We start from the raw sequence: 288,358 nt of genomic DNA on the forward strand, positions 1-288,358 counted from the left end.
TTCTTATATTGTTTTAAAAATTCATGTTTGTATATTTGGTTGAAAATATATTATTTTCTTCTAAAACATTGAGTTTTAGGCAGTACAGTTGGCTCTCCCATTAAACACTGTGGGTTAGGTCCTCAGCGGGTGTAAATCGATATTGTTCCATTCACTTCAATTCACTCCAAGCACCCAAATTGTCAGTCGACAGGAATAATGACATGAACTGTCATCCCTTCAAGCTATTTTTGGCAACTAAAATAGTCTCAAAGCTAACTTAATTTTTAATTAGTGCATTGATATAATGATATTCTTCAACCTAGCTATGATGATTCACCCCAGGTGAGGATCTGGTTCTGGCTATTTGCTTGCTGAGAATGTTCTCTATCGCTCAGAAACACACAACAGTAAAAGCCTGTAAATACCCCTGTGAGGCCTTGATTACCTCTTTACACTGCATTTGTGCTGAATTTCCCATTGTGTTTGCTGTTACAAGAGAGCTAAAAGGATTACATTTAATGTACTTTATTTTTAAACTCTCTTCTTTGGTACTGCTTTCCCACATTGAAGGATAACATACTCTTCACCTTTTGAAAATAGTTCAGGTTGGATTAACAGTGCCTATACTCAGAATAGCAATGCCTAAATACATTTAAAAATCCAGTCCTTGAACTTTCTCCACTTGCATTAAAGCTTGTTTCCATATTGTGGAAACTAATTCAGACTGAATTTTGCCTAGATTTATGTGGAACCTACGTTTGGTTGGAAACCAGTGTGTGTCAGAACCAGTTTTTATATGAATTCAGAGGCCATAATGCTAAAAAATAGTTCAAGTGAATCTCATTTTCCCTGGGTGACTCTTGTTGCAAACTCATAGGCAAGGTTCAGTTTTGATGGGTTTATACCCAGGTTCACTCAGAAACCAGAAGCAAGGTTAGGTTTCAATTCTTGTTTAACAGCAATATAAAATGAGACCATTCCCAATAGATTGAGTAATTGTTGAATGATTGTATAAACTATCCCATAAACAGAAAAACTAGGCATCATCTCTGATGCAAGAGATAAACGCTGATATCTAAAACAAATTTCCCCTTTTAAAACTCGGTTATAAGTAGAGCTGGTCAAAAAAAAAATTGTCCAAACATTTTTTGGATGAAAAATGCTTGTTTTACCAAAATGAAAATTTTAATGGAAAATTTTTACTGGATTTTTTCTTTTTGTCAGAAATGTCTGCTTATTTATGGGAAAAAACATAAATAAATAACCAAAACATATTTGGTAACATTTCTCCATTTTCCATAAAAAAAATCAGTTTGGAGGTTTCAAAACCTGTTTTTATTTTACTTTTTTTTTTTACTGAAAACCAAATTTTTTGGCACAAAAATGGCTTTTAGAAACCGAATGTTTTTGTTTTAAATTTTGTTTTTCTTAGATAAATATTTTTTTCACAAGGTGGCTTTGAAAAAAAATTCCTAAAATTTCCCATAAAAATAGTCGATTTTTAATACAGCTCTTGTTTTTAGCATGAGAGCAAAGCTATAAAATAACAAGGTGAAAAATCCCAATAACTGGTAATTATAGAAACTGATACTGTATTAGGTCTTTGCCTGAAAGAATCTTACAGGCATAAAGTCAAGAAGATCTATATATGTATATTTTCTATATGCATAAACACCAATTCAACAAAGCACTTAAACACATGCTAAGTACTCTGCTGAATAGGGGCCAAAGTCAATGTTACTTAAGCACGTACATAAGTGCTTTGCTGAATCATGGTGCTAGACAGCACAGTAATAACCGAGGCCCAATGTACTGTACTGCAAAGACCTAAATTCTTTGGCACTCTGGAAATTCTGTGATAGCTTTAGTTAAATTAAAACATGAGCTTTTAATGAATTAAATATGAAAGTGAACGATCCAATTACTGCAGTGGTCCCAGTGTTTATTTTCATATTAAAATGAATTTATTTTACTCATTTCCACATTTTAACTTTTCAGTATGCTACAGATTTTTGCTTTGACAATATTCAACTGCCCTTAGAAGCTGATAGAGATCAAGCTGGAGTTTTTAGCATCTGAGAAGGGCAGTTGGATCTTTTAAGAACATAAGAATGGCAATACTGGGTCAAACGAATGGTCCGTCTAGACCAGTATCCTGTCTTCTGACAGTGACCAGTGTCAGGTGCTTCAGAACAGGCAATCATCAAATGATCCATCTCCTATCGTCTATTCCCAGCTGCTGGCAGTCAGAGGCTAGGGACACCTAGAGTATGGGGCAGCATCCCTGACCATCTTGGCTAAGAGCCACCGATAGACCTATCCTCCATAAATGTGTCTAATTGTTTTTTGAACCCTGTTATAGTTTTGGCTTTCACAACATTCCCTGGCAATGAGTTCCACAGGTTGACTGGAGTTGACAGTGGAATCATGGTATGCAGGCTGAGATTGTGAGGTAAGCCTATTTGCTGGATATTTTGGCCAAAATCATCAGTTGCACAAATGTAAGTAATGTTGGAATTTAACTCATCTTTAGATTTCAGAGTCAATATCCCACTGGGATACATGGAGCAGTTCAGACCTCTCAGAGCTATTGTTTCAGGCTGTCTTCATTTTATTAGTACTTATCAGCTTCAAGCCCATAACTGCTGGTTGAACTAGAGCATATCTATACTTGGATAATTTTTTAAAGCTGAAATTAATAAGCACATTTCTGCACCAAGAAGTGAATTCTGTGGAGAATTCTTTCACCACAGAATCCTAAAATAGGCCACATTACTGAGAGAAACCCAACATTTCTTATTTTGAGAAACCAAGTAAAAATAGCGTCCACAATGAGGTAAAGATGTGCTGTTTCTTGAAAGAGATGTATAAAGTCTTGTTCAGCCCATAGCTACCTTGATCCTAGACACTAGGCTAAGAACCTTTTAAGAATGTTAAAGTTTTAAATCAGCATCTTTGTTCTTATGGAAAGAAAGTCTGAAAGCAAAATTCCCTCCTGCATTTCCAAATGGCTATTAGTGCTGACTTTACATGAGTGGCTGAATGGCTCTGTCAATAATTACTACAACTCTGAGCAATATAGAGTTTTTTAAATAATAAAAACACTTCTACTCTATGTTCATGACTAATTTGATGAGGAGTGCCAAATGTGAGGAGAGAGTTGTCTCCACAAAAGATGAATGAACAGACTCATGACATTCCTCAATTGTAATTAAACCTATCTTGAAGTTCAAAAATTATTTTCCTTTTTCTTTGTATTCACTGCTTTCCTTCCTCCTTTCTGTCAGGACACAAATTAAAAGTTACAAAAGAAAAGCTGTTTTCTGAACCAAGCAGAATCAAGGCTTTCTACATCTTTTTCAAGAAACAGCACATCTTTACCTTCTATGAGCCCCTCTAAATCTTTAATGTCATTATCCGCTCAACAACTCTGTGAGGCAAAGCAGTACTATTATCCCCATAATGTAAATGTGGGAACTGAGGCACAGAGAGAAAGTGACTCGCCCAAGTTCATACAGCAAGTCTGTGGCAAAGAAGGCTGTTGAACTCAAATGTCCTGCATACCATGTTAGTGCCATGACCACTGGACTATCCTTCCAAGGACAACAGGTCTCATGAGAGTTCTAGCCTGAATTTTCAAATAGTTTGGGATTAGTAATGAAATTTGCTTGAAAAAATAAAAAGCACCATTCCCATGGCCATATGGACAGGGGTGTGTGAAGATCCCTGCTCAGCCTCTTCTCAGTGGCCTGTGGAAGGGAACAGGCCAGGAAAAAGTATCCCTATAAATAAATAAAGAGGTGAGATTTCTGCCCAGGCAGCCAAAACCATGGGCAGTGGAAAAGAAGAAACTCTTCATACGTGCAAAGCAGACACTCCCAACATGAAAAGGTGCAGACTTCCTCATCTCCAGAATGTATCATGTGAATAGAAACACACCAGACTCCAGATACTTAAGCAGAAAACCAGAGAATGACCTCTTCCCTGGAACTTGCAACATATGTTGCAATTCCTTGGCAAATGGAGGGCCAAGATCTGAGTTCAACTCATTTTGACAGAGTCCAGAACTCAGGTAGGGTGACTAAAGGAAGATAGACATCCTTGGTGTCCAACGCTGAATGGAGAGGAAAAGAAGAGACCCCATTCTTCCTCACCCAGAGCAACTGAGCCCTGGGTGGAGAATTGGAAGAGGAAGTTCCACTCCCAGGAAGTAAAACAATCAGGTAGGAAGAAGAGACAACCCTTTCTGAGAAGCCCAAATCCTCATCTTGTAGTGAACTCAAGAGTTTTGTGCATCTTTGATAACATTCAGATAAGCAATTAAAGATGAAGGGTGCCTGCTAAACTGAACTCAAATTGCAAACATATGGAAATTTATCCATCATTTAGTAATTCAGAGCCCCTGAAATGTCAGATACCTTCAGATGATTTTGGGAAATTATCAACAGCCAATTCATTACTAGTCACTTTTCTCTGCATGAATTATACATTAATTAAGAGAAAAAGCTAATGAGGCTAACAAAATTTTTATTTTGGTCAACTACAAAGAACATGAACAAATTACATTTTTAATGGCGTTTCCCCCCCCCCCCCTCCTGCTATACTAGTGCAGAAGGAAAGATTATGAATCTGGATGATTTCCTTTTGCTTATGAGTAAAAATGCTGAGTGAAACTTGTGAATAAGCATGTTTTCTCCTAAATAGGAACACCTGAAAAATGTAGGTTCAGCTCTTCAACTGGTGTAAATCAGGGCAGCTCCCTTGACTTCAGCTCAACTCTGGACTTTGCAATACTGTTTCTGAAAGCACAACGTTGCCCTTCTTCTCTACTAAGTATCCTCATCTGTACTTTTCTCTCTGTGCTTTAGCAATACCTCCCCAGACACTTCAGGAACTGCACTTCTTTGTGAGCCTGTGTGAAGTGTTAGGTTGAGTTCATTTTCATATATGTTTTATGACTACAAGAATACCTACTGGTTTCAAAATGGAATTTTATGCACACGTGAGCTATAGGTCCATTTTCCCGCTCTTTAATCTCTCCTGGAGTTGTAAACAACTTCCAGTCAGAACTGGTTTTCCTAAGGGGTTTCCCAGAAGGGGCTTCCTTCCTTTTCTAAGGGTTTTTCCAGGAAAGTGTATAAAAGGCTGCCCTGAACTCAGTGTTGTCCATCTGAGTGGCAGCCAGGGACAGTCATGGGTCTTACCTGCAGACATCTATCCATCCTAGTGATAGAAAGGCTAGGGATTTTCCTCCAACAGCTTCTTCACCTGTAAAGAGAAGAGAGAAGGAGAAGAAACAACACTTACCTTTGTTGTCATCCGTCACTGTTCTCCTGAGCGTACCGTCTGTTCTGCTTCCGTGGTCCTGAAGGAACATCAAGGGACTCCTTGGAATTCTTCTCCAAAGGCTTGCCATTAGCCAGAGGATTGAAATCCCAAGCACCTGCCGTCATTTTGATTCGTGAAGAAGGTTTTTATCTGTTTTTATAGGGTTGACTTTGGGGGTAATCACTGTTTTGTGCTATATTGCTGCTTATTCCCCTTCTTATTTGTCCTACTCTTTGTTATAAACCCTTCAATACACATTATTTGATTTTACCTTTACTGATTGAGTCCTCATTATTTAGGGTGGGATGGGATCTCTTTGTAGGAGAAGGGATCCTACCAGATGACAGACGCTGGACAGGGAGGCTGAACCTAGGGAGACAAAGCATAAGGGTCTCTTGTCTTATCACACACGTACTCCTTCTTTGTCTTTAATAGAAGGCAATAGGACTTACATGTATCCTACAGTGGGAAAAATAGGTGCTCTGCTGTGTAGGGGGAGAGGGATATAGTAACTTAAGCACTCTGGGAGTACACATCTTTCTACCTGCAATAAGATGAGAATCAAAGAATATCACCATTTTGCAGCATCTCTTAAGGACATTGCCTTAAACATTACAGCACTTAAACCATATTTTCTCATGCCGTTTTTTTTAATGTGAGACAGCCCACAAGTCTTTTTTACTGCCAATTTTTTTTATTATTTTTTTTTAAAGAATGAGATAACAAAGTATATTGCCAACAATTGCCTGGGAAGAAGTGTACTTTCATAGCATGCGAAGTAACGTTGTCGGTAGGAAAATTTTTGGAGGTGAAGAGAATTCCCTGTGACACCTGTAAAAGAGATTTCCTTTCAATTGTGAGCATTTTAAATTAGAGTAAAATGAATACAGCCAGGGCCAAGCTTTTTAAGCTGTCATGCTAGGAACAGCTTGAAAGAAATGCAAAGCACCTCAGAGGTCATTTAAGGTACCCAGATATCCAAAGTGTACAGCCACATAAGGCAGTGCAAAATGTATAGCTCATCAGTAGGACTGTGATTTAATCAGCTTACTGGAAACGTTTCCTATAAATGAGCCATTAATTTCTAATGCACGCTTATCATCATCATAGCTGCGTCAGCCACCTTTATAATATTTTGTCAGAATTGCCCGTTAGAAGATGGTCCTTATGGGATATGAATACAGAATAGGCAGACGGGTTTTCTCCCTGTTTCCAATGGTCATATTGACACAAAATATAATACAGGATAATTAGCTGTGTGGACAACCTTTGGTACCACAGGCTATAATTTTAGTATGGTTTTTGATTTAGCATTGTGTGTGTGTGTGTGTACTTGTATATTAAGCCATATCATTCATATATATATAATACAGGGCACCATTCATTATATCTTTATATAACACTAACCTGAAACTCAACCCAGCTCCTAATGAAGTCAACAAATAGATGCCCATTGACTTCCATGGGAGTTGTATAAGGCCCTTTGGGCTCAAACCTACTGGATATTCACTTCCTCTTAGAGAATGAGATGAGGGTGCTGAGCATTTCCCAGAAGACACCTGGCAGAATGAGGAACTTAACAAAATTAAGCAAAATGTTAGATTGGGAAAGGAAACTTCTTTGGCTGTCCCCCATTAAGACATTGAGTCAAATCCTACAGTTCTTACCCAGGCTATACTGTCAATGACCCCAATGGCAGCTTCACCCATGTAAGAAGGACTTATGGTCAGAAGTAGCAAGCTTTAGATAAGCTCACTTAAACCCATAATCCTCACTTAAACCCATAGCTCTGTGGAAGTCAGTGGGACTACAGATGTTGAGCACACATTATTCACATGCGAGTATAAGGTTTGCAAGATTAAGCCCTGAATAGATCCTGCAGGGATCGGTCCTAAGGCATCATTCTTAATCTTCTCATTTTGTACTTTGTCTAGTGGGGAATATTAAGTGGTTGGATCCACCTCAATGTTTACAGGGTGAAAAGGGAATATGGCGCTTTCACCCAGCAGGGAAGAACTTTGTGTGGGGTTATTTTTCAAAAAAGACATTTAAATGGTTTTCTGAAGTATCAGAAGAGAGGGAAAAAATCACTTAAGGGATAATAGTTGTCTCAACTCTTTATCCCTTTCCTTCGGCAGAAATCATACTTGTTTCTGAATGGCAACTCTTGGAATCTGTGAAAGGTGGATCCTCCAGCCATGTGACTTGAGGATGCTGAAAACTGACTATAAGTGAGGAAAGTGCCTGGGACTAGGATTGTAACCTGTTAAATTTTAGACACGAGAAAAAAGTATTTTATTTTTGTTTTATTTGTAACCATTTTCTGTTCTATTATCCTTGCTGACTATGACTTAAATCTCTGGTCTTTAACAACAGTTAATTTTTGGTTCTACCATAAAAACATCTCCATGCTGTGTATTAAAGTAAAGAGTGGGTCCTCAGCTAAACTAACAGGCAATGAATGTAGTGATTTCTGTGAATGTCCAGTGAGAGGGGCTGGATACTGCAGAGGAATGCTCCTCTGGGTGAGGGGGAACTGGGGTTCATTGAATGTTACCTGCAAGGCAAGGTGAAGACTTGCAAAGTCTCAGATTTTGCTGGTGAAGAGGACGGACTAGCACAGCAGCTTAAACTCCAAACTCCAGCACAGCTCTCTTGCTGAGGCACTGGGGTAACACAATAGCTTGTGGTTCTGTCACACACCCCACTTTTCCCAGAGCCAAGTTCTCTTCTCCTCACCTGCTGAGAAGAAGTAATCAACACTTCCTCCCTGCTCCTTCTGAGATTCATTTACATTTCAGCTGACCAACCTGACCCTATAAACTAGTGGGAAGTTACCCTTTCTCTCAGCATTTCCCCGAGCAGTGGCTGTACACTTACCTGGGACCTTTTCCATCCTCAGGCAAGTATCATATGTTTGGCAGTACTCTCTTTACCAGCTTCAGTTTTCCTTCTCCCAATAGGATTTTGACTCTCACTGCTCTTCAGCTTCAAACTAAGGTATGTTTGTAATTGCTAACATCATAAACTTAAGGGTTGTTTATACAATTTTTTTTTTTTGGTAGAACAAGGCTTGAAAAATCCACTTCTGTCCTAATGGAATGGTCTGAGGTTCCACAGAAGATTTCATAATGTCTGTAAAAGTAAAAGTAAAACAAACCATGGATCCCATCTGTTTAATGGCCTTCACAGAGATTTTTATTTATTATAATGATATATGCACCTAAAAGCTCTAGGTGCTAATGGAACGTTTCTTCAGCACTTGTCTCAACTCTTTATCCCTTTCTTTTGACAGAAATCATACTTGTTTCTGAACTGCAACCTAAAGCAACTTGTACAGTCCAAGAAAATGTTTTTAATCATACTTCATTAATGAGTCCCTCAAGAAGGGATGCCATCATGGAGTTTGATCCTACAGTCCTTACATGACAAATGACATTGAGTCATATTCATCTCTCCAGTTCACTGAAGTCAATGGGCTGGTTCCTCATTCGGGATAAATTAGCTATTGATGCCAATTTAAACACCACCTTAGGATCTGATCCAATGTGACTCCCCTCAGGAGTATGCAATTCAGGATTTTAAAAGATGTCCCAGCATTTTTGCAGATTATATAATATTCTAAGTATGCAAAATACTAGATATACCAGGTCAATTTGTGACTCTTAGCCTGCATGTGAAATGGCTGCTTCTTCAAATCCCCCCTATAGCCCCCCAGTGCATGGGGTAAGGGAGTGCATATACTATGTCATTCCTTTGGATGGTGGTCCCCTAGCATACCCAACCAATCCAGCTTCCCCAGTGTCCATAGCATACTCCGTTCTCCTTGCATACCCAACCAACTTCAAGGAGGAGATGGTGCCACCTCCTCCACACAATCTGTCCCTTTTAGAGAACGATTTAAGCATCTGAGGAAGCAAGATCTAAGCTTCACAAAGCCTAGGGACCATAACTGTACTGAGCCCATCTTCAGGGGTTATAAGATTGGAGGAGCAGGCTCCTTGCAGCCTTATCATCCTTGATCATCTATACAAAAGCAAAGGACAATTTTGCCAAGTGCTTCAATGTTTAGAATCATTACCATACAAATCCAGGAAAAAAGTGCTCATTTTGAAGCTGCTTTAACTTTCACTGGCTTGCAACAGCCTTGTTGGGAACATTGTCAGCGGGCAGTGTCAAAGCAGCACGTTCCTTCCCACTTCTGGTATGCCCCTGACCAGCTTCCTATGCTGAGGGAGGAATGGCATGAAACCATCTATGCTGGTTTTATGCCAGGCCAGGATAAGCCACATTTGGGGTCCCATTTATGAGCACTTAGCAAGGCCATAGATCTGGCCTTGTAACTTCATATTCATGGAAGGACTTTTTATTTTCTTCTATATATTTTTTTTGGTTGGCCTCCAAAATGGCATCCGTGGGTTTTGCATTTATGCACACTCAAATGTTTAATTCACATTTATGTGCACCAAAGTCTGTCTATCTTGCTACATAATTTGTATATGCAAATATTTATTTCTGGGGCAACCAATTTGCACATTCAAAATATGGGCACAACTTTGGAGTCAGTCTTGAAGCTAGCTGAAAACTTGGCTCTGTAAGAACACTTCTTGCCGTGTATAAACTGACTTAATATTGCAGAGCATATGGTATGTAAGAGCACACACTGTTCTATGTCTCCTGCAGTGGCTAGAAACAGCAGGGTGAGTTAAAGAGCAAGAAAGCATTTATTCTAAATTTTCTGGCATCTTTAGTTGAAGTCAGACCTCCAAACTTCATTAAATTTTACATTTAGTATTGTTTTAACCCAAGCTGACAAATGCAAGGAAGTTGATAAATGCTGTTCTTACTACACCTGAACCAGTGTGGACAGATACCAGAAACTCATGTCCTTGTTGTAGCTAAGATCTTGAACCTCTCTTAATACCCCTGTAGATAGTGTGGCTTAGGGACAGAGTTCCTTAGAGTTATCTTCTGCGTTTATATGTGTATGGAGTGGAAGATGAGAAATGAGAGAATCACAAAATGGGATTTTCTATCCAGTTCCAACTTTTAAATTATTTCTATCTATCTAAATTAGTTGTATCCAAGTTAAAGCATATGTGACTTGAAAAATCCTTTTCCGCACATTTTCCCCTGAAAGCCATTTTTATGTATTTACAAATAAATTATCTACTGTACCCTCCAAGTGATCTCAAACTACAGAGGTTAAATCTGAGCAAGCAGTGGATTAAAGGAATCTCCTTTTTAAGAACAAACAGATTTTAGAAATACAACACATTATTTCATACAGAATTGTTCACAAAAACGAACTCCCAAAACCTTTCCACAGGGTTAAAATGAAAAATATCAGAGGGAGTGAGAAATAAACAGACACGTTAGATAGTGAGAAAATGTTTGATTTCTGATGAGATCCAGAAGGAAATGGAGGGCTAATCAGACATAGTGAAAGCCTATCACAGAAGTCAGGAATTCCAGAGTAGAAGGCTAGAGAAGGGGCTGGTGTTAAATGATGGAGTATATGCAGAAGTAAAGAGAGAGAAGGCCTAAGAGAATGTAAGCTTATAAAAACAAAGGTTGACAGGATTCTGAAATCAGTGGTCATACAACTGAGTTGTTTGAGGAGCTGGTTACCACGGTTGCTCTCCTTTGTACATGGTAGAAGTTGGACAGCAGCATTCTGTGCATGCTGCAGTATGGGCACAGCTGCATCTTGGGAAGGCCAGAGATTCTGATTAGCAAACTACTAATGCTGAATGTTTAAGTCTCATTGGCTTTGGACTGTCTCAAGCTGGACACCTAAAGTCATTAGTCACTTTGGAAAATGTAGGTCTTGGTCTTTAAGTCTATAACAATAGTCTTTAAAATATAAGCTAATTTTATAATAATGCATCATGACAAAATGGCCCAATTTTGTGTTCTTCCCTTAGCATTATTTATTTTAAGTTGGTTTTGGTATTTAATTTCTCTGAATGGGAGTTGGACTAGCTGACCTCCTGAGGTCTCTTCCAACCCTAATCTTCTATGATTCTGTGGGCTGCCTTAGGAGAGGAGTCACAGGTTCATGGATCTGGAGAGAGGAAAGAATTGAAACATGGTGCTGTGGGGAAGGAGGAGGACAGATGGGCCAGTGAAAACACTGCAGAGATACCTAAAAGGGTTGTTTCTATTAAATAAATAGTTGCAGCATAGCAGACTTCTTTTGGTCCTTCCTGACAAATCATTCAGTGTTGTCTTAGGAAGAGAGGGTTAAGAAGATGGATTGGCGAGGAGAGCACACATTTTTGGATCGCACTGGCTTGATCTAGACCTGAGGGAATAATCAGTTTTCACAATGTACTTTATAATTCAAGTCCCTTTTAACTCTTTTAATTCCCAGGATAAATAATAATTATAATAATAATTCTAATACTTTCCACTTATACAATGCCTTTAATCTCAGAGTCTCTCTCTCTCTCTCCCCACCCCAGTGTCCCTCCCTCTTCTGATCTCTCCACCTGCATAATCTATCACATTAACAACCACTATCAACACACCACAGCCACAGTTTAAAAGCAAACATTCACTTGACAAGACTGCACTCTCCATTCCTCCATTGAGACATTGCTATCCAATGGGGTTTCTCTTGTTTGCTTGACTCCCCCAATCCCTCAGGATGTAACATCAAAACTGCCAATAAACACATGTGACTGGCTACGTGTTCCACTTTGCTTCCCCACAGTGGGAAACTGGAACTGCTTGCGGACGTGCTGCTGTGTATTGTGAGAATCCCTCAAATGTATTGTGATGCAGTCAGATACTAATTTGTGATGGGAACGTCTTTCAAGACAGGACCTTTTCCCTCTTTCATCTTACAAATGAATGTTTGTAAATTCATAGTAGAAAAGCTACAAATATGTAGCCTCATGCTATACTTTTAAAGCTGTATATTAGTACTACAAGGCCAAGTGCTGTTCTGTCTTACACCTGTGGAGTGTCATTGAAGTGAATGGTTACTGAACAGAATTTGACCCATTACTTATAGACATCTCTTAGATGCCTCTCTTAGCCCTCCAGAGAAGTTACATGAACATGTAAATTAAAGAACGTGTCTTTATCTGACTGTTATATGTTCCCTGTCTCTTTTTCTTTTGCATACTGTGAGTAAATAAGAGTATGGGCCAGACTTACTGGTATAGTCTCGCTACTTTACATCTGACTGACAGTGCAAAGTAGCCATGAGCCAAGGCTAACCAGTCACTTAAGTTGGGTTAGTAGGCACTTTGATAAAATAGCTGTAACATATTGGTGGATCGGGTTCTCTATCACTCGGAGTTTGCATTCCTGGTTTGTAACAATCCGCAGAGAACATGGAGGGGAAAGTTCATGTTCTAGGAGGAAGTATTTATGAGCAACACCAGGAAGCAGAATGACTGCAGAGGGTACAGGAGAGAACTTGAGAAACTCAGATACAAATAAATTATTAACCAAGTTAAGGGCCTTGCAGTCTAGCATAAGGTACATGAAACAGGGCTCAGACATAGACAGAGGTGCTTTCCTTTTTCAGTAAAGATCAAGTATTACATCCATCAGGAGCCATCTAGATTAGCTAGCTGTTCTCATCTGCCACCAAGAAAACATGTTTTTCTTCATGCTTAGAACTTTTCTATAAGAGTAACTGCAATATCATCATTATGAGAGTAACTGCAATACTGATCATCTTCTCCTGAAATTAAGATATGGCAACTGAATAGGGCAGAGGAGTTATTTGCTAGGCAGTATATTATACAGTCCTATGTTCTCCACTATATATTATTCAAACTAGGCACCCAGAAGAACTGACCACATGATTGGCCTGATATCTATCTTGGTGGTATTTATTTATTTACTTTGAAGTTGAGGGTGTTGGGTATATAATTCTTTTTGTTTGCTTGCTTTTCTTTTTCTTTTGAGAGCTGGTTTGGCTCCCTAGTTAAGTCCTTCCTAGAAAATGATCATGATTCTTGAGTGCATCATGTATATCCACCAAGAGACACATCACTTCACACCACTGATGCACTTAGTATCAGCTGATCACTTGAGACATCAAAGCATTTGCTCCCTTTTTGTAAGTGAGAGACTACACCCTGTCATTTGTATTCACCTCGGGCAGACGCGGAGCCTCTGCTCATTTCATCAAAGAACTATTTATGAGGCTGTAAAAAAGATGAGTTTCTCCGAATAGTCTCCAAATTAAACTTTTTAAAGTTTAATGTTGGCACACAAGAATAATTACAGTTATAAACCATTAAACATTTAGAGGAAATTTATGGGATTGGAGGGAGAAAATTTACAGCTGTGGCCTAATACAATAAATTTCCTCTGTAAAAGCAGTTCCACAGAAACATTTCTATCAGGGATTTTTTTTAAGAAGTGCTTTATTAATATGACTAAAATGCACAGGTAATATCTTCAGACATGATTTGTACAGAACGATGAATATCTTTGCAAGATACTGTTAATTAACCCTACAAGAAAAAGTCAATATTTTTATTTTTTTTCCCTCAGCAAATATAGTGTTCTGAGTTCACTTGTATATAGTGTGTAATCCTGGAAGGCCATCCTGTAGCCTATAATTTCCTTCTAAGACTTATGGTCTTGCAATTATCACATGCCCATGGGGCAGTGCACATCTGTGAACCTCAGTCAGGGCTTTATGTTTCTCCACTTCCAGGCCTGTGGTTTAATATCACCACGGTAGTCTCACTTGGAAACTCTAAAACTTCCTTTTATCTTTTGGGAGAATTTAAGGGCTATATCTCTGCTTGGTCTTCATATTACATAGCAGACCTACATTCACCCCAGGTATCATCAATTATTTTAAAGGGTCTCCTCATTTACTGACCTGAGACCAGATCCAAAGCCCGTTGAAGTCACTGTGAAGATGCCCATTGACTTCAGGGGGCTTTGAAATGAGCTAGTTTGCTTCTTTCGTCTGGTACCTAGTTGTCTTGGAAATGAAATATTAATGAAATCTAATTTTAACAATATTTAAACCCAAATAAATAAATAGAAACCCATAACATTTTTGAGCGATCCTTTTTTTTCATAGAGTCCTCACTTTTGGACATGTAGGGCAAATTAATAGCCATGTTCCTCATTAAAATACTTTAATGTGAGAAGGAAAATCAGAAAGGTAATAACTGTAAGTCATATCTTAAATGCAGAAGATTTGTACTGAATATAATAATTTTTTAGACTATGAGCTCTTTGGAACTATATGGACCAGGATCATATGTTTATATAGCACAGTAGGGCCCAACGTAGCTTTGGCTTTTAGTCCCTACTACAATATAAATGTTAATAATATTAATAATAAATATATTACCACAGAAACTCATCTGATCACTGGATGGCTTGTGAATCCTAAAACCTGACTCTGCAATAATTTCAATGGGAACTGAGGTGACTTGGCACCTCACAGGATCAGTCTTAAGTCTCTAATGCCAGCACAGTGCTATGTCTTTTATAGCCACACCAGTGTCACTGGGGTTCTTGAAGAATGGAATTTTGCGCCAAACATTAGCAAGTCCACGCTGCAAACACAGATGTGCTGAAGCCAATAAAGGCTGCTTGTGTGCATAAGGTTTCTCATGAGTCTAAGTGTTTGCAGATTTAGGGCCATAGACATGGGAGTTAATAGTCAGCTGTGTAAAGACGTTTAAAATGGAGCAGCTGGAACCGTACTATTACTCACTTGGCTGTTTGGTGACATAAAAAGGAAAATAGCTTGTTTGGGCAATACCAGGACTAAAAAGGAAGGTAATATGAACCTGTGGTCTGAAGGTCTGTTAACAGCAGCTGTTGGTGTGAGTGTTGGTGGGGAATGCCTGAGATATGAGAATTAGAAATCAGGAGAGAAGCGTGAATACAGAGTAAAATCCTCCATTTGCCCTTTCCAGATTTAAACTCTTCACTCATTTGGAAGGGTTATTGTTCCATTTTACACAGCAGTCTGCAAACCTTCCTGCTAAGATGATTCCTGCTTTATGGGCCTCACTCCATGTGCACATGACGACTCAGCCATTAGTGATATGCACAGTAATTTCTCCATATATGACTCTTAGATACTTATATCAGGTGGCAGCCAAATCTAAAATTAAGATAATTCCCAAAGAGACTACAGGGAGTAATAATTGTACTAGGCCACTGCTCACAGAGTTAAGCACAGCAGCCAGGAGATTTTTTTTTCCTCTTTATTTCTTCATTTTCCTGTCATGCTCTCCCAGTCTCTCACATATTTGCAAATTGTTATGATTGTTTCTCAGAGTGCTTAATTAAAACTCACCAGCTCTCTAAGAAACCCAGTGGAAAATAGATTCTGCTGAGCTGACTCTCCTGCTCCAATTGGGTAGGCTCAGGCAAACAAAGACACAGGAGAAATATCATGAGAGTGCCTCATGATGTGTATCCCAACTATCCCAGCTTGAGGTCAAAATGCACCAATAACTGCAGCCTGAAGGCATTTGCCAGTGCCCAGCTTGAGCAAAAACCTCTGTTTAAACACACACACAACACACTCTTTTGCAGGAGAGACATTGTTCAAACAAACTACTGCTGGTTAGTGGCTATGGCTGGGATTCAAAGTTTGATTTGGAGTACTTTTACAGTTAGAATCAAACAGTCCCCACAGGGCTAAATGAAAAAGAGAGAGGAAATGAGAAAAGATATGAAAGAGAATGGGGAGAGTAGAAGACTGATCTGTGGCGCATTGAAGTGAATGGGGGGAAAACGCCCATTGAATTCAGCAGTAGAGGATTAAGCCCTGAAAGAGATGATGATGAGAGGGGGAATAGGAAAGAGAGAGAGATTTAGTGGCTTGGGCTCTTAATGCTCTCTCTTTTACAGCCTGTGTGCCTGGGATTTGTTGGCTGGTGTAATCAGCTGAAGGAGCAATAGTGATGGATGTCAGATGATTATAATTTCTGTGTTGTTCCAGCCATCATAAGTCTGAAATGTTTTCCGAATTGCTGCAGCTGCAACTGATGCCATCTCTGAGCAATAATCATAACTTGCAAATATATATGGATTAGCACGTTCCTAATGGGAAGCTTAGAAACAGGCAAGTTGTGCAGCTGCTCATTTGCAGCTTGTAAATGTCCAGTCTTCTGGGAATTGTGCCTTCTTCTGTATGTGAGGGCAGCTGCCAGAGGCCCTTTTGGAATGGTAAAACTATAAATAATACAAATATCTACCTGAAAAATCATGCTTTTACCCCCTCTCCTGCCCTATAATGCACAGAAAGCTGAAGGAAAATAAAATCTGGGTTTCAGTTTCTATCTGTGTGCAGTGTATGTATGAAACTGCTGATTGACTGTGCTAAGCCAAAGGTAATAATTTTGGCTTTTATCTTCATGTGATTGAAAAGTTTCCAGGATATCTGTGCCCAATAAAAGTGAGTTTTGACTTTCATTGGCTTGATACATAGTCCGCATCAAAGTGTAATAACCCTAATTTCTTTCTTTTTCACTTATTTATCCCAGATACTGCTCATGGAATGATCATAGTCTTTAATGTGTGAAGAAAAAAATATGGCTTTTGTTTCTTCATTTATGCATTTCACTAGCTCCTGCCCCTCTTAAATAACCATTCATGTATCGGGAAAGCAAAGTGATGTAGCCCGGCTTCTCTGTTGTGTTTTTTTTTTTTAATAGGCCTAATTTATGTACTTTTTATTAGTTTGCTGTTCAACCTCTAAATTGTTTCTCTAATTAAACAATCCAGAAATATATTAAACTTGGAGTTATCTAAAAGCCTTTGGTGTTTCTTGTATCTTCACTTCTTAGAGCAGCGGAGAGAAAAGTACCAACTGATCTAAGTGCTAAATGCTGTGTTAGAGAAGCCAGCTGAAGGAAAACAAATGTGTAGCGAATTCCAGTTGTAATAATAGCTTACCTTTGTGATAGTGACTATTACCAGCATATGCACCATAGATCTGGTCCTTCAGCAATTATTCATTCCAGTAGCCCTATCAACTTCAACGTCAACGCTACTATTAATAGGCAGCAGGATTGGATCCCACAGGAGCAGCATTTTTGGATGTCTAAGCATGTGTAAGGATGTTACTGGAAGACTAGCACTGTAGTTACTAGGATGGTCAGTTTGTTTGCTATCAGCTTTCCCCTTTCTTGATCATCCCACACTTCTGGATACATGCAAGGGCATTTTCAGTTGCTAGTTTGGACAAGTCACCTGTCAGAACATCATATTTACTGAGCATGATACAAGTTAAAATTCTGCAGTGATTGCTTAAATAAAAGTTAATTACTTTTTAAAAGTTTCCCAAGGGATGGAGTTGACTGGGATTGGAGCCTGGGAGAGAGGCTGCTCAGGAGGGCAGGCAAAGGAAAGGAATAACTTGACCTCCTGAGAAATAATTTGGATCAGAAGAGCATCGGCCTGGAGTCTATTCAGGCCTTCTATTTAGCACTCATGAGTGCTGGCTCCCACTGTTAAACCCATTAGAATTGATGCAGCCTATATTTATATATTGCCTTGCATCTCAGAAAATCCCAAAGAACTGTACATGTGCGGACATCTATTTCTCTCTTCCCTTTCCCATTAACAATGGATTGTGAGAGTTTGCATCTGGTACGTGGGGATCTGGATGCAAAAGTGCTGTGACAATTGTTATGCTGGGGTGCAGAGAGCCATTGCACCAAACTGTAAACCCTGTATATAAAGGAAGCCACTTGAAGCCAGGGGATGCGACAGCACCCCCAGTTCCAGTACCTATGTCTGTATGTAAATCTTTGCACCCACTGCTGAAATGCTGCCACCTCTGGATGAAACTAGGCAGCTGTTTCAGCATCACACAGCACAGCAGGGTGAGATGGAAAGTGAAAAAAATACTGTAGCCCCCTGAAACTGAAATAGCTGAATTTTAATATTCTTTCCTGCTTTAGGTAAAAAGTTATGTTTAAAAATTGTTATATGATATTAACTTGTGAAATCTTCTTTCTCACTTCTTATGCAGGTGGGGGGTGGGAAGGAGTATTGGGGTATTTTTTGATTCATTGATTGTTTGGTTTTTATGTGTATTCCTGATCCTGAGGTGCAATTCTTGTTATGCAGTCTACATGTTCAAACGGATCAGTTATATTTTATAATAAATTGTCCCTGCCTTTAAGTTCTGGACAAATGAAGCTCGATGCAGCTAAGAGGGAAGGACAAAGGTGGCTGCACACCATCTTTGTGACCCTCTGGATTCTGGAACAGCTCTAACTTACTCTCAGATACCAAGAGTTCCCAGTGGGCAGTTATTACGGCCAAGAATAGATGGAGCGTAGCAGCTCTCTGGCCACATCTCTCATACTAGAGGCTGAAAATGCACGTGGCAGAAAGCCATTATGTTGCTTGTACACTGGCCAGAGAACTCTCCTATATCACACATTCCCAGAGGGGTTGTTCCCACCACATTTTGGCTCCTTTGTGTGGCTGAGGGCATAATCAATGCTAATAACCTTAGACAGAATGTACTGAAATTGCACTGTAATTATGCTCTGACGCTAACCTGTATACTCACAAAGCTAAATATGAACCACTTAATCCTGACCTGGGACCACTTAATCCTGACCTGGGACATTGGAGGTGGAGAGGAACAGTGTCTGCTCTCCTAGTCCTTAGGCATCAGTAAAAGTCTTGCCTCACTAAAGGATTCAAGAGTTATCTTCATAGTGTTCCTGCCACGTTCTGCACCATCACTTACAGAAATCCGTGTGATCTGTAAAAAGGCTCACGTTCCACATGATCTATGAAAGCAATTACTGGCCCAGGTCTTCAGCTGACGTAATTCAGTGTGGCTCTAACGAAGTCAATGGAACTTCTTCAATTTAGGCCAGCTGAGGCTCTAGCCTATGTTTATTGTTTAAGGCATTGGCTTCCCGTGCATTCTGTTAGTTGTCTGAAAGGGTAACTTTGGCCTCGATCTCAAATCTATTTAGGTTGAAATCAATGGGTGTTAGGCACCTAAATACTTTTGAGACGCTAGATCTTTGCATCCTTACTGATTTGGGAACAAACAACTTCCAGCAAGTCAGAGGCCTCAGTTCAGACATAAGCATTGGTACACTGATATTCCAGGCACGGTAAAGGGAAAACATTATGTCTAAGAGTTCAGCTATTTATAAAGTAAAAAATAAGTCTGCGGTTTTATTAGACACTTGTGTCAATTAAGCATCAATTGACAGTTAAAAGAACATTTATTGAGATTTAATAGGAAAGATGATTTGTAATCAAGTTAAAATTATAAGACACAAATATAATTAGATTTTCAGTACATAAAAATTGTAAGGAATATTTAGGCATTTAATTGGAATTTAAAAAGCCAGCAATATTGAGTTAATAATTGTGACAACTAATAGAGTATCCAACTAAATGTCAGTATTTTTGTTAATTGATATTTAATTTGCTGTAGACTGTCTTGGTAAATGTTAATTAAATGCCAGAAAATTCCTTATCATTTTAAACGTATTAATAATCTTAAATTATGCCTTTATTGCTTACATAATTGTGAGTTAATTACACAGCTACTAGACTTACTCTACCCATTATACAGTGCTCAGGAGAATCTGCCTTTTTACAGGTCAATAAACTCACCTGCTTGTTGGCTACTCCAATGGAATGCGAAAAGCTGATCATGAGTTAAGGTGTTGTTATAGAGATGTAGCACAGATCACTTGCCAGACAATTACCAGCTTGATCCAAAGGGCTTCAGATCAGGCATTATGTACATTCCTATTTTAGGGCATTTATAAAACAAGTATCTTAATCAAGGCTCTAAAGGTTTGTAATTCAGAAAAGCAGAGAGAAGTTAGGGTGTTTACATTACTGGTACTTAAAATCTTGCCAAATGCTTTCAGTGATTAAGCAAGATGTACAAACTTGCCTTAGTATTTGCAGAATTCATGTTATTTCTGAATAGGGTAAAATAATTCAAGTACAAGGCAGCATGAAGGAATTGTATTTAGGGACTGTATTAGTTTGGGGAAACTAGTAAGTATTTATCAATACTGTATTTGAAACCATGGAGACTCTTCCAATCCTTTATCCACAACAAATCTCTCAATGTGGTGGCTGGTTACCTACTGTTATCCTCTTTTGGCCAAAATGCTTATTTCCCTATAGAGCTCCAGCTGGTGTACGTTAGCATAAGTCACTGGAGTTGCCAGTTTCATGAGTGAGGATCTGATCCTCAGTGGCCACTTACAGAAACAACTATTTATGTGTTTTAATAATTTCCTTTTCCTTTTCTCGATGTAAGAAAACAGCTTCTTAGCTAAAAGCCACATTCCTCCCTATCCCATCTGTCTTGACGCAAGAATAAAGGAGACTGATTTGGTTCACATTTGGAAATTGTGGACAGATGCATGAGAAAGGAGCACATGGATAGAGAGTTTTCTTTCTTTAGAAGTTTACGTGACAGCTCCACATCTGCCTGCTTATTTATTTCCAAAAGTTTGGACTCTCCATGAAAATGGATAGTCTATAGATATTGAATTCTGCCATAATCTATTATCTAAGTATCTACTGTCTTGTTTTAATATGTTGATTGTTACCACCTAAATTTTTCATGAAGTCAGTGGGTATCTTGGTTTTAGGCCCTTAATGAACCATTTGTGCAATAATTATTGCAGCCCTATGAGATGTGAAGGTTGTAAATAACGAACAGGAACGCAATATAGTTGTTGAGATTCAACAGTTCAAAAATACTGACTCTGTTATCACTTTCATGGATGCCCTGAAAAATATTTCATTATGCAAACTACAAAGATCCACATCCTGCCCCATCCTCTTGCCGGAGTGTACAGCTTTAAGCACAATGGAACCACTTCTTCCATGCAGCAGCAAGGCATGGCCCACATGGGCTGGAGAGCAATTGCCAAGCCCGATGTATGTGCAGCAGCCTGGGGGGGAGGAAATCTTTATGTGGAAGGGAAGATCACGGCATGGCAAGTGGATCTGTGAATATGTGGATCCTCTGGCCAAACCTCCACATATAGGGGGCAATGGAATCCTCTACTACAGTAATAGCGCCCTAGGAGCAGCAGTGCTGTTTCCCCATACCCTTCAGAGGAGGGATTTGTTCCCTTGACCTGCGTTGAGATCCCCTGGGCAAGGCCTGTTTACTCAGGCTTTGCTCATGAGGCCAGGACTTGAGCCAGAGATTCTAATCTGTGCGCTGCCCTCTCCAAATGAAAAGCAAAGCGGCCCTGTTGAGAAGGACTTGATATCTGCCATGTGTTGTGGAAATCAGTGGGGGGGTGTTTAGCGACAGTGTGCACTCACACACAGGGACTTTGCTCTCCTAAATGCCTGAAGATGTTCTGCGAAAGTATGTCAACTGAGTGAAAACTTGGCCATCTTGTTGGGGAAGGATGTTCTGATAGCTCAGCAAAGGGACAGGTGCTTGTATTAAAAAGATAGAGGAAAGAAAGTCACCTGGATGAAGATGCTTTAATCAGATTAGTGGTTTATCTCCTGTCCTGTTGGCTTTTTTCACACATGTTGTATTTTCTCTAATCACTCTCCTTCCACAAATACCTCTGAAAATTGTGCAGACTTGACCTCAGTCACTCCCTCTTTTTTCTTCCAACCCCACTAGAACCCAGCAAGCACTTTTTGTGAGTGCTTCTTCTTTGCTGCCAGCCTGTATCTCAAATCCTCCTCCTTTCCTACTGAATGAAATCTGATAGCAGATTCAGTGCATGTTGAATACAGGTATCTCAGCCCGTACTAATTAAATTACTAGTGACTGGTTGAGGAAGACTTAATAGCTCAGACAAATGGCTTCTTTTACATGCCAGATCTCTTGTCTGTCTCAAGCTGAAACTTTGGGGTTCACTTCAGAAGTCTTACAAGACACATTGGCCAAAAAGCAGAGAGAAGGCCCATGAGGTTAGATAACTGCCCTTCTGAAAAGCTAGTTCAGTAAAACACATAAAATAAAAGACACTGGGTGCAAACAATATCTGACTGGGCAGCATGCACACTGGGATTCTATCACGTATTGTGATATACTGCATGTGGTCTTGCTCTTTCTGAAATCAGTGGAGATTTTGCTACTAACATTAGGACTAGACTATGCCTTTAGGTATAGACCTGAGTAAGGGATAGTGTGTAAACTACACCACTCCAAAAGGAGCTCTGAGAGGCATCATGAATTAGAGAGATCATTTGAACCACAGATCCTCCCATGCTCCCCTTGGCACCAGCCGGAGAATAATCCGTTACAGCAAAGGAATGTATTCTACCCTCACACCCCATTCTCATTTACTGACCAGCATCTTTGAGTGAGGGGGCAGATCTATGGCTCCAACTCTCCCTACTATTTCCCTGCCCACGTGCTCATGAGGGGTTGCATCAGGTAGCAATATGCATGGGGAGCGCCGCATTATCAGCACGTTTAATGTGGCTTCAGAGGTGGCGTGGAGGGACTTTACTCTACTCCCTTCCACATCCAAGTAAGAGCCAGCTACAAGTTAAACCTTAAATAGGAGCAGGGTCCCAAGTTCTGTCTCTCTCTTTAATTTTGCTTTTAAACAAATAGAAGGCTCTAGAATTTCCGTTCTTATGTATCTTTTTTTGCTTCCAACTCTGCTGTACTAAAAAAATTGAAATCAATTCATTATTTTTTTCTTTAAACCTTTTGGTGCATAAAACATAAGTTAAAATGTGAAATTACTAAAGATACGCCTGTATAGCTATGCCAGCATAGCCCCCTAGTGTAGATGCTGTGTATGCCAACAGGCATTCTGCTGACATAGAGTATGTCTACACTACAAGGGACTCAGCTCAATGTTCCAGCTACACTACTGTTGTGCTGCAGTGTAGATGCTTATTACAGTGACAGAAGGGGTTTTCTGTCTCTGTAGTAAATCCATAACCTTGAGAGGTGGTAGCTAGGTCGATGGAAGAAGTCTTCCATTAACATACTTGAGTCTGTTTTGGTGGTTAGGTAGACCTAGCTGTGTCATACAAGGCATGAAACTGTTTCCCAGCCCTGAGCAATTTCACTAGGTTCACCTAAGTTTTCAGATGTTGACCAAGCCAAAATAATACCACCTCCCTAAATGCCATTAGCTAATCTGACAGAAGCACTCTTCTGTCAGCTTAGCTGCATCTATACTAGGGGTTCTGACAGCACAGGTATGTCGCATTGGTGGTGTGAATTTGTGAATTTCGCACACTTCTATCTGACACAGCTATGCTGGCAGAACTTTGTAGTGTAGATGAGGCCAGAGCCTTGTGCTGCTGTCCTTTAACCTTGCTGTCGGAATGATGCCCTTTCTGTTATCATGACACATCGCTGTTATGTAACACCATCCTATGTACAAAAAATAACAGAGAGCACTGTGTGGTTGCTAACAAAGTTGGCTTTTGAATAAAAATCTATTGTTTTCTTGTCTAGGAAGTCTGTTTATATTATCAAGCAGAACTGTGCAAAATCTTCTAAACAGTATTTTAAAACCTCAAATATTTTCACATTTCATTTTGAATTTTCAAAGTAGTTCAATTTTGCAGGGGAAAAAAGGTTTCAGGCTTTTTTTTGCTGAGATATACAACCATTTTTTCTCAAAAATTGTCCCATTTTTGAGGCAAAAAATGAGATTTTTGAATTTCTTTCACATAATGATTTTACATATAAACATGAGATATCAAAACTTGCATACTTTGAATTGAGAATGGCCATCTTGTGGAGACTTTGAGCAGGAAATCCATTCAATGGCTCCTTCCCAAAGAATAAGTTGTTCCAGTATTTTAAACTCAGGCAGATGGGTTCTCCCTGCAGCATCCATCATAAGATGGCACATGATGCCAGTGTTTCCAAGTGCATACACCTTCTCTGTACATGTCTGGATAGTGATACATAACAAAGAAAAAAGGATGGTCACCCTGATCCTGCAAACACTTATGCACATGCTTAACTTTAAGCATGAGTGACATCATTGGGACTAAGCACATGTGTAAAGTTAAGCATGACTGTTTGCAGGATTGGGGCCCATGTGTATTGTGTATGCTGAGATGTTTATTTGGGTTCTACCAACAAACTAAAAAAGGGGGGAAATGTTAAATTACTGAATACCTGAATGGCATTGTATTGAGAGAGATACTAATGCCATGTCTGCCTTTGGCTAGCACCACCACAGTTCAATCTGCACTAGAGGTGAGTGCCACTTTTATTCCTAATTCCCCCTTCAGAGAGGCAAAATGGGATGGCTCCAAGTCTCACTGACTTTATTGAAATAATTCCCATTGACTTGAATGGTTTTAGGATCTGATCCTAAAAGAAAGTGGAATTATAGGAAGTGGATTGTGAAAGTCTCTGGATCTGATGCAAATGAGTGACTAAAAGCAATGATTAACTTCACTGGCAGTGAAGCCATGACCATGATCTGTCCTCTGACACACAACCTGCTGTTTTTGTTTTCATTTTATGTTTCATCTGAGTGACATAGTGGCAGGGGAGGCATTTTATCCATTTCATTTTGCTTGCAATTATGATCATTCATTATGCCATTGGGGCTGCACATTTATGTCCTACTGACTTAAAGCCAGGGGCTCACCATTGACAGCGCTAGTGAAAGTTAGCTGAAAAGAAATATTGCATTGCTTGATTTGTTTTTCACCTACCACGTACATGGATGTTGCTCTATTATTTCAAATGTTACAGAATATTTAAATAGAGGGGAACAGGATTAGGTTTTGCCTCATCCCAAGATTGTAAAGCTTTGTCTTGTTTCCAGCTGTGAAGGGATTACTTCTTTTTAGCTGTAGGCACTTTTTGCTATGATTTCTGTAGTGCTGCAAATGTTCACAGCACTGTCTTATAGGTGAGATTGACCCAAACAGTTAATAGGCTCCTGTGTCACAGTGCTGACTATCTAGTGGCCCTTTTAATGTTTGAATTTTGAAGATGCAGTACCTACAAATAAGACAACAGAGACAAAACAATGAATTTGTGTCCATAATAATGATTCTCTGGCATTTTTTTTCTTTATAAAACAAAATTAAAAATAGTGCACCTTTTGTGCTGGTATATGGTTGTCCCCCATTATAACAGCCTGATCCTGCTAGTATTTAAATGTATGCAAAAATGCTATTGACTTCAGTGGAAGCAGATTGGAACCATCAGAGAGCAAGGACAGTTCACAAAACTGTAAACATATGGTCAGTCCGTAGAGATTAATTTGTCCTAGGTTCATAAACATTTCCTGTGGTGATATACAGAATCTGAGGAATTCCAGTGAGATGTGTTTTTGTATAGAACTATTAATGCAGGTAAATGACATATGTAGTACCATTAATAAAGGACAGTATCCCCAGATCCATTGAAGTATTGATCAGAGTAGCGCTAGTAAAAGGGTAGCCAATAAAACTAAATTCATTAGGAGTACAAAACATATCAGGCCAGCACTTCAGCCGGCCTAAATCATCATAGCTCTATTAACTTGAATGGAACGATGTTGATTTAAACCAGCCGAGTGTCCAGCCAGTAATCTATATATTTTAACATCTAGATAGCCTTCTCTCTTTTGTACAAGTGCCAAGTACATGGACTCTCACACACTACATAAATGGGAATGAGAAATGCTCAGCACCTCTGAGCATGAGTCAACAGCATAATTGTTCAGACACAGCTCTCAGATCTTGTGTTCAGATATTGCTGTGGTGGGTGCAGCATAAATACATAGGGACAGATCCTCAGCTAATGTAAATCAAGGCCGTTCCAGAGGCTTCAGTGGAGCTAGTTTGATTTAAAACAGCTGAAGATCTGTCCAAGAATCAGTAAAGTAGATAACTAGTAGTAGAGCTGGTTGGAAAACTTTCATCAGAACAAATACGGAAACATACTTTTGTGATTGTTTTCTGACCAGATCTAGCAGTGAGCAAGACAATAGGGGGGTGCTGAAGCACTGGAATGGGTTACCTAGGGAGGTGGTGGAATCTCCTTCCTTAGAGGTTTTTAAGGTCAGGCTTGACAAAGCCCTGGCTGGGATGATTTAGTTGGGAATTGGTCCTGCTTTGATCAGGGGGTTGGACTAGACGACCTCTTCCCCAGTCCCCATGTGTCCCTGCTATAGAGCCCCACATGATTTTCAGATGTGACAACTTTAATAATGCAGTTTTAAATTTTCTTTAAGCACACAGCCTAGCTGCTGCTTGTTCCTTTTAAGGTTCTCATGCTGTACATTATCATGGAGCTTCTTAAATTTGTCCTCAATTTTTTTATTTTCGGATCCAATTTGAATAATTTAGGTCATCAGCTTTTCTGTTCTGGCTTCAGCATTATTATATCTGTCAGCTGGCTAGTTTATCTTCTGATGTTTTATAGGTCAAATTTTCTAAACATGGTCCCTGTTTGACCATTTATATGTATAAATAGTTTTGTGCATGACAGATGAAGAATATGAGTTTTGATGGGGTTGGGCATGTGATTTCTATAATTTGTATGTGAAGAAATAAAATTGTGCATGCGCATATGTAGCCTGCAATGAGGCCTCTGAAACTTTGGCCCTATATAGTAAAACATTGTGACATCAGCAACGGTGTGATTTCCTGCGGAGTCTTATAACTTAAAATGAATGGAAAAATCAGACATCCTCATTTGTGGCACATAATATCGGAATCTCAAACATATACTCAAGTACATGAGTTTCAGGAATGTAAAATGGATGTTTAATAGTCCCTATATAAATCTCCTGCAGGCCAAATGTAATTATTGCAAATATTATCATTGTCAAAGGACTCAGCTTCATTTCATTTATATTTGTATAATCTGTTAATGAAGTCACTTGTCATAACTCTTTATTTTTAACTAGGCAATGCTAATAGATTAGCTTGTATTTGTATATTTCAAGCCACTTTACATATAACATGTAAATGCTATAAAATACTAAAATGTTATACTGATAAATTTGTTTGAACCATATTCTGAATAATATTACAGTTGTGGGATGATCACTGAATGCTTTAGGACAAATTTTCAAGTTAAACATTTATTTAAAAAACAGGACTGAAGTTTATATGTTTTATTCAAAACTGATATCTCCTTCAGGAAATCGTCAAATACTGTATATGTTCATTTTTTTTTAGGTCAACTTGTTCTAAAGACGTGAAACCAAATATTCAGGGTTTTCAGCACTACATTCCAAACACCTCTTAGAAGGATGGTAAATGCTCACTGTGTCAGTACACTTTACAGGAAAGAAAGTTGAAAAATCGACAACTCAACATCGTGGGATGAATACACTGAAATGCATAAATAGGTACTCTTTGAAAACATGTTTCTCTCTTGCCACTTCAGTATGACTTAGATATAAGTAGTTTAGGGACCTAACGGCACATCTGTACCTCTCTGTGGTTCCACAGACCAGTTGCATAGTAAGGTGTGGTAGGCTTTTTGAACAGACAAATGAATTTTAAAAGATTATGCCTCCTAATTAGCATGCCTTGAAAAGTCAAGAACTGGGTAGTGGCTTGGTGGAGGCCACATCTTAGTATTCACTCACTGATTTCTTTGTAGCTTTTGACTCAACTAGCCACAAGATGATTCTTACACATCATAGCTGGTGTAAACCACAAAGCGGTACACTAGCTCCAATCTGTCCTTTCTAAATGGACCCAGAGAATGATAGTGTCAACTGCTTACCTTCTCCGAAGGCCCTCACCTATGAAGTCCCACAAGGATCTATGCCATTCCCCATCCTCTTCAATATCTTAGAGAGGTGGTGAGATGCTGTGGGCTCCACTACCAACAATAAACTAAAGGCACCCAGGTATATATCTCATTTTCATATCTCATGTACCATACAAAGATGCCGCACAGGAAATAAGCATCTGAATGATGAACAGCTGCCTCAAACTGAAATCCGGCAAGACCAAAGTGATGCTGATATGAAGCACACTGAGGAATTTTCCAGTACACCACTTCCATCATTGGAGTCTGTACTCTGGATATCCAAGTGTGAAGCCTTGGGGGTCTTATTCAGCTGCTCACTAAATCTAAATGATTGAGTGTTGGTAATGTAAAGCACCTTTTTGCCCTTCTAGGCATCTAGGAAATATTGCCCTTTTGTCCCAGTTGAGGATTTTGCCACAGTGACTCTTGTTATAATCACCTCTAAAGGATTGTTTTAACTGACTGGATCCCGGCTGTTGCTCATGGAGCCCACCTCTCCAACAGGCAGCCTGCACTGAGCACCTTGCCCCATGCTGCCCTCCTTCCACTGGATCCACTTCTTTACTACTCCCAGGTCAAGGTCTTGGTGCTGATCTTCAAAGAAATCAACAGATCAGAATCCAGCTACATCAGCAACCACATTTCCATCCATGATCTGTGAGGCCAGACGTGATTCTCTGGGGCATTGCACGTCTCAGTCATAAGCAAATAGAACATAAGAATGGCCATACTGGGTGTCATAGTATCTTTCCCCAATCTGAACCTTAGAGTCCAAAAGTTGGGGTACTAGCATGAATTCCTCTAAGCTTAATTACCTGCTTAGATCTGATAAGCTGCCACCAATCAGGAATTCCAGTACCTGATACACTCTGGTCCCCCCAAAACCTTCCCTGGGGACCCCCAAGACCCAGACTCCCTGGATCTTAACACAAGGAAAGTAAACTCCTTTCCTCACCGTTGCCTCTCCTTGGATGTCCCTCCCTTGGTTACCCTGGAAGATTACCGTAATTCAGACTCTTTGAATCTTAAAACAGGGAGGAATGTCCCTTCCCCCACCCTTTCTCCCTCACCCAGAGGCAATACAGATTCAAGCTCCATGAATCTAAAACAAAGGGATTCCCCTTTCCCCCTCCCTTCCCCTTCCCTGTTAAGTACAGACTCAATTCCCTTGAGTCTCAACAAGGGGAAAAAATCAAACAGGTCTTAAACACAAAACTTTTAATAAAAATAAAGAAAAAGAGTAAAAGTTATCTCTGCAATTTAGATGGTAAAAGTTACAGGGTCTGTCCACTTATAAAAACTGGAGAAAAAACCTCATCCAGCAGAAATACAATTTAAAATACTTTCAGCCAAATACACATTAAAACTCTACCAGCCAGATACACATTTGCAAATAAAGAAAACCAATTAAAAAGACTATAACCTCCTGTTCCTTACTAAAATACTCACTATTCTGAATATATAAGAGACTGTAGCAGGGAGATTGGCAAGAAACCTGGTTGCACGTCTAGTCCCTTCCAGGACCCAGAGAGAACAAAGCCAAACCCCAAAAACACAAACAAAGGCTTCCCTCCACAGAGATTGGAAAAGATCTTGTCTCCTGATTGGTCCCCTGGTCAGGTGTTTGGTTCCCTGTTTGTTAACCCTTTACAGGTAAAAGAGACATTAACCCTTAACTATCTGTTTATGACACTGGGTCATACCAAAGGTCCATCTACCCAGTATCATCTCTTCTGACAGTGACCAATGCCAGGTGCCCCAGAGGGAATGAACAGACCAGGTAATCATCAAGTGATCCATCTCCTGTCACCCATTCCCAGATTCTGGCAAACAGAGGTTAGGGACACCATCCCTGTCCATCTTGGCTAATAGCCATCGGTGGACCTATCCTCCATGAACTTATCTAATTCTTTTTTGAACCCTGTTATAGTTGTGACCTTTACAACATCGTTTGGCAAGGATTTCCACAGGTTGACTGTATGTTGTGTGAAAAAATACTTCCTGTTCTTTGTTTTAAACCTGCTGCTTATTAATTTCATTTAGTGTCCCCTAGTTCTTGTGTTATGGGAAGGAGTAAATAACACTTTCTTATTTACTTTCTCCACACCAGTCATGATTTTATAGACCTCTATCATATCCCCTCTTAGGCGTCTCTTTTCCAAGCTGATGAGTCCCAGCTTTATTAATCTATCCTCATATGGCAGCCATTCTATACCCCTAATCATTCTTGTTGCCCTTTTTTGAACCTTTTCCAATTACACTATACCTTTTTTGAGATTGGGGTGACCACATCTGCATGCAGCATTCAAGATGTGGGCGTAGCATGGATTTATATAGAGGCAATATAATATTTTCTGTCTTATTATCTATCCTTTTCTTAATGATTCCCAACATTCTGTTCCCTTTTTTGACTGCCACTGCACATTGAGTGGATGTTTTCAGAGAATTATCCAAAATGACTCCAAAATCTCTTTCTTAAGTGGTAACAGCTAATTTAGACTCATCATTTTATATCTATAGTTGGGATTATGTTTTCCAATATGCATTACTTTGCATTTATCAACACTGAATTTCATCTACCATTTTGTTGCCCAGTCACCCAGTTCTGAGAGATCATTTTGTAGCTCTTCGCAGTCTGCCTGGGACTTAACTATCTTGAGCAATTTGGTATCATCTGCAGGTTTTGCAATCTCACTGTTTACCCTTTGTCAAGCTTATTTATGAATATATTGAATAGGACTGGGCCCAGTACAGACCCCTGTGGGACAGCACTATTTACCTCTCTCCATTCTTGAAAACTGACCATTCAGTCTTACCCTTTGTTTCCTATCTTTTAACCAGTTACCAATCCATGAGAGGACCTTCCCTCTTATCCCATGACAGCTTACTGTGCTTAAGAGCCTTTGGTGAGGGACTTTGTCAAAGGCTTTCTGAAAATCTAAGTACACTATATCCACTATATCTCCCCTGACCACATGCTTGTTGACCCCCTCAAAGAATTCTAGTAGATTGGTGAGGCATGAATTCCTTTTACAAAATCGCATGTTGACTCTTCCCCAACTAATTATGTTCATCTATGTGTCTGACAATTTTGTTGTTTTCTATCATTTCAGCCAGTTTGCTCAGTACTGAAGTCAGGTTTACCAGCCTGTAATTGCTGGGATCACCTCTGGAGCCCATTTTAAAAATTAGTGTCACATTAGCTATCCTCCAGTCATTTGATACAGAAGCTGATTTAAATGATAGGTTACAGACTACACTTAGTAGTTCTACAATTTCACATTTGCGTTCCTGCAGAACTCTTAGGTGAATACATCTGGTCCCAGTGACTTATTACCGTTTAGTTTATCAATTTGTTACAAGACCTCCTCTAATTACACCTCAGATTTGTCACTTTAAAAAAATGGCTCAGGTTTGGGAATCTCCCTCACATCCTCATCCTCAGCCATGAACACCGATGCAAATAATTCCTTCAGTGTCTCCGCAAAGACCTTATTATCCTTAAGTGCTCCTTTAGCATCTCAATCGTCCAGTGGCCTCACTGGATGTTTAGCAGGCTTCCTGCTTCTGATGCACTTAACTTTTTTTTTATTTTTTTATTTTTTGCTATTACTTTTTGAGTCTTTGGCTAGCTGTTCTTCTTTGGCCATCCTAATTCTATTTTTACATTTCATTTTCCAGAGTTTATGCGCCTTTCTATTTTCCTCATTAGGATGTAAGTTCCACTTTTTAAAGGAGCCTTTTTGCCTCTTTCTTTTACTTTGTTGTTTAGCCACAGTGCAGGGTGCGGAATGCCAGAGGCAAAGTTTTCTAAGTCAAGGGACTACAGCTGTAAAAGCAGCTCATAGAAGAGATTCAGGAGTAGGGTTTTCAAACAGTCCTAAGTGATTTAGTCCCATTACTAGCTCTGTCCTCCAGATTTAGGATTTATTGCGAAAATCTCCTATGATAAACAGCATGGGCCAGATCCTCAACCAGCTTATACCAGGATCACTTGCTTGATTTCAGTACAACTGTGCCAATTTACATCAGCTGAGGATCCAGTCTTTAATGCTTTCAAAATTTTGGAAAAGTTATCCTTTAAAAAACCTCATGAATGTGCACGTAAGTTTTCTAAATTTAATGTGAATCATGTCAGATTTCCCAATCTGGCCTTGAATGTACAAAAAGCTTATTCATAGACTTTAAGTGTCAGAGGGATCATTGTGATCATCTAGTCTGACCTCCTGCACATTGCAGGCCACAGAATTTCACCCACCCACTCCTGTAATAGAGCTCTAATCCCTGGCTGAGTTACTGAAGTCCTCAAACCATGGTTTAAACCAGTGGTTCCCAAACTTATTCCGCCACTTGTGCCGGGAAAGCCCCTAGCGGGCCAGGCTGGTTTGTTTACCTGCTGCATTCACAGGTTCAGCTGATCATGGCTCCCACTGGCCGCGGTTTGCTGCTCCAGGCCGATGGGAGCTGTTGGAAGCAGTGCTGGCCGAGTAATGTACTGGCTGCTGCTTCCAGAAGTTCCCATTGGCCTGGAGCAGCAAACTGCAGCCACTGGGAGCTGCAAATGGATGAACCTGCAGATGCAGTAGGTAAACAAACAGGCCTGGTCCACCGGGGGCTCTCCTGCACAAGCAGCAGAACAAGTTTGGGAACCACTGATTTAAAGACTTCAGGTTATAAAGAACCCATCATTTACGCTAGTTGAAGCCTGCAAGTGACCCATGCCCCATCCTGCAAAGGAAGGCGAAAAGCTTCTCTTGTTACTTCTATTGGAAAGTTTATGGTGTTTGAAGAAAACTTTTTATTTATGGCGAAAACTCATCTCTATTTGTTATAAGAAAAATAGCACAGTTCACCAATGAAATTAGCCATAATTTGGTCACTCTGTACCTCAATGACATTGGGTTTTTTTTTAAAGCAAATAAACTGCCCCATTGAAACTAGTTGCTTTAAATTCAGTAGCTCAGTATGGTCCATCCTGTTCAGCAATAGATAGACATGTTTCCTCTACAATGGTGCTATAAAGAATATCTAGTACTATTGCAAATACCGAGGAAAATCAACTGCTTGAACAAGTCAGCTGCAAGTTAATAGTCAGCAGTGTTTCTAACAGACCTGGGGCTCAGCTTCCTCAGACAACGAAGAGTGCAAAGACAACTCTCAGCTGGTATAAAGCAGTGTAGCTCCATTAAAATCAATGGTACATTGATTTATACCAGTTAAAGATCTGGCCCTATGTGTTTTGTTCTTTCATCTGTTTAACAGGATGGCTCAAGCTGATAATATTATGAGAGTCTTTTGTAGGTATTTGTGTTTACAGCCATAAATCAAAGTTACAATGATTTAACCTGATATTAAGAGTTTTGTAACTTTATTGCAGCTCTATATAAAGAAAAGACATAATTGGAGATCAAGGTACAAGCACAAAGGAGAAGCTCAGTGACACTTCACAGCTATCAGGAATATAATGTGAATAGAAAAAGGAAGGTACTGTCTGAAGAATAGCCCAACTGCAATCAGAGATTGTTAAATTACAAAAGCACAGAGGGATTAAAACAATGTCTCTGGCAGGTCTGAGTGAAGAGGAAAAGGAAAAATATTGAACAGGTCAAGTGTCATTGTAAAAGTAAGGTGGTCCAGTCAAAGATCTATCAAGACTTCTAAAGGAAAAAAACAAACAAAAATATCTCATCATGCCTAGCAAAGAGACTAGGAGCAGAAAGAAAAATAAATAATCATAGACTCATAGAAATGTAGGTCTGGAAGGGACCTCAATAGGTCATTTAGTCCAGTCCCCTGCACTGAGGCAGGACTGAGGTTTGTCTAACTTGCTCTTAAAAACCTCCAGTGATGGAGATTCCACAGCCTCCCTAGGTAATTTGTTCCAGTGCTTGACTACCCTGAAGTTATGAAATGTTTGCTAATGTCTAATCTAAATAGCCCTTGCTGCAATTTAATCCCTTTACTTCTTGTCCTGTCTGCAATACTTAAGGAGAGCAATTGGTCACTCTCCTCTTTATAACAACTTTTTATGTACTCGAAGACTGTTCTCATGTCCCCCTCAATTTTTTTGTCTCTGTACTAAAAAACATCCTATTTTTTTCAATGTTTCCTCAAGGGCCATGTTTTCTAGACCTTTAATCATTTTTGTTGCTCTCCACTAGACTTTCTCTAATTTGTCCACCTCTTTCCTGCAGTGTGGTGCCCCGAACTGGACACAGTACTCCAGATGAGGCCAGTCAGTGCTGAGTAAAATAAAAGAATTAAGTCTTATTTACAACACTCCTGCTAATACATCTCAGAATTATGTTCATTTTTTTGCAACAGTATTATTACCTTGTTGACGCAATATTTAGTTTGTGATCCACTATAATCTTCAGATTCTTTTCTGCAGTACTCCTTCCTAAGCAGTCATTTTCCATTTTGTATTTGTGCAACTGATTATTCCTTCCTAAGTGTAGTACTTTGCATTTGCCTCTCAATGATCATATTTTATTATAGGTCCCCAGGATACAAGTGAAAGAAACCTTATTTAGTATCCCTTCCCTCCTTCACCCTACCTGTTTCTCCTCTTGCTTGCTTTCATTTTGTTGTCTCATTATATTTTTCCTTAATTTCCCCATTATTCCTTTTGCTCAGTTTTCTTTTGACACAGGACAATATGTTACTAAAGTGATGTTCATCCTCTGGTGTGCACAGAGGATGCTGTCCTTGTACTGTAGGACATGTAGTCTTTCACTGGACTAGATCTGATATGTTGGTTCATGTTTGTTTGTTTTTTAAATATCTTCTTCACCCTTACCTCAGGGCCTCCTTCCTTGTGCCTGATATGGTTTGTACTGCTCTGTTTCTCCCACAGCATGGCTTTCTCCTACAGCTCCTGACATGCGCTCTGTTGAGAAACACTTTACTCTAGAAGTGGTCTCTCTGACTTCCCTGGGACTGTTTGTGCAGTAAAGTGCTACTAAGCATGAATAGGGCATCAGGATCTGGGGACAGACTTTCTTATCTAGCTAAACTACTGGAAAAGCGCTATAATAATAAACGGCATAGGTAGAGGGAAACAGCTAAAACAAGTTTAAAGGCCATCCTAAAACATATATTAGTGTTGTAGCTATGTTGGTCCCAGGCAATTAAAAAGACAAGGTCTGAAGAAGAGCTCTTTGTAAGCTCGAAAACTTCTCTCTCTCACCAACAGAAGCTGGTTCAATAAAAGATGTTACCTCACCCATCTTGTCATCCTAAAAAATAAACGTGTATGAATCACCCAACAGTAATCTAATGTCTGCTAGGGCTGAGGAAAACACTACAGAGTGGGTGTTAAGGACCTGTTCATAAGTGTGCAGAAGTTGGGATTCTTTTCTGAACTATTAGAACATTCTGGATCTACAAAATTGGGCTGGAAATCTCAGGAGCTTAGTGGTACTTCAGTCCCTCCTTAATACAAAAAAAGAAACTAAATAAGTAAATAAAAAAAAAAGAGGAACCCATAAAAATCATTCAAGATTTTCTGAACCTCAAAAAGAGACTGAAATCAGGTTTGGTACTAAAAATTAGTCCAGGAGTTGTTCTTATTTTTCTGAGCCAGTTCACTTGCCCCTAATCTGTGTTAGGCATTTATATAATTGTTGTTTTTTTCTATATTGTAAAAGGATGTGATTAGATTTTGTATAAATTAGCAGACCTTTCCCATGGCCTCATGGACTCCTAACAAATGCAGTACCTCAGAAACTCTCAAGTGTCCCCGCAGCTGCAAATGTTTCCCTCAGATGCTTTCACTCAGGTAGTTTATATTTTTCCCTGTGTGCCTCATTGCATGCCACAGTAGGTCTTGAAACTTCAAGCTTTTATTTTTAAACAATCCACATGATGAAATGGTGTAGAGGAGGAAGTCAGTGGGGTACAGTGCAAGTGTGCTGTGAAAATGAGTAAGCCAAATGCCATCATCGCTTGAGCTCAGTTGTGGATGTATTCATTTTCCCGCAAATCTGTGACCAAAGCCGGCAGGCATAATTGCTTGCCCCACACATATTGATGACACAACTCGGAGTCCATAAGGGATCCCTGACAATTCATAAAACCATAGGGGAAACATGCAGCAGTACTTGAAATAAGACAAATAGTTGGAAATTTTTATTGATTTTTTTTAAATGTACATGACATAGAAGTGAGTGCCTTAGGCTCCAGTCCTGCAAATAATACTCCTGCACTACTTAGTGGGGTCACTCACATGTGTAAAGTAACATTGTGTAAAAGTCTTTCCAGGATCAGAGGTTTGCTTATTAATATAAGAATGAGCCCGATATGCAGTCAAATTGTCTTTTCTTACCTTGTAATCTATACATTACTTTCTCTCTCTCACTCATATGAAGATGTTTCTAGTAATATGATCTAACAGGTTTTTTTTCTAAGCTTTAAGACAGATTCTCATCTTCAGTATTGTAGTGTAAATATAGAGCAAATCCATTGAAACAAATGGAGTTTCTCTGGTTTAATACTAGAGTACCAGCATACAAATTATATATCATTTTGTACTAATATTGTATTAGTAAATGCAGTTTAGATAAACCCTGCAGGTTGAACACACTGTGGAACAGACACTGTTGAGAGAGAGAGAACAGGTGTTGTATGAGTAGTAATGTGGGCAATCTCCTTTAGTATAGATTCCACATTTATTTATTTATTTATTTATTTTCCAGAAGGATAACCTCTAAACAAATATGTAGTCACACCCGTCCCAACATAGTGAATCTCTTTGGCCAACGCTCCATGTTTTAGATTGCATCCAGTGTAGTCTATTCACATGGCCACCTTGCCCAGTCTTTCATATACACACAAACACAGTGCATCTCTTTTACAGTCTTAATAATGTTCCCTCTACTATTTAAAAGGGCAATATGAAGTAGTTTAGGCCCAAAGTTTAAATATTGTAACACCCCAAAAAACGGTGGGGATGCTGACACTTAATATGATTTTTTTTTTAAGTTTCAATGAAAAACGACAACTTTTTTTATTGTTATTGTAAGGCCAGGCACAATAGCAATGTGCTTGCATAGAGGATCTCTAACCATGGTGCACAGACTATTGGTGTTCTTCAGAACACTTGCTGTTTGGTCACGTACTGCTGCTGACTAGCTTCCATGTTTACAGCTGATAAATTGCATTAAAAGACAGATACAAATATATTTTAATGCCTTCCTAATATTTCTTTTTTCAGATTAGAGTTATCATGGATTGTGATGTACCCAAGAATAAGAGAGGCATTGGACCATGCAGCCATAATGTCAATAGAGTTACAGGGCTGCAGAATTGGAGTGTGAAAGCCATTATGTTTGTGTAGCCATTATGTCTTCCCCAGCTCTTTAGTGGCTGCCATACTGACCATATTCCTCATTATGGGCAACCTGCATTCCAGTTATGTCCAATTTTGCTCATTGCTCTGCCACAGAAAGCTTACATCTCCCCTTTGTAATTGTGCCAACTTCCACTATTGCCTACAGACAGCACTATGTGGCCTGTCCAGTTCCTCTGCTACATCACATGCACATTACATCACAGCATCTGCTTGCATCACTGTCATTACCTGTAAATTAGCTTCTGGTTTGGTGCCGACAGCATATTTCCTTTAATATGCTTCCCACTGCTTCCTGTGAAAACAAGTACCTAGGTGTCCTTTAAAAGGATGGTTGGCTTGAAGTCGAACTCCTCCGTAGCAGCATATTTTGTGTGAATCTTATCATTCAATGATTTGAGCCAGGCCCTTGGCTTATGTTCGTCAGGCTACTGCCATTGACTTCAACAAAACTAGGCAGCTTGACACCAGTTCAGGATCTGCCCTTCCCATTCTCCTGCTTGCATAATGGAATGGTACAATCAGGCCCCATGTTTCTAGTCTGAAAAGCGAGAGAGAGGGTAAGGATTTAAGGGAAGGGAGAAAGATGATTATTGGATGGAAGGGAATCTTAAACTGTGACATTATTTGTTTGACCAAAACTTGTAAACCTTATTACAGCAGTTACACACTGTCAATAAAACAATTCTTTTTGCTTCCCTCACTGTACAAAGAGACCAGAACTCTAGAAAGTTTTTTCTTTTATTGGCTCCATTACACAAAGGGATAGCACACAAACAACAGGACTCAAAATAAAACACTTTATTGAATAATAGAAGAAGGATGATATCAATATGTTTTTATCTGGTCAAGACATTTTTTCCATAACGGCCTTTTGGTGCCCAGTGCTCTAATACTCGTATGGCTACTAATGGCTTTCTAATCTCATCGTCTGTAATGCTAGAGTTTAAAATCTATTTACTTCAATTTCATGACATGCATCAGAGACAAAAGGGTGTATTTATTGGCTGTGTGTTACATTTTTTTATTAGATTAGAAGGTGCCCAGACTTTTGTATCAGCAAGTTAACCTGAAGGTTCTTGGGCAGGGGTGGGTATGGGGAGGTCACTTTGTAAGTAGATTCAATGTCATATAAAGAATCCAGAATCAAGATTCAGGTTTGTGTAACTACTATATCTGGTACTGAGTTTTAATCTTAGTTTCTCCCTTCCCTGGGCTGCAGATTGTCTTTGATCCTCAGTCATTTGATGGATCAGATTTTTACCAATAGAGGGTTTTGTATGATTTTTTTCATGCCTTTTCTTAGTTTAGGCTGGATCATTCTCTTCACTTCTCTCTAAGGAAGGGATTCAGATCTGACCAAGGAACATGTTGCTGAGGGAATGGCACCTCCTGCATGTCATCTCTCTGGCCACCTGCCCCCAGTCCTACAGAACCTCTTCTATGGGTCCTCTACGAGAAGCCACTTCAGTGGGATCTTGATAGGTTGAGATTGTGGGTAAGGAAAGTCCAAGGCAGTCTCGCCTCCAGATAACTGGCTAGCCACTTTGCTTCCCTTCCTTAATTACTGCTGCTTCAGTGCAGACTAGGCTCCATGACTGCATCCCTTTCAGAATGGAGGAATTTTGAACAGGCATAATGTGGGTAGCTCGTGACACTGCAGCTCACTGGCCAGGGAGAGTTATGTGTCCCCTTCTGTGCTTGAAAAACAGAGGATGTGAGTCTGATACAGCCCTCACAAGGGAGGTTATCTCTTTAGCTTAAGTTGTAGAGACTCATACTTTTAGGTCTGGAAGTATTCAGGTCAATTGCCTGATATCTGCCAAGATGGCAACTCTTACAACAGCACTGCTTCAGGAAGAGGGAAAGTATAGGAGCAGTAGTTAGGGCCAGACCATAGATAGGGTTGGGTTTTCTCCACCCTGACTATCCCTTGCCTTCTCTCTGGACCTAAACCCTTCCAATAAATTGAAGAAAATGCCCTATATTCCTCTATATCTCACAGAGCCTCCTTCCCTATGCAGGTCTGAGAACAAGAGGGTAAAATTTTGTCTATGGTCTTTCATGATTCTGCTCTTACTTTGTCTGTTCAAAATTTGCCCCCAACTTTAAAATGTGTATGTGAATTTTTGCCTGTCCCTTTCAGTTATTTGAGTCTTATTTTCCCTGACATGTCAGTCAACACAAAGATATTTTTTGATGAAATCCTCCAGCATTTTGCTGTGCTTCCACATCTCATGTATAGCACTGCACAAATTATCTAATTGTAGTATACAGGTTTTTGCCTTCCACTTAAGTGTCAGAGACAAGCCACTATCGTTAGATGCAGAACAGGTGATCCTATGGAGTATAACTCTTCTATATAGTTCTGCTGTTGCTGTTAGTGAAACATGCAAATACTGTGCTTTTCCACTAGGATGTACAATACATAACTTTTCTAAAATGCGTGAAAGAAGCTAAACTGTTAAATCATAAGGTGGTTCATTTATTAATAGATGTTAAGACCAGAAGGGCGATCATTAGATCATATAGTCTGACTTTCTGTATATCACAGACTTTAAAATTTAACCTAGTTACCCATGTATTGTGTCCAATATCGTGTTTGATTTCAAGAAATGGTGAATCCACCACACCCTTAGTAGTCTCTACCAATTAATAATCAGCGTCACTATTAAGAAGTGTGCCTTATTTCTAATTTGAATTTGTCTGGCTTTAATTTCCAGTCATTGGTTCCTGTTGTGCCTTTCTCTCCTAGGCTGAAGACCCCTTTCATACCCAGTAATGTTTCCCTTTTGTGTGCACAACGATGATGCCTTGTTAGTCCTGGGTGTAACTGAGTCAGAGTCAGTGCCCCAATTTCTCTGTGCACATTGGGTTTTTGCATGGATTTGTTAGACACAGCAATGTGGTTGCTTGAATAAAAAATTGGTATTGCTGAAGATCTTTTACAGTTGCTAAAGAAGGTTCAGTAGCTGGTGGTGGGGTGGGGAAAAAAACCAAAGAGTATAATTAACGAAAAGCTATTGGTGTGTGAAATATTTGACTTGAACCTCAAAAGGCACTGGAATTGAGCCTCAGTTCATTTGATTTGCATTACTGAGTGAGCAGAAGTTTGCAGTTAATTTTGTTTGCATCCACAAACCTGTCATCAAAGATGGCACAGTCTTTTTTTTGCCCTATCTGAATATTTGTGAATATCCAGAAGCTACAGTTTGCTAGTGGAATTCTGGTTGGAACCATATTCATTGGGAAAATGTCATATGGAGCAACAAAATATGGCCACTAATCCCACTTTTGGTTCTGGCATAGTAGTGAATCAGTGCTGTCTTGTGAGAGTGGACACAAATCTGTCAAACCTCACCTTGCCTCGAACTGTGCTGTGATGTTCAGCCTGGGGTGGAGGCGGGGAGAGCAGGGGGGCAGGTTTATTCCATCTTGAAAGTCTCATTGAACTTTTAGGAACAGGATAGTTAAGCAGGTTTCCAGATTATCATGCAATGTTTCACACACACAGTTTTTGCTGCTGTTTAACAGCCTCACACAGACTGCTAAAGTATGTTAATACATTGTAATATTTATTTAACCCACTGCTGCCAATTCTCACAATAGCTGGTGATTTTCTTAAACCCCAAGTTCCTGGAGTCAGATGAGTGGAGGAGAATCTTAGCTTCCATTTAAAATGTAAGCTTTTAGCCCTCCTGGTTGCAGAGAAAAGCTTGAAAATCTGTCCCAAGTGTATCTTAAAGCCTCAGAGACCAGAAAGTTAAATAGATAGAACCAACACTTGTAATTCTTCTAAAAAATTATTATGTTTAAGCCAATCTCATGATTTTGGGAGGACTAATTCATGATTATTTTTAATACTTGGGGTTGAAAGCTTTGGGTATTAGCCACACCCCTATAAACCTAAAGGATTACCAGAGAACCCAGATAAAGCCCTCCTCCTACTCAGGCCTGTAGGCTAATAAAGTTTCAGATATATGAAGATGTAATGACTAGAAGGGGCAGAAAAAAGGATATGGTCTGATTTAGGCCAGAATTACATGCACGTTTTGGATCTGCTAGAGAATTGTTTCTGATCAGATTCCTGAATCCTGGAGTAAATGTAGTGGCTAGATAATTTGTCCTAGATTTATAAAAGAATAGCAATAAACTTTGCTAGGTTTATTATTTTCTATTTATATGATACTGACTGAACAGGTTTCATTCATTTATTTGTGAAAAAACAATTTTCCAGGTTTAATTTTAAAAAACTATGAAAAGGGAAATAAAACCATCAAATATTCCAAACAGTATTTACTGTTAGCTTGTTGTTTGCTTCTGTTATCAATTTGGTTTTGTTTGTTTTCCTGTATTTAAGTTTCACTTATTTATAATAAGACAGTCTCTCCACTGGTGCAAATGGAGCTACACTGATTTGCATTACCTGAGGATCTGGCTCATTTATCTATCTATTTACGTAACTAGTGAAACATAGTAGAGACACGTACAACACAGATGCAGTCATTCCCTTTGATCCTACTAACCTTCCTCAGGTCAGGACTTCCCTCCTATAGGAACTTTTTCCCAGATGCTTTTCTAGGGCTGTCATTTTAAATTGGGTAGAGCCTAGCAGCTACAGCTCTAAAGGGGCAGTTTTGAAACTGACTGCTGCATGCTGCATCTCCTGCTTTTCCAGCTGGTAAGTGAATATTCTTAGCTCTTAATGTGTTTTGCTCCAGTTTTCCCTATCTTTTTCCTGAGCAGCATTTCCCTTTCTCATATTCATCAGAGTATTTTCTCCACATTATGCTTGGAAAGAAATTCTAAGGAGATAGAAGGGGCCTTTGGTCAACAAGAAAGAGATGTCAAGTATCAGAGGGGTAGCCGTGTTAGTCTGGATCTGTAAAAAGCAACAAAGAATCCTGTGGCACCTTATAGACTAACAGATGTTTTGGAGCATGAGCTTTCGTGGGTGAATACCCACTTCCTCAGATGCATGTAGTGGAAATTTCCAGGGGCAGGTATATATATGCTAGCAAGCAAGCTAGAGATAACGAGGTCAGTTCAATCAGGGAGGATGAGGCCCTCTTCTAGCAGTTCAGGTGTGAAAACCACTACAGAACCAGTTTCTCTTCTCTTGGTTTTCACACCTCAACTGCTAGAACAGGGCCTCATCCTCCCTGATGCCACAGGATTCTTTGCTGCTTTTAAAGAAAGAGATGAAGGATTTGGGACTTTTGAGTATAAATCTAGAGACCACTAAATGGAATATAAATGAGCAGGACTAAAGGCCCATAGCTCCCAGTTCATCCGGACCTAAATATGTGACATTGGTCTATACAATATGTAACAAACACCCTAAATGAGGAACGCAACGAGAGAAAGTTGACCTCTAATTCCTGGTTTGCCTCAGTGTACGAAAGAGATATATCTCTGCTGAATTATATGTAAAACTGGTGGATCAGGCCCTGCACTATTAACAAGCCATTTACTTTTGTCACCTAACATTGCCTGGAACCTGCCCCTTTCTATAGGAGTGGTAAGATAATGATGGAGAACATTTCACAAAAATTCAGTTTAGAAAGGCACCCCAAATACAGAGATTTATCCAAATAGCTTTGGAATCCACACTTGAGGTCTGATTCTGATCTCATGCCAGGTTTACACCAATGTAACCCTACTGTTGAGCCATTCCAATTTTGACTGATTGGAGTTGAAATTAGACTCAGACTTGTGGCCTTGGATGTTTCCCAAAACCAGGCTCTCAGAAGCGATTTCAGATATTTCCTGCATTCGGTCTAGTTAGAAGCACTGTCAGGCACTTAATAGTGTGAGGAAAAACTTTCTGATGCGATTCTGATATTTTGACGCTGGGTCCTGGTCAGAGCAGGAACTGCACAAGTGACTAGGGAAGAAAAGATAAAACCTTTGTATTCTCGTAAAAGGTTTAGTTCAAGAGGAGGGTAATGATTATGAGGGATTCTTACTTTATCCCCTGTGAAGAACAAGAAGAAAATGCAGTAAGAAGTCTGAGCAGGAATGGTGACTGAGTCGTCTTTCCCTCCCTCTCTCAGCTATTCAGTGTCTCTCTCTTTCCCTCTTTCTATTTTCATATTATTTAAATGAATAATCTGTGCCCCAAATCCTTCAGACTTAATGCAGACAATACTCCCATTGAAGTCAATGGTTGTTTTGCCTGATTATAGACTATGGGTCTGAGGCTCTGTTGCCTCACACCATGTGCAGTCACTTATACAGCCACAAATTCAGTGTGAAACACCTCATGGCAGAAAGATGGCACTTGCATGATGTTCACTTGACAATGGTGAAAATGACTACATAAGCTGTTTAGAGGTGGCTAATCTGATCTTGGTTTTAACTCCTTAGAGTTAGGTTTTCTGCTTTACCCATCTGTCCTCTTGTCCCCATCAATAATATTACTTGTTGTATTAAGGTTTTTGTTTTGTCGTTTGTTCTTAGGAACTATTTCCCCAAAGCATTTGCCTCTTTGACAGCACTAGTCCACTAACTTAAAAGACACCTTTAAAATAAAAACAAGGCTTATTTTTAAATCCGTCTGGCACATCTCTAGATACATGCGCTACTGCTTAAATGATGTGGCCTTCCAGTACCCTGGCTCAAATTACAAGATAACTGTTAGGAATTCTTGTGAGTTGTTCAATAAATTCTCCATTGAAAGCTATGGGCAAGTGGGATAAATCACTCTTCAAGATGATTTACCTTACCCGATACCCTTTTCCACATAACGAAGAATATGAAACAAATACTTCTGCTTTTCCAAAATGCAACAATGGTTAAACATTAAGACAATAGTAAAAGAAGCCTGTGCTTAGCAACAGTGACAACAAAAGTAGTGAGTGACCTTGGGCAAGGATCATGTCAGAGTTTTACCAAAGAAAGAGACGGTTTTAAATACTTCAGCAGGCTGCACTGGGAAGCACTTATTAAATGAGATGGAGTTTGGTCATCAAATCATGAATTTTGCATTTCCTTGCATTACCTGTGAAACTGACTCTCTCTCTAAAAGTGGACAAAGAATGAGTAGGAAAGGGGACTTCCTCATTATAATGTCAGAATATACAACAAACAGGCAATGATGGAAGGAATTCAGAGACAGCATGCTGAAGGTTAAAGTCTCCTCTCACACCAGTGGAGTTTTCCTGTTCTACACAATAGGCCCACTGCACTGAACAGTAAGCAAGCTACGACATAAACAAGAGAGAATGTAAACTTCTTATAGCTAAGCAAACTCAAAGCCAGCTAAACTTTATAACTCATTATATAAAAAGAACAGATCACATTTTTCTCCAGTTATTAATTTCTTGAACCAATTATTCTTAACTCACAGAATTATGAATTGCAAATATTCCAAATGAATATAAAATTCCATATTCAAGTTGGCACTTATGTAACTAACTTCAGTGTCCAGCAAGATATGAGTATCAAATTGTATCTTTTAATGTTAGTTCTTGCTGCAGTGCTCAGTTACATTGAAATCATCCAATCAGGAAGCAGAAACAATACCGTGCAATTTAATAATAGTATGAAATGGGCACGGCACATTGTAAAATATAAAATGTTTTTGTAGTGAATAATCAAACATTTGAGGGTAATGCAAAAATTCTCATTGATTTCAATGGCCTTTGGATCAGGGCCTTACTGCATTAAATCAACATAGTGATTATGCTGCCCTAAATTCTTAGATAACTTGAGAGCTTTGGGAATTTTTTCTTGTTGCGGGGGAAATAAAAAAAAAATATTTGGGGCCATTTCATACCATTGACAATGAGGCAGGAATCCTCACTAATTTACATGAGGAGTTGAACTGAAATAATTCATGGCCTTTTGCTAATGTGCAGCATTACGTTTGCACAGTTAATTTCTTTTCTTTTTTTCTTTAAGACCAGCAACGTGCAAATTATTCCCACAGCAGCACTTGCTTGCCGACATTACACACATGCCGAATTTTTTAGTCATATTTTCCCTCTCGTTATATATTATTTGTAATGCAGTCACTTCTGCAGGAATCGAAGCCCAACTGTGCTAGACATTGCACACACCAATGATAAAGAAGACAGTCCCTGATGTAAAGAGCTTACAATCTAAACATATGACAAAATACAACAGGGGATAAAAAACAACCAAACTAAGGTGACAATGAAATTATTGTGTATGATAGAGCAAGCAAGAGTCACAGGATTCCCATTGCCGTGTCAAATATTTCAAAATAATACATCCATACAGTGCAGCTGAGTTATCACTGCCATTGGGATGTTCCATAACTGTTGATCTCTTGACTTTTTTAAAAATTTTATCTCTGCACACTTAACATTGCATTGGGCTTTCTCTGCATTGAATGTGCACAGTATTTAGAATATGCCTTTGTTAGATTCTATATTTTCCACCCAACTTAGTCACTCCAGGAGAATTCCCATAGTACACGTTTATGGCTAGTTAACAAAAGCCATTCTCCTTTTAGAATTCTTAAGAGTGGGTGATTTAGGTTTAATCAGGTTAAATATGAATCATTGGCTAGTTCACATCTGATGTACCCTACGGATAACTGGAGCCAGTTTTATCAATATCACTTTTCTAGTTCATTGACTTTATTTAGCCACAAGGGCTAGGGAATATTTTCATGCACCTCTTCACCAACAGTCTGTTCTTGTGAAGCTTTGTGGAAAATTACAAGGAATTGTCACAAAGCTGGAGTGGGGATCTTTTGGCTCAGCAGCTGTCCTGCCTTTCCTTCACCTGTAGGGCTTTTGTATTATGTTTGCCACAAGTTCAGGAAGAGCTAAAACTTCAAAGCAGAGAAAACATACAGTGTAGGTCTCCTGTTGTTTTACATCAAAGAGCTGGGCAAGACCTCCCCTAATAAATCTGATGTCAGTAATTCATAATAGCAATGCAAGGGGTGCAACTTACTTTAAAAAAAAATGCAGTGCAAGGTTCAAAGAAATGACTCATTTGGAAATGTGCATTAGAAAAAAATGAAAATTAAAATGTAAACATTTAAGTCAGACAACTTCAGGGCCATGTTTTAATTCTGATTGCATGGCTCCTCTGTATACTTGGCATTCAGCTACCCTTGACAACAGACTGGCCTCTGTGATATTTGGTGCCCCTCCAGGTTTCACTATTCAGACTTTCACTGTTCTGCAGCTCCTCATCCCAGACAAGTTTAGAGTCTTCAGATCCATTTGATTTAACAAAGGAGGACAGTAGTTACCTCAGTTGTATGAGTGGTAACAGGAGCTGAGCATCCAAGTCTGTCTGAACAGCACTGCTGTTTGAAACCTCTTACAAGCTGGTCATGGAAAATGGATTACTCTGACTGGTTAATAGGAGTTCCAGTCATTAATAATATATAGAAAGTACCCACTTATACTCAGTCAGGCATTCACATTTTTTAAAAATCCATAAATCGCATCACATTTCCTATGCAGTTAAAAGCGTTCCAATTTCCTGCCCATTTTTGTTTTTATTTGATAGTCACTGAACCAGTTGAAAGGCATCGTCACTGGATCTTTCCATTTAATATTAGAGCACCAGCTGCTGCAGTCTAAAGCATGGTAGGTGCCTAGTTTCCTACAGGATTTTAATTTCTGTTGATAAGAATCTCTTTGATATTTTTTACTAAAATCTGAAAGAAATCTGCCACTTCAAATGCTTGTGAATGTAGGGCATCCAGGCAGCTTTCAAGTTAAGTTTGTTTCCAGGAAGGCTATACTGAAAGCTGATAACCACTCATAAATTAAACTTTTAGATAAAAAATAACATGAAAGCAGCTGATTCATCTCTGAAGTGCTGCAGTGTGCAGTGCCCAGGAAAGGGTGAGTGGAGAAATACTGTGTTTTCCATTGATGTTTGGCCACCAGAGATCAACAGCACTTGGCATGTGGAGAGACATCTACAGAGAAGGCTGGGGGTCTCCTCCAGCCTAACAATCTGCTTCAGAGGCAACTGAGCTGCTTTTCGGCTTTAATTTTGCCTAGAAATCAAAATTGGTAGCATTTTAGCAGATTCTTGTTCCATTTTCTTATATGGGAATAAAACGCATAGGCGGGGAACCACTCTGCAACCCAAACTCTGTGGTTGAACAATAATGTCTATAATGTGGAAGCCAAGAGTTTCAAAAGTGACTAGTGATTTCAGATGCCTCAATTTTTGAGTGTCCAATCTGAGACACCTTAAATGGGCCTAATTTTCAGAAATTATGAAGCACCCACCCTTTGAAAATCAGGCCCCATGTCTCAAGCTGGCCACGTAAAATCACTAGTCACTTTTGATAATGATCCAGGTTCTTGGCTGATGTACATAGGTATTGGTCCATTGCAGATTTGGATTTTCAATGTTTAATTGGAAATGTGACTACCTTTGTGTTAAAAATGCAAAACTATGTTTGTCAATCTGATAAGAAATCTATAGTAGAAGCACATAGTCCTTCTCCTACATCCCTGGGTTTTGGCAATCTCACAGTAAGGTCCAGAAGCTCAAGCAGCCATGCTTCTGAACCCTGCTTCTTGTGCAGTATTAAAATTTCTTATAGTTTGAGGCATGCAATACAGTCTGGTGTTTATAGCCCCAGAGCATGCAAAATTTTAAGACCTTGTTCCTGCAGATTCTCTCTCAAGCATCACTCTCCATGAAGCCAATGGAAAACTTGTCTGACTAAAGGACTTCAGGATTGAGACTTGAATGAGGAGACATGGCTCCTATCAGAGACGCTGAAGCCCAGCTGACTCCTCCTGTGGCTACGACTTCAGAAGATAGGATTTTCAAAGAGAAGCTATATAGGTCTCCAGCTGTCACCCAGAAGAAGACTAACACTATGACCAGATCTTCAGAGAGAGAAGGGTAGGTCTGGTTACATGTATGGAAGAGCCAAGTCTTGTCTTTGTGGAGAGAGAAAATCGGGGGTCTGGAAGACTCTCAGATGGGCTGTGGGGACAGAGTGAGTAACTGTTGAGATTGCAGGGGAATTTAAACAATATGGACAGGTATCCAAAGTTGTGGATGCTTATCTGAATATGACCTCCAATCCTTTTGAGATTTATTCTTTGTATCCTTTAAATCCTGCCTGAACTAATAGCCCTCAAAATTTTGGGAATTATGATAGTCCAGAATGATTTTGGCTTTTAATTATTGAGTTAAGAAGTCACCACTAGCTACCGTGATATCTTTGCCAGTGGAAGGGAGGAGTGCATGGAATGGAGTTAAAGGGTGAAGAAAACATATTTTATGAAATGAGTGATGATTTGTAAATTCATGAGCACATGAAGTAAAACTATTAGCCCTTGGAGTAAGACCAGGTGCTAAATCCTGGAACCTTAAAAATGGTATAACGATTTGTGGCCTCAGCATCTCCCTCCACCCCCCACCACTTTTTTTTCTTCCTTTAAATTCTTGGTCTTGCTTATTAATGTATTAACTCCAGTCCTTACAGATATACTGGGACTTTACGGATTCTGAAACAATAAATTGTAATATTAACATAGAAAAGATCGAGTCATTAACAAGAAACAAGTGCCAAAGATGCTGCAGAGGGGAAAAAAAATCTTTTCAACTTTTCTTTTTTTCTATAAAAGGAGAACCTAAATAAAGGCAGAGCTGTAAAAATAGTCATTTCTTAGTGCTGCTTTCAAAGAGATCTTTAATGATGAACGTTGTATTTAAATTCTTTTTTAAGGTCTTTAATTTTATTTTTTTTTAATCTGAAAGTGGAAAAGAAGGCATCAACTGAGGCAAGGCATTTTTGGTGGAAAAGAAAGAAAGACAAAGAATTTGGGGCAGTACAAAGTTTTAGAAGCTCTCCAACATTTCAATCTTAAATAAAGATGTTCGGACTTTAAAGTCTATTTTATATCTCTGTGAAGTTATGTTTTGTTAATAAGAGGGTTTTTTTATGTTAGCCTTTATAATTCCATTTATTACAGGTTCTGCGGCTCTGATAAAGCATTTCTGAGGATCTGACCCTGAAAAAAGAAGTGTGATACAAGATCCTGCTCTATAATTTAGTGGGACAATCCGGGGGGGGGGGGAAGTAGAGAAAGCAAAATGCAATTAGGAGAGCGTGTTAGAGAAGAGTTTTGGACTTTAAAAGGGTGCAGGGTCCTGATTCACCTTTGCTTTGCCCCTTGGTCGTCTTGCACACCAGGAGTGGTAAACTGCTACCTACCTGATGTGGGAGCATTTCAGTAGTAGAGTTCTAACTTTGTACAGGTATAAAGGAGTACACAAGTGGCTGCATAATAGTTAATCTGGCCGACAGTAATTAATAGGAACCAGAGAGGAACCCCCCTTCACCCTACCCATCAAGTGCCTAATACTAGAGATGTACAGTGGTTTAGGAAAAATGAGAACTGGACTTCACTTGCCTTGATTTGCACATGCCTTGATTTGAACCAAACTGGAACACTTTTGAGGTTCAAAACATTTATGGAAGATTTATTGGTTCATGTCTCTGGATTCCCTGTTTTGGCATATATCTGCTATCCCACCCATCTCGCTGGGCAAGCTCTGGCTGTAAAAGCCAGACTAGACTTCTAAAAGCTAGGCTTTGTCATATTGCTACAGCACATAGTAAGGGGTGATAGGTCTCTGTGCCACCCCCAGAGAATCCCAGGGAAAGAATTGTGGCCCAGGGAGTCCTTATTTCCCCACAGCTTCTGGTGTGTGAATAATGGATGGTACAGGTACTGCTGGCCTAACCAGCCATAAATCATTACCTGCATCCCTCAGTGCACTAGCTCAGCTGCACCGGCTACTAATTAGATGGAGTGGAGAAAAGGCTCCCTCCCATTCCCCGCTCCTTCCTGTCATCTGCTCTGGCATAGTCTGGCTTACTCCTGTGTGCCTGGCCAAAAGTTGAAGCAACCCAGATGGAGTGTAAAGTGGATTTGTGCTTCCTTACCTGCCTGCAGGGGGTTGTAGTACAAGTCACAATCTAGCCTTAATCTAAGGTTCCACAATGAATTGCTGGTAAAGCTAGGAATGAAATACAGGATTTCTGATTTCCTAGCCAATTCTCTAGGCACTAGACTAAACTCCCTCCATGAGAGTAAGGGAGTCCAGTCTGTTCTATTTTTTTTCCCTATAAACTTGGACACTGTGTCAGGTTTGGTGCTTTGGGACTAGTATTTGACTAGGTACTTGCTAATTTTGCTGTAAACAGAATCCAAGCCCAACACGATTCGCACATCCCCAGTGTTTTGTCTCATAGCTATATAGATACATTGACCCTCTCACATCCCCATAATGATTTGATATTTACTCTAACAACAAACAATGATGAATTAAAATCTCTTTGGCTTCTCCAGCTACCAGCCCAAACTGCACCTTTCTCCCCCACTTCCCAACCCTTGCCTCACAGATATTTAATAAAAAGAATGAGGAGTACTTGTGGCACCTTAGAGACTAACACATTTTTTGGGGCATAAGCTTTCGTGTGCTAAAACCCACTTCATCACATGCATGCAGTGGAAAATACGGTAGGAAGATATAGATATAGATATACACAGAGAACATGAAAAAATGGGAGGATGGCCTATTTCAAGCAGTTGACAAGACGGTATGAGTAACCAAGAAGGTGGTTGCGTGACTTAGAACAATGCTTCCTCGGCTCTCATCACCTAAAGTCCCTACTCTATTTGCACTGCATTGATGACATCTTCACCATCTGGCCCCATGGAAAAGAAACCTTTGAGGAATTCCAGCATGTTTTCAACAATTTCCATCCCACCATCAACCTCAGCCTGAACCAGTCCACACAAGAGATCCACTTCTTGGACACTACAGTGCTAATAAGCGATGGTCACATAAACATCACACTATACCAGAAACCTACTGACTGCTATACTTACCTACATGGCTCCAGCTTTCATCCAGACCACATCACATGATCCATTGCCTACAGCCAAGCTCTAAGATACAACTGCATTTGCTCCAATCCCAAAGACAGAGGCAAACACCTAAAAGATCTCTATCAAGAGTTCTTAAAACTACACTACCACCTGCTGACCTGCTACTCATCTTGCTGGAACAGGCCAAGGGACCCCTGCAAATTAAATTTTGTTTCCATCACCAAATAGTCTCTTGCAGTGTGGTGAGAGAGCATGTGACTGTGCACTATAAAATACTATACTCCTTTTCCTTAGAAACCCCTCTCTCCCCCCCCCACACATACCTGCCCCTTTGCTGCTATTGAAAATCATTCCTATAAGGGGATTTCCTGGAATGGCAGCTGATTATTTGGCATGGCAGCACTTGTGTAGTAATCTTAAACCCTACCAGGGAGAAATTTTCTAATTATAATTTCAGAGACTCTTGATAAGCACTAGTTTACTCAGATTGTACAGAGGGTGTGAGTTCCCTGCCCCCGGCTTTTAGAACTTTATTATGGCAAATTCAGCTACTAAACTACTTGATTCATTCATGAATAAAGAACATATGGCGCTAAGTAATTTAAAGAAATCTTGGTTTTTTGGGAGTGGGGGTAAGGGGGGGGACTCTTTGCCATGAAATCTTGATCCTGAGCTAAATAGAGTTGGTGCTGCATTAGAAGAAGAGTCTTTCCCCTGCTAAAGGGCAAAAATAATGAAGGGTTAAAAATACACACATCATATACCAAGAAATTTAAAAAAAAAACCACAAAGCTGTTACTTAACTACAGCAACATGCACGTACAGCAGTTATCGTAATGTACATATAGATTTGTGACATAAATTTGCCATGGTAGAGCAAAGTGGACTTCAGCACAGCTGGTCACATCACATCGCTGTCAAGTTCAATATATTATATTCAATTCGCAGGACTGTCTGATGTATGGCACCTGTCCATTAAAATGTTATTTTTGGCAAGTTCTGTCATCCAAGGGAAAACAATACCATGCAGGATGCATAACATCAGTTTTTATTCACAGGTACATTTTCATCGGTACTGCTGGGATGCACAGTTTTTTTGTTATTTTTATTCCTGGTCGCTTATTTTCCCCTATTTATTTAATGCTCCAGCACAGTAGTTTCACTCAGATACATTATTTGCTGTTAAACCTGAGTCTAATGAAAAGGGAGACTTTATATTCTCCTGTTATCATTATTACTGCTCTTGCAAGAGATTTGAAGGCTCAGGGGATTGTTAACTTGACATGGTGACTTCCAGCTGTAGGTCACTGGTTTGAGTCGGGGGGAATGTAGGGAAGAGGGCTGCTCGAGATTAAGCGGTTAGCTGTGTGAAATGTGTTTGTGTTCTTGAGCCAACTCCTAGTGGAGTGGTGTCTGCATCACGTTGGCACTCTTAAGCCAGAAGCCAAAAGTGAGTGGGTGTGCAAGGTGAGCTACTATGGGCTTGGATACACTTGAAACTTCAAAGCGCTGCTGCGGGAGCGCTCCCGCGGCAGCGCTTTGAAGTGTGAGTGTGGTCGCAGCGCCAGCGCTACACGTACTGCACCTCCCCATGGGGATTAGCTTGCAGCGCTGGGAGCCGAGCTCCCAGTGCTGCAGCACTGTTTACACTGGTGCTTTACAGCACTGTATCTTGTAGCGCTCAGGGGCATGATTTTTTCACGCCCCTGAGCGAGAAAGTTGCAGCGCTGTAAAGCGCCAGTGTAGCCAAGGCCTATATAATGCTTGAGTTGATCCTTCCAGGCCTGCAGCACAGTTGCAGGGTGATTATGGAAAGGTTAAGCATGTAATGCTTTGTCCCCTTCCACAGTGTGTGATTTGGAAGATGTAGTCTGGTTAGTGAAAGGCTTTAGGGTTGCCAACTTTCTAGCTGCACAAACCCAAACACCCTTACCTCGCCCCTTCCCCGAGGCCTGCCCCGCTCCTTCTATGAGGCCCTGCCCCCATTCACTCACTTCCCCCTCCCTCTATTGTTCACTTTCCCCCACCCTCACTCACTTTCCTCAGACTAGGGCAGAGGGTTGGGGTGTGGGGGGGGGGTGAAGGCTCTGACTGGGGGGGGTGCGAACTCTGGGTTGGAGCTGGGGATGAGGGTTTGGGATGTGGGAGGGGGCTCCAGGCTGGTGCAGAGGTTAGCGTGCAGGAGGAGGCTCACGGTGTGGGCTCTGGGAGGGAGTGTGGGAGTGGGGTCAGGGCAAGGAGGTTTGAGGTGCAAGCGGTCAGCAGTTTTCTCGTCTCTTTACAAGTTTCAACCTTAGGGCTTTGTAAACAGTTTTAATTGTTATTAGTTGTCAGTCACAGTTGTAAATAGTTAGCAGCTAGAGTCCCAGCGGGACTTCGCCTCAGGCAGGATATGCTTCGGTCTCCCAAGTTTGAGCCCTGCGTGGACTGTAGCAGGCCTATGCCTGTCAGCAATCTCCACAGCAGCTGTCTCAAGTGCTGGAGCGAATCGCACATCACAGAGAAGTGCCACATTTGTAAAAACTTTCAGCCATTGACTCAAAAGGAGTGGGATATCTGTCTAGGGGCTACCCTTGTGGAGTCTGCCCTTCGCCCAGCATCCGAGCCTTCCCACCAAGACTCAGCGAGCATCCCGGCACCGTTGCATAGTGCACCATTCCACATCTCCGATGCCTAAAAAGAAGACATGGAAGCACAGCTTCCTGACACCAGGCAAAAAGACCCACATGTCCTCAGGCAAGGGATCCAGTTCAGCCCACCCAGCCATTCCGGAACCGCAAATATGCGCCTGACCAGTTGGAGCTCTTAGCTCCTCAAAAGGTCCATCACCAACTCAAGGGAGCAATTTAGGAACCCATGTCCCTGCCGGTATCGGCACTCACCCAGACCTCCCTGGCATGGAGAGAACAGAGGCCTCCACCAGTGCTGTTGACGCAAGGGGGTAGCAGGATGCAGCAGAGGCTCCCCAAGAGGGCAAGCCAGTCGCCAAGACCCTTCAGGGGGGTTAGTGGAGGGCTGACAATTCCCTGAAATGAGACAATACTCCCCACCTCACCTCTGCAAATCCCCGGAGCCACAGCCCAGATCCTCTGGGGATCATTCTCAGTCACCGGCACTGCGATTGTGGTCACCACTACCCAGACGTGGATTACCTAGAGAAAGGTGTCGGTCTCCGTATCACTAGCACCGCCCGCCCTCCTACCGTTCGGTCTCTCATCGCAGAGCCCCATCACCTGCCACGTGGGAACGCTCCCTATCCAGGCTCCGGTCTCCCTGGCACCGCTACCATTCACTCAGATACCTGCACCACTCATCCTGCTCTGGTTACAGGTCCCCGACAGCAACCATCAGCAGGCACACCCCAGGCATCGATGGCCTTTCTGTGGTTGCCAGAAGGGAAAGCCTCTGGTACAGAAGGCCAGGTTAGCCCCTCGCCCAGGTCCCACCCACGTGACTGGGACCAGAGACCACTTCAACTTTGATGGCACAGCAGTGGCAGTAACCAGTAGCCAGCGCAGTGGCCTTACTGGAGCACATGGGGAATGCCAGTCATGGCAATGTCTCCTTCTCAAGGGTCATTGTCCACCACCTTGGAGCAACTGGCACTGGCAGCACCAGGCTCAGTGCGTGCAGATCATTCGGAGGTCGGGATTGAGCATGTGGCACCCACCCCTAACCCTCCCTTCCCAGTGGTGGATGAAGCCCTGGAACCTCCTCCGGTAACCCAGTCATCATCATCATCCCTGGCTGAGGCAGTTGCGGGACTCTCAAGGGCCAGCCTGCCGGATGACTTCAAGGGGCATCAGGCTCTGCTCTGAAAGGTGGAAGACAATTTGAGTTTGCAAGTAGAGGAAATGGCCGAGGAGACAGATACGCTGTTTAATGTTGTCTCAGCCACCATCCCTGCCCAGGTCGCTCTACCAGTCCATGAAGGTCAGCCAGGCTCAGCTCCACCTATGGCCCCTACAAGAGTGGTTGGCCTCGGTCTACGCTGCTAACAGACACGCCCTGGACCTAGTGATCAGGGTCCTGGACCATGTCCTTTCATCCCCAAACTGGTGGCTGAATCCCCAGTTGGTGCTGCAGAGAGTTCCCTTTGTGACCCCATCCCTGTTGCTGACTCTGGTTTCCTACGCCTCATACCTGGGATGGAGCTCTGTGCCGAAAGACCGAACGGTAGGAGGGTGAGTGGTGCCAGTGATACGTGCCTGTGTTCGGCCCTTTGTTGGGAGCCTCTCACAGTCTGGGACTTTTGTGTGCGTCACACCATTCATATGGTGGCTGCCCACCTACCTGGCATGAGGAACGTCGTGGAGGATCATATCAGCAGAGTTTTCTTGTCTAGCCACAAATGGTTGCTCCATCTGGAAGTGGTGAGCCTAATCTTCCACAGGTGAGAGACTTCCCAGGTGGACCTGTTTACTTCCAGGCAGAGCAGAAAGTGCCACATGTGCTCTTTCCTGCAGGGAAGGAAGAATGGATTCCTGTCTGACACCTTCCTAATTTCGTGGCCGGGAGCACGGATGTATGCCTTCCTACCGGTGCCACTAATCCACCAGATCCTGATAAAGGTGAAGCAAGACAAAGAAAACATCAACCTCATAACCCCAGCGTGGCCTCACCAGCACTGGCTCGGCGTGCTGCTCAGTCTTTCGGGAGCTGCCCTTCTGTAGCTGCCACTTCAACCGGATCTGCTGTCCCAGAACCAAAGCAATATGCTGCATCCATACCTGGCAGTGCTGCACCTGACAGCTTGGTTACTGGAAAAATCATGGAGCAGGTCCTCAAGAAATCAATTGTGAAGCACTTAGAGGAGGGGAAAGTGATCAGGAACAATAAGCATGGATTCACCAAGGGCAAGTCATGCCTGACTAACCTAATTGCCTGCCAGGAGGAGATAACTGGGTCTGTGGATGAGGGAAAAGCAGTGGATGTGTTATTCCTTGACTTTAGCAAAGCTTTTATTAAGGTCTCCCACAGTATTCTTGCCAGCAAGTTAAAGAAGTATGGGCTAGATGAATGGACTATAAGGTGCTCAACAGGTAGTGATCAATGGCTCCGTGTCTAGTTGGCAGCCGATTTCAAGCACAGTGCCCCAAGGATTGGTCCTGGGGCTGGTTTTGTTCAATATTTTCATTAATGATCTGGAGGATGGTGTGGACTGCACTCTCAGCAAGTTTGCAGATGACACTAAACTTGGAGGAGTGGTAGATATGCTAGAGGGTAGGGATAGGATACAGAGGGGCCTAGAAAAATTTGAAGATTGGGCCAAAAGAAACCTGATGTGATTCAACAAGGACAAGTGCAGAGTCCTGCACTTAGGATGGAAGAATCCCATTCACTGTTACAGACTAGGGACTGAGTGGCTAGGAAGCAGTTCTGCAGAAAAGGACCTCGGGGTTACAGTGGACAAGAAGCTGGATATGAGTCAACAGTGTGTCCTTGTTGCCAAGAAGGCTAACGGCATTTTGTCCTGTATAAGTAGGGGCATTGCGAGCAGATCAAGGAACATGATCATTCTCCTGTATTAGACATTGATGAGGCCTCATCTGGAGTACTGTGTTGAGTTTTGTGCCCCACACTACAAGAAGGATGTGGAAAATAGGAAAGAATCCAGGGGAAGGCAATAAAAATGATTGTTGGCTGGAGCACATGGCTTATGAGGTGAGGCTGAGGGAACTGGGATTGTTTAGTCTGTAGAAGAGAAGAATGAGGGAGGATTTGATAGCTGCTTTCAACTACCTTAAAAGGGGTTCCAAAGAGGATGGATCTAGACTGTTCTCAGTGGTACCAGATGACAGAACAAGGAATAATGGTCTCCAGTTGTAGTGAGGGAGGTTTAGGCTGGATATTTGGAAAAACTTTTTGAGTAGGAGAGTGGTGAAGCACTGGAATGGGTTATCTGGGGAGGAGGTGGAATCTCCTTCCTTAGAGATTTTTAAAGTCAGGCTTGACAAAGCTCTGGCTGGGATGATTTAGTTAGGGATTGATCCTGCTTTGAGCAGAGGGTTGGACTAGATGACCTCCTGAGGTCCCTTCCATCCTGATATTCTATGATTCTATGATTCTGTGTGGCTGAGCACGGATGATGCTAGTGTCCAACAGGTCTTTTTGGGCAGCAGGAAGCCATCCATCAGAGCAACCTACCTGGCGAAGTGGAAGTGGTTCATGTGCTTGGCACAGATCAGCAAATTTGGGCTGAGAGAGCCCCGCTGCAGGACATCCTAGACTATTGTCTGCACCTCAAGCTCCAGGGCCTGTCACTCTCTTCAGTAAGAGTTTACCTGGTGGCCATTTTGGCGTTCCACCCTCCATTCCAAAGCAGGTTGATCTTTGCCCATTCTATGACTGTGCAGTTCTTAACAGGTCTGGCATGCCTCTACTTGTATGTCTGGAACCCAGTTCCCCCTTGGGACCTGACTCTTGTACTGGAAAAGCTCATAAGTCCTCCCTTCAAACCCTTGGCTACATAATCCCTTCTGTTTCTCTCTTGGAAAGTTTCTTTCTTGGTCACTATAACTTTGGCCTGCAGGGTGTCTGAGATCAGGGTGCTCACATAGGAGCCTCCCTATGTCGTCTTCTACAAGGACAAGGTTCCAGTTGCATCCACGCCCAGCCTTTCTGCCCAAGGTCATCTCCCAGTTTCATACAGGTCAAGATGTATCTTTTCTGGTCTTCTGTCCAAAACCTCATGCGATGGATGAGGAATGCAGGCTACTTACCCTGGATGTCAGATGGGTGCCAGCCTTCTACATAGATAGGACGAGGCCATTCTGGAAGTCAACTCAGTTGTTCATTGCTGTCACAGACAGGCTGAAGGGTTGCCTGGTGTCAGGCCAGAGAATTTCATCTGGGATTAGGGCCTGCATCTGTTACTGTTATGAACTGGTGAAGGTGCCCCTTCTGGCGATCATGATGGCCCACTTGACTAGGGCGCAGGCATCACTGACAGCCTTCCTGGGGCAGGTGCTGATCCAAGAGATCTGTCGGACTGCTACCTGGTCCTCCAACCACATGTTTGCATCTCATTAGGCAATCACCCAGCAAGCACGGGATGGTTCTGAGCCTGCCTCCAAGGATTCTGCTTGTGAATCACCTAGAATGGAATTGACATGAGCAAGCACTTGAAGAAGAAAAAACGGTGACCTACCCTAACTGTTGTTCTTCGAGATGTGGTGCTCATGTCCATTCCATTTCCTGCCCTCCTGCTCCTCTGTCGGAGTTGCTGGCAAGAAGAAACTGAGAGGGCGTAGGGCTGGTGGCGCCTAATATACCGAGGCATGAGCGCAGCATTCAAGGGGGCACCACAGCCAGCCCTACGGGTACTGCTAAGGCAAAAGTCTCTGACAACTGCCCATGTGGGAGCGCGTACACCTAGAATGCAATGGTCATGAGCAACACATCTCGAAGAACAACAGTTACACAAAGTAGGAAACTATTTTTTCTATGTATAGAGATTATTTTGTGGGCATCCCATGCACTTTATAGTTGCCATCAGTTCTAAAGGCAGCCTAACTGGGCAAGATCTTCTGCTACTAATGGATCCCATGGACCTTTAGGTCTGGTGTTTAATGTTCAACAAGACAGGCAAAAACTGTATTGTCAGAGCGAAAGCCTTCACAAAGCTGGCATAATGGCTCTGTGGCTATCAAATTTCACCTCCCGACCTGACAGCAGGCTTAAATGTTGCAGCACATCATTGTCAATGCTTTTGCAGATGCTGCCTCTCTCTATGTCTTCTGTTGGGATTCTTGACTCCTGAATGTGTGTAAGTGCATATGCAGCCCTATTTGTAGCATGGCATACCTCACTGATGTGTTACCACTGCATGTGACCCACACATCTAGTCTAGAGGATTTAAATCCCCTTGAGTTCCCCCTCCGGACAAAAAATGACATATACATTTTGCTAAGATGTTACAAAATGTATCCATTTTTTGCTGTAATGCAGAATTTAGGAAAAAAACCAATGAAGAGTCAAACTTCAAAAATTGTGCAATAGCTGTATTTGAGAGATCTTGCACTAAGTATAAAATTTTATATACCATGTGCCCATGAGCATTGTATGTTGTGGCAGCTTGTCATTGAAGTACATATCATTTATTAGATATGGGACAAAATCAGAACCTCAGGTCCACATTCCTTCAAATTTCAGGACCTCTGGATTTCAGAGCTAAATCTCTGATTCTGAGTCCACTCTTATGATTTTGGTTCAAGGTCAGATACAAAATCAAGAGGTTCTTATGTTTTGGTGCTGGTTGACAGCCACAGGTGCCTGAAGTCTCACATGAATCACCTGTCTCCTCTCCAGAGGACAGCTGATTTAGGGAAATTTTCAATTTTTTGAGATGGTAGGAATATTACAAGATCAGTAGGACTTCTTTGGGTTCCAAAAGGAGCTTGATGTGCCCTCAGCAGGGAAAACTGCAGAACATATCTGGGTCACTCCTTTTCTTAAGGCAATGTGCTGCTATTTAATTAATGTATTGAGTTTCAGAAATGTAATTCTAAGAATGAAGAGGGAAAAACTATGGCAATTCCCCCACAAGAAAGTGAATAATTGTTCAAATGGGAGGTCATTCAATAATAGGCCCAATTTTCATATTGGGCAGGGAGCTTCCATGAGTTTAGATGTACCCAAATTTTTCTTGAGGGTACATATCAATACCTTAAATAGGTAGAGGAGTCACATGTAGTCCATACATTTCTGACTAGGGGTAGGAAGTGAAAATCTATATTTCATCATGCCTGAGTGGAGGATGGACTAAATGACCTCTTGAGGTCTCGTCCTACCTTGTATTTCTATGATTTCTATGTAGGACTTTGTGGTGATAGTTTTTATTTGCTCTCTGCCTCTACTAATTAGATATATATAAAAAAAAGTGACAAAAGTGTAAATTAATTAGAAATAGTACAAGTATATTCTGTAAAATCTGGGTACTCTACTATATGCATAACAGCTAGTCAGGTAACTCACCCATCAATGTGCAATGAGGAGTAACAAAATATGCCCCAGCACTATCAGAGCAAGTCTGGTTACTTTGCACATTCGTGCAGTTTATCCAGTCCTAGAAGAGATACAAAGTTTAAATGAATACATTTGTATTTGGGTAGTGTGGTGTGGAGATTCCCAAACACAAAATTACACAGTCAAATTAAAGCAAAGAAATAAATTAACATATATCAAAGTTTAGCATATTAGGAAAAAAAACCAAAGCTCAGTCGGTGACAAAGATGAGGAAAAAGCACATCTGAGCTTTTTTTATGAGCTATTAAAATTCTATTCCATGTAATGCTTTGATGCAGCCATGTCAGATACAGAACAAGTGCTGTCAGAATTCTGTTCAATTTTTTTTCAAAGCTTTCAAATTGAATTTCTGATTGGATCTGAAAACCTTTAATCATATACATCTAATCTATAACAGTTTAGTGCCAGAGATAAAAACATGGACTCATTGTGCAAAAGTAACCAAGAAAGCTCCTGCTATGGTATCCATTATCTACCTTCCAAAAAGTCATCACCTACTAGGTTCTCTACAACTCCATTTCATCATATATCTCAGATCTTACTGTAACCCACTGGTGAGTGTGTGTTACACATCCCCCTGTATGCCTGATCCACAGAGAAAATGAGTTTTTTACAGCCCCAACTAGAGAGACTTGGCTCTTTAGCTCATGTTTTTAGCTCTGGAGGTCCCTGGCTCTTTCCCCAGTGTGTCAGCCAAGATGGCATCCATCACATATCTCATGTTTCAATCCTTCCTCCCACTTTTCTCTGCCAGCAGTCTCAGTCTGGACTCAGGGGGGCTATTCATTTACATGCCACCTTAGGTGTGGAATGGTGTCCCTATCTCAGTTCACCAAGCTATCACCATCTCCTCATTCATAGCCTTCCTGAAACCTCATATAGACATAAATGACAGTAGAGGATATAGAACTATGTGCTTTGGCACTTACAAAAGCATTTTGGCATGAATTTGGGATAGTCACAGTATTAAAAATGTCAGTGAAACCTGAGTATTGCACAATCGTGTATACAGCTGTCTGCTCAGAGGAAAAAAAACTTGGCAGCAGCTGCCCCCTTTTGTGACTGCGGATAACAATGACACCTCAGTTGGCTCCACCTTGGTCAAACGGTTTGATGTAGGACAAAACCTAGTACACATCTTTCTGTCACCTCCCCAGGTGGAACTAGAATGCACAGATTCCTAGCCAGTTCCATTCTACCTGATCTACTGTCTGAGTTTGTGTGTATAAAGCATCTGGGATGTGTGACTGACTCGGTATTCTGTTGTGCCCTATCTTCTCTCTACAAGACAAAATTGCCAACTATGGCTACCAGTTGAACTAGGAGTGGACTTCAGCAGCCAGTCATATGAAAGACTCTGTCCCTCAAAAGTGGGCACAGAGCAAAATTCTGAGGATGTGAAAACTGGTCTCAAACCCATGGTATGATATAGGAATTTAAAACAAATTTTTGCACATTATTTTCCATCTGTTTGACACTGGGCTAGAGTGGAAAGTTTAGAGGAGAACTAGTATCATCATCTTCCAGAACAGAAAAAAAAAACATTTCTAGGAAGTTCAGCCATTGTTTTGCTTGGAGAGGCAAAACTGCCCTCTTTTTATGTTATTTATTGATAGCAAAGAAAGAGAATAAAACTGTACAAAAGGAAGAAAGAAATCACAGTTGTCCTACTGAAACAAACAAAGGAGTATGTGTTACCTTGTTTCTGCCCATTCCTCCTTCTATACTCATGAAAAAGAATACTGCATTTTTGGAACTTCTGCTGAGGCTGTGTAGAAGGCCTCAGATTTGCCTTTATCATTCTTATTTACAGCAGCACCTAGAAGTCCTATTGGTCCTGGGTGTTGCGCAACCATGTTCTGAAGAGTCTACAATCTAAACAGTCATTGGCTATAAAAAGGGATAGTATTGTTATCCTCATCTGATAAAGGGAAGCTAAGGCACACAGAGAGAAAGTAACTTACCCAAGTTTACATAGGAAGTTTTTGGCAGAGAGAGAAACTGAACCTAGATCTCCTGAGCCTCAGTAAGTGCTTCATGATAATATTCAAAAGCACAAAGCCACCCTTCCTCTCTGAAGTGACCCTGATCATTGGGAATCATCTACTACTCTGTCTATATGGGTAACTGTCACTGATATCAGTGGGCTTTTCTCGTGTTGCTAGAGCAAAACATATGGCTTTGGATGGTATTCTACTAGGCAACAGGCCCCCACTAATTGCATGCAGCTTTTAAATTGCTTTGGGGGGGAGTTAAAAATGAAAAAGACACTTGAATCATTATACTAATCTTTCATGTTGGGGAATGAAGGATTAGTGAGGACTTAATGAAAAGCTTAGGTGGGCCCAGTTAAATTCCTAGATCTGAACACCCCTGCAATTTGGAAAATTTGGTTCTAGATTCTAGTGTGCTAAGATCCATTTTGCACAGGAGAAGGTTGAAAGCAGAGGGGATCTGATTAACTGATTTTCATGGTGCCTCTGTACCAACTGCATCCTGTAACAACTGCATAGGAGCTGTTCTAAATTTTGCCAGTTAGTCTCTGTGGAACAATAAAACTAGAGGGGTTAGTACTCTGGCACTTTGCCCTTCCCACCGAGGGCCAAGTCATGGGAGATGGCACAAGCAAGAGTACACCAACTCTATCACTATGGGCTGGTCTACAGAGGGGAATGGGGATCGATCTAAGATACGCAACTTCAGCTAAGCTATTCACGTAGCTGAAGTCAAAGTATCTTAGTTCAACTTACCTGGCCATCCTCACGGCAGCGAGTCAACTGCCACAGCTCCCCCAGCGACTCTGCTTACTCCTTCTGCCGAGGTGGAGTATGGGTGTCAATTCAGGGATCGATTTATCACATCTAGATGAGACACGATAAATAGATCCCCGATAGATCGATTACTACCTGCCAATTGGGCGGGTAGTGTAGACATGGCCTAAGAGTTACCCTTCCCCAGAGCACTTAGCTGGCCAGATCCAGCTGCTGTCCAATCCCTTTGTGCTGCCTGAGTGAACAAAAGAGCTGGAAAATGATAAGCAACTCAGACTTTAAACTTTATGAGTGAACCATAACTCTGGCTTACCACATCCTCAAAGTTTGGACCTGGAGTAATATTCAAATTTTGCAGCTCAGACGTCTTTCTCATAAGCAGAAATGCATTAGGTTGCAGGGTTTTTACTATCTATAAATCGCTGAGAATACTGAAGTGCTCACTTTTTTAAAAAGTCTTCTTTAGTATTTACAGTAAACTATATTTATGAGCAAACTCATTCAGATCTTAAAATTCTGTAGTGTCCATAAATATGGTAATTTTAGCATTTGCCACCTCTTTTCATCCCAGAAGTGATGCTCTCAGCAGGCCCACCACTTCTGACATTTTCTTTCATTTCACAGAGATGAGTAGCAACCTGGAAGCAACTTCCCCCCAGTCCCCATGCCATTAGCATTCATAATATTAATTGCCAAAAATTACCAGCTGCAAGAAGTTTTATCTAACAAAGCTGCTCTGTGGCTTTCTCAAGACAATTTAATACCATTTATGTCCCAAGCAAACACTTAAGTATGTAAATAGGAAGAAGCCCACAATATAATTAATATTTAAAAAGTAAAATGTCAGGCTCAGCTAAGCAGTTTTTCAACATCCATCTCTCCCCACCCTTTCTTAAATCACAAGTTCCTCACAGAAATGTGTTTTGGGACTTAACTGAGCAAGTTACAATGGCTCCGAGCTAAGTATTTACTGCAAAGTGCCAACAGGTCCCCAGCTTGGTAGAAGCTGGATCTAGGGTTAAGGGGGAAAAAGACATTTAACTCAAACTACCAGACACATATATACACACAGTATTATTTTTTTAAAGGAATACAGTAATATATTCACATACATACATAAATCAAGACAAGAGAAACATGTTACTAGATGCTGTGAATAGCAGAGGGCACATGTTGATTAATTGCATGCTAATACAACGCTATATTTTGCGTTCTTCTGGAAGCTATGATGAAATCGCTTCTATTGCCTTCATGAACTTACATATCTAGCTGCTCCACATCAGTCACCTTTTTCTCTAGTGAAGAAAACCTTAAGTCAAGAAGCACCTAGATTTCAAAAAGTGAAGTAGAAACACTTTTTACATAATGGGTCTCGTCCGGCATACACCGGACAGGACCCATTAGTAGTCCCATTGAAGTTAGTGGAACAACCCATGAATAAAGTTATATGCATGGGTGTTTGTGTCCCTGGAACCAGCTCTTGTGGGAAGGCCCCATCTTTTTGGTCTGTGTTTACATAGCACTTAGCTCTGAGATTCCTAATATCATAAAAATAGCTGTGTAGATAGTACTTGGATGTTGGAGCACAGGCTCTGATGCCCACCTCCTCTCCAGGCTTCAGAGCCTGAGGCCAGTCCGAACTGCAGCTTCCAAAGACTGTCTATACAGCTCTTTTTTAGAGAGCTAGCATGAGTCCCACAAGCCCAAGCTACAGCAATATCAATATAAAATCACTGTCCCTCTGAAGATCTCAAATGTTAATAGCTTAAACCTTACAACACTCTACAGAGGAAGGTAAATATAATTAGTCTCATTTTACGGAGGAGGAAACTGAGGCACAGAGATTAACTGACCTGCTCAAGGTCACAGACAATGTTACAAATTCTATACCAAAACGTGCAAATGAATGCAGTTCTTCTGATGCCCAGTCTTCGGCTTCAGCCATAGGACTATCTTTCCCTTCAAAAGTCTGACAAAGCAATTACATTTCCATGACCTCATAATGAAATCTAAGGCTACACTAACTGGAATGTATTTCTGTTTTGCGTTTTTTTTTAAAGATATGATTCACTTGAAAGCCCAGTCTGTATATCAGAGGTCATTTCTTTTGAGCCTTTTGACTGTCTAAAGAAGCCAAAGAAAGAAGACAATAGAAGTTGGCATAGTAATAATGTGATAAGAAACAAGCTTTTGATCTCCTTCGTGTGTCTTTGGGTAAATGGCCAGTCTCATCTACAAGTATCAAAAATACTTGGAAAAAACCTCTGGAAAAACTTCTGAAAAAAAAACAAGATAGTTTCTGTAAAAAATTAAAGAAAGAAAATAAGCCAAACAAAACCAAAAAGACCCAAACAAACAGCCTAGAAATGAAGAGGGAACAAGAGATTGTTGTCTGCTAATTACAACATACTGAGCGTCAGAACCTGAATATTTTCCCATCCCTACCAATGGTTAGCTGTGTGACTGTGACACTTAAACTCTCTGTACCTCAGTTTGTCAGTGGTAAAAATGGGTACAATTATTGTAAACATTTTGATTGTGATAGCACCTGAAAGGCACAACCAGGCTGAGCCCATAGTGTTAGGTGCTGTACAAAAATAAACATAAAAAGGTGCAGGGCTTGTTTCCTTTAGGTCCTACTCCTTCTATCTCATACATGTTCATGTCAATATGCTCCGTGCACAAATTTTGTGCAGACTTAGCTTTCTGAACCATGAAAAAGCATAATTTTTGCTGTCCTATTGTGCTCATGCAGCATTTTTGAAACATGTAAGTGCTATAATAATGCAGTTAGCCCAAGGAAGCTGGCTGATAGTAACAATAAGTAGGTATTTTCACTAAGACATGTTAAATAGTTTTTGCTTAAACTTTCCCCAGATGTTCACATTAGTCAATGAACAACTATGTTATAAAAAAGAGGCTTGAGTGACTTCAAAAAGTCAGGTCATGTTGGAAATGGTTTTGCATAGCAGCCACTACTGATACCAACTATAACTGAAAATGTTTGCAAGTTTTGATGGTCATTGTTGAAAAATTTAAAAAATCCTTAAATGGCTTAAGGGTTTCAACTTGTGTGAGTCTTCTAGACAAGCAAGCTGTACTGTATGTCATTGCCATATTTGTGTTAATTTGCTATCTGTTGAAAAACGGTAACTACCAAGAGACATTTCTTTTGCACGATATGGCTTATGCCTGTAATAAGGTGATATAATTAACATAAGATCTCATGAGAGAATTGCAATTAAATTAACCTTTACAGAGTCGCCATTGCTGGTCTTGTGAAGCAGTATCAGTGGAAGAGAGGAAGGATTGCCAAGTGGTTAGGGAACTAACCTAGGACATAGAGATATGGATTCAACTCCCTACTCTGACTCAGACTTCCTGCATGACCTTGGGCACGTCACACTTTGTCTTTGCCTCAGTTCCTTTTCTGTATAATGGAGTTAATAACTCTTCTCTACCTCACACAGATTGGTGAGGATGAACATATAAAAGATCAAGGCCCTTGTTACCATAGTACATAAGTACATTAGGTAACTTTTGTGTGGAATGCTAAATATCAATAATGGGGCAGTCCCTTTAAAAAAGGGACCATTGACAAACATACAATGCCTGGGCTTGCCTTCAGGTACTTACGAAACATCCATGAAGGTTCCATTAGCTATATACTCTCAAGAGAGAATTTGTTTATAGTGATGACATGCCTACTGCAATGCACTGCAATGTCTGTTTTGTTTGTTCTTTGAAGTAGCTTTCACAGGTAACACAGTAATATTATTTCAGGAGATTTTTCTATTGTTCTGCACTCTCTGAATTAACAACAACAGATAGCTTGGGAACATTTGTTTGATGGAATGGAGACAGCTAGTGCTGATAAATGGCTTTGTTTCTAAACTATGTGGGTAGCTTTTGTGCTTTAGAAGAATGATTTCCACACCTGTGGATATTTGCTAGTCAGTAGGACCATTAGCAAATTACAGATACTGTGTAATTTTAGGTACATTTTGGCCACATTATCAATTTCACACATTATGGGTCAGATCCTTAGCGAGTATAAATCAGGGTCAGTCAGTTTACAGCAGCTGAGGATCTGACACTTGCTCTTCATTTGTGAAGTACCCTCCCTGTATATATTGTGCTGCCTTTGCAATAATTCTCTCTGGGTTCTTACTACAGTGAGGTGAAGCATGAATAGATGCATACAAAAGAGTTTGCTTTAGCTATACAGTATACTGGCTTTAAAAGACAATCTGGCCCATGACCTGCAATAATTTATAAAGTCCTCACAGGCTTAAGAAATAATTAAAGTGTGGCACCAAAAGGCAGTGTGTATACATTAAAAATGTACAGTGTATGTAAGGGGGAGATTATGACAACCAGCAGACGGCCTAATGCTTTTAGGCCACTGCTAGTAACTGGAATATCAGTTAATTTTCTCATTGCTAAAAGCAGCTACGGTAGCCACTAGACCTTTGTAGGAACTTTAGTAGAACCAAGGCAAGCCAAAGGAGGGGGCATCCACTCAAAGACCACTGCAGATGTTAGTAATTATTGTTTTTTGGGGTATTCTACTTACCTGTTGCGGACATGTATAAGTACTTGAGACTAAATTAAGTACAAACTTTAAATGAAAACACTCTTGTTGGTGTTATTTAAACCAACCACATATCAGATGGATGTGCTGTGCCCATCCCTGACACCACCTTGCAAAGAGTAAAGTTGCCAAGAGCTTTGGGTTTAGAAAACGCTGGGTAACATGCCAGAAGTGGCTGAAGGTGAATCAATGATGAAAAGGTTTAACAACAACAGACAGGACCAGACTGCATTTCAGCACCACTGCAGATACCAGTGTTGAGCCTTGCTTGAGAGATGATGAGAAGGACCTTTTTCCTTAAGGAGTCAATATTTTTGCAGGGTGTGTGAAATGCTAAACTAATGGTGTGTGGTAACTGAAGAGGTGACCTGTAGGTCCAGCTCAGTTTATGCATATATTGAGATTATTTCTTTGTCTTTCCAAACTCCTGCCCTTGGATATTATAAACAAAAAGTGTATGTCATTTAATTGTTAATGAACTGAATGAATATATTGAAAAAGATGCTTTACGGCTCAAGGACCTTTTCTGTCATCAAGAATATTAAACAAGGTGCACCAGAGGGGTGGAACTAGGAGAGAGAAGAGTGCTATTGCTCTGTAATCATAGACAATGTGTAAAGTAAATAAATCCACAAAAATGTTCACTGGAACAGTTGTGTTTAATGTACACCCCAACGTTCTCTCCTCCCACACCCAGTGCATATATAGGATGGGAGGAAGGGTGGTCTTGGGGTCAAGATATTAGACTGGACTCAGAAGAACTGGGTTCAGTTCATTACGCTGTGTTAGACATCCCAAGTGGTCTAAGAGAAAATAGAAATCTCTGTGCCTGAGTTTTCCCTCTGTGAAATAGGGATAATAATCATTCCCTTGTAGCTAATTCTTTGGGGTAAGGACTTAAAAATATGTTTCTTCCTAGCACAACTGGGTTCTGATCTTGCTTGGAGCCTGTAGGTACTCCTGTAATGTGAACAATAACCACTAGTGATAGTCAGTGAGAGAAAGGGTCAGCTGGGGTGCAGAGTATGCTTCTGTTGTGTTAAAGCATAGCAAAAATAAGTGAAAATCTGTCTGGGGATGGGATGTGCCTCATGTAGATGTGGTTCAATGACTAAGATAAATACCTCAGATTCTCTTCTCTAGAAGAAAAATAAGACAACAGGTTGCAAGGCAGTCTTCCGCACCACTACCCAGCCTGACTGTGCACAGGATGCAAGCAGCTCTGGAAATGGTCCAAAAGGTACATGATATGTCTCTCCTTGGGTGATGGCTGTTGCCTTTTGTGCCTTCTTTATTCAGACTAATGCTCTGTCCAATTTGCTCCTTTTTCCCAGGGTATTTCTGCATCCTTTTTCCCCCCCTTCTCCATGAAGATCATCCACTATTTCTATTCTTTGTTATTCCTGTTGACTGTGCCCCTGAACACAAAAGGTCAGTAAAGACGACTTGCAAGTGTTAACGGAAATAATCAATGTTGTGCACTATACAAGGGGCACTTAAAAAAGAGACAACGTTTGGGGAAAAAAATAGTACCCCCAGAATGCTAAGGTCAGAGTTAGATGGCTAGTTGCACATTTGTTCCCTTTCTGGTCTCTCTGAATGCATCCCTTCAGGTTTCTTTGCCTATCCAGGTCTACTGTGGGTCAATGTGATTACCCGTTAAGTCCTATTGGATTCAGGTAGCTGTGGTTCTTCCCTTCAGGAGTCTGTGACCAGTGGCGAACACTGTGATCAGACAGCCTTCTGAAAGCAAAGCAGTGTTTAAACTCAATGGTAGGAGTAAAGCATGATGATACAAGGATTTTAAAACAATTAAGAGTTTATGTGCATGTCTATGCATGTCTATCACCTGATGGAAATCAAGGCAAGCTTAACTTCTTCAGACACCCCAGCAGGTGTCTGTGTGGTCAGTCTTTTCCCCTTGAACAACTCCCCAATAACTCTCTCCCCCTCCACCCTCCTATAGAGTGAGCCAGAGTCCTTTGTTTTCTCAGTTTCCAGGCTTTGGGGCCCTGTTGTCATAAAACAGTTTGGTAGGCTCAGTGGGAGGTTGAGCCAATCTCATTGGGGCCAGCTGCTCTCCCTTGTCCTGTAAAAATAACCCAAAGTGTTTTCTGGGGGAAAGGGAGTGCCTTACGTGGAGTTAATGTTTTTGCTTACTCTTGTTTCCCCAACTGCCCAGGATAGCCGTACAGCAAACATCCCCCAAAGTACTGACACTATTCAGATATTATCAGAGCAGCTCCACATCCATCATAGTTACTGCAAAGACTGAATCTTTGGCCTAGTCTATACTAGTTGGTTATTTTGGAATTAGCTGAGTTAATTCGGGGAAAAAAAATGATTCCGTCCACATGACCAAACCGTTTTGGGGTTTTTTTTCAATTTAAAGGGCTCTTTAATCTGATTTCTGTACTCCACCTCAGCAAGTGGAGTAGCGCTTAAATCAAGATTGCAATCCCAGGTTAAAGGTATTGTGGATGCAATTTGACTTTATTGGCCTCTGGGAGCTATCCCAGAATGCTCCCTTGTGACCGCTCTAGACAACTCTCTCAACTCCAATACACTAGCCAGGTGGGCAGGAAAAGCCTCGGGAACTTTTGAATTTCATTTCCTGTTTGGTCACCATCAGCACAGGTGACCATGAGCATAGTCCACCATCACAGGCAACCATGCACAGTCCATCATCACGAGAGATCACGCAGTCTCAGAATCGCAGACAAGCTCCAGCATGGTCCGAATGGGAGGTACTGGATCTCACTGCATGTTGGGGCGATGAATCTGTTATGGCAGAACTATATTCCAAAAAAATGAACGCTAAAGTCTCCTGGGCCATGACGGAAAGAGGCTACTCCAGGGACACAGAACAATGTTGTACAAAAATCAAGGAACTCAGGCAAGCATATAAAAAAGCCAGAGAGGTGAACGGGCACTCTGGGTCACAGCCCTATACATTCAGCTTCTACCATGAGCTGCATGCAATTATGGGGGGTGATGCCACCACTACCCCACCACTGTCCGTGGACACCTGCAAGGGGGGAGTTGCACAGAGCAAGGAGGAAGAGTCATTGGAGAATGAAGAGGAGGAGGAGGACAGTGCACGGGCAGCAAGTGGGGAATCCGTTTCCCCCCTTAGCCAGGAACTATTCTTAACACTGGAGCCAATAGCCTCCCCCCACTCCCAAGGTGGGCTCCTGGACCATGACCCTGGAGAAGGTACCTCTGGTGAGTGAGAGACTGATCTGAGCCATGTGGTGGGGAGCTGGCGGGGGGGCAAAACCCAGCCATGCTGGGCTATTCACGTTTAGTTTAGAAGGCTCATCCCTGCTCAGAGCCCCATTGGAACCATGCATGGATGTGGCGGTTGGGAGGGAAGCGATCATCCCAGAGAGCCTGCAAGCCCTCCTTTTATATGGCAAACCCACCAGGCATAGCTTGTTATGGGAAAGGGGGCACAGCAGTTTGAAAGCATTTAAATGAATGTAGAAGAAAAACAACCCTCCGTGCCCCTAGGCGGCCTGCAAGCTGAATTCTTTTGCCCAGCCGTGTGTGATGGCAGGAACTTCAGTATGAGGCAAAATGTTAACTTGTACAGAAAGAACATGTGCTGTGTACTATGAATTGCCTGTTTCACTGAGAAGGAGTGTCCCCTTTGATCTCTGAAATGTATCTTTTCAAATACCAGCCTCCCTTTTTCTCCTCCCGCAGCTGCAAATGTTTCAACGTGGCCCCTATCTATTCCATCCCAGAGACTGGTCCAGATTAGAAGGCGGAAAAAACTATCTCGGGACGACATGTTCGGTGAGCTCATGCAGTCCTCCCGCACTGATAGGGCCCAGCTGAATGCATGGAGGCAAACAATTGCGGAGTCCCGGAAAACATTACAGGAACATGAAGAGAGGAGGGACGTGCGCGATGAGAGCAGGCAGGATGTTATGGTCAAGCTCATGGGGGAGCAAACTGACCTGCTGCGCCATATGGTGGATCTAATGCGAGAAAGGCAGCAAGACCACAGACTGCTGCTGCAGCCTCTGTATAACTGCCCTCCCTTCTCCCAAGTGCCATAGCCTCCTCACCCAGACACCCAAGTACATAAGCGGGGAGGCTACAGAGACCCACACACTCAACCTCAGAGAATCGCCCAAGGAGCAGAAAGCTGGCATATGCAAACTTTTGATTTGGTTTCTGGACTTGTCCTTCCCTCCTCCTCCACCCCCCTAACCCAATACCCCTCCCTCCACCGGTCTACCTTCTGATTTTTCTCAATGTGTTGTGCAACAAATAATAAAGAACAGTTTTTAAATAATTTTGACTTTATTTCCTTTCATATATATATATAGGGGGTGGGTAACTTCAAGAGAAACAAACACAACTTTCACACCGTACCCTGGCCTGTCATGAAACTGGCTTTCAAAGCTTCTCTGATGTGCAGCATGCCCTGCTGCGCTCTGCTAATCGCCCTGTTGTCTGGTTGTGCGAAATTAGCCACCAGGTGAGTTGCCTCAACCACCCACCCCACCATAAACGCCTCCCCCTTACGCTCACAGATATTGTGGAGCACACAACAAGCAGCAATTACAATTGGAATGTTGGTTGTGCTTAAATCTGAGTCAGTGAACTGTGTCAGCACACTTTCAAATGTCCAAAAGCACATTCTACCACCATTCTGCACTTGCTCAGCCTACAGTTGAACTGCTCCTTACTACTGTCCAAGGTGCCTGAGTACGTCTTCATGAGCCATGGCATTAAGGGGTAGGCTGGGTCCCCGAGGATAACTATAGACATTTCAACATCCTAACAGTAATTTTCTGGTCTGGGAAGTAAGTCCCTTCCTGCAGCTGTTCAAACAGGCCAGAGTTCCTGAAGATGCGAGGGTCATGCACCTTTCCCAGCCATCCCATGTTGATATGGGTGAAATGTCCCTTGTGATCTACCAATGCTTGCAGCACCATGGAAAAGTATCCCTTGCGGTTTACATACTGAGTGCCCCCGTGTGCTGGGGCCAAGATATGCATTCCGTCTATCGCCTTGTCGCAGTTAGGGAACCCCAGTGCATTAAAGCCATCCACAATGATCTGAACATTTCCCAAAATCACTACACTTGATAGCAGCTAGTCAATGATTGTGTTGGCTATTTGCAGCACAGCAACTCCTACAGTAGATTTGCCCACGCCAAACTGATTCCAAATGACCGGTAGCTGTCGGGCATTGCAAGCTTCCACAGTGCTATGGCCACTCACTTCTCAACTGTGAGGGCTGCTCTCATTTTGGTGTCTTTGGCTTCAGGGCAGGGGACAGCAAGTCACAAAGTTCCATGAAAGTGGCCCTACACATATGAAAGTTTCACAGCCACTGGGAATCATCCCAGACCTGCAACACTATGCAGTCCCACCAGTGTATGCTTGTTTCCCAGGCCCAGAATCAGCATTCCACTGCATGAATCTGACCCAACGCCACCATGCTCTCCCAATCGCCACATGCCGCGCTTCTAGGAATGACTGTGTCCATGGCCTCATCAGAATAGTAATAGCACTGTCATCGCTTCCTTGCCTGGTTTTGCAGGTACTGCACATACTGCTGGATAATGCGCGAGGTATTTACAATGGTCAAAACTGCAGCGGAGATCTGACCGGGCTCCATGCTTGCTGTGCTATGGTGCCTGCATGTGTAATCCTGGAAAAAGGGCACTAAATGTAGGAGGCCTGTTCGGTTCAAGATGGCCAATAAAAGGCGGTAAATGGTTGTCTTCTGTAGCTTTCATGAAAGCTGGGAGCTCGCTAAAGCTTCAAGAGCGGGAGAGCAGAGTTTGCGGTGGAAGCTGTGCCGCTCAGTTTATTATGATCAAAAAAAGGCAGGGAATTATTGCCTTCTGTAGCTTCCATGGGAGCCCAGGACCAACAACAAGGAAAAATTAGCTACCAATGCAGGAGCAGGAAAGCAGAGTTTGTGGCGGAAGCTGTGCTGCTCAGTTCATGGTAGCCGAAAGAAGGAGGGAAATGGTTAGATAAGAGTAGATAGAAAGACGAGAGGACATGCAAGGTGGATTCATAGTACCAGGAGACAGGCAGTGCATTGTATTGCATGGTCTTCTGGCACTATGGTATCTGCCATAGCTTTCACAGAGGGAGGAGTGAGTGACGACACACACCCAGAAATACCAGTGAGAATGTTTTTGCCCCATCATGCACTGGGAGCTTAACCCAGAATTCCAATAGGCAGCAGGGACTGTGGGAACTGTGGGATAGCTTCTCACAATGCACTTTTCTATCATTCGATGCTAGCCTCGGTCCTGTGGACGCACTCAGCTAAATTCACGCTCTTTAGTGGGGACACACAACACTGAATGTATAAAATCGCTTCCGACAATTTGAATAGATTAAGTTTGAATTAATTCCGTACTGCAGACGTATCCTTTGTCACATTCTCTTGCACATTGATATAATTCCTTTCATACCAAAGGAACATTACAGCCTTAGGCCCCAATTCTAAGATCACATTTAACTTTAATTCTTGAATAGTCACAAGGACTTGAAGGGGATGAATTCATAGATGACCCAGTCACGTTGATAAATCTTAACAGGATTAGGTCCTTATAGTACCATAAGCAAACTATAGTAGAGGTCACTTCATCCATGAGTGACATGGAGTCATCGCTTGGAAGAAATACAAATCTCTGTTTAACTACACAAAACGGTACTATGCAAGAGTTTAGGCTAAGACAGTAAAGAATACCTCATCCAGTGGAAACTGAAGATGGAATTGTAAGGAGGTATACCAGTGTTACCCATATTGGAACCTAACCAGCTAGAGGTGAACAATCAGAGAGTGAGTGAGATGGGATTATTGTTAACAATAAATTCTATTACTGTAACATCCAAAGCCCCCAGCGATAACCCCGTCCCCACTGCGCTAAGGGCTGCACAAGGTTTGGTGGGGTTGGTTTGGATACGCATACAAAATGTCAGCTACTACTTTGAAGCTTTTCCTTTCTTCTCCAAACCTCTTTGGTTTGAAAGTCAGGCTGGAATTCTTTCAGAGCTAATCCCTGATCGTGGGGCTGTGTGTGAAATACTTCAACATGGCATTTTCCACAAAAGGGCTGGTGCTGCCTCCCTACCTAAGCCTGAGCTGCGCAGTCAATGTCAGTAACCTTTACTCACACAGAATTTAAAGTAATTGCATCTGATTCTGTATTATCTGTTCTGTTTATATAGCATTATCAGTCTGTTTTGCTGTCCAGCAGGGGAACAACAGCAAAGTAAATCCATTCCCAAAGAGCTTATATGTTAAAGAATCCACAATTGCAAATGAAGTCAATGGGATCTTCAGGTGCTCGACTAGAATGTTTAATGGAATAGGTCTAGTTTCAGAAGGTTTTTCTAAGGTATTTTGTAATGTCTATTTCAGCACTGACCAAAACCTGGTGGCATGGAGGCATGCACAAAAAATTTCAACTGTTCGCCCTTGTAAGATTCAGGTTTAGTTTGAATTTGGAGCAAAGTTTCTGGCTGGCTTTTCTTTTCCCCGAATTAGTTCATCTGTCCCTGTAATCTATACAGATAGGTACGTTTGAGTTTTGCATCTGTGAATTGGCATTTTGTGCCAGTTATTCTCTTTGCCACATGTTCTTTAACCTAGCTGGGAACAGTTGCAACTTGTATTAGGCTGATTGTCCCATTGCAAGTTGAGTAACCCATATTCAAGAATATGCATCTGCTTGCTGTGGGGGGAAAGTAGACAAGGTAGCATTCAGAGCAAGTAACATTGATAAAAGAGAAAATCTGTGTAATTGCTGCATAATTTATTTCTGGTTAGGACCCTAAATCAGTATCTATGAAAGTGACAGATTAATTGTAAAACGACTATAATGCAGGAGTAGAAATTTTAGTGTCTTCTGAACTGAGAAGCAGGCTCTGTATATGTTTGCCAGAAACTGATATTCTGCTGATAATGGTGTGTGGTCAGTTTGTTATGGCTTATGCTGTTTTGTATTATTTTTATGGTGCACTGGCAGACAGCTACCACACTACACTTCAGAGGTGGCAGCCTTTTGTTAACTGATTTCTATATAAAGGACCAAATTCTACCTTTTCTTTCATTCATGCAACTCCATTGAATTCAGTGGTGTTACACAGCTCTACTTGGGGGCAGAATTTGGGTCAAAGTCTGAAATGCTTTGAAATCATTCTTGAGTATGTGAAATTAGTATCCATTTATTATTCGTATATGCACAATGAACAGTGCAGTGATCTAGAATTTCTCTTCCCGGTTGAGAATATTACTATCCAAAAGTTACCTCCCAAGATTATGAAAATATCTTCATTTCACTTTACAGCTAGAGTAACCATCAGGAGTGGGCGGATGCTTCCTAACAGTGGAGGAGAAGGGGCCCCATGGGCACCCAAACTGTGGCCCCACTCTGCTATGCCACCTTCTCCCCCCCAAGTTCCTGCCCTTGTTCTACCCTTTCCCTGCCCCTCTCTACTGAGGCCCCACTCCCACACCAGCTCTTCCCCCCATGACCCTCCTTCCCCTCATCATTCATCCTTACAGTCGGTAAAAAGTGAGAGGGCTATAAAAGTGGTGGGGCCATGGCCTCCTGACCCCCCTATTCCAGTGCCCCTGGTAACCAAGCATCCTGATTTTGAGAATTTAATTTGGAAAACATTTAAAATCTTCCCAATGGGATGAGGCAGTTGAAATATCCAAATGGAAAGTACCTGGATCTTACTTAGTTGCCTATCACTTCTCTGTGTCACTTACCAACCCATGCTTCCCCAAAGGGAGGATCGATGTCAAACTGTTAATGGAGTTAATTATGATTTGGCACTAAATATTTATTAGGGACTCCAGCCAAGCTCCTGCAACATGAATAGATATTGGAGTCAAATTAGTCAACCTGCTGCAGGGCTGACCCTTGATTTGAAGCCAACTGATGAATCAGGAGTTTGACTAGCATCTCTTATCATTTGAGCCTGAACAAAGCCTGATCTTCCTACACCAGAACTCAGTTGTTACAGCTTTTATCAGCAAACATTTCAGGTCATTCCACGAGTGAGAAGGAACAGCAAGCACACAGACAGGTATCCTCAGGACTGGCTGACATGCAAGAGACAAAGACTGAATTATTAGAGACCATAGAAGGCAAACAAGAGTTGTACACAGAAAAGAGAATGCCTTCTGGGAAATTCTAAGTCAGAAGAGTTAGGAGGGGTGCTAGAAAGAATGTGAACACACCTAACACAAGAAGAAAAGTTTACTCCCCTGCTGGATAAGCAATTCCCTAACCCTAACCCTAACTCCTGTCCTGAGGGCTGTAATTGGGCCCAAGCCTGGAAGAGAAACAAAGAAGGAAAGCCCTCATACAACTGAAAGAGAGATCATTTAAAGAGCCAAGTAAACTTCATAGTCAGCAAATACCAAAAGGAGATGAAAGACCAAACAAAATAAACACAATCCTAGCACAAAGGAAAAATAACTTAGAGCAAAAACCAGAGCAAAACCACAGAAAACATAAGAAAAAGAGTAAATAAAGAAGCAAACTCTCTACAAAAGGAAAATAGAGACCAACACTTAAATTGCTCATCTACTCTATTGGCCAGATCCTTAGTTGGTGAAAATCTGCATTGACTTCAGTGGGGCTAGGTTGCTTTACACTAGCCGAAACTATCATTCTAAATGTGCCAGTGGACAGTTAGGCACAATCTTGTTCTTATATGCCCTTTTTTGGTTTGTAGTGTCTATGGGCAACATGAATATAGAAATGCATTAGGGGGATTCCATTAAAGGTCACTGTATCTCAACAGAATGAAAAAGGAAAGGAAAAAAATGAGACAAACCGTATGGTGAAGAAACCAAAAAACAGGAAAGAGAAGGAGAGAGGCAATGAACGTTTAAGGCAGTGGGGAAAAGAAAACTAGGAAAGAAAAGGGGGGAAATCCCATCAGAAACAGACACATGTTTTCTCTTTGCCTTTATGATGTTTTATTGTCTGACACTGAACTTGTACCACCTTTTATCACCTTTATAGCAGCATTTTGCTCTTTTCTAATTGCATCACTATTTATTTTATTTATGAGGATACACCTTCAAACCATTCAGAATCTGAAGTTAGGGTAGAATGTGCCAGCCAATATATAAAGCAGAGTTCAGCAAAGAGAAAGCATGTTATACCAGTGCTGTGGGATCTGCATTGGCTGTAGGTTAGTTACTTCTGAAGTTTAAGGTGGACTTTTTCATCTATAGAATCAAACCTTAAGTGGCTACGGTTTTGATTACTTCTTTCTCTTTGTTATACTACACAGTATATTTTCCATCCAGGGTGCTCAAGCTAACAGCTCCTTCCAGCTATGTATGTACTCAGACAAAAACAACTCTGATACATTCCCATGTTCGTTGTAGCCATTTGATGTTGAGCTAAACTAGAAAAGCCATCATCTGTATGGACATTGATATCACTTAGAAAAATCAGGCTTGGTGACTTCAACAATGTTATTCAGCTCAAAGATGGTAGTCACAGGTAATATAGGATCATCTCTACAAGAAACCCTTATTTCATCTGGGAACTTGCACGTTAGATGGACATACTCAAATAAATTCAGCTTTGGAGTAGTACATCTCCTGCATCAGAGGTCTAGTGCAATTAATAGAGCTACACATCACCTGGCCAGAGACATCTGGATCAAGAATAGCTCTGCCATTTCACCTATCCTGGTTTAGAAATACATGTGAAGCCAGAAACTTCATACAGTTATAAAGAATATTAAATGAAGAGTGCAGTTCCTGTCAGGTGGAAACCTAAACTTCTAGTGGGGAAGATATTAAACATATCAGACTCAGTCTAATAAATCTACTTTACATCAACTCTCCTCCTATCCATCACAAAGGACCCAGTCCCCTCCACAGACCTCTAAAACCGCACTGCATAACACTGTGTTAGATTGGAATCTGCCTCCCAAGCATCACCTCCTACCCCCCAGTTGACATCGCCTCAATTTCACCTCTTCAGGGCTCTTCAATAAACACCACACACAAGCTTCTCTCAATTCAGACATCCTTTCTTAAGGTTTGGGTTTAACAACATGAAAGTTCAACCTAAAACTCAAAAACCCAATATAAAATCTACAAAGTTCAACGCAATTTCCTTCTTTTTACAGGCCACATCTAGCCCTTGCTAGCAGGTGTGTTCTTTTCTTCTCCCCTGGAGTCTGCTCTTGGGAGCTCTTCCTGAGTTCTGTCGTACCCAATATTTCCTGCCCTTACTAATTGGACTGTTCTTCAAGTGCAAACTCTTCTCCCAGTGAAGGATCTCCTGCAGGAGCTTCCGGCTCACTGTGGCTCTTCTGTAGTCACTACCACAGCATCCTCTCTCTCTTTCCTGTTCCTTTCCCTTTGTGGAGACCTGCTGCCTTCTATCAGGCCCAATGTGAGATATGTTACTGAAGCACAGGTGAGCTAGACCAGTTCCCCCTTAAAGGGTCTAGTCTTCCCTATGACAGTTACCTTAAAGTAGGCATTAAGAGTCCCACTGTCCTAGTTAGATACATGAAGAGAGATTTCCAGGACAAACTCTTCAAAACCATCTACAATGCAATACCAGCCTCTCCCTGGCTCATGCTGAAAAATAATCTTTATTCACACAGCAACACAACTCCCACTGATAATACTCCACTTGAGTCGGCATGACACATCCTCCACTCCAACTCCATTGAGTCTCGCTCATCCATGGACTTGGGTAGAACACTCCCACTCACTCCAATCAACCTAATGTTCGCAAAAACAACATCTATGGATTTCTCACTTGAGTGAGGATGGATGGCCACTTTGACTTCTCTGACACTGAAGCCAAGGTGAATTTAGGGAGAGAGACCTATACTATCAGAAGTTGCTGTGGTGCATCATTCAGACCTATGGGTATTGTTTTAAATGATTCAGAAATTCTGAGGAAGAAATAGTCACACAGCCACACAAACATCGGAGATACTTTCCATGAGTTTAGTGTCAAACACTGCACTGTGATATGGTGAAGTGGGCTGAAGGATCCTTGTGCTTTTTGCTATGTTCAAGCACTTAACAAAATAAATGTGACTTCTTCCTTCAGCTCTTGAACACTGTATTCATAGCAAAAACTGCCATCACCTTGCTTTTGCTGAAGATCAAAATGAAACTTCAAATGCAACTGTTCGAGTGACCTCAAGACACTTTCAATGAGCACGGTCTCCTCTTGATGGCTGCTTATTGTGTACATTCTGTCTACTGTGAACATTACTGTAAGTAGCATGTCATTTCTGGAAATGAAACAGAGCAGCATCACATGCCTGTAAACCGTCTACAATTCAAGCTTCAAACTGAGCAAAAATTCCAATTGATAAAATGGTTAAAGTTGTGGAAGAGATATAGTTTGGAAAAAAGGACGAGGCTACATTTCTAAAGGTGTTTATGTGCCTAAAGATGAAGATAAGCAAGTTTGAAAATTCCACTATGTGCCTAGGCACCTAAGACCCATTGAAAGCACATAGATGCTTTAGAAAATGCTGCTATGCACCTATATGCCATATCAAGTTGACCCTAAGTGATTTACCTCGTGTCACACAGGAAGTCTATAGTAGAGCAGGAATTTGAACCCAGTTCCTCCAAGTCCTGGGTGAGTGCCCTCCCTACTAGAACATATTTTGAATGTTACCTTTGTTTTCAATGGGGGCAGAATTAGGTCCATGCTTGAGTGCTTTTTGAAACATCATCCTTATTGTACAGCAATAGAAACAGCTCAGCAAAGAGTCTTAATATTAGTTACCTAGAACTAAAGGGCTTAATCCTGCTTTCAACTGTGCCTTCAATAGAAGCAGAATTGGGACCAAGGAGTTGGTTATAGGGTACACAGTTTTCCGAAGCATATTACTTTCTCTTCACTGGGTTGGAACACTTTGGATGGTTTCAGTTCATAGGAGTTTTCACATCCAGTTTCCACTTTGAGTCTGGGGTTGAAATTAACCCAAAATAGAAAATCAAACTCAGTCCTAACCTTTTTCTTCCTCTTCTCATCCCAAAGCATCTTTTGCAGACACAGGGGAGCAGGGCAGCATCACTGTTCATTGCCGTCCATGGCTCATTCCTTTAGTAAGCCCTGCCTGGTCATATCCCTGTGTACGATGTTCTGCCATCTAGTCAACGGTCAGCCTCGAGGTCTGACTGACCTGGTTTTGTTTTACATTATTTTCTTTGTCATCTTAACATCTGTTTGTCTTCAGCAGTGTCCCTACCATCAGACACACAGATGAACATGATTTATTGGAGAAGAGTGAACACGGTTTTTGTAAAGGGAAATCATGCCTCACCAATCTATTGGAAGTCCTTGAGGGAGGAATCAACAAACATGTCAACAAGGGTCATCCGGTGAATACAGTGTGCTTGGGCTTTTAGAAGGCCTTTGACAAGGCCCCTCAGCATTGGTCTGACATGGTATGGTCATTTTTATGTTCTTATAATCTTTTTGATTGCAGCCAATCCCGTATCCTGACTTCACATCCTATTCTCCTTCTAACTTCATTTCTCTTAAAATCATTCTACTTTACACCTATCATCCTCTGAAGAACTCTCATCTCTACTGCCTCCAACCTTCTGATGTCACCACTGCTGCATTTCAACACGCTGATGTCCCTTTTTTCATGATGCAACGACTTTGTCTTTTTGGTATTTATTATAAGTTCAAGTCAGCAATACCAATTTTCTAAGGTAACAAACAGTAGCATGATTAATTCAAATCATCCAATGTCTCACCCTCCAACTAGTCTAACATTCTGAATGTCCAGTTTAAAACCATGCTGAAAAATGATAGTGATTTCATGCCCCCTTGTCTTATACAAAACTGTGACTTGAACCAGTCGCTTAATTTTCCATCAATTCTTATGGTACAGCAAAAGTCTTCATCCACACATTTTCTAATTGCAATTATTTTACCTGGAACTCCATATGAGTTTGCTACTTTACCATAGTGCTTCCCTCCACACCAAATCAAATCAAATCAATTTAATTTGTCCTATTCATTGAGGTTCAAAATCCATCTGAACCTACACGTTTGGCACAAATTCTAGGTTCATACAGAAGACTTGTGTATCCTAGATCACTTTTTGACAATGAACCCGTAGGCTACACTAGGCAAATTTCACCTGGTTTGAGGTTTCATTCTGAAGATTTCTCCCAGGTCTCATAAAATGTACACCACGGTGTCAAAGACGTACCCTTTGGAGAGTGCATATAACATGCTTGAAGGAAAAGTAGATTAAAATCAGATTTAAAAAAATAACAGTAAAAGGGAAGTGAGACCTAGGAGATTAAATATAGCTAATAAACTCACAGCTGATTTGCTATTCCACATCTGAGCTGGGATGCATTCAATTACATTTTGTTTTAGGTCTTGTGCACATGTGCAATCATTTTGATATCTGTCATGAACAAGATAACACTGAAAGATTCTTTTTTTTTATTTTAAGGCCACAAATAACAACTTCTCCATGACCCCAAACATGGCCCAATTATTTCAACAATCATATAATTGATTGGAATTGCATCTAGAGCACTTGAGAGGTGAAAAACTGGAAAAAATTGAAATAAATATATAATCTATGCAAATACGTTACCAGAGGTCAGCGAGAGAGAACCAGAGAGGGCTGAATACCTCACCAAGCCTAAAATTCTACATTTCTCCCTGGAGAGAAGTTGTCATGTTTATATTAAAATGGCAGGCCCAATGGAAACATTCAAGCTGTGGACTCAAAAATGGCCTTAAAGCAGTTACAGAAAGTAAGACAATTACAATGGATGAACAGAGACTACATGTTTTTGTAAGAGTTTTGGATTATTCAGACAGAAACAATTTGGTTTAGCATTGGCATTAACTTCAGAGGGGTCTTTGATGCTATCTGAGAGGAAGCAGAAGCTTTGAAGTTGAATGGTAGAATAGATATGTATAAATTGTACTCTGTGTACACTGTTATTGCACTGTTATTGTCAGCAATTATTTCAAGAAGTGACCTTAGAGAGAGAAAGTGGCCTGACTTGCTGCAAGAAGTAACCTCGGCAGCAACACATGGAAATACATTAGATTTTGCAAACCTCGGCAAGCTCATTAGCTGTGCCCTTAGTTTTCTCTCTTCAAAAAGCCTATCTTGAACCTAGTGTTCATTTTAATGAATCACACAACAAAAGAAGTAGCTTTATGGTAAGCGGAGTGACAGAATCACCCAATTTTGCCACTAGGCTATGAATGCCCCAAAATAAGTTCTGCTCCTTGACGGTGCAAAATCCAAAAATCTAATTTAAAAAAAATAATATAATGAGCAGCAATAATGCTCATAACAAATAATGATACAGTCTCCAAAGAAAATATAGGGAAAAACCCTAAAACCCAAACCAAGAAAAACCTCTCAAACAAAACCTTACATAGAAATACTCAGTCAAAGCTAGCCCGCACCTTGCAAAAAAAAAAAAAAAAAAAAAAAGAAAGAAAGAAAAGAAATCAATGGTTTTAAGAAGATCCTAAAGAAATCAGGCCAAAAGAAAGGTGATCCTTACCACAATACAAATCTCGTGGACTGTGCACTAGGCAGAGATATGGGACATGTAGATTCTATTTCTGGCTTTGTCACTTACTGTCACCTTTTTGTTCTCAGCTTCCCTACCTCCAAAAAAAAGAATAATGAAATTTGCCTCCTATATAAAATGCCTTCAGATCTATGAACGGAGAATGATTTATAAGAACAAGGTATTTCTTTAATTATAAAATGTTTAACTTTGAGTCTTTAAACCAAAGATTGAGGGTGTGCAAAGCAGGGCCGTTATTTGGATTGATAAGAGTCTGTAAGACTCATCTTATGCTCTGAGTGCCTATTACATACATTAAAATACATAATACAAATAATAGCTTATGGGTTTTATGGCACCTTTCATCATAGTCCAGGAATTGTTTTATTAGCAAAATGGAAAATTATAAATTGAAGGTGGGGAGACACACATTCCAGCCAAAGTCCACCTACTCCCTCATAGAGGATGGCAGTGACTTTGTCACTACTTGTACATAGCTACCAGTAAGATATATATAAACTTGCACTATGCTTGAGTTGTCTGATTACGATATTTTTTGAACCCAAATAATAAAACTGGATAAGGATTTAACTGGCTAGAAAGAAAGATCCTTCTTAAAGACACTGGTGTAGCAATTGGACATCACCTGTATTAGGCTGTCTTTCTTTATGTTGCCAGAGCCTTCAAGCTTGGTAGGTCTTAAACTTCTATAGATCATATTACTTTTCCTATAAGATCATCTGTTTTCCTACAAGAAAGCTGATGTGTTTAGAACAGCCTTAGTGTAGTGTTCATTAGTCAATGAGAGGGTGTATTTTCAAAGTGCTGAAGGGTAGGTATGTGTGAGCAGAAATCTCATTATCTGTTAATGGGATTTGTGCATCTATAGCCTTTGAAAATCCCCCACACAAAGAGGACAAAGATATTTCAGTTTCATATTCTTTGTTTTCCAAGACTTCTGAACTATTCTTTTGCTGATGTAGGTCTTTGGTGAAACAAAATAACACCCTGTACAGTGCACTTTCATTTACATAATAGAAACTTGTTTCTTGCCAGATGCTTTTAGCCTGCCCCTCACATAAATTTTGGCATGGTTTGGCACAAATGCTAGAAGGAACTTGGAGGGGGAGCGTACCAGGGACAGTCACCTAAAAGCTTCTAGGAAGTATTTAAAAATTTGATCATGCTGAAAGCAAATACATTGAACACTTCTTTTTAACAGAACTCTTAAGAATTGTCAGACAGTGCTGGTCCATCATGAACCTACATGAGCAGGAATTGGAATGACCGATACACCTCGTATCATGTTTTGGTGGTGTTGACAGCAAGAACCTCCAGCTGAAAATGTGAATATGTCTCCTGTCATTTTGATGCACAGATATTGCGTGTGTGTATAAATTATGCCATGATAGGTGTTAGGGGTTCATAATGAAAGTGACGGTTTAATTAAACTAAGCACTTCCAGTTCACTCAGAGAGGTGAACTTTTCAGTGTTGTTGGGCATAACACATTTTCCACCTGAAGTTTTACTTTTCAAGCTAGTGTTTTACTTTTCGCCTGAGGCTCAAATAGATGTGCCTCAGTGACAACTCAATCCTCCCCATGAAGGCTCTGCAGCCACTGAAGTCTTACATCAGAGATTTTGGTGTCTGCAACAGAGAGAAAATGTCTTCAGCCCAAAGGGAAACAATATACAACATAATCACATAGGTTTAGGTTGGGGTATACTGGCAGACGGATATAGGTGCCTATTTCTGGTAGGGAGGGGGCATATGTTCAGTATCACCTGATTTTAACCTGCGGGGGTGGGGGGAACATATCAGTTCAAAAAGATCAAGGTGCTCCAGTCAGTACTCCAGAGCAAATTTCCTGCCTTGTCATGCTCCTTTGTACTACTCAAGGTTGTATGGAGGGACAGCAGCTGCAGAGTGCTCTGCTCTGACTATCCCCAGAGGATTGCTGCCAGCTGGCACAAGCTTGGGGGCTTCTCTAACCTGAGCTGTGTCAGAAAAATCAGAGAGCCATAACAGGTTGTCGGTTCTCAGCTTCTCCTCTTTAGCCACTCTGGGCTGCTGCATGTGTGGGAGGGGATCCATCCTTTGCTAGTTGAGATCCTAGCTTGCTTTTTTTCTGGGCCTCTCACATCTCAGGAGGGAAGCAGGCAATGGAGCATCCAGAGCTACTCTTTCCTGCCTTCTCTGTGATGCAGCAGGTTATCAGCAGGGATCCTGACGAGCTAGAGGAAGGAAGGAAAAGACAGCAGCTGCTCTGAGTGCTCCCAGCTCACATGAGAGGCAGAGCTGCTCCTGGGACTGCAGGGGAAGTGGTAGGGTGCAAACAAGGAAGCTTTGTCCTTACTGCCCTTCCACAGCAATGCAGCTGAATTACATATGTCAACAGTACAAGGCAAGGCTCGAGGGCACGTTTTCTTGTTAGAAAGATGAGTGGCAACAAGCAGCAGCTGGTACTGGCTGGACATAGAACTTGGTTTCATTGCCTCAGTATCCTGTTATATGCATGACAACCATGTGAGGTTCAAGAATAGAACTGGTTGAAAAAATGCTACATAGAATCATAGAATATCAGGGTTGGAAGAGACCTCAGAAGGTCATCTAGCACAACCCCCTGCTCAAAGCAGGACCAGTCCCCCACTAAATCAAAATTTATTTTAAATGAAAATGTTCTGAAGGAAACCAAAAGCAGTTCTAGACAGTGCAATTCAGTTTTTTGCCCCTTTTTTCGCTTTAACCTATTTTCTCTTAAAAATGTACATTGCAGGGAAAAAGCCATTTTTGGTAAAAAAATATGTTCTGCTTAAGAGAATGGACCCTGAGAATTAGATTCTCAGTAAATCAAATCAATAGGATTTGAGGTCAATGGAACTACCCCAGTTGAGATTCTGACCCTGTATGTGGTTAAATCTTGCTTATATATATATACACACACACACACACATCTTAGAACTGTAACGTGAAGAAAACACTGATACATTTCACAATAGCAGAAGTCTTTTCTAATCACACAATCATTGATGTGAAAAGCAAGGTATCATCTGTTTTTACAAATATAACAGTACCCTGCTACATAATACTTTCCTTATATAGTGACAGTCTGTAAATATCAGCTGCTTCATAAACGTAACTCATGAAACACATGACCATGACCAGGGAACAAGAATGCAAAATGCTATCATAGCCTGTTTTGGATCTAAATTTTCCCACTTTCAACAAGCTCCATAGCTCCATATCCAGGAAACGAGTCCTTTACTTTCCTCTATTCCAGGCATTCACGAGTCCTGGTGATGCTATTAACTTCCCAAATCAATCAAGACTGATGACAGGTAAGAAAGAGGAAGGGGAGCTGTGAAGATGTTCCTATATATCATAATCAAGTAGTGGTGAGAGGACAGGTGACGGGGGCCTACCATGTCAGCTCTCTCCCTTGACCCTGTTGGTCCATTGCTTGTATTGTAGCACTGCTTGTCACCACTAAGTCCAACTCCTCCTTGGGGTCTGGGCCATTTGTAGCCATCATGAAGAAAGGGGAGCTACTGCTCCACCTTGCTGGCAGGTTTTGTGGCCCATCAGTTCTGCTGCCTCTCCGCTGCCAGTCTGGTTGAGACACAAAAGAGGCAATTTCTCCCTAGTCCCACTTACTCCTTTGTGCCCAGATCTGAGGTCTGAGTAGCCTGTTTAGGGGTGTAAAATGAGTTCTTACTCCTTTGTGTGGTATGTGTCCAAATCTAGCCCTGTTTATATTGCAGTAGAACGTAGATGCCCCAATCAGGGCTTTATGATAAGTGTCATACAAACACAGAGTATAATAGACTCTATATCCTCTACGAGGGTCACTAGCATTGAATAATCTGATTACAATATTATGTATAATTGTATATTTACAGTCTAGTGTATATGTGTGGGGTAGTTTATATGCAATAAGCTAGGTAACAAAACATTAAGATTTATGGTAGGCACTGATTATCGCAAGCTCAGTTCAGCTAATGAGCAAGCCAGTCACAGTCAACAAGCTCCTAAATTCTGCTACAGACTAACAAAGCAGCTTGAAATTATTTTGGAATATAATGAGCTCTGATCAATTACAATTATTCATTGCTGGACATCTTGGTCTATTATGCAGTCCAGTGTGAGTGTAATTGTCTTATTATAATGATATGAGTAGAGGTTCATAGAGATAAGAAGACTAATGTAGCTCTCTGGGACAATTATAGTCTATTGTCCATTAGCCAAAATGAAGTAAGCTCGGTTTTCATTAGTAAGAACCTCAGACTACAGCATAAGAGGGTGAGAGGGGAAGAGGAAGATGAGCTGATGCACGAGTCATCCTGTTTGTCCTCTTTTGGCTGGGCTCCAGCACTTAACAGACTTGAAACTTTATCACTGCATAAGACCCCGTTTTCTCTTCCCATCCAAAAATCAATTACATGTTACTGATAATGAGCTTGATGACTTGCTCTTTCCTGACTGGACCAGAGGCTGGTTCCTTTCTAGATACATTTTCTTCATCATTTACTACTCATCAGTGTTACGAATCTAATTTACTTTGTGCATGATATAAAAGTGACTGAATATCTCTGGATAAAAAAAATGCCTTGCACAAAAACTTCCTTACAATGTAGCTTTATTTAATGAGAAGATTTATTACATATTTGGCATCTTTAGATTTTATATATTCATTTTCTTACGAGGGAGAATTTTTTTTACATATTTTAGTACCTCATCTCGGCTTTCTCTATGTATGGTAAAATTGTTGAACAGACGAATACATAAACCCATGAAACAATGAAAAATCAAGAAACACTGGTGATTAGATAAAAAACAATGCCATCAGTGTATAAGAACACACATTTTAGGACTGGGAGTCTCAGATATTTACTAGAAACAAAGACTTGTGTCTAAAATAACCCCACTTAGAGACTGTTCTCCAGTGACTTGTACCCATTCTCTGGAACTGAAAAAAAAATTGCTGCTTACCCCATAAAAGTCTTATGTGTAGCACAGCTGAACATAACCTGCCCAGATGCAATTATCCATGTTTCATTTAGCTGTGTGATCCTCCTGAGGGCTTAGAGTATTTTCTCCTTTTATAAGAGAGCACATTTACATTTCATTAACATGCAACTCCAAGATGGAGTTTCTTCTGAGCATTTTGTGAGAGAATGAAAAAACACTTCTTGTGCCTTATCTCAGCAGCAATAATAATAATACAGGGAGCTAAACGGTGGCCATTTAATGGAGAAGGCTCTTTTCAGTTTAAGCTAACTGTACAAGGTGTGTTTTGCTTATGTAAATATATATAAAAATAGATGTTAATTTAGATTAGAAACACACTGGCTCTGAGACCTCTATTACCCACATGCCACCTGAGACCATCTATAAGTATCAGTGAACCAATATATTTAATGCTACAATGTGGAGATGCTACAGTATGGATTTCTGCTGGCATCGCTGTGTCAGTCTGCATTGTGAAGAAGGTGGATCACTGCCCAACATAGCCATGCCAGCAGATGCTCCTGGGGTAGATACACTGGCAAAACTGTGCTTGTGCCAGAGTAGCTTGTTTTGCTTGTGGGAGTTGGTTTCACTACGCTGGTACAAAGTGAATTTTTGCTGATATAGCTGCATCCCCATGGGGAGTGCTTTGTTGGTCTAGTATACCAGTATTCCCACACAGGTAAAGTGCTCCTAGTGTAGACATACCCTAGCAATTACTGAGCTTCTAAGGACCCAGGAGTGCTTACACAGTGCTTTGGTGCACAAAACTGCATGCTCAAAACTCTGGCACAAACACACTGAGGCCACTTAGAAAATGTGGTCTAGGATATAATCCCCTCCAGAAACTCCATGGGCCTGATTCTCAACTAAGTAGGTGACTTTAAGTCCTCTTTACATTGTCAGAATGTTATAAAGTGGAAGAAAATTATATTTATATTTATTCTAAGATCTCTTCACATGACTAGAGCAGTGTGAAGGGGCCTTAGGATAAATGAAAATCAGGTCCAACAAATTGAAAGGGCTAATTCTGTTTTCACACTGAAGTAAATGGCAGCATGATAGGGCTCAAAGTATTGTCTAACCTGAATAATTCATACATCATGAAAAATGGTTGCTGGGGTCTGATAAGAAATACTTTCTCCCATTCCACGTTCTGGCCACTCTGTGTGTGTGTGTGTGTGAACACCATTTGCTCAGTGGGAACAATTGGTGCAACCATGAGATCTTGACCAGCAGTTGTGGAATCAGTGCATGTCATGCCTGTAGGTGCACAAAGCCAGAGACAAAAAGCAGCTGCAGTCCCCTTTACATATTCCATTGCAAATGGAACATTCTGCTATGCAGTGGGAGCAGTTTGGACCTAAATGGTAACATGACAGTAGCATCATTCTTGCAATGCAATCAGACATGTGAGCATAAGCTGCTCCTCCTCTTTTTCTTTCCTGTTGTGCTTTGTGAGCATCATTTACGGGGAAAAGCTTGAAAACATGAACCCTGCAGTTCAAAAACCATAAGGCAAATTAATAAATAATAATAATAATAATAATAATAATAATAATAAATGGGTTCTTTTTATTATTTTATCATTGAAATTTATCAGTTTTCAAGCCATAGCTGATATTGGGGGCATTGACTGATGACCTGCAAATGTCTGGGGTTGGCCACACTGAAACTGATCTTTTTGTGGCAATCTCAGCAGACAGGCCTGGAAGATGAGCTCCCTTCACATCTCTAGGCTTGGCCTGCTGCTGTTGCATAATGGGTTCATGAATACAGAGAGATCTTCAGTCTGCAGGGATAGCATTGTGGCACTCATTTAAATATGGCTTAGAAAACAAAACCAAAACAGAAAATTCTGTGATTGAATGACTATGATTTTATAACTATGTGGTTTGTTTCAGATATAGAATTTCAGGACCTTTGTTTTGTTTGGTTTTTCCCTCTGCTGCAAGCGTATGGACAACATCTGGGACCTGATCCTTCTCTCAATGAAGTCACTGGTAATTCTTGGATCAAATCCTTAGTTTGCAGCCAAGAAATATAGGGAGGGAAATGAGCTATAACAGACATGTTTCTGGTTTCTTCAGGAGGAAAGTTTACTGGGTTCGCTTTATTTAGTGCTATGCAATCAAAAAGCCATTTCAGTCTCTGTCAGTCCGTCTCTTTCTCTAGTCCACAACTTGTTGTTTACTTTTAACTCTTAACATTTTACAGCTTTTCCATTGCACCAATTGACTGGATATTGGGAGAAAAGTTTCATTTTCTTGTGAGCGTCTTGGTGCTTTGAATCAAAGTTGCTTTCGTTTCTGAAACTGACTCACATGGCAATGAGAAGAAAGGGAGTTTGAACTCATTCAGACAAACGACAGAGTTTGTCTTCCATGTAGTCTGACATCTAATGCACTTTGGGCTTCCTCTTCTGCAGCTGTCCTTCAACCTCCTCTATCGAAAGGGATGTTTGATCCTGGAGTGGAGATAAAATGACAGGAAGACATAAAAATAAAAAGTTACTTACACAAATGCTTGCTTACCTGCTGTTTCTTGATCCTGATGAGGTTGGAAAGCAATCTACTGCAAGACGTAGAATAAATATATTTTACTCCTGAAGTCCTTACTGATGACCTCTAATGCTTGAAATGCACTGCCTGACTGTTCCTTACCCTGTGAGGATCATTAGGGAATGAGATTCTCTGTGATCAAACTTCCTTAGCGGAAATGTTTTTTGTCAAAAACTTTTTTGGTGACTTTTCTGTTCTTTTTATGGCTTTTCCATTGTTTGCTGATTTCACCTACCAGCATGGGTGGCAGCATGAGAATGGAGGATGCTGATCCAAAGCAAAACACTTTTTTTCACATTTGCCAAATATTCACAAATGAGTTGTATATGCCAGCCTGAGAGTAGTGTTTGAGGGCAGCAAATCAACAGAACACCCTGCATGGACACTTCAAAGAATTCAAAATTAAGGCTGACAATTTGTTCTCATTCAGTTCTGACAAACAGGACAAACTGGCCTGATTTAAGCACAGACTGCCTGTCTTAACTTTGAACTTTCAGACTTGTGGGTTTAACGTTATTTAAAGATTTTTTTTAATTGCTCTTTAAAAATAAAATCATACTGTTTATCGAATTTCATAGACTGTACCATTAACAGCGTCATGTATGTAACTATCTGTGGGTAACTATTTAGGGGATCAGTTTTAAAAGGACCAGGGACTGGCTTCCTTCACCTGAAAAACATGTGTACACACACACACGCGCTCTCTCTCTCTCTCTCTCTCACACTCTCTCTGCTGCTGAGCCCTCTCCTGTCTCACTATCTTCCAGGGACCAGAGTAGTCAGGGGCACTCAGCATTGGGCCAAAGGTACCTGATATGTGTCCACCATCTGGTGGTTAAAGCATAAATACTCAGATGTGCTGTGGCAAACTAACGGCAGCTGCAGAAAGGAGCAGAAACTACAGCTTGGGGTGAGCAACAAGGGTGATGTCGTGGTGGGAGTCTGCTTTAGACCACCAGACCAGGGGGATGAGGGGGATGAGGCTTTCTTCTAGCAACTAGCAGAAGTTACTAGATTGCAGGCCCTGGTTCTCATGGGAGATTTTATTCACCCTGATATCTGCTGGGAGAGCAATACAGCGGTGCACAGACAATCCAGGAAGTTTTTGGAAATTGTAGGGGACAATTTCCTGGTCCAAGTGCTGGAGGAACCAACTAGGGGCAGAGCTCTTGACCTGCTGCTCAGAAACAGGGAAGAATTAGTAGGGGAAGCGAAAGTGGATGGGAACCTGGGAGACAGTGACCATGGGATGGTCGAGTTCAGGATCCTGACACAAGGAAGAAAGAAGAGCAGCAGAATACAGACCCTGGACTTCAGAAAAGCAGACTTTGACTCCCTGAGGGAGCTGATGGGCAGGATCCCTTGGGAAAATAACATGAGGGGGAAGGAGTCCAGGAGAGCTGGCTGTATTTTAAAGAATCCTTATTGAGGTTGCAGGAAAAAACCATCCCAATGTGTAGGAAGAATAGTAAATATGGCAGGCGACCAGCTTAGCTTAACAGTGTAATCCTTGCTGATCTTAAACACAAAAAAAAAGCTTACAAGAAGTGGAAGCTGGGACAAATGACCAGGGAGGAGTATAAAAATATTGCTCAGGCATGCAGGACTGAAATCAGGAGGGCCAAATCACACTTGGAGTTGCAGCTAGCAAGAGATGTTAAGAGTAACAAGAAGGGTTTCTTCAGATATGTTAGCAACAAGAAGAAAGTCAAGGAAAGTGTGGGCCCCTTATTGACTGAGGAAGGCAACCTAGTGACAGAGGATGTGGAAAAAGCTAATGTACTCAATGCTTTTTTTGCCTCTGTCTTCACAAACAAGGTCAGCTCCCAGACTGCTGCACTGGGCAGCACAGTATGGGGAGAAGGTGACCAGCCCTCTGTGGAGAAAAAAGTGGTTCAGGACTATTTAGAAAAACTGGATGAGCACAAGTACATGGGGTCAGATGCGCTGCATCTAAGAATGCTAAAGGAGTTGGCAGATGTGATTGCAGAGCCATTGGCCATTATCTTTGAAAACTCATGGTGAACAGGGGAGGTCCCGGATGACTGGAAAAAGGCTACTGTAGTGCCCATCTTTTAAAAAGGGAAGAAGGAGGATCCAGGGAACTATAGGCCAGTCAGCCTCACCTCAGTCCCGGGAAAAATCATGGAGCAGGTCCTCAAGGAATCAATTCTGAAGCACTTAAAGGAGAGGAAAGTGATCAGGAACAATCAGCATGGATTCATCAAGGTCAAGTCATGCCTGAGTAAACTAATTGTCTTTTATGAGGAGATAACTGGGTCTGTGGATGAGGGGAAAGCAGTGGATGTGTTATTCCTTGACTTTAGCAAAGCTTTTGATATGGTTGTCAAGTATAATTCCCAAATCTGGACCTTAGCGTCCAAAATATGGGTACTAGCATGAATTTCCCTAAGCTTAATTACCAGCTTAGATCTGATAGCGCTGCCACCAATCAGGAATTTTTAGGGCCTGATACCTTCTGGTCCCCTCAAACCTTCCCAGGGGACCCCAAGACCCAGATTCCTTGAGTCTCACAACAGAGGGGAATAAACCATTTCCCTTCCCCCTCCTCCCCTCCAGGTGTTCCCTCCCTGGGCTCCTGGAGAGATATACAGATTCAAGCTCCGTGAATCTAAACAAAGGGATTCCACCCTTCCTCCCCTTCTTTATTCCTGTTAAGTACAGACTCAATTCCCTCAAGCCTCAACAAGGGGGAAAAAAAACCCAAACAGGACTTCAAAAGCAAAACTTTTAATAAAAAGGACAGAAAAAGTAAAAGGTTTATCTCTGCAGTTTAGATGGTCAACAATACAGGGTCTTTTAACTTATAGAAAATGGATAAACAGACTTATCTAGAAAAAATACAATTTAAACTATTTCCAGCAGACTACACATTTGCAAATACAGAAAAAACAATATAAAAAGCCTATATTGTCTTTCTACCTTTGTACTCGCAACTTGGAGACAGAAGATTAGAGAGCCTGGAGATTCCTGTGGTCACTCTCAGAGCCCAGAAAGAGAACAGACCAAGAACAAAGGACTCACAGCCAAAACTTCCCTCCACCCAGATTTGAAAAAGTCTTGTTTCCTGATTGGTCCTCTGGTCAGGTGTTGTTTGTTAACCCTTTCCAGGTGAAAGAGACATTAACCCTTAGCTATCTGTTTATGACAAAGGTCCCCCACAGTATTCTTTCCAGCAAATTAAAGAAGTATGGGCTGGATGAAGGGACTATAAGGTGGATAGAAAGCTGGCTAGATCATCGGGCTCAATGGGTAATGATCGACGGCTCCATGTCTAGTTGGCAGCGGGTTTCAAGTGGAATACCCCAAGGGTCAGTCCTGGGGCTGGTTTTGTTCAATATCTTCATTAATGATCTGGAGGATGGCATGGACTGCACTCTCAGCAAGTTTGCAGATGACACTAAACTTGGAGGAGTGGTAGATATGCTGGAGGGTAGAGATAGGATACACAGGGACCTAGGCAAATTAAATGTCTGGGCCAAAAGAAACCTTATGAGGTTCAACAAGGACAAGTGCAGAGTCCTGCACTTAGGATGGAAGAATCCAATTCACTGTTACAGACTAGAGACCGAATGGCTAGGAAGCAGTTCTGCAGAAAAGGACCTAGGGGTTACAGTGGACACGAAGCTGGATATGAGTCAACAGTGTGCCCTTGTTGCCAAGAAGACTAAAGGCATTTTGGGCTGTACAAGTAGGGGCATTGCCAGCAGATCGAGGGTTGTGATCATTCCCCTCTATTCGACATTAGTGAGGCCTCATCTGGAGTACTGTATTGAGTGTTGGGCCCCAAACTACAAGAAGGATATGGAAAAATTGGAAAGAGTCCAGCAGAGGGCAACAAAAATGATTAGGGGGCTGGAGCACATGACTTATGAGGAGAGGCTGAGGGAACTGGGATTGTTTAGTCTGCAGAAGAGAAGGATGAGGGGGGATTTGATAGCTGCTTTCAACTACCTAAAAGGGGGTTCCAAAGAGGATGGATCTAGACTGTTCTCAGTGGTACCCGATAGAACAAGGAGTAATGGTCTCAAGTTGCAGTGGGGGAGGTTTAGGTTGGATATTAGGAAAAGCTTTTTCACTCAGAGCATGGTGAAGCACTGGAATGTGTTACCTGGAGAGGTGGTAGAATCTCCTTCCTTAGAGGTTTTTAAGGTCAGGCTTGACAAAGCCCTGGCTGGGATGATTTAGTTGGGAATTGGTTCTGCTTTGAGCAGGCGGTTGGACTAGATGATCTCCTGAGGTCCCTTCCAACCCTGATATTCTATGATTCTATGATTCTTGCAGAAGGGAAGTCATTCTTTTGAAAATGTGGCACATAAGTGGAATTTTTGCTTGGTGTGCGATTTCAGCATCAGGCCCTTCCACTGTTGATAGTTTAAAATGGAGACTAGTTGGAATAAAATAGTTCTATTAGATAAACATATATTCACTGTCTTTTTAATGCCTATTAATAACAAGGTCAACCAAAAATGAAGTGATCCACTAATGTCTGTCTGTCTGTCTGTTTAGAGGTCAATTTTTTTAAACACACCTACGTCCTATTGCCTAAGTCACTTAAGAATCTAAGTCCATACTGTGAAACCAACTCAATATTAACATGTATGTGAATCTTAGAACAAAAGTGAGGAAGAACAAGCTACTTTGGGTGCACAATATCTGCATGTGAATAACTCAGTTTTACTTATTTCCTTATGTTTCGGCATAAGGGTTGTGGCCTGGGGCTGCCCTTTCTTGTGTTCAATGCTAAACTAGCCCCTGACTTGCCTCAGAACAGAGGACCCACCAGACTGGCTTAAAATCATTAAGTCCTACTGTGTTCCTGGGATGAGCACAGTTTAGCCAGAACAGAGAATCAGGCCCCAAATGGTTTTGACCATGTGGTATTTCCCTTAAGCAGCCAATAAAATACTTAGTGGTAGTCATTTAAATACTGGAATCCATTGGTTAGAACCCAGCAACTCCATTCCTGTACATTTATATCTCCATACATACCAACTGCCCCTTGTTTTGGAGTGAGAATTTCATTTTTTCCCCATTTTTTAACAGGATAGTTACTTTTTCCCCCTGCTCTACCCTTCTCTTACTCAATGTATTCATGTACATCAGTGCCGTTGCAAGGTATGTCCCTATTTTTCTCCACAAAAGTCCTTATAGATAAGAGAGATTTGTAACAAATGCATGGCTACCTAAGACTTTGTGATTGTCATGGTGCTTCTCACAGCAATAGCAGGGATAGAACTCAGAATGTCCTGCTACACAACAATATGCCCCCGCCATTTGAAGGCAATGCAGACTTTTCAGAGTTCTTAACTGTATGAGTCTAGAACACACAGTGCCGGATCTCTCCCATAGAGGGCAGTAATACAGACACACACTGGCTCATTCATTACAATATTCACAAATTTTATGGCATATTATGCTATACATTGAAGATGTTTGGTCCTCTGGAAGGCCTCTCTATGATTTATAGATAGAGACACATTAGGGTGCTGTACTGCATAATCTAGAGGAAGAGGCAGTCACGTTTTAGAGTGCCACCGTAGCTTAGTCCAGTTCCAGTTGCATTTTCCTGCTGTGTCTTATGAGTCATTTGGGGACACGCCAAGCATTAAACAATCCTGATTTCTCTTCTTTCACTTGCCTGCAAAGAGTAGTCACAACAATTAAAAGCTACGTTTCTGATGGGAGCTACCTAAAACCAATGGGAACATTTTCTTTCACTCACGGTAGCTCACTTAATTTGTTTTGTTTTTTGAAAATAACTACAAACATTTGAGTAATTTTCCTCTACAAGCAGTCCCACTGGGTCCCGCCATTGGGAATAATCCTATGAGTATAAGCATTCACAGATATAAACATTTGTAGGACTGCGGCCTGCAATCAGTGTTCAGAAAGGTTCAGGAATTTTGCACTAAATTGTGACCTTATTTTATTATGCAGCTTACTTAAATACTGTAACGTGTTAGCTAAGCATTCCTTCCTTTCAGACATACCACACAAACAGATGTGGCACCATTCTACTCGTCTCCTAGGTAGCTCCATATTTGCACGACGAAAGTATATTCAATTACCAAGGCATATCCAACCCACTGCCCCTTCTCTTGCCTTATGATGGGTTAATGGTGTATGAACCAGCTCATTAAAAAGCTCTGTCTAATGCTGCTGCTAAATTCAATATCAGTTCTTTTCCTCAGCCTCAGGGCTTTTTTCTTTTCACATGAAAACCCATCTTAAGAGTCCAGCATTGTATAATGAATAACATAAGCAGTGGCAGGATTATCACACAAATTCATTGGTATAATGATAATGTTTCCTGAAACTTTCAAAGACTTGTTCTGCACTCACACTGGTCAAGGTACCTCTTGTCAATATTTAATCTGTATTGACCCATGACTTGATTACAATGCATAATGCTGATTACATCCATCTTCCCATAAAGCCTAGTTGCTGTTTGTGACAAAACTCTATTGATACATTTGATTTATTCTGACAGGGCAAAGCTGAGAAACTGCTGAGATTTCCACTTACCACTGAATTTCTTGTATTTTAGCACTGAGAAGATGCAGGACAATGTCCTGCCAAGTTAGCTGCTGCTTCTGTTTACTCTTTCCTGTTTCACATGCAAAAATGTCCTTTAACTTTCAATTGTATATTATATAAATATGTACATATATATTCATTCTAGAAAAAATATCATTTGTTGGGCAGGAATAAACAACCTCCCAATACCAAAACACGTCCTCCTACTACTAGTAGTCCTAATACAGCTTTGCTGAATAGATGCAGATTTAAGCACATGCTTAAGTACTTTGTTGGAATGTAGCCATGATCAGCTATACCATAATTCTCCTACTTTGTAACCTGTGATATGGTAAATTGGTACATTAGGTTGCTATCTCATTCTCTGAAAATCATCATAAAATTCCCCAGAGTAGAAATGTGTTGACTTCTCAGCCACATCCTGCTCGTACATTAAAAGCCTGACTTCCAGGCTCCAGACTCGATGTATTTGTATGAAAAACTGCACATACTCATACATGCACTTTGGGCTTCATCTGAATCCCACTAAAGTCAATGAAAAGGATAGTATCTGCTGAAAGAGTTGGTGAATCCTCTAGTGACCCTCACTGTCTTCTATGTTCCAGAACCCTGCCAGAGTATGTAGCTAGGCCTTGTATGTTGTATATAATTAACAAACATCGTTATTAGGTTACCACAGTACCTGTGTGGTTCCTTCATGTTACATTTGTTGTGTAAAGAGGAAAAGACTGAGGTTAGTTAGAAACTTCCCTCCTGAGCATATTATAACTTAGGCTATGGTTACCCTTGGAGCTAAGGGTGTGATTCACACCTCGTGTAGAAATCCTTGTGATAGCTCTTGTCGAGCTAGTGTGCTAAAAGTAGTACTTTACTCACAGTGGCACAAACAGCCTGGGCTGTGCACCCCAAGTACATACCCATGGGGTTCAGGCAGGTTTGTACTTGGAGTTGTTAGCCCATGCCCTGGCTCACCACTAGCTGTGCTACCCTGGCTAAACTGCTATTTTTAGCTTGCTATCCCAATGAGACCAAGTTTGACTATGTTTCTGTGTGTTGGGAATTGCACCCCTAACTCACAGTGTAGATGTAGCCTGTATGTTCCTTTAAAGTGAGTTTATATCTTCTTCTGAAGCACCTGACACTGTCCATGCCCAAAGGGAAGATATCACACTAAATGGACACTAGCCCGATCTATTTGACGTCACATATTCCAATAACACCCCTTCCATTTTCTAATGCTCCATGTGGCGCTGATAACCACGACTCATTAGAATTCCATGGATTAGAACAACATTTATAACACCTAAAGAATTTTTAATCTATATTTTTCCATCTGCTTCATGCATTAAGACTCGTACTACCACCTAAGCTACCACCTCACATTCTTTAATGTAATTACTGTTGCTATGCACCTATAAGGTTATAGATAACAGCTCTGCCCTTTTTCCAGATGGGGAACCAAGGCACCGGGAGGCTAAGGCCCAGAACCTCCAAGATATTTGAGCACCTCACGCCCATTGATTGCAAATAACATTGAAATCAGCGGGAAGTAGGCACCTAAATAACTTTGAGGATTTGGACCTAAGCACCTTGTCTTCATAAAACCAGGGCTTAAATTCAGCCAGAGCTGTCTGGTGCAGAGCTCTGGTAAATATTTTCAAACCAGTGGGGCAGAAGCCCCGAGCTCCAGCATGCTCCGTGGGACTGATGCCCCGAGACCTGAATAGTGCAGGGGTGGTTTGGGGGCGTGGCTCCAGAAAATACTATATGAGAATTTAAGCCCTACATAAAATGTTGGCATGAGTTTGACAGTCATGATAAATGAAGAGCAAAATACATTTGCTTGAGGATGACTTGGAGTGGCGCAATAGTCCATCTTGCTTCCTATTGTTCCTGACCTGTAACGTCCTTACAACAAAACAGGCTCCTCCTCAACAGAAGCTGCCAATCATGGTAGAAAGTGTGGTGGTCTTGCAATGTGGCCAAAAGTGCAAGACCAGGTTAAGCCACCCAAAACTGAGACTTCCAGGGTTGGGAGGGGGGAAGGTTGGAGGGGACACAAATGTCTTAAACCTAGTAAACATATTTCCCAAATGACTAGAAATAAATATCCAAGGTAAAGGATACTGACAAATGCTGGAATGTCATAAGAGGAAGGCCAGTGAGGACAGTACTGCAGTGAAAGACAATATTCAGGGTGATGGCAGCCACTGGTTGAGAGATAAATTGATCCGGCAAAATGCCAGATGCTGGCTTCCAAACTGATCTGCCCCAGCTCTACATGACACTGCACAAATCTTAACATAAAAGTTTTCTCTATGGCAAGACTGCCCTGATATTCTGGTAGAACCAGGGATAATTCAGGGTATCTGTCATTGTTCAGCAGTCGCAGAGAGATAATATCTACCTGTTCATCTGTTTCTGCACATCACTACTCATAAGTCATAAGAATGGTTTATAGATGCAAATATTGTATCATAGTTCAGAGATTAGTCCTTCAGAATGGGATGCTGTAATAGGATCTGGAGTCTCATTGAGAAATGATGAGTCAAAGCACTAGAGATATTTCTAAGGGCCAAAGTCCAGATCCTTGTATTCCATTCTAGTTTCAATGATATGCCTCCACAGTTCTACACATGTGCATTTTAAACTTCCTATGCCTTTATATTGTGCTTTCAGGTGTTCCTTTGCTGGGGCTAAATTCTCCTCTGACATACATCCTGTGTAACACCGACTCCAAGGGGATTGCATGGGTATTCAGCCAAAGCAAAATTTGGCCTATAGTGAACACTGACTGCAATTAAACTATGTTGATTTACACCAGTTGAGAATCTGGTTCTATAGTATTTGTTAAATTCAGCCTGTAACAGCTTGAGAGAAAGAATTATGTCTCCCTCCATGTGTTGTACTGGGCCACATACACTGATGGTATTCAAATTTACAGTACCTAACAGCAAATAAGCAAAGGGCAATACCACAATGCGGAGCTTGTTCAAATAGAACATTTGGCAGCATAAGGCTCCTGGGTCTTGTCTACACAAGGATACAAAGCAGGATTGCATTGGTACTGCCTTTTGTATTTTAGTGCAGACATCAATAGAAATCATATTGCAAGGTCACTGTAAAATAATGAAAGTTATGCTGTTATTAATAATTTCTTATTGATAGAGCCCTGCAAATCAGTGGATATCCACTTCATATCCACATCCATGGATTCATATGTACAAGGTCCATTTCTGTGGATTGAAGATGGATGCAGATCCAAATTTTATAACTAAAGCCCTGCAAATCTGCAGATATCTGCAGATCATTTTTGCAGATCATGGACTGGAGGCAGACACACTTTTATTTTAGGTATGGGGGCGCAGTCAGCATAGAAATCAGAGGCCAAATTCTGTTCTCAAATGCTTGGATGAAACGTCTGACTTATTAAACAAGAGACTTTGAAACACTCTGTTTCTTTACATGTTTTACTTATCTCAGCTTGGACAATATGGGCCAGACTGTGCCTGGCTTTAGCATAGCTTGTGGGGATGGCACAAAGAACCTTCTCCTTTACACATCCCATGCAGGCGCTGAGGATAATCAAAGCCCTTGCACTTCAACTCCCCTTAGGTAGCCATGGGGCTGCAAACAGACCCAAAGGAGAATGGAAGGAGGTAGGGACCTACTGGCCGTGGAAGAGCTGGCCAGTTGCCATGGGAGGAACAAACTATACACTCCCAAGCAACTGTGCAGTTTGTGCACTCCCCCTGCATGCCAAGGCACTCGATATGGGATTATGCCCCTTGAGATCCCATCCCTTATGGGGGGGTCCCTCTGACGATGTGCAGCTGTTCAGCACTCCAGGCTGAGGGCTGTGACTAAATGCTACAGTCTAGCCCTATAGGCGGACTGGACTTTTCAGTCAGATTCACACTGATTTTAAAGTCTCACCCCCTTACTGCATATGTGGAGGTTGGTTAGTTTTCATACTCCAAGGGAAGGTTCACATAGAAAAGAAAAGCTTCTAGTTTTGTGAAGCTGTTCTAACTTCTTAGGGGGTTGGTTCACCCACTGGAAACAGCTCATGGACGTGGAAGCAGGGCTGGCTCCAGGCACCAGCCCAGCAAGCAGGTGCTTGGGGCAGCCAACGCAAAGGGGCGGCACATCTGGGACTTTGGCAGCAATTTGGCAGCGGGTCCCTCAGTCCCTCTCGGAGGGAAGGACTCACCACCAAATTGCCACTGAAGAAGGAAGCGGCGGAAAAGCCACCAATCACAGTTGTTGTTTTTTTCTCCTGCCGCTTGGGGCGACAAAAACGCTGGAGACGGCCCTGCGTGGAAGGGCAGCACAAAGCCCCTCCCGGGGCAACAAGCCCTGCTGTGATGGAGCTAAGACTGTATTTCCTTAAGTGGCTGTGATCCCAGGCTGTGTCCTGCTGATGCCTCACTTTATGCCCAGCTGCCCACACAGTACTAAAGGCCCATTCTAGCATGAGTGCGTGATCATGCCCTGACCATGCCCACTTTCCCTCTATCATTGTAGCCAAGCGGGGCTGGCCAAGGAACCATTACAGCAGCCCTATGCATCCAGAAGATTCCATCCTACATGAAGGAATCATTGATTTGCCAGTTAAGCTGGCTTTAATATGACTCAGTACCACTGAAGAGGTCCCTTAGTGGTGGGGTCAAGATTTGGCCTGAATGTATCTCTTGCAGTGAGAACCAATAGATCAATGCTCCAAGCCATACTGAAAACAAAATTAAAGACCAAATCTACCTTAAAACAACTCTGTGACTTACAGTAACCCCATAAAAGAAAAGCAAGGGTAATCAAAGTGACAGGCTCCATACATACCAGTGGGAAGCTATTTATTTCCACAGTATGATTTGAAGCACATGGATAAATATAAATAGTTTATATATTGCACATGCTTCTGTATTACCAGCTCTATGTAAAGAATCAGCCAGGATACAGAACACCTCTTAGTGCTGTGGGAGTTTTCGGGAGAGGTCTGTAACAGGTATGCGGCAATGCTTTCCCAGCAGGAGGCAGGTTTAAGGCAGGACAATACGAAAGCTTTAGCAGATTTTCCTAATTTTTGCAAGTTTAACTCTATCCCTTTCCCTTAATGTTAACGGAATGTTACCCCGATTTAAACTGATTACCGCTTCCCCTTTATATGAGGGCCTCCAGGAAGGCAGCTCATTTCTATGTGAAGGAGGATGCAGTGGTTTGAGCACTAGATACAGTTGTCCTTTTGTAATTGCACTACATAACTTTATGAGCAGTATTATTTCTTGATCATAATAAGATAGGGGGAAATCCCAGACCCACTGAAATCAATGGCAAAACTCCAATTGAGTTCAGTGGATTTAGGGGTGTCATCCATTATTTCATTTCTCTTTCTGCTGCATGGGCCACTTGGAAATGCATTGTTTGATCTGCATGGGTTTTTCCTGGTGAAAATAAGTAACAGATTTCTATGGTTACAATAAACAAGTCCTACTTACATGCCCAGCCAATTGCTAGTTTAAAAATTACTTTAAAATGTCCCAAAAGATGCTGGACACTCTGGTCCTTATCAAGCAATGCATGTGTTTATTGACTTCAGTGGGACTTGAGCACATGCTTAAGGATAAATATGTGCTTCTGCTTACGCACTTTGTTGAATCTGGCCAAAGTGCTTTGCCCCTTACAGGATCTAGCCCTGTGAACATCGGATTTCAGCTGTAGAGAAAATTGTCCCTACCAATGCGCTTTATGATGGTCTTCCCCATCATCCCCTTATATCATTGCTACTGTCTGAAACCCCATAAACATAGTGCTTTGGCATCGTTAGTTAACTAAGTAACAAAAGCAACTCACTGCTCAGGCAGGGCAATAAAATTCTGAAGCGCTATTTGGTAGTGTACAGAATAGAGCAATTATGAGGGGGAATGCAAGGAATTTAGCTTAACTCAGTTCTTTATTTTACACATAAATGAATTCAACCCAAATATATGTGTCAATATAATCTTTTAATTTATACAATTAGCATAGTAATTGTGAAGTACTTTAAAAAAAAAATCCTCAGACTAAGTATTTCTACTTATCACTATACTGCAGTGCACAATTTACATTTAAGGAGCCATTTATGCCAATGCCATCTTGATGGTTACCAATTTACTATTTTTCCTGAAAATTATCAATTTAAGCAATTTGAATGCCCATCAATTCACCATAATGCTCTTCATTTGTGCTTTCAGTACCATAAAACCATTCGGCAAATCATTCTCTTTGAGAAGGGTACATTCATTTTGCAGAGTCAGAAAGGAAGAGTTGCACACTCAGTGCCAACTCATGCAATGTATAGGACTTTTCTGCCTAAGCAGAGGCTGATATTGTGTGTGTGTGGGGGGAGGGATATGCAACACACACACAAAATGTAGAATTTCACCCTAGTGAAACTCTTCTCATTTCTTAAAGAAGCAAAGTCCCCAAATAACATTCAAAGACCACTGAAGTCAAAAAGAATCTTTCTACTGACTTTATCAGTGGGTTTTGGACTGGGCCCTCAGTGCATTTCAGCAGACTTTGCTGGTTATTGCGGAGTCTGATCCCAAACCACTGAAGACTTTGCCATTGATTTCAGTGCACAGAGGATAAAGCCCATAGTGAATGTTCATACCTCTTGAAGAGCCAATCCTGATCCTGCTTCCCCAGCCATGGAGTCACTACCAGCAGTGAAACTAGTGCAGTCCTGCTGTGCAGAGTTGGGGAGCGTTGCAGGCTGCACACTCCCTGCATGGTGAGGAGCTCTACTCCATAAGGTCCCACCCTTTCCTGTTCTTCCCAACATCAGGGAAGGGGTGAGCAAGAGGCCATAGAGTGTACTCCAGTCTAATTGCTGGAGTAGCCTCGACAGAGCAGCTCTGTAGCCAGTACACGACTTGAGAGTTGGGGTCATGCCACATATATCTGAGAAGTTACTTCTTGTAAGAAGAGGGCCTGAAACATAAACCCATGTATCAGAGGCCTTGTATGAGGCCTGAGGCCTGGGCTAAAGTAGTCAAAACTTTGCTGATAAAACAAAGTTAAGTTGTGAGCAAGAGGCAGGCCCTGCTCACAGAATGTGGCAAGAACAGGGCTGATATTGGAGAAACACACATTTCTAAGTAGTGCTAGGCACACGATAATATATACGTAAAGACATTCCAGAAAGGTGGTACCAGAACACCTCGATCCCAAACACATCCCCCAAAGATAACAGGAACACACTGACCCATCTTAAGCATAAGTTAAGGATGACATTATGTTGGATAGAGATGTTTTGATCAAACCAAAAGGTATGAGGTAATGGGTGGCACCCTAATACGTCAGAGGGTGGTACCCTGATACATCTGGGGCAATACACAACTTGTTTGGATTGGTGTATAAAGATGTATCTCAGAGGGAGTGTCAGCCTATGGAGCAGTAGAAAGTCTCGCCATTGACTGAGCTGCATCCCTTATCATGTGCATACATGTCTTAGTATCCTCATAGAGTCTCCCAAGTGCTATTACTGTGTTTTGTTGACAATAAACCTGGCTGGGAGCCTTCACCACTAAACCAAGTCTTGTAGTCTTATTGGGCAGTTTGACCAGAGCCTGCTGTATGGGCTCTCTGGTCAGAGCCAGTGCAGCATGCAGAGAGAATACATCTGATGATACAATTATGTTGTTTCTCTGGCCACCCACCAACAGGAAAGTGCTGTACAGTTGCTTCTCCTCTGCAACTGGCTAATGCTTCCCCCTTTCTCCTCTTAAATGTTTCACTGCAGAAGAGAATTCATAAACCTCTGGTGGACTCTGACCATAAACTCCAGGAAAGCTTTTATACTGCATAGTCAGATTAGCATAGGTCTTGTTGCTCCAAACTGGGATAGGATGACACCTGGTCATCCTTAGATAGGGAGATGCAATGAAGTATATTGCATTGGAATGGGCTAAAGAGATCTGATATCAGGGTGAGGGCTTGGCTTGCTGACTACTGTCTGAAGGCAAGACCAGTTGTTGAAAGAGGAGGAGCTGTTCACAGGGTTGATGCAGCAAGTAAGAAGTTGAGGGAGTTGCTGAAAGGATACACGAGTCATGTTAAGGTACTCAGAACTGATGTTATAAAAATGTCATGAGACATTTGCTGGAAGTGGCCATCTTCCAGTCCAGAGGTGGATGCATTTCAATTATATTGTGGAGTGTAACATTCTGAAGCACTTTGTAATCCATTGGGATGCAAGGTATTGTACACAATATCAGCTATGTTGTATTACAGTCTTGCCTCTCAAACATTCCATATTTGTCTTCAAATCAAACTTAAAATCATCTCAACTACCCAGTAACAAACTGAAATATTAAAAAAAATGTGTAGGACATAACTATATTGGGCATACACATTTCAAGATAACTTAGGGAGTTCTGTGCAAAATGTTGTGTCCACTTGATCAAATATTGTGTAAAAACACAACACAGGTAAGATACTATGAAGCATTAGATGCTTCATAGAGTTCTGGTCATATCACAAAACACTTGAATTTTGTAACTGGACTATATTGTCTTATGTGTACATATAACTCCCTCACACAAGTACAATATGTAGGATTTTTTCTAATGCTGTCTCTCATCCTTTGCAATATTAATTTTCTTGAGTGAATTTTCTGGTGAGTAACTTTCTGGTAAAATGGTTATTTATCTATTTCTCACCCAACTTCTTACATTTCTGTGTCTAAGTAGCAAACAGCTTTTTATTTGGGGCTGAGATTCCACATCTAGACCATTTAGCAATTTTAGTCTGGTCAATTCCCATATATATTTGAGCAGTCTAGTGGATATATTGACCTTTAATTCTACCATTCCAGGATCCCATTCCAATGACGTCCTTCCATTGACTAAAGTACCCTTAGTAGCAAAGTAGTTATAATACCACCAATAATTTACCAGGCACTCAGGAAGTATGGTATTTTTTGAGCTCATGACTGATGCCACAGGTCTGGGTCCCAGGCTAGGCAAGACCAGTCTTACTAAGGAGGAGCCTTAGCTGTCCAGGAAGAAATGAGTAAAACTGATCATCAAAGACTTTGCCAGAGCATTTTATGGGTTATATGCATGGAATACTTGAAGAGACCTGCAAGGCAACCACTTAGGGGCTAAACCTCTATTTCCGTGGGAGATTTTGTCCCACCTAACGCTAGCATAGCACCCTCCCCACCCTCATTGTAAATCCCAGAGTACACAAAGGCCAGTAGAGATAGATACTGTCAGAAACGGCATCTGAAATTAGTTGAGGAGCAAGCAACAACAATACAAACAGCTCCCTGAATTCTTACAAACACCTTCATTGCAGAGAATCTGGCAGAACAGGATTTGCAACCCAGGTGATCACCGTGGTCAACAATCACATCTAAATGAACAGAGTTTCACAGACACCAAAAATCAACTTGCAATCCCCTTCTAACAGCCTAGACCAGCCTCTGTATTCTAATCCTATGCATAGCCAGGCTTTCCTAAATCAGAGGCACCCAGAATGCAGTGCATGTTTTTAATGTGGGAATACCCTCTAGCATATGAATTTTGAATACAACAGCTGGCCTGGATCCAAAAGAGGCTGCCAGAACTGCTGGAAGCCAGGCACCTTATAATGGAGATATTTACATAATATCAGTCAAAACTATTTGGAGTGAGGGAGAAGTAAGGAGTTTATCATGAGAAGAAAACAAGGCTTATGGGTAAAGAAAATGACAGAACTCACTAGGGCCATGCCAGGAGAAAAGAGTATAATAATGAGCATAAAAAACCAGCTATGTGTATTGGGAAGGGCTATCAAACCTTTTGCTTCAGGGTTTAAACCAATCTCTAGAAGTCAGAGATGAGGATGCAAAATATATGGGGCGGGGGGTGGGGGAAAGATTTTCCCACATCTGCCTATTGCAGGGTTCTTACATCTTTGTTTCCAGCCACAGTCAGGGACAGGACTACATGGACTGAGTGTCTGATCCACACTGGCAATTCCTGTGTTAGCAATGAGAGTATCCAGAACTTCTAACCACCTAAACTGGTCCATGCATTGTTTGGAGGTAAGACTGAGGTTGATACTGGTTCTTTAATTTTTCAGACCAATTTGTTCTTCCTTAATAGATACAGAGACATAAATGATGTAGAGTAGAACCATGATTAGCCATTCCCCAGCTAACTGAAGTTATGTTACATCTATGTGTACTGTATACTGTATCCCTCCTTATAATTCCTCTGCCTCCCTCTGCCTTATGAAAAACCGAGGTTATAAAATATGTATTGGATGTCTGCAACGTGCACATTGGTTACGATGAAAATGTACAAACTCAGGCAGACTGCAAATAAGTTTCTTCTGCTAACTTGAAAACTGCACAAAGTGCTCTAATCAGTGGAAATCCACCCAGAAGCCAAAATCATTCCTTCTTGTAATATATGACTTCCTTGGGACCAGGAGGCTCACAGTTCTTGAGTAGCTTGCGTGACTGCATGATGCCAAATGAATTATTTTTTAAAATGTAACATTAGATTCAGTCACCCATCATAATGCTCCCTTTCGAGTATGTCAGTGACATAACATCCCCCAGGTGGGCATGACAGTAAAAGAAAATTAACTCTTGTCATTTAGTATCCTGGCTCTACCAGGTTAGGCTGAATAACTAGAGCAGCAGATGCTGCTATTGGAAACAAACACGCTGTGGTGAAAATAAAGAGAGAGGAGTACAAAAGTAATGCGATTATGCATCTTGTTTCCCATGTGCATAAAAAATACATGGAATTAGCCTAGTTCTGGGTATTTATATCTCCTTGTTAGAACCTGTCATACAGTATTCATGCAGGAAAGGCAGGTCAATTCAGGCTTCACACAGCTTGCAAGGCAAAAGCAAGTTGGGGGATGATAGAAATCTTTCCAGAGGATTCACATCCCTACTATGGATGCTGTGGACTTCTGAGGGAAACAGGAATGGATAGAAATTTTGGAAATTCCAGCTTTGCTTTGACTCCAAAGAAGACAATAAAACTGCCAAAAATAAAGGGTTGGGTGGGGTGTGTGCAGGGGGGAACTAGGTGAATGGGTCACATCCAATTTGCAAAAAAAAAAACCCAGAGTTTATTCATAATAGAAAATAAACTCTTTATAATGGGTTTGATCAGCTAGCTCTGCTTGGGAATGGTCTCTCGGGGGTGGACAGGAGGGGAGAGAAGAAACTGGAAGCAAACATCTTTTAAAGGTAGCTGGGACATACCATTTCAAAGTAAAATGCAGGAAAAAATCTGGCAGTGGGGTGGGCAAAAAATAGTTTGATGCTGTAGGAGTTTTCTACCTCTAAGAGTTACATAAAAAATCGATAAGAATCTGTTTCCTCTTTTGTAGTAAAATAGGAGCAAGGGAACGTTGAGGGGTATTTGCTCATAATTTCTCCATCTGAATTTAATTAAAGCCTTTCCTGAAGCTTCTGATGGGATGTTTTCCATCTGTATTTTGCATTACTGGTCAGTGTTCTCCATCAGGTCTAGAATCGAGGCTCATCAATCAAATGAAGACACCACAGCATATTTGAATGAGGCTGGGAACAACATCTCTCTCTCTCTCTCTCTCTCTCTCTCTCTCTCATAACCTTCCCAGTTTGGAAATAAGCAAAAATAAGGTCATTCATAAACTCCAGAGCAGTGGGCATGTCCTTTGATCAAAGTTGTTTTTCTTCTTGCACAGAATAAGACTAAGGCACATAAATAAGGAAGACTGAAGCAAAACAAGCAAGTAAAATTGAATTCCTCATACTGATACTAATGTGTTATTTAGCATTTTTAATTAATTGGTTGTCCGTTAGTGCTGCAAATAGTTGCTGTTCTACATATTTCAATTCCATGAAGACTAGATTTGAGTCTCTAATGTGTGGTCTATAGTGGCTTAATACCTTCTGAGTGCAGACGCAATTTCTCTCAGTAACAAACCGAGTCAGCTGTACTGGTGCAATCATTGCAACGATTGTATCATTGTATTCAATGAGAGTTGATTCAGACTTTAAATGTGGTTAGAGATGGTAAAAATATTTTGATCCAATTTTTTCCCCCTATAAAACTCAGCTTTTTTGGCAAAATGGGAATTTGTTTTGTTTTCCATTAAATTATTCCCCTCCCCAGAAAAAAAAAAAAAAGAAAATTTTCAGTTGTTGAAAACAAAATAAATTTTGGCTTTTGCTACCTGAAAACTGAAAAACTTGAAGAAAATTTTTGACAAAATCTTTTGCTTTCATCAAAATGCTCTGGCCACAAAATCATTTCTTGATGAGGTCCACTTGTGGTACTTGAGGAATTAGGGCAGGCCTTGAATCTCTGCTCTGTTGTACCAGTTTTATGCTATACAAGGCCATTAATTAATTCTGTGGATTTAGATTAGTATATAAAGTTGGATTAACAAAGTGGAGGATCAGACCCAAGAAGTTTTTAGCTTGTTTCCTTACAGTTTGAGGCTTATAGTTTACCATTCGTTAATTCACATATCTCACATTGTTTTTTTGGGAGTTTCGTGTTTGAATAAAGAGCTCACTATGGCCCTCAGAATAGAAATCAGTCTGCAAACACTAGACCATACACCTACACACACACACACAAATCACTTATCAAGGACAAATATGGTACAGATCAAGAAATGTTTATTTGACAGTGATATCCGGTTACAAAACTGTTAAGTTTCATAATCAGTATGAAGGTAGGGTAAATAATATGGCTGCCTTTTTAACTGTGCACTAAATCCTTATTTGATCCTTGAGTGAACATGGGACTTAAAGGAGACATGTTGACAAAGGGCAAACACTAAATCTTCACAGTGCATCGGTACCAACTTATTTAGCACAGGGGGTTCTGTAAGTGTTATGTATTGGGACATTTCACTGTTCAGTGACCCTCACACTCACCCTTCAACCTGTGTAGGGTAAGTGGTCAAATGTCAGCACTCTACACTGAGTGGTCATATAAAACATTTAGGACTGCTTGAGTTTTCAGATTTATTACTCAATCCTTGAAATCCTTCCTGCAGCCAACAGGAATTTTGCTTGAGTAAGGACAGCAGAATTTGAGCCTAAAAGTTTGTTTCCTTATTATGTATGGGTTCTTCTTTACTCTACACATGCTGCTCTCCTTCTGCATTTCTAACATATTTAGGGACTTGTTATAAACAGATAGCTAAGGGTTAATGTCTCTTTCACCTGAAAAAAAAGTAACCTGAAGCACCTGACCAGAGGACAAATCAGGAAACCGGATTTTTTCAACTCTGGGTGGAGGAAAGTTTGTGTCTGAGTTTTTTGTCTGTCTGCCTGCCTTTTTTTCAGCTTTGAGAAGTGAATTTTGTTTCCTGCTTTTTAATTTTTTGTTTTCAAGTTGTGAGTACAGAGATCATAAAAACAATAAGGGTTATTGTTTTTCTTTTGTATTTACATGTTTATAGTTGCTGGAGTGCTTTGATTTGTATTCTTTTTGAATAAGGCTGTTTATTCATATTTCTGTTAAGCAATTGACCCTGTATTTGTTACCTTAATACAGAGATACCATTTGTATGTACTTTTTTTCTTTTTTATATAAAGCTTTTTTTTAAGACCTGTTGAAGTTTTTCTTTAGTGAGGAATTTCAGGGAAAGTGAGTCTGTATTCACCAGGGAATTGGTGGGAGAAAGAAGTCAGGGGGACATCTGTGTGGGTTAATGTACTAGCCTGACTTTGCATACCCTCTGAGTGAAGAGGGAAGTAATTCTGTATTCCAGGAGTGGGAAACGGGGAGGGTGGAGTCCCTCTGTTTAGACTTACGGAGTTTGCTTCTGTGTATCTCTCCAGGAACACCTGGGGGGGGGAAGGTAAAAGGTTTATTTCCCTTTGTTGTGTGACTCAAGGGACTTGGGTCTTGGGGTCCCCAGGGAAGGTTTTTGGGGGGACCAGAGTGCCCCAAAACACTCTAATTTTTTGGGTGGTGGCAGCAGAACCAGGTCCAAGCTGGTAACTAAGCTTGGAGGTTTTCATGCTAACCCCCATATTTTGGACGCTAAGGTCCAAATCTGGGATTAGGTTGTGACATGAGTGGCAGTGGTGAGATAGAATCCAGAAGCCAGTAGGAATATTATATTTTTCTTTTCTCGGCTAGGGGCTTTTTAGCAGAGAGGAACAGTTTGGTTTTAAAAGGGAACCAGAGAGAATTTTTTTTTCTGCTCTCTCTAGCAGCTGTGGCTTGCATATTAAGCAAGCAACCATTAAAGAGACTATTTCGGGTCTTTTGTCAGACAATAGCCCTCCCATTAGGAGGCAAGTACCAGCACTATATACATGCAAATAAAGTGGTTTTTCAGGTTTACTTTACATTGAAAAAAATTAGCTAGGAAGAAAGGGAAAAAGGCACTGTTGCTAGGCAGACCCCAGGAGGCAACAGAGCCTGCAGTTCAGACAATAAACACCGGAGGGCACCCCAACACAAGAAAACAGGAACCATGACTTCTAAGGCAAAAATGGAGGCCGAAGAACAAACCAAAAACGCCAAGCACAGGCAAAAAAAGAAAAAAAACAAACAAAAACTGAAAAAAAAACCAAAAAGAGGTGAAGCTAAAAAAAAAGGAAAAAATCATCAATCTGGCAGCCTACAAAAGAGAACAGGCAGCCAAAGAGGCAGCCCACAAAAAAAAACTAGAAGAAGAAGAGGTGGTCCACAAACAGAAACAAGAAGAAGCAGACATGGCCCACCGCTGAGAAATAAAAAAACAACAAAAAGAAAGTGAAGAGAAGGAAAAACAGAGAAAACATGAACTGGACTTAGCGCAAGCTGGGCTGCATGCGCCAGCCAATCCTAACAACCCTTCGCCAATTATGGTTCCACAGCACAGGAAATTTCCCACCTACAAGGCAGGTGATGACACCGAGGCCTTCTTGGAAATTTAAAAAGAGCCTGTCTTGGGTACAGCATCCCTGAAGACCAGTACATGGTAAAATTGAGGCCACAGCTCAGTGGACCTTTAGCAGAGGTGGCAGCTGAAATGCCTAAGGAGCACATGAACGACTATAAACTTTTTCAAACCAAGGCCAGATACAAAATGGGGATAACCCCGGATCATGCCCGTCGGTGTTTCAGAACCCTAAAGTGAAAACCAGATGTGTCATTTCCCAAACACGCCTACTACGTTGGAAAAAATTATGAGGCCTGGATATCAGGACACAATGTTAAAACCTTGGAAGAACTGCACCTCCTCATACAAATGGAGCAGTTCTTGGATGGTGTTCCTGAGGACATCACACGGTACATACAAGATGGAAAACCCAAAAATCTCACCAAGGCGGGGGAGATTGGAGCCAGATGGATGGAAGTGGCAGAAAGCAAGAAAGCTACAGTCAAGGGGAACAAATACCCCAGGGGGCACACCGACCATAAACCCTACAACCGAGGACAGCCAAAGACCCCACATACAACCCAAGTAAAGCCACAGATGCCCTATTCTTCCACCTCACCAGTCTCCAGTAACTCACCTCGGCCCAGTGACCCATCAAATGAAAGATGCTTTAAGTGTAATGAACTGGGACATATCAAGGCCAACTGTCCAAAGAACGCCATCCGAGTACAATTCATTACACCACCATCACACCAAAAATCCCCAGGCCCAGCTGCCTCTCAAATACCCTTGGAGCAAAGAAAAAATTTGAGAGTGGACGGAAAGAAGGTTACTGCGTGGAGAGACACGGGGGCACAAGTGTCAGCTATCCACCAATCCTTCGTTGACCCCAAATTCATCAACCCAAAGGACCAAGTGACAATTTACCCCTTCATGTCACAAGCTGTAGACTTGCCTACAGCTAAACTGCCTGTTCAGTACAAAGGCTGGTCAGAAATGTGAACTTTTGCAGTCTATGACAACTATCCTATACCCATGCTACTGGGGGAAGACGTCTGTTAGTTATATACTTAGTGGTATATGTAAAGGTGCATGTGTTGTATTAATCTGTTTATTTTAAAGTTCTAGAAGGAAATCGCCGCCAGTGAGCTTCCCCACTGTCTGCAATTTGGGGGGCGTGTCATAAACAGATAGCTAAGGGTTAATGTCTCTTTCACCTGAAAAAAAAGTAACCTGAAGCACCTGACCAGAGGATCAATCAGGAAACCAGATTTTTTCAACTCTGAGTGGAGGAAAGTTTGTGTCTGAGTTTTTTGTCTGTCTGCCTGCCTCTCTCTCAGCTTTGAGAAGTGATTTCTGTTTCCTGCTTTTTAATCTTCTGTTTCCAAGTTGTGAGTACAGAGATCATAAAAACAATAAGGATTATTGTTTTTCTTTTGTATTTACATGTTTATAGTTGCTGGAGTGCTTTGATTTGTATTCTTTTTGAATAAGGCTGTTTATTCATATTTCTGTTAAGCAATTGACCCTGTATTTGTCACCTTAATACAGAGAGACCATTTGTATTTTTTCTTTCTTTTTCATATAAAGCTTTCTTTTAAGACCTGTTGAAGTTTTTCTTTAGTGAGGAACTCCAGGGAAAGTGAGTCTGTACTCACCAGGGAATTGGTGGGAGAAAGAAGTCAGGGGGACATCTGTGTGGGTTAAATGTACTAGCCTGACTTTGCATACCCTCTGGGTGAAGAGGGAAGTAATTCTGTTTTCCAGGAGTGGGAAACGGGGAGGGTGGAGTCCCTCTGTTTAGACTCACGGAGTTTGCTTCTGTGTATCTCTCCAGGAACACCTAGAGGGGAGGGGGAAGGGAAAAGGTTTATTTCCCTTTGTTGTGAGACTCAAGGGACTTGGGTCTTGGGGTCCCCAGGGAAGGTTTTGGGGGGGACCAGAGTACCCCAAAACACTCTAATTTTTTGGGTGGTGGCAGCAGTACCAGGTCCTAGCTGGTAACTAAGCTTGCAGGTTTTCATGCTAACCCCCATATTTTGGATGCTAAGGTCCAAATCTGGGATTAGGTTTTGACAGGACTAAATTGTTTTTTTTTTCCAAAAGGGAACCAATAGCTTTGAAGCTGAAAATCTCTCTCTCTTGCTCACACTCACCTACCTCTAACTACTTAACCATTTGTTGTGTGATATTATATGGCTGAATAAATCATGGCTTCCTTTCCTATATATCCGCACAGGTGGAAATTTTACAACTGAAGATGTATAAAACATTAAACTCAAAAGTCAAAATTACTAATAATCAACTTCCCCCCCCCCACATTGGAACTGCTTTTGTGAGTGTGCAGTTTTTCATTAGAGGTAGTTTTTCAGATGTTAAACGTTCTCCAAAAACAGACACTTTTCCCCCTCCCTTTACCCTCCGTATCTAGATATGTAAGAACATTCTGAAACTGTGTTTGTGATATATTGTTTGAGCTTTTTGAGATGGTTGAATCTGGTCACATGGTTAGGATCAGGTGGAATTTCTTCTGGTCTCCTGATTGGTTAAACATATTCTGTATGGTCACAACATTTAGTTGAAGCAATTTTGATTCATTTTCTTAGAGGGAAAGGCTGTAGTTTATCTCCTATTTCTGACTCCATTGGGAAAAAAACACAACCTAGCCTCTTTCTCTCTTATTGAGTTTTGCACTGCCATGGGCTACTGTCCTCTGGAAAAGCCTCGTATGTCCAGTCTCAATTTATTGTCAGTGAGTCAATATGATGTTAGGATACCTGTCTTGTAGGTCTTTCTTCATTGATTATCCTACCAGGTCAATTGCACTTACAGTAGATCACGAATATTGCTTTTTAAAAAGATAATGCAAAAGAAACAATTTGAAAGTCATTTTGGCTATACCGCCATTGTGCTGACTGACAGAGCCACTTCTGCTTGTCCCATATGGCTGCAATGTTTAAGTTTTATTATAAGAAATGTTGTGCTGACCCGTCAGTACTGCTTTGTCTTTTTTAGGTTTAGGAATCTATATTTCAAGCATACAAGCTATGGAGATCAACCTGCCTTTATTCATTGGGTTCATGCAAGCACAATGCAGAAGAGGCTCTGGGAAACAGTGGCATGAGTTTTTCTTTAAAGTGAACTATTCGTGATAACTATTATATTGAGACATATCAATCTGTGTATGAATGGAGACATCATCTCAAGCACTTAAGAGAAGTTAATGTACAGTGCAACTGTGCTGCTGTGCAGCTGCACCACTGTAGTGCTTTAGTGAAGACGCTCCTACACCAATGGGAGAGCTGCTCCTGTCAGCACAGTTAATCCACCTCTCTGGTTAACATAGCGCTGTCTACACTTGGGGGGTTAGGTCAATATAACTACATCACCTAAGGGTATGGATTTTTTACATCCTTGAGCGATGTAATTTACCAATATAAGTCTGTAGTGTAGACCTGGCCTAAGGGTACTTATTAATTACTGTTTGCACTGGGCTTTATAGTACAGTTTATAGGTATAGCTAAACGGTCACCATGTAACTTGTGTACAGGTTGAGTAACTGACTATTTTGATTGCTTTGGTCCATAGTGGTTACAAAATCTCTTTTGGTTCTTTGTTTCCCCTGGGAATTCTCTTGTCTTCAGAGGTTTCAGCTCATTCTCCTTATCATTTGTTGATAGAAACACTTCTCAAATGTCTTTAATTTTGTAACATCTTTTGTCTGTGTTTCATGTGACCTGGCGTGTTCTACTGGCATCAAAACTGTGCCTGGGAACCAATGACCATATTATCCCTGCATCTTTATGGGGTTGTTTATCAGAAAAAGTCTCAATGGCTTGGCAATTCCTATCATAATAGGATTTCTGTCTTCTCATTCATCTTGTCTCAGTTTATCATGTCTTTTGTTTCATTTGCTGCTGTCTCACTTTAGTGGGTTTTAGAGCATACCTTCTGCTTGTCATTTGTGCTGATGAAGCCACTGCTCGCCCCGATTCACTCTACTATTTGCTTAGTTGTGTGGACATGTTTTTCAGCCATGCCATTTGTCTGTCCTTCCAGGTGGTTGCCAAAAGTCCAGTTCTCCACACCAGGTGAAAGATGCCCAGAAGTGATTCTGCTACAGGATCAATAGCACATTTTAGCAGCTCTGTGGGGATGCTGTCAGTGCAGGCTGCACATCCATTTTTCAGTTTGCAGATGGCGCGCTTCACTTCATCCAATGTTGGTGCATCAGTACAAGTGTCTGGGTCTGAAACCACAGTGCTGTCAAATCATCCAGCTCTCAACAAGCAGCAGCTGAAAGGTGGTTCAGGGCACTGTGATAATGTTCCACCTAGCATAAAAGGACGTCATCATCTGATTTACATGGATGGCCTTGGCTGTCATTCAGGGTGCTGTTCCTAGCAACCATTTCTTGACCACTGGGGTTGCAGATTGTATGGAATGCTGGCTTTTAGTCTTCTTGGGCTAAACCACATTTACTACTTGTTTATAATATGCCACACAATCACGGAGTGCCAGGGTGTTGAACTTTCACTTCAGCTGATCACGAGCACGCTTATTGCCACACTGGCAGGCTGTGGCCTTTAATTCAATTGTCTGGAGGGCCTCCTCTGATAGCCATGGTCAGTCTGCTGGGCACCTATAGCCAATCATTGGCTCGGCGGATTGGTAAAAGATGGAGGTGAACAGAGACCAGGCAATCTCAATGTCATCTGGCAGGTCGATAGAGCTAAGAATCATTACTGATGTTGATAAAAAACCTGTGGGCTAAACCTGGCACATGAAGAATGCTTCGCTGTCAAACTTCTTCATCATCACAGAGGACTTACTTGCTTGTCGGAGCGTCAATGCCATGTGGGCAACCCCTAAGGCATAGGTGTCCCAACAACTCTTGACTTGATTAGCAAACTGCATAATGGAACCACTGCTTGTGTATGTCTGGGGAATCAGATGTTGGCACCTTTTAAACCAGTATCTGATATCAGGTAGGGCTATGAGTTGGCCCCTGCATTTTTTATTGGGCAATGGATTTCATAATGCAGCATTCTGTCAGGTCCCTAGGCAATAAGATTGATGATCTCTCACTCTCAGACCTTGACTATGCTGCTGATGTTGTTGTTCTAGTACAGAGCCCCAACAAGTTTCACGAGGCACTCAGGCAAATGGAGGAGGAGTTGGCTAAGGTTGGCATCCATGTTTCGTGGTCAAAGACAAAGCTGCAAAATCTAGGACCAGGTTCACCCACGACTCCAATCTCTGTCAAAGCATTCTCCAGCTTTTGCTATTTGGGTTCTATACTTACCAGTTCGTTCAATTCTCACACAAGATTCTTTCACTTGGCATCACAGTATCTGCCATCACTCATTTACAGTCAGCATGGAATCAACATCATCTCAGTACAACAACCAAGTTCAGGATCTCTTTGAGTTGTATCCTCTCCATACAGTTGTACGGTTGTAAAACATGGACACTATGCCACTCAGACTGGGCAAAGCTGCAGGCTTTTCACATAAAGTGCCAGTGTCTTATATTGTTCATAAAGTGGAATGACTTCATTTATAATGCACGTTTACGGTCTATCCAGTCTACAAACTACTGGGGCCATTGTCTGCAGATGGAATCTTACGCTTTTCAGACATGTCATGAGAATGCCACAAAATGTTCCAGTGAACACCATTCTCGGGATGACTTGTAACATCCAGGACAAAATTCCATCAACCAAGGGATGGAGGCAGCTGAGAGGCAGACCCCTTATTACATATGTTCATCAAGTTTAAGATATTGGATTCTCAGGCTGTCAAACCCTGAAGCCGCACAGAAACAGACTAAATGGTGAATAATCACTACGGCCGACTCTTCGGCTAAACGTTGAAGAAGATTAGTCTGTGATGAAACTCCATGCTTCTGCAAATTTACCAGATTCCTCAGATATAAATTGAGTCTATTGTCAGAAAAGAGCATGTCTTAAATTCTGTATCTTGTAAATGTTCCTTAGGTGAAATTCACTGGCTAGGATATTAAAATTGTGTTATATGGAGAGGAAAATGACTGAAAGAGTTTGCTAACATTGTGCTCAAAGAAGTCAGTTGCCCTTTTCCACCAGCTTGTAATATTTAGTATGGGTTGTTTCATATTTAGAGCTTCTGATTTCTAGTTTTAACTGATAAATATCCATAACCACCTCAAGAAAAGAAAAAGATCTGTGCTTATCCAGCTAACACTCGAAAAATACTGGAAATGGTTACATGTATGTAAGAGTTTGTCTCTATGGAACAGGAATGCAGGCTATGAGGGTGTGATATCTAAAGTGTACTAATGTGTTGTGCACCAATTTGTCTGAGTTGTACACTAAAGTTTCCTTAGCATGCTTTAACATATAGTGCTGTTTGAAACAATACCATGATAATGTGAACTAGGGAACATTACAAAGAGATTATTCAGTACAGAATGTGATTAATATACATTACTCATTAAGTATATACAAAAGAGAGCCCTGAAAAACCCCTTATTTTTGGACAACTACATCAAACTCAAAAATTGCTAAAAATACGCCCCCATGATATTAATAAACCTCCCAAACAGAAGACCTACTTATATTGTGCTTAGCACAAATGTGATATAATTAAGTAAGTGCTTACACCAAAAAATACTCCCATTTAATTTGATGGGACTACTTGTAGAATAAGGCCAGATTTTAAAGGTATTTAGGTGCCTAACTTCCACTGATGTCGTGGGATTTAGGTGCACAAATACCTTAAAAAAATGGGTGTCAGTTTCCTCTTAGTGTAAGGGTATCACATACTGGGCCCTTAGAAGGAAAAAAATATATTCTATTTCAGTGGATCCTGAATCTCAGAATTGAGTATTCTGATTACTAGAAATCTTTAGCTATGACCAAACTGCTGATGTTATTTTAAAAGATATCCAGAATGAGGAACAAATTTCTAGCAGGAAGCCTGGTTTACAGACTCCAGAATTGTGTTTGTTTTAAGTATTCCTGTTCACATGGCCTGTATCAGCTCCCTTCCATTTTCGGGAGAATATTTCCTTCTTTTTCCTAGATAAAATGAAAAAGTTTCCCTCACCCCAAGCCAGAGACTAGGGCACTCAATAGTTCTTCCTCGAGTTTTAAAATAAGCAGTCTGAGTCTGTGGAGAAGCAAACCATGTAGTAAATGCTTCAAGCCTGGGAATAAGCAGGAAGAACTTGAAATGCTAGTTAATAAATATATAACATAGTTTGCATCAGAGATACTTGGTGGGATAATGTGCATGACTGAAATATTGGTATAGAAGGGTACAGCTTGCTCAAGAAAGATAGGCAGGGAAAAAAGGGAGGAGGTGTTGCCTTATATATTAAAAACTTGGACTGAGGTTGAGATGGACATAGGATACAGACACTGAAAGTGTAAAGATAAAAGAGGCAAAAACCAAGGGTGATATCATGGCAGGGGTCTACTACATACTACATCCCTGGAAGAAGAAATGGATGAGTCTTTTTTTAAACAACTAACAAAATCATCCAAAGCACAAGACTTGGTGGTGATGGAGGACTTCAACTACCCAGATATCTGCTGGGAAAATAATGCAGCAGGGCCCAGATTATTCAACAAATTCTTGGAATGTATTAGAGACAATTTTTTATTTCAGAAGGTGGAGAAAGCTACTAAGAGAGAGACTGTTCTAGATTTGATTTTGACAAAGAGGAAGAAACTGGTTGAGCATTTGAAAGTATAAGACAGTCTTGAAAGTGACCATGAAATGGTAGAGGTCATTATTCTAAGGAATCATAGAAGGGAAAACAGCTCAATAAAGATAATGGATATCAAGAAGGCAGACTTTAGCAAACTCAGGGAGTTAGTAGGTTAGATCTTGTGGGAAACAAGTCTTCCAAAAATACATTATTAAGGCCACAAGAATAAACTATCCCATTGCATAGGAAAGATAAATATGTATGCAAGAGACCACCCTGGTTTAACCAGGCGATCTTCAATGAAACTCAAAAAAAGGAGTCCTACAAAAAGTGGAAACTAGGTCAGAATACAAAGGATCTATATAAATAAATAACACAAGTATGTGGGGACAAATTTAGAAAGGCCAAGGCACAAAATGAGATTAAACTACCTGCAAACATAAAGGGTAACAAAAAAACATTCAACAAATATATTATAAGCGAGAGGAAGATCAAGGACAGGGTAGGCCTGTTACTCAATAGGGGATGGAGAGGGAACAATAAAAGAAAACATGGAAATGTCAGAAGTGCTAAATGACCTTTTTGTCTGAGTTTTCCCAAAAAGGTTAGTAGCAATTGGACGTCTCACTTAATGAATGCCAATGAAAATGAGATAGTAGGCTAAAATAGGGAAAGAACAAGCTAGATATCTTCAAGTCACCTGGGCCTAATGAAATGCATCCTAGAATACTAAAGAAGCTGACTGGGGAGATATCTGAGCCATTAGTGAGTATCTCTGAAAAGTTATGGAAGATGGGAGAGATTCCAGAAGACTGGAAAAGGGCAAATATAGTACTAATTTATAAAAAAGGAAATAAGGACAACCTGGAGAATTACAGACCAGCTTAACTTCAGGACCCAGAAAGATAATGGAGCAAATAATTAACCAATTTGCAACATCTAGAAGATAATAAGGTGATAAGTAACAGTCAACATGGATTTGTTAAGAACAAATGGCATCAAACAACCAAATAGCCTTCTTTGACAGGGTAACAAGCCTTGAGGATGGGAGAAGCCATAGATGCAATATATCTTGACTTTATTAAGGCTTTTGATATTGTCTCATGTGCCTTCTCATAAGCAAACTAGAGAAATACAACCTAGATGTAATTACTATAAGCTACATAACTGGTTGGAAACCCGTTCCCAGAGAGCAATCATCAGTGGTTCACATTCAAGCTGGAGGGGAATATCGAGTGGGATCCTACAGGAATGAGTTCTTGGTCCAGTTCTGTTCAATATCTTCATCAATGATTTAGACAATGGCCTAGAGAGTACCTTTATAAAGTTAGTGGACAATACCAAGCTGGGAGGTAATGCAAGTGCTTTGGAGGATAGGATTAAAGTTCAAAAAGATCTGAGAAAACTGGAGAAATGGTCTGAAGTAAACAGCATGAAATTCAATCCAGGCAAATGCAAAGTACTCCACTTAGGAAGGAACAGTCAGCTGCACACATACAAAATGGAAAATGACTGCCTAGGAAGGATTATTGAGGAAAGGGATCTAGCGGTCATAGTGGATCACAAGCTAAATATGAGTGAACTGTTTAACACAGTTGCGAAAAACAATCAAACATCATTCTGGGATGTATTAGGAGTATTGTAAGCAAGACCTGAGAAGTAATTCTTCTGCTGTGCTCCACACTGATTAGGCTCAACTGAAGTATTGTGTCCAGTTCTGGGTGCTACATTTTGGGAAAGATTGGAAAAACTCCAGAGAAGAGCAACAAAAATGATTAAAGATCTAGAAAATATGACCTATGAGGGAAGATTGAAAAAACTGAAAAAAAGACTGAGATAACAGTTTTCATGTACATAAAAAGTTGCTACAAGGAGGAGGGAGAAAAATTGTTCACCTTCATCTCTGAGGATAGAACAAGAAGCCATGGGCTTAAATTGCAGCAAGGGCGGTTTAGGTTGGCAATTAGGAAAATGTTCCTGTCAGGGTAGTTAAGCACTGGAATAAATTGCCTAGGGAGGCTGTGGAACTTCCATCACTGGAGATTTTTAAGAGTAGGTTAAACAGACAGCTTTCTAGACAGATGGTCTAGATAATACTTAGTCCTGCCATGAGTGCAGGTGACTGGACTAGATGACTTCTCCAGGTCTCTTCCATTCCTGTGATTCTGTGATTGTCTTTAATCATGAGTTACTAAAGGTCAAAAAAAAACAGATTCTTAAAAGTTATGATACTCTTGTTTTTTCCACAGACACATTATCAGGTGACCACTGTACAATACACACACACACATAGATATGCTGCGTATTAAACTATGCTCCTGGCAAGGCCGCTGGGAATTTGAGCACTCCTGATTATGCTAGTAGAGGATTGGATATAGCAGAACTCTGCCCCTCACACTCCAACTCCACCCCCAGAACATCTCCAACACACACTGTCCCTTTTCTTAACATAAGGAGATGGGCACCTATACTGTGTTAGCCATCTTTACACCAAGGGAGAGCTACCATACATATCTGTCTCATGGATGCTCTGTGTCTGCTTTTCTCCTCATAGTTCCCAATGTAAATTAGGAGTAATGCCACTGATATCCATTGAGTTACACTGGTGAACAAAGAGTGCAAGTCATCTCAGACACAGTCCCTCTGCCTATAACCAACTGCTTCACAACAGCAAGATGGATTTTAAAAACAACTGCCACCACCCCACCCCATTAAAGGGAATCCATTTAACTAACTCCTGGAAAATGCACCAATATTCTCTCCTTAAACAAACAATTCCAAGAGTAACCACGCAGACATTAGCTACTTCCCCACCTCCCTCTGACCTGACTGATAGGAATGAAAAGTGGTTATTATGCATCCCGAAGCTATTATTAGAGCAATGCTGGAAACACAGGAAGTATGAAAGATGTTTAATAGACTTCTAAACAGGTTTTGATTAGCCTCTGTGCAAGGAATGTTTGGTCAATGAATCAAACACCAGTGTAGACTTAAATTACCTGCCAACCATCCCAAAATGCTCTAACAGCCCCTTTAACAATGTTTCATTACCCATTATCTGGGAGTACTTTTTTATAAGGTTTTAATTGACGTATTTACAGAAGCAGGTCGAGTAAATAACAGCTCCTGATGACTATATTTAGAAACAAATTATCAAACAGATTAAAATGGCCAAATTTCTAAAATACCTCATTCCAGTAAAGCTTCATTTCTATCTATCTACTAAACTGTGTAACAGCTCACTGACTCATGTCATTTAGTTATCATTATGAGAGGGAATTTACTGTGGCAGATATCTAAAAAACACTCCCAGCCAACAGTCATGCTTTTCTCTGGAGAAATTCAATGAATCGTCACAATATGACAAGTGTGTGATTTCTTGTTAAAAACCAGTAGCTATTGTAAAACACTAAAATTACAGACTTCATTTCAACAAGATTGAGGTCTCTGAAAACACTTAATTTAGAGAAAGTTTTGATGACAAAGGCTGCAGAGAGTCAGAAGCGGGGTTAGGGGGGAGGAAGGGGGAACAGAAGCAGCATACAGCAGGTTGCTTAACTTAAAAAGCAAAAGCAAAACTGAGACTGCACTAAATATAATTTCAGCATTCCTGGGCAGGAAAAAGGCAGCATATTTAGCATAATTTAAAAACAATTTCATGTCACTCTTGAAGGTATAAAAATCACAACCCCACAAGCTCAGACACCTTGAATGTAGCAAGCGATATTTTAGCAGTAACCCAGCCAGAGAGTTGGCAGTTTAAAATCCATTTCTTGGTTGGATACAATCATATATTTTGACTTTTCAATCTTCTGCCCAATATAACTACCAAAAGCTCATAAGAACTTGCAAACTGTGCCTCATCTTAAGCAAATGGAATTCATTTGATCACTCCATTCCCACTCCACTTGCCATCGTTAAGGGAGCCAAGTTAGTGCTCCATAGAATATTTTACATAATTTTATTTCATTTTGTTTCAAGCTCTCCAGTCAAAATGTCTCTAGTAGAAAAGTTTTGTCCTGTTGAACCTAGACCACTGGTTGTAGCCAAGCTGCATCTTATTTTTCTTATGCACTCAAATGACTCCGTGTGGAAAGTTCCTTTAATGGGAAGGTCACACAAAACTTTCTTCAAGGTCTGGAGCTTTTCCTTGTGAATATGGAACAAGAAGTGCCTTTTTCCCATTTTATTTAGCTATGCAAAGGCTATTTCTCCCCAATGACCTGACACAGACCCAGCCAACACCATCCATAATGAAAATCAATGGCACCAAGTCACTAAACAATTACTCCGTCTTCTTTAAAAATGCACAAGTCTTCAAAAAACAAGGATCCGGAGACTGATTAATTTGCCATTTGTCTGGGAGATTGCACAAGTTGCATTATTTAAGAAGCTGCCTTGTCTTCGTGCCCTCAAAGAATGGACCAAGATCAAAGTCTCAAGGGTCACCATGTCCACTGAAGGACATTTGATGACAGTATGATGAGCAGCACATAGCAGTACCATGTTGCGACAATTGTTTTAATATCTATCTTCTAGTATGATCCTCATCACTGTAGTATTTACAAATGATGAATGCACAACTTGTCTTTCCAGTTTTACACAAATGGCAAATATGAGCTGGAGTTGTGGGAGGAGTTTCATTTATGATGTATTAAAAGGAAACACTTAGATTAAAAATAATTCAAAAATTATGAATTACTTAGACTAAAATATACAGATTACCTTCTTAAAGACAATTTTATGGTGGGATTTTCAAAAGAGCATTTAGGTATCGAAAGTCAATGAGACTTGTGCTCCTAAATCAATTTGACTCATTTTGGAAAAAGTCCCAGCATTAATTCTTTCCAGCGTCTATATTTCATCACCATCTTCCAAATGGGCAGTCAGTATATTTCTCCATTTCCCATGCAGTCATGTTAAGTCTCTACTCTACTGTGCCAGAGGTATCTGAAAGCAATTGTATGTGTAATGTAATCAGAGCACCTGAATACAATAAGTGTGGTTGTTGCTGTCTTCCCTCTTGCTAGGCATGGCACGAATCCCTAAGCCTTCTGTTCAGAGCCGATGTGCTGTATTCAGAAAAGCCTATAACTGAGCAAAGTGCTTAATTATACTTCTCATCTCTCAGCAAGTTATTCTGAGTTATCATTGACAGTGGAAGGAAAGGGTCCATCAGGGCTTTGTACTGCCAGTAGCGTAAACTTCTCAAGCACAAATATACATTCACATAGATCAAATATACAGAGAAAATACAAGTGGAAGGTAGCTAACATACTCCTTTCTCAAATGAAAAGAAAGGGGCAGCGTGAGCTCTTTATTCGCTATTTCATACAGAGCCCAAAACGAATGAGAGTTAAAAACACAACTTTGATTTTGTGTCCTGCTGCAAAGTCCTGGCAGCAACTGAAAGCTGTACTATACAAAAGGCAATTTTTCAGAATGTAAAGAGCGTAGCTAGTAGAAGTGGATGGATAAACATGAACAGAAGAGACAGAATTATTTTACTTAAAAGGGGACATATTGGCCATTGCAGCAAAACAACTAGAAGCAGAGTTTGGAGGCTGTTATAATGTTATGGTCTAACTTTGCTCTCAGTTGCTCAAGGAAGACTGTGGCCAGTAATAATCAATACTCTTTGACAATGAGCAGTGGATCTGCCATAGTTGCTCAATATTTCAAATCAGATCTTTCCCCCACATCTTTCCCTCCTCTCATACACACGTTATTTTCTATTTACCTATGGCCTGATCCAAAGCCCTTTGGAATCAATGGGCACATTTCCAGGTACTTCAACAGCTTTGGATCCAGCCCTTACTTCCTCATTAAAATGGGTTTTCTTTCACACCTGCTTTCCCTTTACGTTCTGTGTCTAATCTATATGTATACGTGTGTTAGATTTTTTTTTACTTTAGTGTTTTCCTGTGTATTGTTTGTTTATTTATTTATTTCATTAATTTATTTCATTCCCTGTGATGCCAATCTATGACTCAAGGGACCTCACATCCTTTATAAAATAAACTGCATTTTTTCCAGAATCTGGGGATTATGCTGAATCCCCACCTCCACCCTCACACACACACCGGATTAGTACCCCACCCCTCACCTGACTAATGGCTGCTTCGGCCTGCCTTTCACAGGTGTTCAATTCTTTTGTCAACATGATCACTTTTGCTGGAGATCATTTGTAACCACACTGGAAATATTTAAGAGCCAAATGTGTATGGAATCACACAACAGATCATGAATTTATTTTGTTTTGACTTTGGTGATGCTTTAGTCTACAGGTGGGGAGCAATCCAGCAATGTTTATGTAAAAGAGTTGTCTTTATTCACAAAAGTAATTCCACTGATTTCAGCAGGACAATTTTCGTGAGCAAGAATCACATGATCAGGTCCATAGTGCATCACATTGAATGTTTAGTATATGTAAAATCAGAAATACATTGCTCATGATACCACATGCCATGTGATGTTAATTCAATTTGTCTGTCACTCTGACACAACATAGCACAGGGTAGGCACCATCACATCATCTGACTTCTAGGAAGTCAATGGGAAATGCCAGGTCCCCTCCAGGCTTCTGAAATTCAAGCTACTGATTTGGGTGCCTAAATTTGGATTTAGGAGTCAAACTTTAGGCACCCATTTTGAAAAACTTGACATGGGGAAAATAACATGGCAATACCAGAGGTTATCTATAAACCAGAACACATTTAAAAGAATATTTTCTCCTTTCAGTAAGTACAAAGAAGGTTTGCATGAGCTTTAGTTTGCTTCTGGGGCAGATTTTAAATATTAAATTCTGAAATGTTAGAAGAGTGTTATTCTGTCAATGCAGTCCTTCCCCTCCCCCAAATAAATCAATTGGTATGTGCTTTGAAAGATAAGTCATTTGCACTTGATGTGCCAACTTTGACAAATGTTACCATGCAAACATTTCATTTGATTTTTGGTTTTGGCAGTAGTTGGTCTGAACTCACTTGAACATTTTTTTTTCAGTTTAAACAAACATTTCGCCAAATTCAAGGAACTAATGTCGCTTTTAGACAATATTAAATAATTCATGCACTAAAAATATTTTAGCGTCCCTGCCTAGAAAAAATAATAATAAAATCCTCAGAGATTACTCTAGCATTGTATCTAGATGACGCTTTAGGATTACAATCTAAATCATACTGGAGTAACGGCATTAGAATTGCCATGATACATCATTCCAATGTACAGGCCTACTGCAGGAGTAATCCAATAAAAATCAGTACTAAAGCCGAGATGCCTAGGTTTTGAGTCTGTAAGAACAGTTATAGTATACAGAGATGAGTGTGATTTGTGGTTTTGATCCCATTCAAACCTACAGATGCTCAAGTCAGACATATATAATAGTAGAGTTCAGGAGGGGAAACACTGGTTGATTATATTGCCTTATTATGAGTACATGAAACATACTGTGCAGGTCAAATATGCTGGGATACAGAAAACAACTAATCTTTGCTTAATGCTGTAAATACAAATACTGTAGACAAATGTCCACATATATTCAGATTTTTACAGAAAATGTTCATCCAACCACCAAAGTAGTGTTCAATCACAACTAGGTAAAATAGGTTGGCTTGAATAGAGGAAGGTTAGTCTTGTGTTTGGGGCACTGGACTGCGACTCAGGAGATCAGTTGCTAGCTATGCCACAGACCCACCATGTGACTTTGGGAGAGTCAATTCCCCTCTATGCCTGAGCGCCCCATGTGCAAAATAGGCATAATGCTACTTCCTTTCTCCCACTCCTGATTTTGTCTATTTAGGCCCTGATCGTGCAGAGACTCAGACATATTTTTAACTTTATGCGTTATGAGGAGGCTTGTTGGGACTACACTTAGGCTTTGATGCAGCAAAGCACTTAAGCATGTGCTGAACTTTCAGTAAAGTCAATGAGACTTAAGCATGTGCTTAAAGTTAAGCATATGCTTCAGTGCTTTACTGAATTAGTGCTACAGTGTGTAAAGTTAAGCATGTGGGTAAGTCTTTGCAAGATTAAGTCTTTTCTCTGTAAGGTATTTGGAGTAGATATTATCTCCTGCTAATGTTTTTGTACAGTGCCCTGCAGAAGAATACTTTGATTTCAGTTGTGCATTCCATGTGCTATTGTGAACAAAACAATAATAATAGAATGTAGACGTTTGAATACTGGATACATGCAATGATATGCTCATGAATTCCCTGTTCACCCAATGTCAAAGTGCACTAGCAGTAACAGTACAGAATCAGTGCATTTTAGAGCTGCCGCAAAACAATATCAAGGTCACAGAAGTTCTATTTTAACCATAGAGAAGTAAGATCTAGGCTGAGGTGCCATTTGAATTAACTGGGATGCCTAAAGGAATCATATATAAAGCTTGCCCTCAAATATACTCTTACATAAACAATATGTCAAACTTTTCTTTCCCCCTCCCAAATCCCAGCATTGACCAACAATCTTCATTATAAATTGAGGAGCTACCTCAAAAGAACAAGGAATTAATGGTCTTAATTTTCAAGTATTCATCACAGTGTTTCATTTATTGCCCCCTTGGAGATGGTGGCTTTTAAATGTACAGGTTGTTCAAGCTTTTCCCTCTCAACTCAATTACATTTTCTTTGATGAAGATATCTATAAAGCATTCTCTTATCCTGTCTATCTTCAAGTTTTAAGGTGGAGAACCTAATGGGGAAAACAGATTGATCTGTTGCCTGCCAATTTGTCATGCTGTACAACCTGCTTGTGTCACTCAGTGCTAAGGGACAGCCAGTTAATCAATGCAACCAGCACAGTGTCATTAAATACGGACAAACGCACCTTGTGTAGTTGATCTGAAACTTGATCAGCTGAATTGGGGATACCAAAATGTATGAACACCCTCTGTGGAATAAAAATGATGTAAAGTTTCAGTATCATTCTCCATATATTTCTTCTGTGACCATGTTGGGTGTATGTTTATGTGCAAGACAGAGATCTAAAATCCTTTGTGTTAATTAAACAACAAACAGTGTGCAGGGAGCACGGCAGGGGGGAGGATGCATCTTCTGGCGAATTAACCAATTCCTGATCCAGTAGCTGGACTTGTAACAAAACTGAGAGCCGAACTCAGACCACATGGTCTATTACAGGCACTATATGTAACCGCTCTGCGAGTCAAAATGGAGCCTCACACTAGCTGAGTACGTTGGACTGAGCTCAGATTGCTACAGCTGGAAGTCATCAACTCCCAGTAACAGGGCTTTGTGCATGGATTTCTGTGAGTTTGTCAGGGATTGCATTCTCCCATCAACCACAGGCTGGCTTTGGGGTTAAAAGCAGGCCCATCTGCAGCCTCCATTCAACCGGTAGTACTGAATAGCAGCTGCTGCAGCAGCTTTTTTGCACCCCCTTATCCCAGCAGTGTGTCTGAATCTGTGTAAACACAGATCTCATGGCACTGGGTTTGACCATAAGCTTTTTGGATAAGAAGTTTGCCTTGTGTTTGCGCCTCTTGCAGCACCAACCACACCATCAGCACTTAATGAATACACAACAATAAGGGATAATAAACTTGCTATTCACTTAATCTCCTGCATCAAAAGACATGGAGAATGTCTCACTAAGCAATTATTTTCAAGAATGTGAAAGTTAACAAAGACATTTCTTCTTTAAACATGGCTGGTATTAATTGTTTTCATTTGTAAATATACATTACAACAAGTTTACAAACAATAAGGGAGAGAATGACTCAAGAAAAAAGGCAGAAGACCAATATTGTGCAGAGAGATCACTTTAACATGACAATTATCATACAATGATTAACTTGTGTTACACACTGTTCTCTCTCTATAATTTCTGTCCACAATATAATTGGGTAGGCTGAGAGGGACTGAAAATGGTTCACGGCAGGACACAGAATGCACATACAGAGAGATTGTTTACAACCCAAACAGTATTTAGCCAGCAGATCATTCTCAAATGAGATGATGCAGCAGAAAATCAATGAACTTCAAAGTAAGATTTTTCTTTCATATACACACAAGTGCCATATAATCCTGTGTTGGCACGACTGACTTTATACTCCAAGAGCACAATCATTGCAACAATTCAGGCTTCATCAAAGAAATGTCTAATGTTTGGGGACTTTTCTTTTTTCTTCTCTTGACATTGGAAGCACGACGGACTAGACTTTGACTTGAACTACAGGCCTGAGCAAGGGGAATAAGTACTCTACGTATACCACCATCTAACCTTTGGGGCCCGGAGTGTCGAAACAAGCAGGGCTACTCAATACTTTCCTTACATGGGCAGGAAATGGATGGAATCAAGTCTCCGCTCCCTGTTTTCAGAACAAAGTAACCACGCTAGCATGGAGAGAGTAGTAATTTACTGCCGTTATATACCAACAGCAAATAACTACCCCACAGAGAAATCAGGAAGCAAGGGACAAACTCAGTGTCTCTCTAAGAAATAAACCCTCCAAAGGCTACTGATGGATTGATGTGGTTTAGGCTCTATCCTAGCTCAGGGTGGTGCCTAAAGTCACACCTCCCATCCCTGCAATTCCCTAATGCTCTATTTAAGTCTCAAGATGAAAACACAAATAAATAAGACATTTCAAATGTGTGACTCTGAATAAAAAGAGATTATTCTATACAACAGTGGTAAATGAATGTCCGATTCTCCGCATGCCAGGTTGAAAACGTCCCCTAATGTGGTTTTATTATATAGTCTAGCTTTTCAATTCTATCATCTCAGAACCCTAGGAGTGAAAAACAAATCCAAAATGTCTCCTAAAATCACAATCCATTCTGGCCTTGGCTACGGAGCTCTGAAATCCTGCTGAGCACCTCATTAAAGGACTCTAAATTACAGTTGGCTTTCTGTCTGAAATTTGCATAGGAGGGGTGATAGCTAGCCTTGAGGCCCTTTCTTCCTTTTGCCCAGGAAAAATGAAAGCATGTGACAAAAATGTTGTTCAAACTACCCACACTTATAGTTCATCAAACACCACTGACCAGCACATACCTTATAGACTCATAGACTCTAGGACTGGAAGGGACCTCGAGAGGTCATCGAGTCCAGTCCCCTGCCCTCATGGCAGGACCAAATACTGTCTAGACCATCCCTAATAGACATTTATCTAATCTACTCTTAAATATCTCCAGAGATGGAGATTCCACAACTTCCCTCGGCAATCTATTCCAGTGTTTAACTACCCTGACAGTTAGGAACTTTTTCCTAATGTCCAACCTAAATCTCCCTTGCTGCAGTTTAAGCCCATTGCTTCTTGTTCTATCATTGGAGGCTAAGGTGAACAAGTTTTCTCCCTCTTCCTGATGACACCCTTTTAGATACCTGAAAACTGCTATCATGTCCCCTCTCAGTCTTCTCTTCTCCAAACTAAACAAACCCAATTCCTTCAGCCTTCCTTCATAGGTCATGTTCTCAAGACCTTTAATCATTCTTGTTGCTCTTCTCTGGACCCTCTCCAATTTCTCCACATCCTTCTTGAAATGCGGTGCCCAGAACTGGACACAATACTCCAGCTGAGGCCTAACCAGCGCAGAGTAAAGCGGAAGAATGACTTCTCGTGTCTTGTTTACAACACACCTGTTAATGCATCCCAGAATCATGTTTGCTTTTTTTTGCAACAGTATCACACTGTTGACTCATATTAAGCTTGTGGTCTACTATGACCCCTAGATCTCTTTCTGCCATACTCCTTCCTAGACAGTCTCTTCCCATTCTGTATGTGTGAAACTGATTGTTCCTTCCTAAGTGGAGCACTTTGCATTTATCTTTATTGAACTTCATCCTGTTTACCTCAGACCATTTCTCCAATTTGTCCAGATCATTTTGAATTTTGACCCTGTCCTCCAAAGCAGTTGCAATCCCTCCCAGTTTGGTATCGTCCGCAAACTTAATAAGCGTACTTTCTATGCCAACATCTAAATCGTTGATGAAGATATTGAACAGAGCTGGTCCCAAAACAGACCCTTGCGGAACCCCACTTGTTATACCTTTCCAGCAGGATTGGGAGCCATTAACAACTACTCTCTGAGTACGGTTATCCAGCCAGTTATGCACCCACCTTATAGTAGCCCCATCTAAATTGTATTTTCCTAGTTTATCTATAAGAATATCATGCGAGACTGTATCAAATGCCTTACTAAAGTCTAGGTATATCACATCCACCGCTTCTCCCTTATCCACAAGGCTCGTTATCCTATCAAAGAACGCTATCAGATTAGTTTGACACGATTTGTTCTTTACAAATCCATGCTGGCTATTCCCTATCACCTTACCACCTTCCAAGTGTTTGCAGATGATTTCTTTGATTACCTGCTCCATTATCTTCCCTGGCACAGAAGTTAAACTAACTGGTCTGTAGTTTCCTGGGTTGTTTTTATTTCCCTTTTTATAGATGGGCACTATATTTGCCCCCTTCCAGTCTTCTGGAATCTCCCCCATCTCCCATGATTTCCCAAAGATAATAGCTAGAGGCTCAGATACCTCTTCTATTAACTCCTTGAGTATTCTAGGATGCATTTCATCAGGCCCTGGTGACTTGCAGGCATCTAACTTTTCTAAGTGATTTTTTACTTGCTCTTTTCTTATTTTCTCTTCTAAACCTACCCTCTTCCCGTAAGCATTCACTATACTAGACATTCCTTCAGACTTCTCAGTGAAGACCGAAACAAAGAAGTCATTAAGCATCTCTGCCATTTCCAAGTCTCCCGTTACTGTTTCCCCCTCCTCATTGAGCAGTGGGCCTACCCTGTCCTTAGTCTTCCTCTTGCTTCTAATGTATTGATAAAAAGTCTTCTTGTTTCCTTTTATTCCCATAGCTAGTTTGAGTTCATTTTGTGCCTTTGCTTTTCTAATCTTGCCTCTGCATTCCTGTGTTATTTGCCTATATTCATCCTTCGTGGTCTGACCTAGTTTCCATTTTTTATATGACGCCTTTTTATTTTGTAGGTCACGCAAGATCTCAAGGGTAAGCCAAGGTGGTCTTTTGCCACATTTTCTATCTTTCCTAACCATCGGAATTGCTTTTGGGCCCTTAATAGTGTCCCTTTGAAAAACTGCCAACTGTCCTCAGTTGTTTTTCCCCTCAGTCTTAATTCCCATGGGACCTTACCTATCAGCTCTCTGAGCTTACCAAAATCCACCTTCCTGAAATCCATTGTCTCTATTCTGCTGTACTCCCTTCTACCCTTCCTTAGAATTGCAAATTCTATGATTTCATGATCGCTTTCACCCAAGCTTCCTTCTACTTTCAAATTCTCAAGAAGTTCCTCCCTATTTGTTAAAATCAAGTCTAGAACAGCTTCCCCCCAGTAGCTTTTTCAACTTTCTGAAATAAAAAGTTGTCTGCAATGCAGTCCAGGAACTTATTGGATAGTCTGTGCCCCGCGGTGTTATTTTCCCAACATATATCTGGATAGTTGAAGTCCCCCATCACCACCAAATCTTGGGCTTTGGATGATTTTGTTAGTTGTTTGAAAAAAGCCTCATCCACCTCTTCCACCTGATTAGGTGGCCTGTAGTAGACTCCCAGCATGACATCACCTGTGTTTTTTACCCCTTTTAGCCTAACCCAGAGACTCTCCACACTTCCGTCTCCTATGTCCATCTCCACCTCAGTCCAAGTGTGTACATTTTTAATATATAAGGCAACACCTCCTCCCTTTTTCCCCTGTCTATCCTTCCTGAGCAAACTATACCCATCCACACCAACATTCCAGTCGTGTGTATTATCCCACCAAGTTTCAGTAATGCCAATAATGTCATAGTTGTATTTATTTATTAGCACTTCCAGTTCTTCCTGCTTATTACCCATACCTCTTGCATTTGTATATAGGCATCTAAGATACTGGTTTGATCTTGCCTCCCAGCTTTGCCCTGACCCTCCTTCCTCTCTGCCATTATAGCCGTGCTCCCTCCTGTTTCCAACCCATCTCCCAGGTCTTGTTCCCCACTTACCTGTGGGCTTTGCTCACCTGTCCCCGTCGAACCTAGTTTAAAGCCCTCCTTACTAGGTTAGCCAGTCTGTGCGCAAATAAGGCCTTTCCCCTCTTCGAAAGGTGAACGCCATCTGTTCCTAGCAGTCCTTCCGTGAATAGCATCCCATGGTCGAGGAAGCCAAAGCCCTCCTGGTGACACCATCTCCGCAGCCAGGCATTCACCTCCACGATGCATCTGTCTCTGCCTGGACCCCTACCTTCAACAGGAAAAATCGAAGAGAATACCACCTGCGCTCCAAACTCCTTAACCCGTACTCCCAGAGCCCTGTAGTCACTCTTGATCTGCTCAGGGTCACACCTCGCAGTATCATTTGTGCCCACATGGATGAGTAGCATGGGGTAGTAGTCAGAAGGCCGGATAATCCTCGACAATGCCTCTGTAACATCTCGGATACGGGCCCCTGGCAGGCAGCATACCTCCCAGGATGAACGGTCAGGGCGACAGATGGGTGTCTCCGTCCCCCTCAGCAGAGAGTCTCCAACCACCACTACCTTACGTTTCTTATTAGTGGTGGCAGCAGACCTCCCAGCCTTAGGGGTACGAGGCTTCACCTCCTTAACTGTTGGGGGTGATTCCTTCTCTCCTGTATCAAGAAGAGCATAACGGTTATCTTTTACCACAGCAGGAGGGTTTGCAGCAGCCGTGGAGCACTGCCTGCTGCTAGAAGTAACCAGCTGGCTGTGTCCACCCTGAGCCTCCTCCTCCACTGGTGTGTCAGAATCAAGAATAATAAGTAGTATCATGGGGAAGAAGAAGAATGGGAAAAACATAATTCCCAAGCTTTTGGAGCTTCAAAGAAGTGAAACTGCAGCCACTACTTCCAACCTAGTGCCTGGAGTAGCCTCTCCCCTAACATTCCCCCATACCCTTCTTCTAGCAAAGGAAAGAAGTAAAGAATCCACACACTTGGCCCTGCCTCTCCCCCAGCATACCTTACCACCACTCCTGAGATAGCATGCAGGACACTCAGACCGCCCAGGGGTGTGCATTCTCTGCCCAACCTCTCCAGAACCAGCCTGTGCTCCTCGTTTAGCAGAAACACACTGCTTCCGCTGCAGAAGGCCTTACAACACAACATGCACATACAGCATAAGGTAGGATTTCCCCATTATTGTTGGCCTATTCAGGGATTCATAGTGTTTGCCTTACCTACGTGAATGGTCTGATTGGCGTGTCAATGGCTTTTCTTTCATGCGTCGGGTTGCATGATTTGGCTCACACTATAGTTCTTAATATAAAGGATATGTTTCTGCATTCATGACAACAGATTATCTGCCTTTCAAAATGTCACTCCTCTCTGGCTCTCCTTATTACAATGATGCACTTTGGTGGGAGCATGATTGCATAACAAGGTGTATATCACAATGGAATATAGTACATATTTCCCTCATACTAAAAAGAAATTGCTGTCAAGTTGGATAGAAATGCTGGTAAAATAGTTGCACTAACATATCTGGCAGAATAGTCTAGAGAGAATGCTTGCAGGACCCAGTATTTTTCCACTGCTCATAATAGGAGCAGTTTTAATTCACAGTAAAGAGGGGTTGGGGGAGTCTGGGAAATTAATAGTGATTCCACGGCAGAGAAAATGGAGCAAACATTATTTTATATTAGAGTTAAATTAATGTTGCATCAGAGCTAAGCAGTGCAAAAATTACATCATGTCAAATGAGAAATGAAAAATTGCCCTTTTTGATTTGCTTTCACTAGCACACGTCCCATTTTAAATAGTAATGTCTGAATCACATACATTATTTGCGGTGAGAGTAATAAAGTAGTAGATTGGCAGATACTGCAATTGCACTAAGCATTAAAATAAAACTATTTTAGTGTCACTTTAAAAATGATATTTTTCAACATAGAAAATTATCTTTTTATTTTCAAAATTAGTTGTGCTTTAAAGCTCAAAGTGGATCTATCTCCATGAAAACTGAATCTTTTCCCACACATTTTCAACTATAAAATAAACTGCCTCTGCCACCAAAATGTGTGGTTTTGCATAACAACTGTAACCATGTTAGAACATACTAAACATTTATTGGGGATACCATGATTCTGTTAACCTTCAAATAAACCTTATCTATTTTTTCCTTCCTTTGTCCACTTGCAAAAATGAAATTTTTGTCCAACCTCCCCCAAAATCACTTTTTTTATATAGCTAAACTGAGATGTTTACCATTTAAAAGGGGGATTTTAACATTTATATTTTTCTTACAATAAAACCTATAAACTTGATTTAGAGCAAAATAGTTAATTTAGCATATTTTCCCATGCTGTTGCCAGTAATTTGATCATAAATGTATGGGATTTAAAAAAAAACAATTCTGAAATAGTTCAAAACACAGTACACTGGCATGTTAAAACGTTTTCAAGGAAGATTAATAACATCCACAAGATGCTTCTTCCTTCAATTTTCAGGCAAACACATTATCTATTCCATAACAACTGATTGCTTTTTCTCTTGGAATGCCCTTGATTTTGTGGTATTCTATTGGCTTCGGATAATAATCTGGAAGACGTTGTTAAGAAAAAATTTCAGCTCATCAGACATTCTGCACAGAACACAAACGTCTCCTTCTGATAAATCAGCCCTATTCTCAAAGTGACAATTCTTACTTTGAGTACAGGGCTGTACTGCAGCTCAATAAATTTTGGAAACGAAAAGAAAATCTGAGGCTCTGTGGAAAAGAAACTCTAAAATTTTTTTTGCTTAAACATGGAGGAGCATTCTGTGCTAATATTTTGTTTCTTCTGTCTCATTTGGCTTCCTGAATTCTTCTTCCTTGTCCTCTTCCAGCCCCTAGTAGTAATTGTCACTGACTTCAGTGAAACTGGTCAGAGGGAAAGAATAAAGCACAAAAATCTCTCCAACTGCTGAGCTCAGGCAGCAAGCAGCCCATGGCTCCAGCAGATGTTTCTCCTTTAAACTAAAGACAATCAAAAACTTTGTAGACTCATTTTACTGCTGAGCCAGGTGCAAATCCCAGCAGAGTAGAGAACTAGAAACTTTTCACCTGACACCAGTAATGAAGTGCTGACCTGAACAGTAATATCAGCAGTGGGTTGTACGAGACGATCTCATATTCTATGATTCTATGACCAGGATGTGAACTTGGGAGTTCAGGACCAGAACAACTGAGAGGCTTCACCAAGACACAATGCAAATGATTAGAGCTGGTCAAAAATTCTGCAATAAAACGTTTTCCATCAGAGAATGCCAATTAGTCAACATCAAAATGTTTCACAAAGACAGAATCCGAGCAGAATTCAAATCCTGCCTGCTAGGTTTCCTGCCAGGTCAGCCACCCAGTCCCTTGGCAGCCCATCTGGAAACGCTGGCTCTTGAGCTCTGAGGCTCCTGGCCACCCTTCGGCCTGACACGTGAGATGACAGAGAGCTGGAAGGCCTGGCTCCCAGGTTTATGGTTCCTTGCCAGTAGAACTACCTGTGCTTCCAAGGTCTACAGTGTCAGAGCAGCTGCCAGGCAGTCTCTCCTGGAGCCAAGGCTCCATTCCCTTTCATGAAAAAATTTGAGGTTTGGGTTCAAATCAGAACTAAACCAGATTTTAAAATATCAAAAGCCACTGTGAAATGGAACCATCTTTCTCTGCACAGCTCTGCAAATGACTTATTGATTTCGCACTGCAAGATTCTCTCTTTGGGCTCAATCCTGAGGGTTTCTGCGTGCCTTCAATTCAGCACTTTGCTGGAGGAACTCAGACATCAACAAAGAGGCAATGTTGCCTAGCGTATAAGAGCACTGAACTAGGGTTTGGGAGACATGAGTGCTATTCCTGGCTGAACCGCTGATCTTCTGAGTGATCTTGGGCAAGTTGCTGCATTGTGCCTTGGTTTCCCCATTTGTAAATTGGGGGAGAATGATACTGACCTCCTTTGCAAAGCATTTTGAGATGTACTGCTGAAAACCACTAAGATGTATTGATGAAAACCATTATTTCAGGATCAGCCCCAAACTTAAAATTCCTTTCTTCTTTCTTTCCAATAATAGAAGCTCTTCTCCTCCACTCCCACATCCTTTCAGCAATATTCATTTTGTTTTCCATTGTTTATGTTTAAAAAAGCACAAGCCTTCATGTAGTCTACTAAATCTCAAAAGAAACGGCCCTTTTGGCTTTATCTTTAAGGTACATTTATAAGTACCCCTTGTCCTATTCTTGACATGACACTCCTTGGCCATTTCTTATTAGAAATAAAATATTAATCCATTTGATTCTGTGATTTCCGAGGGGCATGAAGGAAATCTCATTTATGTTTCCCAGTGGAGAAACAGTTTCACGAAAGGGGGTTTGTCTCTAATGCTTCTTGTGTGACCCACAGGAGAGGGAGTAACCCCATCACTTTCAGCAAAGCACTTTAGCATGTTTCATTTTAACTTTGATGGGATTACGCTACCAGAGAAGTATATGTTTAAGGTTTTCATTGGATCCTTACTAATCATTCAACCTTCACATGAGGAACATTTAATAAGCAAGACTTCTCTCAAAAAGGAGGATGCTCCAGTAGCCAGAGCACTAGGCTAGGCATTGGGAAACCAGGGTTCAAGTCTTTACTCTGCCACAGACTTCCTGTGTGACTTTGGACAAGTCATTTATGCCTGGATCCTTAAGGGTACTTAGATTTTGCAATGCCTAGGTGGCCTGCCATCCTAGAAACTAGTCAGCTGTGATTTGAGTGTCCAGGCCATGGTGAGTTGTAGCACTTAAGAAGGGGATTTTCAGAAGCTAGTAAGCTGATCAGGGAGCTGCCTAAGCTAGCCAGAACTGAAATGGCAAGGAGAGGAGAGTTGCTACGGAGCTATCCTAGCGCACGTGACTGATAGCTGCCTCTGTCTGTGAGCGATCTCCTGGAGTTTGACATCTAAGCCAGGTCAGCTGCTTAGGAAGCCCATGCTCTTACAGCCAAAATCATCTTGCTCCAGCTCAATACCCCTCTTAGACTTTCTCTACATTTCCCTGTGCCCCGGCTGTCTTTTGTGAGAGTGCTACCCTGCTCTTCCACATATTGGTGGCCTGCCTTTGGCCCTCCGGGGGCAGCAGGTAACAGATGTTAGGCATGCTCTGAGCACACTTATAGGATCAGGACCCACTGGGGAGATAGCTGTTCCCTCACTGCCTTTGAGAATCCCACTTGGTGGATTTAGCAGCCTAAAGAGGCACCTACGTACTTATAAGGATTGGGGTCTTAGTCTCTCTGGGCCTCAGCTCCCTATCTGTAAAATTTAGGTAACAGTACCTTCCTATCTCACAAGGGTGCTATAAGAATACTTTAAAGGTTCTGACACTATGGTAAAGGGTGCCAGACAAGTACCTAAGATAACTTCACATTGGCAGAGATTTTAACCTGGTTTATGTTGTTGCAGGCCCCAAGAGGTTAACCATATTTTTATCTCAGACATATATGGCCCATATATTTACTCTCTATTACCAAAGGAGGTTGAATTTGAAATGAAGATGCTGAAAAGGGGAGAAAAAGTGGAGCAATTAAAAAAAAAAAGTAGTACAGGGGGACTGTGAAAAACAGACAGAAGAAAAAAATCTAATGAAAGATGGAATATAGATAGATGTGTATGTAAATAATAATTTAAAATAATAGTAACATAATTTTAAAATTCAGGCCTGGTATAAATGCAACATATATAGAGAGGGGTTATATGTATATATGGCCTGAATTTTAAAACTGCACGCTTGTAATTTCACACCCAAAACTGCACACATTTGTATGCCCAGTAAGTGGGAGCAGTTACCATAGCCAGAGAATTGTCTCGAGGATGATTTCCCCTCTGACTTACAATAGGTGACACCCCTGGTGTAATAGCAATTGAATGGTAACTTGAGGAAAGTATTTCTGTACGTTTAGGCATCTTGATCACAAGTCTTTTTGTCCTTCCAAAAAATCTTTAACTCTATTATTTCTTGCTCTTCATTTCATCTCCCTCCTCCCAGCTAATCTGTTCCCCCTCTCCTTCTGCACATGCTTCCTTTTCAACTGGTCCATTCTTCTCTGTTCCCCTATCAGTGCATCTCTGTTTTATGGTCTTCTTCTCCTGCACATAATACCAGTGTCTATTTTCCTCCGGACTGTCTGCCAAGTGACCTGTTTTTCTCTCTCTCTGCCCAACACCCTACTTCCTTCAACATCCCTTTCCCACTAGGATTTCCACTCCTACTGGCAACGCCTAGCTCCTGCTAACCCCAGTCCCTCAGGGTGATTCCTATTTCTTTCCCTCCTACGTGGCAGTGGTCCTCTAGTGTTGGGCCATCCTTCTTTACTGTTACAGATATCCATTGCAAAGAAGACCCTGAATACTGGTAAAGCAGTTGTAAACAGGAAAAAAAGACCAGAAGAGCAGAGATGGAACGGATCTGAGAGGATGGGTTGCAATTGGGACTACAGTCATATATACAATACATAACTCAACAAAGACATGAAGATATCCATATTAGTACACAGCATACACATTTTAACCTCTGGGAAAAAACACCACTATCAGTTAATTCTGACCTATTTCCCAGTTGCAATGACCTCTCTTATAACTACTAGAAAAAAATATGGTGAAGAAATCTCCTATAAAGGAGAGTGACGCAGGTATGCAGTCTTCACATATTTGTATAGGAAGGTCCCAGTTCAGCACGACACTTAAGTATATGCTTAACTTTAAGAACAAGAGTAGTCCAGTCCCTGTTCAGCAAAGCAATTACCATTTGCTTGAACTCCACTGAAGTGCTTTGCTGTAGAGGAATGGGATTATTCCCACGTTTAAGATTAAACACATGAATTGGGATCTGTAGACAAAAGTCTTGCAATTAGAACTTTGGGCTATACCATTATTTTTCACAGTTTTATCCTGTCACTGCAGCTTGCTGACGATTTCTTTCTACAGCTGTGAATCATCTAAGAAGCAGCAGCAGATGAGCTAAGTGATATTTCAGTAATGTTCTGTGTTCATTAATTGCTGAGGGGGGAAATCCAGCATGAAGCAGTAGATGCAGACTAATTCACTCGAGGCAAATGCTCTTTGCCACAGCCAAGCAGTAGCTGCTCAGGGGCTGAATGGATAATGAAACTTTTGGAACTTTATATTTTACTGATTTTTTTAATACAATTTCAATCTCAACATTTATGCAAGAAACACAGACGACTGGAACACTTTTATGTTGGTATCTGATAGCAAAATATAAGTACCTTACCTGCACAGAAGAAAAGGAACTATTAACAGGATTTGCAGCTATGCTAGTGGACAAATGTGATTAGGTTTGGCAGAAAGTGATTTTCAGTTTTTTATAATTGCAACAGATAATATCAATGTTTATTCTGAAGTACTCTTTTAAATATTTATCAATTTAAATGTTCACAATTACAGGAGGTTATGGGAGAGGTCAGACAATGGGAGGTGGTTAAACATTGATTATTTAATGACAGGAGACACTGAGATTTGAAAAGTTAAAGCTTTACCACTGTTAAAACACAAATTGTCAACCTCACATATACTCAGTAAATATCCTTAAATCAAACCACAATAATTTCTTAAATAGCATTATTCTTATTTTGCCTATTTGTGAATTTTGATTATTATCGATGAAAATACTTTAAAGCAGTTTGTGTGTGCATGCCAAAATGGACATTTACCGACAAAAAACTAATGCATCCAAGCCTAAATATAATGTGGCAAATCATTTACAAGATGTTAAAAACTTATTATTGCATGGATAGGCCTGTCTTATGATTCAGGAATTTTTCATAATATCCTCCAAAATATGCAGTCAGGTTCAATCTCACAGCTTGGACTCAGATCTGAAGGTCCCCCAGATTCGAGGAAGAAGAGGCTGATTTGGAAGTTTTGGTTCAGGCAAACCTACCATGACTGGCAGAAAAAGCCTTTTGTTTTTATGATACTAGCATTGTGGGTAATACTGGGGGAAATTCAAAGACTTTACAGCTTTGGTTCAGACATGCTTAGATAAGCAAGGTGGCTGTGATTATTCCCCGTTGGAAATATCTCTGTTATTTTTTTCAGAAAATAAAAACAAACAAAAAATTACAACTCCCTCAACCCAAAACTCTCACCCACAAAGTTTCCAAGAGATGAAAGAAAAAGCATATGTTATACCATCTGCAGCAGGGGAAAGATGAGATTCGTATGTGGTCATCCCTCGCTCCCACATCTTCCAGACTCAGTGTTGTATAGGATGACTTTTCCCACCTATTAGTGCATAAAGAGCCATGTGGCACCTCACTCCAGAGCCATGTGGTCTCAGATGAAAACAAAATTCCAGGGAGGAGGCAGCCGTGAGGGTCAGAGAAACTCTCAAATTGAGAGACCAGACATGGCAGCAGTTTGCAGCTGGGACTGTGAGACACTGATGTCATCAGCCTACTTCCCATACTGTTCATTCTGGATACTCTCTTGTTTGCTGATTGGCTGATTGCACCAACCCTCTGCCGTTCCTTGCTCACATTCTGTTCTCTGCAGTCTCACCTCCACCTGTTCTCCGTGCTCTCCTTCACTCCCTCTGCTTCCCTGCCCTATTCCCTTATCTCCCTCCCTTCTATGGCCCCTTCCTTCCCTTGTCTTTCTGATTAGATAATCCCCTCCCACCCAAACCCCACCCAATAAAACAAACCAACACTAAAACATTAAGAAAAAGAAAGAAAGAAAGAAAGAAAGAAAGAAAGAAAGAAAGAAAGAAAAAAATTTTACAAGCCACGACTTGTAGAATTATAGAAATGCAGGGCTGGAAGGAACCTCAAGAGGTCATCTGGTACATCCCCCTATACTGAGGTTGAATTGAGTATACCTAGACCATCCCTGGCAACTGTTTGTCTGTTCTATCCCTTTCTCCCACCCTTTGCCTGTCCTATACATTTTGGTTGTAATCTCTTCAAGGCAGGGCTGTCTATTTGTCTATAACTGTACAGTGCACAATGGGGACCTGATCTCAGCTGGGGTCCCTAGGTGTTCGTGTAATACAAATAAAATAAAATAATAATAATAGACTATGTTATTTATTTTGTAAGACTATTTATAATTCTGTATCTTAAAAACAGGAACACATTAACTGAGTCCTGTAGTTCCTTTGTATCTGTCCTTAGATATTGATATGCTCCTACCAGTGTATTTGCTGTTTTAGAACTTAATCTGTTCATAAATTCAGCACAAACTAATATGATTGTGGCACAAACATGCTCAACCAACAGAGCTGGCTGGATAGGTTAACAAGTCTTTTAAATATTGACAGAATTCTGAATTCAACTGTTCTGTCTTCTGTGAATTTACTTCCATAATTCCCACCGTTGTTATGCAACAGTCTCTAACTCAGTCATAGATTTGGGGTAGAAATCGGAGTCTCCAATTACAATTATTAGGTGAAGGAAGGGAATTCCTTTAGCTATATTTCAGCCTTATTCCTGTTCCAAGGTTAACTAGACTTTGTATTTCGGATTAGCCAGTTTGTAAATGATGAAAAGATGCCATAGCTTCTCTGAATTACCTTTCAATTTTGTTCTAGTATAGTTCCATTTCTCTGTTGTCTCTTAGATCCAGCCAGATCTCCACTGATACTCCAACAGCAGTGTCGTCAGTCTATAATATGTTAATCTCTTTGAAAACTTATTCAATTACTGTAGTAAATGTAATGCTTCTGTGTAGAGTACCTCATAAACATGTTTTATTTCAAAGTTCCTCTCATGCTTAGCGCAAATTTCAGCATATGTGTGGCAGTTTGATGAAAATGCAAACATGCAATATACCTGAGAGATCTTCAGGGTATCACTGGGAAATTTAGGAATCAATCCTTCTTTTACAATCAGACAGACTACCAACCATTAGTTTGATGGCAACTGTGGAGAATTTTTTGTACTTTCACACTGGGATTTAGGACAGTGTTAGATGCCAGAAGTTTAGGAAGACTGCACTAAAGGAGTTCTTCCCTCTATTTCATTTTCTTTTCATTGTTTGAGCAAATGACAAAGACTTCCTTATCATTCTTTTACCTCCATTCTTAAGAGACATCTTCAGCAATATGGATATATTCTTCAGCTTTCTTTTCAGACATAGACTCAACAGAATGAAGTAGGCATATGGATATATGGATGTTTCTTGGGTCATTTCTCAGGTTTGACCAACAATCTTGTTTTAATGTCAGTATTGATTCTTTTTAGTTCTTCCCTCAATTTGTGATCATGTGACAATAAATCTCTCTGGAGAAGTGAAAACAAAGTCCTTTGGTTATTTAAATAAATTGCTCATTTTGTCCTATATTGAATGAGATGTTAACTTAAAAGAAGGTTGCAACTTTTGTGTAAAGTTCAGAGCTCTGTCTATCAGAGGTTTTTATGGTATAATCATTATTTGAGGTCCGCAGTATTTTGGTCTTGAAGACAACTAGTGATCATCCCTGAATTAAGCTGATTTTGAATTGCTACAGGAGGGCCTGGAACTGGAACTTAAATGATCATTATGGAGCTACATTTTAGGGATGGCAATGGCATCAGAAAAGTCTCACTTGTAGGATCATCAAACTCATTGATGCTTTGCCCTTCTGCAATGTTTCATTCAGTGGCACATTTGCTCTATAAGAATTGGAAGGTACCAATTTTCTATACCTTTTATGATGACCACACATATCTTCTATCTTGCTCCTCAAGAACTTTTGACTGTTTACATTTTAGATTAGCAGAATTATCTGTTTTCATTAGTTAAATCCATTCAATCGCTTTGTTCCTCTCACTACGTCAGTTTCAGACATGTCTATATAAGACTATTATATAAAGTCATACATTAATATTTGGCAACACTAATCACTTTTTTGCAGTATTGATTAGCAGCTTTCACATTTACTACAGTTAGAATGAAAACAACCTGCTAGTGAATTAAACATCATGAAGACCAATAAATAAGATGAAACTAGCCAGCTTTATATACAATGGCATCATCAGATGCCCTGCCCAACTTCCAGAAGTTTCTAGTAAACTAGTTCACCTCTCCAGCTGATCTCCCTTTTTCTAAATACAGTGATAGTTTATTCCGCCCACTAGCTCTCTCTCTCTCTCTCTAGCTCTCTCTCTCCAATCATGAATACCTCACTTATTCCACTTCCCTTCTAGGCTTTACTCCTGGGGGGATTCTGTGGGACAGATTTCCTGTGTTTCCCTGCAGAAAATGACAGGGAAGCAAAGGGAAGGCATGCAGGGGGATGAGGGGGCAACCATGGGCATAGTTTTTGGGGGATTGCCCCTCTCCAGAGGCAAGGCATGAGGAGGAACACAGGGTTACATGGCACTGCCCCCCCTCATTCTGCAAGCGCAGGGCTGCCCAGCTGAAGGAGGCTGTGTCTCCGCTCCCCTGACTCAGCAGCTGAATGCCACCTCCTGGGTCCAGGTGCCAGTCGTGCTCTCCGTCTGTGTGCGGGGAACCTGTTTTCTATTCTGTGCAACAGTGAGTGCCCGCAGTGGGGCTGAGTTAGGGGTGTGGGGTGAAATGAGGGAAGGGGGGTGCGGGGAAGAGGCAGTGGGGAAGGAAGGGGTATGGAACAGGACAGGGGGAGGAGAACGTGGGAGTGAAGGGAGGGGAGTGGAGAAGAAAAGGGAATAGGGGAATTGCAGGGGGAAGCGGGTGCCCACCATGTGACATCACCTTGGCAGCAGCTGGGGCTCCTCCATCAAGCAGGCCCATCTAATCCTCAACATGACAAGCCCTACCCCCCTACGCTTGGATCTCTCCAATGAGCCCCCTACACCCAGATCCCACCCCACTGACCCCCAACCAGCTGCACCTGGACCCCCGCTCTATCAAGCCCCACTCCCCCAGCACCTGGACCCCCACACTGAGTCCCCCAAACCCAGTCCCCCATCCTGAGCTCCAACTCCCAATACCTTCACCTGGATCCCCTGCAGAGTCCCATTGCCCCTGCACCAAGAACATCCCAATGAGCCTCTGTATATCCAGATCTCCCACTGAGCCACTTGCACCCAGATTGCCCCACACAGAAACCGCTCACCCCACACCTGGATCCCCCCACACTGAGTCCCACTATACTTGGATCCTGCTGGGCTGAGCCTGCCCACCCACTCCTGGTGCACCTGGCACAGAGGGGCAGGGTCCTGGGGTGCTTCTGGGATAGGCCCAGCCCTTGCGCTGTGAGAGGGTCAGGTGCAGCCTCACTGCTGAGTCTCTGTACCGGGGGAGGTGGGGACTTCAGGATGATGTTCCAGCTCAATGCAGCCAGTAGCCTGTGCTCCCCACTGACATGCTGGAGCCACTTTATTTATTGACAAATAAAATTTGCAGAATTTTAAAATATCATGCACATAATTTTATTTTTTTGCACGGAATTTTAAAATTTTTGATGCAGAATTCCTTCAGGAGTAAGGCTTATACACAATTCTGTAACACTCTTATTGTTTCCTAACAAGCCTCATAGGCATAACAAGAACTTTGGTGTCTTTAACATTCGTCCTCTAAATTTTTAGAATGAAGTTTTCATTCACAGGATGAAGAACAAAATTTTCATGCACAGCCTAATGTTTATAGTCTTAAAACCCTTTCTAATGAATGTATGGCTAATATTTCAGCATCACATAGAAGTTAAAAATGATTTTTTTTCAGTTTTTTCCCATTTTTTATTAATTGCAATTGTAACATCACAGCAATCGCTCCTGGGGCTGGCTTTTCTCCACTGACTCCTTTCTTTACAACAGATTTTAATTGGACACAGACTTAGTTGTACAATTGTAGAAGGAGTTGCAGAACCTCTTTTCACAGCATTGTTTCTTGCGCTGTTTCTAGGGCAGCTAGCTACACTATCAAACAGAGAAATGATATTTGTACAGTTCTGACTAAATACCTTACTTTGGTATACAGATAAAAAAAAATATTGCTCTTGTTCCCTTTGCTTCTTGAAGTCATATATACACTATCTTGTAGTTCTTGTTAAGTGCATCTTTTGGTCTCTGTGCACAGGCCCACGACAGTTACGGTATACTCTGGGCAAATCGGGAGGAACTGGCTGTCATTTAAAAAAAAATGGCTAATGGTTGCAAGCTCCAATATGTAATCATTTGTTTTGATAGTTCCTCTTTTTGGACCAGAAAAACAGGTAGATTTTTCTGTAAGACTTTCTTTCCTCCTGTCCCTCTACCCCCGCCTTCCCAGCCCCCTCCATATGCTCTATCTTTGACTTTTATTGCTCCCAAAAGAGCCAGGATTATTCCTCCTATACTTTTCATTCACTTCTCAGTATAATCCGATTTATTTTCAGATACATCCTGGTTATCAATCAGACCTAGCTCAATAGCAAGAGAGTTGAAGTTTCTCTTGAACTGTTTCTAAATAACTTAGATTAATTTCTCTGTCATTTTGTATTTAGAGAATGACACAACTTACACAGGGTAGATTTCTACCCAGACTTCAATAGATCTGAGCTTTTCTGTTTTAGAAACAATGGAAAAATTTATCCAGTCAGGTTTTAGTGGTATTGATGGAAATAGGTTATATTTTTATTTTTCCTACCGCTGGTACCAAGTTAGCTACATGTGACTGCATTGATTCTACTAGATGTAAGTAGTTCTGTTGTCTTGTTTGATTTTTCTAAATCCTCTTTTTATTATGATGGCTGTGAGAGACAGACTAATGTGTGTGATTTGATTAGGTTGCTATTCTGTATCCATAATTTGTGTGTGCATTTTTGAGAGAGTGACAATGTTGTAATCTCAGCTTTGTAAAATTGATAAGCACTATAGAATGGAGATGAAAGCAAGGAAAAATGATATGAGCCTAATACTCATGAAACTATATATTCCATCAGAAATAAAAATAATAGTCATCTGCTTCAAATACTCACTGTGTTATTTTTAGTCACAGAGCAGAGAATTTATTTTCATTCCTTTATTTATCCCTTATGTTCTCTCTATTTATTGCAGGTACTCATTCATTTCATCTTTTTATAGGTGTATTTATTTACATATGTTTAGAAAAAGAAACTTTTTTCTGAAGACACATTGTTTGCTCAGTCTTCGTCTGTACTGTTGTGCCCATACATTATCAGGATCTACATCTTACTAGCTTTATTTAACCCATCACCTTTGTTTAAAATCCAGTAATACCTGTGTGACTCAGCTTTATTTGTGTATATTTCTGTGTTTCCTAAGGTTTGGGGTGGGGGGGCATGGAGTAGCCTTGTACGGCTTGCAAGGGTTGTTTTTGGAGGGCCCACTGGTAAGCCTCCTATTACTTAATAAAGTGGAGGTAGATGGTCGAAGCAGAATCTCTAAGTCTTCTAGGACTTGCAGGATGGCCCACTAGCCACTCAAAACCCATGTTGAGGGGAACTAGGGGCCCTGATGAGCCCCCACCCTCAAGCACTGCAGGGTTGGGGAATGGGCAGGCCTCACCAGCAGTTGATTCACTTACTGCCTCTAGGTTTTATTCATACTGTTGCCTCTGGTTGTGATATGTGAGCATACCTTTTTTAGACCTTTCCCAAATCCTAGATCTTCTCACTCCAATATAAGCAAAATGGTGCTCAGCTGCTTTCTCAAATGCACAAAGAAACACAACCACACCAACACCGTTGTCAAACAGCTTCACTTGCCCCCACTGTACAAGGAGAAACCTCTGTGGAGCTGCTACAGTCTATAGCTCTGATCTAGTCTCTCTCACAATAACGTTAGCATCTTCTTTGTCCCTGCTCTCACCTTCTGCACCAGCAGCATGAGGATATTCCCATCTGTATCCCATTCTAGCTCTTCACTTTGTCAGCTCACATTTCCTGTCTCAACCCCCAGCTTTCCCCCCTCAACTTAGTGTGTCTCTTCCTCTGTTATTGGTTTTGTTTCCAAACATATTCATTTATTCACCATGCACTATTTTTACAGTACACAGTTGTCTGTAGGATACCACATACTGATTTAATTCTGTTGAGGAACCAGTCTGTTCATAAATAAAGTTGTATTGTGTTGCATTGCACTGTATTATTTTATACAACAAAGGAGGTTGCATTCACCAAAAAGACGGCAATTGTGTGACCCTGTATCACTCGTGTAACCAGGAAAGATATATTTTATAATATATTAATTTTAGGGCTGTTGATTAATTACATTTAACTCACGCGATTAATTCAAAAAAATTAACAGTGATTAAAAAAATTAATCGCGATTAATCGCACTGTTAAACAATAAAATACCAATTAAAATTTATTAAATATTTTTGGATGTTTTTCTACATTTTCAAATATATTGATTTCAATTACAACACAGAATACAAAGTGTACACAGCTCACTTTATATTCTTATTTTTATTATAAATATTTGCACTGTAAAATAATAAACAAAGGAAAGTATTTTTCAATTCACCTCATACTGTAGTGCAATCTCATTATTGTGAAAGTGCAAATGTAGATTTTTTGTTACATAACTGCACTTAAAAAGAAAACGATGCAAAACTTTAGAGCCTACAAGTCCACTCAGTCCTACTTCTTGTTCCACTGATCATTAAAACAAACAAGTTTGTTTACTTTTACAGGAGATAATGCTGCCCCACTTCTTATTTACAATGTCACCAGAATATGAGAACAAGCATTCGCATGGGACCTTTGTAGCCATCATTGCAAGGTATCTATGTGCCAGATACGCTAAACATTCATATGTCCCTTCGAACTTCAGCCACCATTCTAAAGGACATGCTTTCATGCTGATGACGCGTGTAAAAAAAAAAAAAAAGCTTTAATTAAATTTGTGACTGAACTCCTTGAGGGAAAAATTAAATTTGTGATTGAACTGCTTGAGGCAGAATTGTATGTATCCAGCTCTATTTTACCCACACTCTGCCATATATTTCATGTTATAGCAGTCTTGGATGATGACCCAGCATATATTCGTTTTAAGAACACTTTCACAGCAGATTTGACAAAATGCAAAGAAGGCACCAATGTGAAATTTCTAAAGATAGCTCCAGCACTCGACCCAAGGTTTAAGAATCTGAAGTACCTTCCAAAATCTGAGAGGGACGAGGTGTGGACATGCTTATAGAAGTCTTAAAAAAGCAACACTCCAACGCGGAAACTACAGAAGCCAAACCGCCAAAAAAGAAAATCAACCTTCTGCTGGTGGCATTTGACTCAGATGATGACAATGAACATGTGTCAGCCTGCATTGCTTTAGACTGTTATCAAGCAGAACCTGTCAATAGCATGGATGCATGTCCTCTGGAATGGTGGCTGAAGCATGAAGGGACATATGAATCTTTAGTGCATCTGGCATGTAAATATTTCACAATGCTGGCTACAACAGTGCCATGCAAACATTGCTCTCACTTTCAGGTGACATTGTGAACAAGAGGTGGGCAGCATTATCTCCTGAAAATGTAAACAAACTTGTTTGTCTGGGAGCTTAGATGAACAAGAAATAGTACTGAATGGACTTGTACGCTCCAAAGTTATACATTTTTTAAAATTTTTGAATGCAGTTACTTTTTGTACATAATTCTACATTTGTAAGTTCAACTTTCATGATAAAGAGCTTTCACTACAGTACTTATATTAGGTTAATTGAAAAATACTATTTTTTTTACAGTACAAATATTTGTAATAAAAATAAATATAAAGTGAGCACTGTACACTTGGTATTCTGTGTTATAATTGAAATTAATATATTTGAAAATGTGGAAAACATCCAAAATATTTAAATAAATGGTATTCTATTATTAACAGTGTGATTAATCACAATTTTTTTAATTGCTTGACAGCCCTCATTAATTTACATATTACAGTTTATTCAGCTCACCTTAAAGATGCCCAGGGTATTTTTATGTGGAAGACTGAACAAGGCATTTTATCTGCCAGCTTCAGCGTAGCTTCCTTACACATGAAGATCTACTATGGACATAGTAGAAAAGCAGTAATCAGAGGCATTCAAAGTCACATATAGGAAACTAGGGAAATAGATATAGATAGAATCGAAGTGTACAGTTAACAGTTAGGGCCAGATCCTCAGCTAAAGAAAATTGGTATAGCTCCATTGAAGTCTAGAAGTGGGCTGATTTTACTGTGGCTGCTTTCTCCAAACTGTATTGTATTATGTGGGAGAGAATGGAATGAAAGAGTGTGTATTTGCTCATTTGCCCATAGACAGAATGCATGAAAAAATAAATAAGCAGCACTCAGATAGTCCAGCTGTGCTAGGGACTCTCTGATTCTGTCTGGGGAATTGCTCTTGGGCAGTTAGCAGGATTGGGAGAGACTTTCTATGGGAGCAGGAAAATAAAAACTGAAATATGGGATTGAGAGTCAGAGACAGAGGAAATTACTATTCTGTAGTGAGTTCTTCTGACAGGGCTGAGCTAGTTATGTTTATTTTTGAATCAGTAGCAGGTTGCTTCATGGCATGATGCTATTTCTGATCATATCTTTTTCCTTCTAGGATTAGGTATAACTTTTTCTCGTTGCTTTTAATGGAAAAGCTTTTATGGTTTCTGATCATCAGAGGAAAAATCTTCCTTCCATTTCCTTGTATTTTGGACTCTGGAATAGAAAATATTTTTCCTTCTTCCTTAATATATTGGTAGTGCAGACATTTTTTCTCAGGGTTTGTGCTGTTTTATATCAAACTATTGCTACCTCTAGTTGACGGTCACTAATTGTGTATTTGGTAAGAATATGCCTTAGTTCACACACAGGCACACACATACTAATCCAAGTAATCAATACAGTATCATTCAGAGTCAATAAGCAATGCTATAACTGCAGCATCATTTAAACATCTAATGGCATATCATTAATATTAATTATTTCTATTATTATTAATTATTATTATTTCCTTCTTCCCACCAATAAAAAAAGAACACAAAATGAATACTCCAAAGGGGTGTGAAAAGAGCTCATTGGCACAAGCATTACAAGAACTTTTCTAGCTGTCACAAAGAGCTGTGTGATCTGCTTACTGTCTAAAGATATTGATGAAAGCACTTCTGCTGCTACCACTACCACAAGCTTTCAACTTCTGTCTCTTCTTGTTTCTAATTACGAACATTTCTTCCTGGACTGCATATATCTTTGGCTGAACCTCAGGTTCAACACTGGCATAGCCAATAGAAATTGACATTTCCCACATCCCAAGGTTATCCTAACATTGATTAAAACAACACACTGCATTGCACTATTAACCTCTTTCCTTATTATTTTCATAGATTTTTATGCTGTTTTCACACTAAGGTATTAACTAATACAACTCCAAATAGAACTGAGCATCAGACCTGTTCACATCCTTACCATGGTCATACTTACATTTTGATGCCATTTGCAGGAATGATACATTCAGAATGCAATAATTTTATCAGAGAAGTCATAATAGGTATCATTATCATGAAACATTATGCTCCTCAGAGACAGAATGAAAACTGTGAACCTATCAGAAAACAAAAACAAACCCCAAATAACTTGAAACCAAACCCCAACCTAACTGAAACAAATCTATTAAATCACCAAGGGCCAAATTCTGAACCCTAACTTGAACAAAACTCTCATTTAAGTCAAGTAAGAATTGTTCCCTCCAGTCAGCACACCATGCCATACACAGTATGCAACATCCAAACACATAATCCAATAACGCATCTTTAATGACTTCGTCCATTGCCCTCTTAGATGTAGAGATAGGCCCAACACACAGACTTTGGATCTAAACCTGAATCTGAACTTCCCCAAGAATCAGCATGCTTGAATCTGGGGGTTTGTTTTAATCTGTTGTAGATATATTGGCCTGTTATGAAGCAAGGTGTTAGCCAATATCATATATTTCTGGATGGCTTGTAACAAAGTTAAGCTGTTACAAACCAAACTCCCAGCATGCCAAGCTTCACTGCGTATTATTAGCAGATAAACTATTACTTGTATATGCAGACCCTTTCAGAAGTGATGCCAAATATAAACAGTGTTCTAGGATAATTGGAATGATTGGTACAGGTCTATTTAAATAGATAGGTGCTAGAAATAATTGAGATAGGTGCCTCTGTACCCAGAAAAACAAAAGGTACGAATTAGATAAGATAAGAGGAGAAATGTCTGTAATAATTGAGGTCTTTTCTATTTGATGTAAACAGATAGGGTATGAATACAGATTGAAAGGAGTTCATATCTTTGGAGTAGTGAGAATGTAAGCTGCAAGGCTGCTCCCCGGACTGGGTAAAGTATTAACTCTTTCTGTACAGTGCTGATATATTTTTGATTTGTAATCTGATTGAGTTTGGTTATCTGATGTTTTTTAATAGAAGAACTGAACCCGTTGGCATTAAAAAAGACTGCCTAAAATTCAGAAGTGTTCAAATCTGGACTTTGCGTTCAGGTTCATCTCAACTTACACTGTGGAAATTTTAAATTCTTGAATTGTTGGCTCAAGAAAAGTACTTTATCCATTGAATCTGAAATGCAGGAGATTAGAATTACTTAACACATACAATGTCTGTATTCTCTGAGACTAACTGGAATGCATGGATAGAGTACTCTGGTACCTTTCTGCTTCCCTGAGCTTCTGGTTCCACTTCATTAGCTCCGCATCAGGATGAGACTTTATGTCACAATCTCATCATAACTACAATAAGTCTATTACTAGGTACCATACATCAATATATGGCTGAGAAAAATACCTGAAATATCTGTTGGGAACTTCCAAGTAGCTTAATTATCAAATGTTTTGGAATTGGTTTGTTCAGTAAAGACTGATCATATCATCTATCTTTAAAAAACACATTTTTGTGGTTCTCCTTTTTATGAGAATTAGAGAAAATCTGTTCTGGGTAGAAATAACCAATATGGTACACAAATGCAAAATTTATAGCATAATGCAACAATAGTACTTATTGCCTCATTCTTCTAAGCCAGTGGTTTTCAACCCTTTTTTTTGTTCGCAGACCCCTAAAAATTTAAAATGGAGGCATGGACCCTCCAGAGCTTTGTGGACCACAGGTTGAAAACCACTGTTCTAAGCCACACATTGCACTGTCCAATATTTTATTATGTGATTCAGACCCTGTTCTCTTACTCGATACATTCACAGGCTGACACGACTTAGCCTGTTTCTATCCTCTCGTTGCTTCTCAAAGATTCACTATACAGTGTGGTTCAAATATTCTCTCCCATTATTTCAGAGGGTGGTTCCCAAACAGAGATGCAGCTGCTTCCCAAAGGGTTTTACTTGTTCTCATGCACTATTCATAGGCTACACAATGCCTCCACTGTTCTTATGACAAGGAGTGTCTGCCCATTTATATTTCCCAAATCTCCTCAGATCTCTTCTTCTGGTCTGCAGCACAAATCTGAGCCCTTGATGCAGCCTGCTTGCTAATTCAGGAGTTCTCCTGTGTCTCCATAGTTCTCTTCTGTATTTCACTCTCTCCCCTTGACTTCCATCCCTCTTCTTCCTGTAATTATGTACTAAACTCTGCCCTAAAACAGCCTCAGGGCGCTGTCCTGTTACGATGGCATCGCCCAATCAACTTAAGTTTTGCACTGATGTGAAAGATTCCATAAAGGCACTGAGGAAGGAACATAGCTGAACATACTCTGCTGCTCTCTGAGCTACCAACAAGGTGACAGTGGCATACACTCTGTCACACCTCCAGGGCAAAGGTGTACATGCCTTTCAAATGAATCAATCTCCCCATGATCAGCACAGTGCATAACCTGCAATTAACCACAAAGCTAAGGGAAAGGGCAAGAGAGATGGAATTAAGGTTTTGAACAGCTCCAACTCTCTCTTTCCTAGGTTTCTTTTAGCTTAAAAGAGCCTGAGCTGGAGCGAGTGCTGCAAGGACAGTAAGTGCTGTAAACACGGACACGTATTAAAAAGGTGAGCACCACAGAAATACAAACACATATAACATTATTGATATTAGTATGTAGTTGTGTTGTGGTAGACTCTGGCAGCCCAACTGAGAGAGACATTGTACAAACAGATAAACAGCCTCTGCCCTACGAACACACCATTTCACGAGGTGTTCCAGCTTTCCCTTCTCTTCATGATAATATGGGATGATACCGACTTCTCCTATCTAAAGACAAAGCAAGACACTTCTAGTGCCCCAGCATCAAGCTCCCCTCTTTGCCTCCTACTCAACATTTTAATGCCCTTGGGCATCATAGTTATGGGGCCACCCGGGGGCAGGGTATGTGGGGCAATTTGCCCCAGGCCTCGAGCCCCACAGGGGCCCTGTGAGCCCTGGCTGAGAATCCCTTCCCTGGCTAGAGGTGCCTTTGCAATTTTTACTCACCCAACTGCGGTCCTGGTCTTTGGCGGCACTTTGGCGATGGGCCCTTCAGTGCTGCCGAAGAAGCGGAGCGAGTGAAGGTCCCACCGCCACCGAAGACTCGGAGCGCTGCCTGGTGAGCACAAGCACCGCAGCAGGTGGCACCTTTTTTAATGTCCGCTCCCATACTTTGCCCCAGGCCCCCTGAATCCTCTGGGCGGCCCTGCATAGTCATTTGTATTGGCACCAGCTCACTTGCACGGGGTAGGGATGGGACGGCAGCACCATGAATAATTTTATGTCTGAACTTCAAACTAATTAACATTATGATCAAACATGTATAGTCTTAGGCCTTGCCAACCTTGAGGTTATTTATACTGATTTAGCTATGTCCCTAATGTAGATCGCACCGAACCACATTAAACCATGCCTTGCCCTGGTGCAGATTTAGGAGTGTAACAACTCTAGTGCAAAACCCTCCAGTGTAGATGAGATCTTATTTTCTAAAGTGGGCACCTAATATTAGACATCTAAATGGAAGCTTACTCTGGGGAACTAAAATGGGTGCTGAGGCATCCAAATATTGTTATAGGGACCTAAATGCAGATTTCAGTGCTGAACTTTAGTGTCCTGTGTTTAAAAATCGGACCAACTGTTTGTTAGTGCCAAAATCCTGGGCTAGATAAGCCTGGATTTGAAATGCCAAGGAAACAAAAGGCAAAGGCAGAGAACAGCAGCAGTTCAGGAGCTTTCCAGTTACAGTGTGGCCATTTAGCGGGATATGAGCTATCAGTAACTTGATAGTGGTTGTAGTCATTTTCAAAAAAGACTCCAGTGCAAAATTAGATTCTAGAAAGTACTCAGGGTTGAAGAGTTAGAAAAAGTAGCCAATGATAAAAGATATTGTTCATTCTGGTTAGTGGCCTATGTTCTTATATTATATTCAGCCTTATATTTCTACAAATGCAAAATATCAGAATGAACATGTTAAGTTTGAGAAACGAAGTACTCAAAAATCAGGTGATTCATAAAATGAAGGTTGCTCCCATAAAGTTAACTCAGTCCCTTGTGCATCCTATATACTTAAACAGGAAAAGAATAATAAAAAATACTGCATTCTTGTAGATAATGGCATAGAGAGTACACTTATAAAGTTTGCGGAAGATACCAAGTTGGGAGGGGCTGCAAGTGCTTTGGAAGATAGGATTAAAATTCAAAATGATCTGGACAAACTGGAGAAATGGTCCGAAGTAAATAGGATGAAATTCAATAAGGACAAATGCAAAGTACTCCACTTAGGAAGGAACAATCAGGTGCACACACACAAAATGGGAAATGACTGCCTAGGAAGGAGTGCTACAGAAAGAGATCTGGGGGTCATAGTGGACCACAAGCTAAATATGAGTCAACAGTGTAATGCTGTTATAAAAAAAGCTAACACGATTCTGGGATGTATTAGCAGGAGTGCTGTAAGCAAGATATGAAAACTAATACTTCTACTCTACTCTGCGCTGAATAGGCCTCAACTGGAGTATTGTGTCCTGTCTGGGAGCCACATTTCAGGAAAGATATGGACAAATTGGAGAAAGTCCAGAGAAGAGCAACAAAAATGAGTAAAGGTCTAGAAAACATGACCTCTGAGGGAAGATTGAAAAAAATGGGTTTGTTTTGTCTGGAGAAGAGAAGACTGAGAGGGGACATGATAGCAGTTTTCAAGTATGTAAAAAATTGTTACAAGGAGGAGGGAGAAAAATTGTTCTTCTTAACCTCTGAGGATAGGACAAGAAGCAATGGGCTTAAATTGCAACAAGGGAGGTTTAGGTTAAACATTAGGAAAAACTTCCTAACAGTCAGAGTGGTTAAGCACTGGAATAAATTTCCCAGGGAGGTTGTGGAATCTCCATTACTGGAGGTTTTTAAGAGCAGATTAGACAAACACCTGTCAGGAATGGTCTAGATAATACTTAGTCCTGCTATGAGTTCAGGGGACTAGACTAGATGACCTCTTGAGGTCCTTCCAGTTCTATGAAAACAGTGAAGAGCTGAGTCAGCCCTACCAGGATGTGAACTCCTGTTTCTAAGGAGTCAGGTACTTCCCAATTGGAGTTTAAGATTTAATTTTCTAAAGCACCTAAGTAACTTTCAGGAGCCTCAGTTCCATTTTGAAAAGTGCTTTAGGCACTTTGGAACATAAGTCCAATTAGCTCTCAGTGATGATATTATTATTTATTACTTTTATCTGTATTCCTGTAGTTCCTAGGAGCTAGAACACAGAACAAAATGAAAGTCCCTGCTCCAAGCTTTTAAGTGTTTAAGTCACTTTTGAAAATGGATCTCAGGCTCCTCAGTCATGTAGGTGCTTTTGAAAATTCCACCCATAGCCCAACACACTCTTTTATCCTCCCTCACTTAAACTACCCAGAATCAGATCCAAAGAATGAACTCTGTGGAAATCTTTTTATAATTCATTTAGTTGTAAATTCCACTAGTGGTGTGGTCTATCCCTTTACCTAGAGATTCCATACTTTAGAAGCACAGGATCAATCACAGAATTGGATGGTGGATGTTTTTCTAAAAGCTATGCTCTTGTTCAAACAAGAATCATTTCAGGTAAGTTCTATTGCCTGTGTCAGCAAGGAGGTCAGACTAAATGATCGCAGTGGTCCCTTCTGGCCTTAGGCTATATTAATCTATATCTATAGCTATCTATCTATATATGAATGTTTCATAATGGCTGCCTCTTCTCCAGTCCATTTTAAAATTTTGCAGAAAGAAAACTAAAACAGTTCTGCATTCTAACCCTCCCCCGCCCCGCTCCTTCAGTATGCCTCATACTAAACTAAATGGCTCATTGCTTGGAATAAAAAAAAAGATCCCCATTTCAGTTTCACAAAATCACTAAACAGTAGCAGCAGTAAATTACAAATTTCCAGATATATACAATTTCGTATTGAATAAGCCCACAGGAAAGTTTTATACTTGTGAAGTGTATACAAGACTTTTCTTGCATTGCAGAGGCCTACAAGCAGGGTATTCATGGATTTCACTGCGTCCTGTAGTGATAATCTATCTTGTGCCATTCAGGCCCACAAAGTTGGTGTCCAAAAGGTATGATTGTTAGGAGCAGAAGTAACAAACCTTGCACCATAAAGGTCTTGCCTGAAATGTCAGAGTTGGAGAGGACATGATTGTAGTTATGTCTGCAAGACATTCAGACAGAGACTGAATCTCATGTTTAAGAGACTGTTATACAAGTTCACCAATGCTGTAACTGCAATTTCTTTCTTGGAATTCCAGCAGGAATAGATTTACCTATTGCTCTCTTGTTGATTTTTCTCCCTTCCCCCTTCATGGAGGAGGATAGAATTGCAAAATAGGCCAGATATTTTATGGAGTAGGAACAGGGTTTTTCTTCTTCTGCCACATCAAGTGTTGGCAGGCTACCAGACGAAATGGACTATTGGTATAACCCCATATTGGAACACTTATTTGCTCTTCCTACATCTGAAGCTAAGATTTTTATATATGTTTATAAAAACAGTCTTCCATGCAATTACATAAGGGAGTTTGCATTTTACTAAAACTAGCTTCTTCTTCCAGCAAATGGGTGCACAAATATACATATATTTGCATGCACAGATCCTAATTCAGATCTCTCTTATGCTGGTTTTACACCTACATCAGAGGTTCTCAAACTGTGGTCCGTGGACCACCAGGGGTCCATGAGCTCCAGGTGACCTGTGGATAGTTCCCTCTAAGGTGCGGCCACACACGAGAGAATGAAGGGCCACCGCACCTAATTAATGCCTGCATGGCTCCACTAATTAGGTGCCTGGAGCCTGGAAAAGACATACATGTAAGGTGAGGTGGTGGCCTTGAGGGGAAATAAGAGGTAGGTGGGAGGGGACAGTAGCATGAGAAGAGGGGGTGGAGGGAATTTGGGACATGCAGGGCTGCGGCAGCCAGAGAAATAGGTGACTTTCCCCAGCTCCAGAGCTGCAGTTGCAGTGGAGAGATGGCCCTCCTGCCCAGCCCAGCTCTGCGGCTGTTGTGGCCGGGGAGAGACCTTCCTCCTTCCCAGCCCCAGCTCGGGGGCTGCCACAGCAGGGAAGAGAGGGTGCAGCCATTGAATTAGAAAGGTAAGACTACTGATATTAAAATATAAATTGTGTGTTTTATTTGTAGAACAAAAAAAATCAAGTTTTATTAAGGTTTTTCTTTATACCACGCTTTTATCCAAAGCGCTTTACAATAGTTAGCTAATGGTACAAACAACATTTGGAAAGATGGTTAAGTGGTCCGCCGAGACCCTCAGCCATTTTCAAGTGGTCCAAAAAAATTTTTTTTGAGAACCATTGATCTACATCATTCCCATGAATTCAGAGAAATGGCTTCTCATACACATGCCCTAAGGAAGATCAGAATCCCGCTCATAGTCACTTATTGGCAAAGTTTTCAAACACTTCTTGACAAAACATTTCATGAAATTCCTATGTGAAACAGCTCTTGATACATTCTAATGCAATGCCCATGCCACAAGACGTGTTCACACAACTACCAATGTACTGAACCAGCAGTTTTTACTTAGCATATGCAGGTGGCATGTGACCAATTTTGGCATGTGAACAAATTTGGTCCTCTGGTTGGGTCTGGGCCTGGGCTGGGTACTGACAGAGAGTATAACTCCGCATGTTGTAGCAAGCTGCTTATATTGCAAATACACTGACTACTGTTAAAAAGTTAGCCATTAACCACAGTTAGAAATAAGCCTTTGAAATAAGAAGTAACTGGTTGGTCTCTTTTGCCAAATGTTGACTAATTTTTCTTTGCCTCTCCCACCCCCACAAACCTTTCCCCCCCCCCCCACACACAAAAAATACTAAGGGGAGAAGAAAACAAAACAAAGTAATGTAAAGGTAGGGAAAGGAAAAGAAGGAAGTGGGGCAGTTTCCATCCACTAGGAATTAATCAAAGAATTTTAAAAAGCCAGACCAAATCTGAGGTCCCTCTTCTCCAAAACATTGCCTGCTCTTTATCAGCCAGGTCTTTTAATCACAGCTACTGTGCCTGAACTCTGGAGAAACTATTTGTCCTCTTAACAATAGGAGGTATAGTCGCCTGTTCTTATTTGCAAACTGGAGAAAACTATAGATTACAAGAGAGAAAATTGGCACATCTCTAAATATACCCCATGGCATTTTTTCTTTCAAAACATACTTTCAACTAACTTTCTGATTCTGATGACCCTTTTATTCACTTTTACCTGTATCTTTGCTCTCTCTTTTTCTTAAAAGGTGAAAAGTCCTTTTGAAAATCAGCCTTCTCTAGTGAGTGTGAAGTAATTGGTTTCCTTTATGTCAACCTTTTAACCACAAAAAAAAAGGTATAGGGCACTGTGAAATTATCAAGGCAATTGAACCTGCGTGTTTCACACTGAGAATTAGCATTGTTAGGTGAAGCTGTGAAGATAAAATCTCTAGCCTTGAGAATTTTTTATTGTGAAATGGTTTCCTTATCAGTGAGGTTAATGAAGATGTCAGCAAATGGGATGAGGTTTTGCCAAATGGAATTGCTTTCACCTCCAATCCAACTTGGAAAAGGTGTTAATCAGTACATTAATCTTATCAGCAGCTGAGAAGACAGCTTTGGAACTGGCCATTTCTACTTTTCATTAGGAAAAACTGAAAAGATAATTATTCTCAAAATCCATATTACCAATATTTCCCCCCTTCTCTCTTTACCTCAAGTGCATACTTTTGCAAAACAAAGACAAGGATGGATGGATAATGAAAGGACGGCTAGAAGAATTAGTCACAGACAGATAGGAAGCTTGCTTAAGAGTTTTTGCAACTTAGCTGAACAGACATGTCTCTTTCCTTCACAGACAGGTATAGAACTATTTAAGGTATTTTGCACATCCATACATACTGAAGAACATCAAACAAAAGATGGCATGGATATCTCTTAAAAATATGAAGGTACGTAAGGCAATGTACATCAGGGTTCACATAGCTGCAACTGAATTGTTAGTGAGCAATTTGTTGGTTGGATACCAAAGAAAAGTGGGTTGTTGTAATTGTTGTTAATTGTACAGTATAGTGGTTATTGCTAAGTATTAAAAAGAATCTCTGAGGAAGCACCTGAGTATATTGTACTTGGATTATGTTGATAAATTTAGCTAGCATCGCCACAAAAAGTAACGTATTATCTACAATTGTGCAGCATTGTGTTTCATGCTATCAGTTGTTCGTTGAAAGCAAAGCAATATGAATTAACTAGTACCTATCCGGTCAGCGGGAGGCTGCTCTGAAAAAGAAATACTGGTTACATAATGTCTGACATATGGTCATTTTGTTAAAAGTTAGTTAGTTTTAAACTAAACAGGTTTCATTTCTACCATTGGCAAATTCAACTTAATTGTCAGTTTCAAAATATTTTGAACTTTTTATTAATACCATATAGGATGATTCTTGTGTTTACTCAGAAAGAGTTCACAACTCCCAAGCTTACTCTGTGTAACATGGGCCTTGTGTACCCAATAAGTTGTATCACTTCAACTATACCAGTATGGTTACTATGAACACAGTTATACTGGTACAAAAACACATATGCTGGTGTTGCTTTTCCCTCAATGGGAAAGGAATTAAGCTACACTTTTGTATCAGTATAAATACATCCACATGAGAAGTTATATTGATATAATTATTACAGTTAAAGAACAACAAGACACTGCTAACTAATATAGTTCTACCAGCACAAAATCTGAGTGTAGCCTAGACCCTAGAGACAGGATTTAAATTGAATTATTAAAATCCAACCTTTTCTATCACTTCTATCAAATCTACTTTCTGAACTGAGTGGAGATCTCCATATATGACCCTACATCTGCATTTCTAAGAAAATACTGAAAGTCATGCAGATAGTGTTTTAGCTAGAGTTTCCAAAAGAAAAATGGTTATTGTCTGGCAATAGCTACTCTATAATATCCCGGTTGTGTTTGATTACACAAACTGATGAATACTCACCAAAAATCTCTGCTATTTCTCTACTGATTTTGATTTCTATGGTTCTAGAATCTGGATCCTATCATCATAGTGCTCAGAAATGCTGATACATGTACCCACCCAACACCATTCTAAGGTTTATTCCTATGTTACAAATGGAGAACTGAGGAACACAGAGGCTAAGTGACTTATCCAAGGTCACAGAGGAAGTCTGTGTCAGAGCCAGGAACTGATTTCAGATCTGAGTTCTGTTCCAATAGTGTAGCCACTCCTTCAAAATCCAGAGACCTGTGCATAGCATGTTCTGGTGGCCTCAAAAACGCATTGTCTGTTTATCTTCCTGTATACATTATATAATGCAAAGGAAGTAAAGAGGGAGGTTGATGATTCAGAGACTATTTGGATTACAGAGGGTCATTGCATGCTTGGATATGTATTTTCTTTGGGCCCAACATTTGTAGTTATTGTGAAGGCAGTTGCAGATTACGTATAATTCTGTGGACCATGACTGATCTGTTGGCTATCTGAGCCTGCTTTTATTGTAAGGAGTCACACAAACACAAGCCTGTGAGAAAGGAAACGTGTGAAGGAGAATCCCCAGAGGCTAGAGAAGGATAGAGTACAGTTCTGGTATTGTAAATATATTACCAGGAAGCACTGAAATACAATATAAAAATGAGTAAAAAAATAAAACAATTAAAAGTGTGTTTTTTTTCAAAATTTAAATTCTTTTTTCCCTAAAAAAAGACCACAGTCAAACAATAAAAAATGGAACAATAGAAGAATAGTTAGTCACAGAGCAGCATAATGGACACTCAGAGGAAAAATTATAGGGTTAGGAATGTTCTACCAGCCCAGTAATTTGATTCCCTTAATATCCTTAAAGTGCTTCATAATCAGGTTTTACATACTCTGGTCTAAATTCTGCTATCAGTTTCTATGCCATTGACATCAAAAAAAGTTACACTACTATAATTAAGAGAAGAATCTGTCTTTGTATTATTTCATTTTTATTTGAGCAATGCTTTGCCTTCCATGTTTTGTGCCTTATACAATTATAGTTGAGTGTAACAGCATTTTTTCTGTTAAAAATCCTGCTTTTATGGTATATAAAACTCAGACAGATAAATGAATACAGAGCTATTCACTATGAGGACCAACAGAGGCTGGAAGTTTTGTGAATACAAGGCAATCATGTATGCCTTACCATCACCACCATGTGATGGGGGGAGGAATAGCTCAGTGGTTTGAGTATTGGCCTGCTAAACCCAGGGTTGTGAATTCAATCCTTGAAGGGGCCATTAGGGGAACTGGGGTAAAAAATCTGGGGAGTGGTCTTGCTTTGAGCAGGGGGTTGGACTAGATGACCTCCTGAGGTCCCTTCCAACACCAATATTCTATGTTCTTCGGTAATGGCCTATGGACAATTTGGCTCAAAATAGTGACCCTGTAGGGTTTTGCACCACTAGTGTAGATTTATTTATTTATTTTAATACCCAATAAAGTGAAGTGAAATGAAGAGAGGGTTCTCATAAAGCTCATCAAATTCCTGTGGTCATCTGAGGAATGGTGTTGATCCATTCCAAAAGGAGTCCTGTCTGGTTCTTCAGCCAGGTGAATGATGGCTTCAAAGGACCCTTGTGTGTAATGGAATACTGCAGGGGCATTCTGAAGGCTCTCACAGTAGGATGGAGAACGTGTGGACTAACCACTTTGACTATTATTTTGTTTTCTTAACAACTGAGTTATTTAATTTTAATAATGACCTACCAAGCATGTTCAATAATTTTCATTTTGTTTCACTGAAGAAGCTGATAGGACCTATTGGAGCAATGATCTGAAAACATGCACTAACACAGCCTTGATATGATAAACTGTAAGATGCATCAGAAGAGGCATTATAGTTCATTACGTCAGTGGCATGAACACTGATCTGAGAGTCTGTGACACTTGAGAAGGAGCCAATGCTGTCTGAGTAAGGTTACACACACTTAAAAAGTCCTTAATTAAATATTTGCATGACAATTAAGAGAAGCCTGAGAGGCTATCTAGTTAATAACACACCTTAAACCTCCTCAGTTATACAGACAACAAACAGCCATAATGGAACTGAAGGAGTTATTTGTGACAATTATTGTACTTAAACAACAGATCTTAGTTTTTGGCACAGGAACATTTTTGCCACATCAGATGAGGCCATTGGTCCATCAGGCTAATATTCAGCCTCAGGAAATTTTCATTACCAATAGTGTGGCTGAGGCTTCCCTAAAGAAAGGCAACATAACAAATCAAAACAGAAAATCCCATAGTGCTAATAATCCAGCGTGCTGTGCTGTAAATGGGTCAAAAAGTTCTTCCCAATTCTGAAGGCATTTACTTGGAAACCATGTGATTTGATAACTTTTATATTACTTTGCATATTGGGGTCTAAACGTTTTATTATTGCTCTTAAAATGCAAGTACAATCATAAGTAAGACATGCAAGGGAATACTGCAATCTATTAAAGAAAGGCATTAATTGTATATGCAAAAACAGCTGTTGTGGGCACATTTTAAAATGCAGATCTCAGTTCTCTCCTTTGGAAATTTTGACTCAGACTCTTCTGTCTTGTGTAAGTTGAAGATAGAATGTGAATGTTACTTAAGCAGAGTTCTTGATGCTGAGTAACTTACTACCCTGAGTTATTGAATGAATTGCCAACAAATTGTATATATTACTTAGGTTTGTACACAAGAGAATTAGCTGAAGTATTTCAATGTCTTTCCAAACTATAATGTACTGAAATACGAACCACAGCCAGCAGCACAATGACTATTCATGTGTAAGTCAAACAGTGACATAGATAAATGAAGGAGGTATATTTCTCCTCTGGGTTCTTCAAGCTAGTTGCCCTCTTCCTTACATGTTTCCTTCTGTTTTCTGAGAAAGCTATTAATTACTAAGCAAAAGCAAACAAGACATGATTAAGTGGACATGTCTTGCAAGAGGATTTAAAAGTGTTGAATGGTAGCTGTATTCTAACTATAATTACTGTGAACATCACATCATTATAGTGGCGGGAACAATATGGGCTTACAACTACATGACGGATTTTTTCCCTGTTAAATTAGAGTTTGGGAATTATATTGAAGCTGAGTTCTTTCCTTTATGAGTTATTTTTATTGGCTTTAATTGATAGTGTCAGACATTGTATACTTGGAGCATGCTATAGCCAGCCTGAATGTCCAGCGTCTAGTATATACATTTGTATATTTTAAGACCACGAGAGACCATTATGATCACTCTTCTATAGCCTCCTGCATGACACAGGCCACAGTATTTCACCCAGAGATTCCTGCATCAAGCCCATAACTTCTGGTTGAACTAAAGCATCTCTCTTAGAAAGACATCTAATATTGTTTCAAGACATAAATTAACAAAGAACCACACATCCCTGAAACAGTGGGATCATCCGGGATTGATTACTATTCCTTCTTCTCAATTAACAGAATTATTCACTCAATCCCAGTAAGTTCTACCTGTGCAATAACAATGCAAAGACAATGGGATTGTGTGACAGTTTGGAGAATCTGTCTATGTAAAACTTCTGGATTCTGGTTGATGATATAAAGTTGTTATTATGAAATTGTTGTATCATAGAATCCCTCACTGTGGATTTGGATTCCACCATTTGCTGACAGAGTTGTATAGCATCCTTCACAGACCAGGTCCAACAGTGGGTTGTTACAGTTTTAGTGGTCTCCTTTTCAAGTGGAAGCACCTTGGAATAATGGCTTGGATGAAGCCTACAGAAACCACCTCAATTAAGTTTTTCTGATGGAGACTAGAGGTGGAGGAAAATCCTCAGCATCAAGACAAAGAAACCAGGTGTTGTTGATGCAATAAATAAACTTGAGGAATTTACAAAGACACACTGGAAGTTTGGGCAAGAGAGTAGGACATATTTTCATAGCAGAGGAGATCCTGTTTAACTGTTGGATGAGCGAAAAAAGAAGAAAGCTATCTGAAAGAGAGAGAGAGACTCTCCAGAGGAAAAAGTAATGAGCTGCAGGAAAAAGATCCTGGATAACCCAGAGGACTCCACCCTAAGCCCAAAGAACTCTCCAGAGGAAGTGAGGAAACAGAGGCAGGGAAATGTGCATAGATTTGTTTATTATTGTGTGTAGAGCTGTGTGTTTCTTGTGCTATCTAAGTAAAGAGTAATGATGTTCAGAATCCTGTGCGAAGTTTGTGTGTCTGTTTGCTTCACCTATCATGTGCCCCTGCAGAGTTAAACTGTATCCCAAGAGACACATATGGCTGTAATCATGGGAGTAGGCGTTCTCAAACCATGGGAGAGCTTGAGAGGTCAGCAAGAGCTGGGCAGTCAGACTACGGGTCTCAACTCTCAGAAGGAGGTGCTAGACCCTGAAGTGTGCCTCAAGACACCAACTAGAGATAATGCCTGGGCTCCATTCTGATTCAGGAGACATAAAGCCCATGATCCCCAAACCAAACAGTCAGGTGAGAGTCAAGCCAGCATGGACAATTCTACTAGGACTATGGGTGTATGGCAGATTGCACAGGTGTAATTTTGGGCCTAATTTAGCTTGAAGAAACTTTGTTACAGATGATCATGCATGAGAAGGGAAGAGTCCAGCTGGACTCTTAGATCCCAGACTGAATTATCAGGCCTAACAGTTAGAACAAACATTTTTACTTGCACTCTGACCACTTTTGCGATGGAAACATTTGAGAGACGCTAGTGATGGAAGCCATCACTCCCATTTTACAGAGTCCCTTTTCCAGAGTGAAAGCACACCGTAAGTTTGTGACTGAGTGTGATGTGCCTAGTTACCAATAACACATCACATTCTGTAGGATAGCATATGATTGTTCACCTTGGGCAGATAGTGTGATACTTCTTTGCAAAAAACCCCCCAAAAAACAAAAACAAAACAAAAACAAGTCAACTGTAAATAGGCCTGATCAACACTTGTGTGTAGTTCAAAAGCTATAGCAGGAGAAAAAAGTAGCTAACTTTGTTGCAGATTGCCTAGAGTAGAAATGATATTGATATTCCAGTATAGATTGTGACAATGTACTGCCTTTGCTATTATCACAGAAAACAAATCAACAAAGGTTCAATAGCTGGGGCCTGACATCAAGACACAGGCTCCTTTGTGATTACTGGATCATCACCTCTAGAACCAGGAGATGATATACTGGAGTGACGTGAGAACCAGCAGAGGGACATGCCATCCTGTAAGACAGAGTCTTACCTAGCCCTTCCTACACTTCTCAGTGAGAGGTACGTCCTGGCTAGACCCCATCAAGATGGCTCAGCCCTGGTATCAAAAAGGGGGAAGAATAAAGGATGCAGAAGGAAAGTGTCAGATAGAGGCTACCAGCTTGTCCAGTGCTTCTCCTGCCAGATGGTGATGTGGTTCCCTTGCAGGTAGGAAGGCTTAGTGCCCAATAAACTCCACAACCAGGCACCTGTTCCTCTTGCTGCTGCAGATTCTCCTGTTTGAGGAGCCTTCCTTTCACCAGTTAATGAAGAGGCAGGAGGAAGGAGAACTGAGGTCCATCACATCTAGGAGAGGAGAAGGAACTCTCCTGCTTTTACCTGAGGAAGGGTAGCTATGCTGCCTAATACTCTTCCCTTGCATTAGCTCCCGAACTATATTTAACCATCAGGATAACTACAAACGAAACTATCTTATTGAGGCTATACCTGGGGGTGGGGGAGGGAAGAACTACATATGCTGCAACTCAACTGTTATATGACTTAATGGTCTCCCAAACAATGGACTCCCGAACACATACATTATAAGGCAAAAAGTAAGACATTAATTAAAAGACCGACCAGTAACCTATCACAGACTCTCATTTTGATTAGACACACACAACTACTGCACTTTCTCAGTCAACATTCTTATTTCTTCAATTTACAAACATTTTCATGCTACCAAAAACAATTCCTTAGTGACAACAATTGATGTTTAAACAAAGAAGAATTATTCCAAGTGAACGCTCTCCCAGTGTGTCTCTTGTCTTATCTGTGTCAGTCTTTTAGGATGTAATCCCCTGGGCAGGGACTGTCTCTATTTACATTTTGTATAGCACTGAGCACACTGTCAGGACTAAATGGGTGAAAAATAAATAGGTTTGATCATTTTTCTCCCTTTTTTCTTCTCTGATTTGTTTGTACATGGTGTACTGCTATTTGATGGGCCAAATCCTCTCTCCTGGATGAAGCCAGGTTGAGTGGGCTTTTCACAGGGATACTTTGTGATGGAGAAAAATGCCCCTTCCCAGTCTGTGGCTTGCCAGTAGAGCCAGTAAAGGTCTGGCACTATAGCTCAGGGCTTCAGTAGAGTTCACAGCTGCTCAGCCTCCTGCATACGTGGATGGCTGGTGGATCCTTGGAGAGGCAAGTATGGAGACTCCTCATCTACTTGTCCACCGTCCTATCCTACTTCTGAAACATTCCTCTGCACTACAGTGAAAGGAATCTCACAAAGCCCTGTTTCATGATGGGTGAGCGATGCAGCCCACTCTGTGGAGTGATAGTGCATCTATTTTGCTGCCTTGTGGGCTGTACACTTCCCTGGGAAGGGTTAGACTCTCCCCATAAGTACTAAAAATAAACAGCTATACAACAAGAATGAAATATATAATTGTCATTCAATGGAATAAATAACGTGCCTCTTGCTACCTTCCTTCTTTGCATGTACCCAAACCTTCTGTTTCTTGTCTATCCATATAACTAGAAGGTTGCTTTATATTGGTTGTGTGGAAATTCTGCATATGTTTCAATCTCTGTGTCACCCTATAATGTCCACAGCACACAGCCTTGAAAGAGGAAAAAATGAGTAAATTCAGGCTAATCCTGTCTGTGTGCAGGAAGAAGCAAGTAGAGTTCACCTGCGAAAGGAACATATATCTCACACTATCCTCTTGCAGTGAGTGATGAGCAGACTTGGGATAAAATGTATGAAATGAGCAGCCGTATCTGTTTCCATGGTTGCCAGGCTCTTAGCATTGAGCAGTATGATAGCACCATAAATACAGTAATAGAGTTCAGCATGATCGAGTGTCATGAATGCAGCAAGTGGGTAGTATTAATTGCAGAATGCCAGTCATATGTACAGTTTTCCTGCTGCCACACTAGAGAATGTGGTGCAGACAACAAAACAGTAGCACAATCGTAGTGGTGTACAGGTTGTTGGTTAGGAGTCTCCCCAGCATATTGGACAACACCTCATTTCACGGATTCCCTCTCTCCCTACACTTCTGCTATGTACATAACAAAAACGTGAACTCTTGACAGGCTCTGATAAAAATATGAAATGTGTTAGTTCATGAAATATGCTGCTACAGAGATCTTAATATCAATATAGTCTCATTCTTATTGTAGCTTTGCCAAAAGGAATGAATTCATTTTTGTATTGTGCCGGTCAGAACTTTTCAGCATAAGGATAATATAACATACATTTATGTATTTATGTATCTGTCTGAGCGACTTATAGATATATAAATATTATAGTATATGTGTTGGGGTTTTTTTAATTGACTGACTGGCCATCTCTCCAAAGGCCAGATCCCACTCAGCAGTGAACCTGAGTTAGCAGTTACATGGAGACTTAAAGCCACTTTTGTGTTGCCACATTTCTGGGAGCAAGTAGGGGCTGATTCAGGCCCTGTATGAGGGCTCGGGGTGCTCTAACTTATTTCAGATTGTAATGATGTTTTGCCAGCTAGGAACTCTCTGAGTACTAGGAGTTCCAAATACATTTTCCATCTCCCTTCGTTAGATGGGCCAAAAGAAAATTGCGAAGAGCCAGCCAGAAATTGCCTATATGAATCCCCCAGATTAAATACATTATTAGGACAACATTATGTAGCTTTTGCACATTAAAGTAGCAAGGGTTGTATCAGGGTTGGAGGCTCTGGAAAATGTTTACAATTCCATTAAGCTGTATGAACACACACAATGGTCATCTAATGAAAATGTAAAAATCAGAATTATACATGAGAATGACATACTTTATATTTCCCCCTTTTTAAATTAAATTAATTTATCCATAGTTAATTAGATAAGATTGAACATTTAATCGGATATTCCTCATTCATCACGCCATAAACCAAACACAATTTGCATAGGTTAAGAGAGAAACTTCTACCATCAGTAGGTTATTGCATAATTGTTTATTTCAGGGCACCGTTTTCTGAAGCATCTGGTTCTAGCCACTGTTGGGGACAGGATACTAGATTAGAGGCTGTGATTTGGAATAGCAGTTATGTTATTCATTTAATTTTGGTTTGTAAGATGCACCAGCCAGTTGCTATATTTCCGGTACTAATAAAAGATCTATAATGATCATATGAACTATTAGAACCTCTTGATTCTGCAAAACTGGGCTGAATTTCCCCTAAGAATAGAATACTTTCTTCTTCCTGTTGGATTGGAAACACACGGAACAATACAGCGATACTTCCTTGCAATAACTACATACTTCCACTTGCAGCCCTGGCTGGAACATCTTCGTGGGCTTGTCTACACATGAAATGCTACAGTGGCACAGCCGTACAACTGTAGTGCTTCAATGTAGACATGACCTACACTGACGGAAGACGTTTTCTGTTGGCATAGGTGTCATAACATTTCTTCCCAGATCTGGACCTTAGCGTCCAAAATATGGGTGTTAGCATGAAAACCTCCAAGCTTAGTTACCAGCTTGGACCTGGTATTTGCTGCCACCAGCCAGGAATTATATAGTGCCTAGCTCACTGTGGTCTCCCCAAAACCTTCCCTGGGGGACCCCAAGACTCAGATTCCTTGAGTCTCACAACAAAGGGGAATAAACCATTTCCCTTTCCCCCTCCTCCCCTCCAGGTGTTCCCTCCCTGGGTTCCTGGAGAGATATACAGAAGCAAGCTCCATGAATCTAAACAAAGGGATTCTACTCTCCCTGTTTCAAGTCCTGGAAACACAAGTACCAAGAGAGCTAATCTCTCTTCCCCGTCACCCAGAGGGTATGCAAAGTCAGGGTTAGTAAATCTAACACAAAGAGATTTTCCCCCTGACTTCTTCCTCCCACCAATTCCCTGGTGAGCTGCAGACTCAATTCCCTGGAGTCCCCACTAAAGAAAAACTCCAACAGGTCTTAAAAAGAAAGCTTTATATAAAAAGAATGAAAAAGGACATAAAATGGTCTCTGTAATAAGGTGACAATATACAGGGTCAATTGCTTAAGAAAAAAAAGTGAATAAATAGCCTTATTCCAAAATAATACAATTTAACACATTCCAGCAACTACACACATGTAAATACAAAAAAACCAATATAAACCTATTGTCTTACTATCCTTGTACTTACAACTTGGAAACAGAAGATTAGAAAGCCTGGAGATTCCTGTGGTCACTCTCAGAGCCGAGAGAAGAACAGACCCAAGACAAAGGACAAAGAACTCACACCCAAAAACTTCCCTCCATCCAGATTTGAAAAAGTCTTGTTTCTTGATTGGTCCTCTGGTCAGGTGTTTGGTTCCCCGTGTTAACCCTTTACAGGTAAAAGACTATTAACCCTTAGCTATCTGTTTATGACAATAGGTAATCCACTTGCCCAAGAGGTCAGTTTAACTATGCTGCTCGGGGTGGGGATGGATTTTTTACACTCCTGAGCGATTTAGTTAAACCATTTAATTTTCTATTGTAGATCAGGTCTGCTATACAAAATTCCAGTTGCTTTAGTAGGGAGTTCAGATTTACAGCGATAGAAATGATAGCAGGTTGTGCCTCCACAAGATTGTACAGAGTACGATACAGAACTTGGCTCAATGTCCTTACGAAATGCTGCATAAGTAAAGAAAGTTTGTAGATGGTGGTAAATTTATAATTAAGCAGACTATGGGAAATTTACCACAAGAATGATATGTTATCATATAGTCCTCAAGTCTAGTTATGCTATATTGTATTTTGTGAATAAGGCATATTAAGTGAGCAATGTCCCTGGAGGCCAAACTGGATACTGCGCTCTTACACCGTGTAACAGTCACATCTCCTAGGGCAGTTTTTAGCTTGTGATTTTTCTCTCCTGCATAATGTGTACAGCAAAAGTCTGAGGACCAGATCCTATACCCCATAGGAGTCAGGCATCAAAATACCTATGAGGATCCGGGCCTAAGAATCAAGACCCAAGAAGAAGAGTCTTCTATGCCCAGCTCTGCCACCGCTTGGTTTTAATAATCTTGGATAAATCAATTAATCCCTCTACTGCTCAGGAAGCCATCCTTTCTCATGAAGATGCCCTGACAGAGAAAGATGTGTAGAATGGGCAGAGATGCACAATGTCACAGAATACTCTCAGGACTTGCTGTTGGTGCTGTCTGTCTCAAAAAAAGACTCCTCTGTGTAGTCCTGGTAGGACATTATGATAATCTGTTGTCCTTAACCACCAGACGTATCTTCCCTAGTTTCACTGTATTATTCAAACAGCTGGTGATGAAGCAGGAAGGAAAACAGAGTAGAAGTGGTAAAAGTCTTGTTTGGGACTTTTTGTTGCATAAAAGTTTTTGTTTTTTTAAAATGTTATACCATGATTGTGCAGGAAGTGAAGAAGAATGCCGCTGCTTCCAGTGTACTGTCCATGAAATCCTGATCAGGAAAACTGTTCCAAGTGTTTCTCAGTTTGATTAATCTTACTTGTTTTTATCTAGTGACAGAGTAAAGTGTTTCTCGCTCTGAGGAGTTTTTGAGTTTTTTGGTGAAGAAGATTGCTTGGCTCTGGAGACAATTTTCTTTTATGCACAAAGACACAAAATCTTAGCTTGTGTTTCTGCATATGCTGAGGCTGTAGAGGTGCTGTGGGATGTATGGACTAAAACCCATGGGTTAGGCCATATCTCAAACCTGTCCTTAGGCTAGTCAAGGAAGCTAACCTATAAAATAATCATAGCCTGTTCGGGGGATATTGTTGGGCCTACGTGGTCTGTGAGCTGCCACCTCCTCCTCCTTGTCCTGAGATCTTGATGTGCCTAATATGAATCCAAAATAAAGCAGGAAGCATTCTGCTGCTGAACAGACTCAAATCTACTCCACAGGAGTCTCTGTTTGCCTCAGGAGGTTCTTGTCTGTGGCTGAGGTAATGCAACCATACAAAGCGGATGGCATTGGGTTCTCCCCAATTATTTACAGCAGCATTTTATCGCACAAACTTTGGATCCTCCACTTACCATTACACTTGCGCCTAGATGGGCATCTGGGACAATATATTGGCAGGTGCATTTTCTTGGCCATGTACCCAACACACCGTTCTGCCACATTAATCCCATGTGTAGCTTCCTTGGAAATCAGCTAGGACCTCAAACAATATTTGAACACTACTGACATTGGTGCAAGTACCCAGGTTAGTAATGGAAACTCTCTGAAAATGTAGCCTTCAATCTAATATTCCTCTGATGAAAATTTAACACAGTTCAAGCAAGTCAACGGGGAGGTGGGAACATAACTTTCAAGTACCAAGGTTTATTTTATTTTATAACCTGTTTTCTTGTTGTTCTGTGACATGGACCCTCGCCCAGGAAATAAAACAGTTCGGTTTAAACTGTTTGGCAAATGTTGACAGAGTGGATAATTTTAAATAGCATAACATTGTATTTTGGAGCAGTCCAGAGATCAAACACTACACAGTGGCCCCACATTACAGCTTTGACTGAGTGTTTATGACAATTACTCAAAATAAATAGCTTCATCTCGAAACCTGAGCCACAGCTGGAAGCCAAATCAAGCTGAAGGACAGCTTGCCAGTGTCTCAAGTTCTATATTATTCCCAACTTCCAGCAAAAACTGCCTTTATCATTTTAATCCACATAAACTTTTCTGCTCTTATAAATTTACTAAGCAGATTATTATTCATCTGTGCGGTATGATAATTATAATTAATTTACTGAGGGCTCGTTTTGCTGCTTCTCTTAATGTGGATCCTGTGGTTTTGAATCAGTTGGTCAAAAAACCTAGCAAAGTACATGGAAATCATCCAAACTGGCAAAGCAAGGCAAGTTCCTCACCCCATAAAGAGTAAATATCTAACTTACTAATTTTACATGTGGCTGAAATGTTCCTCACCTCTCTTGAATATGGCTGACAGATCATGTACAGGTTTCTCTTTCATATATTTGAGAATCTGCAAAAAAAAGTCTCATTGTATATGGTCAAAGAATCTTCCCATCCAACAAAGGCAGAAGGGGAAGGGCTCAATGCAATATTAAAGGATTTTAGATTTCCCACCCCCTTCCCATTCATTGTCAGGGAATTTAATCTAATGATGTTTGTAGCCCTGTTCCCTTTTCATAAGAAGGCAATGGCAGGAACCTGAATATCTTTTGAACACTCACTCTCCCCCACCCTTCTTTCTCCAAAGTAAAAATTGAAACCAGTAATTATAAAAGGAGCACTATTATTCTAAAGGAAACAGCAGGGAAGTTCTTTGATTATTTACTGAAGATACTTTTAAAGAGGGTAGCGCTTTGATCATGAATGTCCATTTTCAAAGAATCCCTAACCCTATTCACGAGGAAGGAAGGGAGGACTATACTGTGATATTAAGCAAACACATGGTTTTTCATAACAGCAATGGGCTCTTTAGTGTCTGTATATGAACTGAAAAAGAGAAGATATCATTGTAGCTTCAAGCAATGCCTAGGAAGCATTATTAATGGCCACATGAATTTAAGCATGAGCCATATAAGAAAAGACAAGGGTTTTCTATACAGATGATTGAATATGAATGATACCTTATCAGTGTTCCCCAGGAGAGTTCCACAGGATCTCAGATGCTCCCTTATTGTTTATACACTGTCACAAGACAGTCAACATCTATTTACGAGCTTTCCTTCGCCATACCAGAATTAATCTGATACCCCTTTCATTCCTAAAAATAGAGAACTACATTCTGCATGGGGAAAAAAACCAGATCTAGAGTCAGATCCTGCAAGATGCTGAATAGCTCTTGTAAGTTTCTGAGCACTCTCCACTCAGTTCATATCTCCAAAGCTCAGACCCATTGAAATATATGCTGAGAATCCCATTGACTTGAATGGGAACAGGATTAGCTCCGCTGAGAGCAGAGAAGGACTGAACTGATTAGAGAGAAAGTAGATACTCCAAGGAAGCCTACTGGTCTACTTGCTGTTTGGGTGGGTATTATATAAAGTGCAAGTCTACTGCTTACCCTCTCCCCAAGCTGTGCACTTTGGAGTAATGACTTTTTAAAACTGAGCATGCAGAGATTATCTGAAGAGAAAATTATGATGTCTGAAGAGACTCTCTCTCTTCTCACAAACCTTCTTTCTTCTTATTTATTGTTTGCTGAGCACTGCTGAGGTCCTTGCCCAAGGAGTTTAGACTTTGTGACTTCTGAATGCTGTTAGCAGCTATTACATTTGTCTCTGACTGTGAGGCCAGAGAGAAAGCATCTGGAACACTGGATAGCAAATAAACTCCTCAAACACAGTTAATCGAGACATTGCGCAGTTGCATAGCTCACAGGGAAGCCACCACTGAAGAGGAGGGCATTGTTCAGCAGCATAGCATTGATCTCCACGAACAGCACCACTATCAGAAGGAAGAAGAACAATGGGAACAGCCAGTTTTACTCCGATTTGTTCCTCACACATACATAGTTTTCTGCTCCCAAATGCTTCAATCCACTGTCACCTGCTGCTACCTCTCAGTAGGAGCTCTTCAGAGAGAAAGCAGTTCCCTCAGCTCCACAGCAGCTACTGTCTAACCGGTCCTCTTAGCTGAGCTGCACTGCTTCATCTCTCCCATGAATGGTCCCTCAGCTGAGCTCATCTAATGAGATTGTAACTTTTAAAACTTCTCCCTTGCTGCAGATATTAATGTTTTATTTACGTTGAATAGTGCCTTGGGGCACAAAGGGTAGAAAGTTTTCACATCTCTACAGCTGGGGGTTCGCCCAGTGTTGGGGAGACTTCAATAGGCACAGACGTGGTGTAGCTGGTTCTTACAACAGCCTCCCCTCCCTCCCCATCATCATTGGGCATGTGGTAGTGGCAGTGAAGGAACGTAGCAAAAGACATTGTGTTCTGGCAATCCCCAGCTGGTGTCCAGTTCCCTGGGAAACACAACAATTTCAGTTGCCAAGTATAGCTCACAAATAAAAATAATGTCTTATTACTCCCGTCAGATAAATAGATTTACCTCTTAAAACAAAGAGACGCCACTTTAACAGGTGAAGTTGTTTATGATTGTGGGTACCCCAGTGATGATGTTCTCAGAAGTCCCTAAATATCTCCTTCATTCTTCCAACAATCCCCTCAACATCTTTTCTTTCCTCTCCTGTATCAGTTTATTCCACTGATTTTTACAGAGTGTCCAAACATCCAAGGGAATTATAAGAGATTTCTGAAAATTTGTATTTACCAAAAAACATGCAGTTGAAAACTTTGTCCCTGCTGGTGTACACTGTCTCTCGCTGTCAGTCACTGTGGCAACCTAAGGCACTGTTTACAGTCTACAGGAGCCAGCTTGACTAGCAGCAAATGGCAGAGCATGCCAGCAGGGACAGAGTTTTATTTCAAGATAGACAAGGTTACCATGAGTTAATCTGAGAATCTCTATTCTTTTATAAAACATCACAAGACAGAAATGACTCAAAATATGAGAGTTTCAGTTGAAATTGTTTAGAACTAAAGATTCGTACAGCTTTCTACCCGCACCCCCCCCTCCCTCTCCCTTAATAACTACATAGTTCATCGATTCATACAGTCTAAGGCCAGAAGGGACCACTGTGACCATTTAAGTCTGACCTCCTGCATGGCCCAGGCCATAGGACTTCCCAAAATCATTCCTGTTTGAACTAGAGAACTAGTAAAGCTTGAGATCTAAACAGGATAGGTCTAAGTCATGAATGAATGAACTGAGATATTCTTTTACCCACCCTCTCTATTATTAGTACAGTCCTGCAAGCTACTAAGCAACCCCTTCCAAAGTATTCAGCAGCTTTAACTCCTGTTGAAGTCAGGAGGAGCTGGGGATGCACATCACTTTTCAGGATGAAGCCATGTTTAATTAACTATATAATTATAGTTACAGATAGCATGTTAAAAACTGGTTAGATTTGTTATTTTGGGGGCTTTAATGTGGCTATATACAGGGCTTACATGCAGTTCCACAAAATGCCAGTAAGTTCTAAATGGGAGTTTTCTGCATGATAAAGTTAACAATGGGAACCAGAGACTAATACAATCACTACAGGTACCTACCATAAAGATCATATGTATGTAAATGATAGAGTTAGAACTGCTAACTTTGCACCATTATTACTTGAAAGACTTGGTTGCTCTGCAGTTTGGAGAGTAAATTAATTCCCAATATTATATACAATATTGACATATCAGTTTGAAAAACATGAGTGATATCCTAGTGTGAAAGGCAACATACTAATGCTATGCATATGAAAGAAACAGACCCACAATGTAAAGTGTGCATTATTTAAGGTTATGAAAAGGTCCTGAACTCTACAGAGCAGCTGAACTGTAGTGAAAAATATTTTCAAATGTTTTAGTCAAATCAAAGATACATATTGGAAGCATTTTAATGACCTAGTGGGTGTCTTCTTCACTGTCATGGGTTCTATTTCCAGTCCCTATTTCTTACACACTTCCAAGATGAGAGGAGGCAAGTCCTAAGGATGCAGCACATTAAGGACAAAATACTCCTGCATGGTCATTCCTTTGATCTACCCTGCGGAACTCCACTGCATGAATTCATTCCATGTTATGAATATCCTATTAAGATAAGAGGAGTCCAGCATGAATCAGGGGCCTGATCCAACCCCCACTAAAATGAATGGGAGCCCTTCTATTGACCAGGTGTTCAAGGTATGCAATAGAATATGCAATAGACATGGACACTGAGATTCAGAGAGAAAACATTTATGTCTACGCTGCAAGTAAACAGCTGTGGCTGGCCCATGTTAGCTGACTTGGGTTTGGAGGGCTTGGGCTGTAAAACTCCAGTATAGACATTTAAGCTCAGGCTGAAGCCTGGACTCTGGGACCCGCCCCCCTTGCGAGAAGCTGATGCTAGAAAGCTGAAAAACATGACGCAGAAAAATGAGTGCCTTAGGTGCATTGAGAGAAGGGGGAGGAAAACATACCCTGAATGCTGATAGGCTAAAATAATACAAAAGGTTTATTATGCATTTCATAAGGGTCAAAGTGACAACCAGACACAGTGGATGTCATGTCAGCCACACTAGTGTAGTTGTGGAGTAACTCCAATTAAGTATCACCTTGTGCATGGCTTAGAACAATAGGCTGGTGAGGAGTTTATTTTTTCTCCTATTAGAACATCTCTTTCCTATGAGAACAGACACTAGTAAAGGACACCAGCTGTAAAAATAAAGTGAAATACAATAAGACGATGGAACAGCTGTTAGCTTTAATAGCTGAATTTAACAGGAAATTTTAAAATATTTTCCCACAAATGTGTCTATCACATTAATATACAGTTAAGCGCATTAAACAATTTAACTGTTAATAAGGTGTTAAGATAGTAAGATCATGTTTGAACAGATCATGTCACTCTTCTCTTTTATTTTATCTCATCTTTGATTCCTCCTCCCACCCCAAGAATTTATGCACATCTGTTTATTTCAGAATCCTGTGCAGGCACTTAATTTTACTGTCAAAACTAAAAGAATGCATTCTCGTACCTTTACAGAAATCAGCAGACTGTTGTCTTAGAGTCTTCCTCACCCTTTAGAAAGCATATATTTTATTTATTCAGCAACGCAATCATTCCACTCTATCCCTTGACACAAGTCACTTTGTTGACACGTGTCTCTCATGTTAGTTGCTTATATATGCACATAACCTGTTCTTTCATAGTAGACAGAAAAATCTAAGCTATGAAAACTATGCTTCTGGACCTTTGTTCTACTAGACATTACCCAGGTCATGACTTTGTTTTTTTCTATATTTCTTACACAACTAATCTAAAAACTCTCCATCCTTTTCTCAAGTAGTTGTAAGACGGTTGTTATTGTGCTGTTTGTTTGTTTTTGCCAATCCGCAAAAATCATTTATGAGAAAGTGGGGAATTGAGGATCTTGCTTACTCCCATCCCCTATTTTTTTTTCAGTTACCCATGTCTAGTTTACTTATGTCAGTCAAGAAGTTGTACCTCAAATGACTCCTCCATAGTGTCATATCATGCCAGAAACAATCTGTTTAAAGTGACTGTCTAGAATATACTTTCCTGGTCAGCCTAAACACAGCAATTTATTTCTGCAAATGCACCATCATTCTTTGTAGCATTGGTGGAGGAATTGAGACTTTATGGGAAGATTGAATCTGTGTGAATCAAGATGGGTTAGATGTTTATATCAAGGTTACATGAAGGATTGTAACTTCCTATGGGGAATAAGCAATGGCACTCATTGGTCAGCCTTGAAAACAAGCAAGGAAAATGGCTACTTGGGAACCTGTATTGAGGGGGAACCCAGTAACCCAGGCCAATTCTACAATTCATAGGCTGATTCATTTCCTTTTGCAGCAGTGAGAGTAGAAGTGACTGAATATTTAGGCCTGTGCAACTGTAATTTATATTGCTGTGCATATAAATTATGATACAGTCTTTAATTACATGATCACATTGTATTTTACCCACAGGATCCCTGCCTCATTTAGGGCACAGTGTGGGCCTGCTGGGCGGATGAATCAAGGATGTGTAGTGAAGGAGGTTTTGTCCGTAGGACCCCGCTTTCCTCTGTTTTTAAGATGAAAACTAAGAGTCTCCTTTACAGGGCCCAAAGGCTGGTTCTTTTAACAAGGGGCTCACATGAGCCTCCTCCAGCTTGTCAAGGAAGCATCCTATCTTCACCATCAGCCTTCAATTGCCATAAACCAAGTTATTAAAAGAGGAGCAGGAGAATTAGGATCTGGGGGTCCAGTTTCCTCATATCTCTGTTTTCCAGAGCAGTCAGACTTTTCTGTGCTTGCCTTTTATGCTATATTTCTACCATGTTCCATTTTCTCTATGAAGCGGGGTAGGAACTTGCAGTAGGGCCCATTCATGTGTGTGCATGCATGTGTGTATGTATAATGGGCTCGTATTTTAATACGAAAAAGTGACCGTGTACCTCCTAGTCGTTCATGTAAAGTGGCACAGTCAGTTACTAATTACTCTGTCACTAGGTGTAACTAATGCCCACCATGGCTGTTAGCTGCTGATTGCCTTCTGAGCCTCAATTCAATGTCATGTCAGGCAAAATTATTGTGGCAATGTAGCAAAACTAATTAGACAATGATGACCTCAGTGGTGGGCAGCTATCTTTGGTGTCAGCCTGGATATCTTTGGTTTTAAGAAAAAGACGACAAAGTGCAAATGTATTTACAGTTGCAAAAACCTTGGTGCTATCATCTTTTAAGGAAATGTAATAATTACTATTTTATCAAACAATCCAAGTGAATTCACATTTTTTGGCAGTTTTGTCACATACTGATTTGGTTTAACTGAGTGAGTATGTATTTGTGTGTGTGTATATGCATACGGGTCCTGATTCTTCTCTCACATTGTTTTCACACTGGTGTAAATTCACTGAGTTCAGTGCAGTTATGCTGGATTTACACTCGTGTGAGTGAGGTGAGAATGAGGGCCAACGTACAGAACGCATTTTCGAAACGGCAACCACCTTTTTCCGCAATTGCCGTTTGTACCTACAAAATGTACGTTGCATTTTGTGCCAGCAAGTCAATCACAGGAGAAAATCAGCTACTTACAGGTGCAAGTTCTCAAATTAGCACCTACGGTAAATGTTTTGTGGTCACAGAATGCATCCACAAAGAGAGGGGTTAGGGCTCATCTGTTTGAAAATGTGACCTTTTCTGTGTTTAGTACAAATGGCTCTGCTGCATTACTTGTTTGCAATGTTAATGTGAAAGCAATGTGATGTTTTCATTTCAAAGCAGCTTCCTAATAAGGGAAGAGTGTTTCAATAAATGGTTTCCAGTACAAATCCAAATTATTATTATTATTGACTCTTTGTACTGTGCTAGTACAGTCTCCCCACATGAGATCATGGCCCCATTGTACTAGGTACTATGCGTTATACTCATAGTGCAAATTATACAACCCCTTGCAGGCTTGCGTATTGCCATATGCTCTACATGGGGCTACAGTTTCAATCTGTTTAGAGATTAAAGTTAATACACAATGCATGAGCCTGCTTGATAAGTCATGAGTCCACTACACAGATGCTCTGGTATCTGCACAGGCTGCCTGCTGGTTTCCAGGTGGACCTTAAGCTGCTGGTTTTGACCTCTCAAACCCTGAAGGGCTTGAGACCTGCCTAATGGAGAGAGCCACTCCTTTCCTTGTGTGGCACAGCATTGTTGTGATCAACAGAAACTCTCAAGTGGAATCTCTTCACTTTAGAGCCTGCATGTTCATTTTCCTAGCCCTCCTAATGAATTTAACTAATCATAAGGAGACAGACAGTGACCTGATGCCTGCGCCTCCATGAAGGGGAGTAAGGAAGTATAAGGGGCTTGTTCCCTGGATAGGCTACCCAGATTGTTGGTCACAGCAGGAAGAGGAGAGTTGCCTCCACAGGACAAATAGACAAGAAGAGGGCAGATAGGTAGAGTCAGGCTCTGCCCACTCCTGCCTATCTCAACTTGCTGCTGGTACAGTGGAGACAGCATGGAGGAATAAGTAATCTGAGCCACATATAGCTAACTCAGATTACTTCTCCAGTGGAGCAAGGAGAAAACCATAACCAGATTGTGACTGAGTCACATTCTGATTGCTGGTGTGCTCCCAGGGCAGTGCAGCTGTGGGCTTACTCAGGGCTTGGGGCAAAGCTACGATCTAGTCCATTATGATCAAACTCTATATACAACAGAAAATTATTCCAATGCCTGAAGATCTGTGGTTTCACATTTGCTGTGGAAATGCCAAAAAGTGAAAGTCTCTGAAGAGAGGATTTTTGCAGGAAATCTGCATATACAGGTACACAGAGCTTGACAAGAATAGATCAACACATTATTCCATATTTAAATTTAAATTAAAATTAGTCAGCAGTGGTGATCATTTAAAATTAGAGAAGACAAACACAAGAGAAGGCAATGAAAAAGAAGACAGCCCCAGGGAGGGTGTGCAAACATGTTGAGAGGGATTTCTGGAGGAAATGGATTTACAGGAGGACGTGATGGATGATGTGCTTGGCAGAATAGAGCAGGCCTAGGAAGCTGTACAATAGCAAGTATAGAGCCAAGAATGGAAGGAAACAGGGAAGCAGCGAGGGAGAAATGAAGGAAATGGAAGCAGAAGTGTCGGGAAATGAGAACAGAGATGTACAGCGGGTGGAGGCAGGTTTTAAAAACAGTTTTTGGAGGCAATGTTCCTGAGCTTAAATTCTTAGTGGTAATACACTGGAAGCCAATGGAGACATGTAAAGAGAGGGGAGGCAGGACAATGCTTTCACTAGCAGCCTTTTGGAAGGGCTAGAGGAGAGAGAGTAGGATCGCTCTCTGTAGAGAAGGATCATCCTGAACTCCCAGGCAAAGCTGCCTTTTTCGGAAGTGATCACTTTTCTCTACTTCCCTATCTCTTACTGAGCTGGCTAGGATCAGAAGCACTAAAATGATTAAAAGGAAGGATTAAGAAGGAAGCTAACCTTCACTGAGAGCAATGAATATTGCCTCATTTAAATTTCTTTATTCTGTCCATATTACAGACTTCATTTTGGGCAATTGTCCCACATTTTATAGGGTCACTATTCCACATTTGGTCTTTGGTGGAATGGAAAGCATGATGGGTGAAGAGATCAAATTCAAATGTAAGTTACCATAGGGACCTGTAACAATGTTAATGAAAACTTTTTATGATAAAAGCCTATAATTATAGTACTTTAGTTTTCTGCATAAGTTATAAAGTTCTAATTTGCAAGAACTACTGTTCCATGTAGCAGGTCAAAAGGAGCTCTAACGCTAAGTGAAAATCAGCTTCTTGTACATGAGAACAATTTCCATAACACAGATGATTGCTGGAGATGTGGTGCTTCAGTAGAAAAAGACAATTTTTGAATTCCAATTGTAGCCTAACTCAGCCCAGAGTCGAGCAGTTTTAGTAATCATCTCAGTATCGATTGCATGACATAACACAACTAAATGAAAACCCAGCTAATCTGTATATGTTTAAAGAGACATGACCGCATATAAATTTTTTAAAAATTCTGTCTACAAAGCATAGAGTTTCTGCATTTCTCTTCTCTAATTTTTTATTACAGACATTGGTATCCTTGGTTGTTGGGGTTATTTTGTTTGTTTGTTTTTTTAGAAAAGTCTATGAAAGGAGGATGAAGAGAAAGCCAAGAGCAGAAAGGAGGAGAGCATGGGTGTTTTGGAAGGGGAGAGGATAATAGCCTGTGTAACGTGGATGAGGGAGAGGAGTATATGTGGGTGAATATAAGAAGGATAAAAGAACAGAGGTGTACATTATGGGTAGAAGTAGAGTGTTGAGAGCAGGAAGGAAATAAGCTTGAGGGAAGAAAGGAGAAAAGGATTAAACCTGAAGCAAAATCTTTTTATCATGTCCTCAGAGATGCTTATGCAAACCCTATTAATGTTACGTATACACTATTTAATTGGCCACCTAACTTACATGGTGCAGTTTCAGTTCACTGATTGGCTGACATAAGCATGATACATTACTATCCCTTCCATCTGTAACAAATTTCATTTCATTGTTAATCACAAAACGGAATAAAGGTATAGACACATTTCAAAGGTATATGCCCCAAATTATTTTTTTCTGCAACTGTTTATCTAAAAAAGGCTTGCTTGTATCTATGTGCATGAAAAACCCTTTAAAAGCTGAAAGGAAATAGTCAAAATATGAGTCATTGAGATATATGAGTATATCAGGCCTATCTACTGTCATTTGGGAGACGGATAAAATAAAGTAATTACTGCAGTAATTAATGAATCTCGAAAGGTTAGCAATGCAGCTCATTTCAGCTACACATACAAAAGTCTAAGAGTGAAATCCTTTGAAATCCGTGGAAATTTTGCCATTGACTTTAGGGGTGCTAGGATTTCATGCCAAAAGTCTAGGAATCTGAAATCAACCTAAATATTTTGTGAAATTAGGCTTCATTAAGAGGCTTCCAGTTGCTCTTGGTTTTGAAGTATCACAAGATCATCAGTCTTTCTGCCCGTGAACCTGGCCAAAGCCAGGAAGTCTAAAGACGTATGACATTCTTTCTTTAAAGTGCACATTTGGTTTGAGTTTGGGGTGAAAGTTCAGCTTGGTCCTTACTTTATTTGGACCTCATTCCTCTTCCCAGTGCGCTGAATTGACATCATACAGAATGGATGGCTTGTAAATATGTTGCTACTCTTTTTTGCACAGACTTTCAATTAATAACTCTACCAAAATAAAATCCCTTCATTGACTTTGGATAGAGGAATGAGAAGGTAAAATCAATGGAACAATAAAAACCGCAATCTCTTTTTGTCACATTTTATGACCTCATCACAAAGAAGATCCTCAAGTTTATCATTCTTTGCATTAATCTGTTAATGGACTGAGCTTGATCATCCTATTCTATTGCATTATCTTTTGAACTAGTGTAGTTTACTGTATAGCTCCATAATGGTCTGTTGTTGTTGTAATGAAATCTATGAGTATGACTCCATCAGAGAGCTAGATAAAGCCTCTGCATCTGAGGTCAGTCTGGGGTCTGGATAGCAATCACAATCCAGATTGTGGATACTAGACAGCCAATAGTCACATCTGAATTCAAGCCAGTTGGCATCACGTGATAGAATATTGCATATCAGCACTGGCCCAAACAGTAAGTGGATGATCATTTTATTAAGAGTTCATGTAAGAGGAAAGCGAAAAATGTGTCTACCAGTTACAAGATTCCGTAAGATCCTGAGAATGAAGGAGCAGAAGCTGTGTGGAAGGAGTCCCAACTGCCTTTGAATACAACTGAGAGTTCTGAGTAAAAACCAAGATCAGTCATTAGGTTTTTGTTGTTGTTGTTGTTGTTTAGCTTTTGTTTATGCTTGTGTGTACTACAGCCCTTCTTTTACTCAGTCACAGTAGCAAATATTATATTTAGACTCTTTATCAAATATAAATATTTAACTACTGACTTGATGGTTTGGTTTAGTCACACTTGAGGCAAGCTTGGTTTTTTCCCCTCCCGCGAGCTCAGTGTGGTAGAGGTATCCTAGAATCATTAGTGCCTTTTATACCATCTCCAGTGGAGTAAGAGAGCATCAGCTTAAGTTTGCATTTGTGTAAAACTAAAGTTGCATTGTTGAGTCCCACTACTAGAACAGCACGCAAATTGGCCAACTACCAAACTGTACCACCTGTCTTTGTCTTCTGTCTCAGTGCTTCTAATCAAATAGCCTGATTACTGAATTATGCCAGTGTGAGCGCTTTTAAAATGCACCCTTTAAATTGCCCAAGCGTCTGAGTTACGCCTCTATGATTTGCATTGACTGCAATAGGAAATACATTACTGCTTGCTGTGCACCACTTAATAATGGGGGGCAAAGGGTTTCAGTCTTAATATGTTGCAGAAAGTGAGTAAAGGAGAAAAAATTAGGACTTTCATCCCAGTCCTGCTCCCATGAATTCAATGGAAGTTTTGCCATTAATTTCAATGTGAGAAGGACAAGATCTTCAGAATGAATCTAACAATCACATTTCTAACGACCATAAATAGAGAAACATCCACCAAAGTACCATGTTTTTTTCCTCCAGCTCCCACAGCAGTCATGGGAGTAGCAGCAGCAGCAACATAATCTCTGTTGCTGTTTTGTTTCACATCCAAATGTGAAAGTTCCCCAAGCTGGGCTTCCTAAAAATGTCTGGGCAAAAGCTAAGACTGGGCTGAATTTGTAACTAAACAAGGTTCAGTTCAACGAGCTAAAATCTGTTGGCCAGATCCAGTTTTTCCGGTGCAAGGGATAAAATAATTTTTAAAAATCTTCTCCTTTAACCCAAATTTTGCCAGACTAACAGAATCAATCCCTCCCCCTCCAACACCACAAAGACATTTCTATGCAATCACCATACATTTGGGGCTCCCAGATTTTGTGAGGGAATGCCTGGATTTGGGAGGGGGGGGGGAAGCTGGAGAAAGAGCCATTCTTTACAGCATCATCTCCCTTCAAACCTGTGGGAATTTCCCAAATTGAGATGACACTGCCCACATTACCTTAAGCAGAATTCCACTATTCCCTTCTATAAGATTGGATTTGGGTACAGATGTCAGTGGGAAACTAATGAGAGCACAACTCCTGAAGGAATTTTGCTGTCACAGGGGTGTGAGAAAAAGACCTTGTAGCTTGCAGGGTATTTGATCATTATGAAAACATACCAGTCTCTTATAATGCAATGGCAAATCAGTGATTTTGGAGGGCCATGGCTCTTGCCTGCTGCCGATCCCCAGATAATATGCTACAGGAGGAACTTTGAGAGTTCAAACGTGTGGAATTTCCAGGCCCTCCTGCAGATTTTCCAGAGATGGTAAAATATGGCCTCATATCAGACCAAACCCAGTGGGCCTTCAAAGCATGGATTGAAAAAAATTCTATGGAGGACTAGACATTACCATCTCTTTTCCTGTGTCCCAAATGTCCTGGTTGCTTATGCCCCTCTTCCACAAAGTTTTCTGGTGAGGTAGTGAGAGCTCATGAGCCTGCCTCTTTGCCAAAGAAAATGTTAATCGTATTCCTTACAGTTCATTTACTTGATTATTTGCAGCTACTGCATCAAATGGTTGAATTATGAAGAAATCTTCTAAAGGATTTAGTTCAAGTTGTGAACCCTGGGAATTGTTAACTTGCTTTAAAGTGGATATCAGAATAAAACATATCAGCACTAGAGGGACAATCTGAAGAAATTAAGATGAATGAAGGAAGACATTAAGAAATTCAGAGAATTAAGGAATTCAATAAGGAGATTAAAAGATTCAGTTGGTGTCTCGGGGTAAACAGTCCCTTATCAATAATCCTTCCCATCAGAAACCAGTTAGCCATTAACCAGTCAAGAATTTTTCTTGGGGGAATTCTACAACAAACAATATTGATATAGAAATCAGCTAAAAAACCCTTTTTTTTCAAAATGCAAATAGGAAAGAATGGCAGGAAGAAATTTACTCTGAACCATATAGGAGCATGCTTAACTACAGCCTTACTTAATTTACAGGGAAAACAATGCAGACTGTCTACAAAAAGAATGGACCAGGTCCACCAATATTTTTCAGACCAGCATACAGCCATCAAATGGTAACAGCTTTCAAATGCTGCTAACGTACACCTGAATCAAACCAGCAGTCTTTCAGGGAGAAAGCTTCATGTCCCTTGAGCCATTTAGCCCTATAATTAATCCCATTATAAAATTAATTACATATAAGATATGTGTGTGGTTTGGTATGGAGGTTAACTGATCCTCAGTTCTTACTGTTCTACAGAAGCCACTTGTCAAATTTCACTACTTAAAAAAAGGCATCTACCACAAGCTGAGCAGCAACAACGATAAGCTACAGTAAAAGGCTGAGATATTCATAAACATATATTTTGTCCACTAGCAGCACTATTATCATCATTTCAATCTTCAAAGTATGATCACTCTCCAGTTGCCTCAAATTTAATATCAGAATCTCCTGTTACTAAATTGCAGAAATCAGTGCCATCTTCTCCTAAGCGGGGAAATTTATTCAATGTAATTTGATGTAAGATAGCTTTTGTACCTGTGGCCACTCTGCCCTCCCATATTAGAGTAATAACTGAATAAAATGAAATGCCAGCAGAAACTTTACAATAAAAATCTGCTTCCCTAACAAAAGTTGTAATGGTGAAAAAATGAAGACAGTCTCTCACACACAACACACAAAGAGCAAACTAATGAGGTCTGTGATATTTGCAATCATTCACATAGCTCCAAGAAAAGCAAAGCACAAAACATAAGCCTTATCTTACTTTTAAATACAGTGGTATTTAGCAAGTATGCCCACATAATACAAAGCATCAAACAGATACTTGTGGTGGTTTGGTGAACCTGTATATATATATAACTTATGAATTCCAGTTTAGTTTTATGAACACCCTGAACTTTTAGGCATTATGGCTGTTTTGCTGTAATTTTGCATCACACTTCTTGTGTCAAAGAGAGTTGTGCCTGGTGCCTGCCTCTGCATAAAATGATCACTAAGGACCATCAACTGAATATGTTCTGCCATAGCAGGACAATGGTTATGCTAAAGGGTGGTGGCCAAAGATGCAATAATACAGTTTTTCAAGTCTGGACTCCAGGAGGGTGGTAACCAAGCAACGGACTACCTCACAGGGGACCTTGATCACCAGAGGGGAGAACTGAAGCTGATTAGGAGGGTCACGTGGCAGAGAGCAAAAGACCATGTCTGCTCAGAGCAGCTTTTTATCACTGACCAGATTAGAGGAGTGAGGTCCAGGAGTGGTGACCTGGGCCCTTGGAAGGACACTGACCCAAATCCCAAAGAACACTCAAGAGTGGTGAGGAAACTGAGGCAAAAGATTGAATTCCTATGTTTCTTATTTTGTAGGGAACTGTATATCTCTTGTGAGGTCTAAAAGTAAAGAGTGATTGGCTTAGAAATTCCTGTGCAATGTCTGGATCTGAATGACTTCAAAGTATCATATGTCCTTGAAAGGTTAAAAGAGGGTACCTACTAGGGTGGAGTTCTGAAGAGGAGATGTGCTTAAACTGCTGGAGAGTCTTCGGGTTCAGCACTCACCTTGGGCCCTAGGGCAGAGGGACAGTGGGGTCCCACTTTTAAGATGGAGAGTTTATGCTCAGGGTGTGAACTTAGTGGTCAAAGAAAGTCAGTGCCTGGAGACTACTCACATCCAGGAGAGTTTAAAGCACATGGATCCATCATGTAGGTCCAAACACAGCAGACTGGTGAGTGTTCAGCAGGGGGTTCTCAACCAGGGCTGTGACAATACAACAACAACAACTTCTTTAAAAGCCCTTCAAGTTCAGCTGAAGTCACTTAACTATTAAAAATGACACTAAGATATGCAGATTTATTCTCTCCTGTGGACTTTCATATGATTACTAAATGTCACCCCTGAAAACTCAGCCTGGATATGAGAATCAACCTGGGTTCTTTATGCTTTTGGCATCATTACCAATAATAAAGATTATACGGTCAGAACTGAGCCAGAAGTGTTGTTGGTACGTGAACCAGAATGTAAAAAAGAAGGAGTGTAATTACACTGCAGTTACAAGGCAATTATGAAGTGTATCCCAAGTAGTTAATGCTCTAATTATGCAATTTCGTAATAAAGTATATTTATCAAAATATTCTGAGCAATTGCAGTGTATTAAATATTAGGCTACAGGGGTAATAAGTAATTCAGTCATATAATTAGCTTTCTAGCTATCTGTATTAGTGATAATTGCAAGAATTAAAATGAATAACCACAGTGCAATTGCACTCTCCCCTTCCCCCACTATACTATCTCTGGGCAGCCTCATCTGCTCCATGACTTTAATTACCATATCTATGCTGATGACTCCCAGATCTCTCTGTGTTCCTCACCTGTCATTCTCTATAAAGACTTGAATCTCTGGCTGTCTCTCTGACATCTCCTTCTGGACATTCCACTGCAAGTTCATAGTCAAGTTTTCAATCACTGAACTACTTTTAAATCTTTCCTTTTATATCCTCATACACACACACACATCTCTTCCTTCTTCTCAGCTGGTAACACCACCATTCTCCCAGTTCCATAGCCTGCCGCCATGTTCTCCCCCCCATACAGATATGAGATTAGGTTCTCAGCTCCAATGGAACTATATTTATTGACTTACAACAGATAAGAATCTGGCCCATTGTCACTAAATCCAATTTATCTGTCTTGGGTACTTATACACGCTATTATCTATTCTCTCCATTTTACTGGTGGTGAAATTAGATGTAGAACCCAAAAGGTATTTAAGTGCTTAACCCCCAATGATTTTAATGGGAGTTAGACACACCTCTGAGGATCTGGGCCTAAGTGGTTTTTTCCAAGCTCACAGAGGAATGCTGTGATGGATCAAGTAGTCAAACCCAGATCTCCTGGGTCCTAGGGTAGCACCCTAACCATTAAATCATGCTTACTGCTAGTTTTACTTCTACAACATTGCTGTAACCTGCCTACTGTATGTTCTACCCAAACCCTTTGTTCAGGTGGTGATCACCTCATGCTTTGACTCCTGCATCTCCCTCCTCCCTTCTGAAACTCACCACTTCCCTCCCACGCAAACCCCCCCACCCCCGCAATCCCCTCTGCAAACAGTCATCTTCTTTTCATGCAGCCACATTCAGGTGCTCCAGCAATCTCTCCACTGGCTCATTATTACCGCTCAGATCAAATTCCACCTTGATCTGCATCTGTGGAAACCCCTCCCCACCCCCCTTAGCTCCTTACTATGCGTTTGACTTGTTTCTATTGCCCCAAACCCTCTTCTCTCAGTCCACGGTGCTCATCTGGCTGTCTCTTTTCTGTCCTTTTCCTATGTCCATCTTCATGCCTTCTTTCTTGCTACCCTATGTGGCCTTGTCTTCACTGGTAATTGGTGTGTTCTTACCTTGGAGTAACTAACCTTCACTGAGGTAAAAACACAGTGAAGACAAGGCACTTTAGTTCTATCATGAGATAAGTTAGGCAAGGCGGGGGCTATGCCTTCTCCTGGTGTTGACTTCATGTGGTTTACCATTGAGTAAAACTCAATTGCCTTGTCTTCACTGTCTTTTTACATCAGGATAGGTTATGCACATTAGTTACCCCAAGGTTAAAAAACCAAACACCTATTTTAGCAGTGAAGACCGGCCCTGTAACTGGTACTCTCTTCCTTTCCCTGTTAAGCTCTCTCCTCTCTTCTAAGCTGCCTCTCAAAACTGACTTCTGCAAGAGGCTTATGAGCTGTGTTCATATTAATAACTATGGAAATTGCCTATCTGGAATGTACAGCAATATTAGGAAAATATTTAATGCATGTTAGCTGTCTTCAGTGTGATCTAGCTGTTACAAACAAGGAGGAGATCCAGAACCATGTGACCAGCCACCTCTCTGTGGACCACCAGCAAGTGCTTCATGGTTCACTGATGGTCCACAGACCACAGTGTTTGAACCGCAGCCTTAGACTCAGTTCTGCAAGCACGGGTAGATGTCTTCACTCATAAGGAGCCCAAATGACATTAATGGGGCTCCATACAGTTGTGAGGGTATGTCCATGCAGATCAACTTGCAGGATCAGGACCTTAACTCTAAGCCTTAAATCATTTCATAGGGTATGATGTGGTTCTTGCTGCTGTTGATTAAAAGCAGTAAGGGACCCTTTTCTTTCATTTCTTTATTTCTGGGGACATAGTCTCAAATTGAACATGCGATGCCATATAAGGATAATGTGAAAGATTTGTTCTCACAGTCATTTTGCCATAGCTCATAAAACACGTTGTTGTTTCCAGAACAAATAAAGCTCTTTCCTTTCATCAGGGAGTGCAAATAATGGAATTCTAAAAACTACAGGATAGAATCTATTTTTTTTATTCATTAACTTTGGAAATGAGATGGTTTCTCATGCTGCTCAATGAATCACACTGGAACACTTGTTTTTGATTACCACCAAAGAAGTCACTACTGACACCACATCATTGAATTACGTTCTATTCATTAATATGTTAAAACAATGGAGAATTTTAAAAAACCAACTAAAAGGAATATAAAATGTAGCCAACTCAAGTTTGCCTCAAAAATCTGATTGTCCATTTGACCCTTAAATAAAATAATGGCATAATATGAAAACTTGTAAATCACTATGATTTCATTGTTCTTAAATTCCTGCTTCTGAGACAGACAATTCCCAGCTATAGACATAGTAGACACTACTGGCAATATTATGGAGCCCAATGATGTTGTCAAGGGAATTCTCATTTCCTTTTTGTCCTGCTCCTGTACATGCACCTATATCCAGAAAAGGGGTACTCTGTGTACAATGTCAAGCATATGTTGACAGATCAACAGGCACTGGTGATGGTGCATCTGATGATGACTGCTGGAGCCAGTTGAAAGAAATAGAAATATCCAAAGGGACAAGTGTGATCAACACGTTAGCTGCTTTGCTGTTCACCAGAAGACAATGCTAGCTTCAAACAAAATCTTTTTGCATTGCTGGTCCAAAACAAGCATTGGGCTATGATGCTCACTGCAGTGGACATTAAGAATTTTTTCATTCATATACACAGACATGTTTCTAAAGCAAAGAAAAGTCATACCTCTGGAAACAATCTACCAATACAATCCCAAGATTTCACATCTTGAAAGTGGAATTTGGCCATTTTATTCACCATAAATCAACATCAACAGTAATAAAGAATTTTTTTTTAAAGTAAAGCTGCCTAAAGTAATGAGGGCTGATCAGCCTATGTATATTAATCAAATCTAAGGGGTTTTATCACTCTGCAGGAATTTTCTCAAGACTTAATATTCTCTTATATAAGGAAAAAAATGGAAATGACGATTGGGAATGATTAAAATATATAATTGGAGGAAAATATTCACTTCAGCCATAAATGAAAATTGGCAATGAATGAGCAATGAATTTCTGCAAGTGCTTAGTGATGCTATTTAAGAGAGAACTATAGTTCAGTTTAAAATATGCTGAAGGAGATTTAGGGTGGAAAAAAGACATGCAGGTATTTTAATTTCTAATTAGGTACTCTGAAACAGTGAGCAATTTCATTGAGGCTAAATTGTCCTTGCATCTTAAAGCTTTAAAGCCAGTTTAAACAGTCGAACAATTCTAATCATTTCACAAATGGAATCCAAAGATTAAAGTGGAATTCTTTTAGACCACATAAAGGGACATATGGGACAGACAGTCCATGTTCCTGAAAATTCAGGACAGTAACCACATTCAGGACATCACTTAAGCACATGCTTAAATTTCATTGAAGTCACTGGCACTAAAGCACAAGGTTAAAATTAAGCATGTGCTTAAGTGCTGTCTGGATTACAAATGTATATAAGCCTGTGTAGTATTGTCAACTCTAAGCATTCCAAAACTATGAAGCAACCCCTGATCCCCCAGAAAAAAAAAACACCAAAACATGAGACTGTCTTAAAATCATGAGATGAAAAGAAAATTGCATTGCTTTTTGCCTTGCATCATGACTTTTATTTTTAGGGGGAATCTGCCTGTCCTCACTTTGCATGTGATCATTTCACCTTCACAATTTAACATGAAATACGTACACAGAACTCAGGCCTCCCTGTTCACTGTTCGCAGGGGACTCTACTTACCCACTTCTAGTTCTATCTCTTGGGGTGTGGAGAATGGCCCTCCTGTCTTTCTTCCTAGCTAGCCTAGATAGGAATGTAGATCATTCATATTTTCCCTCCATGCACCTCCACAGTCTTCTACCCACCACCCTCTCTCTACAGTCACTTGCCTCCCATATTTCCCTCCCTTTCCCCTCACTATCTCATTCTCCTCTCTACTAAGTCACATCTTTCTGTACCTCCTCAGTCTCCCCACATTTCTCTGCAGGCCCTCAGTCTACCTCTTGTCCCCCACATTTCCCAGCACCCTCTCAGTCTGCCTTATGCTCTTCACAACCTCCTAGAGACTGACTGGTCCCACAAGCAACCCAAATATTCTGAAACTCATGATAAAATTAAGAGAGCTGGCATCACTGCATGTACTTCAGTGTCTTCCAGAACCAGGACTTTATGTAAGTGCTTGAACGATGCCTCCTCCAGCAGTACTACTTTCCCATTTAAAATTAAGCACATACATAACTGTGTGCAGGATTGGGGCCAAAAAGTTTTAGAAAATGTTAAACAGATAGTACAGCTTCTTGAATGTCCCTTGGGGATTAGGAGGCCTATGACCGCTAAATTAACTGGTAATACTCAGGGATGTAAGGACAAAGCAAAAGAATTACATTTGCATTTATTCACTGAAATACACTTTTTTGTGTAAATGCTTTCTACTTCTTACATGTTTTGTTACCTGACTATTTTTAAGAAAAGCAATTAAAATGTTGAAATATCATTTATTATACAATAAAAACAACACAGTCAATCCGTGATAGGACCAGAAATAAAATTGGGTGGAGGGCCTCCTTGTTCCCTGAGATAATCACAAGACAAAACACTCCTTCTCACTTGATATAGAGCTACAAATAAATATGTAGTCAAAATAATACAACACAACATTTTAAAAACATTTAGTTTCTAGACTTCATTTTCCCTTTTTCTCTGTTTAGTCGCCTTTCTGAGGGTTTACAATCTTATTCCTCCAAACCTAAAGCTTTTTTGTTACCACATAAAAAGCAATCAACTGAGACTATATGCTCCCCTCCAGAGAGAAAGCCTGCAGGAAAGGGAAAATTAACTCAGAATTCTCGGTGGCTTCAGGCTGTAGTGAATCTAAATAAAGAAACTCTTCCTTTCATGGACTGGGGTACGCAACAGTTCAGAGGAGGTATGGAGAACTCTACTCCCAAGTCCATGGATTTCCATGACCTGCTCCTTTATACTGCCACCACCAACATAGCATCCCTAAATGACTGTCCCAGCCACAGTACATATGGTGTGTGCATATGCAGATGGTTCTACTAAGCAGCATTAACCCAATCTATATATCTATGAGTCAGTGATTGGAACAAGTCATGCAACATGCCCAACTCTCTTTCTCTCCATCCTCTGGAGTAACAGTTTCATAGTAACTGTGAAGCAACACCTCCACAGCCTCCACTTTCCACTTCCACAGTTAAAGGGTCTTTCTAATACTCCTTGCTTCACACAGTTTGCCTCCAGGCCTCACATGGAAGGAGAACAGAGGACCACAAATACCCACAATTGTTGTTACCTGTTTGAAATGGTACAGAAAATATTTCTAAAAGTCTCTCAAATTAAGACCACTGAGCCCTGAGTTGATGGTGAATGTTTCCATTCAAGTAAACTTCTGCAAAATCACAAAACTCAGAGTTAAGGAAGTTAAACTAAAATTGGCAAAAAGGCATGTGAGAGAGAATAAGAATTAAATCCAATCTCCATTACACATTTTCAAAGGATGAATCTTGCTATGCAAATATAGGACAAAGGGTGCAGAGATCAATCTCAGAACGATCAGAGATGCATATATATAGCTTTAATGCAATATTTTAATCAAGCCGTTTATGTGATTTGCAGAGATGAAACAAATCAGTTGTGGAATATGAATTATGCATCCATGATCCTGTTACTGGGGAAAGAAAATCTCCAGTTATCAATACATTGTGTATGTCCCAAATTGGCCAATTGATTATTAATTACCTTAGTGCTGAAAAAAAAGTGAGAGGGAGTGTGGTGCTGATATATCTAAATAAGGACAAAGAATGCAACTGGAGTGATACACAGGATAAGCGCCTTGGTAGATTGAAAATGACAAAATGATAGTATGGAAATAAAGATTCACAATCCGACTATGAGGGATATACACAAAATCATGTAGTGTAGCAGACAGATTGGTTTCAATAACAATGCTATTATGAATCATCTATTAGGATATGATAACAAATCATCATCCCACCTTTAGGCATTTATAAATGTACCTCAAAACCCTCTTGCCTCAAAGACCACAAACCTGCAAGCTGCTCCGCATAGGTGTGTGGATCTCCTCAAACCCAGTAGCTTGCAGGATCAGAGCCTAAAGGTAGAGATGACATGGCTCAGCAAGTCTTTCCCAAAGTTGGTTTCTTCTAGGTTCAGGTATACCCATTAAAATAAATTACACTTTATTGATTTTTCTTTTTAACAAAGAAGAGTGGTACATCTTTGAATACATATATTTAATCCAAAATATGCTGCTTTCAAATTCAATTTCATTATTGTGGAAGAAACAGTGTTGTTATGGTTATATGTTTGTCAACTGTTTCCATTATAAACTTCTGTTTATTCATGGGTACAAAACTTGGCCATCCATGGGAGGTACATTGCTGACACTACTGTGTGATGATACTGTGGTCCATTTTATTCTGACAGCATGCTTTATCTTGGTTTAGAACAAAGGTATTGGCATTCTGACACGCAAACTGGAAAAAATGGTCTGTCCTTAGTAACTGAGTTTCTGCAGAAGAGCCTCTTGAAGCGCTCTTAAAGTGATTCATACCTGATCTCTGTGGTATTGAAACATTCATCAAGCTGTTTATGAAAAGAACACTATTATATATAATCCATGTCTCTCAGTTGTGATGCCTGTAAAATGGGTTGATAATACATCTGTTACTCAAAGGAATGATGCACATGTGTGTAGTGTCTGCTCAGTGCTTTGAAATACTAAGTGTTGTGGAAGTGCTAGTTATTCTTATGAAATGCCAGCACCCTGACATTTTTGGACAATAAAGATTTTGTTGCATTTTTTAGAAAAGATGTTCAGAGGAAAAAGAGAAAAATATAGTAATAAGGTATGTACAGTTCTGATAAAATACAGTAATACAGCTTACACATTTGTTAAGAGAAAATATTTCCCTCATGGTGTCAATAGTCTTGTCTTGGCTGAAAGGAGATAAGCCTTAACTTACTTAATGATTTAATTATTTAAAATTTCCCCACATAACTCCAAAAGCCAATATTAAATATTCAGGGTCTGATTCTCCAATTCTTTATGCCCCAAGTGGTCATGTGGAGCTGTGCAAAGGGGTGAAAAATGTTATGAAAAGCAAATGGAGATAAAAGATATGTGACACTCAATAATTTTCTTAGCTATATTTAAATATACCTTTAGAGGTTTAAGCAGAGGGCTGTGTCTGTAATCGCAGTACGACTATGAGACTAGCTCTCAATGCTAGAATCACAGCTCTATTTGCTTCTGACCCTCCCCCTTAACTGGCTGCTGCAATCAACTCTCATATGGTATCTATCCCATCTATTGATGGGGTATCTACTCCATCCCCAACAGAATCATCCCTTGTACCTGACAATCTCCCAAAATGGCACCTGCCTCCAAAACAGCCCAGTGGTGAAGAACAAGCCCCACTCCTAAACTGCAAGTGGGACATCACCACACACCCCGTGCTGATGCCACCCAAAATGCTTCCCATTCCCAACACTGCAATTGAGGGGGAGGTTCCCTAACTCCTGACATTGGCTTCCCGAGAAGGGCAACCTGCTCTTGCCACTGTGACTCTCATGGCCTTAGCAATAGCCTTGCACAATGCAAGGTCACCTGCCATCCCTGCACTGGGTCCAGCAAACCAGCTCCCACTCACCACCACTGATTACTGCACCATCTCACAGAACAAAACCTGCTTATTGCAGAGAGGAGCTGAACTCCCAACCTGCTAACAGCAAACTTAGCTTCAAAACCACAGAGTTCTTTTGCACAAAGCAAAAGAAAAGAGAAGGCCTTGTAATGGCATAATTATAAGTAGCAAGAGGAAATATCACAGCTCTACCATGACTCTACATTACTTCCTGCCCTGAGACAGTGTGGATGCTTACTGGAAAAACAGGTTCTTTTTACACATTCATTTGAATTTAAACACCTGTGTTCAAATCTAGTTTTTGTATTTTCCTTCCATTAATATTCTAATGAACACATTTAGTGGCAGGAATATTGGTGACAGCAACACATTTTAAGCAAACGTTAAAGCATATTCACAGACAGCAAATTTCTCATTCACAATTTTGCTTATTTGTTCCAGAAGTCTGATTCTAAGCATTATACTCATCGAACCAAAGAATAGGCATGTGCCATATGACCTGCGCACCAAGTCAAAACAGCTCAAAATGTGAATATCAAATACTCATAGAGAACTGTTTGCAAGCAATCTGCAGAGTGAAACAGGTTAGTATAAACCATTCGTAGAATAAATGCGAGCAAGAAACAAATGTGGGTAAATCATAATGAGTTTGCAGACAATAAGGGAGTAGAAAAAGGCTAAATTTGATTAATAAATAGCTTGCTGCAAATAGCTCATCAGCTCTAGTCTCTTGCTTCATTTAAATGGAACCCAAAGAAAGAGGAATCCAGCTTGGAGGATTTTGTCATACACTTTCAATCATTTTTGTAGGGTATCTTAAGACACACAAAAAATGTTTCAACTAGGCCTGATTCTGTCAAGCTTACAAGGAAGAGCGGTGGGAATATTTGATAAAATACATGTTCTGACTTACAACATGCAAATAAAATACAGTTTTACTCCACCTTTATTTCTTTAATTTGTGCGAGTGCAGTTGTGAAAATAGGGCATCTTCTAATTCGAATAAGCACCCTCACATAGTGAATGCAGGTTTAGTGTAATCCTGTTGAGAGCAGAACATTCAATTCATCCCAGCTGTCATGCACTGTGGTCTCCTCAGTGGGAAATCCCAGCTTCCACAACACAATTTCACTCTAAGGAAAAGAGTGTTTCAGTCTAAAAGGATTTAAAAAGAATTAGGGATCTTGAGAAAGAGGCAGAGAGAGAGACGGAGAGAGATGTACTTTAGTTTAGTTTAGTTTCTCAGCAAGTCTAAAACTGCAAGCTAGAAGCACATTTAACATTTGCACCAAAATAAAAGTTGAACTTGCATTTGGAACAAGCATTACCTAGCTTGGATTAAAGAAACTTTTGTTCATGGATGTTGGGAAGTAGATAACATTAGGGACAAAATATTCGAAGCGGGAGACCCAAGGTCAGCACACACTCTGCTGCTTGCAGCTAATCTCTTTGCACACAAGTACCTGGTTTACACATATAGTCTTGCTAATTGTCCAAAGAAATGTAAACGGATAATGTACAGAACTGATAGGATATCCAAAAAGAACAAATGCTATGCTGTCATCCTGGAGTTGGGAGGGAGAGTGTTAAAACTGTTATTTACTCAGCTCCCTTGATGTGCTCAGCTCTGTATAAACAAACTCAGTTCCTGTCCCTTAAAATCCATCCCAAACACGAAAAGTTACTACATCCAAAGTGATGCACAGATTTGGGAGAGATCAGTGAAAATCTTTGAGGAAATATGTGTTTTTAAAACAAAAACAAAAAAAAAGACCAGGAGAGGTAGCATGTAAGCACAATCATGGGCTTGTGAGTTTGAAAAACCTGAGATTCAGTTCCAGCTCTGCCATTAACCTACTGCATGTGTGCTGGGCAAGTCACGTCACTACGCCAATGTGCTTCAGTTTGGGCATAAAAACACGAAATTAATTAATCAATTATTCAACAACCTGTTGAACATGGTCCTTTGCCTGAAAAGAACCTCTGATTGGGCTGACTCTTGACTCTGAGTTATTATACAGTCTCCAGGAGTGGTGGCACATAGCTTTCACTGGAATTAGGAAGGCCCAGGTAGTTAATTTTTTGTGGTTAATTTTTTTCTTCTTTTAGTCATAATAGGTTTTTTGTATTTCCAAAAAAGTTTTAAAGTCCACAAGTAAGGCTGGATTTCATCTTTAGAAATTTTTGTTCACTGCTTTTCTAGGTGTCATCACCAGTAGCATCAACATGAGGACATCCTTGCAATTACATCCATTATTAACTATAATACTTAGTATTTAAGTAGCACTTTTTATCCATGGATCTGAAAAAATCTATTTTTAGAAAGGTAAGTAAGCTTTAGTCGGGCACTGATCCTCCCAACATTTCAATTAGATTTCAAGCCTTTAAAAATCTTTTTGTTACTTTTAAAATAAAATTAAAGGAAAATTCAAAACAAACAGTTGTTCTGAACTAAAAAAACTAAAAAGTTTAATTTAAAATTTTTTCATTTTTTATTTCAGAAATTATTTTTTTTTGAAGAGTATAATTTGGTGACCCTGACATGAATTTGAAAAACGATTTGCTATTAGTGAATATGCATTTTTTGCCAAAAAATAAAATAAAATAAAATAATTCCCCCAGCTCACCTAATTAATAGTAATAGTAATAATATTATCCTACATTTATATATCATTTTTCATCTCACTGCCTACTTTCCTCAGGGGTTCATCTTTTTCTAAAGCATCCACCTCCATTACAGGATACAATTTATTTCTCCTCTATGCCCACTAGAGTAAGTAAGTCCTCATAAGGTTAACAGACACTGAATGAGATTCAAATGTTTCAAGTTACCTAAATGTATCCCCTAAAATAAATACCTGTCCCACAGAAAGTAAAAACTGCTTTCTTTACAACACTGATAACTTTTGTATTGTATTATGTTCCCTGAAGCAGCAGGAAGTAACCCATCAGCTGAATATATTACCAATAGACAGTCCTATAACCTTGCTAAACAGAAAAAATGGCAAAATAACTTGTCTTCTAAAGCATGCTAGTAAATAGAGCAGAGCAAACAGTGGAGAAAATTTGATGTGAAAAGTCATTTGAATTCTAACCCAAATTCTCATTTGACCATGTTCAAGAAGCTTTGGTGTTCACTGTCCAGGAAACTTCAAATGCTGAAGCTTTACTAGTATGAATACTCATGAAAAGTTCATTTTAAAATTATATAAAAATTTCAGGTTATAAGGTATATTTAGTTGTAAAAATTGCAGTGAACCTTGTGTTTAGTTCTAAAATGTGTGTGCTATTTTTTCTGTTCCCTGATTAGTCAACATAATATTGTTAATATCACAATTGAATAAGCAATTTGAAATATGCTGTGTTGTAAATTATCCAAAAAAATTGCATAAATTAGTTACATAAACCAAGTGCATACTGTAAAAATGTATATTTGATTGTAATATTTGCAATCTAAATGATCTGAAGTACCATGGAAAATGGTCATGAATAATTCAGAATAATGAACACATTTGAGAATTTTGTTTGCAGACAATTTGTGAAGAGAAAAAAAGGATGAAATTCACCAAATTAAATTATTTGTTGAGTTCTATAATTCACTGAACTCCTCTGTTTGTTAGCTAAGTGATGAACAGAGTCTATAGTGAAGTTGTCACCAATGTCTACAAGATATAAAGCAAACTTCTATCAAAGCATAAGAAGATTGCATGCTCCAATGTAAACTGTGCACTTCTTATTCATAAGCATAATAATGCTGCCATTCTCTTATGAGAATAAATAGCATCTCCTCCCAGCTACTGCTGTGTAAAAATCTTACCATACTAGCAATTTTCTATAACTCTGATAGTGTTTTTGCTCAGTTGGGCTTCTGAGCGAGAAGTGTTTTTTAATGTTTCAGTTTTATACTTTGTTTAGTGTTTTAGAAAAGATAAATTCTCCAAAAAGTGTAGGGCAAATTTAGGTGCTTAGCATTAGGCACCTAAATAAAGCTGCCTGCTTTTCTAAACGTGCTGGGCAGATGTAGCTTCCATTGAAATGAATGGGAATTGCATATGTTCAGTGCCAATTACAAAGGGGTCGCTTATTTTGCAGTCTCAACAGAGACCTGGTTGCCTTGCTTTCAATACCAAAGTTAGGGAATTGTGGTTATGAGGAATACTGAGAGTCAGTTTTGATGAGACTGATATTTTTGTATGTTTTAACTTTATTGTAAAATGCCCTCAGGTGTAATAGGCTTTATACAAGTTAATAAGCCAGTAAACTACATGTATAGCTCTCTATTTTCCTACTGTGCTCCTCATGTTTCTAGCTAGGCTCACTTCATCTTTGGTTTGTTTGAAAGGGGCTAAACATTCATTTATATTCTGTAGTCTCTTTGCATGGCTTTCATCTCATTCATCTGGCTGTTTTCTTAGTTCTTTTTTGTATTTTTAAGTTCAGTTTTTGATAATTCATTTTGGAGAATTAAAGTCAGTAATTTTGATTTTCAGTTCTTCGATATAAATTTATTCTCATGTTTTATTATTACCTTTTTCATTTTATGACTATTCAAGGGAATTTATTATAGTTAATTTCATAGTAACATGTCTGGATTCTGTGAAGTCCACTGTCAGAGATATTAAGAAACCCTTTCGAGTTTTGGTGATTTGATTAGAGATATTTTCTGCTCTCATTTCTTCCCATTTGTGAGCTGTTAATTTTTGTGCCTTTCTCAAACTTGTTATTTCTTCTTTAGAAATTTTTCCAATAGAGATGCTATCTTTGGTCTTCATTTTGCATAAAATTCTTATATTCAGTTGTTACTTGCTGTAGGGGAAAAGTAAGGAAAATCTCCCAAGCTCCATCCACAAAATAAGCTCCTCCCCTAGGAAATGTCACCCAGAACAGATTGAACAGTTGTTCAGATATGACAACACATGCTCTCTGGGTTCAGCTCCCTCTGAGTGAGGTCTAAAGACACTCCTGGGCTCTGCATGGCTCCCCAAGTTTAGCTTCCCCTTATCATGGCTAATTTGCTGCACTGGGCTTCAGGAGCTCTGGTCCCATTTGTGAGGCTCACATGCCCCACTGGTCTTTTTGGGCTTAGCTCCTTCTTGGCCAGCCAGAAAATAAAGTGGTAATGCCTCCCAAGCTTACTCACTCGTGAGAATGAAATGGGCTGCCACATTAGATTGTGCAGATCTTCATAATATGATCTAAGATGATTCTCCCTCTCCTTTCTTACATGGTTTGATAATGAATTAGTTTTAATGTAGATATCTAAAGTATTATTGTTGGCATCTGAGCTAGCACCCACTAAAATGAATGAGGCAGGTCACACCTCTTGGAGCTATGATTTGAAGTTCTGAAAATGCAGGCAGACATCACTGCATCCCTTACCCGTTTGTGGTTCATGTTTTCAAGACTCTCTGGGCAAGTGTGTTGTCCAATGTTGTCTCAATCTATTTAGCTTATGGAGGAGAAAATTAAAAGGTAACTTGAAAACACTTTAAATGTATCTACTGAAAATAGAGGACTTGGATTTAGTAGACAAATTCAGAACAAGAGTCAAAGGCTGGAGGTTGACGCTTGACAAATTCAGAGTGGGAATAAGATGAACATTTTTCACAGTGAGAGTAATTAAGCATGGGAGCAACTTTCCAAAGGATGTTGTGGATTGTGCCTGTCACTTGAAATCTTTGACTCAAGATTGGTTGTCTTTCTAAAAAATATGTTCTAACTCAACCAGAAGTTATGGGCTTGATGAAGGAATCACTTGTTGAAATTCTATGGCCTGTATTATACTGGAGGTCAAATTACATATCTTAACAGTCTCTTCTGCCTTTAAAAATCTGTGAATGTGTAATGTAGTTGCAGATCCTAAACAGCATACTATACATAACTTCCCATATTCAGAAGAAAAATATTGAAAAGCATTTTCATTTCTATACAGGAAGAATTTAATCTTTTAAATCTTATATGACATAACAGCATACCTTCTGAACAGCACTAGGGTTGCCAACTTTCTAATCACACAAATCCGAACACCTGGCCCACCCCTTCCCTGAGACCATGCCCCCTGTCCCTTCCCCAAGGCCCTTCCCGCCACTCACTGTATTCCCCTCCCTCAGTGGCTCACTCTCCCCTACCCTCATTCACTTTTACTGGGCTGGGGCAGGAGGTTGGGATGTGGGAGGGGGTGAGGGCTCTAATTGGCGGTGTAGGATCCAGGGTGGGGACAGAAATGAGGGGTTCAGGGTGCAGGAGGGGGCTCTGGGCTGGATCAGGGGGTTGGGGTGCAGGAGCAGGTGAGGGCTCCATCTGGGGCTGCAGCCTTTGGGGTGGGGCCAGGGATGAGGGGTTTGGGGTGCAGGAAGGGGTTCCAGGCTGGGGGGTGGGGTAGAGGGGTTTAGGGTATGGGAGGGGGCTGTGGGTTGAGGCAGAGGGTTGGAGGGCAGGGGGGTGAGGGCTCCATCTGGGGGGTGTAGGCTCTGGGGAGGGGCCAGGGATGAGGGGTTTGGGGTGCAGGAGCAACTCCGGGGTTGTGGGGCAGAGGCTCAGGGCTAAGGCACGGGGTTGGAGTGTGAGCTTATCTTGCCTGTAGGCACCACCCCCTGCGGCTCCCATTGGCCATGGTGTCCCCTCCTTCTCCTGCCTAGAAGATGGCATAAGCACCTATTCTGTGGGTGCTCCAGGGCTGGAGCACTCACAGGGAAAAATTAGTGGGCGCTCTGCACCCACCATCAGCCAAGCTCTCCTCCCTGCCCCACGTCCTCCTCTGCCTCCTCCCCTGAGCACACCGTGTCCCCGCTTCTCTGCTACCTCCAAGTGCTTGCTGCCACCAACCAGCTGTTTGGTGGCATTGCAAGATCCGGGAGGGAGGTGGGAGGAGCGGAAACGTGGCACGCTCAGGGGAGGAGGCAGGAAGAGGAGGAGCTGGTGCATGGAATTGGGGAAGGAGTCGGGACAGAGAGGGGTCAGATTTGGGGTGGGGACTTTGGGGAAGGGGTTGGAATGGGGGTGGGGCAGGGATGGAGTCAGGATGGGACCAGGGCCAGAGGGCCGTCGAGCTCCCACTGGCTTGAGTAGAAGTTGGCACCTATGGAAGCCGGACCTGTTGACTGCTTCCAGGGTGCAGCGCGGCGTCAGGACAGGTAGGGGCTAGCCTGATTAGCTCCACATCACTGCTGACTGGACTTTTAATGGCCTGGTCGGCGGTGCGGACCGGAGCGGCCAGGGTCCCTTTTCAACTGGGTGTTCTGGTCGAAAACCAGATACCTGGTCACCCTAAGCGGTACTGAAATGCTTGCATTAGCTCTTTGCTTTAGCTTACCCAGATAATTTAGGTCAAACATCAAAAGCCCATATCAGTGGTTCTCAACCTATTTACCACTGTGAGCCATATATGCAACTCTCTATGTGTTATGTGTGCCACATACACGCAATATATACACTACCTCTATGGCCATGAGGTTGTCACATGGACCGCAGTTGTGTGATGATTGGGCCCCAAGTGGTCCATGGGCCACAAGTTGAGAACCACTGGCCCATAGTATTAGCAATCAGTCTCTTACATAATTTTAGAAACAGTGGGTAATCATATAGGTATCTTAACTGCTGCAACACCCATAGTGGGCAGAATTTACCATTATTGCTTTGTGATGTCAAACCTCTCAAGTTAAAGTAACAGATATTCATATAGTCTGGGGTGGGGAAATCACAAAACTGGTTTATCATTTTCTGCTCTGCCCTCCCACAAAACATGGACTTTCTAGAAATTAGGTGATAAAAAAATTATTGTGATTAAGCATTGTCCTCTCCACGAGGGAAGAGAAAGAAAGGCTCTAAATATCAATTGTCTGCATACTGTTTCCTGTTATTGCATATCATTTTATTTATTGTTTTGTGATAAATTCCAATCAGTAGGAGAAGAAATACACAGCGAAGATTACTCAGTAACTCACAAAAGGATACTAATAAATTCAGAAGCTACCAATCATATCCACAGAGTGAAGTGATTCCATTCAAAACACCCAATGCATGTATATGTAAAAAGGTCAGCTAAGTAATAACTAACAGTGGGAACTAAAATGCAATAGCTGAAAGATAAAATAAAGAAAGAGACAAATCCATCCCTGGTGTAACTGCCTTGAAGTTAGTTTCTATATTCTCTTCCTGCCCCCTACCAAAACAAAAACTATTGATAGATTCATTTGAGTTAAGTATCTAAACATTCAGAATGTTATACAATGTTCAGAACCTAAAACCTTCCCCCCTCTCCCTCCAGGCCTGTCTGACTCTTTCTTCCCCTCAACAAATCAAACTGATACAGAAGGCAGTAGGCTATCTGCTGAGCAACATAGGTTGCAGTGAGTACATCAGCCCAGGGCTCCACTCTCTGCACTGATCCCAATCTTGAAATTCAAGGCCTTCCATGGATTTGGTCCTTTGCTACTTCTCCTCCATGACAATAACCGCACATGACAGCTATGCTTCATTGGAACAATTTGTTTTTTGACTCTCTAGTAGAGGAAGGCTTCTGGGTGCTGGCAACAGAACTTTCTCAGCAACTGCACCAAGACAGTGGAACTCATTACCACAAGAGATTGAAGTGAGAAAACCTCTCCTCTTTCAGAATTAAGGCCCTTCAGTGGGATTACTTGCATGCTGAGAACTAGACACATAGTAATGTAATTAAGTATAATGTTGACTCAAGACTCAAGTACAAATTTTATTTCTCTAATAATTCCTTCCATAATCAAAGATAGCTTTAATTTAAAACATGCAAGTTACTCCTCCATAAAGGGAAGGCCAAGCAAAAGATGCTATTTTATTCCTAAAATTTGTAAGGTACTCTCACTCTGTGGTAGTAGTTGTGACAAAACAACCTAGATAGCGAGTGCTGATAACTCCATAATTTAACATCAGTGTGTTAGTTTCTAGTTTATAAAACTATTTTTCATGTACACTTGCTTCCCATAATATTTGCCCTACTTACTGTCCAAAAGAACACTGAAAGCAGTTTTAGCCACTTACTGACTTTAATTAAATAAAAAGTTCTCCTTGATATCATTAAAATGTACACTCAATAAAGTCTGACTAAACCATCAGTCATCACACTGTGACTATATTATCTACTATATTTGATAATTAGGATTAGTAAGGTCTTGTACCCAATATTCTTAAGTGCCAAACAAAAATGATCCCTTTAAATTTAATAAAGGTCCTATTTGGCAGAAGAGGTCATTTATGAACACAGCTTATGGCTCAAGGAAGTGTACAAATTGGCTCTAACAGACATGTGGGCACTGCCATTCTTATAGTTGTATACTGCTGCACAATAAGTGTAAAGCAAAAATGTTGCAGCACCAGATAACGCTGACTATTGAATCATATAATTCTTAGAAGTTTAGTATCACCCCCACTGATTGGAATCAATCACAGAATCGTAGGACTGGGAAGGGATCTTGATATGTCATCTGGTCCTGTCTCCTGCACTCAAAGCAGGACTAAGTATTAGCTAGACCATTCCTGACAGATATTTTTATAATCTACTCTTAAAAATTTCCAATGATGGAGATTCCACAACCTCCCTAGGCAATTTATTCCAGTGCTTAACCACCCTGACAGGAAGTTTTTCCTAATGTCCAACCTAACCTCCTTTGCTGCAATTTAAGTCCATTGCTTCTTGTCCTATTCCCAGAGGTTAAGAACAATTTATCTCCCTCCTACTCGTAACAACCTTTTATGTACTTGAAAACTGTTATGATGTCCCCTCTCAGTCTTCTCTTCTCCAGACTAAACCAAACACAGATTTCTCAGTATTCTCTCACAGGTCATGTTTTCTAGGTCTTTAATAATTTTTGTTGCTCCTCTCTGGACTTTCTCAAAATTTTCCACATCTTTCCTGAAATGTGGTGCCCAGAACTGGACCAAAATACTCCAGTTGAGGTCTAATCAGTGAGGAATAGAGTGGAAGAATTACTTCTCGTCTTCCTTACAAAACTCCTGCTAATACACGCAGAATGATGTTTGCTTTTTTTTTTTTTTGCAACAGTACCTTACTTCGTCCCCCACAACATCGGTCCTTCTCTGCATAAAGTACTGGGTTCCAGGTTTATTGTCACAAATCGAAAGCCAGCTGTCTCACAAAATTAATAATATTGTGTTTTTCTAAGGCCTGCATTGTACTATAAATTAATCAGAAAAGGATAAGTTTGTCCTGTGTAGGTATAATTTGGAAAAAGTCCCTTGCCTGCAGTTTCCACCCCTCAAACTTTTGATTTTGTGAACTTAATGAATATGTGTTTCCTTCCAATACCATTCAGGTACACAAAGATTGCTGCTTCCATTCCTGACCTGTTAGGGCCAGTTCAACTAAGACTATGGTGATCTGCAAAGCCATTCCCATTTCACTTTGCCACCCCTCCACTACAAGGCCCAGGATCTAATATGCTAATTTCTCCCTTCTACTTGCCCCAAACTGTTCTCGTAGGTTCTATTCCACAGGGAAGGGTGTCTAGAGAGAATGTGTCCAGAACTCTAAGTGTTTCTGTAAGGAATTATGAGGTATATAATGGAGGGGGGTTTTCCTGTTAAATCAAAAAGGATTGAGAGGAAGGAGAGGTAAGGAGGATACCTGATGTTCTACTGCCAACGAAGCGGGAAACACTATGGGGCTTCAGGTTATCACCACAGATCTCTGTTGACACAAAACAACTCATACCCTACACCATGCAGTATTGCAGCCTGATTAGCAATCATCCCACTGATATATTAATATGCCTCTTGTGTTGTGTGGGCCCTATGACCCAAGGACCACTGGAGCTATAGGCTTAACAGTATTGTCTGAACCAGACTAGCAATCTATCCTCACCATCCTTTTGTTTGCCTTGCAGCACACTATATGCCACCTAGGAGAGATTGGTTGTGGCCTGTCTGTATTTTACTGACATAAATCCCCCTTGCAGCACATCAGAGATTTTGAAATGTAGTGTACAATAAATGCTCCTCTGTGAGGCTTTATACAGACAGCTCCAATCGATACATAGCAAGAACAACTAGAGGCCATCTGGAAGAGAAAATGATGCAGGTGTGCAAGGGAACAGTTTTCAGGGATGGCAAAGGAGCCTGTTAAATCAAAAAGGAGCCCAGACAATATTAAGGAGCAGCTCACAAGCACAGGGGAGCTGGAGTTACAAGTAGTAAATAATCAAATGTATTTGTGGAATCTGGTACAAAGTCCCCCGCACTCCATTCTTACACAGGATGATCTATCAAAACGATAAGCTTGTGATATAAATGAAAGGAAATAAAGTGGAACTTTTTCTTTCTTGAATTATGAGGGCCCCAGGAACAATTTGCTTTTATGAAAATATGTTTAAGCTTCCATTTTTTTAATGTTGAGAGTAAAGAACAACATTCTAATTTGTTTGGATCTTCATTCAAAAATTATACAATCACTAGCACAGGTAAGATACATAGCGCACTGTTCAGGGTGAATAAACAGTCTAAGGGTATGTCTATACTGGCAAGTTTCTGCGTAACAAGTTATACCACTTTTATTAAAGAACTGGAATTAAATCATTGTTGCATATCCACCTGTGCTCCTTCTGATGGTGGAGCGCATCCACATTATCAGCTCTTGCAATGGCCAAAGAGAGCAGTGCATCGTGGTAGCTATCCCACTGTCCAACTGGCTGCAGGTGCTTTGGGAAGGGCTTGCAACGCCTCACGGGGCAGGCACAGTTATCACATGATGCAGGTTTCCCAATCCTTTGTTCCCTACACATCCTACTACACTCCTAGGGCTTGTCTACATCAGAAAGTTGCAGCGCTGGTGAGGGAGTTACAGCGCTGGCAAACTTTGAAGGGTACACATCTGCAGGGCAATCACCAGCGCTGCAACTCCCTGTTGCAGCGCTGGCCGTACTCCCGTTTTGTCTCGGGTGTAGAGGATCCAGCGCTGGTGATCCAGCGCTGGTAATCCAATGTAAACACTTACCAGCGCTTTTCTTGACCTCCGTGGAAGGAGGAAGCCTATGGTAATCAAGCTGATCTCCTTCCCGGTTTGCTCTCTCATTCCCGGAACCCCGAGCAAGCAGGTAAGGAGAACCGCTTGCTCGGCTGTTCGGGGAACGAGAGAGCAAACCGGGAAAGGAGACCAGCTTTGCCGCGGTTTGCTCTCGCGTTCCCGGAGCCACCCTGCAAACCGCAGGGAAGGAGACCTGCTTGCTCGGGGCTCCGGGAACTAGAGAGCAAACCGGGAAAGGAGACCCGCTTCGCCGCGGTTTGCTCTCGCGTTCCCGGAGCCACCCTGCAAACCGCAGGGAAGGAGACCTGCTTGCTCGGGGTTCCGGGAACGAGAGAGCAAACCGCGGCGAAGCTGGTCTCCTTTCCCGGTTTGCTCTCTCGTTCCCCGAACCGCCGAGCAAGCGGTTCTCCTTACCTGCTTGCTCGGGGTTCCGGGAACGAGGAGAGCAAACCGGGGAAAGGAGACCGCTTTGCCGCGGTTTGCTCTCTCGTTCCCGGAGCCACCCTGCAAACCGCAGGGAAGGAGAACCGCTTGCTCGGCGGTTCGGGGAACGAGAGAGCAACCGGGAAAGGAGACCAGCTTCGCCGCGGTTTGCTCTCTCGTTCCCGGAACACCGAGCAAGCAGGTCTCCTTCCCTGCGGTTTGCAGGGTGGCTCCGGGAACGCGAGAGCAAACCGCGGCGAAGCGGGTCTCCTTTCCCGGTTTGCTCTCTAGTTCCCGGAGCCCCGAGCAAGCAGGTCTCCTTCCCTGCGGTTTGCTGGATGGCTCCGGGAACGCGAGAGCAAACCGGGAAAGGAGACCAGCTTCGCCGCGGTTTGCTCTCCCGTTCCCCGAGCAAGCAGGTCTCCTTCCCTGCGGTTTGCAGGGGGTTCGGGAACGCGAGAGCAAACCCGCGGCGAAGCGGGTCTCCTTTCCCGGTTTGCTCTCTCGTTCCCCGAACCCCGAGCAAGCTGGTCTCCTTCCCTGCGGTTTGCTGGATGGCTCCGGGAACGCGAGAGCAAACCGGGAAAGGAGACCAGCTTCGCCGCGGTTTGCTCTCCCGTTCCCCGAGCAAGCAGGTCTCCTTCCCTGCGGTTTGCAGGGGGTTCGGGAACGCGAGAGCAAACCGCGGCGAAGCGGGTCTCCTTCCCAGGTTTGCTCTCTCGTTCCCCGAACCCCGAGCAAGCTGGTCTCCTTCCCTGCGGTTTGCAGGGGGGTTCGGGGAACGCGAGAGCAAACCGCGGCGAAGCTGGTCTCCTTTCCCGGTTTGCTCTCCCGTTCCCCGAACCCCCCCTTGAAGCCGCCCAACAGCGCTGCAGTGTGGCCACATCTAACACCACTTGCAGCGATGGTTGCTGTAAGTATGGCCACTCTGCAGCGCTGGCCCTATACAGCTGTACTAATACAGCTGTAACTACCAGCGCTGCAAAATTTTAGATGTAGACATGGCCCTAGCTGCTTTTCAACTGAAGTGGGACGGGCAGAGTGTGTGACAGGGAGAGTGTATGTGGTATGGAGCGGGGGATGAGAGACAATGTGTTTTGTGGGAACAGACAGTGTGTCAGTATGCTGTCTTGTAAGTTCAGACAGCGGCAGGAAGCAACCAGTCCTGAGGCAGAGGGTGGAGGGAACCCTGACATCAGCCCCTGCTTCCCTTCCTGGGCTCTCTGCTTACTGTGCTGTAATGTAATACAGTGCTGGACCCTCTGCGCTGTAAGGCTTACGAATCTCATTGAGGTGGTTTTTTTGCAACACTGCAACTGAGGAGTTTCTGCGCACTAAGCGGCTTGGCAGTGTGTACACCTCGGGAGTTACACCACAGAAAGCTGTTTTACTGCGCAGAAACTCACCAGTGTAGACAAGGCCTAATATAACCATTGTTTGACAGTGTTCCAGACACATTCTAATACAGCAGTCACTATTGTGAAATAAAATCACCGTTGCCTGCAGCACTAAAATGTGCGGCTCTCTTAATTAGCCTACAGAGACAACGACATTTGCAGACAATTTTTCTGTGTAAAATCCCCACATTCTGGCACACAGTCACCAGGTTCTCATTTCTGAACACAGCAGAGTTGTTCCTCAAATATGTACACATGAAAATGACTTGCACACTGCACCTGTTTTTAATGGGATGTGTGTGTTTACTAGCACTAACATCCAATTACCTGAACTCAAGACCAATGTGAAACATCAAAATGATAGAAAAGGCTTTTCCACACACTTACAACTAAATACAACATATTAGATAAGGCATGTCCACTGCAGATGTAGGATGAGATCCTGAGCTGGGGCTGAGGAGTGCTTGGTTTGATTCAGGAGTGAGAGGTGTAATGTAGGAGCTATTCCGGCACCTAGCCTGCCCTAAGAACCAGTGACCAAGAGAAGTGTTGCATAGAAGTAGTTCTAGAAGTTCCATGTTACCCAACTATTCTCCTTCATAGATGGAATTCTACATACGGGTTAGCCAAGCCAGATTTAGGATTGGTTCTATAGATTGTACCCACAATTCAGAAAATAACTGAATTATTCATATTGCCCTCTTTCATTAACCATTGCATGGTTAATGTCTACTATCAAGTTTTTGCTATTGTGGGGACACAAATTATTGGTATACCTAATACGTGTAATTAGGTAACCAATTGTTTCCATTCTCCCCTGAGGACTGCACCTTGAGGCAATGGGAAGGCTTGCAAGTTATGATGGTGAGAGTTTTAATTCCTGGGTAGGGCCACCCAAGCTGGACAAGTCAAAGGGTGGGGACCAGAAGAAAAGAAGTTCACTAGCCGTCTAGGATGTGTTTTGAGTGATGGGGCCAACATTCTATCCTTGTGAAAGAGTTAGCTCTGGAAACACAACAAGGCAGCCATTCCAGCAGACAGGATGGCCAAGCCTTGCTCATGCCCTAAGCAACATCTCATCATTCAGGAAGGATTCAGACTTAGAATTATTTCAGTGCACGTACTTAGGAATGGTTTGTGGAGATATCATGTTTTCCAAGATAGGGGGCAGAATATCTAATGGAACAGGCACTAAACTAGGACTCAGAAGTTCTACAATTTTTTTTGGCTCTGCTCCTGACCTGCTGGGAAGCATGGGTCAGTGTTCACATCGTGCTCCCCATCAGTACCTGGCTTGGACTGGGGAAGCTAATGATCCAACCAGCAGACCAAATTCGGTGATGAATCCTGGTCACATGCCCCCTGAGGCACGTTAGGCATATGCCAAGAAGACTGACCTGCTGTGTGACCTTGGGTAAGCCACTTCAGTTTCCCCATCTTTAAAACTGAGATGATGATATACTCCTTTGTAAACTACTCTGAGATGAAAGTGCTATCTAAGAGCTAAGTATTGGTATTAGTATTATCTCCATTGAAATGGGAGCAAAGTCAGAGTATAGGTGCACAATTCATGTGCATCACTGTCTTGTTGTTTTCCATGTCAGATGATTATGGGCTTTATAAAGTAAGAGATGAAGCTCCATATACTAAACCTGTCAGGTACTCAAAACAATTTATTGAGTTCCGATACATATAATAAATGTGGACAGCCAGCTCCCTGATTTTAATTTTCTTGCAACTGATGAAGCAGTTTGAATGGAAAATATCCTGGAAGAGCTTGGAAGAACCCAGGAAACCAGCATCAGTCAACCTCCTCTTGAGCAAAAAAAAAATTGACGGGAGCAAAGAGAAAACAAGTGAATCTAATTAAAATAAAGTGAGAATCCAGAACAGAGGCCTGTTGCTATCATTGATTTGAGAGAGATGACATTTGGTAAAGGATGCCATATGAGCATCAGAAAGAAGCACCATGGAGAGAACAATGAGGCCATGAACCAAAATCCCAGATCCAAATACCTATGAACTTTATGACTTGTACCAGTCTCTAGTAAGGAGGAAGAAATTAATGAGTTCCCAGGAAAAAAAACCCTGCCCATTACATGTTATCTGTTTCCCACCCCCCTGCCACTTGCCAGTGTATCCAATACATAGATGCTTACTTACTATATACAGTACTCAACAGTAGTGCTAACCTTGTAAAATAAATCAGAGCTTTAATTACTGTTTCAACATCTTGTTCCTTCTTATTCTAAAAGTATGATTATTCGTCCTTATAGATATTAGATCTGATTCTCCTTTATACTAAGGCCTGGTCTATACTTGAAAGTTGTACTGGTATAACTGTCAGTTAGGGGTGTGGGTTTTTTCATCAATATAGTTCTGTTGATACAGCACTAGTGTGAAGCAGTTATGCCAGTATGCCTTATATCGGTGTAGCTTTTCCCACTTCCTATACTATACTGATCCAAGGACTTTTACACTGATGTAATTGAGTCCAGGGGGGTTGTAATGCTGACCTATACCAGTGTAGTTAAAGTGGTGCAACTTCTATGTGTACACAAGACCTAAATCCCTTTACAGTCTTTTGGCAGTGTGAAGCAGCTTAATGTTAAAGCAAATTAGATTTCTATCCACTTTAAGATGTATTCAGGCTGCTAGAGGAATATAAAGGGGTCCTTGTGCAAAGAAGAATCAGGTCCATTATCCTCCCCCAAATCCACTTCTGTCACCCTGAGTTTTTTGTATTGTACAAATAAAATGCATAGGAGGTTTAGCGCTAAAGGAATCTCCTCTTCTCCAAAGAAGGGACACTATACATAATACTTAGTTAGGCAGCTGGTGTACTATGTTCACTGCTATCACACTGAATAATATTGCCTCATTGTTTCCTCATGTTCCTCTGTTTGTCTTTAGCCATCTGTTGTCTCATCTTATACTTAAACTGTAAGCCCTTTTGGGGCAGAGATGGTCTTTTTTGTTCTCTGGTCTATGAATAGCGCTCCTAGGTGCTACCATAGTATACATAAACAATAATAATTATAATATTTTTTGAAAAAGTATAACAACTTTTCTAAGAGGCTATAATGTCCTCAACATTTTGCACCTGTTCTGTCAGACTAGAGGCAGACAACCCTTCCCGTGCCTAGGATAATGTGTTGCCTCAACAAGTTGTCTTTAACAATAAAGTGGCTGTGTCTTGCTGCAAAGTTCTACAAATCAAGAGGTTCTCTCCTTTATCTGCCTACAAGTACTAGGAATGGTTTCCTCATCTGGAACATCAGAAGCATTGTACTGACTTTCCTCGTTGTTTTGTACTGTGCTGTGCTGTTTCTTTCCCTTGGGAGACAACCAGGTAGAGCATGCCTGTTCCTCTTCCATTCTGGGAGGTGCTAGAAACACCCCCTGTGCCAAAGACCAGCAGAGCTGTGCTGGCGTGGAAATGCTAGGATGGCTCTACTACACTTGGAAATTGCTCCTACACCGTAGGAGTCCCCGGGTAGCTGGCTAAATTTCTTTGCTTGGAATGTAACATAGGGGCTGCAGTGGGTGCAAAGATCTGGCCTATTATGTATACATGTAACAGATTGCATCCCCTGAGTGCCATGCTGCTTCTCTGCAGCACCCTTAATTCAGCCCTAGAATGGATCCTTGCCTGCGTATCTGGGTATCTCTACAGAGCAGTTTATTTCAACACATTATGCTACAAATCTTCAGTTAATAGGTTTGGATTTTTCCTGGGAGGAAGTAAGGGGAGAGGTAATATTATCATCCTGGGGTAGTGCACCATCTGCCCTTCCATTGCTTGCTCTGCACTCTAGATGATACCATCAGACTCCCTATGCTTTACACGGACAGCTCTGTAATGGCATGTGAAAAAAATTGAGCAAGTTTGGAGTAGAACAATTTTAGGTCATTACTAAAAGAGCTGTGCTAGAAATATACAAGTGCCTGGAGATTAAAAGGTGAGCTAACTCCCTCTGTCAATCTGCTTTGAAGCCGCTGACAGGTTTGTATAAGACACGAATGTGTAAAAAAGTTAAAAAATCAGGTTGTATTCCTAAAACATATTCTCAGGCTAACACTCGATATTAAATCTCCAGTTACTTTTTGTTATTGAGAAAACCTGCAGTGAGAAAGAGAGGGTATGAGCTCTCAAAATTATACTAGCTTTCACTCTGGAAATGTAATTGCTTCCTAGGTTGTATGCTCTGCACACTTGAACTGTGGGTGGAGACAGTGCTATGTGTATCAGGCTTTCAGCATAGTATTTTTTTTCCATTATTTTGTAGAGTTAATGCAGGTTTCTTCTTGCAGTCATTTGCCAAAATTAAAATTATGGCTATCTGAAAAACCCATATCAAACATTTCAGAAAACAGCATCCTTAAGACAGTTTTTCAGTAACACAGAATAGGGTAGAGGATATCAGCTAATATGAACTTTCAAATCCCTGTGACTCATAGACTCATAGGTCAGAAGGGACCAATCTGATCATCTAGTCTGACCTCTTGCACAAGGCAGGCCACAGAACCCCACCCATCCAATTTTATAACAACCCCTATCCCAGGACCGAGTTATTGAAATCCTCAAAATTGGTTTGAAGACCTCAAGCTGCAGAGAAACCACCAGCAAGCGACCCGTGCCCCACGCTGCAGGGGAAGGCGAAAAACCTCCAGGGCCCCTGCCAATCCGCCCTGGAGGAAAATTCCTTCCCGACCCCAAATATGGTGATCAGCTAAACCCTGAGCATGTGGGCAAGAGTCACCAGCCAGCACCCAAGACAATGATGGTATCAAAATATTTTAAAGGTGGAAATTAAATTATTCTTTTTTAAAAATGGAAAAAGGTTAAATATAACTGGGATATCACTGAGAGTGCTGGAGTGCCCCAAGATATACATCATATGTCCAACAAGAGCGCATCTGTATGCCTCTATGGCCTGGTCTATACTATGCATTTATACCGATTTTAGCAGCATTAAACCAATTTAACGCTGCACCCATCCACACAACGAGGCCCTTTCTATCGATATAAAGGGCTCTTTAAACCGGTTTCTGTACTCCTCCCTGACGAGAGGAGTAGCACTGAAATCGGTATTACCATATCGGATTAGGGTTAGTATGGCCTCAAATCGACGGTATTGGGCTCCGGGCGGTATCCCACAGTGCACCATTGTAACTGCTCTGGACAGCAATCTGAACTTGGATGCACTGGCCAGGTAGACAGGAAAAACCTCGCGAACTTTTGAATTTCATTTCCTGTTTGCCCAGCGTGGAGCTCTGATCAGCACGGGTGGTGATGCAGTCCCAAATCCAAAAAGAGCTCCAGCATGGACCGTAAGGGAAATACTGGATTTGATCACTGTGTGGGGAGGCAAATCTGTTCTATCAGAGCTCCGTTCCAGAAGGCGAAATGCCAAAGCATTTGAAAAAAAATCTCCAGACAGAGGCCACAGCAGGGACTCAGCATAGTGCTGCGTGACAAGTATAATGGAAAGCCAAAGAATCAAATGGATGTTCATGGAGGGAGGGAGGGGATACTGAGGACTCCAGCTATGCCACAGTCCCCGCAGTCTCCGAAAAGCATTTGCATTCTTGGCTGAGCTCCAAATGCATGTAGGGTCAAACACATTGTCCAGGGTAGTTCAGGGTATAGCTCGTCAATGTACCCCCCCTTCCTCCCCGTGAAAGAAAAGGGAAAAAATTGTTTCTTGACTTTTTTATATGTCACCCTATGTCTACTGCACGCTGCTGGTAGATGCGCTGCTGCGGCACTGAACAGCAGCACCTTCTCCCCGCCCCTCCCTGGTGGCAGATGGTACAATATGACTGCTATCCATCATCATCATCAGCCCATAAGTGCTCCTGGCTGGCCTCAGGTGAGGTCGGCTGGGGGCGCCTGGGTAAAAATAGGAATGACTCCCTGTCATTCCCAGTAGATTGTACAGAACGGCTGGTAACCATCTTCATCATAGCAACTGGGGGCTGAGCTCCATCAGCCTCCTCTTTTCATGTCTAAAGAAAAGATTCTGTACTGTCTGGACTGTCATAGCAGCGGGATGCTGGGCTCCTCTCCCCCGCACCGTTTAATGTCCTGCCTGGACTATCATAGCAGCTGGAGTCTGCCTCCCCCTCATTTTATCTCACTAACAAGTCAGTGTTTCTTATTCCTGCATTCTTTATTACTTCATCACACAAATGGGGGAGACACTGCAATGGTAGCCCAGGAGGGTTGGGGGAGTAGGGAAGCAATGGGTGGGGTTGTTGCAGGGGCACCCCCTAGAATGGCATGCAGCTCATCATTTCTGCGGGATCTGACAAGGAGCAGCTGTGCTCTATGGTACACTGGTTCTCTAGTACACTTGCCCCATATTCTAGGCAGGACTGACTCTATTTTTAGATAAACCATAAAGGAGGGAATGACCCGAGGGGTCATTCCCATTTTTGTCTTTGCGCCCCTGGCCGACCTCAGCCAGGAGCACCCATGACAGCAGCAGACGGTACAGATTGACTGATAACTGTCATCTCATCACCAATTTACAATGGCATGGCAGACGGTACAGAACAACTGATTACCATCTCTGCTATCTTGCAAAGGCAAATGAATGCTGCTGTGTAGCGCTGCAGTACCACCTCTGGCAGCGGCATCCAGTACACATATGGTGACAGTGACAAAAGGCAAAACGGGCTCCATGGTTGCCATGCTATGGTGTCTGCCAGACCAATCTAGCGAAAAAGGGTGCGAAATGATTGTCTGCCATTCCTTTCCCGGAGGAAGGAATGAGTGACGACATTTACCCAGAATTACCCGTGACACTATTTTTGCACCATCATGCATTGGGATCTCAACTCAGAATTCCAATGGGTGGGGGAGACTGCGGGAACTATGGGATAGCTACGGGATAGCTACCCACAGTGCAATGCTCCAGAAATCAACACTAGCCTCGGTACATGGACGCACACCACCAAACTAATGTGCTTAATGTGGCCGCATATACTCGACTTTATACAATCTGTTTTACAAAATCGGTTTATGTAAATTTGGAATAATCCCATAGTGTAGACGTACCCTATGAATATATGATACATGTTCTCAATCAACTTGCTGAAAACAGAACTTCCTTTAAATAGTATCACCATAGGCATATGAGGTTGAGGAAAGATAAGTGAAGAAGAGAATGAGACACAAAGGATTAACTCCTTGCATGTTTTTACTTTTCATTATGGTGAATTGTGATCGTGAACTAGCTTTGAAAGAAATCTGAAACAGATCCAAAAACTCAGTTAAAGTCTCCTAGGTCTTGCCACTGGTATAAATGGCAGAAAGCAAAAGATGAGACTTTGTTTAAAGATACTGAAGGGAAGCATTTTAACTTTAAGAAAGGATGGACAAAATTGTCTTGCCCATTTCCTGAGAAGGATAGCTTTGCTTTTTATTCCCTGGATGAGTATTACACAGTTATGGAACCTACTTAAGAAAGCAGGTACTATTATTATTCTCAGTGCACATACTTGACAAATATTACTTTCCTATCCTAAATTCCTGTAAAATGAAGCCAATAATATTTAACAGTTTCATTTCACTTGACAGCCTAGAATTTTTATGTGAGAGCCTCAGTAAGATCATAAGAAAACCATGTTCCAATACTGAAAAGGTTGCAGCCAATCAGATAAAAAATTTCCAAAGCACTCAACTAATATATTGGAATCTTATCACAAGTATTTTCACTTTATTCTTATTCTAGAGTAAAGGCTGTTTGAGAAGACTCCTGCTTCTCCAAGGGAAGGTCCTCTGTTGCAAGATGTTTGTTGCACATATGCACTTCACTGTGACAATCACAAAAGAGATAGGACATTTAATATGAATAAAAATAGTGAATTTGCTCTACTAGCCACAAGATATATCATCTGACTATATAATATATTGTTTTCAATTGTTCAGATAGTTACCAGTTTATTCATGTAAATGCGTGCAAATCCTGCAAGTGTGGCAAATTTTAGCACCGGCGATTATTTGTCTGGAAATTTTACCAGAAATGTGTTCTTAGTAAGTCATTACTTTCTGTACTCCTGGTTTAAAAAAAAAAAAATCAGTCTTCCGAACAAGGGAGCAGAAACAACATTACGTAATTTAAGCGACCAATCAAAAACAATGAATAGCAAAGAATCATAGGGCCAGAGGCTGAACATTGTTTGCATAAAATATTTGGCAAATAGATTCAAAGAAGTCAGGATTAACTTGTGGATTATTTACAAACAGAAGAAAGGGCTAACTTCAATAAAAATTATTATTTTACCTGCTCCACTCTAAATGCATGTGCTATTTACAGGCCAGCTGATAGCTCATTACCCTACCAAATACAATTATGTACATCACATTTTTACATGCATCCCTGTCTGGCCTCTCCAGGTATGGAAGGACTCTGTAAACTCTTTACAGCACTTAGCAAAACGGGATCCTGGTACAGGACTGGGGCTCCTAGGCACTATGAATAAATAAATAAATAGATAATGACAACCATCACCCCCACCTCTAAGATAGGGTTAGGATGGCCATGCTTTTTGGGGAGGAGGGAGGAGAGGAAAGAGGAGAGTGACCCTCTGCCCAGTCCCCTCATCTCCACCTCTTGACTGAGTCATGAAACCCCTGGATGTACAAGTCTAAGGCCCCCACTGTATTGGATGAATATTCTGCAATCCAGAGCTCCACTTGCCTCATTGAACTGTTGCCCTGTTCACACCCTCCTGTGATTTGTTTGTTTTGGGTAAGAATGGAAGTCACTTGGGGTAGAGACTATGGGCCAGTTCCTCAGCTGGTGTAAATCAACAAACCTACATTAAAAGCCAATGGCACAATGGCTGCATTATACTAGCTGAGGATCTGGCCCTGTGTTTTCCCTCAAGGTTGGGGCTCAGTAAATAGTAGATGAAATATTCCCAGAAGATCTTATTTCCAAGAATGTCATTACAATGCTGGAAATGCTAATTCTGTCACAATGTGAAGGTACTCCCAGAAATACCACTGAGTCTTCTAGGAATGAGAATCTAGTACATTAGGTCAGAGGCATCATACGCAACATTATGCCAAAAGCAGCTGAGGGATTCAGAGGGCTAATGCTTGTGGAAGGAAAATGGGCTTTGTAGTGAGGAAAGGAACTGGGATATATGGAAAGGGGATTCTCAAAGATCTTTACAACTTTTGGCTACTTTTAGATGTTTATCAAAATGAAACCAATACAAAATTTCAAAACTAGAACTGAGCTGAATTTCAGATAAATTTGGATAATAAAAATAGAAGGAGCAGTCCAGAGTCAGGTGACATGTTTGGAGAGGTGGAAAAGACAGTATGAAGTGAGAAAGTCTGGGACAGTTTAGTAGCTAAGATACTGTAAATAAGAGGTCATACAATAGAGGTATACAGAATGATACAGAGAAAGTGAATTGAGTGGTTTTAATTAGAAGTTATCTTTATACAAAAATCAGGGGATATCCAGTGAAAGGGAATACATTTAAAAGGAATGTACATGATAAAAGGAGGTACATTTTAACACAGTGCATTATTAATCTCTGGAACTTATTGCTACAAGATAGCATTTAGACCAATAACTTAGTAGAATTTAAAAAAAAATAGACATTTACATGGAAAATGAGAACCTCTACAGTCATATCAGATAGAATAAAACAAATCAATATGGGATGTAAACCCCACTAACTGCTGGTGGTTAGGAAGTAGGGTGACCAGACAACAAAGATGAGATATCGGGATGCGGGGGGGGGAAGATGGGGGCCAGAGGGGAAAAAAAAAGCCAGCGGCGGAGAAAAAAAAAAAAGCTGCCGGAGCACCCCTACCCCCGCCCGCCACCACCACCAAACAGCACAGCACCATCTCCACCCGACTCTATGGTGGCAGTAACAGCCGAGCGTGCCCCAGCCTGGAGCTGCACTGCTAGATCTCTGGCTCGCTTCCCGGCCGCCGTCTCTGCCCAGGCCGGACCGCTCTGTGAGCCATGGGCGTGGCGCAGGAGGCCCAGGCCTGCCTCACCTTCTACTGGGGACTTGGGCAGAGGGAGCTGCTGCGGGATCTCTAGTGCAACCAGATAGCAAGTGTGAAAAATCAAGACAGGTGGTGGGGGGGTAATAGGACCCCATATAAAAAAGCCCCCAAATATCGGGATTGTCCCTATAAAATCAGGACTTCTGGTCACCCTAGGGATTTCTGCCGGGTTGTGCTCACCTTCCTGGAGAAGCTGGATTGGAGCAGTTCGCAGGGTGAGTGATGGGGGCCACCCCCTCCCTCTAGGCTTGTGCCGCCATACAGCTGATCAGCGCAAATCTGGGAGGGAGGAGGAATACATCATGCTTGGGGAAGAGGCGGGGACAGGGGGGGGATTTGGGGAGGGATCCAATGGGGCAGTGAGGGGGCGGGGTGGGGGGCAGGACCAAGGCAGGGATTTGGGGAGGGATCCAATGGGGGAAGGAGGTGGGGACAGCCCCTCTGGGCTCCTCCTATGCCAGAGCGGAGGGCAAAATTGCTTGTTTGTCCAGTGTCCCAACCAAACATCGGTCCGGACATGGGAAAAACAAGCAAATATTGGGACAGTCCTGATAAAATCGGGACATCTGGTCACCCTGTTAGGAAGAAATCCACCAATGCTGTGGATAAAGTAACTTTTTCTTTGCAACTCTCTTTCAAGCATCTAATTCTGACAACTCTTGGAGAGGGGATAACAGACTAGTTGGAGCACAGTTCTGATCTGGGATGGTAATTTGTGTGTTCAGACAAAACACAGCAATTTCAGGTTCTGATAAGGATTTAAGACTTAAGAAAATTAACTCATGCAGGAATATAATTTGTATCAGTGTGTGCATTAAGATCTACAGTACCGATATAGCCAAGTTGTATGTAGATGAAAAAAATATTAATAATGCTAATTTAAGTAGCATGACTTTTTTTAAACTTTTACTCACTTCTGATCAGAACCAATTAAGGTTTGTATAGCATTAATTTAAAAACAGTTGAATAATTAGTTCATATAATTCTAATATCAGAAATGCCTCAGTCACCAAACAAATTTCATTAGTTTGTTTGCTAATCTTGTAATCTTCTTGGTTGAAATAATAATTATACTTTACACTTCTGTGGCACAATCAATTAGAAGACTTCAAAATGCTTTAAAAGTATGCCTCAGTCTCCCTGTGATGCAGGATGCCATTATTATTAAGATGGGCAACTTAATGGGATTAATACAGGATTAACTGGATGAAATATATGGTCTGTTTTACACAGGTGGTTAGACTAGGTGATATAATAGTCCCTTATCGCAGAAAACTCCCCGACTCTATGAATAGAGAAACTGAGGCACAGAGTTGTTTAAGGCCTGAATTTTCAAAACTGTTCCAGAGGTGGGGAGGGAAAAATAGTGAGTGATTATTTTGATGGAAGGTAGATCAAAATGCTAAGGCAGAATTTATTTTATTTTTATGTATGTACGTATTTTGAGGGAATCCCTTCTTAAAATATTGGCAGCACATCACTGATTGAAAATAAAGAAATAAAGCTTAATTGAGAGACTGAAGAAATAAGTAGTAACTGCAGGGGTGATGGGGCATTTTAAAGGAACATACAGATTTCAGAGAATGGTTACACATTGATCATATGGTATGTGATTGTTACATCTGGTTCGGAAAGGTCAGAGGTGAATGTTCTTTATGATGGCACAGAACTGTGATCTTATTTCATTATTAGTAATTGCTTTAAAATACATGCCATAGTTGCAGAATGAGTCAGATCCTATTGCAGCTTGATTTTGAAGGACAAAGCAGACCTCTCCTCCTAGTGTTCAGTCTACCAGTCCAGCAAGCATTTCCATCTCATTACTCTGTAGGTTATTAAATAAAACCTATTTAGCAAACACAAAGGGGAAAAGGCATTTGCAGAAATATCAGTGATGGAAAGAAGGGAATTTTCAAGTTATTTAGCAATGCATTCATGTCTCTGTGTAGCCCTAACTCACAGCTCCCAAAGGGCAGCAAATGTAACTCCTGAGAGGAGATTATTTAAACTATGTACAAGAGACAAATCTAGAAGCGAGCTATGACTAGAGGAAGAGGGAATTAATCTATTGTTTGTTATAGTTGAGCAAATAATTCACAGTGGATAATTTACTCAATGAATTTAGCCATTTTATGCTTGTGGAATGACTGAACAGATCACAATTTCCCTGAAACTATTTGTTAAACTAAATCACCTGATTTTTTGGGTGGACTGATCATAAACCGTTCACTATTAGTATTCAAAGTTCAAAACTGAAGTTGTGTTGGCTAGTTGTGATTGGTTCCATAAATCACATGGCATTTTTGTGTTCCTTGATTGGATCAGCACTGCTTATAAATAAGGAGAGCACTTGAAGAAGCCTATGGGAGTTTAAATCTCTCAAGGCAAGAAAACAAGACTAATTGCTTAATTACACAACGTTTAAAACTCTTTCTTTTCTGTTGGGGGTGATACACAAGACTTATTTGAGGCATTATTACTATAAAGACAAGCTACTGTAAGACATCAGTGAGCACCAAGTTTACATTTATTTGTGTCTTATCACATTTACATAAAGTAATTGGACATGTGTAAGTGATCATTGTTGCAAAGGGTGCCATCAAACCCTTGTCTGGATCATTTTCACTGCCACAGTTGTCCCATCATATATAGCAATGGGATTCTGATGTCATCCTGCTTTATGTTTCCCTCTCTTATGCAACTGACAGTGATTTAACCTGTGTTTAACAGAGAATAGACCATGGACAAGGGCTGGCTGAGACTCATCCCAAGTGCAACTGAGATGATTCTGATCAGAATAGGGGAAGAAATTGAACTGATTTTATCAAAACTCTTAATAGAAGGGAGTATGGCCCACCATTCATCACTAAGGGTCAGCTGTTTCTGAATATTCAGGTATAAGCGCTTGCTACTAGTGCCTTTTTAACATTTGCTCTTAAAAAAGGCTGCAGCCTTTTCTTCGGAATGGTGACTTCACTCCAGTTATCCAAACCTTTTTCATCTCAACATTGCATTACTGGAATAGCCTCTGCATAAGCATACCCTCTACACAGATTTACTGCAACACATTCTGCACGAGCGTGACCTGCTCGTTACAAAGTGTTCTGCATGGCCTTAAAAACCATTCAGAAAATACACCTAGCACAGAATGTGTCTGCTGGTTTACAAAGTAGTATTTTCCATCAGGACACATCATGCCTGTGCTCTCTGATATAGTTTCCTTAGCTACCCAATGTTTTCCAGGTGAAGCTGAAGGCATTGGGTTTGACCTCTAAAGAGCTCAATGTTTCTAATTATGACTACTTGAGAACTCCTCTGTCCCTATGTAATACTGCAGCAGATAAACTTGGTTGACTCATATGAGCTAACAATATCCTTGTCTGAAAGGGCTGGCAGTCCGGATTTTTCTTGGGCTTGGAATTCGCTCTTTCCTTGTTGGTCCCCCAAGCCCCTATTGAGCCACTGATTTCAAAGAAGCAAAATACAGCGCATGCCATGCTCCAAAAGAACTGCAAAGCTAATTAGTTAAAAAGCTGCTTAACAAGTGAATGGAGAAAGCTATTCTGCTGAAAACATTTCATAACAAAAATTGACATGAACCACTGAAACTAATGACAGAACTCCTTGACTTCAAGAGGAGCAAGAACTGATGCTAATAAACATCAGCCAAGCTGCAAGCTGAATCCCAGGGTGAAGGAAGACAAATAGGGTGTGCAGCAGCACTAAACTCCCCCAACAGTGATAGATTGAAATTAGGGCTATGTCTCTCACTGTGGAGCACATGCTAAGAATCCCAACTGTGGTTCTTGCTGCATGGTGGGCCACTCTCAAATGCAAGGCTGTGCATTCAAGGCACAATGCAGCTCTATGTACCGGGGACAACAATTACACATGCATTATTATAACTGGTCAAAAACTGGAACATTTTTCTACATTTTGTATTAAAAAAGTGTGCTCTTTTGTGGACAACATTTTAGAAGCATTTTTTTCTTATGCAGCTCTAATATTTTTACTTTAGCACCAACAATCTGAAATCATTTCCTCCTACCTCCATCTGAGATTGCAACCAGCTAAAAAAGCAGAGGGAACATTTTCTTTGGATGATTTCTCTTCACTGTTTTACGTGGTGATGAAGCCTCAGCTGTTGCAAAAGGAAACACAGAACCGTGAACTTGGCAGGTGAGTGAAGGGGGAGCTGATTTGCCAGCCGCACACATTTTATTTCAAATGTCAAAGTATTTACATATATATGGTGTTTTTTTTTAATTTCAAGGCTGCACTTCTATCCTGAGAATTAATTTGGAACTTATAAACTAATTTTTTTTAAGTAGCTGTGCAGTTCAGTTTTATGTGACTTCTAAGAAGGGAACAGGTAGGAGACAAGCACAGGAAATGAGTTATTAAAACATTTGTAATATTGTATCACTTTTAGCAACACATAAGGGGTGCTAGGTGCTTTACAAACAAGAAGTCAAGCTCCCTGTCCTCCGAGTTTATACATTTTGGACAAATGCTGCTTGCCTTTGTCAGAGGAGTAGTCTCATTAACTTTAATTACATAAATCAAGCAGGATACAGCCCTGTATGCCTAACAACTCATAATATACACATTTCAACACTGTGGAAGTGACAGTAAAGGTGAACACAGTAAATCATAATGCTGGCTTTCCCCCATTAAATCAAAATAACTTTTAATGGTGGAATAATCTCATTTTAAAGGGGATATTAAATGTAAATATTGGAGATGGGTGTGTATATATTTGCATATGTGGTATCCTCCAAGGAACAGTAAGTGTCCTTTTGATTTTAGTAGATGGGCGGCGCTTATGCACTCTTCCTTTAATGTATCCATTTAAGTCTCAATTAAGCATAGAAAGAAAGAATACTGAGCCGTTAGAAAAACTAATATCCAGGCAGCAGCTGCAGAAGATAATGGATGGACTTACTTTTTACATTTTTAATCACACGGACTGGATGAATTATTTAGGAACCTTAAATATATAATGCTTTCAAAGCAGGGAAGTGGACCAGGTTTCTAAAGATATTGACGTCCAAAGTGCTATAGAAGAGGCCAAGTATTAAATTTTTAAATATTCTGATCTTAATCTTTACATTACAGACTATCAGTGTATTGATTGGAAACAGTGCGCTTTCTTTCTTCTAGTGAGGACATTGCAGATATCACTAGCTGTCATTCTGGGAAATGCATTATGTATCTTCTTTATCTTCCCCCATAATCAGAGTCTTCTAGAGTTTGTTTTTATCAGGGTTGCTAGGTTTTTTAAAGCGTGGATGTGTGGTTCTAATTTTCATGAAGAAATAGCCTTTTTGTTCCAGCGTTCAGTGATCATAGAGATGTCGTTAACTGCAACTTTGTATAGCCAAAGGTAAAGGTGCTGGTCTAGATCTTCTCTGCAAGTCAACCCAAATGCTTGAGAGGGTGTGGGGAGCTAAGTGAAATTACCAGGTCATCTTGGGAATAAACAGAGTGAGTGTCAAGGGGGAAAAAAAAGGTAGTCAGAATTGTAGGATTCACATTTACTGTAAAAAGAGATTTACCGATTCTGGGCAGAAATGCACATCTGTAGATAACTTTCAATTATCAAAATGGTCTTACAAGCTTTAAAACAAATGCTCCAATTTAAATAAACTCCAAAGCCCTTTCCCCTATTCTTTGTTGAATGGGTATGTCAAGAGTGTCCTTACCCTCAAGGTCTCTCAGTAAAAGTATAGAAAGCAAGAGGCCTGACAAAGTTCTACTTCTTTCTTCCCCTTGGGACCTACATATTGCTTACAGCATAGGTGGCACATCGCCTCCTGTGATATTAACATGTAGCAGGACAAATTAAGAGCCTAATATGATTTTACTTTAATTGTCTCAGTTCCATAGATCAAGCCAGAAGGGACCATGAAGATCATGTATTTGACCTCCTGTATTGCACAGGCCATAGGACTTCCCTGAATTAATTCTTGTCTTAACTTTGTTTGAATAACCTTAATGGCTGGTTGCCTCTGACAAAGTAACTCTAACAAACACGTGGTGGGGAGCACTTTGTGGAGATACATACTTTAGTGTCATTTTAATTACACCTATAACACACCAGTGGAGACAGATTATGATAAAAAAATCACATCTTAATTTCAGTCCCAGGGCTGAGGTTCTTTTACTTGTAAACTCAGCAAATTTGATGTAGAAATCCTGAGATGCATTGTAGAATACCATGTGTAGTGTACCTTTTACCAAGGCCTCATTTTTCAAATGAGCATCACACATTACATACAAAAGCCATCAAAATATGTTTAAACTAGTGATGAGTTCTCTTTAAAAGACTTGGTTCAGGTAAGTGCCCAAAAATTCAGATGATGAAGCTCAGATACGAGATCTGATCTATACAACTCAGTTGGGAAAGCTTCCAAGAGAAAGGTTTGCTGGTGAGTGTTTCTTGCTTCCAGTGTCTAGGCTGAAATACAAAAGAGCAGTCTCTCGAAAGTACATGGAACTGTCACCCTCCATTCCTGCCTAGTACCCAGAACTACTGAAGCTTGAAAATCTCTTGATTTAAATTAAACCCAAAATCTTTCGAGCTTCGGGATACAGCTTTGGGTAAGTTTTGACTTTTAACAATTTCAAACTATGTATGGCAATGGGAGCTGATCTGCTAGACTGTTTTGGTCCATACACTACAGTTACTCAACTCTATTGTGTAAGAATATGTAAATGTTCAGTTTTATTGACCTAGTAAGAGCTGTCTTTCCTTGGCATTTTGGCTAAGAAAGTAAAATGCCAGTTTAGCAGCCAATATATCATCTATTGGGAAACATGTCCTGATATACAGGGGTATAGGACTTGATGATCCAATAGGTCTTTGCCATCTCTAATCGCTATGATTTACAATGGATTCTTCCTGGACAGTTTGGGCTCAATGTGTAATATGTTCCTAAGGCCTAGATACCAGATCCACAGGATAACAGTGTTTCTGAAGTTTTCCCATGCCACATTTAGAACATCTTAAAACACGGTTTATTAAAAAGGCTAATAGCCATTACATATGTATAGCTAAGATATACACAAGTAAAAGCACTTTATAAAGTAAAGCAAAGCAGATAACACCACTACCATTAAATCAGTCAGTGTCCACAAACTGCTGTTCACAATTCTCTGATACCATAATGATCTATGTAATACGGAGGGAAAAAGGCATTGCCACCTTTTACTGTCTAAAAGATTCCAGCTCATGAGCTGTAGATTCTCTCTTAACACATCAACCCTGATTCTGACTAAATCCTGTCCTCATTGCATCTGCAGTACAAGATGGATAGAGCTGAGAGGTGTGCAGTGTCTTCATGTTTTCAGAAGCCAAGGCATGCTTCGGCGTGTGGCAGGGGTGAAGGGGGGACACACATCCTTTCACACAGGCACTTACATGGTCAAACTTTTTCTCTCCTCAGGTCAGAGTCCAGTCCATCACTCAAGCTCTTGGGAATGACATTTGGAAGGATCTGCATATACATGCTTCCTTAACAGCAGATGAGCAAATCAGGTTCCCGTCAATCTATTTTACGTAGAGTGGGGAAACTGAATGGATCTCCGTGGACAAAATAGGATCTGATGTAATTGTGGATGTTCTCATTACCCAGAGCTAGAGAAAATGAAACTTAATTCATGTGAGTTGCAGAACTTTGAGGCTAATGGAATGTCATTACCACAAACACCTGTGCAAAAAAAACCCAAAACATCTTAGCTGTGAAGATTAGTTCACCTACTAAATTTGACCTGCATAGAATATTCAAATTCTTTATCTGTCAATAATTCTTTGGATTATGCATCTAAGCAACCTTGCTTTGGTTCTCCATAAAAATACAAAATACAATGAGTTAGTGTAATTCTTCTACTTCAAGTCATTATTCTAATGTCCAATATACCATATTTTCTTTGTTTATTGTATGATCAACTTTTTTCTGAAATATTATAAAAGTAAAAATATCCCATAATGAGAAAGCTATTTGCCAATGTGATAAAGTTTAAAGTAGTTAGTGTGAAAAATGAACCGTTACTCTGCAGGATATTGGATTTATACTGAAATCCAAAAGATGTATTGTAAGATAGTGAAAAACAGGCATGGTGTCATTACTGTAGTATCAGAATGCCGCTCAGATATGACTTTATATCTGTAATAACCCTTTTAAGGTAGGGAAATAGCATCACTATTTTATATGTAGGAATCTGAGGCATCGAGGGATTAATGGCTTGTTCAAGGTCACAGTTTAAGTCTCTGCAGAGCTGCAAACTGAGCCTGGATCTCCTGAGATCCAATCCAATGCCTTAACCATAAGATCAAATTCCTCTTTTGTAGGACCAAAACTAAATATTTGAGACTTACAACATGTATGCCTATACTATCACATGACCACAGCAGTACACTTAAAAATGCAACATCTTTCATGTTACAGAATGAATGTCAAACATGAACCTCCTCAAATGTACAGATAACTAGTAGTATTTATGACACGTTCCCAGTCAGAAAACATGCTTTCACTGAAACTAAAATTATCCAGTGGAAAGTGTCAAGTTCAGTTACCTTTAAAAAAAACAAACCCCTTTCATTTGAATCAACATTTTGAAACAACCAAAAAAGTTTCATTTTGGCTTTTGAAAACCCAAAACATTTTCCATTTTGGACTTTGAATAAAGGGAAAGAAATTAATATTTTCTAACCTCTTCCTTATTTTTTTTGGTAAAAGCTGTGGGTTATTTATGCAGGTTACCTCAAAGAAATGCCAATAAAACCTTCATATGGTACTATCACATATTACGTATTTGCCACATATTTGAAAGGGAATAAAGTATTTGCAAAATATTTGAGGTCATTGTAAAATGCTGCATTACTACCCCATAGACTCAGACTTTAAGGTCAGAAGGGACCATTATGATCATTTAGTCTGACCTCCTGCACATGCAGGCCACAGAATCTCACCCACCCACTCCCTGTAACAAACTCCTAACCTATGTCGGAGTTACTGAAGTCCTCAAATTGTGGTTTGAAGACCTCAAGCTGCGGAGAATCCTCCAGAAAGTGACCCAGGCCCCATGCTGCAGAGGAAGGTGAAAAACCTCCAGGGCCTCTCCAATCTGCCCTGGAGGAAAAATTCCTTCTCGACCCCAAATATGGTGATCAGTTAAACCCTGAGCATGTGGGCAAGACTCACCAGCAGCACCCAGGGAAAGAATTCTCTGTAGAATTCCCGCCCCCCCGGCGATTTCTCCATCTGTAAAGCCAGACATCTTAGTGACCATGAAGCCACCTGTACTGGCTTCAAAGGAAAAGGAAATAATTTAAAAAAAAAAACCTCTTGGAAACTGTATGATACTCAAAATATATCACATCTTGAAAATCTTGAGACTTCACATGGCTGGAAACAAATGTGGAAAACTATGTCTCTCTCTGTAATGATATAAAACTCCCAGGTCTAGAGTGGGCAGAATCACAAGATATTGGACCTTAAACCTGCCATGATTCCTGTGGCAGAGTAGTGTAGTCTGAGGCACAGTGCAAGGAAATCACATTACTACAGAGACGGGAAGGAGACAGCCACACTGAATACACAGAAGGAGTCAAGGGACAAGTGAAAAAACGTATTAGGGTTCTGAGTAGTGTCTATCATTGGAGTATCACCATAGCCTGATGGTGGTCAAACAGTGAAAGAAGTACAAAGCAGAGGAGGAAGGGAGAGAGTCTGTTTGGGGAAATAGCCTCAAAGAAATTCAGTTCCAATAAGGTTCAGGACTTTCTGTATGCTTTTTCAGATTGAACTGAATTACTTAATGGCTTCTCATCACAATTATTCTAGGTTAGATTATGTCCAGTAAAGTAATAATTAGGAAGAAACTCATTCTGGTTATAGACAGAATTAATGAGAAAGATGGGGCCAATCTTCAGCTAGTGTAAGTGGTCATAGTTCCTCTGCAATCAGTGGAACTATGACAATTTACACCAGCTGGAATCAGATCCCAGGTGTATTAAAAATGAGTATCAAAAATATATACAGGATCAGAAATATGGGTTAAAACGCAACGTTCTTGGCATAAGCACAGATGAGAGACACTTTGGGTAGAACCCCAGCTCTGTTGAAGGTAGTGGCAAAACTCCCAAAGTCTTCAATCAGCCAAGATTTCATCCCTTCTCTGTAGCCTGGGCACATAGTGCTGTGCCCCTCCTGAAGGAGTCCTGAGAAGGAACTGTGATATAAAGATACACAATTCTTTCCCTGCTCCATTCTTCTCAGGGGGTAGTAGTCTGCTGCTGGCCTTGGCCTGTATCATATCACTGTCTACTTGTGTGTCAGCTCAGCATTGCTTTGTTGCCCTGCGCCCCTCCACCCACTCCGTGCCCACCTGCATGGCTGTAAAAGTGGAATATTGGTCACAGAATGGCTGCTTTCCCTCGTGCCTGCAGCAGTGATGAGGGGAGGCTTTATCCTTATGCACTGAGATGGCTAGATAAGACTGGACCATGATAGACTCATAGACTCATAGACTCATAGACTCTAGGACTGGAAGGGACCTCGAGAGGTCATCGAGTCCAGTCCCCTGCCCTCATGGCAGGACCAAATACTGTCTAGACCATCCCTGATAGACATTTATCTAACCTACTCTTAAATATCTCCATCGCTGGAGATTCCACAACTTACCCTAGCAATCTATTCCAGTGTTTAACTACCCTGACAGTTAGGAACTTTTTCCTAATGTCCAACCTAAATCTCCCTTGCTGCAGTTTAAGCCCATTGTTTCTTGTTCTATCATTAGAGGCTAAGGGTGAACAAGTTTTCTCCCTCCTCCTGATGACACCCTTTTAGATACCTGAAAACTGCTATCAGGTCCCCTCTCAGTCTTCTCTTTTCCAAACTAAACAAACCCAATTCCGTCAGCCTTCCTTCATAGGTCATGTTCTCAAGACCTTTAATCATTCTTGTTGCTCTTCTCTGGACCCTCTCCAATTTCTCCACAGCTTCTTGAAATGCGGTGCCCAGAACTGGACACAATACTCCAGTGAGGCCTAACCAGCGCAGAGTAAAGCGGAAGAATGACTTCTCGTGTCTTGTTTACAACACACCTGTTTATGCATCCCAGAATCACGTTTGCTTTTTTTGCAACAGTATCACACTGTTGACTCATATTAAGCTTGTGGTCCACTATGACCCCTAGATCTCTTTCTGCCATACTCCTTCCTAGACAGTCTCTTCCCATTCTGTATGTGTGAAACTGATTGTTCCTTCCTAAGTGGAGCACTTTGCATTTATCTTTATTGAACTTCATCCTGTTTACCTCAGACCATTTCTCCAACTTGTCCGATCATTTTGAATTTTGACCCTGTCCTCCAAAGCAGTTGCAATCCCTCCCAGTTTGGTATCATCCGCAAACTTAATAAGCGTACTTTCTATGCCAACATCTAAATCGTGGATGAAGATATTGAACAGAACTGGCCCCAAAACAGACCCCTGCGGAACCCCACTTGTTATACCTTTCCAGCAGGATTGGGAGCCATTAACAACTACTCTCTGAGTACGGTTATCCAGCCAGTTATGCACCCACCTTATAGTAGCCCCATCTAAATTGTACTTTTCCTAGCTTATCTATAAGAATATCATGCGAGACCGTATCAAATGCCTTACTAAAGTCTAGGTATATCACATCCACCGCTTCTTCCCTTATCCACAAGGCTCGTTATCCTATCAAAGAACGCTATCAGATTGGTTTGACACGATTTGTTCTTTACAAATCCATGCTGGCTATTCCTATTACCTTACCACCTTCCAAGTGTTTGCAGATGATGCCTTTGATTACCTGCTCCATTATCTTCCCTGGCACAGAAGTTAAACTAACAGGTCTGTAGTTACCTGGGTTGTTTTTATTTCCCTTTTTATAGATGGGCACTATATTTGCCCCCTTCCAGTCTTCTGGAATCTCCCCCGTCGCCCATGATTTCCCAAAGATAATAGCTAGAGGCTCAGATACCTCTTCTATTACTCCTTGAGTATTCTAGGATGCATTTCATCAGGCCCTGGTGACTTGCAGGCATCTAACTTTTCTAAGTGATTTTTACTTGCTCTTTCGTTATTTTCTCTTCTAAACCTACCCTCTTCTCGTAAGCATTCACTATACTAGACATTCCTTCAGACTTCTCAGTGAAGACCGAAACAAAGAAGTCATTAAGCATCTCTGCCATTTCCAAGTCTCCCGTTACTGTTCCCCCCTCCTCATTGAGCAGTGGGCCTACCCTGTCCTTAGTCTTCCTCTTGCTTCTAATTTATTGATAAAAAGTCTTCTTGTTTCCCTTTATTCCCATAGCTAGTTTGAGCTCATTTTGTGCCTTTGCTTGTCTGATCTTGCCTCTGCATTCCTGTGTTATTTGCCTATATTCATCCTTCGTGATCTGACCTAGTTTCCATTTTTATATGACGCCTTTTTATTTTGTAGGTCACGCAAGATCTCAAGGGTAAGCCAAGGTGGTCTTTTGCCACATTTTCTATCTTTCCTAACCATCGGAATAACTTGCTTTGGGCCCTTAATAGTGTCCCTTTGAAAAACTGCCAACTTTCCTCAGTTGTTTTTCCCCTCAGTCTTAATTCCCATGGGACCTTGCCTAGCAGCTCTCTGAGCTTACCAAAATCCGCCTTCCTGAAATCCATGGTCTCTATTCTGCTGTACTCCCTTCTACCCTTCCTTAGAATTGCAAATTCTATGAGTTCGTGATCACTTTCACCCAAGCTTCCTTCTACTTTCAAATTCTCAACAAGTTCCTCCCTATTAGTTAAGATCAAGTCTAGAACAGCTTCCCCCCTAGTAGCTTTTTCAACTTTCTGAAATAAAAAGTTGTCTGCAATGCAGTCCAGGAACTTATTGGATTGTCTATGCCCCGCGGTGTTATTTTCCCAACATATATCTGGGTAGTTGAAGTCCCCCATCACCACCAAATCTTGGGCTTTGGATGATTTTGTTAATTGTTTGAAAAAAAGCCTCATCCACCTCTTCCGCCTGATTAGGTGGCCTGTAGTAGACTCCCAGCATGACATCACCTGTGTTTTTACCCCTTTTAGCCTAACCCAGAGACTCTCCACCCTTCTGTCTCCTATGTCCATCTCCACCTCAGACCAAGTGTGTACATTTTTAATATATAAGGCAACACCTCCTCCCTTTTTCCCCTGTCTATCCTTCCTGAGCAAACTATACCCATCCACACCAACATTCCAGTCGTGTGTATTATCCCACCAAGTTTCAGTAATGCCAATAATGTCATAGTTGTATTTATTTATTAGCACTTCCAGTTCTTCCTGCTTATTACCCATACTTCTTGCATTTGTATAAAGGCATCTAAGATACTGGTTTGATCTCGCCTCCCAGCTTTGCCCTGACCCTCCTTCCTCTCTGCCATTATAGCCCGTGCTCCCTCCTGTTTCCAACCCATCTCCCAGGTCTTGTTCCCCACTTACCTGTGGGCTTTGCTCACCTGTCCCCGTCGAACCTAGTTTAAAAGCCCTCCTTACTAGGTTAGCCAGTCTGTGCGCAAATAAGGCCTTTCCCCGCTTCGAAAGGTGAACGCCATCTGTTCCTAGCAGTCCTTCCTCAAATAGCATCCCATGGTCGAGGAAGCCAAAGCCCTCCTGGCGACACCATCTTCGCAGCCAGGCATTCACCTCCACGATGCATCTGTTTCTGCCCGGACCCCTACCTTCAACAGGAAGAATCGAAGAGAATACCACCTGCGCTCCAAACTCCTTAACCCGTACTCCCAGAGCCCTGTAGTCACTCTTGATCTGCTCAGCATCACACAGATATGGCTCTTCTTTTTATGCTGGTTCACTTGCTGTGTATATTTTATTTTAACTGTTAATACACACACAGGCCATGTCTATGTGGGCTACAGAACAAGTAACAGGAAGGCAGAAGAGACTGGGTTTGAATTTTGCAAAACCTTGTTAGCTGTGGATTTTGATTTGGCTTCTGTTCCATTTTTGAAGCACTCAATTTGGTGGGAAGCAGCTGATGAAAAGGTTTTTGTTTTGGCCCATGTCTAGCAATTATTATTCTCGGTGTTTATTTTTGTGTACTACAGAGCAGTAGTTGCTTTAACAAAGTGTTCATTACCAAAAAAGGAAACAAAAATAGATTGAGGTGAATGTGTGTGTTTTCTATTTCCTAGCACACTTGCTTTCTGATGTTATTTTCTCTTCCATATTTCCGACAGCAACTTTCCACTTAACGCCAAACTTTGAAAATTACAAAATTAGAGCAATGTAATGAAGTCAGAACTCATTTTATACATACAGTCTTCATAAGCAGAAACTTGCCATCTAACGGTAGTACAGTAGCAATATTAAATTGTTTAATTATGCTACTGGTTCAGTCACAATAAATGTTGATTTTACAGGAAAAATAACTTATCAGAAAATAAAGCACCTTTAAAAAGCACAGAACTACAATAACTCTTGAAGTGCTGATCTTAAAGGTCATTGGTATTATGTATGCTCTGCCATATTTGTTAGGCTTCATGGCTTTTAATAAGTTGCAACCCAGAGATAAATAAAATTATAAATGCACAAGTAGCATAGTCTAAACTCATTTCAGGTACCTAAGAGAGAAGGAATCAATATGCTTAATCCATTTCTGGGAAGACTATTCTGTAAAGTCAGGAGGAGGAAAAAAGTTACAAATTGTAACTGACAACTTGCAAATCATTGAAAGTTGCCAGTAACAATTGTTTCTAATAGAGGTAAGTGAAATATCAAGACACCAAGTTCAAAGCTGTAGACTTCTATTAGTCAACAGATCCATTTCCTAATTACTGTCTGCCTTAACTTGCTTATCTTACCTTAAGGTGCTGTTCCGAAGCTTATCAATAAAGGCCACCTTTGAAATGGGAACAAGCAGTTAACATAAGCAGATGGTTCTGTGAAAGTAGTTGTATGATCTCTTTACAAAAGTGAGCTTGGATTAACACAATTTTGAATATTTATCATGAGAGCACAAATTTTACAAAAATTTTAGTCTAATTTTTGTCCTCTCAACATATGAGATCTTAACATATTACATCCCTATTGAGCATACCATGAGAGCGCTGAAAAAAAATGGATTGAAAGTGTTCTGAACTTGCAACAAGATCTCAGTTAAGTTTGTATGCACTCTAAGACATGAAACAAAAGCACTGCATAAATGAATCATTAATTACTGGTAGGCTAGAAGGACACAAATCAGAAACTTGTACTTGAATCAAAAAACAGATAAGTGAAAATACCTGAGAATCAGTGGGTACTGTTTTCTCCTGATTACTAAAGTTTCCACTTGCTCAGCTCTGAATCCCAGTTCAGACTCTCTCTCCCCTCAAATTTCCAAATACCCTGATAAAACCTACAAAAAACAAACAAACAAAAAATACACAAGTAAATTTTTCCTTGGGGAATGTCTAATGGAAAGACAAGTACATTTTGTAAAATTTATTTTGGGGAGAAGATTCTCATTGCTGTGAATGGGCCTGATTCTCCTCTGGTTTACACTTGTGTAAGTCAGGTGTAACTCAGCAGGAGTCAATCAAATTACTCCATGTAGCAGGGTGGAACTCACCCCTGCAGCACCTCCTGCTGGTTTCCTGGGAATTAGCTCATTTTCTAGCCTTGGAGAACCCTTTGCAGGAGTGTCCTACTGCTGCTTGGCCCTTGTGTCCCTCCCAGGACTCTGGTGCCTCATTATCTGGAATGTTGCCCCTGGCAGTAACCCCTCACTCTTAGGGTCTCCTCTCCCCAAGGAACCCCTATTCCCCTCATCTCAGTCATAGGCTACTGCCAGTCACCAACTATCCCCCGCTCCCTGGAGTAGACTGCAGTATAAGCCACTCATCACAGGCCAGGGGAGTTTGGACCTGCTGCCTCTCTCTGCAATCCAGTACCTCTATGGGGGCCTTAGGACAAGGCCCTGCAGCTTGGTGGATTGCCAGCCTGGAGCTCCCCAGCCCTGCCTTACTCTAGATACCCTGAGCTTCCCAGCAGCCAGGCCTCTCTCACTGAAAGCACTGCTCTCTTATAAAGGGCCAGTTGTGGCCTGATTGGGGTGTGGCCCAGCTGCAGCCACTTCCCCAATCAGCCCAGGTTTTCCCCTACCACAGCCCTCTTTCATGGCTGTTTTAAGCCCTTCAGGCTGGGGAGAGCAAACAACTGTGCATCTCTCTCTATCAGTGTTCTAGAGGGTGACCGATTTATGAGCTTGCCCTGTACAACCAGCTTTATACAGGGTAAAATGGATTTATTTGGTTTTAGACCCCATTGGGTGTTGGGCATCTGAGTGTTAAAGACAAGCCCACTTCTGTGAGCTGCTTTCAGGTGAACCTGCAGCTTTGGGATAAGTAATTCAGACCCTGGGTCTGTGTTGGAGCAGAGGGGTGTGTCTGGCTCAGCAAGACAGGGTGCTGGGGTCCTGAGCTGCCAGGGAAAGCAGGAGCGGAGGTAGTCCTGGCACATCAGGTGGCAGCTCCCAAGGGGAGTTCTGTGATCCAATCCATCACAGGACCCACTTGGTGGAAGGAGCCCAGACAACTTTTCCCCCCTCCCCCTGTGTTTGCTCCACCCCTCTGGCACAGGGTGATGCTGGTCAGAAATACTGCCAAACAACTAGTGGGTTTTGCTGCCCTCACCTTTTCCCATCCCCTGCCCCAGGGGTAGCAGATGGTGATGGACGGGGACCATTCACTCCTCTCAGAATTTCCTACCCCATGCAATCTCAATGTAAAATATGAAAGAAAGATTATTCTAATTTAGAAAATGTTATTACTGTAACAGTGTACCTATTGGATTCCAGGAAGTGGGCGGAAGCCCGCCCACTGATAAAGGATCACCACCCAGCTTAAGGGGAGGATCTACAGGACCTCAAAATCCAACTGATTTTGGGGGACAACTAATAAAGGAACAGGGACAGGCATGTGGTCAGAGGGTCATAAGAAGGGAGCCTGATGGGGACACTGAGCAGAGAATCCCAGACAGCACCCACTGCTCCTCGAAAGCATCAAGGGAGCCAGTGGATGCTGCCCAGAGGAACTCTGCCCGGATACGTGAACAGACAGAGGATTGGAAACAAGCCCCACAGTCACAGGAGTCTCCATTGGCCACCTCCTCTCCCTGGTTGTGTAGATGGCCATTTTAGCCAGGGCCAGGAGGAGGTTGACCAGGAGGTCCTGTGACTTTGTGGGGCCATGGATAGGGAATGCATAGAGAAGGAGGTGAGGGGAAAAGTGCAGCCAGAAATGCAACAGTATGTTCATGAGGAGCCGGTATAGGGACTGCAACCTGGCACACTCTAAGTAAACGTGCGCCAGGGTCTTCCTCACGCTGCAGAAGGGGCAGGTGTCTGGAACAGGGGTGAACCATGCCAAATACATGCCCGTGCTCACGGCCCCATGAAGGAGCAGCCAACTGATATCCCCGGCAGGCCTCGGGACCAGGATGGAGTATAGGCTGGCCCACCGGGGCTCCTCACCCTCCAGAGGTGGCAGGAGGTCCAGCCACTTTGTGTCGGGACGGGACACGAGGGTGAGGAAGTGAAGGGTGTGGAGCACGAGCGTGTAGAGATGTTTCCTTGGCACGGCTTGGGCAGTAACCCAAGTGTAGAACTGGTGTGATAAGACAATCAAGCATGTGATGTCTGTGATCCCATCACCAAATGAAACTAAACAGCCACAGAGTCAGAAAATAAAGATTATTCCTGCTGGGTTTTTTTCCCTGTAAAAAAGATAACTGAACAGGAACCTACTGTCCACACACATTCATTATAGGTTAGATTGGCATTATCTCTCTCTCTCAATATATAACAAATGTGCATCCTGTTCAAATAGTCATGGAAGAAATCCAAGGACTGAATTTTAGTGCAGTACAAAATAATGTTTACATGTAAGCTATTTTAATACTGAAGAAACCAGTGTCCCTCAAACATTGCACTATAGAAGCCTATGGAATCTGGTGTTAATTCTCTGCTGTGTAAATACAGGACTTTGGAAACTGATTGTATCTGCAAGTATATCCACTATATGTTGTTTCTACCAGATGCAGTGATATTCCCCATTTTAAACAGAGAGCATTTCTTCCCAAGTGGTAGAAAACTGAAGAAACTTTTTTAAAGACTGCAACGACTTGCTTCTTCCTTAACTAGAGTGTCTTGCAAAGAGTCTAGCATGGGGTCTGATTAAGAGCTAATAAAATATTGAACCTCAAAACCAGTAACATGGCTCTGTTGCTATCTCTGGAACTAGTTTATCACAGCTCATGGAAAATACATCAAACTGGAAGTCAAGAGGCCTAGGTTCTAATCCTGGCTTTATCACTGAGTGACTGTAGGTATGTCTATGCAGCATTTTGGACTCAGCATCAGCAAGCCTCCCAGCCTTGGTCAACAGACTAAGGTTAGCAGGGCTCACACTAGCACTCTAAAAATAACTGTGTAGACAGCACTTCAAAGTTGTGACTTTAACTGGAGCTCAGGCTTTGAAGCCTAGGGACTAGGGTGGGCTCAATTTTAAAGCACTGTCTACATAGTTATTTTTTTAGAGTGCCAGCTAGCCAAAGTCTGACCATCTCAGCTGGGAGGCTCACTCCCTCTCACTCCAGAATGCTGTAGGTCTTGATTGTTTCACAGCTTCTATATAAACCAAGCACAGGAACAGGAAATTGTTCATGCAGTTGGAATCCACCTTGCTCTGGACTATGCCTCTGCTCCCCAGCTTGACTTCTTGGTATCCTGAGCTGGCCTGACTTTGGTTACTGATTCCTGGTTCTGTTCTTAAGTCTGTGTCCCGCTGCTAATCTCCTGGTAACCTGTCTCTGCCTGCCTTTGGACCCTTGACTTTTGGTTTGCCCTCTGACCACCCGGTAACTGATCTGACCTGGTCTGACTCCCAGCTCCTGCTCCTGCCCACGTCCTAGTCATGACACTCCCCTATGACTGGAATATTGGAATTTCCATGAGACAAGAAATGCCAATTTTCTACCAGCCCAACATATAACCCTACAACGCTATTCTTTTAGGTCACTTGTCAGAGTATAACTGACATGTAAATCCTGATTTACCTTCAGAATGTAGAGTTTACACAGCCTAACAGCAAGCTAGTACTTCAGACTGAGCTGAAACCAATTGCCCTAAAAAGGCTGTCTGGTGACATAGCTAAGAATTCTATTCTGTAACGGATCACTCTTTTCAGTATAAAATGCAGCTGCTTCACTGAATAGTATATGAAATCTATGTTTTATTATGCAGTGTGTCTGTTTCAGTATGCAATGGGCGCAGTATGGTTTTCTATGTGATGTATACTTTTCACATTGAAGTTTCTGAAGATGATAGGATGAATTATGTCCCCAATGGCCCCTCATAAAGATTAGAAGAGGCAAGAATCAAAGAGGACATATTAACTGAACAGAACAACAGACAAGGTATTAATGGTATTCACCTGGAGTGTTTGTTAATAAAACCTATCCAAGTACAGTGATATTTCTATAATGGATAGTATGCATTACAAGAAAAAGAAATCAGTCCAAAATTATATGCCAACATAATTTGTATTTTAAAAAAACCACAGGGGTTCTGCCTGAGAATTTATTATTTTTGCATGGGGGGATTTAAACAGCAGATAACTGCCCACCTAGCCTGTTTAAGTGCCTACCAAAATTATTGGTTTGTGACTGCATCACATTAATAACCTGAACAGCAGAAATAAAACAAAGATACTGCTTAAAACAGCCCTGCCCTTTCTGCAATATCTTTATAGTGCCATTTATTTCTTTAGCAGAATGTGCTTTATGGCCTGCCTCATCTTGATTTCACAGCAGAACTGGAAATTTTTGTATTAAAAAGCTAATATGATTCTACCCAAGCCAATTCTCCGAGTATTTGGTAGGCAACTGGTAAAGTCAAAACAGTTGACAACTGCAGGGTAAACTGGCCTGCAAACAGTGTTAGCTGAAGGGCTCCATTATGCCAGGCACCTCTTTGTTCCTCCAGACAAATAAGGTAAGAGCAGACAGCGAGGCTGCGACTCTTTGCTAAAATAATGTGCATGGCCCTATACCTCGCTGCCATGTATTAACACCACAAAATAAGATTCCTCTTAGAGAAAATGAAACTCGATAAGAAAAGAACAAGCCCAACAAAATGGTACACATATTTATAACCATACAACCAGGCTTATGGCATAATGCATTATAGTTTCACAAACAATCAATACAAATTATTGGATATAAAATTACTTTTTGATTACCACTGTGAAAATACAAGCTATTGGAGTCATTCCTCACACCATTATTGATTTTCCTCTACTTTTTCTATTGCATTTTTAAAGCACTCTGTGTCAATTTTTGAGTCTCCATTCTATAGTTAAATGCTAAGCAAATGCGAGAAGAATAAAACTGGAAGTTTTGAGGATGGGGAGAGTTTAGCTACTTCTCAAAATTTTCCTCTGTGTAACAATCTGTTAAAGATTCAAAAACATTTTCATAGTCAGACTATACTTGCGAGCCACTAGAATGTTTCTAACCTCTTAACCCCTTCATTTATTTCATGTTATTAGCCTTTGCCACTCAGCAGCAGCTTCCATCATGTGGCACTTTGCTTCCTGCTGGTTCCCATAGCAATGGGCAGGTCATCTGTCAAATAAGTGAGCAAAACGCTCTTTTGTCAGCCCTCAAAGCTGGTAAGTGAGTTGTTTTATTTTTCATTTGTCAAGATGTCAAACATTTAGCAACAAACAAGGCTCTTCCTGCACTCCTTTCTCTACTGGGAAACCAGCTAGGAGTTACGGAGCAGGGCGGAGACTGTCATGCCAATCCATGCTGATTTATTCAGTTTTATAGCTGGATTAACTGAAGTTCCTGGAGTGTGCAAAGTTTCCAATGGATTTGGTGTTCAGCAGTATTGGAGCTGGCCAATAGATGTAAGATGCTCCATATCATATCTCCACACATCTAAACAGTGGTGGATGTGGGCATCTGGGACTTTCTCTGTCAGGTTGAATGGAAATATATCTCCATCCACCTACAACTTGCTCCTCTCTTCTCATATCACATGGATGGATGTCAGGTCAGAATTTTCCCCAAAATGTATTTATAAGAGACAAGTCGCTTCATGCACTATTGAAGACCCCTCTGGAATACAATGCAACAGTTGTTTAACAAGCACACAGCAACACACTGCACAACAATTTAGGACAGACAATGGGAAAAGAACCCATTTAAAGTCCATTTTAAACTTCAGGGGGAATAATATAATTACCTAGGCTAAATTTAGGCCAAGACACTAAGAGTAGCAACTCTACACTTGCAAAACAATGGGATACACAATGACAACAAGTGACAGTTTTCGGAGTGATGAGAAAGTATGAGATGGTATTAAATGAAGATATTGATACAATAGGCATCACAGAAACTTAGTGGAACAATGATAATAGATGGGACACAGTAATACCAGGGTACAAAATATATATGACTGACAGTAGATCGTGATGATGAGGACTGTGGAACTATACATGAAAGAAAGCATAAGAGTCAAATATAGTAAACATTTTAAATTAATCAAACTGCAACATGGAATCTGTATGGATAGAAATTCTATGCTTGAATAATAAGAGTATAGCAGTAGGAATCTACTACCTACTGACCGACCAGGATGGCGATTGTGATTGTGAAATGATCAGGGTAATTAGGGATGCTACAAAAACAGAAACCCCAATAAATAATGGGGGATTTCAACTATCCCCATGCTGACTGGGAACATATCACCTCAGGACAGTAGGAAGAGAAAGTTTCTAAACAACATTAATGACTATTTCTTGGAGCAGCTAGTCCTGGAACCCACAAGGGGAGAGGCAATTCTTGATTTAATCCTAAATGGAGTACAGGATTTGTCCAGAAGGCAAATATAGCTGAACTGCTCAGTGATATGACCATAATGTTATTACATTTAATATCTTTGTAGGAGGGAAAATACCAAAGAAGCTCACCATAGCAGAATTTATCTTCAAAATGGGGATGACACTTAAACAGAAATCAAAAGGAGCAGTCACCAAGGTGAAATGCCTGCAAGCACATGGAAGCTATTTTAACTCCATAACAGAGGTGCAAAGTAAATTTGTATCCCAAATATTATAATAATAAAAAAAACCCACACACCAATAAAGTGCCACCATGGCTAGATAACAGAGGAAAAGAGATGGTTAGAGGCAAAAAGTCATCCTTCAGAAACTGGATGTGAAATCCTAGTGCAGAAAATTGCTTGGAGTCTGTTCCTTTTCAGGTATAAAAGTATAATTAGGCAGGCCAAAAAAAGAATACTCAAGACAGACAAGACCATTGCAGAGAAGCTAAATAAATTCTATGCATCAGTCCCCACTGCAGAGGATGAGAGAGATTCTCATATCTGAGCCATTCGTTTTAGGTAACAAATCTGAGGAACTATTCCAGACTGAGGTGTCAGTAAAGGAGGTTTTAGAAGAAACTGGTAACTTAAGCAGCAATAAAAGTCACCAGGACCTGATGGTATTCACCCAAGAGTTCTGAAGGAACTCAAAATATGAAACCAACAGTGGTATGTTACCTATTGCGTAGATCAGCCTCTGCACCAGATGACTGAAGGGTAGCTATTGTAATACTGAATTTTTTAAAAGGCTGAGGTGATCATGGAAATTATGGGCCAAGAAGTCTAACTTCAGTACTAGGCAAGTTGGTTGAAACTATAGAAAAGAACAGAATTATCAGTCACAATGGTGAATGCAATACATTGGGGAAGAGTTAACATGGCTTTTGTAAAGGGAAGTCATACCTCAATCTATTAGAATTTTTTGGAGGGAGTCAACAAGCGTGTGAACAAGGATGATCCAGTTGATATAGTGTACTTGGATTATTAGAAAGCCGTTGAAAAGGTCCCTCAAAGGATTTTAAGCAAAGTAGGAGTCATGGGATAAGAGGTACAGTCCTCTCATGGATCAGTAACAGGTTAAAAGACAGGAAACAAAGCGTAGGAATAAATGGTCAGTTTTCACAATGGTGAGAGGCAAACAGCAGGGACCTCAAGGATCTGTACTAGCACCTGTGCTGCTTAACATATTCACGAATGATCTGGAAAAGGGGGTGAACAGTGAGGTGGTAAAATCTGCAGATGACACAAAATTACTGAAGATTGCAGTCTGCTTTGAACTTAACTGAGAGTTACAAAGGGATCTCACAAAACTGGGTGACTGGGCATTAAAATGGCAGATGAAATTCAATGTTAATAAATTTAAAATAGAGCACATAGGAAAACATAATCCCAGCTATCCATACAGAATAATGGGATCTAAATTAGCTCTTACCATTCAAGAAAGATCTTAGAGTCACTGTGAAAACATCCACTCAGTATGCATCAGCAGTCAAAAAGCCTAACAGAATGTTAGGAACCATTAGGAAAGATACAGATAATAAGATGGCAAGCACCATAATGACACTGTGTAAATACATGGTGTGCTCACACCTTGAATACTGCCTGCAATGCTGGTTGCCTCATCTCAAAAACGATATATTGGAATTGGAAGATACAGAGAAGGGCAACAAAAATTATTAGGGTTATGCAGAAGCTTCTGTATGAGAAGAGATTAAAAAGACTGGGACTGTTCATTTTAGAGAAGACACCCCTAAGGGGAGGTATGATACAGTTCCATAACAGCATGGATGGTGTAGTGGAAGTAAATAAGGGAGTGTTATGTGAAAGGAACCACCACAAGAACCAGAGGCCACCCAATGAAATTAATAGGCATCAAACTAACTTCAGGAGTATTTCTTCACACAATATACAGTCAGCTTGTGGAATTCGTTAACAGGGGATGTAGTGAAGGCCAAAAGTAGAACTGGGTTCAACAAAAATTGAAATTCATGGATGATAGGCCCATCAGTGGCTATTAGCCAAGATGGTCAAGTACTGAACTCCATGCTCTGAGTGTCCCTAAACCTCTGACTATCAGAAGCTGGGACTGGACATCAGGGGATGGTAATTGCCCTGTTCTGTTTATTCCTTCTGAAGCATCTATCACTGACCACTATGTGAAGACACGACAGAGGGCTGGATGCACCATTGGTCTGACCCAGTAAGGCCATACTTAGATTCTAAAGATGGGGACTTATTGGTATTGTATGAGGGGCCATCAGGATTTCAGTGAAAATTTCTATGTCAAAACTGTTCACTGAAATCATATGGATTGTGGAATGGCTGATTAAAATTTGAATTGAAAGAAGGGGAAAAAAGTGTAGGGGAAGGACACAAAGAGCACTGTAACAAAAGTTACACTACATTGGCCAGAAGTGTAGAGATGATATTATCAAAGTATCCAGTGGTGAAACAAGACAAGAAGTCTCATTGCTTCTTTTTACAATCTGGTGCTTATTGATCTCAACTTGTTGGGTGCTTGAAAAATCATTCACTCGAAGGTGCTGGGATTCAAATAGTAGTACACGCAGGGAAATAAGAACAAGGAACCAAATCAGATAGATTTTTGGATAAACAAAAATTTCACAGGAGTAGGGTTTTATTTATTCAGCTTTCCCCTTGAGAGATTCATTCATACCAAATAAGCATAACAGTAAGTTATCAATAAACTGGAATTCCATTCCCAAAATGCTCATTCAAGACAGATACAACTCATATGTAGCAAATTACAAAGGCAATTGCTATATTTAAAGAACACTTATTAATGAGAAATTTATAGAAGCCATCACAAGCATTTTAAAACCTGTCAGAATTATCTCATGGGATAAAAAGAAAGTAGGCAGCCAGTGCCAGTTGAGTCACTTTCTCATTAGTTTCCATAGCAAAGTGAGCTTAAAGGAGTTTCAAGGTTGCTTTACATAAATGAGCATATACATTTTGACAAAGTAAACTAAGATTTATTTTTCTCCTTTGAGTATTGTCAATACAGATCCCTACTTTTGTCTGTGCACTTGATAACACTCCCAGAATCCTCTAGAAAATCTGACCTCTCAAGCTGCAGAATGGCCTTTAGCGTGGTTATTTATATAAGAAGGCTTGAGCCCCACTTGTCGTCATTTGCTTCTAGCCAGAGCAGCAACTCAGAACTCCCTCAGACTCTTCAACTTGTTAGTGTGGTAATAATTTCTTCCTTGTTTTTTTCCACTCCCTAAGACCAGTTTTTTGCCAAAAGGGCTTGGGTGGTCTGCTAGATCAAAAGACACATTGGACTCAGTTCTGCATCAAAATATTCTTAACAGAGAGGGACATTCACTGTTGGAACAACTTACCTAGAGATGTGGTGATTTCTCCATCATAGAAAGTTTTTAAATCAAGATAGGGTGTTTTTCTAAAAGATCTGCTGTAGCTCCACCAATTATGAGCTTCATGCAGAAATCACTTGGTGAAATTCTATGGCCTGTGTTGCACAAGAGGTCAGACTACATGATTATATTGGTACCTTCTGCCCTTAAAATTTATATAAGTATTAATCTTCTTCAGCACCAGGAGACTAAGAAAAGAAGAGGAGAAGAATCCCAAAACTCCAATCTCTACTGTAAAAAAAATCTGGAGGCACTGGCTGGCATGGTATTATTCATATTTTCTAGTGATAGGACTAAGGGACAAGTTACTTCTTCAGTGAGCATCTCACACCCTGAAGGTATATCTGTGCTTTCAGCTAGAAGTACGGCATCTGCTAATGCAAGCCTTTGGAATGTTCCAATTGTCAAAATATTGAGAGCTGCTATCTGGAGCTCATTCCCCACTTTGACACAGTATTACCTTCTTGAGCTGACCTCAAGATCTGACACTGTTGTTCACCCTTGCTCGGTTAAATAGCCTCCTCATTCTCACCTCCTTATTGATTTGCTACTTGTGAGTGGGGATCTATACTGACAATGTGCTAATGAGAAAGAAATTACTATGGTCACTCAGAATTGTGGCTTGAGTAAATTGCCATTAAAGATGCACACTCAACACTCCATGTGTACTTGAGTCCATGTTGAATTATGAGTGTGTAGAATTAACAAGGGTGCATGGATCTATGTCTCTTTATATAACCTTGTCTATAGTCTTCCATGCCTTGAAATAAGATTTTCACATGCATACTAGGTATTTGTGTACACTCATGGCTGGTTAGCTGGGTACATTCATGGATAAATGTCTAATTTACATATGCACATACTTTGAGAAAAGCAGTTCCTGTGGCACTTCTGGCTTGGCCAGAAACAGAATGAGCTGGAATTTTCATGAGAGATCCTGCTCAGTTCTCGTAGTTTTCCTCTCCAATTTTGCACACTTTGGATTAAGCTTTGTAGAAGAATCCAAACTCTGGCACTTATCTGCATTGACATTTTGCATCTTCTGAGTTTTGTCCAGCACTAATGGTTCATCTGCTAATGATCTTCAATTTACATCAAAGTGCTGGTATGTAAATAATTTGCAAGGAACAAACTACCAGAAAGCAAACATTCTCTTCCACTTACATTTCATTTTAAATTTCTCTAATCATTAGCTAATGAACTATGGACAATATAGAACGACCTGTTTGTCTGAAAAATTACTTCAAATGGATTTTTGAAGAGTATAACTGCCCTTCTTCATTTCTTATGGCACCCAACTGTGCCTTTGCTATGAACAGTCCTCCATTTTGATTAAAAAGACATTAGGGTTGGGTCTGATTTTAGCAAAAACAATGCAGTTTCTAAAAAGATTAGAAAATCCTTAGACAGTGGGATTCTCTGAATCACAGTTAAAATAATTAGCTATATTATTAAACTGGTCAGGTATTTTATCTGAGATTATTGTCTCCCCCAATCATGTCATGCCAATACAGGGCAACTAAAATGATTAGGGGTTTGGACAGGGTCCCATACGAGGAAAGATTAAAGAGGCTAGGCCTCTTCAGCTTGGAAAAGAGGAAACTAAGGGGGGATATAATAGAGGTTTATAAAATCATGAGTGATGTGGAGAAAGTGGATAAGGAAAAGTTATTTACTTATTCCCATAATACAAGAACTAGGGGTCACCAAATGAAATTAATAGGTAGCAGGTTTAAAACAAATAAAGGGAAGTTCTTCACGCAGCACACAGTCAACTTGTGGAACTCCTTACCTGAGGAGGCTGTGAAGGCTGGGACTATAACAGTGTTTAAAAGGGAATTGGATAAATTCACGGTGGCTAAGTCCATAAATGGCTATTAGCCAGGAAGGGTAAAGAATGGTGTTCCTAGCCTCTGTTCATCAGAGGATGGAGATGGATGGCAGGAGAGAGATCACTTGATCATTGCCTGTTAGCTTCACTCTCTCTGGGGCACCTGGCTTTGGCCACTGTCGGTAGACAGATCCTGGACTAGATGGACCTTTGGTCTGACCCGGTACGGTTCTTATGCATGTAGGAGCATGTGTCTAATTAGCATCCCAGTGAAGCAACAGCCTGGGAGACAGTATAGAGTCAGCTCTTAGGGACCAAGAAAAAAGCATGAGACATCCCCAGCAACCTTCTTAGCCCCCATCCCAAACAATCTTACTTTAGAGAGTCCCGCACACCTCTTTCCCCTTCCCCTCCCCCTCCAGAACTCTGTGGTGCAAACTATTTAATAGCTGAAGCACCAATACAGTAGAGCACAGGCCAAGACCAGTGGACGTTTGCTCAGGAGGACAAAGAACTCATTTAAACATGCAACCTGCTCCCAATGAGCCCTGAATCTCTGGACCACGTAGAAGGAACAGATCATCACTTCCAACCATATATACCAAAGACAGCATGTTACAAGATAGATCAGCACAACATTCATACCAGTAGATTGCTACCATGTCCCTTTGTGCTACAACAGCCCAGGGCTGGGACAGGGCCCTTTATTACCTAGAGATACTCAGAGTGAAATCTTGACCCCATTGAAATCAATAGGAGTTTTGTCAGACTTCAGTGGAACCAGGATTTTATCTTTAATTGTCCAAGTCATTTAAATTCTCCCCCCCTTTGCCAATTTATACTTTATTTGACCATTTATAAGGCTGTAAATTGAATGCTGGCAGTATTTAACAAAGAACACTCAAAAGGACACACAAATCTTAAGTTAGTGACTTGTGAATTTTTGCTGTTAAGGCACTAACATTAATGGACAACTTTGCCATTTGACTTTGTCTGTACTGGTCTCTGTCATATGTGTTTGATTTCCTCTCACAAGTCAGACATTCATCCCTGATTTCAAAAGTGCACCACTCATCAGTAATGTGGACTATACTTATAATTGAATATTATTTTCATTTGTGGTTCTTGCTTTGACCATGCCATCCCTCATCCCTCCACTGGCTCTCAATTACCACATCAAACATATGTTGTTTTGTTCACTTTCAAGGCCCTTCGCAGCCTATCCCCACCGTGCCTAACATTTGTCACTCTCTATTGAGATGTTAGCTCTTGCCTCTGATTGGCCAATGATGCCAGCCTCCATCACCCATGTCATGGTATAATTCCCCACTCTGAACCTTAGCGTCCAAAAGATGGGGTACCAGCACGAATTCCTCTAAGCTCAATTACCAGCTTAGTACTTGTAGCGCTGCCACCAACCAGGAATTCCAGTGCCTGGTACACTCTGGTCCCTGCAAAACCTTGCCCGGGGACCCCCAAGACCCAGTCCCTTTGGGTCTTAACACAAGGAAAGTAAACCCTTTCCCTCACCATTGCCTCTCCCAGGCTTCCCCTCCCTGGGTTACCCTGGAAGATCACTGTGATTCAAACTTCTTGAATCTTTAAACAGAGAGGAAAATTCACCTTCCCCCCCTCCTTCTCTCTCCCCCCCAGACTCTCCCTGAGAGAAAAAGTAATCCTAACACAGAGAGAAAATTAACCTCTCTCTCCCCCCTTCCCTCCTTTCTCCCCACCAATTCCCTGGTGGATCCAGACCCAGTCCCCTGGGGTCTCACCAGAATAAAAACCAATCAGGTTCTTAAACAAGAAAAGCTTTTAATTAAAGAAAGAAAAAAACCAGTAAAAATTATCTTTGTAAATTGAAGATGGAATATGTTACAGGGTCTTTCAGCTATAGACACTGGGAATACCCTCCCAGCCTAAGTATACAAATACAAATTAAAATATTTTCAGCAAAATACCAATTTGAACTCCTTCCAGCCAAATACACATTTGCAAATAAAGAAAACAACCATAAGCCTAACTCGCCTTATCTACCTAGTACTCACTATTCTGAACTTATAAGAACCTGTATCGGAGAGATTGGAGAGAAACCTGGTTGCATGTCTGAACCCTCTGAGCCCCCAGAGTGAACAACAACCAAAACTAACAGCACACACAAAAACTTCCCTCCCTCAAGATTTGAAAGTATCCTGTCCCCTGATTGGTCCTCTGGTCAGGTGACAGCCTGGCTCACTGATCTTGTTGACCCTTTACAGGCAAAAGAGGTATGAAGTAGTTCTGTTCCATTAACTCTTAACTATCCGTTTATGACAACCCACTTCTTAACTTTTCCAAACAAGCACTTTCATGCTGAATTCTCCTGCACTGCCTCTCATGCTTGGCAGAGGCTCCTCATAAACATCCACAAAGCTAGCTCATTATCCTCCTTCAAATCCTTCCTTAAAATTTCTCCTTTTTGTTGAATCCCGCAAACAAAACTTGACAACGATGAGGATGTTGGTGTGCAGAGACGGTCATGTTGATCAATACTATCTCACTGTTTCCTTGTACTCCCCAACCTGTCCATCAGTATCCATCTGTTGTCTCTTGTTTATACTTAGTCTGTAAGCTCTTTAGGTCAGAGACCATCTTTTTGTTCTGTGTTTGTATTGTACCTAGCACAATAGGGTCGTAGTTCATGACTGGTTTCTTAGGCACTATGGCACTACTACCACCCCCACCACATCTGCAGTAGGGCTCCTGTTCAAAAAGTTCATGTGCCCTTCATACACCTTACTTACTGCACTTGATTTTTCAAACAGATGAAGCAATAGAAAAGATTAAATTACCTATAAAACAAATAGAATTATAGTGTCCCTAACAGACTGGGGGATGAAACTTGTTACAATCAACTTAGCATCTAAAAATATTCAACTAACACTTATGAATACCAAATACATTCACAGGTAATAAAATTTTTGGAAGTTTTTTCAGAAACAAAAGATGTGTCAAAATTGGTCACAATTTTGGTTCACTTACAGTCCCACTTGTTCTTTTGTCTGACCAAGGGTGAGGACAAGAATTATGCATCTTTATCTTGCACCAGATTTACTGTGACAGGAGATAGCCCACAAGTAAAAATAAAACATTATTCGTCTCACACAAAACAGAACTACATTTTCTTAAAATCAAAGTGAAGCTGCTTTTTTCCATGTACACTCCATCTCAACATACTGCCTTCCTGTCAGCTAATGCTGAAGTGTTAAATGACACATCTTTAGACATCACTTGATCAAACTGAACAAATGGACAAAGTCAAAATTCTAAAACCACTTCACTGTTGAACAGCAGCATGGATTTACCCAGTAGATGTGTGTCTAATATATTACACTTCTATGATATTTCTTGTTGTTAAACCTATTTTGCTTTGAACAGACTGGTTAGTTCTTGCATTCTCAGTTTCCAACCTTGACTGCTGGGGTCCTCCATATATTTAATGAAATCTACTAATAAATCTCCAATTCTCCTCGAGTAAGCAATCCCGCTGCAGACTCAGCTCTCTCTTCCTTGACTTTACTAGAGACCAAATAAGATTTGTGCTCTGACAGTGTAAGCATTTACTTTATCAGAAAGCATATTAGTTGGGCATGTCTCAGCATAATGCGTACCAAAATCAGAGGATAGGACTAATTTGCTCTGCTATTAAGAGGATGATAAAATGATTTAGGCACATAGATAAGGGGTAGGGGCACTTTAGGAACTAAATGTAAGGTACCTCATCCTAAGTCTGTCATAGTCTCAGAGCCTTTCATGTATTAAATGACATTTACAGGATAGAAAAGGCTTTGCCCAGAACTTAGAAATGTTTACCTAAGATAAGCGAAGTTGAAAAGTATGAATTCTCCAGTAGTAATCTCCAAGGTTCAGCACTGTGAATGTACGTGAATTTTGTTATGTAGTTCTGTTAGCTTTAACTGATCTCATCAACACAAGGATTCAAAGGGGGAAAGAGGAGAAAATGTAATCTAGGAAATCTATTTAAACATCTGGAGAAGGGTTTTATTCAACACTTCTCAGTGGAATTATGCAAATTAAATGGCTGTGTCAAAAATAATGTCAGATTTGTATAAATCATATAGTTACTTAAAATAGGATGTGACATACTTGAACACTGGTGAATATTGGTCCTCCTTGGTCCACTGTTTTCATGATCGGATCTAATGAAAGGCTGCTTTGCTTGAACTAGGAGATTCTGGTCTTGAAATCCTGTTAAAAGCCCACTTATGCCCCCACAGCCACATTAACCATCTCCAGGTTTCACCTCAAATGTCTCCTTAGCCTACTGAAAGAGAACAATAGTTCAGGACTAGATGGTAGCTGCTTCTGCAAACTATTAGTTTGTTAGAATCTCTTTAATCCTGTAACTTTGGGAGGTTATCATTTATACTGCAGTAGTGCCTAGGAGCTTAGTATCAGCACAGGACTCCATTGTGCTAGGTGCTGTACAAAACACAAAAATGTGGTCCCTCTTCCAAAGAGACGACAATCTAATTAATATAACAATACTCTTACTGCTAGTGTTAACAACATTGTTCTAGAGTTTTTTATTAATGGTTTTTTGTATTGCAATAGCACCCAAAGGTTCCATTCAAAATTGGGGCCCCATTGTGCTTCCCACAGGAAGCCACAATCACTGGTACAAACACATTAGAAGGTATTGACAGAAACAACTTACACATTTGAAATTGACAGACAGGGCCTCATCCAACATGCTCTGTCATTACTGACTCAATTGGACATTCCTTCATCCAGCTCATCCTATTCAGGCTCACTGAGAAACAGAAGGTTCCTGTGTTAGATTCACTGGAAGTGTCTCATGTCCTCCATTTTCCACCCTTCTGGAGTCCTTGCTGGCAACTCCAGCATCTCTCTCCCCCACACAGAGTTTTTACCTCTCATACTACTGAATGCTTTGGTTTAGTGTTTCCCAAACCACTGAACACTGAATCCCACCTCAGGAAAATGAAACCAATCACAGCCCTGTTGAATTCTGCCGTGTGCTGTTAAAGGCCTCCCCTCCCCATGATGTAGTCCCTCAGCATAGACTTAAGATTTTGATAATCTGATGCTGCTTCTCTTTTCTTACGTGTTTTGATAAATAGTTAACAATACTGACAAAAAGTATTATCACGGGTATCTGAGTTTGCACTCATTCAGGTCAATGGGGCAGTTCATATGTCAGTGCTATTGTTTCAGGTTTCCTGCAAATTCAGGCAGATATCTCCATCAGTTACACATGGGTCATGTTTTCAAGGTTTTCTTTAAAACTGCAATAGTAGATAGACAGACTCTTTAAATGAAAGTTGACACTTTGGAAAACGATTGGGAGATTTGTCCATGAACTCCTAGGCAGGCATAACCCATGCTTTGAGAAACATTGGGTTAGTCCTGCTTCGGTTCTGTCTATCCTGCTCAGCCGAGAAGAGTCACCCCAATAGCCATGCCTGCCAGACTTTGAAGTGAGATTTACTGCACATAAATTTACTGCATTCTTTGTGGTACAGAATTAGAACATATTACATTTTGCCTCACATGCAATATCTAGTTGATCACAACAGAAAATCTTCATGGGATCCCTATCCCAAAGCTTCCTCATATAATGAGGAGAAAAATACTTGTTTCTATTGAAGCCTGCCCTGTGGAAATAAAGGAAACTACATACATGTTTTTCAGCACCAAAACAATGCAACAGGAAACTAAAAAGATAGCCAGTTTTAAATTCATTGGAAGCATTCTTAACTGCTAATGTGACACAATGTTCTGGACAAACCAACTCTCTATTCCTATTTAGAAGCAAACCTAAAATTAACTTTCCTATGGAAGATGTTCCAGAATATTTAAGTTGAGTTTATCGAAATGTGTGTGGTTTCAAATGGGATGTACACAAGTTATCATTTCGTTTGTTTTCAAAATTAATCTCCAACAAGCCTCAGCCTCAATGTGATCAGCACATACAAACATATAACGAAGACTGTTCCTGCAAGCTAATGACTTAAATAAATAAAATAAAAATAAGTAATTACCCATAGGTTACATTTCTATAATTATATGGATTCCAGTGTACTAAAGGTGGGAGGTTGATATTTAATAAGCCATAATAAATAGTATTTTCCACACAATCATATATTTTATGGTTAGAGGGGACTACTTGGATCATTGAGTTGAATCACCCAACCCATATAAGTGTTGGAGTTAGTCTGCTCTAAGAATCTAAACATTATATCCAATTTTCTCTTGTATTCTGAAACAGCTCCTCCTCCCCCAAGAACTTCCTGAGGCAAACTATTCCATTCTCAGAATTATCTTTGATATTTTTGCCGATTACTCATGTCATCTTAATTAAATAAATTAAATAATTCCTCCACTGCCTTTGAAAAAAAAACAAACCCACCACACAACATGCACTCTCTCTCAGGTACTTAGACTATTTTCATGTCTCCTCTTTGTCAACTCCCTTCCAACTGTACCTATCCATTTACTTCAGTCTCTCCTGATGACACCATGCCCTCTAGTACTGTAATCATTTGTGCAGACCTTCTTTCCACCCTCTTAAATTTATCAATGTCCTTTCAGTATTACTTACCCCACAATTCACAATTCTAGTTCTGGCCTTTAAAAAAAGAGGAATTAAACACTTCTCTAGACTTATCAAAAAGTGTCCCTGCAAGTATGGCATATCCCATTACAACACTTCCTTTATAAAAATTACAATAGTCTCATGCACTCATGCTTAGTTTGTGATCTAATATCACCTCCAGATCGCTTTCTGCATTGCTGCTCTTTCTCTCACCAGCTTTTTGACATTTACGTTCCTACTGGCTATTGTTTCCCCACTCAGAGTGGTATTAGCTTGCATTAGTCCATATATTGAAGCTCATTCTGTTATTCTATTTAAGCTTCTCCCATGTCCTTTTGCAATTTCACACTAAATTCCACTGTCTATACAACCCTCCTAATTTGACTCCATCAGCGTGTTTGACGATTATGATAATCACCTCAGATCTTATATGAAGACTATAACTAGTTCTCAGTACAGATCTGTGGCGAAGCTAGCTTGATACTGCAAACTAGTCTGCACTAGAGCAATCTTTCCCAATGGCACCTTCCACTGGAGTCCTACATGCTAAATAAAGTTAAAACTTAGCAACGGTATTTTCCTTCTAAGGGAGCAGTTAGGGCCTTCCGCATCCCATAGGAGTTCCAAGGACTTTCTGTTCCTTAAGGAATATGTCAGAGAGATCATTTGATTGTAATGTCTGTTCATTTACTGAAATGCGCCTTGCATTCACATGCAAAAGTGGTTCAGCCCATTAATAGGGAGGCCACAAGCAAAGGAGTTCATCCAATAATATGATACAGGGTTTTTGCTAAGCTTGATTTTATTGTTGCCCTGACCTACTGTGATGGGTTCAGTAACAGAGATCCTTTTGGGACCGTCACCTGACATGCTGAAATTACCTCTGAGCCTGTTTTCCCTGCCAGCTTGGGACTTCCAGAACCCTGACTTGTTGAGCCAGACATGCTAACTTGCTGCAGCACAGGCCCAGCTTCAGGTCCACACCCCGAAAGCTGCAGACTTAACTGAAAACAGCTCAGCAGGTTACCTGTCTCCAGCAACCAGACACCCAGTTCCCAGTGGGATCCAAACCCCAAATAAATCTTTTACTGTGTATAAAGCTTATACAGGGTAAATTCATAAATGGTCTGCCCTGTATAACACTGATAGAGAGATATGCACAGCTGTTTGCTCCCCCAGGTATTAATCACTTACTCTGGGTTTATTAAAACACAAAAGTGATTTTATTAAGTATAAAAAGTAGGATTTAAGAGGTTTCAGGTAATAACAGACAGAACAAAGTAAGTCACTAAGCAAAATAAATTCTAAGCCTAGTACATTAAGAAACTGGTAATATCTCATCCTCAGAAATGTTCCAATAAGCTTCTTTCACAGACTAGACTCCTTCCTAGTCTGGGCCCAATCCTTTCCCTGGTACAGTTCTTGTTAGGTCCAGCAGATATCTCAGGAGGTAAGCAGGGGTTCTCTCATGACTGGCAGCCCCTTTGTCCTGCTCCAGCCCCTTTTATAGGTTTGGCACAAGGTGGGAATCTTTTGTCTGTGCTTGTCCCCACCCCTGCCTCATCAGTAGAAAAGTATAAGGATTAAGATGGAGTCCAGTACCATGTGATGTGACATGGTCACATGTCACTGTAAAACCCCTAGACTCCATTCTTCCTGGGTTGGCCCACACCCACACTTACACAGGAAGGTTTGCAGGTAAATAAACCATTTACAACCAATTGTCCTAGTCAATGTGAGCCATCAAGATTCTAAATCACCATTAATGGCCCACACTTTGCATAATTACAATAGGACCTCAGAGTTATACTTCATATTTCTAGCTTCAGATACAAGAATGATATATTCATACAAATAGGAGGAATATATTCAGCAGGTTACAACCTTTGTTATGATACCTTACAAGAGACCTTTTGCATAAAGCATATTCCAGTTACATCGTATTTACATTCATAAGCATATTTCCATAAAACATATGGAGTGCAACGTCACACCTACTAAATCCACCCCTGTCATAAACAGATAGCTAAGGGTTAATGTCTCTTTCACCTGAAACACCTGACCAGAGAACCAATCAGGAAACCGGATTTTTTTCAACCTTGGGTGGAGGGAAGTGTGTCTCTGAGTCTTTTGTCTGTCTGCCTGTTTCCTCTGAGCTTTGGAGAAGTACTTTCTACTTTCTAGTCTTCTGTCTCTAAGAGTAAGGACAAAGAGATCAGATAGTAAGTTATATGGTTTCTTTTCTTTGGTATTTGCATGAATATAAGTGCTGGGTGCTTTGATTTGTATTCTTTTTGAATAAGGCTGTTTATTCAATATTCTTTTAAGCAATTGACCCTGTGTTGTATCATCTTAATACAGAGAGAACATTTGTATTTTTTCTTTCTTTTTTATATAAAGTTTTCTTTAAGACCTGTTGGAGTTTTTCTTTACTTCAGGGAAATTAAGTCTGTACTCACCAGGGAATTGGTGGGAGGAAGAAATCAGGGGAAAGCTGTGTGTTGGATTGCTAGCCTGATTTTGCATTTCCTCTGGGTGAAGAGGAAAGTGCTTTTGTTCCAGGATTGGGAACGGAGAGGGGGACTCACTCTGCGTAGTTTCACAGAGCTTGTGTCTGTGTATCTCTCCAGGAGCACCTGGAGGGGGGAAGGGAATCAGGATTATTTCCCTTTGTTGTGAGACTCAAGGGATTTGGGTCTTGTGGTCCCCAGGGAAGGTTTTTCAGGGGGACCAGAGTGCCCCAAAACACTCTAATTTTTTGGGTGGTGGCAGCAGTACCAGGTCCAAGCTGGTAACTAAGCTTGGAGGTTTTCATGCTAACCCCCAAATTTTGGACGCTAAGGTCCAGAATCTGGGAATAAGGTTATGTCATGGTGGCAGTAGGTGGGATCTAGACAGAATCCAGAAGCCAGTAGGAATATTATATTTTTCTTTTCTCTGCTAAGGGCTTTTTAGCAGAGAGAAACAGTTTGGTTTTAAAAGGGAACCAGAGAGAAATTTTTTTTTCTGCTCTCTCTAGCAGTTTGTGGTTTGCATGTTAAGCGAGAAGACTGTTAAGGGTCTTTTGTCATGCAATAGCCCTCCCATTAGGAGGCAAAGTACCAGCACTTATATGCATGCAAATAAAGTGGTTTTTCTGGTTTCCCTTCATTGAACATTAGCTAGAGAGAGAAAAGGAAAAAAGCACTGTTGCTAGGCAGACTTCAGGAGGCAACAGAGAACCTGCAGTTCAGAGGATAAACACCGGAGGGCACCCCAACACAAGAAAACAGGAATCATGACTTCTAAGGCAAAAATTAAGGCCGAAGACCAATTCAAAGAAGCTGAACACAGGCGACAACTGGAAATAAAACAAAAAGAGATGGAGATAAAAGAAAAGGAAGAAAGCATCAAACAGGCAGCCCAAGAGGCAGCACACAAAAGAAAACTAGAAGAAGAAGAGGTGGCCTACCGAAGGAAACAAGCAGAAGATGAGGCAGCCCACAGAAGACAGATAGAACTCCAGAGGGAAGCCCACCAACAGGCCATGGAATTAGAAAAGGCTAAGCAACAGACTCCAGCCAATCCTAGCAACCCATCGCCCATTATTGCTCCACAGCACAGGAAATTTCCCACCTACAAGGCAGGTGATGACACCGAGGCCTTCTTGGAAAATTTTGAAAGAGCCTGTCTTGGGTACAACATCCCCGAAGACCAGTACATGGTGGAATTAAGGCCACAACTCAGTGGACCTTTAGCAGAGGTGGCAGCTGAAATGCCCAAGCCGCAAATGAATGACTATAAACTTTTTCAAACCAAGGCCAGATACAGGATGGGGATAACCCCAGATCATGCCCGTCGGCGCTTCAGAACCCAAAAGTGGAAACCAGAGGTGTCATTTCCCAAACACGCCTACTACATTGCAAAAAACTATGAGGCCTGGTTAACAGGAAACAACATTCAAACCTTGGAAGAAGTGAACCTCCTCATACAAATGGAGCAGTTCTTGGATGGTGTTCCTGAAGACATCACACGGTACATACAAGATAGAAATCCCAAAACTATCGCTGAGGCGGGGGAGATTGGAGCCAAATGGATGGAACTGGCAGAAAGCAAAAAAGCTACTGTCAAGGGGAACGATTACACCAGGGGGCACACAGACCATAAACCCTACAACCGAGGACAGCCAAAGACCCTCCATACCACCCGAGTAAAGCCACAGATACCCTACTCTTCAACCTCACCAGTCTCCAGTAACTCACCTCGGCCCAGTGACCCATCAGATGGAAGATGCTTTAAGTGTAATGAACTGGGACATATCAAGGCCAACTGTCCCAAGAACACCATGCGAGTGCAATTCATTACACCACCATCACCCCAAAGATCCCCAGGCCCAGATGCCTCTCAAATACCCTTGGAGCGAAGGGAAAATTTGAGAGTGGGCGGAAAGAAGGTTACTGCGTGGAGAGACACGGGGGCACAAGTGTCAGCTATCCACCAATCCTTCGTTGACCCCAAATTCATCAACCCAAAGGCCAAAGTTACAATTTACCCCTTCATGTCACAAGCTGTAGACTTGCCTACAGCTCAACTGCCTGTCCAGTACAAAGGCTGGTCAGGAATGTGGACTTTTGCAGTCTATGACAATTATCCTATCCCCATGCTACTGGGGGAAGACTTGGCCAACCAAGTGAAGCGGGCCAAGAGAGTGGGAATGGTTACCCGTAGCCAAAGCAGGCAAGCTTCCAGACCCATTCCTGTTCCTGAGCCGTCCACAGAGGCCCCGTCTGTGTTACCAGAGACCCAGACAGAGGTAGTGGACCCGGATTCCATGCCTACCACTGAAACAGCCACAGCATCTCCAGTCCCAGACCCGGAACTGGAACAGCAACCAGCACCAGCAAGTGCAACCACATCTTCAAACTCAACGCCAGAGGGCGCCAGCAAGCCAGAACTGGCAGAAGCAAAAGACAGCCATACCCAAAAGGCTCAGCCAGAGCCTGAAATACCCTCAGGTGCACCAGCGGAGAGCGGTTCACCAGCAACGGAAACAACCCCATCACCTACATCGCTTCCAGAGGGACCAAGCCCAAGTCCACAGTCTGAGGAAGAACTGGTGACCCCAGCCTCAAGGGAACAGTTCCAGGCTGAGCAGGAAGCAGATGACAGCCTTCAGAAAGCGTGGGCGGCGGCACGGAGCACCCCACCGCCTCTCAGCTCTTCTAATCGATCCCGGTTTGTTATAGACCAAGGACTTTTATACAAGGAAATTCTTTCTGGTGGACACCGGGAAGAATGGCAGCCGCAAAAACAGTTGGTGGTTCCAACTAAGTACCGGGAGAAGCTCTTAAGCTTAGCCCATGATCATCCCAGTGGCCATGCTGGGGTGAACAGAACCAAGGACCGGTTGGGGAAGTCCTTCCACTGGGAGGGGATGGGCAAGGATGTTGCCAAGTATGTCCGGTCTTGTGAGGTATGCCAAAGAGTGGGTAAGCCTCAAGATCAGGTCAAGGCCCCTCTCCAGCCACTCCCCATAATTGAGGTCCCATTTCAGCGAGTAGCTGTGGATATTCTGGGCCCTTTTCCAAAAAAGACGCCCAGAGGAAAACAGTACGTACTGACTTTAGTGGACTTTGCTACCCGATGGCCAGAAGCAGTAGCTCTAGGCAACACCAGGGCTAACACTGTGTGCCTGGCCCTAACAGACATCTTTGCCAGGGTAGGTTGGCCCTCCGACATCCTTACAGATTCAGGGTCTAATTTCCTGGCAGGGACCATGGAAAAACTGTGGAAAACTCATGGGGTGAATCACTTGGTTGCCACCCCGTACCACCATCAAACCAATGGCCTGGTGGAAAGGTTCAATGGAACTTTGGGGGCCATGATAAGAAAATTCATCAACGAATTCTCCAATAATTGGGACCTAGTGTTGCAGCAGTTGCTGTTTGCCTACAGGGCTGTACCACATCCCAGTTTAGGGTTTTCACCATTTGAACTTGTGTATGGTCACGAGGTTAAGGGGCCATTACAGTTGGTGAAGCAGCAATGGGAGGGGTTTACGCCTTCTCCAGGAACTAACATTCTGGACTTTGTAAGCAACCTACAAAGCACCCTCCGACACTCTTTAGCCCTTGCTAGAGAGAACCTAAAGGATGCTCAAGAAGAGCAAAAGGCCTGGTATGACAGACATGCCAGAGAACGTTCCTTCAAGGTAGGAGACCAGGTTATGGTCTTGAAGGCGCAACAGGCCCATAAGATGGAAGCATCATGGGAAGGGCCATTCACGGTCCAAGAGCGCCTGGGAGCTGTAAACTACCTCATAGCATTTCCCAATTCCTCACTAAAGCCTAAAGTGTACCATGTTAATTCTCTCAAGCCTTTCTATTCCAGAGACTTACAGGTTTGTCAGTTTACAGTCCAGGGAGATGATGCTGAGTGGCCTGACGGTGTCTACTACGACGGGAAAAAAGACGGTGGCGTGGAAGAGGTGAACCTCTCAACCACCCTGGAACGTCTGCAGTGGCAACAAATCAAGGAGCTGTGCACTAGCTTCGCCCCATTGTTCTCAGCCACCCCAGGACGGACTGAACGGGCATACCACTCCATTGATACAGGTAATGCTCACCCAATCAGAACCCCACCCTACCGGGTGTCTCCTCATGCCCAAGCTGCTATAGAACGGGAGATCCAGAACATGCTACAGATGGGTATAATCCGCCCATCTACCAGTGCATGGGCATCTCCAGTGGTTCTGGTACCCAAACCAGATGGGGAAATACGCTTCTGCGTGGACTACCGTAAGCTAAATGCTGTAACTCGTCCGGACAACTATCCAATGCCACGTACTGATGAGCTATTGGAAAAGTTGGGACGTGCCCAGTTCATCTCTACAATAGACTTAACCAAGGGGTACTGGCAAGTACCGCTACATGAACCTGCCAAGGAGAGGTCAGCATTCGTCACCCATGCGGGGGTGTATGAATTCAATGTCCTTCCTTTCGGCCTTCGAAATGCACCCGCCACCTTCCAGAGGCTGGTAGACGGTCTACTAGCTGGACTGGGAGAATTTGCAGTTGCCTACCTCGATGATGTGGCCATTTTTTCAGACTCCTGGCCCGAACACCTACTCCACCTGGAAAAGGTCTTTGAGCGCATCAGGCAGGCAGGACTAACTGTTAAGGCCAAAAAGTGTCAAATAGGCCAAAACAGAGTGACTTACCTGGGGCACCAGGTGGGTCGAGGAACCATAAACCCCCTACAGGCCAAGGTGGATGCTATCCAAAAGTGGCCTGTCCCAAGGTCAAAAAAACAGGTCCAATCCTTCTTAGGCTTGGCCGGATACTACAGGCGATTTGTACCACACTACAGCCAAATCGCTGCCCCATTGACCGACTTGACCAAAAAGACCCAGCCAAATGCCGTTAAGTGGACTAATGAGTGTCAAAAAGCCTTTACCCAGCTTAAGGCAACACTCATGTCTGACCCTGTACTCAGGGCCCCGGATTTTGACAAACCATTCCTAGTAACCACAGATGCATCTGAGCGTGGTATAGGAGCAGTACTCATGCAGGAAGCAACAGATCACAACTTCCATCCTGTCGTGTTTCTCAGCAAGAAACTGTCTGAGAGGGAAAGTCACTGGTCAGTCAGTGAAAAGGAATGCTATGCCATTGTGTACGCCCTGGAAAAGCTACGCCCATATGTTTGGGGACGGCGGTTCCAACTACAAACTGACCATGCTGCACTAAAGTGGCTTCATACTGCCAAGGGGAACAACAAGAAACTTCTTCGTTGGAGTTTAGCTCTCCAAGATTTTAATTTTGAAATTCAACACATCACAGGAGCTTCTAACAAAGTTGCTGATGCACTCTCCCGTGAGAGTTTCCCAGAATCCAGTAGTTAAAAAGTGTTCTTAACATGTAAAAGTCTGTTAGTTATATACTTAGTAGTATATGTAAAGGTGCATGTGTTGTATTAATCTGTTTATTTTCAAGTTCTAGAAGGAAATTGCCGCCAGTGAGCTTTCCCACTGTCTGCAATTTGGGGGGCGTGTCATAAACAGATAGCTAAGGGTTAATGTCTCTTTCACCTGAAACACCTGACCAGAGAACCAATCAGGAAACCGGATTTTTTTCAACCTTGGGTGGAGGGAAGTGTGTCTCTGAGTCTTTTGTCTGTCTGCCTGTTTCCTCTGAGCTTTGGAGAAGTACTTTCTACTTTCTAGTCTTCTGTCTCTAAGAGTAAGGACAAAGAGATCAGATAGTAAGTTATATGGTTTCTTTTCTTTGGTATTTGCATGAATATAAGTGCTGGGTGCTTTGATTTGTATTCTTTTTGAATAAGGCTGTTTATTCAATATTCTTTTAAGCAATTGACCCTGTGTTGTATCATCTTAATACAGAGAGAACATTTGTATTTTTTCTTTCTTTTTTATATAAAGTTTTCTTTTAAGACCTGTTGGAGTTTTTCTTTACTTCAGGGAAATTAAGTCTGTACTCACCAGGGAATTGGTGGGAGGAAGAAATCAGGGGAAAGCTGTGTGTTGGATTGCTAGCCTGATTTTGCATTTCCTCTGGGTGAAGAGGAAAGTGCTTTTGTTCCAGGATTGGGAACGGAGAGGGGGACTCACTCTGCGTAGTTTCACAGAGCTTGTGTCTGTGTATCTCTCCAGGAGCACCTGGAGGGGGGAAGGGAATCAGGATTATTTCCCTTTGTTGTGAGACTCAAGGGATTTGGGTCTTGTGGTCCCCAGGGAAGATTTTTCAGGGGGACCAGAGTGCCCCAAAACACTCTAATTTTTTGGGTGGTGGCAGCAGTACCAGGTCCAAGCTGGTAACTAAGCTTGGAGGTTTTCATGCTAACCCCCAAATTTTGGACGCTAAGGTCCAGAATCTGGGAATAAGGTTATGTCAACCCCCACTTGTTTGTCAGTTTTGCCAACTTGCTGTGTCTTGAAAGCTCAGGCAGAGGCTGTCTTGTTTGTTACTTGTCTGGACACTGCTTAGCACAGTTGGGCCCTGATCCTTCCCTGGGCTATTTAGGCACGATCATAATTTAATAAAAAAACATAACTTGGGGTAAAGCTTCAATGAACTGAGGCTCAGTTACTTATGTGCAAGTTTTGATGCAATGCAGTAGCACAATCAATGCAGTCAACTCCCTCTATCCCCCTGTGCCCTCCTCACTATTCCCCCTTTAGCAACACTTCATTCAGATTCCCCTACCACAGAATTCCCCCCCACCATAGTCCCCATAACCCCCGCAAATGTCCCCAGAGCTCCTGTTTTGCAACTCCTTAGCCAGCAACTTAATTCTTCAGCATGTTCCCTCGGCCATACAGCCTCACCTATGCTGCCTCCTCCCACCCCCATTCCAGTAATCCCCTGCTCTGGTAGCTGTGGTCTTCATGAAGAGTGTAGCAGCGGTACTAGTTCTTCTCCTGCAGCACTTCCTCCCCTATCAATGTCATTGACACGTCTTTGAAGAGAATTCTGAGGCTCAAAATCATGTTGAAAGAAATTTGTTTTAAGGGCAGAAGGGACTATAAGGAGGACAGGAATTCAGATTCTACCAGTGCTTCTGCCCACATGGGGTAGGTTTAGTACACCAGGAACTCAGAATTTGTATTATATGACTACCCATGGGACTAAACCAATTATGCTAATAACTCGGAAGTACACCATATAAAGTTCCCACATGAAAAAGCTGAACTGAAATTTCCCCAAACAAAAAATCAGGAAAATGTGCCCACCTTTTGAATATAAACAATTCCCAGGAATGGCTGTATTTCCACAGAAATTCTGCAGAACTCAAAGACAAATTGGGGTGTCTTGTTTTGCACGGCTGCCATGTATTGTTTTTCTCAGCAGCCATGACAGGCTCCACATCCTTAACACAATAACACTCCTAGAGCCAGCTGTCTGTATCACAATTAGTTCCTCCTTTGTCACTCATTTCCAGTATGAAGTTATCCTGAAAGTAAGATGAATTCATTCTTTTCTATGCTAAACAGAGGTCTGCAGAAGATTTTCTGGACAGTTTCCTGCAGCTCTGTTTTTCTACATGTGGCCATTAATCACATGGTTTTTCTAGATGGTGGCTATTAATCACATGGTATATCGTTATATTTTGATATAAAAGTGGATTGTTTAGTGAATGATTTAGCTGTCTTCTCCAGTGCCTCCCCATATTGTATTACTGTAATTTACCTTCCATGTAGAGAAATCTCAAAACATTATTGATTTTTCTAATTTGCTAACTGCGCTGTGTTTTATCTAGTAAAATGGTATCTGTTATTAGACCTGCAGAATCATTTCTCTCTAGCAGTGTCAACGTTTCTTCCCCACTCTGAACTTTAGGGTACAGATGTGGGGACCTGCATGGACACTTCTAAGATTAATTACAAGCTTAGATCTGGTAACACTGCCACCATCCAGAATTTCAGTGTCTGGAGCACTCCCTGTCCCCCCAAAACTTTCCCCTCCCTGGGTTGCCTTGAGGGACTTCACCAATTCCCTGGTGAACACAGATCCAATCCCTTGGATCTTAAAACAGGGAGAAATTAACCATTCCCCCTCCTTTCTTCCACCAATCCCTAGCGAGTCCAGATCCAATCCCCTTGGATCTAAAAACAAGGAAAAATCAATCAGGTATTAAGAAAAAAAGGCTTTTAATTAAAGAAAAGAAAGGTGAAAGAAAACCCTCTGGGACAGATTAGCATACCAGCTACTCTCACAGACAACAGATTCAAAACACAGAGGATGTTCCCCTGAGCACAAATTTAGTTACACAAAGAAAAAATACCCAAATACCCAATTTTTCTACCTCAATTTGCATAAGACAGGTTACAAAGAAATAAACATAAGCCTGTTTATTCCTTTCTAAAATTTACTACTCTGATAAGAGGCTGGTTCCTTGATCTTTTCACTCCGGCTGAAACTGAAACTCTAAACAAAGGAAAAACTTCCCTCCTTCCTTTTGAAATATCTTGTTCCCCCATTGATTCCTCTGGTCAGGTGTTAGCTAGCCTAGGTGAACTTTTTAACCCTTTACAGGTAAAAGAGGCATTAACCCTTAACCATCTGTTTATGACACACCCCCAAAATCTCAGACAGTGTGGAACCACACTGGCAGTGATTTCTTCCTAGAACTTTAGAATATATAGATTAATAAAACACATGCACCTTTACATATACTACTACTTATGTAAAACTACAAGATTTTTCACATTTTAAGGACAATTTAACCAGTTAACTCTGGGAAACTTTCACGGAAGAGTGCATCAGCTACTTCGTTAGAAGCTCCTGAAATGTGTTGAATTTCAAAATCAAAATCTTGGAGAGCTAAACTCCATCAAAGAAGTTTTTTGTTGTTTCCCTTGGCAGTATGAAGCCACTTTAGCGCAGCATGGTCGGTTTGTAGCTGGAAACGCCGTCCCCAAATGTATAGGCGTAGCTTTTCCAGGGCATAAACAATGGTGTAGCATTCTGTTTCACTGATTGACCAGTGGCTTTCCCTCTTAGACAGTTTCTTGCTGAGAAACACGACAGGATGAAATTCTTGATCCGGTCCTTCCTGCATTAGAACTGCTCCTACACCACACTCAGATGCATCTGTGGTTACTAGGAATGGTTTGTCAAAGTCTGGGGCCCTTAGCACAGGGTCAGACATGAGTGTTGCCTTAAGCTGGTTAAAGGCCTTCTGGCACTCATCATGACAAGCAGTTATTCCACCATAAGTACTACAACATGGATATCCATTGAGGATGTTCCCATATATATTCAATGACGTACTGCATTAAAGAGCATGTTTATTCCTAGGTCCTTTTTCTATATGGCCCAACTCTATGAGGTGCTGGACATCTCCTGAAAGGCACTGAGCTCATTGAAGGAAGTGCTCAGCACCTTCTAGGCCTTTGTCCTATGACTTCAGTCACTAGGCATTACTTAGGATGGATCACAGTATCTCCTCTGAAACCCAAAGGTAGCTTCTGAGAAACTGGAACCCCCATAATGAAATAAAACAGAAAACAGGGGCAAAATACATTTGTTTTGTAAAACTAAATGGTCTCATTTCCAAGAATGTTAGGAGATTTATGAATAGTATTTAAGCAAATAAACATATTGGTGTAAAGGTTATTTAAAAAAAAAATAAAAAACTGCTCTTGTAACAGTGTCAAAGAATTTAAAAGATCCCAATTCTCTAACTTTATTTAGGTGAGGCTTGTACATGCCAACAGTCAAAGGGCCTGATTCTCCCCTAAGTTACTCCAACTTTATACCAGTGCAATGACATTGATTTTGGTGGTGTTAGATCAACATAAAACCACACTAACACGCTGGAGAATAGTGGCAATCTGACATTTGGAATTTGGCATGGAAATAGTCCTGACTGAGAAATAATGCATGGGGACACTGTTCTGGAGGAAACCGGTCTTCATTTGACCATGTTAAGAGCATTTGAAAATCACATGCCAAGCATGCATAATAGAGTTTGTTGCTTAACCAGTTAATTGTCCACCTAATAAAGTCTGTGTCACACGTATCAGTAATTTAAGTGTACAGTAAGCCCTTGGACTCCCCCTTATGGGCCCCACATTCAACTAGACACTTTTCAAGGTGTTTGTGAAACCCAAGATCTGGTCAAAGTGATCCAGATATTTCTTTGATTTCTGGGCTTCAGCAGTTTATGGCAATGGTGGCTGAGTTCTCACTCTAGTCTCACTCATATGCTCTCTTCAGAATTGTTCTTAAGACAACAAAAGCCCTGGAGACTGAAAAGCCTTCCTCTGTAGTTTTGTTTTAGTTTTCCCCTTTTTAGAACCTTTTCAGGCAAACATCTGATCATCCTAATCTTACTGGAATCATCCAAACCTTTGGGAATCCCTTTAGTCCTCTCTCTCCGTCTCTTCCCCCACTTCAACCCTTGCCCAAAGAGTTCTCTGCTCCTATTTGCTGTCACTGTTCGGCAATTGTTTTGGCACGCTCTCCTTCTAGCATCTCTTGGTGGCCAGTCAAGCAGCCTATGCCCGATGTTCAGCATTATGTATTCTCTTCATCAGACAGCTAGATGGAGTGTTCCAATGGTGGAAAACACAGGAGCTCTATCACTGCTCCCAGGATACTGATTTAGGGCACTCTGAGGTCCCTCATAAATTGCTCATAGTGCAGGAAGGGCATGGAAAATCCCACCATTCATATTGATACTCCCTCCAATAACAAGACATTTTCCCTCCCTACCTACCAATATAAAATATTGAATTGCGAAGAGGTAAGTACTCCCCCACTTCTGAACAGTAGGGTTCCAGATTTCACCCTCTTTTCTTTTGCACCATAAATGGCACGGTGCATTAAAAACTGTGTTAAAATGACAAACTATCAATTTAAGGCCACATCCACACTTGGAGCTTGGGTTGAGATTGGTAGATGGACTCTGGGCAGCCAGCTGCTTGCTGCTGCCTGTGTTACCATGGCTGCACTACTATTTTGAGAGCCAGCACTAGTAGGTCTATTTGAGCTGGGAATTGCATCAAGTTCCCAGTGTAGAATTTATTCTAAATTGCCAGGGGTTTTTGGATCTCCATGCAGGTGAGGGGACTCTACAGAGAAACATACTATCTGGATCTTCAGTAGTCAGCCTGAATAGAGCCAGCCTACAGAAAGGTGTATTAATATTTGGTTCTTGTGCTTTTGGGTTCTGGATTCTAAGAAATAAATTAGTGTTATATTGCAAACATTCAGAAACAACATTTTATGTTCTTTCCTTTAACTTCTCCATTCATGCCTTGAACATAGCACATGGCAATCAAACTACTGAGGATGGTCTCATGGAATTTCACTTAGCACATTCAGTGAGTTCTGACATCCCAGCTAGGATTGGCCTGGAGTCTCCAGGAATTAAAGATTAATCTCTAATTCAAGATTATGGCAGGTGATGAAATCTCCAGGAATACATCCAACCAAAATTGGCATCCCTAATCCCAACATGAGTGTGTTTGTCGTCAACCGAGCGGACAACATCCTAGGGAACATGCTTAAAAAGGCCTCAGGTCAAGACTGATAGACTTTTGCTTGGGTGACTGTACTGAAGAGGACACAGAAGCTACTGAAGGCTCATCTTAACAACTGACTCTCGCTGTCAGCCGTTAATAAAAGGGAACATAGATGGCCCAGAGATTAAAATAAGGTGGCAGCACTGGAAGAGTTTCATCTAGAACTAGGAGAAAATATTTGATTTTTAAATTAAAAACTGGAGCATCAGAGAATGAGTCTAGAGCTGATCCATGGCCTCCCACTCATGGCCACAAAGAAGCCTCCAAATACATTTGGAAGCGCTACAGACAGTTCTATCAGGAGTGTAGAGTGCCAGTGTGGGAAGCCTGGAGTGTATTAGGACAAGCTCAGCTCTTTTTCAGCTTCACAGCTTGCAGTTGTACAGGGTCCCTACTCCCTTCTCTTTTGCAACTCATAAGGCAGTCTCTTCTTTCTGTTGAGGAATTTGGCATCCCATATCTCCTGTGGTTTTTATGCAGCTTGGATGGTCTAAGGTGTCTTTTGCTGGATTCTACCCAGATATTTAACTTCTTCTCTATGCAATGTAGATACTAACTAGGACTTTACTCTCTTGAATTCTGACTAGCCTAATTTACAACTGGTGCCTAGATATTGCAATATCATGTGGTCTGGTGATCTGAAACTAATAATTACTGATGCTGTCCTTTCTCATCACTGCTTAATCATTTTAGTTCAGATTTGCAATTCCACCCATCCATCATTTGCCAAACAAGCACTTAAGCACCTTGATGTTTTCTTAGCCTCTGTGGCAGAAAAGTCCTTATGGCTAACCTACCATTATCCATAGATACTGCAAATACCGCATTCAACAGGGTTTGATTTGTTTGTGACACACCAGCCCCTGTTAACACCCAAGCACTGATATTTTTGCTATTCATGAAACAACAATGCATTTTCAATTTGAATATTATAGATTGACTAGGGGTTTTGCCTGTATGACAGTGCCCCCCCAAACCAACGAGCTGGGACTTCTGCTTTTCTGTTTAACTTTGTCCAGTTAGTCATTCTTGAATCCTCCCAACCCACCTCAACCTTGTGTACCTGTCACATCCTTTTTGTGACGTAGACAGTGAGCTCTGAGGCAGGGACTTTGCTACATGTCTGTACAACCTGGACCAACCCTTGTTTGGGGTCCTATGTGCTACTGCAATACAATTATGCATAATAATGCACATTTGAGATGTCTTTGCTTCAGAATGAACCACTCCAGTATACCTGCATAGTCTACAGTCTCTTCCTTCATACTACAGCCAATGAGCATCAATGTGAATGTGCACCTGCCACTCACGGCTACGTTTTGGATGCCTATCTTTTTTTGGTTAGAAGAAAGTTGCTTTTGTAGAGGCCTCTCTAGCCTTTCCATTTAGGCACACAACCCTCCATTGGTGAGGTAGCTGTTTCTTTTACATTCGTTCAATTATTTCCATATGCTCAATGGATACATCCAGTTTTATTACTTCCATGAGGACCACGATCTGTACTGCTGACCTTGCATCCATTAGACTGATTCAGAGAAGTCAGATGTTTGTTAATCCTCACTCCAGTGAAGTGTTTTAATACACACACTCACACAATATGTAAGTATGCACTAGATCTTTCTGCCTATAGATCTAACTCATCTGTCCACTTTTAACTCTTTTAGTACCCGCAGACTAAATAAACTTACCTACCAATGTCTAATGTGAATGTGGATCTCATCAATCTTAAACACACTTTCAGTATTTCTACCATAATTTTGACACTGAGGCTGCACCAGAATCCTCTGTCATAAGTGCAAAACATTACACTGAATTATTTTTTTTAAATCACCCTTGGAAACTATTACCTGAGAATTGCTCCCTTTACAGAAATACAAAGTTTGACTCTCCCCAGCCATACCCAGGATGTCTGTAATACACAAATATATGTTGTAAAAGAATGCTGTATACGAAGATGATGCTATTGGGAAAAAAGAAGGTCTGTATGGCAGCCATGAAGATTTATAGTCTGATACATGCATGCCACCACAGAAAATATTCAAGAGATCGTCACTGAAATCAACTAACTTCTGCCCTTCTAAGTAGTTTCCTTTGTTACTTTTTGCTAAAGAGTATCTAACATCTTAGCTATTTATTCACACCTTTGTCCAGGGAAACCGAAGACCACAAAACTGCCCTAAAAAGTTTTGTGCTGTTTCACAGCTAGGGCATGGCTGGACCAGTACAGTTTACCCTTCCTTTCCTACTGTAGGATACTTACCTTTAATTTTGTAGGATACAGTGAAGTATCCCCTTTCTCTCGGTTACTTCATGAGACTAGCAATGGATACACACTGCACGCATCTATATTAAAACATTATCTATGCCTGAGTTTGAGCCATCAAGGCTCTGAACACTCTGATCCTAATCCAGCAAAGCACTTAAGCATATGCTTAACGTTAAACATATGCTTCAGTGCTCAGTTGGATTGGACCCAGAGTGCTTAGAATCTCTTGGCACTTTGCAAGATCGAGCCCCCTATGATTTCAATAGGGCTACTCACATGAGTAAAGCCAACAGTACAGGGCTAAATGGCATTAACAGCAGGTATATTTCCTCCAATTTATTTAAACATACTGAATGAAAAAGAAATCACAGAGAACAACTGGGCAATATGATCTGTCTCAACCATGTGCAGATACTTTTCCTCAGCCTCATCCGTACAAGACACCAAGCATTTAAAATGGATGCCATCTTTTTCTTCCATTCTGTTACATTACACTTCTATTCCTTAACATTTCACTTTGTTAAAGAAAAGAACAGATGTGCACTGTTAACAAGGTAGTGCAGAGGGATGAAAGTAATCCTTACAACTTTCAGTCCTTTCCCTCTATTTGTTACTGCTTCCTAACTCTTTCAGAGAAGAGAAATATGGTAAATGATTTGCAAACTATTATTACTGTTTTTATATGGCAGTAACACCATGAGGCAGGACCCCATTACACTAGGCACTGTACAAACCAAAACAAATCGATGGCGCCTGCTCCAAAAAGCTTACAATCCAAGTATCAAACAAGAGATAACAAGCAGAGGCAAACAAACAGGAAAGACTGATGAGGGAGCAGAAGGATTACAGCACAAATCATTCCATGCCCAAGATCAAATTCGGCTCCGAAGTAAGTAGATGCAACTCACCTGGAAACCAGTGGAAGAACCACCTCTTATGCCAGGCCCGCATTTGACTCCAAGAGACATCACAAACTATCATCCAAACAACTCTAATTTTGTATCTATTGTCATCATTCCCATCTTTTCCTAGACAGGAAAAACCAAACCAAAATGCAAACACCGATAAATCTGAGGTAAATCCTTTTTTCTCTTTTGGTGTCTGGAACTAGGTACTGCGCAGGGTTAATACTCAGCTCTTCAGATTTGGAGCCCCTGTTCAAATATAGGACTATATCACGAACTAAAAGAGATTTGATCATTTTAACCTAGACAGAAATGGATACATCTACCTGTCATAGCTAAGGGTTAATGTCTCTTACACCAGGAAAGAAGTACCTGAAACACCTGACCAGAGGACCAATCAGGAAACCAAACTTTTTCAGATCTGGGTGGAGGGAAGTTTGTGTGTGAGTCTTTTGTTCTGGGGTCTTCTGTTTCCTGCTTTCTAATCTTCTGTTTCCAAGTTGTGAGTACAAAGATAGGTTTGTTTTTCTGTATTTACATGTATGTAGTTGCTGAAATGTGTTAAATTGTATTCTTTTGAATAAGGCTGTTTATTCATATTTCTTTTAAGCAATTGACCCTGTATTTGTCACCTTAATACAGAGAGACCATTTTTATGTATTTTTCTTTCTTTTTATATAAAGCTTTCTTTTTAAGACCTCTTGGAGTTTTTCTTTAGTGGGGAACTCCAGGGAATTGAGTCTGTGCTCACCAGGGAATTGGTGGGAGGAAGAAGTCAGGGGGAAATCTCTGTGTGTTAGATTTACTAGCCTGACTTTGCATACCCTCTGGGTGAAGAGGGAAGTCCTTGTGTTTTCCAGGACTGGAAATAGAGAAATTGGAATCCCTCTGTTTAGATTCATGGAGTTTGCTTCTGTGTATCTCTCCAGGAACCCAGGGAGGGAATACCTGGAAGGGAGAAGGGAAGGGAAATGGTTTATTCCTCTTTGTTGTGAGACTCAAGGAATTTGGGTCTTGGGGTCCCCAGGGAAGGTTTTTTGGGGGGACCAGAGTGCCCCAAAACACTCTAATTTTTTGGGTGGTGGCAGCTTTACCAGGTCCAAGCTGGTAACTAAGCTTGGAGGTTTTCATGCTAACCCCCATATTTTGGACGCTAAGATCCAAATCTGGGACTAGGTTATGATACTACCACACTTCCAGTAGCCTCTGCTCAGGAATGGGCCAAGATTAGAACAGAAGGGTTGCTGAGGGTCAGGACAGAGACGTACAGACAGAACTGTGTCAGGGAAGCTTACACAGCCTCTAATTGTACTAGAGAGTAACTGCTTCTTGCTTCTGCTAGAAATCCTTTGTTTCCATGAGCATTAAAACCCAGTGTACATTTCTCATTAAAATACATTTTCCTTGCTTTATTTTTCATGATGATTGCATTTTAATATTTTTCCAGTGATTGCATGTATACATTTTTACAACTGCCAACTGAATCACAAGTTGAAATTCAATACTATGCTTCAGGTCTCTGATGGTATTTATAAATCTAACATTTTAAATATAAAATATTTCACAAGCATACAAAATAAAGAGAAAGGGAACAAAATCATGTGTTGCATTTGATTTTTAATATTAATGTCCATTAGGCTTGGTATCATTTGGCAGACACCACTTATTATTTTAACATTTTTATGCATTGCAGCTCAGTATAACATAACACTGAAACTCAGCATAACATTAATAACTGGATTATTTCTAGTATGGTTTGCATCTGGAGGAACTGAAAGTAGCAGTTTGAACTGTGTCTACTGCTTTCAATGTATAAGAAGCTAAACTTGATCTTCCCTAATTCCCAGCATCCCAAAAGAAAATGCCTTAGAGTAATGCATAGGAACAGAGCTTGAAAAGCAAGCATACTTGATGATATAATTTACCTTAGTGTGCACCTAACTCAGGTGCAAATACCTGATGTATGTGAACCAGTCTAGATGCACACAGAGTTAGTCAGATGCCTATCTAACCATGTTCATGTAGAAATATTCAATACATGCTCCCATATATTTTACTAGACAAGTTTACTAAGGTTCATCATTTTAAAGTCTATCGTTTTAAGCAAACTTTCTAGATGGGATGGACCTGATGGGGGTGACATATGGGTGAGGATAATCATTGTAAGAGAACATTTAGTTGGAGGTTAGCTGCTGGTTTTTAGCGGGATAAAATTTCTGTTAAATGCACCTAGAGCATATGGATAGCTGCCTCTTCTTTTGCATGATTGTAATACAGCAACATCAAAAGAAAAAAAATACAAAAAATTAAAAGTTATATGTAATTATGTGCAGTTACACACCTGCTTTTGAAATCTTACCCATAACAAATATTGATAGGGCAGCAGTTATAGTTAAAACTCCCAAACCATAAGGTAAACCATCATAGTTTACCTGTGAGCTACCGAGTGACACAAGGCAGGAGGGGAAGTCTCAAATACATGAAGTTATGGCAGATATTGATGTAGTGGGAGATTCTCAGAGACCCCAGGTACTTCAGTAGTTTTAGAAGGAAGACTTACCTAGATCAGAAAGGCAAGAGAAGAATGAACATCTCCAGAGGTTACAAAGAGTGTTAAGAGATGGATAGCCTGAAGAGAAGAGTAAAGTGACACATGAAATCAGAGAATAGTTTACCTGCAGAGAAGAAATCAATGAAAATGATGAACTGCTATTCAAGGGAGATAAACTGATTATTCTAGCTTCTATGAGAAGGGAGATGCTACAGATAATCCATCAGGGCCATTGGGATTTGAGATGGGAAAGCCAGGAAGCCATGATATTATTCATTAGCCAAGTATTTAGCCTATGTTCTTGAGATCCAAATGCTTAAAGTTTTCTAAAGCATTGAGTGATTTCATTCACAGACATCTTTTGCAAACTGTGGATACAGATCTGTTTTACACGAATGATGGAACTGGATGTACTTCAATAGGAAATTACATATCACACATGCTTAGAGGAAGAAACTAAAGAACTACCACTAGTACCATTACAAAAAGAAGTACTATTATAGCTAATTATCAGAAACAAACCATTCAGGACTCCTTGTATCATGAATTGAACACAAAGTATCAATATACCAGCAATTAGCTACAGAAATGTTGGATGGAGTTTGGGGACAGGATATATTATATGAATACAAAGCAGATCTTTAAATAGTTTGTAAAAAAAAAAAGTGCAGCCTGTCAAAAGAATAGTATTGACTCGAGATCCTAGAGCAGCATTGGCTTTCACAGAAAACACTTTATTCATTTAAACTAAGGCTCTTTTGCTCATCTCAGCCAGTGTAAAGGGAAGTAGGTATAACTATAAATTTCTCATTTTAAAAGTGCATTTACACTGCCAGAGCAGTGTACTAGGACCTTAGTATAAACAACATTAGAATGAGGCTTGCCTAACACTCTGGAAACATTGGAATGTAGATGGAGGGTAAAAAAATCCCATGAGAGAAAACAATCAGAGGCACAAAGAGGTTAATGGCAAGTGACTTGCCCAACATACACAATGGGGACAGTGGCAGAGCATAGGCAGAAATAGGAGTCTTATTTCTCATTCCTAGCTTTCAAGCACAACTTACAATCAATACATATTCTCTAAAGTGGTCAAGATGAAGAATCTGCCATGGAGTTTAGCTTGCACTGCTGAACTCACTAAGTTACAATGATTGTATGTTGTTATCTTTTTTCTGTCTCATTGTGGAAAGTCTGCCCACTATTTTTTCACACAGATGTTCACTACTTCTTACCAGAGCAGAAAGAGGAAAGATAGAAAGTAAGGCAGGAGACCATCCTGGCTTAACCAGGAGATCGTCAATGATCTAAAAATAAAAAATTAAAAAAAAAAAGAGTCCTACAAAAAGTGGAAACTAGGTGAGATTACAAAGGATGAATATAAACAAGTAACACAAGTATGTGGGGACAAAATTAGAAAGGCCAGGGCACAAAACGAGATCAAGCTAGCTAGAGACATAAAGAGTAACAAGAAAATATTCTACAAATATATTAGAAGCATCAGGAAGACCAAGAAGACTAAGGACAGGATAGGCCAGTTACACAATGGGGAGGGGGGAACAACAACAGAAAATGTGGAAATCGGAGAAGTGCTAAATGACTTTATTGTTTAAGTCTTCACCAAAACGTTTAGTAGCAGTTGGACATCTAATTTAATGAATGCCAGTGAAAATTAGGTAGGAGGCTAAAATAGGGAAAGAACAAGTTAGATGTCTTCAAGTCACCAGGACCTGATAAAATGCATCCTAGAATACTCAAGGAGCTGACTGAGAAAATATCAGAGCTATTTGTGATTGAAAAGTCATGGAAGACTGGAAAGATTCCAGTCCAGAGGAGTGGAAAAGGACAAATATAGTGCCAATCTATAAACAGGGGAATATGTACAGCCTGGAGAATTACAGACCAGTCAGTTCAACTTCAGGACCCAGAAGGATAATGGAGCAAATAATTAAGCAATCAATTTGCAGACACCTAGAAGATAATAAGATAAGTAAGTCAGCATGGATTTGTCAAGAACAAATTGTGTCAAACCAACCTAATAGCTTTCTTTTATAGAGTAACAAGCTTGTAGTGGGGACGGGGTGGGTGGGGAGGGGGAAGTGGTAGATATGGTGTATCTTGACCTTAGTAAGGCTTTTGATACTGTCTCGCATGACGTTCTCATAAAACAAACTAGGAAAATACAACCTAGATGGAACTACTATATGCATAAATGGTTGGAAAACCATTCCCAGATATTAGTTATCAATGGTTCACAGTCAAGCTGGAAGGGCATAGAGTGGGGTCCCACAGGGATCAATTCTAATTCCTGTTCTGGTCAACATCTTCATCAATAATTTAGATCAGGGATTGGGAACTTTTGGCATGCGGCCCACCAAGGTAAGCACCCTGGCACGCCAGGCTGGTTTATTTACCTGCCACATCCACAGGTTTGGCAGATCGCAGCTCCCACTGGCTGCGGTTCACTGCTCCAGGCTAATGGGGGCTGCAGGAAGCGGCACGGGCCAAGGGATGTGCTAGCTGCTTCTTCCCGCCGCCTCCATTGGCCTGGAGTGGCAAACCGCAGCCAGTGGGAGCCACAATTGACTGATCCTGTGGATGCGTCAGGTAAACAAACCAGCCCAGCCCACCAGGGAACTTGCCCTGGCAAGCCATGTGTCAAAGGTTACCGATCCCTGATTTAGATACTGCCATAGAGAGTACTTTTATGCAGTTTGAAGATGATACCAGACTGGGAGAGGTTGTGTTTTGGAGGACACAACTAAAACTCAAAGTGATCTGGACAAGCTGGAGAAATGGTCTGAAGTAAAAAGGATGAAATTCAATAAATAGCTCAGTGGTTTGAGTATTGGCCTGCTAAATGCAGGGTTGTAAGTTCAATCCTTGAGGGGGCCATTTAGGGATCTGGGGAAAAAAATCTGTCTGGGGCGTGGTCCTGCTTTGAGCAAGGGAGTGGACTAGATGACCTCCTGAGGTCCCTTCCAACCCTATATTCTGTTATTAGAATGACAAATGCAAATTACTCCACTTAGGAAGGAAAAATCAGTTGCACACATACAAAATGGGAAATGACTACTTAGGAAGAGTACTGCAGAAAGGGACCTGGGGATTATAGCAGATCACAAACTAAATATGATTCAACAGTGTTGCAAGAAGAGCAAATATTGCGAGATGTATTAATAAGAGTGTTGCAAGCAATACACAAGCAGTAATTCTTCCACTTTGCTCCACCCTGATTAGGCCTCAGCTGGAGTATCGTGTCCAGTTCTGGGAGCCATGTTTAGGAAAAGATGGGGAGGGGGGAGAAGAGCAACAAAAATGATTAAAGGTCTAGAAAACGTGACCTATGAGGGAAGATTGAAAATAATGGAGAAGAGAGGACTAAGAGAAGAGGAGGGGACATAGTTTTCAATTACATAAAAGGTTGTTACAGGAGAAGGGAGAAAAATTGTTCTCCTTAAGCTCTGAGGATAGGACAAGAAGCAAAGGGCTTGCATTGCAGCAAAGGTGGTTTAGGTTGACATTAGGCAAAACTTTCTAACTGTCAGGGTAGTTAAGCACTGGAATAATTGCCTCAGGAGGTTGTGAAATCTTGATCATTAGAGATATTTAAGAACAGATGAGACAAGCACCTGTCAGGAATGGTCTAGATAATGCATAGTCCTATCTGAAGTGCAGGGGAATGGACAAGAAGACCTCTTGAGGTTGCTTCCTGTCCTATGATTCTGATTCCATGAAGTCTACTCTGGGGCCTTGTTATGCCAGTTTGTTAAACTGGAAGGCTCTCAGATACTATAGTGACGTCCATCAGTACAAGACCCTAACATACAAACATAACACCAATTGTTGCTTCCAGATACTAGTTCATGGACATTCACATTCCAAGTGGGTTTGGCACTTTTAGGAATTTGTTAGAGACAAATAAGAATTAGGCCCAACAAAAAACTTATCTGAATCTAAAGTCACATGAAAGTTATTTTAAAATAATATTTTTAGTGTCTTTGTTAATAATGTTTGCCTTAAAACCTCACTGGAACAAATTACTACTCTACCCTTTTACACAAGAACTTATAGAATGGCCCAAGCAGTAGAAATCAGATGTGGTTTCAATTCTAAGATGAGAGGATCTGAGAGTTTGGTTTGTGCCTGTCTCTGCTTGGCAACATTTTCAATTTAAAATACAGGAAACATTGAACAGGGTTGTATTTTTCTTCTAGAGCAACAAAAGTAAGGGTCACATGAGTTACTCAAATACCACAATAGTTGGAAATGGCAAATATCAAAAATTTAGAAATTCAGTTGGAAGAAATACCCCTCAAAGTTCTTTTTACAATATTTCAGCATTTTTTGCTCCTGTCTAGACCTGGAAGTGAAGATGAATATGAAAACAAAAACTTACAAACTCTCTTCAGCTGATTTAGACTGACGTATCTCCACTGAAGTCAGTAGAGCTACAAGGATGTAAGCCAATTTAGGATCTGGACCTATATTTTTGAAGTTTTAATGCCCATTTTTCAAAGCTCGAAAGAAGTAGGGTCCTGGTACAATCTGAGTTTTAGGCAAAGGTTTGGGGGAAAAAGAATGATCTTGTGATTAAAAAATCGTATCACTGGGTGTCAGGAGAGCTGGCTTTTATTTCTGGGTCTGCAGGAGCCTTCATATGGACAAGTTATTTAACTTCTCAGTTTACTTCTATTTAGAAAAGGGAAAGTAATAGTGCTTTGCAAGGATATTGAGAATTTAAATTCTCAGGCCAGAGCATCACCTCGTGTATATTAGCCAAGATCCACTGAAACCAATGGAGCTGTGCTGATTTACACCAGCTGAGGGTCTAGCCTACAGTTTTTAAAGGTGCCTTGAGAGCAGTGAATGGAAGGCATCATAGAAGCGAAGGTTAAGATTTTATTTTATCAGAAATGGTTGGCTCATGCTTTCACAGTGGCCCTGCTCTATTGGAGCCTTGCCTTTGATTTCAATGAGTGCGCCACCAGATCGCAGGCAAACGTAACCTCTTCTCATCCAACAAATGCAACAGTTTGCTAACCTACCACTGAAAATGAATAGACTGAAAACTAAGTGACAGTACAATACAGTGGTTAGGGTGCTAGCCAGTGATTCAGCAGACTCAGGGTATGTCTTCACTACCGGCTGGATTGGTGGGCAACGATCAATCCAGTGGGGATCGATTTATCGTGTTTAGTCTAGATGCGATATATCAATTCCAGAGCGCTCTCCCATCGACTCCTGTACTCCAGCTCAGAGAGGCGCAGGCAGAGTTGACGGGGGAGTGGCAGCGGTCAGCTCACCATAGTGAAGACACTAAGTAAGTCGATCTAAGTACGTCTACTTCAGCTACATTATTCATGTAGCTGAAGTTGCATAACTTAGATCGATCCCTCCCCCAGTGTAGGCCAGGCCTCAGGTTCACTTCTCTACTTCTCCTGTGACCTTGGGCAAGTCACTTAACCTCACTGTGCCTTGGTTGTGCCAACTATAAAGTGGGATAATAGCAACTTCCCATCTCATAGGGATGATGTAAAGGTAAACACATTAAAGTTGTATAGGGGCCATATATGTACGTAAGGTAGACAGATAAACGACTATCAGTTGCACAGAACACCTTAAAAACAGGCATAAGCCTGTTAAGGCCCTGCATCTATTTACTCATCTTGGTCTCAAGTATGAAAGGAAAGTTGCATTGGTACAAGCTGCTGATGCAAAAAGGAATTCGTGTTACCTGATATAGGGATTTCAGACCACCAGATTTGATTTCTCTAATATTTAGAAAAGATGATACTTTAAAAAAAATACACAGCATTAAGTGGACTTAAATGATATTACAAGAAAGATGAGATGATCTCAGGATTTGAGACTGGCCTTTCACAACAGCATTATTTTTATATTCCTAAAGCAGGATGTGTGAACTGTATAATGTTTTGTGGTATACAGTTGATGCATAAGGTCTGATGTGCTTGACAAGTGGCATATTGGCAAGGTTTACAGAGCTTGAAGGATAAGCCAAGGCTACTCTATAAATAATATTAAACAGGAACTTATCCCCCACCCCCCACTTCTTCAGTGTACTGTTGCCTGAATTCTAATAATAAATCTGGAAGGGACAGTTCTGCTGGTATTTCAAAACCTTTGAAACACTGTAAAACATACATACTATATAGTTCCTGGGGTAGAAAGCCTCTCTCTTTTGAAACAGTAAAACTATATACCATAAGGATGTTATATCATTCATGTGATATATAATAAGCCTCTTTATCACTGCCTTTGCAGTAATTTAACTGACATACAAATCAACCTCTTTAAGCACGGGAAGACTGGTTAAAAAAAAGTGAGATGAAATCAGAAGCAAAAGCACATGCAAATTGAACACTTTGTTGCGATAATAAAATATCTAAAATGAAGATTAAAACAACAGCAAGGACCCTGTACATCATTCAGGCAGTGTAAAGTAGCTCTAAAGTGAATGTAAATGAAAGGGCAGAGACATGTAAAAGTGTTTTGGAGTAAATGGGAAGTCAGGCCTGAGTGTCAGAAAATATATTTGACGAAAGCCAAAAATTCAAAATTATGGCTCACACTTTACTGTTTAAGTGCATTGAACATACTCCATTTTTTCCCTCTCTTGACAAAAGCAGTGACGTGCGGAGGCAGAATCACAGATTTCAGACACTAAACAAGTATACTGAGTATTGTGCTAGGAGAAGAAGATAAAGCAGCTCCTTTTTCTGAGCTTCCTATCCCGTTCCAACAGGAAGAAAAGGTTAAATGGTTCCTTACAGTGGGGGATGAGTGGCAGCAGACGCTTTGACAGATGAGGGCAAGGGAGGTTTGGCTATTGTGATGAGAAAGGGTTTGCTACTGCTCAAGTGTTGGAGACTCTTTTCCCCCCCATCACATCCCCACAGCCAGACTCCTTCAATAGCCCACTTTCAATGGATGAGCTCCTAGAGCATGACTCAAACACTGGAGCTGCCACTGAACCTTAATTTAAGAAGTTTGGGTTTATTTCTCAAGCTCAAATATGGTGGGTTAACAATGTTCAGAAGGCACAAAATCTACTAACTGTCCTAATTGTGGGGTGGGGAAATAGGACTTAAAAACAAATCTGTAATACAAATAGGTGTTAAACACCATGAAAGAATAATTGTCATGGCAAACTAACTCAGGCATAATTTGGTACAATATCTCCCCCACTAAATGTGCGATAGAAAATTTACTCACAAGACTCTACGTGTAAATAGGGAAGAATATGAGACTTCTTTTGCAAAATTAATCTTTGAAGAAAGGCCACAGAATGGTGTAGAGGTTGGTGTAAATCTGAAATCAATAGAACTATACTGATTCACACCAAGTTAGGCTCTGCTCCTTTGTCTCCTGACACTATTAGGAATATAATTAAATGAAGAGGAGTGCTCAGAAATGTGGTAGAAAGTCACAACATTTAAATAAAAAGAAGAGTATTTAAATAAAAATCTCCTGCATGTTATACGATCTGTGAGGAAAATGCTGCAAATCTCAGGGTAATCACTCCAAGCTATCTATATCCCATCCCCCCTTACATCACAGCATCATAGGGAATGTCTGGTGCCATGCTCCCTGGCTGGACCTGATCTCTGCCCACTCCCTGAGAGGATATGATATTATTAGCGTTAATTTATGCAGAAATTTTTCCATGGTTTTCTTGAGCGATGATGACACAGAAAAGAACTGTCATTTTACTATCATCAAACATAGACATACTGCTAAGAGTGTGCAAAGCACTTTGGTCCCTATCCAAAATGCCCAACGGGTGGTGCTGGTTTCCCATAAGGTTGAAAAATAGTTGTGTGTGAAGCAGGGAAGGGGGTGTATGAGACAGATTTGGGACCATTTTAGTGATTTTTGTTGTTGTTACTTTCATCTTCTCCATGCCTAAAAGCAGAGACAATATTTGTCTCAGGGAGAGACTTAGTAAATAACTGCCTGCCAAAAATTAAATTTAGGATATTCTAAGAAGGGGAAATACAGAATAACATAACAATAGGATAAAGTTTAAGATATTTGGACTGTCCTTTGGGACACTGTAATTTTAAGATAGAAAATGCAGTAATCATATTAAGTCCAGACAACAAGACAAAAGACAAAGAGAAATGAGTCTTCAAAGCTGGCCTACATTTTTCAGTCAGTCCCAAAGACATTGCTTTCAACTTTTTTCTTTCTATTTTGTTCTTGTGCATTGTCATTCATACAGGCTAGAGTTAAAATATTTATTAGTTAACTTTACCTATTTATATATTAGCCGTCTCTCAATCAAGTTCTAATACTTTAATTTCATTCCTTAGATACTGAAAACACCACATTTGGTCATATATACTTTATAGATTACATGCACACTACTTGTATGTATTGTATATTAGCTCATTTTAGGGTCAATGACAACTCTTGTAGAGTATGGTATTATTCAGGGAGAGCATGGATATGGCAATGTGGCCAAAGATTCAGTGCAGTTTGTATTCAGGTAAAAAATTGAAATTAAATTCAAGTCACTGTTTTTTGTTTTTAAGTAGGGCACAAGCTGCTGAATATTTTTTCTTATTCTTGCAATGCTCTTTCTCCCCACCCCAACTCATTTTGTGTGTTTCTAAAACTTCAAATGTCCAACTTTGGGACACTGGGAATTTCTCTCTCTCTCTCTCTCTCTCTCTCACACACACACACACACACACACACACACACACACACACACACTAAAAAGCAACTTAAACTTAAAAAATACACTTACAATGTTTCATCCAGAAGTAAAAATTTTGATGTCTCCTCAGAGGGCATATAGTATAAAGGACTAAGCACAAGACTGGGAACTAAGTTTTCTGTCATTGATGGCCCTTCGTAATACTGTTTACTTCTCCAGCACTTCACATATTTATTTATTCCTTATAACTCTCACATGAGGTAGGTAATTTAATTAAAATATGTTAAAGGATGTTATACAGATGGTGTTTAATTATTCCCTATGTCCACTGAAGGCAGGACAAATAGTCATGGGTTTAATCTGCAGCAGGAGAGATTTAAATTAGATATTAGGAAAAAACTGTCTAACGATAAGGGTACTTAAACTCTGGAATAGGCTTCCAAGGGAGGCTGTAGAATCCTCCACATTTGAGGTTTTTAAGGACAGGTTAGACAAACACCTGTCAGGGATGGTCTAGGTCATGAATTGGCAACTTTTGTCCCATGGCTAGTTTGTTTACCTGCCGCGTCCACAGGTTCAGCCGATGGTGACTCCCACAAAAATCAACAACTGCTAGGCAAGACTATTTCCAGCTGGAATAAATAGGTCACAAGAACAGCTAGAATGTCAGGTGGATAAGGATGGCCTGAGATACTATATTAATCATACTGATAGTTTTACTTTTCCCAGTGAAAAGGGATAGCTATTTGGAAACTGTATTTCAACAGTCCCAAAGATTATTTTCTTAATGAAATATCTGGGTGGGAGTTTTATTTTATTGTTGTACTGTCATTGAGCATCTTTGGTGGTGGGGGCAATAGAAGTCAACAGTATATATACATGCTGTGTTAGTAGATTTTGAAACAAAGCTTTGCCAACAATACTAAAAAAAAGCTCCATTTCCTAAATACTGGGAGATTTCACTGAGGGCTACCATTAATAGCAGAAGCTGGTCAAATTAGTCATTCCAAACAAATTAGTAATTTTTGTTTGTTTACAAATGATTCACAAACAGGTTGTCAGGTTTGTGAATTTGTTCATTCTTTACAATTATTTCATTAACACTTTCTACAAACAAATTTTTAGCTTATGGTGAGTTCATAAACTTGTCTCTCTGGGTACTAGCACTTTATATTTGGTTACCTGAGTCCCATGGTCTTGTTTTCTGTTCCCTGATTGGAAGACATATGCTATATTAACAGGAATAGTATATTTCTCTGTAATTAACTGAAAATCTTTGTAACTGTTTAAAGAATATATTACACAAGTAACTATTTTTCAAAATGTCCACTAGACATGGAACCCAATTAATCAAGGTACTTAAACATGTACCCACCTTTACATATGGGAATAGTCCTCTTGACTTTCATGGGACTACTCATGCTTAAAGCTAAGTGCACGCTTAAGTAGTTTGTTGAATCAGGATTATAATGCTAGTATATTTGGCGGTATTAAAGCATGGGTCAAAATAGTGGGTGATCTCAGGTGTCTTTAAATGAGTGTCTTTTCTGAAAGCGAATTTGACACTTTCAGAAACTCCTCAAATTTTTGTGGTGTTTAAATTTGAGTCTGAATGCAATCTGAATTTTGAAAGTGTTCTTTATGTTCAAATGTCTCCATCCTGCAAGGCACTTAAACATGTGCATAGTTTTAAGTACAAAGGATGACTCCTCTTGCTTAAAAGTTATACATGTGTTTTAAAAGAAGGCTAGTGTATGATCAGAGCCATAATGATCTTGAAATGAAAACCTGGATATTAATAAACCCTGAATTTTGGGGTGTACAAAATGCAGCTAGTGCCTTTCTATATATTAAGAGTTTGGATTTTAAAGAGGCCAATATTTTCCATTACAAATTATAAAACCACTCTAAACTGAAGCACAACATGAGTTAAATACACTTGAAGGAGCAGCTAAAAGTGAAAGGACATTGAAGCCCTCTTTTGCTAAGGATGGGAGAAGATAATCATAGCAAAGGAATTAGAACTCCTGAAGGGTCCATAGGGAATACTACTTTATTGCACTTTTTATAATACAGAAGAATTAAAACTTAAGAGAAAGAATATGTAACCCAGCATCATGAGAGCTGCTGGTCACAGCAAATGAGAGGAAGTGAGGTTGGGAGCTCAGTACATTGCTGGAATGAGGTACTGCATTATAACGCCTGCTTTCAAGGAGAAAAGACTGTTAGTTAAAGTTGACTTTTTCTGAACTAAAGTGGGAGATTGCCACTGAGATGAAAAACTGCAAAGTTGGAGGAATGGCCTTTCTGTCAAAATATGGCTAGTTATTTCTCTGGAACAAGAGCAACAAATAAAGAAAAAATTGTTTGCGTAGACATAAGAGGGTAAACAGTGCAGACCTTTAAGAAAAATGATGAGTTTTGCAAAAATAAGGGAAAAGAAAAAAGATAAAGTGATGCTTGGAGACTGCAACTCTTTAATCAGTCCCTAAGCTTCATTTGTGCCTGAGCTGGATGCTTGTGACAGTTGTCAAATCCTGACAATGAAATCCTCTTGTTATCCACAAAACAGTGACAATGTAGTCTGTGTCACTGTAATCATCCCCATTCCACTTTTCCAGTGTGCCTCAACCCTGACCTGGAGAGACCATCAGTTAGAAGACAGTCTGGTCTCCATGCTTCTTGAGTCCTTGGCCTTTCTGCCGAGTTTGTTGACAAGGGTTCCAGTTGTGATGGGAACACTTGTTCACTAGGAACAATTCTAAGATCGCCAATTCATTTACAGTGGTCACTGAACTGTCATCATGTGGTGGCAATTTCCAATGTATTATTCTTTGATAGTTGAGTTCTATTGTAGCAGAGACACAACTATCTGTTGGGGAAGTAAAAATAAAGGGTATGTTGCAAGATGAACATGAAGATTGATGTTCAAATCCCACTGACCTCAAATGGTACTATGTAGGGCTAACTTATCTTAGGGCTGGTCTACACGGGGGGCAGGGTTCGAACTAAAATGTGCAATTTCAGCTATGCTTTTGTGTAGCTGAAGTCGAAGTATCTTAGTTCGACTTACCTGGCCGTTCTCACAGCGCCCCCATTGACTGCGCTTACTCTTCCTGCTGAGGTGGAGTACGGACGTTGATTAGCAGATCGATTTATCGTGTCCAGACAAGACATGATAAATCGATCCCCGAAACATCGAACACTACCCGCCAATCTGGTGGGTAGTATAGACTTATCCTTAGTATTTCCATAAGCAAGAGGGGCCATATGCACCTGAACAAGCTCTGGTGCATAGTTATGTCCCACAAATATACTGCAACCTGGAGAAAATTCACCAGAATCCTGCTTCCCATCATGATGGCATCTCCACAGCTGGTCTTGTAGATGTGCCACCTGATTTATAAGCTGATCCTGTTCCTTCCTCTTTTTTTTTCCACAACTCTCAGTCAGTTTCAAAAACATCTCAATAGATTGCACAGCATGCACCTCATATATATATTTTTCCTCTTTCAGTTCACATTTCTTCCTCTCCAGCGTACTTAAAGGGTCAGATCTCTAGTTTGCCTATACAGGGTCCCTATTCCCAAATTTAGTTCCTGTAACAGTGTGAGATATGATGAAAATGAAAAAAATGCCAACATAAGAGAAAATGAAAAGGAGTGGAATGTAGGGCCAACTAAGCTGACACAACTTAAGTCAGAACAAATAACTGCTGAACTAGCCAGAACAAGTAATTGCTGAAACAACTAACTATTATGAAAATGTTCATAGTAAATAAGAGAGGCAGAAACCAACTAAATCAACTATTGTGTGTATGCTTATAGTAAAAAAAGTAGACAGGAACACCCTGAAATGATACGCTTGTCTTACACAATCTGCAAAGTGATTGGTCCTGACATGCAAGAAGTTAGGAGCTACAAAAAATTTATCTAAACTGTGTAGTGTGAGACATGAATTGGAATTGTGGAATCACCCTGTACCTAAATTCCCTGCATCTGGGCCTGGTCAGTGTGGGCACAGCCTTCTACTGAGGAACCTTGGTCCTATCTAATAGGATATATTTCCAACATCTGGAATGCTGAACATATAAAACTTGTATTACTGAATCCCTGATTCAACAGCTGAGCTGTCTGATCCCTTAGCTGATCCACTAGTATGGAAGCTGAGATAGGTCCTTATCTAAAGTAGGATCTAGCTCCCATTAAAGTAAATGGGAGTCTTTCCATTTACTTCAATGGGCTTTGAATCAGTCCCCAAAGGAGTATATCATTATGGCCATGATTCAAGAAAGTGCGTAAGTATATGGTTAACTTTAAGCATCTCCTTTACGTCCCACTGAGTTGAAGTTAAGCACACGCTTAAATGCTCTTCCTAAGTGGGGTCTGTGTAAGTAATTCTAAGGGCTGTTTTTACTTTTAAGGGCAGATGAGAAGATTCCACTCTGCAAGTTGTTTCACTAAGATGGCTGCTAAATGAAAGAGAAGAGATATTGATAGCCCACAGTGCTGACTGATTTGAAAATACATAAGCATTGTGGGGGAAAAAAATAACCCTGTAAAGTGGAGAGAATAAATCTGACAGAGTTAACATTAGTAAGGTCTTTAGGTCAGATTAATTTATTGGAAGAGTGAAAAGAAATGCAAACTGAGGAGTCTGATAAGTGGATAGCATGAAGCAATATACCATAGTGAAACGTGGACTGAGAACAGATCCAACACAAAATCATAAAAAAGATAAATTCAGGGGATTTATAAAATGG

General features: G+C 40.9%; 1 long non-coding RNA gene across 1 annotated transcript; it reads right to left on the bottom strand.

Moving 5' to 3' along the window:
* Positions 1-89,375: 89,375 nt before the first annotated feature.
* LOC115653933 lies at positions 89,376-221,678 on the bottom strand. The gene is made up of 3 exons (XR_004001040.1): positions 221,553-221,678; positions 195,871-195,933; positions 89,376-90,670 (listed from the first exon to the last, which is right to left on the bottom strand). It is a non-coding gene; the product is annotated as an uncharacterized LOC115653933 (long non-coding RNA).
* Positions 221,679-288,358: the final 66,680 nt, after the last annotated feature.

Source organism: Gopherus evgoodei, chromosome 6 (assembly GCF_007399415.2).
Source record: "Gopherus evgoodei ecotype Sinaloan lineage chromosome 6, rGopEvg1_v1.p, whole genome shotgun sequence".
NCBI classification, from domain to species: domain Eukaryota; kingdom Metazoa; phylum Chordata; order Testudines; family Testudinidae; genus Gopherus; species Gopherus evgoodei.